At 50.5% G+C, this 243,793-nt stretch overlaps 15 protein-coding genes across 36 annotated transcripts; 8 read left to right on the top strand and 7 right to left on the bottom strand.

The window, feature by feature from the left end:
• Nucleotides 1-362: 362 nt before the first annotated feature.
• On the bottom strand, nucleotides 363-8,031 carry UBALD1 (UBA like domain containing 1). Its single transcript, XM_065850879.2, has 3 exons — nucleotides 7,787-8,031; nucleotides 2,482-2,541; nucleotides 363-1,475 (listed from the first exon to the last, which is right to left on the bottom strand). Exons 1-3 carry the CDS (start codon nucleotides 7,892-7,894, stop codon nucleotides 1,155-1,157), a joined length of 489 nt encoding a protein of 162 aa, XP_065706951.1. The 5' UTR covers nucleotides 7,895-8,031; the 3' UTR covers nucleotides 363-1,154.
• Nucleotides 8,032-13,299: 5,268 nt separating this feature from the next.
• MGRN1 (mahogunin ring finger 1) lies at nucleotides 13,300-65,437 on the top strand. Of its 5 annotated transcripts, none has more exons than XM_071815122.1 (18): nucleotides 13,300-13,473; nucleotides 20,217-20,335; nucleotides 22,859-22,947; nucleotides 27,354-27,500; nucleotides 38,912-39,029; nucleotides 42,870-42,936; nucleotides 45,937-45,989; nucleotides 48,573-48,620; nucleotides 52,954-53,022; nucleotides 55,436-55,595; nucleotides 57,376-57,485; nucleotides 58,407-58,472; nucleotides 60,927-61,150; nucleotides 62,081-62,204; nucleotides 62,737-62,782; nucleotides 63,389-63,496; nucleotides 64,166-64,177; nucleotides 64,743-65,437. In XM_071815122.1, exons 1-17 carry the CDS (start codon nucleotides 13,386-13,388, stop codon nucleotides 64,171-64,173), a joined length of 1,644 nt encoding a protein of 547 aa, XP_071671223.1. In that variant the 5' UTR covers nucleotides 13,300-13,385; the 3' UTR covers nucleotides 64,174-64,177; nucleotides 64,743-65,437. The 5 variants fall into 5 exon arrangements, with proteins under 5 accessions (XP_071671223.1, XP_065706717.1, XP_065706718.1 ...); XM_065850645.2 differs by having other exon boundaries at nucleotides 64,133-64,177; XM_065850646.2 differs by lacking the exon at nucleotides 58,407-58,472 and having other exon boundaries at nucleotides 13,301-13,473; nucleotides 64,133-64,177.
• A 351-nt stretch (nucleotides 65,438-65,788) lies between these two features.
• Nucleotides 65,789-68,675, top strand: NUDT16L1 (nudix hydrolase 16 like 1). Of its 3 annotated transcripts, XM_065850939.2 has the most exons (4): nucleotides 65,790-66,045; nucleotides 66,478-66,553; nucleotides 66,632-66,738; nucleotides 67,691-68,675. In XM_065850939.2, exons 1-4 carry the CDS (start codon nucleotides 65,818-65,820, stop codon nucleotides 68,105-68,107), a joined length of 828 nt encoding a protein of 275 aa, XP_065707011.1. In that variant the 5' UTR covers nucleotides 65,790-65,817; the 3' UTR covers nucleotides 68,108-68,675. The 3 variants fall into 3 exon arrangements, with proteins under 3 accessions (XP_065707012.1, XP_065707011.1, XP_065707010.1); XM_065850938.2 differs by having other exon boundaries at nucleotides 65,791-66,045; nucleotides 66,478-66,738; XM_065850940.2 differs by lacking the exons at nucleotides 66,478-66,553; nucleotides 66,632-66,738 and having other exon boundaries at nucleotides 65,789-66,045.
• Nucleotides 68,676-69,200: 525 nt separating this feature from the next.
• Nucleotides 69,201-89,110, bottom strand: NAA60 (N-alpha-acetyltransferase 60, NatF catalytic subunit). Of its 5 annotated transcripts, none has more exons than XM_071815123.1 (7): nucleotides 88,299-89,110; nucleotides 77,859-77,974; nucleotides 76,350-76,479; nucleotides 75,335-75,431; nucleotides 72,731-72,965; nucleotides 71,700-71,887; nucleotides 69,201-71,285 (listed from the first exon to the last, which is right to left on the bottom strand). In XM_071815123.1, exons 2-6 carry the CDS (start codon nucleotides 77,966-77,968, stop codon nucleotides 71,731-71,733), a joined length of 729 nt encoding a protein of 242 aa, XP_071671224.1. In that variant the 5' UTR covers nucleotides 77,969-77,974; nucleotides 88,299-89,110; the 3' UTR covers nucleotides 69,201-71,285; nucleotides 71,700-71,730. The 5 variants fall into 5 exon arrangements, with proteins under 5 accessions (XP_071671224.1, XP_071671228.1, XP_071671225.1 ...); XM_071815127.1 differs by having other exon boundaries at nucleotides 69,201-71,196; XM_071815124.1 differs by having other exon boundaries at nucleotides 69,201-71,142.
• A 131-nt stretch (nucleotides 89,111-89,241) lies between these two features.
• On the bottom strand, nucleotides 89,242-97,566 carry INTS15 (integrator complex subunit 15). Its single transcript, XM_065850700.2, has 6 exons — nucleotides 97,350-97,566; nucleotides 96,201-96,422; nucleotides 94,780-94,945; nucleotides 92,430-92,957; nucleotides 90,630-90,669; nucleotides 89,242-90,006 (listed from the first exon to the last, which is right to left on the bottom strand). The coding sequence occupies exons 1-6, from the start codon at nucleotides 97,539-97,541 to the stop codon at nucleotides 89,799-89,801; spliced, it is 1,356 nt and encodes a 451-aa protein (XP_065706772.1). The 5' UTR covers nucleotides 97,542-97,566; the 3' UTR covers nucleotides 89,242-89,798.
• Nucleotides 97,567-100,034: 2,468 nt separating this feature from the next.
• On the top strand, nucleotides 100,035-103,291 carry LOC136108716 (deoxyribonuclease-1-like). The gene is made up of 8 exons (XM_065850801.2): nucleotides 100,035-100,181; nucleotides 100,811-100,899; nucleotides 101,066-101,149; nucleotides 101,295-101,410; nucleotides 102,195-102,307; nucleotides 102,606-102,763; nucleotides 102,842-102,938; nucleotides 103,211-103,291. Exons 1-8 carry the CDS (start codon nucleotides 100,035-100,037, stop codon nucleotides 103,262-103,264), a joined length of 858 nt encoding a protein of 285 aa, XP_065706873.1. The 3' UTR covers nucleotides 103,265-103,291.
• Nucleotides 103,292-105,051: 1,760 nt separating this feature from the next.
• On the top strand, nucleotides 105,052-108,431 carry LOC136108717 (deoxyribonuclease-1-like 2). The gene is made up of 8 exons (XM_065850802.2): nucleotides 105,052-105,198; nucleotides 105,545-105,633; nucleotides 106,610-106,693; nucleotides 106,783-106,883; nucleotides 106,958-107,070; nucleotides 107,314-107,468; nucleotides 107,585-107,681; nucleotides 108,381-108,431. Exons 1-8 carry the CDS (start codon nucleotides 105,052-105,054, stop codon nucleotides 108,429-108,431), a joined length of 837 nt encoding a protein of 278 aa, XP_065706874.2.
• A 235-nt stretch (nucleotides 108,432-108,666) lies between these two features.
• On the bottom strand, nucleotides 108,667-115,201 carry ECI1 (enoyl-CoA delta isomerase 1). Its single transcript, XM_065851013.2, has 7 exons — nucleotides 115,093-115,201; nucleotides 114,450-114,578; nucleotides 113,751-113,878; nucleotides 113,010-113,156; nucleotides 111,579-111,700; nucleotides 110,693-110,871; nucleotides 108,667-109,185 (listed from the first exon to the last, which is right to left on the bottom strand). The coding sequence occupies exons 1-7, from the start codon at nucleotides 115,133-115,135 to the stop codon at nucleotides 109,016-109,018; spliced, it is 918 nt and encodes a 305-aa protein (XP_065707085.1). The 5' UTR covers nucleotides 115,136-115,201; the 3' UTR covers nucleotides 108,667-109,015.
• A 716-nt stretch (nucleotides 115,202-115,917) lies between these two features.
• PTX4 (pentraxin 4) lies at nucleotides 115,918-117,999 on the top strand. The gene is made up of 2 exons (XM_065851053.2): nucleotides 115,918-116,146; nucleotides 116,288-117,999. Exons 1-2 carry the CDS (start codon nucleotides 116,018-116,020, stop codon nucleotides 117,530-117,532), a joined length of 1,374 nt encoding a protein of 457 aa, XP_065707125.2. The 5' UTR covers nucleotides 115,918-116,017; the 3' UTR covers nucleotides 117,533-117,999.
• A 506-nt stretch (nucleotides 118,000-118,505) lies between these two features.
• On the top strand, nucleotides 118,506-139,604 carry CLCN7 (chloride voltage-gated channel 7). The gene is made up of 25 exons (XM_065851012.2): nucleotides 118,506-118,706; nucleotides 125,846-125,917; nucleotides 127,095-127,166; nucleotides 127,394-127,459; nucleotides 128,078-128,210; nucleotides 128,785-128,894; nucleotides 129,680-129,760; nucleotides 130,184-130,246; nucleotides 130,785-130,868; nucleotides 131,039-131,132; nucleotides 131,556-131,620; nucleotides 132,067-132,183; nucleotides 132,507-132,561; nucleotides 133,176-133,236; nucleotides 133,996-134,134; nucleotides 134,410-134,503; nucleotides 135,791-135,960; nucleotides 136,277-136,328; nucleotides 136,648-136,775; nucleotides 136,954-137,039; nucleotides 137,303-137,435; nucleotides 137,543-137,602; nucleotides 137,929-138,105; nucleotides 138,206-138,286; nucleotides 138,399-139,604. Exons 1-25 carry the CDS (start codon nucleotides 118,572-118,574, stop codon nucleotides 138,483-138,485), a joined length of 2,415 nt encoding a protein of 804 aa, XP_065707084.2. The 5' UTR covers nucleotides 118,506-118,571; the 3' UTR covers nucleotides 138,486-139,604.
• Nucleotides 139,605-140,290: 686 nt separating this feature from the next.
• On the bottom strand, nucleotides 140,291-142,549 carry PERCC1 (proline and glutamate rich with coiled coil 1). Its single transcript, XM_065850898.2, has 2 exons — nucleotides 142,368-142,549; nucleotides 140,291-141,166 (listed from the first exon to the last, which is right to left on the bottom strand). Exons 1-2 carry the CDS (start codon nucleotides 142,391-142,393, stop codon nucleotides 140,425-140,427), a joined length of 768 nt encoding a protein of 255 aa, XP_065706970.2. The 5' UTR covers nucleotides 142,394-142,549; the 3' UTR covers nucleotides 140,291-140,424.
• Nucleotides 142,550-144,491: 1,942 nt separating this feature from the next.
• On the top strand, nucleotides 144,492-163,984 carry LUC7L (LUC7 like). Of its 5 annotated transcripts, none has more exons than XM_065851184.2 (11): nucleotides 144,492-144,650; nucleotides 146,552-146,646; nucleotides 151,477-151,575; nucleotides 152,279-152,389; nucleotides 152,819-152,962; nucleotides 153,398-153,574; nucleotides 154,424-154,512; nucleotides 158,884-158,913; nucleotides 159,858-160,022; nucleotides 161,047-161,108; nucleotides 162,485-162,686. In XM_065851184.2, the coding sequence occupies exons 1-10, from the start codon at nucleotides 144,590-144,592 to the stop codon at nucleotides 161,072-161,074; spliced, it is 999 nt and encodes a 332-aa protein (XP_065707256.1). In that variant the 5' UTR covers nucleotides 144,492-144,589; the 3' UTR covers nucleotides 161,075-161,108; nucleotides 162,485-162,686. The 5 variants fall into 5 exon arrangements, with proteins under 5 accessions (XP_065707256.1, XP_065707255.1, XP_065707257.1 ...); XM_065851185.2 differs by lacking the exon at nucleotides 161,047-161,108 and adding an exon at nucleotides 145,380-145,450 and having other exon boundaries at nucleotides 144,493-144,650; nucleotides 162,485-163,984; XM_065851183.2 differs by lacking the exon at nucleotides 161,047-161,108 and having other exon boundaries at nucleotides 162,485-163,984.
• Nucleotides 163,985-164,098: 114 nt separating this feature from the next.
• Nucleotides 164,099-183,028, top strand: FAM234A (family with sequence similarity 234 member A). Of its 2 annotated transcripts, none has more exons than XM_065850780.2 (12): nucleotides 164,099-164,174; nucleotides 169,483-169,785; nucleotides 170,880-170,996; nucleotides 171,171-171,359; nucleotides 175,180-175,310; nucleotides 177,565-177,694; nucleotides 178,146-178,284; nucleotides 178,574-178,714; nucleotides 179,041-179,119; nucleotides 179,532-179,684; nucleotides 180,486-180,588; nucleotides 180,745-183,028. In XM_065850780.2, the coding sequence occupies exons 2-12, from the start codon at nucleotides 169,521-169,523 to the stop codon at nucleotides 180,954-180,956; spliced, it is 1,659 nt and encodes a 552-aa protein (XP_065706852.2). In that variant the 5' UTR covers nucleotides 164,099-164,174; nucleotides 169,483-169,520; the 3' UTR covers nucleotides 180,957-183,028. The 2 variants fall into 2 exon arrangements, with proteins under 2 accessions (XP_065706852.2, XP_071671343.1); XM_071815242.1 differs by lacking the exon at nucleotides 164,099-164,174 and adding an exon at nucleotides 166,923-167,121.
• A 1,212-nt stretch (nucleotides 183,029-184,240) lies between these two features.
• RGS11 (regulator of G protein signaling 11) lies at nucleotides 184,241-189,676 on the bottom strand. Of its 7 annotated transcripts, none has more exons than XM_065850638.2 (17): nucleotides 189,194-189,294; nucleotides 188,496-188,592; nucleotides 188,102-188,152; nucleotides 187,909-188,015; nucleotides 187,747-187,798; nucleotides 187,606-187,664; nucleotides 187,339-187,415; nucleotides 187,149-187,230; nucleotides 186,962-187,030; nucleotides 186,267-186,296; nucleotides 186,132-186,193; nucleotides 185,791-185,904; nucleotides 185,548-185,663; nucleotides 185,139-185,226; nucleotides 184,885-185,023; nucleotides 184,732-184,814; nucleotides 184,241-184,660 (listed from the first exon to the last, which is right to left on the bottom strand). In XM_065850638.2, the coding sequence occupies exons 1-17, from the start codon at nucleotides 189,254-189,256 to the stop codon at nucleotides 184,534-184,536; spliced, it is 1,416 nt and encodes a 471-aa protein (XP_065706710.2). In that variant the 5' UTR covers nucleotides 189,257-189,294; the 3' UTR covers nucleotides 184,241-184,533. The 7 variants fall into 7 exon arrangements, 6 of the variants coding, with proteins under 6 accessions (XP_065706710.2, XP_065706712.2, XP_071671265.1 ...); XM_065850640.2 differs by having other exon boundaries at nucleotides 186,267-186,290; XM_071815164.1 differs by lacking the exon at nucleotides 189,194-189,294 and adding an exon at nucleotides 189,354-189,676 and having other exon boundaries at nucleotides 185,791-185,969; nucleotides 186,132-186,296.
• Nucleotides 189,677-208,756: 19,080 nt separating this feature from the next.
• Nucleotides 208,757-225,755, bottom strand: HAPSTR1 (HUWE1 associated protein modifying stress responses). The gene is made up of 4 exons (XM_065850267.2): nucleotides 225,305-225,755; nucleotides 224,366-224,446; nucleotides 219,999-220,274; nucleotides 208,757-212,194 (listed from the first exon to the last, which is right to left on the bottom strand). The coding sequence occupies exons 1-4, from the start codon at nucleotides 225,522-225,524 to the stop codon at nucleotides 211,950-211,952; spliced, it is 822 nt and encodes a 273-aa protein (XP_065706339.1). The 5' UTR covers nucleotides 225,525-225,755; the 3' UTR covers nucleotides 208,757-211,949.
• Between the last annotated feature and the right edge of the window lie 18,038 nt (nucleotides 225,756-243,793).

The following is a 243,793-nucleotide window of genomic DNA, read 5'->3' as shown; positions in this document are numbered from 1 at the left end:
GATACCCAAGACCTGTAGGTGTCACACAGGGAGCCCGAGGGCTCTCTGGAGCCCTGCCATCAGCCTGCCCCTGCTCCTGATGGGGTCTCACACCCACAGCTGACATGGTGGGGCAGCAGGCGGAGCAGAGCTGGCTGCTGCTGGGGCTGAGCCCTGGCATGAACCCGGCCAAAGGCAGTTGGTAATCACCACACGGCGGAGATGGGGTGTTTGGAACAGCACACACAGAGCAAAGGCAGCCAGCCCCAGCTTGGAGGCAGAGCACACTCAGAGCCACTCACAGAAGGGATCCTGCAACACCCCAAGCCCAGGCCACCCTTCCCAGCATCCCGCTGCTGCCGCAAACGAAGCAAAGACACCGGTTCAAAGCAGAAGAGCATGTATTGCAAGCGGCTGCGGCGCACCCGGAGAGACTTCCAGCCGCCGGGAGAAAAGAACAGAGGGGTTAAAAACGATCCCAGTCTCTAGGGTTACACTGTGTCATGCAAACAGCCCCGGGGCAAACCCCATCCCAGGAGGGAAAAGGGAGGGTGTGCTGGCCCAGCCGGGCCCCCCATGGCTCACCCCTGCTCTCCACCACTGAGGCGGGCGAGGGGCTGGGCACCTCCTCAGGAGCTGGTGTTCCCATAGCCCTGCTCACCAGCGAGCACGGTGCATACAGGGTGGCGGAGGCCGCGGCCAAACAGAAACAGCCCTTGCTCTCTCCCCACCTCACAAAAAACAAGTTGTGTGGGGTGTCTGCCTCCACCCAGTGAGTGGGGCCAAGGGACGGGGGAAAACAATTGGGTACAGCCCGCTCTGCCTGGTGGGGTGGCCCAGGGGACCATGAAGAAGGGACCTCCTCTGTAAATGTCACTTGCATGCAAACTCCGGTGTCCCAAGAGAGGAGGGGTTGCTCCCAGCGGGGTCCCAGGCCGGCACCAGTCCCACGTCCCATGCAGCCTCCTGCTGTCTCTGGGGAGCTCTGTTCAGCTCGAGGACAAGTAAAAACTACTTCAAACCAAACCCATGCAAGGCAGCTATTTGCTTGTGTGTCTCGGCAGCTGCCAGACGCCCTGGCAGCAGAGTTCCTCTCCTCTTCGGGGAGGGGGAAAAGAAAAAATATATATATTCATATGCAGGGGTCCCCGCCGCGTGCGCTCTTCACCACGGCCTCATCTCTCTGCCTCCATGGTCACGTTGGCCTTCTGTTCTGCCGTGGCCTGCTGGGAGACGGCGGCTGGCCAGCCTGCGGGTTGCGCTGGCGGGGCTGGAGTCCACATGCTCTGCTGCTGGCCAGGGGGTGAAGCCGCAGGCCAGGTGGGGTTGAAGGCCCCATGCTGGGGCAGCGGCGGGGCCGGGGGTGGCGGGGAAGTCGCCATGGAGGCCACGGGGCTGCTGCTGTTGAAGCTCTCGGAGGCCTTGAGGCGGGAGAACATGGTGAGGGCATCGGGGAAGTTAGGCGGTGTGGCCGGTGTGTTGGCAGGAGTGCACATCTGTGGGAAGGAGACACGGGGTCAGGTGTGGGGTGGGGGAGTCCTCCAGCTTCTGCCTCCCACCAGCACCCAGCACAAGACCACTCTGCCCTCACTGCTACAGCACGAGGAGCCCCCAGATCCGCGCTGCCTGCAGGCAGCACTTAAGGCTCTGAAGATTAATGCTGTGGTGAGAGTTCTCATCAGAGGGCTAAGACGGGACCCGGCTGTGCCTGCTCTTCTGCATCCACCCTGAGCCTGCAGCTTTCCAGCTTAGCTCCTGCCCCATGGAAGACCAGGTGTACTAAGGCCCTGCCAGGCACTTGCTCTGCACCCTTACTGCATGCTCCCAATCCCCAGCTGTCTTGCAGAGATATATGAGGCCATGGCAGCCAGCAAATGCCTCAGACACATCTGCCCAGGTGGATTATGGGTTGCTGGAGCACCAGAGTTAAAGGGACTAAGTCTGGGGACAGCTGGGAGAGAGCAGAGGCAGGCAGCACCCACGTGTGCACACCCTTGAGTGTTCACACACATTCAGACAAGCAGGCTGTACTGGAGGCACACTCCATCAGAGCAGAGGTTTGCATGCTCAGTCACTCCAGCAAGCACACAAGGACTTTTGTGGGCAGCACACGTGTATCTCAGTCCATTACTTCAGGCTCCTCTCAGGTTCTCTCTGGCATTTTGGGGCTGGTCTGGTTCATTTGCTATGCCAAAAGCATCCTCCATCAGTCCATCCCTCTTTGAGGGGCAGCCCCAACCCCTTTGCGGGTTCTGAGGGCATCTCCAGACTCACTGTTCCACAGCATAGGATAGACTATGCCACCCTCAGCCACTCTCCAGCAAAACCTTCTGTGGCAGGTAGCTCTGGCAGCAGCTAGCCAGCCCAGCCTGCTTGTGCTCCTGGAGATGTGAAGCAGCATGCTGGGCACAAGCAGCATGCTGGGCACCAGCAGCAGCCTAAAGCACCCACCAGCTGGTGCTGTGCCCGAGATAAGCACTGGAGAGGTGGGAAAGCACTTACCATCTGATGGTGGTGGCTGTAGGGGATGTTTGTTTCTTGGAAAAAAGCACTGAGAGCAGTCTGAAAATAAAAAAAAGAAAGAAAAAGGAAGATGATGTTACCACCAGCACGCGAACTGAACACCCACCTCATCCCTGCACACAACAGCAGGGCTTTGCAGGACCCCGAAGATGATCCAAATCAGTCCTTGGGGGGGCTGGACTGTCCCCCCAGCCCCACACAGCTGCTCCCACATCCTCAAGAGGGACACAGGCCTGCACCAAGGCTTGAGAGGATCACACGTATCCGGGGTCACTGTGCTCACTGCTGAAAAGCGGCCATTGCTGGAGCAGACCCCAGCAGGCATTTCACAGCTCGCAGCTGCACAACCACTGTGTGCAGGGCGAGAAGGGAAACCAAACCCAAACCCAGAAGGGGAAGACCAGTGGGAACCAGTTAGATGCGTGTCCTTAGCAGGACAAGATCATAGTCACCATATTAACGCCGGGAGATCCCCAGGACTGGGGCTGCAGCAGGGAGCCCACCCTATACACCAGAGCATTTCCAGTTCTGAGCAGGCAGGTTACGGTTATGACTGATACTATTTTGGCTAACTTCCAGTTCAGACCAGTAATAATCTAGTAAAGCTCACACACCACAGGTATGTGAGAGGACAAAAGGGGGTTGTGGGGAGAGAACACTGGGGGTGCAGGCAGGCCAGGAGGGCAGACACCCAGCCCAGGTCTGGGGGAAGCAGAGGCAGGACGGGGCTGATGCAGGACTGGTGGAGGTAAAGCTGACCCTGTTCTGTGCCGGGCTTTAGTTGAGTTAGGGCTAGAAAACTTTTTGACTCAGTTGCAGATCAGACCTGATGGGAATGTTAGACAACTGGTCTGGATTCAGTTCTAGTTGGAGGAAAAGCCCCCCTCCATCAGCCCCGATTCAATCCCCTCCCCAGAAGCAGCCTGCCCTGCAGGTCTACAAGCCGGGGTGCTGTGTTTAATAACCCAGCCAGGACCTGCTGGATTTCAGTGACAGCCATACAGCTGAATGAGGGTCTGTGGCCCTGGAGACAAGCTCTGAACAGCCTGGCACACATCTATGAATCATGGAAATGTCCTGACAGAGACACGAACACTTCTAAGGCAGTGACACGCCTGTCACCACACTACCGGTCATCCTGTGTGAGGTCCGATATCAACACCCACCGGCCATATCGCTCAGACAGAAAGGATCGTGATAAGGAAGGAGGGAAACAGCAAGCAGGAAGCACAGGCAGAGGTGTGGGCACAGCCAGATCCCATAAGCTGATTAAATACGCCCTGTGCTCCTGTTTTCCAAGTGGCTTCACATCTGGGACTGTGCCATCAGCAGACAGGGGCAGAGAAGGTCCCTGTTGTCCCCATCCCCACTGATCCTTGCCAGCACTGGGATGAGAGCCGTGACCAGGGTGGAGGAAGCATGCCACTATCGCATGCCCCTCTGCCTAAAACTCTGCCTCTCTTTCCCTCCATCTGCCCCTTCCCAAGTGTGGCAGAAGCAACCCCTCTGACCACCACTCACCTCTCTCCAGCTGCAGGGAGCAGCTGCTACCTCCCAAGGGACCCAGGACCCACAGCAGCCCCAACCCAGGTGGACAAGAGGCCAGTGCACCCATCCCCTCAGAGGCACGGGGTGCCAGGGCTGCACACAAAACTAAAGTTGCTGATACCACCAGGCCTCCAGCCAGCGTCACAAGTGCCTGGGGCAACTGGTGCCACAGCAAAGCCAATTAAGGCTCCTCTACTTGAGAAGAAGCCTGAGCCACAGCTCAGCCCTGACCCTGCTCCATTGCCCGTGTCACTTTGGGTGGGAGCAGGTGACCAGGCCACTGTGTCCCCCCCAGGATGCAAAATGAAGGGCTTTGGCGGAGCCGGATCACACAGAGACCCTACCAGGGGGCCAATGGTATTTGTGGTGACAGAATCAGAGGTAGGACGGCTGCAGGGGTCAGGTGGGGAGGTGAATGCAAGGAGAGCTAGATGCTGAGCAGAACAAGCTCAGTCTGGAGGAGTGGGACACCCAGCCATGTGCAGCTGCTCAGACCGGATCCCGGGTGCTGTTTGATCCCCTGCCCGTCACTGCTCAAGCTGCACTTGCACCTCCTCCCAGGTGCATGTGTGAGCTGCAGCCGCTGCCAGCACAGGGAGTCTGGCAGCAGGGAGCCACGGTGCCAGAGCAGCCCTGGGGACGCCCTGCCCTTGAGCCACAAAGGAAAAGAAATGGTGGTCGATAAAACATAAATAAATCAGAAGAGGAAGTGGAAATCCAACCATGAACACAGCAGGCAGTGCCAGACACCTGCTCCTCCTCTTGTTCTCCACAGACAACCTCACTACTCTGAACAGAGACACGACACTTAGCACCAGGAAAAAGGAAGGAATGGGTGTTTTTTTTTTCAAAGCTGAAGTCTTCTTATCCTTCCCGAGCAGCCCCAGGGGCAATGAGCACACAACAAAGCCAAATAATAGGCTTCCACCTAGGAAAGAGCTTGACCTACCACTCAGCCTGAGACCCTGCAAACTCTCAAGTGTCTCCCTGGCAGCCTGCTGGGTTCCAGCCATGGTGGAGGTACCTGCTGCCCTCCCTGGCTTCTTCCAAATAGTCTGCACCTTTGGCCCTGGAGGCTGAGTGCCAGCCCTTGCCCAGAGACGCTCCAAATCGCCTTCTTTGGCCTCTAAACCTCCTTCTCTGATCAGTCATGGCACTGCTCCAGCTGCTGGAGGGCTGGGCTGGCATGGCCATCCCTGCTGGCACCACCATCCCTGCTGGCACTCACCACAGCTGTCCCTGGACACACGGCAGAGCTCACAGCATTGTGAGAGCTGTAAACCACGTCGGGTGTGCTGCGAGAAAGCCTGCCCTGGGTCCCTGCAAAACAGCAGTGGAGTCATGGCAAGTGGGATATCACCCACACACTGCCCTGCTCCCCAGGGATGGAAAGGATGCAAAATAAACAGCTCCCTTGTCAAGCCCTTGAGTATGATACAGGCTTTGGTCAGCTTGTGCCACACTGAAGGCAGCTTTATCCCTAATGGTCTCCTGACCTCCTGCCTTGCTCACTGTCCTGGATTGAGTCACTTACCCCCAAACTCTGGGTCCACCAGAGTCGGCAGGACACCATGCACAAACACTCCCTGCAGCCCCCACTGCATTCTCTCCCACCAGCCACAACGGCCCCAGAGCAGCCCCAGCCCAGGAAAGCGGTCCCGAAACATCAGCATCCCACCAGTCTGAAGCTGTGTTCCACAGCAGCCTCTCTCGTCCCTCCTACCAGTGACCCAACAACCCAGGCTCCTGATCCCTGTGTGGCTGTGACAAGCAGTGAGTGGGGCATATGCCCACGTTGGAAAAGCCCTGGCCAGGGCAGATAGGTGCCAGGAGGGTCAGGACAGAGGCACAGGACTGGCAGAACCTTGCTCCTGCTGTCTTGTCTCTGGGTCTCCTAGCTTGCCTCAACTGTTGGGAACACCTCTCCTCACAGTGGTCTTACAGGCAGGAGCAACGTCCTCAAGGTTGCTCTGACTCACACCACAGCCCTGGAGTAGCACTTCGAATCCAAAGATACTACAAGTGAAGGCAGCATAAATCAGCACTGAACGTGCCTGAACTCCAGCAATTTATACTCACTGCAGATGCAGGCCAGCCAGCAAATGGGTACTGCACTAGAAGAACAAAAGCCTCAGAATATCACAGGTAAGAGGTGAGAGCATGCTGGAGTCAGGAGACGACACCTCCCCAGTGCAGCTCCCCAAAGAAGACATGCCCAGCGGCCATTTTGCAAAGGGAATTATCTGACCGCTGCACCAAAAGCAAGTGGGAACATGGTAACTGCTCATCGCAGCGTGTTTGTTTACAGCTGAGCTTCCTCTGAGTCATGTGAGTGCCAAGCCGGCAGGAGACAGCCGTTTGTACTTGTGCAACTCACCAAACGGTGGCAAAGTTCTGCAAAACACCTTTTGAAAGAAAAGTTAAACTTTTGTCATCCGTTCCCAGCTCTTTTGTGACATGCACGGAGGTGGTGGAAGTGAATCCTGGCTGTCCCAGAGGGCCATTGTCAAACTGTATTAGTAAACAAAACCCAGAGCGTGTTACACATGCAACACATGCACTGCTGACGGCGCTCCCGTAGGCAGAGCTTGGTATTAAATGGGCACAGGGGAGGGGAATGCTGGCTCGGATTTCCACCCGTCCCCACACATCCACCCACCCACCCACTCCCCGGCCATGCACGGCTTGGCTTTGAACGCCTCGTGGCCTCTGATTTAGCATCTGGAAATCCTGTGGCTACACAGCGATGAACTGCCTCCATGCCTGATCCATTCGACAGCCGTCACGTTACAGAACGAGCCCTGAATAACGCCGAGGAGGCCTGTCAGCGGCGCTCGCACCCATCCGGTCTGCGCTGCGTGCTGAAACAGAGGTGCTCTAGCCACAGGGATGAATACGAACTGAACCTCCTGCTCTCCACACTGACTCAGACCTCCTCCTCCATCACAAAACAGATAGTTCAATTACAAAGGTGCCATTAGTGTCAAATCCATCAGCTCCAGACTAGAGAGCTGCTGGAGCTGCAGAAGAAAAAGAAAAAAAATCCTATTTACAAAGAGCTTTGCTTCCTATAGCTGCCGCACTCCACCCTTTGCGCCCCATGCTTCAGCTCTGGGGATCTCTGGAGGACCAGAGCAGCCAGCAAGGCTGGCGGGGGCTCCCCACCCACAACCCCAGCCCCACGCGTGACGTTAACCCCTGACGATGTCACGGAGTATCCTGCCCGCGAGCAAGAGGAAAAGGCATCTGGAGCCAGAAAAGCTTTGACCTACAAAGTCTCCTCTCCCACGGCTGCCTGGGGACTTACACTCTCCAGGGCAGGGCCGTGGGAAAAGGCTGCGCTGGGGCTTTCCGGCCCACGGCCACGCGGGAGGGCAGGGAGCGGCGGAAGGAGCGCGGCCCGGGCCGGGAGGAGGGCTCGGCGCCCCGGTCCTTCCGCGGTCAGGAGCGGTCTGCAGGCCCTGACCCTGCACCCACCCGCGCTCCGTGGTTCCCGGTTTCCCCGCCCCACGCGAACAGCCCCGGGTCCTGCCCCGTCGCGCGCCCCACGCCACGCGCCGGCCGCCACCCTCCCCACGGCAACGCACGGTGGTTGGGGGGGGTTTCAGCGGCGTGTCCCGCAGGGCCGGGCCGGGCGCGCGCCACGCTGCCCAGACCCAGCCGTCTGTCCCCCACGAGGGGATCCGCCTTGAGCACTCGGCGGTGCCGGCGGCCGGCACCGGGGCGGCGGCCTCACCTCGAACTGCCAGTGGGCCGCCTGCAGCAGCTGCTTGGCCTGGTCGGCAGCGCAGCCGGCCGCCAGCACGAACTGGTTGATCATCACCTGGTGCTTGAGCTCGTCCATGGCCCCGGCCCCCCGCCGCTGCCGCCGCCGCGCCCAGCCCGCCGCGCCGCCCTCCCGCCCTCACGGCGCCGCCACCATGGCGGAGCCGGCGCGGCTCACGCCAATGTTTACTGGGCACTGACTCACGGCGCCCGGCGAGCCCCGCCGACGGCCGCCAGGGGCGGGGCAGGGATGGGCAGGGCGCGGGGCGCCGCTGGGAGATGTAGTTCCCGCCCTCCCTGCTGCCGTGTCGCCTGCGCCCCGTCCGGACTACAAATCCCGGCAGCCCCCGCTTTGTTTGCGGAGCGGGCGCCGGGCGTCGGAGCGCGTTGAGTGACGCGCCAAGCCGACCAACCGCCGCCCGCGACTTGGTAGTACCTGACCGTATATGGTCAACAACGCCGCTGCCCCCAATGAGAGGGCGGCGGGGGCGGGCCAGGGCTGGGGCGGAGCGAGTTATGGGGGCGGGCAGGGGGGGCCGCGGGTGGTGTTTACAGTCGGCCGCGTGCAGTTTCCTGTTGACGTGCGGGGAGCGGCCGCGCGCGGGGCCGGGGGTAACGGCCGTGGCGGGGCCAGCGCTGCCCTTCGGCCCCGCGGGTAATGGTTAACTGGGCGGCGGCGGGGGATGGCCCCTGCAGGCCCTGAGCTGCCCTCCCGGCCTGCAGGAGCCTGGAGGGGGGTCGTTCGGCTCGCAACTGCCTTGGGCCGAAGCTGGTACTGCCGCACAGCCCTGGGGCCTGAGGGAACGGCGGCCTCAGGCCTGGCCCAGGGCCGGGCCTGAGGGAACGGCGGCCTCAGGCCTGGCCCAGGGCTCCCGGCAGCACTAATAAAAGCCGGGGGCTTGCCCAGTTCCCCTGCAGGCCTGTTCCCCTCGGCCAGAGCATGTCCCTGCGCCCTGCTGATGTGGCTGCTGAGATGTAAGAGGAGAACTGACTGCGGGAGAAGGTTCTGGAAGGTGCTGAGGGGCTCCCAGCAGCATGAAAGGATCCTTTGAGAGCGGAACATTGCCATGGCAGATGAAAGCGTGCAGCCAGGCAGGCGCTGCTGGGCCCTGCCGCAGCACCCAGGCGGACAATGGTGTTGCTAAGTACCAGGAAACGATAAGCCAGCTCGGCCAGGCGGTGGAATGGCTGGAGAGTAATGAAGCAAGGGAAAAATGGGCGAGATGAAGCTAACCGCTGGCTCCACAGGGCTTGCAATGGCCCCCTACCTCCTCTACCTTTCCAGAGTGGTTCTGGGCTCTTTCCTGCAATTTGTGCTGCGGCTTAGCCTTGCCGCGAGCGGTTTGTTCGCTAACACCTCTGACCCTGGCTGGTGTTTTGTGGATGGCTGCAGATACTTCTGAGCTGTGAGGATTAATGGCTGAAGTTCAGGAAGGTCACGTATTTGACCTGAGAGGTTTGCAGCCTCCACTGCTGCAACATAAATTGCCAGAGTACTGTCTGAAGTCAACCAGCTGGTAACCATCTTCCACGTCTCCTTTAGAAACTGTGCAAAGTACTCCAGGCCTTGGGGAGGTCAGGGCGATTTCTTCTCTTGTACATATGTCACTGCCCAAACTGGAGTGAGAGCACAGCTGTATGGTGGTGGCAGTGGGACGCATCAAGAGGTGACCCATCTTTTTTTTTTTTTTCCACAAGGTTGAAACAAACCCAGGAGGGAAGTGAGGAGATCTGTAGGCAGCAAGGTGTAAATATAGCTGGGAAAACAAATCTCTTGAAGGATCAGAGAGAACCAGATGTTTTTAGAAACTTTGCAGTCTGGTTTTTGAAGGAGGAAAGGCTGGCCACGGCCCAGCAGGGCTCTCAGGGAAGGTTGCAAGCCCTTTGGAGCAGGGCAGTGTTTAGGAAGGCAAAGTTCATGGGCTCGCCACTCCTGGTGAGGAATCAGGGCTCCTGAACCTTGGTTGTTCTACACGTACCTGACAAAGCGAGTGACAGCGCCAGGGAGGGGGCAAAGACAAAGCAACTTGCTTCGCTGTGTAATAAACCCGTGAGCAGCTGGACTTTGGATACAGTGCTCTGGTGAGTGGAAGGTTTGCAGGCAAACATACTTCCTTGTTTACACGGGCATGCTCATAGCTGCCTCCCCGGCAGAGACGTCCAAGGAGACTCCTGAAGGGCACATTGTGGTGTCCGGAGAAATGCGTGTGAAACGTGTGCAGCTTCAAAACTCCTTTTTCATCCACATTTTGCAGGAAGAAGCAATATAGTGAATTCCAGCTGGGTCTGGGACGTAGCAACACAACTCGTGGTGAACGTGAGCATGCAGACTAGCAGTGGGGAGCCCTGAGGGCTGGTAGAGGTGGGCTCACAGCCAAGGGATCCCTCTGCTATCCTGCTGTTCCTGTCTAGGGGCCCTGGTCCAGTTTCACCCTGATCCTCTGCAGTTTGGCTGCTCTTGGTCTGCACAGTGATGGCACCTGAGGTTTCAGGCTCCCTTTTACCTCCTGGAAGTGTTTACATCCCTTTGGGAGGGATGTCAGGGAGGGGCCTTCCACCTTCCTGGCCTTACTGCCTCTCCATTCTCACCATGGTGCAGGCCCCAGGGCTGGCAGCACCACATGGGAGGGAAGCATGAGCTCAGGGAGCCCGGAGGGTGAAGGGTGAAGGTGCAAAATACAGCCCTGGTGGCACCACCAGAGTTTGTGGGACTGTTGTCACCTCTTGAAGTGACCATGGTGCTGCAGGCTGCTGCTCCTCCAGCCCATGGGATGTGGCTGTGGTGTTGGTTCCCCACGCACAGGCTGTCAGGGCAGCCCAGCTCCCTGCCCCACTGCTGCCAGCAGCTCTGTCCCCATGTCACCCACTCTCCTTCTCCCGTGCTGCTGGCAGTGGCTCTTGCAAGGGCCGGAGGAGGCGAGTGGTGCAATATCCTGCCTTTATGTGTGCCAGCGCCTGTGTCCCCCAGGCCAGGCGGGGGTGATGGAGCTGCCATCCACTTGAGGTGCTGCTGTTCAGCCCCAATGCTCGCTCCGGGCTGTGGGGTTTAGAGCAGGAGGGCTGAGCCCGTCTCTGGCATGCTGCTCCTATTGTACTTGTGTGTGACATACGTCTCACGGAGCAGGGCCTTGAGGGAGATATTCTCCAGCAAAGGCCCGTGCCCTCCCACATGACAATAACCCTCTCAGGGGCCCAACCGCTTCCTCCAAGCTCCGGGGAGCTGCATGGCCCGGGAAGGACCTTCCTGCTGCTGGAGGTTTTGCACAAACAAAAACCTCCTGCCGTGGCTGTTTCCCCGGGCGGCCCGGTGCTCGGCTGTGCCAGCGCCCCACTGGTTGCCGGGATGCTGGCTCTCCCCTTGGCTTCCATGCTTAACCCGTACAGCCCTGGGCTCTCAGCAGCACAGCGCTGTCCCTGTGCAAAGTCCCCTGCTTGCCCTGCTGCATGATGCAAACTTGGCTCTGCTTTGCCCCCATGCCTGCAACCTGTTGGCCACTGCTGGCAACCGGTTCTCAACATGGCACAGGGAAATGGAGCTGCTGAGCCTTGCTGTGCCGGGTCTGCTTCTGCACCGAGCCCCAGACTGGCTGCTGGGATGCAAGGTGAGCCCATGGGAAGTTATAGGTTCACCCTGCTTGCTTTGGGGATGGTGGTGGCACACAAGCTGTTTGCATCAGCCCACTGCTGCCAGGGCACATGCGTGTTCCCAGCACTGAGGAGCATCTCTGAGCTGCCCGTGCAGGCAGGGAGCAGCTGGGACATGCTCTGGGGCAGCAGACACTGGGCGGGTGTTGCTTTGCTGGTCAGCAGACTCCATTCCTCCCTCTCGGTGCGATTTCTGTCATGAGAAACTCCTGCATGGAGAGGCTGGTTGAGCAAGAGACACTATTGCTCTGGATGCCAGCAGGATCCTGGGGAACACAGTGGGCAGTACCCAGGTGCAGTTCTTGTCTTCCCTCTGCCAAATGCAGGGTACCTGTCTCTCATGGTTTCCCAGCTGGATGCAGCTGTTGCCAGTTCCCTGGCTTTCCCCTGTCCTTGCCAGCCCTGCTACACCACAGGACGCAGCAGAGCGAGGTCTGATCCTGCTCTGCACCCGCTCCTCTGCAGCATGTGCCTCATACAGCCCTGCCAGTGCAGAGTGGCTGTGCTTGGGGTGGCCACAAGAACTGCAAGGGTAATAACTAGCCGGAAGCACATTTCCCCTTTGGTTTGTTTGCTTATACCTGCTGGGTGTGTTTTAGTTTGTGTTTATGTCCAGCAAATTCCACCCACCGCCCACTCACTTGCTATCATAAAATCCTGCCATGCCAGCAGGCTCAGATCTTAGTGGCATCCTGTTTCCCCACACTCCAGCCCTCTTTTCCTGCCTGTCCCCTCCTCCCGAGGCAGACTTGAGATATTTTGCAGCTCCTTCATGTCTGCTGGGAATTTGGGTCCCCAGTTTCTTTGCAGAGTGGCCCTGTCTGTAGCGTGTGTACAGGAAGGTGCCTCCCTTAACAAGCCACATCTGAGTGGCTGTGCCAGAGGGGACAGGGCTCAGTGTTGGGACATTGGCGAAGGGCTCTTCTGTGCCTCTTCCTCCATTCCATCCTACTGGCTGTTGCATCATGATGTGAGACAGCATTCGATTGTTCCCTGCGCTCATGTCCAAGCCTCAAACAGCTCCGTTCACTTTCCTGTGTGGATTGTCTGTGAGAGGAGGTAACAAGAGAGGTTTCCCCTTGTGAATGTCACACAGTCCTGCAGCTGGGGAGGCTGATTGCCTTCCTCTCCTGCTGGCAGTGAGCCTCAGCCAGGAGCAGGTACCACCTTTGAGAACTGGCCCAGGTAATGAATCGCTATGCCAAGCTTCCCGAGAGGTGCACAGCTACCCCAGTTGGCCCACACAGACCAACCGTGCCAGGGGGAACGCACCACCGGCATCATGTCCTGGTCCCCACCAGCCAGCAGGAAAGGGGGCTGTTGAGGATGATTGTGCTGCCTGAAATTCTTCAACAAAACAACTGCCAGCAGGTTAATCTGGGCTGAGCAAACCAGCCTGCTGGGGCTGAGCTGTCCTGGCCAGGGACCCTCAACATAATTCCTTCTTGCTTTGTACAATTTGCAAGGTGCATCCCTGTACAGGGTGTGTCCCTGGGCATCCCCATCCACGGTGTGTGTCCGGGTATTCTCCGTGCACATCCCCTGTGCATCCCCGTGCACGCCCTCCCTGTGCAGGGTGCACATCCATCCCGTGCAGAACGCACACCCTCCCCATGCAGGATGCGGCCCCGTGCCCGCTCCCCGCCGCCTCCCGGTGCAGCTCCGGCCCGGGCCCCGCGGGCAGCGCCCCCTGCCGGCAGAGCGCACGCAGCGCCCCGGGGAGGCGGTGGGGCGTGCGTGTCCCTCGTCCCCCGCCGCGCCGCGGTTGGTCAGCGCCGCTGCGGGGCCCGCCGGGAGTTGTAGTCGCGGGGCGGGCGGACTCGCTCTCCCGGCGTGCCTCGCGCCGCCGCCGTGGGTGCGGGCCGCTCGCCGTCGCGCCGCTCCGCTCCGCGTCCCCCGGCCCGCCCGCCCTGCTCGCCGCCGCCATGGGCTCCCTGCTCAGCCGGCGCATCGCGGGCGTGGAGGACATCGACATCCAGGCCAACTCTGCCTACCGCTACCCGCCCAAGTCCGGTGAGGGCTTCGGGGCCACCCCCCTCAGCGCCGGGTCGGGGGAGGACGGCGGGCCTTCGCGGGCCCGGTGACCCCAGGCCGCCCCGAGGGCGACAGGGGGGCGGTGCCGGGGCGGCCGGGCCGCGGGGTCCCCAGGGGAAGGGGTTGCGGGAGTGCCCGTCACCGGCCGGGCCGAGGGGCGCCCGGGGCTGGTTCTGGCCCTGCCCACCCGGCTGCGGGGCCTCCCCGGTGCGGAGCGCCGAGGGATGGATCTTCTTGGGACAAACCTGTGGTGTGAGGCCGCCTTGGTGCCCTGTTTGGCTGAAGTGTAAGGATGCAGGAGGGCCTTTTGCCCTGAATCTAATACTGGAGCCGTTCGTCCGTCCCGCTGCTGGTGTCCGTGGCCGCCCAGCTCAGGCGCTGCCCTTTGGTCCTGGTGGGTGAGCAAAAGCTTCGCTTCTCTGCTCTGGAAACCCCACGGCAGCAAGCCCTCGGTCTGCGGCCACTGGGGCATCTCCTGCTGGTAAAGAGGGAGTGACAGTGGAGTTTGGTGGGGATGTGGAAGGAAAAGTGAATCTGATGGAATATGGGATGGAAAAATTCCCACATGACAGCGTTCTTTAACTCCTTAGAATGGCAGCGGTTCTTACTTGGGCACTGTTGGACTGACCTACATGGGTATTTGTTTTCCAAAGGGAGACATTCTGAAAACTTAGAGAGTTGTCAGCAGTGCCACTTTTGTGAAGTTGGGATGAGCCGGTGACTCACCTTATCTTGGACTGGCTTGTGAGATTGCCTGGTTTAACTTGTTTATTTCTTTATTCTTCTCACAAAATGAGCCATCAGGGAAATTCAGGTGCTCTTTTTCCTTAAAGTATCGATTTGCTTAGAAATTTTTCTGAGTTTCTGATTTGCTAGGGCTTTTCCAGGCAAGCTAAAGAATTTGCAGAGTGGCAGTTTGGGTTCTCTTACTCTTGGTTTGCAGATACAACATAGCGTTTTTGTTCAGACACTCAAGTTCTCTGTGTGTTTGATGACTTGCTGGCTGTGACATCCTCAGGGCTGTGTGATAGAGGCAAGTAGGTCCCCCCATTTTGTTTGGAGTAGATAGAAGACCTTCTCAAATAGAGTCTTGCCATCATTATACCTTGTTTTGTTGCAGGTTGCCCTTCAGCAAGAATGGTGATGTGGAGGACATGTAAGGGGGAAACCTTCCCAGAAAAATTCTTCAGCTGTGTTGGCTCTCTTAGAAAATGCAAACTGCTTTTTTAGGGGGGTGGCAACTAGTTTATTGGGCTACTAGGAAGGACAAATGTCACTGCTAGGAACCCAGCAGGACTCTGCGTGTCCCTTGAATGGCTTGGGGGGCTTTCCCATTGTGGGAGACTGGGTGGACATGAGCCACCTGCTAAGCTGTAGCTGTGGCAGCGTGGGCCCTGCTGGCAATTTCTGACAGCCTGGAGATTGCATCTGATTTCTGTTGACACTTAGACAGGATTTTAGATATGTACCAGGTTCATTATAACCATCATATGCAATGAACATTAAACTGCTACTTTCAAGTCATCATCCTGTTGTTTCTATACAGTTGTAATTACCTGGACTAGAATTTAATGGTGTGAGAGGTTTTAGCCAATGTGCTTGTATGTTCACATGTGCCATGGAAGGGGTCTGTTGATGTAGATGCTGCCAAAGAACATTCTGTGTGTGATACCTCCCTTGTAAAACTGAACAGCTAATGCTTTCAGGCAACTGATTAAAGAAAAATATTGGTATTTCCTTTAAAGGCTTTGAATACAATTAGATGCCTGTTAATTTTCTTGTTGTTGTTGCACTTGCTTGTTGTCTTTCTGAGAGCGTACTGGCTTTAGGCTAGACCTTTCTCTTTGCCTTCTTCATGTTTATCTAACAAGGATCATCTTGACTGCAGGAGGGAAAGGAGCTGTCCAGGCTCAGGATCATTGTAGGCAGAAGAAGAGGTCATGAACACTTCTAAGGTGGAGATTTAAGAAAGGTTACTGAACACCAGAACAGTAAGGGCTGTTAGGATGGCACTCTCTTCCCTTCTTCAGGTGGAGTGCGTTCAGAAGGACACTGTCTCTTCTGGCCCTACAGTCCTACATGTGAGTGACGTGGGGCTGAAAAGGTTGGCCGTGACTGGTCCAAAACCTGGCAGTGGGGAGAGAAGGTGACTGGGAGTGTGTGTGGTTGTATTTGATTTCAGGAAGCAAGCTGGAAGTAGTACAAAAAGTTCTTAGACTAGATGGTTGCTAACTGTGTCAAACTTGACGTGGTTGCTGTGAGGCCTGTACTGCACCTCACTGCTGGAGTGGAAGAAGCCAGTTTTGCATCAGCTGTGTTAGGTGACTGTTTGGATGTGTGCACTGGAGCATTAGCCGGGCACACAGGCAGGCTTCTGCCTGCTCAGAGGTCCCCCAAAAGTGAGGTGGTTACCTCAGGTTACCTGTCCGCAGGAGTCTTATTCATTCAGCACTGAGGGCTGTCCTTCACCTTTCGTGGTCTTTCCCTCCAAGTCTCTGGTTTAAGCAGATTTTAACTTACTGTGGGTGTCTGGGCAAACTGCAGCGGCTTGGTCAGCTCTCGTCTGCAATCAGCATCGGTTTGAAGGATGCGAGTGCACGTTCTGGAACAAGTACACCACTTCACAAGAAGACTGTGTTGTGAGAGGACATAAACGCGAAGTGCAGGTATCCTGGCTGTAATTTGGCCATTGTATCAGCCTTCCTGTGGAAAGGAACACGGTTACTTTACAAGGTCATACCAAGTGGCAGCACCTTGTTGAGTCACAGATGGTTGCAAATGGCGTGGTAAATATTCAGTTCTTGTTTATTGACTTTTGATGTGGTTATTACTGAGTCAGTCACGTGCTCCGTGGAGGATTGAGTGAGTTGTTGTGGAATCCACCTTGGTCTTTATAAGCCAGAGGCCCTAATGAGGCATTTGCAGATTGTTTAACAGCTTTGTTGCAACCAGTATGGAGTTTTGTAGTTAAAAATCTTTTGAAAATGCACTGCTTATGCCTTGGAAGGCTCTGGATATGGATCATTTGCATTTCCCCTCCTGCATCTGTGGGGCTGAGGCTGCTGAAATGCTGCAAGATAACATCTGATTCTGTTCTTTAATACCTCTTCACTAGTATGTTTTAACCTTTTTTGCTTGCTTCATGGAGACTGCACTGGCATTGCAAATGCCTAACCAGTTGGAAGGGGGTGTTGGAGAAAGGCTTGGTTTGTACAGAAGAATTAGTACTCTGAGGAAACAGGCTGAAAATGGGTAATCACAAGGAACAGTCATGGTCTTTGCTGTGCTTCTCTGCTTGAAGTGGTTAAAACAATCTGTGTTCTTGCATGCAGTCTCATGATGCCCCTATTGCTTTAGCAACCAGTGAGCAATGCACCAGTGTTTTCTGCAGCTCCTTCGTCAGCTCGTCTGTCTTTCCACTGAGTTCATCCGCAGTGTGGAGCAGGGCTTGGAGCATGTGCCCTTGAGATGGCTTTTGTCCTCTGGAGCAGGCTCTTGGAAGAGAATTGCAGACCCTGGCCATGTTTGGGAGGAAAAATGAAAGGTAGATTACTCCACTCTGAAGCTAAACTGCTTTGTGGCTTGGGAGTGATGCTTTAATCAAAGAAAGGTTTTTAAATAGGAGAAGAGTACCCTGAGTTCTACTCAGTCTGTCACCTTGTTCTCAGCTCATGAACCCTATGTACCATGACAATGCTGAGACAGGAATATGTTCCTGTATTTCACATGTAGCTCTCGTTGCTCACCTGCCATGCAAAGCACGGCAGGGGTGGTTGTGTCTGTGACTCCTGCTGTAGTTCTTCAGCCCACCGTGGTGATGCCACCACTGCCTACCGTGGGTTGGTGCTTTCCTTTCCTTTCCTGCCTTCTCCCCCGCTGTTCATGAGCACCAGACTGGAGGATTTGTGGGTGAGAACCAGTTGCTTTTTTACTTGTTTGTTGCTGGATTATATTTTGCCCAGCTCAGAGCTGTGTTCCTGTTTGCTACATGATGGGTTTTGGTGGCCCAGCAGGGATGGGCGATGAAGAAGGTGAGAGAACCTTGTCCAGCTGTGGGACTGATTCAGGCTCAGGCTGTCCCCAGAACCATGCTGTCAGTCCATCCCTCAGCATGTCGCGGTGGTGAGCGTCTGGCTAAGTAATTAAAAAGGACTCAATTTCTGTCACTTCACTGTTAATTCTAATAATGGTAGGAAGCCTAAATGGGTATCTAATTACTTTCTGTGCGATACAGCCCTTGTTTTGATGGGGCTGCAGCTGTGTTGCTGACTCTGTGCTCCAGGCTGTTGTAAGCAGTGTGTAATTTCTGAAGGCTTGCAATAGAATCTCTCTTTTTCAGCTGCTGAAAGCTGTGTTATAAACTTGTGAAGGCAGTTTGCTGCCATCCTTGTTTGTTAGTTTTGCTGTTGAGACCGTGTGCATGCAGTGGCTTGTGTAGCTATAGCAGCACTGACAGAGCCCTGGGCTGTTCTGCTTGCCAGCGGTTTTGCCTCTGAGCTCCTCAGAGTGACTTTCCTCATGCTCTTTGTGACTGGCACTGACTGCATTCCTTGTTTGCCCGTGAAGGAAGAGACTGGGAAAAAATCCTTCATGTTGCAGGAGGTGACTTAGCAAGATGAAGGGAGCCTTCAGTCTGAACGTGGAGTTGAAGCTGTGGTTTCCAGTTAGATAAGTGCTGCTGTGTTGCAGGGGGTAGCATGTATTTGTGAGAAACCCTAACAATTTGTTAGAGATCCCTAAAGTAGTGGAGCAAAGACAGTCTGGCAGGTGCCTTGAATATGCTAGTTATGCATCTTGGTGTTGTTCAGTTGTACCAGAGAGGCCTTTTCACCCCAGGGTGCTGGAGGGGCTGCCCGGCAATGCTCTCCTGGGCTGCTGGCTCCCCTGGCATGGGGTGTCAGTGGTGGCGAGCAGTCCTTGCCTGCTGGACGTCTGCATCCTCTGCCTGTGGGATGCAGACCTTTTTCCACAAAAGAGCATTGCTCTGAATTTGTGGAATTCAGGTTTAGTGAGGCATGTCGAGCCCCAGGATGTCTTGCTCCTAGGATACAAGGGAATTGTGTGACTCTGATGCCAGGTAGTCAGCTGCTGTGCCACGGAGGCATCCTGCACAATCGTAGTCTTCACAGTTAATCAGATAAAATGCTTCAAACCCACATTCCTACTTGACCCATGTAAAATGCAAAACCTATTCCTAAACCCCAGTGTTCATCATGTTTTTCTGAACCTTAGTATAAGCATAAACCATGGCAGTGTTATCTCAGGTGGAGAGGCTGTATCGAGCTAGCTGTGCTTGGATGTTCTACTCAGATTAGCTTTTTAATTTGTTGCTTCTGGGAGAGGTGGGAGTAGGTTGCCTGTTGTTTGGAACACCTACATTTTATTACACTGATTGTGTAAGACAGGTTCTGGGTAGATTCTGGACCTGTGCTGAAGTTGATTGTTGTATCTGGAAAGAAGGATGTGTTTTTATAATATAAACATCTGGATGCCTGTAAACTGAACTCAGCAATAGCTGAGCACAACCATCGTCATTAAAGCACTACCATCTGTGCAGAGTGAGAAGAGCCTTTCTTGAAGCATAAAGGCAAAACGGCTTAATGGAAAAAACAGAGCCATTCATGAAAGCCCTCCCATTTTGGAGTGAATCATGCTTGCTCCAAGCTAGAGGGACTGCAAATCCTTCCATAATGCCTCCATAACCATTCAGATGATTAGTTACTGCATCTGTAATGACTCGTTTTAAAACAAATTTTATGCTGTCTATGCATTGCACCTAGGGAAGCAAATGTGCATTTGGCTCTGTCCTTTCATCACATGCATGAAAAATCCCCATTCTGAAACTTCAAAGGAAATGGCTTAGGTGGAGCCTTTTATTTTAATTCTCTCCTGATACATATTTCTCTGAAATTGTAACTCCATGAAGTTCATATTTGAGAGTGTTTTCCTGAAGTCTTTCTAGGGGGAAGCTACATTTGTGGTGCTCTCACACAACTGAATCGAGTCAGATGACTTTGCCGTTAATCCAGTGCTCCAGAATCCCAGTGACCTTGCACACCCTTTGTCTCCTGAAGTTTGTGCTGGAGTGTGTCACGTTAAAGATGAATGAAACAGATCTGTGGTGAAGCTTTCAGAGCTGAAGCTCAGTTTAGTCAGTCCCACGGTTTATCTCTTTCAGACATCCATGTTTCTGCATTTAGAATTGTCATTGCTATTAATTAAATTCAGCATCAAGGCATATAGTCTCTAGCACTCACAGTAAAGGTTTTGTGTGGTTCTCGCCCTGGGATATGAGAGTAAAAGAGGTGAGAGAAGGCAAACCTGGCCAACAGGAGTTTGTAGTTGGAGGAAGCCTCATCCTTCTCAGAACAGGTTGCTGGTGTTTGTGGGACTGGACTTCACACTGGAAGGCGGAGAAAAGGGAAGGAATTCATCAGAATTGGGCAATATTGAAAGAGCTGACTTTTACTGCTCCCTGTCCCTTCTCTGGAAAACAAGTTAAAATGAATGATCTCCACTGTAATGATTTATAAAAGGGTTTCTCCCCTACCCTCCAGCTTCTGTTGTTGGCAGTGGCCATCAGCAATACAGGGTAAGAGTGAACTAGCAAGTATTTTCTATGTCTTGTGCTCTTTTATACTTATGAATTAAAAATTGCACAGACCAGCTGTTCTCTGGGATGCATGTTTTTTTTATTCCCTTGTGGTTTTTTTTTTCTCTAGGAAACTACTTTGCAAGTCACTTCTTTATGGGAGGCGAGAAGTTTGACACCCCTCACCCTGAGGGCTACCTTTTTGGCGAGAACATGGATCTAAACTTCCTTGGGAATAGACCTGTTCAGGCAAGTTCCTATATGCTATTTTAACCTTCTATTGCCTGCCTATTTTGGCAAAACTTGTGTAGGACTTGTAGAGGAGGACAGCACAGACCTAAGAGACCCTCGTGACTTGGGGAATGTCGTTCCAGTCTGAGGTGCAAGAGTGTTTCCCCACTCTTGTCCCAGGTTGCTGGCTGCCACAGCTATTCAGGTGATTTGCCTGTGCTTTTATTGTGAACAGGGAGTAGCACAGTTGTGAGGGACAAATAGGAATTTTATGCAAGTGTTGTATTTTGGATTTCTCTTCCATCTCAGAACTGCTTAAAAAGAACCAAAAGGTAACAGAGCAGGAGCCATTTGGAGATGTATTCAGAGTGTTGGAGAAGGAATGGAAAAGAGCTGCTTGCTGTGCCAGCTCTTTTCCTACTTATTTCTGCAGCTTCAAAACAGGAAAAATTGATGTCATGGTTCTCATGTTCAGAAAAGCTGTGACTGTTAGTTAATTCATGCTTGTAGTGTTTGGAGTTCAGTATCACCCTTGTTTTACAGATGTGGGAAACAGAGGCGAGATGACTCGATATTTGAATTGGACCAGTGACAAGCGTGTTCTGCTTTCCGAGATGTCCTCGGGCTGTGCCATTGGTCATCTCTGCACCACAGTTAGTTGAAAGGACCCTGCAGGGTAGGACAAGAGAGAATCTGGAAAGCATTTGTTCAAGCAGAAGGTGCAGATGAGCAACAGGTTTAGGAATGAGGGACTTTAAGTGGAGATTGTTCTGGACTAGCAGCGCTATGCAGGGACAGGGATGCTCACCAGGTACGCTCTGGCATGTCTGTGTGCAGGGCCTGTGCAGGACAGTGGTTGAAAGCTGACTGCTTCTCCTTTGCTCTGTGACTGGCAGCTGCACAGCACTCCAATGAAAGCAGAAGATGCAGCTGTTAACTAAATATCCCGTGTGCTGTAGTGTCTGACCTTGCAGAATTAAATTGGCTGCATGTCTCAACCTGGGCTTCCGTGCAGACATCCCGGCACTGAATTTCATCATTTCTTCAGAGAGGAGTGGGTGCGAATGCTATTAACACAGTGGGATGTTTGCCAAACAGGTTTAAGAGACGGAGGTTGTCGTGGTATATAGTTTGCCTATGTAAAGTTAATGCCCTTTGGCTGCTCTGATTAATCTTCAAGGAAAAAGACACTTGAACACAGAGCAGCAAAACTGCTTTCTGGGCATGGGCCAAGTTTTTGCTCTGGAGTAACTGAGGTCTTGACCGCTCTGCGTAGGGCAGTGCTACCAGCCGTAGTACTGAGCACTCCGTGCAAGGAAAGCAGCTGCAGCTGCCCCGTGAATTCTCTGCTGCCTGTGGCTGTGGCAAGGGTTCATCTGTGGCCTTCTCCTGTCGGTCAGGAAACAGCACATTGTCTCTCAGGCTCTGGCTATTGCCCCACCAATATGTTTTTGTGGCCTGAGGGGACGACACTGAAGGGTTGTGTCCTGGAGCTGCCCTGAAGTTCAGTTGCAGCAACGTTTGGCTGCCTGTTTAGCAGGCGACTCATTTCTAAGTAAACGTGTGTACTGGCGGTCCCTGGTACTTCTGCTCCATGTCAGTTGCTCTGCACCACTGCAGAGCAATCAGGAGATGTGTTTGAAGGACCCCCAGCTCTAATGAGTCTGTGTGGTGGCACTGGATACACTCCAAGACACCTTCCACCTGAAAGCCTGTCCTGCAGCTCTGTACCTTTCTGTTGTGCCTTTGCTCTGACTTGGAGCGCGGCCATGGCTCCAGCCTGAGCACTTGGCAAACTTGGCAGTTGTGTGAGTGGATGTTTCAGCTTCAGACTTCACCGAGGAGCTGGGAGATCCAGCAGGCAGGTCTGCAGCTGCACAGGTTGCAGACACCACAGTAAGCAGTGTCCTTTGCATTTCTCACTGGAGATTCTGTGACCAGTAAGGAGAATTACAGTCTGAAGCATTATCGTCCTTTATTTAAGGACTATCTGTGAGAGAAGGCCTCTTGGCTGTAGAATAGAATGAGGCCTCCTATCCCTGTCTCCTTCTTTTCTTTTCCAGAACATTTGCCCCATTGTTTCGGAGTAAAAAGAGTTTTCCCCCAGTAATCCATGGCTTCGGGATGCTGATTAGCAGTCAAGTCACTGTTTGCATGCTGTAACATGCATGGAGGAGATTCCTTTCTTTAGTGGAAATAAAAGCTTGTGAGAGCAAGGCTTTCCAGACTTAGAATTCAGGGTGCAGAAAAAGAGCTTGTGAAAATGCCCTTTCTTAAAGTGCGTACTCCCAATATGAGCTATTGCTGAGCCAGAGCTGGATTTTCACCCTGAAATATGCTTGATAAAGATGTAAATATAATTCTCTCTACTGTTCCTTGTGGCTGTTGTATTGAGTACCCTTAAAGGCAGATGTTTCTTGGTTTAGGTAAATTGTGTACCAGGTAACATGCTGCTACCTTTTATAGTATAATAATATATACCTTTTATAGTATACCTTTTATAGTATAATAGTATAATAATCGTTTGTCTTTTTGTTCCAGTTTCCCTATGTAACTCCAGCTCCACACGAGCCAGTGAAGACACTGAGGAGTTTGGTGAACATCCGCAAAGACTCTCTCCGACTTGTGAGGTACTGTTATTGCCTGAACCTTTCATTTTATTCAACCCATCATCCAGAGCTACACTGTATTTGGTAGGATTTTGGAGAAATAGCTGAATCCCCAATCCTTCTTGCTAGATATGGCCAGAGTCTTCTGTGTTGCCTTGTGATCAGAGCTTTCAGGTGGTTTATACGCTCCTTACCCCTAGACTTGAGCAATCTGTGTTTCTAAACAGGACCAGTGATATATCTGTCTCTATGGGACAGACTAGAGTGGTAAACAAAACCATGAAATCATGAGCATGGACAAAATATATTAGTCAGGTCAGTAAACCCTACAAACAGATTCCTTTCTGCATTTTTGTACAAGGAGAAGCCATAAAGTAGCTGATTCTGGTGCAAGTCACAGGCCAAGAGGACTGATTGGTCTGGAGTGAAACTTCCTCAGCTTTCTCCTGCTGCCAAGATAAAGTTTGGCCCTAGTGTTACATGTTTGTTTAGATGGCTTGTGTCCTGTGCATAGGGGAAGGAGGTCTGGATAGTTGTGGGGCTTTGTTACCTTTCACTGCTCAACACAGATCTGAACCAGTGCTAGCTGGATTAAATGCCGGTGCTTCGACCTGCAGCCGCCCTCTCTGAAACACATGGCTGAAATACAGGGGCCCAGCGTACAGTGGTTTGTTTTGGTCTGAGCGACTGGGCAGATGTCCAGGCATCTGGACAGGCAGAGCATTTCCCGAAGATCCTTGAGCTGCTCTGAATTCTGCATTTCAGGCGCAGGGCTGGAGTACTGGCAGGGGGCCAGCTCCAGCTCTCAGCCAAGGTGGTTCTGAGAGCGTGCTGTAACGTGAGTAATTTGAGTCATAACTGCACAAAACCCTCAGTTTGTTTTTATGTGAAAACTGGCAGGGGTTTTTTTGTTCTGTTTTTTGTTTGTGTTTTTTATTGTTGGTTGTTTTTTTGTTTTTGTTTGTTTTTAATGAACAATACTTGTGATTTCAAAACTGATTGAACAGGAAAAGAGGGAAGAACTTCTGAAAAGGTAGCCATTAGTAAACTGCTCTGAATGCTGTCTGGCTTTTTCAGCTTAAGGGTGAACTACTTCTCTAGGAAAAAGTCCTCCTTTCCTCCCACACTTGCTGTTATTTTGCAGGCTTTCACATAAACAGGATAACATCTCTCAGAAGCCAAATGGGAAGTGGCTTTTTCACGGGGAGGGGCTTTGCTGTGAGTAGAGGAGTTGGTGGGGTTTAGTACGTCATCTTGCTTTGCCTTTTTGATCATAACATTGGATCAGCCACTTGTTCTCAGAGGTGGTCAGTCTCTTCTGCTCTATACATGTGATTGTGGAAGCTGCGTAATTAACTTGTGTACATGACCAAAATGCACACCTAGCAAAGTCACCAGTTTATAAATTTGTGCATGCATGTGTGGGCACCTCACATAAACTCTGTAGATCTTGATTAAATGTACATTGTAAACTTTGAGTGCAGGTGGAGACAGAAGAGCTCTTGAACCACCTGAACCACTCCTGAGCCGCCTCCTTGTCGGCCACATCCGTTGCAAAGAAAGAAGGAATACAAAATGTGTGACTTTGTCTTGCTACTCCCCTGAAGTTACATCCCACTGTTGCTGCACCTGAAGGTGGAACATGCGATCTCTCTGCCTCTCAAAGTGTGCACCAGAGGAGTCCTTGCTTGTTCCTTGGTCCAGCTACCAGCTGCCATAGCTGCTCATGCAGTCTTTCCTTGCCTGAACTCTTTCCTGTGTGGCAGACAATTTCCTTAACCTGCAGCACCAGGTGTGTTGCAACATGAAAATGTGTACACAGCCTTGCTGTGACTGTCACCATTTGGGCACGTACACCTTGCCCACTGCTTGAGTGACGCCGTTCCAGGCAAACAGGGCTCTGACTCTCCCATTTCCCAGCACATGCATCCTCCAGAAACCTTCTCTTCAGGCACTGCAGTTGGTGGTGGCCCCTCAGTGGTTTCCCAGGGCAACAGATCTATTCTAGTCTAGGTTTAACCCCTTTTCTTGGAAGGGTGGAAGCATATTCTGAGTGCTGTTAGGGACGTGCAGAGGTGAAGTTGGGAGCAGGAGGGAGATCTGCAAACCCGTGTGCTTTTTGTGACTTCACTGAGAAGACAAAATAGGCAATGGTTTTACTAATGACGTGTTGCTTTTGCGTGATCTGCCCCCACCCCCAGGTCTCTCACTTTGTTACTTGGGGCTGTTACAGGTCTCTAGGTCTGTGGTGTCGATGGGCATCTCTATTTTAATACCCACCTAGATATGCAGTGAATATAGGTCTGTGAAGTAGCTTACATCAATGCTTGCCTGGGAGGATACTGGTTCTCCCCCAACCTATTTCTTCTGGAAGAAGTGGCAAGTGTGTTGTAGCTTGGATCCCTCACTGCCAACCCTGAATCAACGGAGGGCAGCACAGCAAGACAGAATTTGCAGAAGCTTGTGCTCCTGCTTTCTTGGACACACACACATTTGTGAGTGGATTGTTGCCACCTGTGCTCTTGGGTCAGTCCAGCATGAAATGTTGATGCTACCTCCGTGTTTTCTAGGCAAATCTGCCCTGCTGCCTGGAGCGTTTGTTGTGTACGGCCTTCAAGTGCCATGATTTTATACTCTGAAAGCAACTAGCTTGTATGAAAATACCATCTTGCTCTATACTGTGTGTTTTATCCAAGATGTTGCAGATGTTTAGATGCTCAGTTCTTGGGATTTCTGTGTGGGTTGTGTGGGTTGTTTTTTTTATTTTTTATTTTTTTAATAGTAGCACGTTGGGTGTATTCTAGCTTGATTTGCTGTTCTGATCTAGGTGAACCTCTGGCAGAAGTCTTATTTGGAGCTCTCCAAGTTCTTCAGACAGGAATGCAAGTATATGCTGTAGTGATTCACTAGGGTTACATTAGTACGTGTGTTAGGTACTTGATTATGCTGCTCTTAAATTTTATTTCGCACTCTGTATTAAATTGCTGAAGCTGAATATTTCGTTCTTGTTCAGTCTGGTGTTAAGTAAAATTCATGCTGAAATCCTCTTAATTAGGCAGCAATTATTATATCTCGGTGAACTTGGTAAATAAGGATTCCCTTGATTTTTAGGTTGAATTATGGAGGTATGCCTAGCCCATTTCTAACTATATTCAATAGTACAGCGTATTCATTGAGCCTGTTTAATGATGAGAGAGGCTGGTTGATACCGTGAAGTCAAAGACAGTGCCAAGCTTTTCCTGAATAGTTTAGCTGCTTGGCTTTGACCCCGGCGTTGTGGCAGTTAAGGTAACATTGACAGACAAGTGAGGCTGGAGCTGGGTAGCAAATCGAGTGGTGGTGTACAGATCTCAAAGGCAAAATTGTAGGTGCTACCTACAGTCGTAGGGTTACAGTGTGATTTGAATTTACATATGGGAATCTGCATCTGCCCTGCCAGTGAATCATGTCCATTCTGTCACTTTGTGCTTCAAGGCGGTATCTTCTCATGGTGTGTTGTGTGGGCTGCTTCTTCCAGGTCTGTTGGTCTTTCTGTCCACTCCTGGCATGACATAACTCACGGCTCATCCATGGCCATAACTTGCTGCCCTGGAGCTTGCTTCATACCAGCTTCTTCAGCGGATTTGTTACCTGCCTGTTCCAGCAGCAGGGAGACGGAGAAGTACTGGACAGTGGTGATCACACGATGGGATCCAGCTGTACCGTAGCCCATAGCCAAGTTATGAGCCATCTTTATGTTAATAGAAATAACTTCTAAACTCATTCTTGTATTGGTTATCATGCATCTGTTACACAGTTAAATGTGTTAATTTTTGCTCGTTAAGTATGTGCAAGCTTCAGTCATTAGCAGTATTGAAGATTTAGTTGATGATCTGTACATTTGAAGGTATTGAAGTTCCTATATTCTGATGCTTTCTGATCTGAATATCACCTGTGTGATGCTGGAGATACCTTTTGTCGAGCTTCAGGAGTTCTTTGTGTTGCAAAAACCTTGTGTTTTGCCTGTCATGCACCATTTAATTTGCAGAGTTAAAAGAATTAGGCTTTAGACTTATCAGGCCCATGCAAGATTTCTTTAGTCACATACTGAGCCTAATATGAAGATTTAGAAGGAAGGAGAATATTTCTTGTCCTAAGGGTTTAACATTCAAGAGATCACTTCTTTGTCTCATTCTGTGTCCTGGCACTGTAAGGCAGGGTGAGATTCCTCAACACCATCGTTACATGATTCACGTTAATAACTTTAGTCAAATCCGGGAAGAACCTTCTTCAGAGGAAGGAATGGTGATCTCCTGGGAAGCATCAGGTGGCAGCCCATGGTGCCTTGACTGCCCAGAACATCTGGACTAGAGTACTCTTGCCCTGATTTCCAGAGGGATCTTGATGATATCTCGTATGAGTTCTAATCCTCTGGCATTGTCTTTCAGGTATAAAGATGATGTTGACAGCCCTACTGAGGAGAATGGGAAGCAGAAAGTCCTGTACAGCCTGGAGTTCACGTTTGATGCAGATGCCCGTGTTGCCATCACAATCTACTGCCAGGCTACAGAAGAGTTTGTTGGTGGCATGGCAGTGTAAGTCCTGGGCATGTGGGCACGTGAAGGGAAATAGAAGCTCTCGGGAGATGAGCCTGTCAACATCTCATTAATCACCACTGAGGGCAGTGCTGCCACAGGTGGTGGAGAGAGAGATCTCTAATTCTTCTGTTTTGTTTTATATATTCTGATAACTTTGATTATTACTTTCACTTTCTTCCCCCATATAGCTAATATCCTCTCTTGTTCCCTTTTCGGTTTGTTTTTTTTTTTTTTGGGTATGGGGAAACCATTCTGTGTGCAAGAAAGGAAAGGAACTTGCAGCTGTACGCTTTGTCAGCAGGATGTTCTATGGAAGTAAAGAAACAACCACCTTACCCTTCACATACTACCAGTTTTTTCCAGATCACCTAACTTGCTGAATTTCTGTGTTCCTGTGACAGGAGCATCTGGGCCACCAAGGTGAAGTTCAGTGTGACATTTACACAGCGAGTCTGTGTGGAATTGAGGCCCACCTACAGCCCCTTTTGGGATAAATGACCACCCTAACACAGGTTGTTGTGAGATGGCTGTTGGGAGGATTTACTGCCTGGAACCCTGTCTGTGTGGTTCCTGCCAGGTGCATGTATTAGCCCCTGGCTAGCTGCAGAAAGAATGGTCAAAACGTCATTCTTGGAGTCTTTCTCATATCCTGGTAGTGCATCCCTATGGATTTCAAAACCTTTTTATCTAAATTGGCATGTTTAAACCATTCCAATCAATGCTGTATCCCATAAGACCACAAAAATGTTTCTCTCTGTATTAAGAGCAAAGGTGACTGAAATGTGCTGTCTGTGGTGTGAACTGGAGACACATGAGCTGCTGGTACGTTATGACAGGCTTCTGATGGCTGTGGGACAAAGAGTTCTTTTTGTTCCATGGGTAGAGGAAGATTCAGGCTGCAGAAGCTCCTGGCTTCCTCTCGTAGAGGCTTTTGGCTGATCAGCGGTTCTGTGCATGTAGTGCTGACGACTTCTGCAGTGGGGATCTGGATCTGGGGGTAAACTTATGTTTTATTGAAGACATCTGCAGAGGTTTCAGCATGGAGAAATATGTATGACAAACTATAAAATGGCTTACATGTTTTATGCAAAGTATAAACATCCCACTAATGATCAATGAATAGTGTATTTTTAGAAATGAGACAAGCTCAATGCTCCCATCCAGATGTGCATTCCTCCAGACTGGAGGATATCCCAGGCCTGAAGTTTTGTATAGGCCCCTTCTATCCTTCTGTTGCCTTTGATTTGGGCAGGTAATTAGCTCTTTTTAAGTGCTTGAAAAATCGCTCTTGACAAACTCTGAAAATGCATTCTATTCAGTGCAGTTTTTCCTCAGCAGAGCTGAACGCAGCAGGATGCCTTAGAAATCCTGATAAAGTTTCCGTGTTCTGTCTCTTAGGTCCTTAGGTTTCCTGTGAATTTAGTGCTAGTGAAGGTGTTGGAATGGCAGCCTTGGAGATTGAAGTCCTCTTTTCCTAACAGGTACAACGTGAAGAGGTGGCCAGTGTCCCTTGAGCTGCCCTGCGGCATTCCTTGGTTTTTACCCAAAAAACAGTGGGCTCCTGGGGGGAGCTGAGGGCGCCTATGGCCAGGGTGGATGTATTTACATTGCCAGACTTCAGCCATGGCTTAAATCAGCAAGTCTTGTTTTAAATAGTTTATTTTAATCTTGGTTTGCACATTTGCGTATTGGTTTACCTTGGAAGATAATTTGTCACTGGTCAGTAACAATGAAACACTTGCATGTACAACTCAGTGTAAGCTTCATATCAAACTTCGTGCCATATTTTACAAAGAGCTTAAGTCTATAAAGAATATGTGTATACTTGAAAATGTATTTTTTCAGACTCCTGGTTTTGCGTTTTGTTGTGTCAAAATGGCAGAAGAGAAAGTTATTCTAAGGCGAAAATGTACTGTCATTTTTTTAACCTGTGTCTTGAACCAAGCTGTGTTGGGATGAAAGTGCAACTGAATCACCCGAGACCAGCTGTGTAGCGTTCTTGTTAGTTAAACTGCGCTGTGTTGAACTCTGTCTTGTCAAGTTGTGCCTTGAATAATAATTGTTTAATGAAAATGTTATAGTTACTGAATATAACTAGCTGTTTATGGACAGAGTGTGATTTCAGTCTTCTGTAATTAGTAGCTCTCCTGTAGAAACTGTTGGTTGATTGGAGGAGGAAAACAGTTTCTGGTTCACTTAAGAACACGTTTTACTGAAATTTAGTGCCATGCACTAAACCAGTGACTGTCCCCAGTGCTCTTGTCTGTTCTTTAAAGTTTATGCAGCAAACATGAACTACCTAATTGCTTTTTAAATTTAATTTGAACAATTCCTGGGCAGAATTTCTCAAAGTTAACATAACTGTCAACTTCAAAGAAAAATATTTTTTAAAATATGAATTTTTTAATCCACCCTGTCCATGGTTCACTGGGAAGGCAGATCTCTGTTCAGATGGAGGAGAAGCCTTTGTTCGTGCACCCTACCTGCATCTGCACGAAACCAGGATCAGTGGCCATCAGTCATCACCTGGCTAACGAAACATAGCTGACGATGCTGTGTCACCCTGCTAGGGTGGCAGCAGTCCCCAGTGCACTAAACCTTTACGTCAAAAGCCAAAGCACTCAGATTCAGCCCTTGCTTTCACTGCTGGCCTTTTATTTAATACATCATACTTTAATTTCCCTGTACTAGAGGTTTGATGAACTGTCTGCTCTGGAGTTCTTGGACAATAAATGTTATATAGGTGGGGGGGCTGCATCAAAAGCCAGGGAGCCTTCTAGAAGGCATGATCCTGATTTCGTGCAGATGTGTAGGTAATAAGGGCTGGGGGAAGTGAGATACAAATATAGATTTTATAAGCTGCTTTAATTCAACCCAGGCTATTTTTCCATGTGCAAGTGGCTCATGAAGCACGTCCTGGGGCTAGTGCAGCTGCCCGAAGTAGGCATCTCTGCTTCTCTGGATTTGCTGGCTGCTAGTAAAAACCTTTTGAAGCTCTGATTTCAGCTTTGCAAAGCAATTCTGAAAGGGCACTGCTATAATTACTTTGATTTATTCTTTTCAAATTCTAGTGGAAAAAAAAAATCGGGGCTGCATTCTTAGAGCTCTGAGTGCAGCATGTGCATTTTTAGTGCATTAATAGGAATGCAGCTTTCCCCTGCCTGGACTGGTAGTTTTTCCTTTTTCTCAGTTTCTTTTGGTGCTAACAGCTACATTCAATGAACAAGCATGTGCAAAAGCTGCACTGTGTATAAATTCAAAACTTTTTTTATTGCTGTGTTCAGTACTTGATTGGGAAGAAGATGCTATTTAAAACAAACGACTCTTTGTTTTTTTTTTTTCCACTCTCCTAAATTGATGCTAAATTTTAAAATGGGAGAAACTTTCTGGACCCTTGTCAAAAGCAGAAGGTTTCTCCTGGTCCGCAGCCTGCAGCATGGCTCCTTAGGAGCGCTAAACAAGTTATTCTTGCTTCTCTGCTGAAACAGCCACTGAGCCTGATAGTATCAGCACTCCTGCTCATGTGAAACTCCTGCTACGAACATTATTATGTCCATACAGTTTGAGGTGAGGGGAGGTGGCTCTCTCTGAGCAGAGGCATTGCTGCTTGTAGAGCCATGTCCTGGGCCTGCCCTCAGGATTAGCTGCTCTCCGTGACCAAAGGGAAGCGTTGCTGTCTGCCAGCCAGGAACCTTCCCCCCTGGAGTTGCTGGGGCTCCGTGTAAAAGCTGGTGGCTTTATCAGCATGTGCTACCTGTCCTAACCTGTCTCAAAGGAGCGTTCAGCAGAGTTTCCCAGGTAATCGTGCTGAGATACACTCAGCTATAGCGTTTCCCAGCCAAGATCTTGGGAACACGTAGCTCCCAGCTGCTGCTTGCCTCTTTTCCTGAGCTCTTGAACTCTGATTTTCACGGGGATCTGCATCGTCACTGCTGTGGGACCACAACTGACCAGTAAAGTCTGGAGAAGGCGCATGTGCGGCTGTTGGTGATTGTAGAGGTGTCTTTACCTCTGCAGCCCCATGCCTAGGGAGGGGACCCAGCACTTTCTGATGCTAGTGCAGATATCTGTAGAAGCCTCTTGGATGAAATGGGAGTTAGTTTAAATCTAGAATATGTCTTGCCTGGTTACTTTGTGGTGAGGCTGAAGACTCTTTAGACTAAAACTCATTAGTTTTCAGAGGACTGGCTGGTGCATTACCCCACGGGTAGCAGAGACCAGATCTGCCTGTGTCCAGAATCTCTTTAATGGCATGGAACTAGCGAATTAGCAGTGACCTGCCTCTGAACAGCTCAAGATCCCAAACATCCTCATCTTTATTTCTTTTTTTCTGGTTGTGTCCACTTTCTTTGGTTTTGGAAGCTGGCAAACTCTTCTGCTGTGCTTCTGTTTCCTGTGGCAGTCCCCCCAGTGAACTGTAGCACAGCGTCTTCCCTGAGGATGAGGATCTGCTCTTATTTTCGGTTAGCGGTGGGTAAGCACTTGAGGAGTTGATCTAAGATCTGGCTGGCTTGGAGTGATATTTCTCAGTTTATCCTTTTCTTTGGCTTCAGCTTCCCTGCAGCTGGGTAGAAAGCATTGAAAACACTGGTTGGGGAAACCATCATAGCAGTTTGACTGCCCAGCCACAAGGACAAGCCTTGTATTGCTCAGTGACACCGAGGCACAGCAGTACCTGTCAGCTTCAAAAATATCCTATAAACAAAGAGAAATTTGCTGTCAGAATCTGTGATGCTAATGACTAGTGAGCTGGAGAGGCGGCTCCGTGCCTACAATAGAGGCGATGGGCATGTGCAGCAAGGAGGGGTTCAGCCGTCTCAGCCAGCAGGTGAAGGGTGACCAGGATGGGCCCTGCCTAAACGACATGAGAATCTCTGCCTTAGCATATAGGAGGTGCCAACATGCAGGTGTGCGAGCTGTACATCACTACTCACTAGTGATCGCCCGTGACCGTGTGATTTCCCCAGACAAATGAGAGGATGATCCACATTGCATTTCTACTGCAGGGCTGGCAAGACTCTTCAGCAGCTCCTAGAGAGCAGTTGAGGGACTCCCAGTTCATCACCTGCCTTCTCCTGTAGTAACTGGTTTGTGTGTTTGTACCCTTAGATGTCTGTGGTTTAGGAGGCAGGTTTTTCTTTTGGAGGAAGCTGCAGAGATGTTCATACTCTCTGTGTGTGCTCTACGAATGCATCCTTTCCTTTTCTGGCAAAAGCCTTTACATGCACATTATTAGCCTGTTCCTGGGAGGGCCCCTGGGACTTTTCCAGCTGTAGATATCTTGCTGACTAGCAGGAAGGATTGTGTAGTTAAAGCATGACAGCAGCGGTTGTTTCCGCAGGGGAAGAAGTCAAACCAACCCTGTAGCTGGAAGCTCTTGAAACAGTCTGTTCTAAAGACATGAGCAATCTAGGCAGATCAGGAGCTGATGATAAATATGACATGAGAGCTTTGAGTTTTGCAGTCCATTTTTATGACAAAGATCTTTCTCTTTGGACAGAAAAGGTTCTATTCTGTATCCTAGCAATGTTGCCAAACTTTCTCATTATAAAGAGAAAACGCAATGAAAATAGGTCAGTCTAGCTCTGCAATCCTTACCCTTTTTCAGGGCTGTGCTGTTTGTGTTGTGGATCCGCAAATAAGTGTACTGGATTTGTTACTTTTTAAAAAAACCTCATTTCCTTGTTTGTTTTGCAATGCCTGCTACACTCATTGCACACATCCTACCACAGTCTCTTAAGCTGATGGTGGATGTGACACTGCAACAATTATGTATTCTGTCTGCATGTGGAACTTTGAATAGTCGGTTCACTAAATGAAATCCAACTGCAACGGGTAGCTCAGCACATAGCTGTTTTCATTAAAGCTTGTGTAGGAGAGACAGAGGCACTCAGGTATTCCTTTGGTTGTTTAATAGCCTCTATCTATTCAGGGCCTTTGAAAGGTGCTATTGCAGCTTTTGGCTGTGGACTGTGGTGATTAATATTAATTCTTTGTGCAGAGAGATTTCTCCTGTGTGAAGAAATCGGAGGCAAGTGCTGTTTTCTGCTAGGCACAGGCCTTTACCGCATTGATCTGGACAGACATCGGTCCCCAGGGGAACGCTGTATTGTGCTGAGTTCACAGGCTGGAGAGCTAAATTCTATAGGTTTCACCAAGCAGACAAACCCTCTGTCTTTTAATGAGGGCTCTGGCCTTTGTGCCTCTGTGCGTAGCTGTTGTGTAAGCTGCCGGCACTGGAACCGTGAGTGTGGCCGGCTCTGTGGCAGATTTGGCAGCTGAGGACAGACCTCGGCAGGTGCTGGAGCGGGACGTGGCTGGTGGGATTTCAGCTGCGTGATAAGGGGTTTGTCTCCTTCTTTCCTGGAGTGGAAACTCAGTCCTGGAAGGAGAAGACTGGCAGGGGCTGAAGAGCACCAGCTTAGCAGACGGTTAACCTCTGCATGGAGTGGGACCCTCTTGGGGCTGGATCTTGCCTAACTATGAAGCGAGACTCAGGACTGTGGCCTTCTTATATTTTGGTAGTGGTTTTTTTACCAATAAACATCACTTTGAGTTGAGACACTGTTCAACTTCCCTCTTGCCCAAAAGCTGACCTCTGAGATCCTGGCCCAAACTGAAAGAGGAGCGTGCAGGTGGAAGAAAGAAGGGCTAGCGTGCTTGCTCCACATCAATTCCTGGCCTCTGTGAACATCAGCAGGACATGACTGGTGCTTTCCTCATGACATCATCCTCATCCATGTAAGAGCACATGGAGCCCGCCACAGCCTGTGGCAGTAGAATAATTGATTACTGAGTACCCCCTAAAGGTCTCATGTAACTCTGCCTTGTCCTTGGTTCACTGCAGATTGCTGTGCAACGTGCATAGCTGTTACAAAAGAAAGAGGACGTTTATTTTGTCCACAGGCTCTTCACAGTGCAGGCTCTTGGCTGTTACCAGGCAAAAATGGTGCCTTCGGGCACCATTGCTATCTGCATCCTGTTTTTCTTTGAGAAATGGGGTCTGGACAGTGCTGTGCGTAACTCTGAGGCAAACTGGCCAGGATCCTCACTTGGTGTGTCTTGGTCAGGGGTCCCAGTGTGCTTGTGGTAAGAGGAACTGGTTTTTGACTGTCTGAGGCAGCCCCGGTGACAGGCAGAGCTGAGCATGAGGAGCACAGCAGTGAAGAGGTTTGCACGAGTTGGGACTGGTGCCCTGCTGAGAACATCCGCAGGCACTGATCAGGAATGAGCAAGAGGGGGAATCACCCCCACACATAGCCGTTGCATCTCCAGTGAGCACGTAGCAACAGAAGTTTAATTCTGCTTAGCCAGAGTTCCTGAAAGGCTCCCACCGGAGCTGCTTAAGGTCTACAGGTGCCTGGTAGCAAGTCTGGACTGTGTTTACATAGCAAGTCCAGACTGCGTACAGGGAGACTGGGGAATAATTTTAGTTTGTTTCCTGTTCTCTCAAAAATCACTCTGATGTAGTCACAGGGCTTCTCAGCTACCAGTTCTCCAATACACAGCTGGTTTTATGGGTGGAAGGGTTTGGCGTGGGGAAGGAAGGAGTCAGAGCGGAGTGTAAACTTTGCTTTGTGGGAGTAAAGGTGTGTCAGAGGGCTCACGGGAGGAGACAGGCTGCATGAATCCTGAGGACAGAGCTGGGGGCTGCAGCTGCAGTCAGCAGTGTGGTCCCTCACATTGCTGGTGATTCTCATGCTGTCAGGGGTACCTGAGCAAACAAACAGGTTTAAAAAAATGTGACCAGGGATTTCTGTTTGGTCCTGACCTAACAGGACAGACCCCGCTTCTCCATTGTCCTGAGCTGCCAGTGATTGCAAGGTGGTTTTGTTAGACCTCCTGTTTGGATGGAGACCTGCCCCAGTGCAGTTCGAAAAGCAGCAGCCCAAATATTCAGATTTCAGCCTTTTTGCAGGGAGAGGCAGCATGTTGCTCCTCTGCTGTCCTTTATTCTTAATTCATGCTCTCTTTTCCTGTAACAACACAACTCTACAGAGCTTTTCCTCTATTGTTTGCTGTAAGCCCTCAACAGCACAGGCAGGGAATAGAAGACTTATGATTACAGCAGATGCTAACCAAAAGGATTGGGGATGAGTAGGAGGCTGCTTAGGCGCTATCGTGCAGGATACTTGCTTTGTAACAGCTTACCACATTGTCCTCCTGTACTGGAGTGTGTACTTGTGCAGTGCATCCTGTGCGTGACCTTAGAAAGGTGATCGATCTCTGTGACAGTCTGCGGTCACCTGCACTTCCAGGGCATTCGCTGGGCTGTTGGCCTGCTGGTGCTCAGCAGCCTTGGCACTGGCTGCTGACTGGAGATTTCCAGCGCTGACTGGGTGTTCAGATCCAAGTCTGATGTGTGTTTCAGCAGTGGGGACTAGGAAGTCACACAGTCCGAGGCATAAAGCTCGCTTGGTTCACTTGAGAAAGCCTCCTTGGTATTTTTGTCATACTCTTCAGCTCAGAAAATCAATGTACCTGGTTTATTTCTTTTCTCAGGGGTGGTGAGAGCAGCAAGTCTATGTGAGTGTTGTTCTACTTTATCCTTGGAACAGTGTTACTTGCTTTCCTGTTGTAGACTGGCTTGGGCTTCTGGTGCTGTAAGTGCAGGTTCCCCAGCTTTCCTGGCACTCACATCAGCATGTTTACACCCCTGTCCCAGCACTGCTGTGGTGCATGTCATCCAGGCAGTTGCTGACCTCCACTCTCTCCTCTGCACTTCGTTTCCAGTAGGTTCCTGACTTGCTGTCACCTTAGATAAGTCACTCTTCCATCCCCAGGTTTTCCAGCCATAGAGGGGGAATTAGTGCCTCTCTGCAAAGCCGGGAAGCTTTGAGAATGCCACAAATGGAGCTAGATACAGGCTTGCTCTATTCATTGTGCTTGACAACTCAGTAAATAAAACTTCACTCAATTGCTCGCTCTGTAATTCACACATAAAAGACCTGTCATTCTGATCTCTCCCACACCATGCTTTAAATGTGAAGGATGGAGTGAGGCCTTCTAGTAAGGCAGCACAATTTCAGCGCAGTACAGAATGGTCTTTGAGGGTGAGGTATTGTCAGAAATAACATAATGCACCTGCCTTGGCAGGAAGGGTGGAGCACATGTGGTGGACCTTCCTCATGGCCTTCTAGAGTTTAACATGGATCTTGTGATACTTGATGAGCCTTCTGAATCCTTAAAGAGTGCAGGAACTACACTCTTTCCAGAGGAAGACAGCAGGAGACCCCGTTTTTTTCCTCCTTGGGTTTGAGAGGAATTAATAAATATTCATCATCTTTTGGCATCCAAGTTCTTATACGTTAGGCTGCAAAATGCATCCTAATCACTGTGCTTTAAGGCCTGAGTCCCGGAGGGCGGCCTGCTGGCGCTGTGGTCTCTTGCACTCTGGCAGCAGGTAGGCAGGCCTGTAGCTTCCCTGTAGCTCTTGAGTGTAAAGTGTCCACAGCATCTCTTGAAGCTGAGTTTTAAGGTTCAGGCACGTCCTCTCTAATCACCTCTGCTGTCCTCCAGCCCAGTCTTTGCATGTCTGGTGTGATGCTCAGTTCTGCAGTTCTTGGTTGACTCTGCACCTTGGGTTTTTCCCATGGCTTTTGCTTCCCGCCTCTGGAAGTGAGCTGCCCAGCCCTCTTGCTCCTTGCTTACAGAAACCAGGAGCCATCATCTTGGAGGTTTTGTGTTGCCATCTCTTTCTGGTGTGCTGCACTCCTCCACAAAGTGTGGTTAGACTGAGGAAGCTTAGAGCTTTCTAACCTTTTCTTACATACCTTGTGGTTTGTAAGCTATGTCTATGTTTCAGAACAGCTGAATGTCACCAGAAGTACAGAATCCTGTTTTTCAAGCAAGGATTCTCTTTTCTTTGCCCCTCTGCATGCTCTGTTAACTGCTCTGTACTGAATCAGTCACGTCAAATGCTTTGATCTTCTCTGGTGTTACCTCCTTCTCAGGGCTGGCAGTAGCACTGCCCATGTTCTTCTTTGAGAAAAGAGACCTTGAAAATCTGAGGAGCTGATTGTCAGGGGATCCTTTGTGATATCCCAGGCTGAACTAAGCTAAAACTCTGCCTAAATTTCCTGGTGCTAATGTGACACCTTTCCCTGGAGCCTGTCCCTGGGCTGTCTGGTTGATCAAGAACAGTGACAAGCAGGTTTGAACAGTCAGCGAGGCTTCAGTGTGCGGTGGCTGGAGGCCAGTGCTCTCCCAGTCTCACTGTGTGAAGCTCTGCTTAGGAAGTGATGGTTAGTATGCAGAAGAGATAACATCCCATGACTTTAACCAGCTGTTGAAGGCTTTCTGGTGGAGCTGGAGCTAGACCTGTCTTGTCACTGTGTCAGGGAGGTTGTCATTTCTGCAGCGTAAGCTTCTTGGGCAAGGGATCTCACTTTCTCTCCAGTTTGTCAACACACTCCAAACACATGGTTGGTGGCTCAATAACAAAGGCTTTGGTGCTAAAACCAGTTTCAGATGTTCCCACCCTGCTTTGCAGTTCACTGCCTCCTCTCCTGTGCCACAATTAGCATAAGAGAGGCTGTGCACATCCAGCTCAAGTCACCCTCCAGAAAGCAGTGAAAACTTCTGATCCTGTTTTGTCCCTGAAGCCCACTGTGAATCACACCATCCTTAGCAATGGTCAGCAGGAAGTGGAACGTCTCTCAAGGGGCAGACAACACTGGGTGGGATCTGGGTGCAGAAGATGTTGGATGATAGCTACAGTCTCATTCCAGAGATATTCATCCCAGCTTTGCAGGGCTGGCATTTCAGTGCTGGCTTCAAAACAGTGGAAGAATTGTCACTCTTCTCTAGGTGGTCAGCATGGAGGACTGGCTGGTGTCTCTCTGTGGTGTTGGTAGCCCTGCAACACCTCTGGGGAAGCACATGAGGAACAGAGGGGTGAACTGGAATGGCTTTTGCTTACCAGGATGGTGGCGAACCAAGCGGCATTTCTACTGCAGAGTTGTCCCGCAGGGGTATGGGAGAGCTTTCAGTGCTGTGTTGGATTGTGTGTTTTTTCTGTTAGATCATTGCTCATTCTTCCTGGGTTTCCTGCAGAAAATAAGACACTGGGCTGAAAGCCAGTGTTGCCTAGGCCCTAGATTTAGTGAGCTAGCCTTTGCCAGGCTGCTGCACCCCACTCTACTCTGACATTCAGTGTTTCCAGGCAGGTCAGTATGGATCCAAACAGACCTCGCCTGCCTGCGCTGCTTTCCATTCCCTGTGCTCACCTTCTTGCTTTCACCTTTCCCTTTTTGTATCCACACTGAATGGCTGCCAGTCCCTGCCAGCTCTGCCTCTTAGAGCTGCCACTTGTGATCCCTGAAAGGCGGACAGGCATGAATGAACAATAGCATAGCAGAGAGCAATAATTTGTTACAGCAAGTTTTCTTTTTCCCCCCTTTCTTCAGATACAGCACAAAGAATCCCTCTCTGCAGTCGGAGACAGTTCATTACAAGAGAGGGGTAAGCCAGCATTTCTCCCTGCCTTCCTTCAAGATTGATTTCTCAGACTGGAAGGATGATGAGGTAAGTCTGTTCTCAGTGTCCCCTTCCCACAGCCCTGTTGTCCCAGAAACACTAGACTCCATTCAGTGTTACGAAATTATGGCTGGAAGGCCCCCTCTTGTTTTGTGGGTATGAGACGACTGGGGCCCTGGGAGGAGCAGGTATGAACAGTGTGGGAACTTGGCAGGTAGATCAGGCAAACAGGGAAGAAACCCAACAAAGCGACTTTTGCTGTTGCTGATCAGCTGGCATCCCAACATCTGGTGTAGGCGGGAGGCTGCAGAGATTGGCACTGGAGCTCTTCTGGAGGAACCTGCCACTTCTCAGCCTGGCTCTCCCTGCAGCCAAAGGACTTGTGGGAAAAAATGTCTGTCTTGGTCTCTCAGTTTTGGTGCTTGGTGTTTGTTTGTTTTGGTTTTTTGTTTTTGTTTTGTTTGTTGGTCCTCTGTAACAGCAGTTTCCAAAGTGGGGTGCATGCAAGACAATTCATTGAGGTGAGGGAACAACTTCAGTAGTACATGTGTATATCTTAGAAATAATAAATATACATATATTGGGAGTATGTGTTCTAAATTTTTTGCTGATGGGGTGAATAGTCAAAATAGTTTGGAGGCCACTGCTCTGGAAGAGTCCTGTTCTCCTTAAGGACCACATCCACATTATTGCTTGTAGCAGTACAGTGTTCTGGGGGGACACTCTCCCTTTTGGGGCAGATTCACACTGTTGCATTAATGCTGCATAAGGCAATGCCTTTCTCCTTTTAGTTTAACCCATAACTGCAAACAGATGAAGGCTTGGTTTTAATTAAGCTCTGTGGCTTTTACTACATAGAAAGATCTGTGGAGTCCTATTAATTTTGGTATCTTTGCAAAATTCCAGCGCAGGCAATAACTCTGCTTCTTGAGCCTCCGAACTTTGGCCCAAGGGCTTCCACTGCATGTGATACAGGGCAGGGAGGCCTCATTCTTTCCCCTGCTCTGTGCCGAGTTGCCGTAACTGATTTCTCATGCGAAGGAATCAGTCTCTAGTTGCTGCTAATACATTTGTCCCTGTGGATCCCTCTCCCAGGTCAACACTGATGCAGCATTCATTACCTGACCCAAGCCTGTACGAGAGTATTGTGTGTGTGAGCCCTGGTAGATAACTCTACCTATTAAAAACCAAAACAAAACGGAAGGGAAAAGTAGTCTTTCATGTATTTTGAAAAGATTGAATAGCTATTGTCTTGAAGTTACAGTTATAACTCTAAACAGTCCCATGCCTTAACATACCATGGCGCTTACCAAGAGCCTGCGGAGTCTGGTCTCCTGATGTCTTGGCTGCTCTGCCAATATATGATTTCACAAGTTCAGCCTACAAAGCCTGGAAGAGCTGCTTTTCAATCCCGTCTGTCATCTGAGAGAGCTGGAAAGTAGAAGCTCAGATCCCTTTCTTCTTAAAGAACTGAGAAGCTTAATTTTCACTTTTGTTCCTGCCAGCAAGGTTTTGACTTGAGTACTAAAGTCATGTCTCTTTGACAGCTTAAAAAGAGAGATGCTGTGGAAAAGTAAGCTTCTAGCTCCCTTTGACTGATTCTCCTGTATCCTCTGTCTCCTCTTTTTCATTGGTGTTACTGGGAGCTCCGGTTGTGGAGACAATGCGGCACAAGCACCGTGATTCATAGGAGTTTCTTATCCAAAGAGGGAAGTGTGTTATCACTTGGCTGTGTACAATTGTGTGCTTCAGGTTACTTTCCAGCTTTGTATTTGGTGTTGCCTCAAACCCCAGATTTATTTCGTATTTGTACTTAGTGTAATACTCACATATGATGTAGTTCTTGGCTGGTCAAAAGAAGGGGAAATAATGTTATATTGGGTTGTTATGTGGAAAGCTTTATGAAAGTTTACTTTGTCTTCATAATATATTGGTTTGCTTGGAAGTTATAGAGTATGGCTTGTGTTGAGACAGTTGTTTTCAAGTCCCTAAAAATTAATGTGAAATGGACCCTTAAAGAGGCCTTTTGTTCAAGAATGCAGAGGTTTGTATCGTAAAGCAACCAAAAATCTGCAATGTGACTTTCCCTTCAAATGGACAAACAGTAACTCCTGTCGTACAGTTATAAATCAGAGCAGGAAGCAAAGCACAACCATAAGCTTCTTTCAGCAATTTTAATCAATTGTCCTCGATGAAATTTCCCTCTGTGGCATGCCATAATGTTTCAAAAATGCAAGCTGGAAAATAGTGGCTCAATGAGTCTCTTCTGTAACAAATACTGAGAAGTTAAATGAGATTTATGCGTTCGCTCTGTTACTCTGCTGTTTTAGAAAGAGAATTGGTCCTAGTAGTTTAGAGGAGGAATAAAATGTAAAACCATCCTAAAGGATGAAAATTAACATCCCTCAAGATTGAAGACTAGGTAGGTCAAATCTTTCAGCACATGTCTTTCAGCACATGCATTGTGTTTAGAATCAGTGCGCACACTGCAAGGGGCTGTGTGTGTGCACAGAGCTTGGTTACACAGCTCAGAGTCGCTTCAAGAAAGCTCTGCAGACGCTGAGCGGTCCCAAAGGTGTGCAGCGTGCAGCTATGGGCAGAGGAGCAGGGGACTTGCGATTCCGTCCTCCCCTGCGCCTGCCGTGGAGGCTGCTGAGCTGTTGCCGTCCAAAGCATGTGCCTGCAGCTCTTGCAGAGGCACAGCTGTATGTCTAATGGGCCACGACACATGTGGCAAGCAGCAGCTGACTGGGTACATCAGCTCTAAGTGTGCAGTTTTTCATTTCAGGATGAACGTTTAGGTTGTAATTCATTGGAGGAGGAAACGTTTTCGGCTACGTTAAGGCTCACGGTGAGGGTCACCTTCCCTCCAGTCTGGGTGTTTAGGGTTGTCGTTTGGGCCAATGTCACTGGCTATCTCGATAGTTTATCTTTTGAGGGACTGGCTGGAGAAAATTGTGCTGCAAATGATGTTGGGGCTGCAGAAAAGGGAGGGAAGCCCTGAAGCATGACTTGGAAAACTGAAAACAGACTACCTGGAGCACCATGGTGAAATGACATCTTTTCCTCTCTTGGCAAGAGATGAAACAAAAAGCCTCAAGTAATTAACAAAAAAACACCAGAAATCCAGTCTCTGAGCCACTTGTGTTCCTGGCATAGGACAGTGTTTGTAAGGTTACATTTTTCTTGTGTTTGTATGATGACATGGAGCTTTTGAAGTGCAGGTCAAAGAAAGAAATTGAGTCTGTTTTCCTTGCACTCAAATGAGATCTTAAATTTTCACTCTTGCCAATTTGAAGGTCAAGGACCTGAATTTGGTAACATGCCAAGAGATGGAAATTAGTCTGGTGTTTCCTTAAAGTGTTGTGTGAGCTTGAAATTTTGCAAGTTTTTCTCTACTACTCCAAGAGCTTCATCCAGAGCCGGAGTTTCTTTTGTGGTGTAGGGAGCATAACGCATGCTGCTGTGCTACAACCAGTATTGCCTACCATACACAAGCAAAATTAAGGCACTAGATATATTTTGAGAAACTTATCCTACTACAAATCACTCAGGAGACTTTTAGGATGCACAAATTAGTGAGAATTAAATACTATATAAAATTCAAGTGGAGATCCTATGTTTTGCTAGCCATGGCTGGTGTTAAGTGCCATGTCAGTGTATATATGTTGTAGTTATTCTGATTGACTCCCTTTGAAAGCTGGTGTCTGAATTTTAAATCCTCCTGCTCTGTCGTCTCCTTTTGAGACCACGGACTGGAGGTCCGTCAGAAGGGACCTTCCTTAATTCCTCTGATCTTAACTCCTCTGATGTTAACGCTATCTCGAGCGTTGTCTTCAGGCAAGCCTGCTGTGAATTATCTAAACTTATCTCATTTTTTTCCTTCAGCTGAACTTTGACTTGGACCGTGGCGTGTTCCCTGTGGTCATCCGAGCGGTGGTGGATGAAGGGGATGGTAAGCATGGGGTGTGCTCCCTGGGTCATCTTCTTGCTCTCTTTGAGGTTAGGTGACTCCTTCAGGACAGGCCTCCTCCTGCAATGATTAAAACATTTTGCTTGTAACAAAGGCTTGGGGAGCCTTTCCAGAATAAAAATATTTCAGGGGTTCATCTTAACTTCCCTGTATTAAAGGGGCCCAGCTAACCACAAGTTCTTACATTAAAAACATGCTTTTAAAAACAGCCTTCAGTTTTTACAGGAAAAATGGTCAGATGTTTAGTGTTGGGATAGGGTTTATGAGAACTCCTGGCTTTGCCACCAATGCCAGGCACAAATTGGAGTTTACATTGACTTTTGCATAAGCAGCTTGTAAGGCAAGGAGGGAGTTGGTGTTTTCCCCTCTTTGAGGGATAAGTTGTCTCCATAAAAGCTCTATGTAACTGTAGAGGGAGCCTTCCTCTAGGAGCGGTCAGAGAAAAAGAAATGGCTTTAAAATGCTCAGGCCACTGTGCAACCCAATACAGTTTCATTCAGCAGTTTAAAATTCTCCTACTTTTTCTAAAGAGTGCTTAATGGTTACAATAAAAGAATGTAATCTTTGATGAGAAATAATATTGTTGATTATTTTTAAAACACATTGCCTTTTTGGAGAGGAAAGTCCAGTAAGTATTTAGATTGTTACTCACCTTGCACAGTGTGCTTTTGCACTCTGTGTGTTTGCACTTACTCTGAGCATCAGCAATGAAAAGGGCACAAAGAAGTCAACATCTATTTTTAAATTGGGGACTGTTGTGGTCAGCAGGACCTGCATTTCCCTTCTGCATTTTGTAACATTTTGTACAAAATTTAAGAATCATTAGAAATTAAACAATCCATGGTTGATTGCATTGTTAAGCACAGTCACTTGTTCAGGTTATGTTACAGATGTGAAGGTGCCCAGAAACTCATTGCAGTATTTTACAGTCCTCCAAGCAGAGTGAAATATAACTGGATGAACCAATGTAAAGTGTGACTAACAAAACACAGCACAACATAAAGGAAATTCTTTCTAAAGTGCATCTATTTTTAGTGATTTCAGGCACCGTTAGTAAAATTGACAGATATGTGTATTTCTTGACCATAAATATAAAACCCCTTCCTCTGTTCATGCAGCTTTTGGCAAGGTATTTGTACTTTCTGATGCTGGGCATGCGTAGAATGACCAAAAATAGAACAGGAGACAGCATGGGAAGCATACATTCATGCACGTACTGTGCCCAGCCTTAGCCAATAGTGTACTGTCATCTATTTTAATAATCTGGAAGGGCAATTGCTTTTAAATCCTCTCCCGGAAAGAACATCAGCACAAAAATATGTGACACTTGAGCAAGATTTGAGGAAATTGTTGTGTATTTTGGTTCTTTTTTAATGGATGGGGCTGGAAGGAGATGGCCTTGCGTGTTTGGAGCACCTGGAAAATTACAGGTGGCCTGTAACTGCTTGTGTGAAATAAAATTGAATGGCAAATTAAAATAGCAATCAGTGAGATGTTGGTTTGGTCTGAGTCCTGCCAGGAGATGTTTGCGCGCCTTGCAGAACGTGAGCCTGCGGTGTGAGCCCTCTGCCGCTCCTGCCAGCGGGATCGCTCTCGGGGAAAGCACAGAAACCCTTTGGGGAGGGAAGGTGCTGGGCAGAATGGGTGGCACAGCTCCAGCTTCAGCCGTACATACTGCCCGGGGGCCACAGGGGTGTGCAGGGAGGCGATGTCTGTTCTCTCTTGGCTGTTCAAACTGTGGAGAGGGACCTGAGTGTCATTTACTGAGCTGGAACAGCCTGGCTCTTGGCTGGCAGTGGGAGGAGCAAGCAGACGAATTCCCAGTTTCAGCCCTCTTTTCACAGAATCACACAGAATCACACAATGCCATTTCTGCATGCCATTGTGTTCTTCATTACACCCAAATTGCCATGGCAGATCTGCAGGTGCAGACTTTCTCCGCCCGCATACTGCTGTTTCCAAACATGCGCTTTGTGCCACAGTCCAGTGACCATTCCTCTTGTTCTCTCTGCTGTTGTGGGGGCCCTCGGGAAGCTGTCAAGCTCGTTTCCCTTTTAGACAACGCAGGAGCTGCTTCCTTCAGCTCTTGACTTTCTGGCACAGAGCTGATGTTGTGCGCAGCTCCTCTGCACATGCTGAGCGCAGCCCGCGTACTTGTCGGTCCAGGCAGGGCGAGGTGCTCACATCCTTCCCTCGGTGACTCTTCACAACCTCCACCTCCCAGTTCCATATGATGAGTCTGAACATAATTAAGCAAAAGGGTCCAACCAGTTGGAGCTGAACAGAGTCTTAGTCTTGAGCCAGAGAGACTGGGATTGTATTATACCTCAGCTTCTTCTGTTCTGTATTTGCTGAGGGAGCCATGGATGCAGTACAGAAACCTCCAACAGCCCCTTCTCAGTGCTGTTGGATTAAGAGGGAGGCTTTGGGTTTGGAAGAGGGAAGACATGATGTTTGTCTTTGGGAAGAGAAACGGACAGAGATGTTTCAGTGTCCAAAACTAGTATGAGAAATTAATGTTTTATAAGTATGTCAGATTAGAGTGAAATAAAGCGATAAGTACCAGAGCTGAAAATGCTGCCAATTGCTCTTAATCCAGACGGATTTATTAATCTCCATGATAAATTCAGGTAATTAAGAACAGGGGTTTAAGGGGAGAGCAAAATCTCACAGAGCGCTTTGTTTTATTTTCCCTTTCCAACCTCTGAGGACAAAGTGGGATAGTTTGGAGCAGCCCAGGTAACGAAGGCGTGTCTGGGTAGGCCCATCACAGAGCCCAGCAGGGTTTCGTTCTTGCTCTGCAGGAGTGTGAGATGAACCAACCTGGCGACAAGATAAGAAAAGTTCTAAATTGCAAGAGGAGATGAAAATAGAACAGATGGCAATTTAGAAATTGTGAATGGACTAAAATTCAGCTTGGAGTAGTTTTATATTTGTACTGTTTTCAGGGCTTAACCAGGACTGCTCTTTGTCTTTTTGCAGTGGTGGTTGAGGTGACAGGTCATGCCCATGTTCTTCTGGCTGCATTTGAAAAGGTAAACGAGTTCTTTTTTTCCCCTCTGTCCCTATGTTTGTAGATGTAAACATTTCCATGGGTCATTAGTTTGTATTTATAAAACACTTAGCACAATGGAGTCCTGGCCCGTGACTGGGGTTCCTAAGCACTATTGTAGGACAAATAATTGCTTGCAGCAGCTCTTGTGCAGCCTGTAATTATCATTTGTACCTGAGCTGATCACTCAGCTAATTGTAGCTGGTGTTTCCTGTGTTTTGGGAGCAAGTATGTCTCAGTGCCTGGGATGCTGAGGGTGGAAGGTGTTGACCATGGCTGCTACCGTGCAGTTTTCCAGGGCCTCAGTGTCCAGATCTATTGCACCATCGTTTGGCCTTAGATTATACATAGGACCAAGCCCTTTTAAAGAATTAGGATACATCCTATCCTACATAAAGACTTTGAGCTCCCCTACTTTTGGTAGTACATTTGATATAGCCAGCTGCTGCCTACATGGTAAGGCTAAGCCAAGCTGTATGCAAAAGCCTGGATAAGAAAGTCTCTTCCCATGATAACTGGACCCCAAAAACAGTTGCAAGGTCCATAACTGCACCACATTGTGTCTGGTTGTGGTAATACTGCTGACACGTATCCTGGGCAAGAGACACTTGTAGTGACACGCTAAGATGAGCCAAGAAATGCAGGAGCAGAGCTGGGCATGTGGAGGGGAGCAACATCAGTGCTGTGCTGTTAGAAATTCCCCGCTTCCAGGCTGGCACATGGACTGACTTCTGTTTCTAAATCTGCTCGGTTCCTGCTGTATCCCTGAGCAAGTTGCCAGGTCTTACTCTGTTTGTCCTGGGTGGATAATGGGGATGGTGACAAACTGAGTCAGAGGGCATGGGAAGTACACTCAGTTCTGAGGGAGCCCTGTAGCCGAAAAATGCTCTGAAGTGTTCTAGGTTGCTTTTTTGTTGGACTCTGTATGTGAAGAAGATGAGTTTTCCTCTGCTAGAAAGTTGCTCTGAGCACTGGCTCTGGAGGTGGTTCTGCTCCTGACAGAGATCTGTCAGAAATGAAATGAGCAGCTGCAGCACCCCTGGGACTAGGACAGGGATGTTATTCTTCTAGCTTCCTGCGCCAGCTGATCTGGAAAAACAAAACACGCTGGAATCCCTCAGTCGTTGTTCAGCAGTGCCTGGGAGAGGACAGTGTGGGCAGTGTGTCCTTGGGGAAAGCTGTAGTGTTTGAAGCCCATGTGTTGTCTTGGTAGGAAAATGCTGTAAGTGCAGACCCCCTAGCCTTGCCAAATGGTTGTTCAGCCATTTCTGGGGAGAGAAGAATAGATGAGACCACCAGCTGCCTGCATGTTACAGCCTGATTTTGAAGTATTCTCTGCATGTTTGCCTTCTTCATCTGCGAGACTCACTTCTGCTTCTGCTTCCCTGGCTATTGCCTTCGTAACTTTTTGGTTGTAGCCAGACTCAGATTAGACTTTAGATCTGAAGATGCGAGTATGATTTCTGTGTACAAAGGAGTGTGTCTAGTTGCTGTTTTCCAAGTATCCAAACATAGTGCTGTTGCAGTAAGCCCAGCCTCTGTGGTCAGGGAGTAGAGCTCATGCTGGGGTCTGAATTTGTCCCAGCTTCCCATTCTAGCATCTCATGGCAAGAACTTGATAATAGCACCTTATGGAAAGTGGGAGAATGCACACGTTTTGGGAATATATTGGCATGAGGGCAGAAGTGACACTTTGGAAATTCCTGCTGGAGTTTCCCCTAGATCTCCTTTCTTGCTCTCTAGACTCTGGCAGAGGAGGTGGTTTGATTCAGTTTAGTTGGCCATTGTGGATGATGGAGAAAATAGAAATAACACACCATTCCTATCACTAGTTCTGAATAGTTCCAGTCCTGCCTGCTGCCACTGAGCAGATGAGAGGCTCGAGGTGGTCTCCACAGCTCTGGAGGTGGCAATGTGGAACACATGTAACTTGTTTCTGACTCTGTCCAGTGGACAAGCCTTGTTCTCAGCCTCACGCCAGCCCCTGCTCTCTTGGGTCTCTGCCCTCAGGAGTGGCTCTGAACTGGGTGTTATTTAGGGTGTTAACAAATGTCCTCTGCCAAGTCTTGCTGGACTTGCTGAAGAAGTGTTTGTACCCAGCTGGACTGCTTGCAGCCTGAAAGCATCCAGTGTGCCAGTGGATTCCTGTGTATGCTCTGACCCAATTCAGCCAGGTTTAACTTGAGCCAAGTTCAACTAGCTCTGCACTGGAGCAGACAAGGAGCACTCCGATACTTTGTTCCACCAACTCCGCTGGGAATTATTGCCCTTCAGGCTGTTCTGCTTATCGCAGAATCACAGAATGGTTCATGTTGGAAGGGACCTCTGGAGATCATCTAGTCCAACCCACCTGCTAAAGCAGGTACGCCTAGAGTAGATCACACAGGAATGTGTCCTGGTGGGTTTTGAATGTCTCCAAAGAAAGAGACTCCACAACCTCTCTGGGAGAGGTTATACAAATACCACCCTCCCCTTAGCTAGCAGACACCAGCTCTGACCATGAGTGTGTTTTACTCTTAATTTGTACACTTCAGCTATCTAATGCATTTCCTTTTTTTCCTGCTAGCATGTTGATGGCAGTTTTTCCGTGAAGCCGTTAAAACAGAAGCAGATCGTAAGTACCTGTTTCCTGTCTACTGCTTGATTAAAGACTGGTGTCCCACAGGTGCCCGACTCTACCCAGTGAGAAGCTTTGTTCACTGAGAGCCCAAGATCTCACCTCGTTAGCTCAGATATCACAAGCAAAACCAGTCAGCTGCTGGCAGCCCTTAGTGTTGGGTTGGTTGTTGCACAGCCAGGTGTGTGTTGGGGTAGCAGATCTGGCAGCATGGGACCAGCAGAGCCATCGTGCAGGTCTCTGTGCTCCTCAGGGAGGCAGGCACTCTATATAGATCCAGTCTGCCCTATATGTTCCTGCCTTGCTGGCATTTGTTGCTTGGATACAAAACTGGCGAAGTGCAGTACTGATGCTTCATTTCTGTATAGGTGTGAGTAAATCAGGTTTGCTTAAGTGCTGTACATGTTAAATAGCATGCAGTGTATCTGTGTATTGACACTGCCTGATCTTCTTAGGTTCTGTGTTTGTGGTGTGGAAGAATATCTTTGCAAGCTCCCACTGTCCTACCTGGGGACTGAAAGCTGTTGGTTTTCCACACGTGTATGTGTTAAGATCCCATCATGTCTTCTCACTGCACAAGCTTCTTTGCTATACCCGTGGTATATTTGGAGCAATCCTGGGGACTGAGACCTTTTGGCTCATCTTGTGTGTCTCCCTACGAGTATCCTGGGACTTGAGTAGTCACAGACATGGTGTTGCTGTGAAGCTGTTGTTTATGTACCAGACTGCATGGGTTACGAGGTTAAGGGAAGGAGGGAGACTGGCAAACAGGCAAATGTTAGGGATCTGTAGTCCTTTCATAGCCTATCCCGGTGTGATGTGCAGAGGCTGTGGACTGCCTTATCAAGATAAAAATAGCATCCAGTCTTGCATAGAGAGAAATACATAATCAACTGCAAACTCCTAAGATTGCCAAGAGTTTCATCTCCCAAAAGGAAATCTGGTAGTGATCCTGCTGCAAGGATCAGCTTGACATGTCTTGGAGAAAGAGATGAGATTTTGGTGGTTGATCCCTTTCACCTCTAGATGTGTGCTGTGTTTCTGCCATAAATGTGTTTGACTTCAGCTGCTTGTGATTGATGGATAGGGTTTTCTGATCTGAATTTAAAGCCTTTTAGTATCAAGAAGGTCATTAAGTGCCTTGATTAGACACTTTTTGCTCTAAGATGTTTCTTCCAGCCCCCAGATCAGAAAAGAGACACTGAACAATGTCAGTTAATCATATATCAACATTGCATTTGGTAATTCACAGTCTATCTCACCAGTGCTGTGCAGAGACCCACAGCCTGTCCTTCAGACTTGCTCCTGCCCCATGGCAGCAATATTAGCCCTCACTGCCAGAGCTTTGTCCCGGTGCTAGTGGAGAGTTCACTGGTGCTCCAGCCCGACGTCTGTCCTGAGCCCCCTGTGTCCCAGGCTGACCTGCACTCCCCTCCCTCCCTTGGTGCTTAACTTGACTGTGTTGCAGCATGATCTCTTGGCTGGCTGATTGATCTGGGTGCCACAAGTATTTTTAATAAGAGACAGACATAACCTGCTGCGGAAAGGAGTCTATAGAGTGTGCAAAGGCAGGTTTGTAGTGGGAGGATCCAGGAGAGCCATGGCTCTCGAGGGAGATCTTGTGGGCAGCGCTGGAGGAAGCCGCCTGAGCACTGAGGGTGCAGAGTGGTGTCATGTGTGTGGTGCCTCTGCCTCACATATTCTTCTGATCAGAAAAGAACATTCGTTAATTGATTTAAAGCTGCTCATTTATCTTGCTTGCAAGTTTGGGGGGGATTTTTACTTTTTAATTCCTTACAACAGTGCTTAGTTCTCTGGGTCGGTGTTAGGTTACTGTGCACACTAACACAGTGTGTACCGTTCTCCATTTAGCACTCTGGGTTCCCCAAATGGAGGGTTGTCTTGCTGGAAGTTCCCACCCTGCCACAGGATGGTTAACTGTCTCCTGCAGCAAAACAGGATGTGCTTGTCTGTCTTTACTGGCAGAGCATGGAACCTACCCACTCAGTGTTCGGTTGTGGCTACTGTTTCTTTTATTGGCAGTTTGTAAAATGTAATGCTTACATGTTCTCTCTCATGGCTTTTAAAATAGAAGGAAGCTCTTGCTAGAAGAACATACAGTACCACTGAAAGTGAGGTAGCATCTGTACCTATAAGAGCATAGAGCAGAGGTATAGGCTATCTGTCTGAAGTAAACCATCTGTATAGCGTTGTACGTTCTTCCCCATCACTGCTTTTCTTTTGCCTTCCCCTCCTTGCCATTGCCAGGATTCCCAGGTACCTTTTGTGTGCATCAATCTCTAAAGCTCTTTGGGAGTAGGAGGCAGCAGCTAATGAGCTGAACTGCTTGATTCTCTCAGCTGAGGTCAGTTCTAATATACCAACCTGTTTGAAGAAATACAACACTGATGAATGCGAACAGATGGGTCAGCAGAAAAACATGACCTGGGCTTGGCTCCTGTGTGCATCACCTGGGGCTGTACATAGCAACAGAAGCCTTTGGAAGGATGACAAGGTACAGGGTTGGAGAAGCGTGAAGGTGAAGGATGGCATTGTGTACAGTCACCTACTCCATCTTATTTACTCCTACTGTTTTAAAACCTAGAGATCTTACTAGAAAGAGCCATGTTGCGCTGTCCACCTTTTTCCTGCTGGGACAGGAGCTTCTCGAGGCTTTTAGAGTCTGGCAGCAAAACTGCACAGACTCTGGTTTTTCCCTTCCTGACCTCTTCTATGCTTTGAGCTGACCACTTCTGCACTCACTGTTGCCCATCGTGATCATCTGAGGAGTCAGGATGCTGTAACAAGGCTCTGTTTGAAATGTCGAGTTACAAAGGAACAAATCCCACATAATTGTTCCCAAACTTCCTGGGTGAGCTACGAGCCACTGCAGAGGATTTTGCTCAGCAGTCCAACATCTGACCTCACTGCCTGGAAATGCAGGCCCAGAACAGATTGTCTGTAAGCTGCATGCTGCGTTAAACAGGGTGACTCTGGAATTAGTTTGTTAAAGCTGCTGCATCCCAGCTCAGAGTATTTCTGAACTGGCAAACGGGCTGGATATGGCGAGCTCCTGCCCCCATCTTGACATGTGATGTCTTCTGCAGCACTGAAATCCCATGGCATAGTCATTACACTTCTGAGCACCTGGCTTGACAAAAGGAAAAGAGAGAGGCCAAGTACACGTGGAAATGCCAAAAGCCCTGGAACTGACAAGCTGCTGGAGCACTGGATTCCTGGTGGCTTGATTTCAATGCATGGTGTCAACTGGGTGGTTACTGGAGATGGCAGGAAAGCATTTCCCTGTTAGATGTGTCAGTTTGATACCTTGGAACCCCTTCATGAATTTACCTGCTGCGGAGCTTTGTGCAGAGGAACTCACCCTGCTCTGGGGAAGCTGCTGCGTAGCAGCAGATCTTGGGGGGCTGATATGTTGGTGCATCCTTGTAGAGATGGTTCCTCGCAGCTGTAAGAGCCTTGTGCTGCACTTGCTGGCTAAGCTAGGAAGAGAGGACAGCACCCCACTGTGCAGAGGGGGACTTGAACTGTCAGTCTTTCTTGCCTCACTTCTTTAATTCAGCTGCTCGGGGGAGTTTACAGGCAGCTACCAGCATTTACATAAAGGCACAGCTCCGAGGAGCACGTCCCAGGGTTGGGGCTGTGAGCAACTTCCACTGTGCCTGCAGCACTTTCTGCCACCACACACCCAATTTAGAGGTGCCACCAAGGGCCTGGAGGTGGTAATAAATGACACTGCACTAATGTAGAGTTGCCGCTTGAGTAGTTCTCATGCTAAGGGAGATGGTTTCTCTGTCTTTGGTAACCTGATGTTGTGCTCCAAGGCAGTGAACAGTGAAATGATGTGCAGCTGTTGATGTGCCAGTAGTGAGCTGTTGGCACCTCACATCTCCTGAGGTTACAAAGACAGGTAGAAGTTCATTTTGGTTGAAGATAGGCAGCGCTTCACAGAAGGAAAGGACTCTGGAGGGCTGATTGCCTCTGGCTTCTTTGAGCTACGGGTACATGTTCCCTCCTGATCTCTGAGGCAACCAGAGTACTTGGTTTTTAGATTATTTTGATAGTGACGAAAGTGGCCAGTTGGGCTCCCTGCTCAGACCAGATGGGATGGGCACCACTTCTTGAGTAAGGAGAGACTCATTCTCCCAGCCATCCTTTGCAGTATTTGTTTCTGTTAACTTTTTAATGTGTCTCTGGGGGAGCTGGCTGCCATGGGTGTTACGTGGACATTTTGACACAGGAAGGAGGGAAGGTGGTCATGAAGCAGCAATGACAGAGCAGCTGGCACTCCAACTGTTGTCTTCTTCCCTAGGTTGACCGGGTGAGCTATCTGCTTCAGGAGATCTACGGCATCGAGAACAAAAACAACCAAGAGACCAAGGTAAAAGCACTCAGAAAGCTCCTGCTCCCTGAGCTGTGGGTTTCCAGCCCCCACCCTCTGCTTTTGAGCTTAACAATGTGACTTGGCAGAGCAACATGGAAGTGCTTCCCAGAATGACTGTCTCTTCTCCCAGGCAGTTAGCAATAGGACAAGGGGACATGGGCTTAAACTCTGCCAGGGGAAGTTTAGGCTGGATATTAGGAAGAAGTTCTTTATGGAGAGAGTGATCAGGCATTGGAATGGCCTGCCCAGGAAGGTGGTGGACTCGCCGTCCCTGGAGGTTTTTAAACTGAGATTGGACATGGCTCTTAGTGCCATGATCTAGTAAATGGGCTGAAGTTGGACCAAGGGTTGGACTTGATGATCTCTGAGGTCTTTTCCAACCTAGCCAATTCTGTGATTCTGTGATTCTGTGATTTGTGTCATTCCTGCAGGTGCTGAAGAAGACCAGGGATGGCAGGTCCTCACTGTCGTAAGACCCAAACAGTCAGTGGAGTTGTGCTGAGATAATTCTAGACAGCGTTACATTCTTGAGGATGTTTGGTGGGGCTGGGATTGCTGGGAGCAAAGGACATCAGTGCCCTGTGGGTGTTTCAGAGCACTGATTTTTAGGATCACTGCCTCTCTGCAGTCAGGGCAGTCATGCCTGGTGTCTGTGCTTTGCTCCTATGGCTCCTTCATCTTCTTCTCTTTGGTGGGGCACTGCAGGCTTCTGTAGCACTGCAGAGAGCTGAGCTCCCTAGGGCTTGCCAGTGTCTCGAGAGCAGCCTGCATTCCCCAGTGTGCAGGAGAGCAGCATCCATAAGGGATATATATGTGAATGCCATAACTAGAAACATTGCCTGTCTTCAGGCAGGAACTTCTGCTGAATCCCAGCTTGCTGCACAGCCCCGTGCAGATTACGTGACTGCTTTATGCTGGCTTCAGCCTTGTGTAGAGCTGCCCTTTGCTGCCACCTGGGCTGCAGACAGTACCAAGTGCTGGCCTCTGATGTGTGTAACACTTGCAACAGAGGAGCAGCCACAGAGCAAGACAAGCAAGATTTCCTCTCCAAGCAGTGCAGCGTCCTGCCCAAAGCATCCCATGATCTCTATCTGTCTGTGTAGGCAGCACCGGAAGAGGCAGGAGGGAGAAGCCTTTTCAAAGATTTTTCTTGCACAGGATCTATTTAAGAGGATTGAAGGCTTCTGTTTGGGTCCTCTAGGGTCTTGTGACGATTCTCTTGATCCAGCAATCCCACATTTTTGGCCAATCAGACAAGTAACGTGAGGCTGTTTTTGTTCTTCCTAGTATACTTAGCAAATGTATGAATGGGAAAACAAAAGGCCTGGTCTCCCTTCCAAAACAGATGAGGAATGCATGTGACGGGACAGACAGGCTTGCAGTCTTTTGCTGGTGTAGTCAGCAGGCTGGATGTGGGTGCGGCAGCAGCAAATGCTGTGTGTTGCTGCTCACACCAAGGTTGCCTGTGGTCTGGCATGTGTTGGCCCTGGCGATCAAAAGGGCCTTGTGAAGTGGGACCAGGTGAAGGTGGAGGGTGGCTCCTGCTGGATCATCAGTTTGGTGGGCTCTGGCATAACTTCTCCAGCATCAGTGCGGAGACCATGGGGTTCACAGATGTCACTTAAGAGAGCTCTTATGATTGGACAGTAGGTTTCTCCTCCCAGCCATGGCTTCCTGGGTGGCTGTAATTCAATTTTGGGGGCTCTGAGTGACTGAAAGGCTAGTGTGTTGCACGTTCATGTTGAGTGGGGTTCATACTGACCTTCTTACCAGGGCAGCTGTGAACAGATGAGCATCCCAGGCGGGTTCTCCTGCAGCTGCATCAAAACTTGTGCCAGCACAGGAGACTGGTGAAAATGCTGTGGCAGGAGAACCACTCACTCCATCACAGGTTCACAGGACTTGTGGCAGCTGGGCTAGACGTGGCTGGAGTGCCTCCTCCTGACCAGCCGCCTACTGCAGTCAGCAAGCAGGTCCTTTGGGGGCTGCTCTCTGTGTGGACACGGGGCAGAAAGGGTGGACTGCCAGGAGCCCACTTCCCTGCTGGCCCCGGGAGCCACAGGCTGGATGGCAGGAGCTTGTTCTTGTCCCCTGCAGCCAAGGGGATCTGAAATGCAGAGAGGCTCCCCTCTGCACACAGCCTGGCTCTGGGGAGGGACAGCAGTGCTGTGAATTCACGGTACGGTGTCCTGTCTCTGGCCTTTCGTGAGTTCAGAGCAGAGTCCCAGAATGAAGGAGTGTCCATTAGCAGGGCTGTGTGGGCTGAAGCTTTCTCTCCTTGAAAAAACCCTGCTGAGAGCTGCAGAGTCTCACAGGCTGTTGGATGTGAAATTTCCCCAGGCTCCAGAGTCCCACGGCAGTCAGCATGGCCTTTTCCATTCATGTGCCAATGTCCTACCTCTCATTGCAGCCTTCAGATGACGAGAACAGCGACAACAGCAACGAGTGTGTGGTTTGCCTGTCCGACCTCCGCGACACCCTGATCCTGCCCTGCAGACACCTCTGTCTGTGCAATTCCTGTGCTGACACCCTGCGCTACCAGGCCAACAACTGTCCCATCTGCAGGCTGCGTGAGTATGTGCCCAGGACACAAGGGCATCTTTCTCCCTCCTAGGCTGCTGTTACATCAGTACAGGCTGTAAGAAGGAACGTGGATTTTACAGACCCCACCCCAAGACTCAGCATCAAATGTGCTGCTACTCTCACTGGCATCTGGAGATCCTGGCACCTAAAATAACTGTCCTTGAGCAGGGAAGGAGGAGAGCATGTGGAAGAATGGCCCTTTATCCAGTGTCTCCCTGACCGCTTCCCTCTCCTTGAGATGGAATCTGAAGGTGCAGGTGCTCTGAGCTGTGCCATTTAGGCAGTTCTTGTGTTTTGGTGAAGAAGGTGGAAAATGCCCCAAAGGAGGGAACAGAGAACCTTTATCCTGAGACTCTCTGGCCGAGACAGCAGCCAGCCCCACTGGAGGGCTGTCCAAGTACTCTGCATGATTTGCTTTTCTTCTAACAACCTTACTTTGACTTCACTAGGGAGGCAGAGGTGAGGTAACGGTCAATTTGGAGTCCTTTCCTTTGCCAGGAGAGTTAGGAGGATCTGCTTAACCTCTGCATTGCTCAGCTTCCAAAAGATGGAAAAAATGAGATACCTGTTCCGACGCTCAGGCAGCACTTGCTGAATTCCATGTATTTTCTCAAAAGCACGGAGGCACAGGAGTCTCTTGAGAAAATGCCTGTGTTTTTGCTGGAATAGACATACGTTTTACCCCGTACTTGGTCTCTGAGGTATTTGATTGTTTCTAATTGATACCTCTCAGGAAAAGAAAAAAGAGCCTGAGACAGATGTTTGGCCTGAGGATTTAAGTCTAAACAGTTCAAACTTGGCAAAGATGCAGTAATCAAAAGCAAGATCACATCAGAGGAAGTGCCAGACAGCTTTGCCTATAAGTAGCACAACTTAAAACACAGGAACGGCATTATCTCATCTGCATGCTGCTGCAGAGTAGTTTGGATTTGTTTGGAAAGTGCACCCATGTAAGACTTCCTGGAATCTGCTTCTGGGGACTGCAGAAGTAGCAAGGATAGATTTGCACCTCTGTCCTCTGGTTCTAGGCTGATCTTGTGAGTAGCTGGGTGCAAAAAGAACTAGGGAAACGCCTGGGCTTTTCCTGGTGTATGAGCAAGTTCTTACAGCTGCATCAGAACAGATGTCTGGCTCATTCATATGCGCTCTCGGCACAGAGGAACTAACAGTATTAAAGATCTGCAGACAGAAATTGGGACTGTGGGCAGGGAGTGGAGATCAAAGCTGTTGTGGTGGTAGGACAAAGGGTTTGCTGTGCTGGGGACAGGAGTTCAGCCGCTAACCCTGGGCTGGGTTCCGCCTAGCACCGCAGTGCTGGCTGGTGGGAAAGCAGCCAATGGCAGGCGTCATGCTTCCAGCACCAGCTGGACACCAGGGCTGAGACTTGTGTGGTCTGAATGAACCCAAAGTGGTTTTACATTAGGTCCCTCACCATTCTGTAACTTCCAGTGTGCTGTACAAGGCCTAGCTCATTTTTTTATTAGTATGTCATACAGTATCAGACCTGAAACACCTCTGCCTGAAACACACGCAGCACCTGTTCTCTGCAAGGGCTGTGTGTATGCAGAGTTTTTTGCCAGCAAATCTCTCCCCAGTATAGACAGATCAACCAGAAGCCAGACCATAGCACTTGGCCTTGGTGTGCTACATGGTCCTGCTCACCCGTGCTGATGGTGTGTCTGTGGTGAGCTGAGCTGCTCTGGCACACGTCTGGCACGGCCTGATCCTGCTGGGCCGTGCGGTCACCTGCCTGCTGTTCTCTCCTAGCCTTCCGCGCCCTGCTGCAGATCCGGGCTGTGAGGAAGAAGCCGGGAGCTCTGTCACCGGTGTCGTTCAGCCCTGTCTTGGCACAGAGCGTTGACCATGACGAGCACTCTGTAAGTACCTCGCAGCCCCGTGTACAAAGCCTGGGTGCTGGTCTCAGCCTGAGCAGGCAGCTTATGCTTGCATGAGGTGCTCAGCCTCGTGGCTGGTGTTCATGGGACCTCAGGAGGTGTGCGCAGGCCTTGGAGCAAGGTCTTGCTGAGCCGTGCTGCCTCTCTTGTCAACCCTGCTAGACAGCCAGGATCTCTCCTCTTGTGGACTGGTTTTAGCCAAGGGCCCTCCTGTCTTTTGGAAGAAACAAATCCACAGAAACCTTAGTGTGAGAAGGTTTCTCAGGGCCTGTCCCAGCATAAAAGTGGTAAAATTTGAGTGTGACAGGGTGGAAGCTGGGAAAGTGGGAGAAGGTTACGGTTTGACTTGCACACACATTTGTATGTTAGCACGCTCTGATGAAATGCTGCTGGCATTGGGGTTCCCAGCACGGTGGCAGAAAGGCCTCTTTGTGACAGCCTCCCTGAGTGACAAGGTCTCAGTGGGCAGCTCAGGGAGCGTGGGATGGAAAGTGTGGTGCTGATGGCACCAGGGCCCAGTCGCACATCCCTGGTGTGGTGAGGGCAGCGGCTCTTTGCCTGAGCAGTGCTGCTGCACAGCTGGCTCTGGCGAGACACATGAGATCCAAGTGAGGAGAGGGGGATCTGCATCTAGATCACCTTACTGGCTTTCATGGGAACAGAAAGAGATTGTCACAGAAAAAGTCTGGTTGTGTCCATCTGTCCTCTGCAGCACTGTAGCTCTGCTGCCTTCAGCTGCGGCTAAGAAACAGGGCAGGGTAGAAACCCTGAGGGTTGTGAAGCTGAGTGTGTGTAGAGGAAGCAGGTGCTGTCACTTGCAGTGAGGTAAGGAGATGCAGTGTGTCTTTTCATGTCACTAACCTCAAGAAACAACTTCTTTAAAACATGGTTTTCTCTTGACAGTGTCCCTTTAAAGCCCTTAAGGTGAGCACTGTCTCCCTGCCCAGCAGGAAACCTAGAAAGGAAACAGTAAGTGGACTTGGTTGTGTTTGGCTCCTACGGCAATTCTTTGCCAGCACTGTCACCAGCACGTGGACGTGTTACACGCACGAGGGCTTGCTAACACACTGGGTTTGGCTTGTGCCCCTGTACAGGCTGCGACACTCTCCGTCCTGCCTCCATAGTAGGGTTGAAACGCTGATACCCTGCACGGATGATCACTGACCTCCCTGGTTTGCCTGTGGAGGAATGAGCAAGGTGGAAGCAGCTTGCCACAGGGGTCTGATGCTGACTTGCAGGGACTTCCACAGGTTCTGAGCCTGACTGCTTTATAGTTCCTGGCCAAGATGTTTTTGTAGCTTTGTAGGACTGTGAGCAGGCTGCTGTCTCTTTGACTCACCCAAAAGCTTCCTCACACTTGTCTCACCCCCTTGGCAGTTTGATGTCGGCACATCTTGTGGTTTGCACCCCGGTGCTGGGATGTAGAGGCAGACAAACAGGCACAGCTGGAGCAGGTTTTGCATTCAGGAACACTGGCTGCAGTGGGCTGGTTTGCTTTTAGAGATATAGGAAGGATGGAGCTTGTTTTGTTGGGGGCTCTCTGAGTTGGTGTGAGAACATGTAGCTGTAATGCCATGGTGGGAACAGCATAAATAGTGATTGTGAGGGACCAGGAGCCAGGAAGGGGGAAGGCGAGGGAGGCTGCCAGGCCAAGAAGCGTCTCTGTGCCTTCTTTGTGTACTCCCATCAAATGCCGCTACAGCTGTCATCGGTATCGAGGAGGCTGCAGTTTTCTTTTCCTCAAACAGCAGCCTGGATGCCCTATGAGGAGTGTGACTTGCTGTGCTTGCCTGGTCTGAAGAAAACATGGGGCTGGGTTCAAGTGATTAAGGCTGTTGCAAGCTTGGTGTGACCCTGGCACTCTGCAGGCCGCCTGCAGCGGGCTCTCAGGTGGTGTCGCGGTGAGTGCCCCAGGAGGGGAGCAGTGTCTCAGGGTTGTTTGGAAGCTCAGTGACTTGCAGAAACGGAGTTGCAGCTGTTGGCAGAGGAATCCTCCTCCAGCCTGGGCTGTGCCACAGAGCCTGAACTTTCCTCACAGTGAGCAGCCTGTGAGCCCTCAAGCCTTGGTCTACACAGCCAGGAGAAAATGTCCCAAACACAGCCTAGGGGTTTTTGCCTCCCTGACTTTTCTGTCACAACGGACCATCTCTGAGCTGCTGTCTGGCAATGACATGTTTTGGTGGAGGTGGCTTTAGACCCCACCGCCTGCAGGTGGCACCAACTGCAAACCCATCCCTTGTTCAGCTGACTGGTGATCTTTCAATCTCCAGCTGTGGTTTTCAGCGCAAGCTCAGAATCATCACAAGACCAGCACTTTAGGGGCTGTGGGTTGATGCTTGACTCCAGGTGCCACTGGTTCTTTCTTGCCCATCATATCTAGCTCCTTCTGTGACCACAAGTGAGTCAGTTCAGCAATCAGTTTACCCCAAATTAGCAGCTGGTGTTGGAACAGATTGCTGAGCAGGCTCATCCACAGCTGTGTGTTTTTGGGATGAAGCACAGAGAAGCTTCAGGAGTTGCTGGCCAGGCGCAGCAGCAGCAGCAGCACACCATCTTAGGTGCAACAGAGAACCACCTCCCTGAAATGCAGGGCTGAAACAGCTTAACTCAGTGTAAGCCTGTGCTGCTGCAGCCTTGCCTGTTTGTTTGCAGTGGGCTGGGTTGAGCTGCCTGTGGCCTACTGGGTTGCAGCATAAACTCCGTTTATCTCAGAGTCTGCAGGACCTTGATGATTTGGAGTTAAACCAGTGTTGGTTTGATGGCTTCACAAGGGTCCTTTTGCCTGGCAAGTTTAGTGAGTTACCAAGGGGATGGGAACTGGTGCAGTTTTGTCCTCCTCCCTCCTGGGCCAGTGGTTCTGTGATCCCTTTCCTTCCTGTAGCAGAGGTGACTGTGCAGAGTGCCAGCGTTTGCAGCTGAGGGGACCGAGTCCGTGGGAGAAGTGGAAGTGCTGGAGGCTCCGACGATCAGCCCTCATACCTTTGACTCTCTCCTGGTGACACTGGTGGTGCTGTGAAAGAGCTGCGGGAAGCACAAGTGGGGTGCTTATTGAGTTGGAAGGGTTTCTGACCTCTGGAAGAACTTTTACGAGAAAAAGTCCAAACTTATGGCAGGTTTTTTAGGAACCTGCTTTCTCACCCTCCTTGTCCAGCTCTTGGATACGTGGCAAGGGGTGTGCCCAGCCATGGTCCGACATGTTGAGATGCCCAGTCTCTAACTCATTGCTCTGGAAACTTGCCCAGAGCATCATCAGCATTACAGCCCAAAGGGGAACAAGTGGCTGCTGCAGGGGAGAGAGGTGGAGGGTCTCTGGAGAGGTGGCTGTGGAGAGTGCAGTGTGGAGGGTGCGGGGCCTCCCCTTTCTATAGGGGCTTCCAACCTGCTGAGGGTTTCTTAACGTACCCCTTGCTTTCTCACCCACAGAGCTCTGACAACATCCCTCCAGGCTATGAGCCCATTTCCTTGCTGGAAGCACTGAACGGCCTTCGCTCTGTTTCCCCCACCATCCCGTCAGCTCCTCTGTATGATGAAATCAGCTACTCTGGCGTGGTGGATGGGATGCTGCCTGCTGGCCGACCGCTTGCAGGGATGGACAGAGCTGTGGAGAGCAGCCACCAGAAGAGCAAGCGGAGCAAGTCTCCAGATAGGTCAGCATGGGGATGGAGGGGTCCACGCCTCTTGCAAGCCAGGAGAGGGCTCAGGCTCTGGCTCTGGCTGGTCCCATAACTGGTACCACAGCTAATGCAGAATTTTAGGAGGCCACCAGGTACTAATGCCAGTGAGAGACTTGGGACACCACCTCTGTGTTCAGCCCCAGGTGACAAGCTTATGTCTGTTAAGAGGTAGCTTTGTCACCAAAAGGAAGAGGATTTTTAACAAGGAGATTTCATCCAGAGTTTGGATGGAAATGTCTCAGTTCCAGTGCAGTTAGTGTCTCCATTTGCATTTGACATCCAAACCTCGTTGGATTTCAGCTTTCCATGGAGTTCCCTGGGAACGAAAGAGTGGGGAGAGAAGTGACCTGAATTTCAGAGCACAAAATGCTGAGTGAGATCCTTTCATAGTTATCTGAAGCCTCTTCTATTGGCATCATGATGAAGGGTGTAGATGTGGATGCTGTGGAGTGGGCAGCCCACTGCAGGTGACCTTCACCCGTCCCTTGTGGGGCCACACTGGTGGGGTCAGACTGGGTTTCTTCCTGGCACTCCTCGCTGTCCTCCATTCCGAATTTCCTCTGGGAAGGGAGCCCCTGAATGTGTGGAGGGCAGTGTGGGACCAGGGCCTCTTGCTTTCCATGTGAAGGCAGATTTGTCCGAGTTGTGTTCCTGTGGTGGAGCTCTGCACCGCTGGGCTCTGCCACAGAACTGCTGCTGCGCTTCTCTATGGGGCTGATACTAGAGGGCCCTGGTGAATTTAGCTGAACAGTTGGAGCTTCTACTCATGCAAGTTGGCTCATGCTGCTGGTGGAGGGACAGAGTAGGAGTGGTGACAACTTGAGCTGCTGCCACCAAACCCACCAGAGCCCATGGTGCTGGCAGCACTGTGACTCCTTACAAATGGAGTTTCTCTTGCCACAGCACACTACGGTCTCCCTCATCCCCAATCCACGAGGAGGATGAAGAGAAGCTCTCCGAGGACTCCGACTTGCAGCCAGCACTGAGCGGTGGTGAGCTGGTCCTCAGAGAGACCAGCTCTCCAGAAGTAAGTCTGTGGTCTGCTGGGGAGCTGCTCTGAGTCAGAGCTCTTCTGGGGGGGTGGCTTCTGGGACATGGGAAGTGCCTCGGGAAGGGCCATTGCTCCCTCAGTGACAGGGTAAAGATGAGCTGCTTGGCACGAGAAGCCTGGAGCCAGGTCTCAGCTGCCTTCATTTACCCACAGGGCTTCATGGGGAAGGACGCAGCCGCTCCCTGTGCCCCAAACACATCTTTGGGAGCTGTGGGGTTGGAAAGCCTGTTGGCCTGCAGCCCTGTCAGAGCTGACCTTCCCCCAGCTTCCTGGGGGAGCCCAGCAGTGTTTGGGGCAGGGGTAGAAGCTGGGCCTTGCTGGGTTTCCAGCCTGTGAAACCCCTCCATCCCGGCCTGTGGTGCCGCAGTGCTGATGGGTGGCCCTGTGCTCCCTGTGGGAAACGAGTCTCTGGTCCTGAGCGTGGCACTCTGGAGAGAGACAGGGCAGGAGACAAGTGCAGCAAGGGCCTCCAGCCTGCAGAACTAACCTGTGCTGCTCCTCCTTACAGAGTGTGGCAGGGGAAGAGATTGAGGAGGACTCGTCCCTGCAGCAGGGTAAGTGTGCACTTGGCTGTGGGGCAACCAGACCTTGTCTCGGTGGGAAGGGGGTAGCTGGGGGACAGATGTGCGTGTCCAGAAACATCCAGCCCCTGAAATCCATCTTTGAGCTGCTGTGTTTTTCCAAAGGTGCCAGGGTCTCTCCTTGGAAGTGGGGCAGTAAAATCCACAGGTTTATTTGCCAAGCATCTCTACTTGCTGTAAGCTCTGCACAAGTAGAGCTGTCCATGCCATGCACGGTCTCCTCACACGGCTGAGGGGGCGGATGGCTGTATGCACCAGTGTGGTCCTGGTGAGACCACGGCTGCAGTACCGGGTGTGCAGGATGTACCCTGTGTCTCTGGGGCGGGTGTCTGGTGCTCAGGCAGCATCCAGAGGGCGGGAGGGGAGTGCTGGGTGTGTTTTGAGGTGTGAGGCTGCATGTGAACAGAGCTGGCCCTTTGACAGTGACCCAGGCCAGTCTGACCAGCTCCCCTGAGACCTCTGTGGGGATGGGGGGGCCGGGGAGCTTCCTCACATGGAAGATCTCAACCTGTCCTCCTGGCCTCTGCCCCTGCGGAGCTGCTCTGGGCACTGAGGGGCTGCATTCTTGGCTGGTTCCAGGTAGCCGCCTGCCCTCTGTTGAAGACATCCTGCAGGATGGCAGCTGCGGCGAGCACAGGAGCCTGACACAGTCGGAGAGTGACCCCCCGGTAGACGTCTACCTGCCAGGTAATGGCCATGCCGTTGGGGTCAGAGACACAGGGCCAACCTGCCTGCTCGTGGCTCAGGTTCGAGGCACCGAGGGGCCTGGGGGGGTTGTGGACTGTGAGCCTGACCACGGGCAGCCCCCCAAGGCAGGGTGACGAGGTGCAGCCTTGGGATGGGACAGGAACACACCTGCCTGGAGCATGGGCTCCCATTCTGCTTGTGGGCAGAGTGAGCTGCAGGCAAGGGGGCTAATGCAGAGGTAACTTGTCCCCACTTCTCCTTCCTCTTCCCTCACCCTTTTGTCTCTGTTCTTCCCCTCCTTTCTCCTCTCTGGGCTGTGGCCACTCAGTGGCAGCATTTATGTAACAGAGACCTCCTGTGTCTGTCCCCACACTGCACTCCTGCCTTTGGCCAAGGGAGGGAAACAGGCTGGGTCAGCTTCTGGGAGACTAGGCTAGCACAGGGGGCAGTGGGCACCCCTCTGCCGTGGGGCGGTGTCACGGTCGGGAGGGTTACGGGGTGCTGTGCTTTGCTGGCCTCACCCCCAACTGTTGTTGTTGCAGCCTGTTTTCTTCTGTAGAGCGGCAGTTTGCTCTGAGTGCCTCTCTAATGTCTCCTTCCCTCTCTGTCTGCCTTCCTCCCTCCTGTCTTGGGCAGCACTGGGTCCCGATTCCTGCTCTATTGGTATAGAGGAGTAAGCTGGTACGTCTTCTTGTTCTTCTTGCACATCGCTGCGTTGTGGGGCAGCAGGACCCCTCCTGGAAAGGGGACAACCAAGCAAGGACAGGGATAGAACTGATCTTGACCATGGGGGCAGGGCAGGAGGGGGCAGCAAACCAACCACCCTGTGCTGCTAGCCCTGTCCTGGCTGTTCCTGTTTCTGGCACCAGCATCCCTGCACCCCCAGGGTCTGTGCTGTCCCCGAGTGCCAGGACCCCAGGAAGGGCAGCAAAAACCCCAACCCACCCCCGGCTCCTGGGTGAGGGCTCTGCTGTCTGGTGGGCACTGTGAACAGCCAGGGCCATGCTGGCTTTTCCCAGGCTGGTGACAGATAGTGTGTCCCCTTTGTGTCCCGTGTGCCACCCCTGGTGCTTGCTGAATCAACATCTTAGCAGGGGCAGAGAGGATGGAGCCTGTGGGCTCTAGCCCTATCTCCTGTGCTCAGAGCAGGGTAGGAGGGGGTGGTGGGGTGATGGGCTCCTGCCTGCACTATTAGTCTGACCTAGAACCGGGATTATTTGGGCTGAACCCCCTTCTCTTCACTCAGGCTCATCCGACTTCACCAAGATGCTCCCCAGCCGTGGCACCGGCAGCCCCACGCAGCCTCTTCTCTTCGAGCAGGCGCGTCTTCACCTGGAAGATGAGCAGAGCCTCTCGTGAGCGGGGCCGAACCTCCCTATCACCGGACCCCAGACCCCCAGCACAGCCTCTCTCTCCCCCTGCGGCGGGGCTGGCCCGTGCTCATCGCCCCGGGGATACGGCGTGGCGTATCGCACTGGCACGGTTTTGGCACAGCCCGGCTTTTTTAAAAGACGTGCATGTTTCCTGCTAGCGGTGGGTAGGGCTGGCGTCGTGTTTTTATGTGGGAGGGGGGCTTGGGGGTTAAAATCAGCAGATGAAGGACAGACACTACCGATGTATATTTTGTACACACCCAGCACAGCCCTTTGCTGTCACTGCCCCTGTACATAGCTGTGACCCCCCTGCCTGCCCTGGCAGCTCCTCGGGGTGCTGGGGTGAGCTTTGCCGGGGTGCAGGGTTCTGCGCGGGAGGAGGGGAGCGTGGGCGTGAGCTCCGTCCCACCCCGTTCGGGATGCCCATTTGGGGTGGGAGAGGGCTGACCCCCGCACTCTCCCCACGCGGAGCCCGGCGCTGCCCACGCCGTGTGCCTTGTTCTGCTTCTGCGGCGGGTCCCAGGACGACCCCCCCTCGATGTTTGTAGTAATAAACCCGTGGAGCAGCCACGCGAGTTTGCGCTTTGTTGGGGGGGGCGGAATCCGGTTCCGCGGCGGGGCTGGGGATATGGGCGGAGCTAGGAAGCTGAGGGCCGGTGCCGCCATCGTCCGCCTCCCTCCCGGCGTGCTTTTCGGCGCCAGCTTTGATCTCATTGGTGGCGGGGGCCGCCAACCATAGTGCGGCGGTTGCCTATATGACGTACGACGCGGGCAGCAGCGCCGGCTCCCATTGGCTCCTCTCGGCCACTGGCCGCCCCGGCCGAGCGCCCATTGGCCCCGCGGCGCGCGGCGAGCCGCCACTGGCTCTTGCCGCGGCTGGTCCCGCCCCTTCGTCGCCGTCGGAGCCGCGCGTGCGCAGAGCGGGCTCCCGGGGCGGGCGGCGAGGCGATGGCGGCCATGGGGGCGATGGCGGCCATGGGCGCGCTGCCGGCGGGCGCGGGGACGCTGCCGCCGCTGCCGACACTGGGGGTGCCGGGCGTGCCCGAGCTGAAGCCGCTGACGCGGTACGAGGCGATGCGGCTGGGCCCGGGCTGGAGCCACTCGTGCCACGCCATGCTGTACGCGCCCAACCCGGGCATGCTGTTCGGCCGCATCCCGCTGCGCTACGCCGTGCTGGTGAGGGGGCGGGCGGGCGGGGGCCTCCGGGACCGGGACCGGGGGGCGGGGCCTCGGGTTGTGCTGGGTCGGGCCGCGGGCACGGGGGCGGCGGGCTGAGGGCGGGCGGGTCTGTCGGGTCTGTGCAGGGCGGTAGCGGCAGGCTGGGCCGGGCCGGCCGCGGGACCGACCCGGGGGGAAGCCCCCGGGACCCCCGGCTGTGTGGCCGTGCCGTGGCGGGTCCGCCTCGGCTCCCTGGCCACGGGCCGCGGCGAGTCCCGGAGACGGTGTCGGTGAACGGTCCTGGATGCGCTGGAGCTGGAAGGAGCGGCCGGGGGGGCTCCCCGCGCTGCTCCGCCTCCGCAGAGGCCCCGTCGGGCTGGCGCGCCCGCTCCTCCCCTCGCCCCCCGGGGCTCCGCCGTGCCCCATTAACACCATGCGCCTCTATTGCAGATGCAGATGCGATTTGACGGACTGCTGGGCTTTCCCGGGGGGTTCGTGGATCGCCGTTACTGGTCCCTGGAGGACGGTCTGAATCGGGTGCTGGGCTTGGGTTTGGGCTGTGTGCGCCTGACAGAAGCTGACTATCTGTGCTCGCACCTGACAGAGGGGCCACATCGCGTGGTGGCACACTTCTACGCCAGGCAGCTGACCCTGGAGGAGCTGCATACCATCGAGATCAGCGCGGTGCATTCCCGAGACCACGGGCTGGAGGTGGGACATCCAGGGAGGGGGCGTGTAGAGCTCTGAGCGTTAGCCCAGGGAAGATGCAGCTTCCCTCCTAGGTCTGCTGGGCTGCTGTCTCTCGCAGCCCAGCGGGGGAATGCACCGCATGTAGAGCTGCTGTCGGCGAGTGCCGTGCACCGCCATGTAGCGCCGGCGTTAGGTTTGGCTGTTGGCTGAGGTCGTGCCTCAGGCTGCAGAGCGTAGCGAGCTCGAGCTCTGGCCTCTCCCAGTGACCACCCACGTAGGGAAGAGCCCCAGGTACCCACTCAGCCTCAGGACACGGGTGAGGTCCAGGTCTGTCTCACATCTGGTGGGTGTCTCCCCCTGCTCTGGGTTGGGTCACTTGGACCGGAGTCGCAACCCTTGGTATGGTGATGTGTTGCTCTAACCTCAGTTGTCCCTGGCTTGCACGGAGGCCGTGCGGGTGCAGCCTTCTTCCCGGGGAGCTGGGCCTGGCTGATGCCCCAGGGTAGAGTGTGAGAGCCAGGGCGTCCGCCGGTGCCTGCACGGCGCTCGGTGGGATTTGGCAGCTGCGTGAATGGAAGAAGTTGGCCTTAGGTTGTGGTGTGGTTGAGGGGGACACATGGGTGAGCAGTGGTGTCCCCAGGCGGGGTGTGGAGGGGGAAGTGGGGCTCCCCGTAGTGACCTGGGGCAGCGGGATCCCCCTGAAGGGGCAGGAGGGGGAACAGAGCCAGGGCTGGGCTGGGCAGGGAAAGCAGAGCCTGGTGGGGCTGGGGAGGGCGGGTAGGGGCTTCAGCTGGGCTGGGGGCAGGAGGTGAGGGCAGGGGTCGGTGTGGGAGGGACGGGCAGGATCTGGCAGCCGGGGCATGGCGGGCCTGGGCTGTCGGGGAGCTGGGGCGAGGGTGTGAGGGAGAGAGGGCTGTGGGGGGTTTGGTGCTGCCGCCGGCTCTGCTGAGCTGCGCTCCGTGCTGTGTTGCAGGTGATGGGCATGGTCCGTGTCCCCCTCTACACCCAGAAGGACCGCATGGGTGGTTTGCCCAACTTCCTGGCCAACTCCTTTGTTGGAACCGCCAAATTCCAGCTGCTCTTTGCCCTGAAGATCTTGAACATGGTGCCGGAGGAGAAGCTGGCCGAGGCGGTGGCTGCCACACAGAAGCCGAAGAAGCCGGCCATCGACCAGGCAGGAGGGAACCTCCATGCCGCTAAGCACGCAAACGAGCTGATGGCATCCGCTAAAACAGGCAACGAATTTGCAGACAGAGCAGAGGACCAGGCAGCTGTGCAGGCAGCAGAGCAGGCGGTGGCTGGGCTGGAGACCGGGGCTGTGCTGGAGCAGCCGGTGGGGCTGGGGGCAGAGGCTGTGCTGGAGCAGCCAGTGGCTGTGCCCATGGAGTGACACCACCGTGTTTGCACTCGATTAAAAGTGGGTGAGACTAGAGACTTTCTTCTAACTTTCCAACCCGTCGCTGGCTGCAGTTGCTGCCCACGTGATTCCACTGCCCAGCTGGGAGGGTTTGGGTTTGTCTGAAGTAAGGGACAGCTTATGTATTTTTATGGCCATTAAACTAGCGAGCTTCCCAGATCAACTTGTGCAGACCCCGGCAGAGAGTTCATGTGCTTTTGTGAGGGCGCTGAAGCCTTAGAATTATGCTTTGATTTCAGGGACGTGCTGCTGCTGTCAGGTCCCCATTTCATTTTTAAGGAACAAAAAAGTCTTATTTTTTAAATGCCCCGTGTTGACTTGGACGCGGCTGTGTTTGCAGCAGACACAGCTGAGGGACAAGGCACCTCTGCCAGCGCTGGGGGAAGGGCTGCCCTCCACCAGCATGGCCAGGCTCCCACTCGGGTTTTGGCGCAATGGGGTGGTGTGCTGTGAATTCCCTCTGGGGCCTGGGGAACGCTTGTGTGGGGTTCTACCTGGAGATCTGTGGGAGCAGGAAAGTGGAATAAATGGCTTTGCTGAACGCCTCGCAGTCAGGATCATTCTTGACCACCAGCACAAAGCCCGTAGTGACCTGGAGCTTTGGGGTGCAGGGGCTGTCGGTCCCCCTGCCTCAGGGCTCTGCTCCTTGCTGGCCCCTGCCGGGGCCCAGGCTGCTGCAGGTGCAGGGGGCTGGTGGGGCAAGGGCTGGCTCAGGGTGCCATCCCACTGCAAAACGGCAGTCAGCTTGTGCTGCTGGGTTACACCAAAATGGCTCCTGCACCCAGGGAGGAGCCGGCTGCGCTGCTGCAGGTGCCTGAGCAGCTCCCAGGCACTGGCTGTTTGTGGGGGGGAGTGTTTGTCTGTCCATAAAACAGGTGCTGCAGGGGCAGCCAGTGGGGAGCCCGGCTGCACTGAGCCCACGCAAAGCCCTGGTCTCTGTGGGGGAGGCATTTAGCTGCTCCCTGCTCCAGACTCTGCCCTGTCCCCCCCCCCGCTCCCAGCTGGTCCCACCAGCATGAGCTGAGGTGAAGGTGCTGGAGCAGGATCCTGCATAGTGACAAACGACTCAGAAAAGAGGTTTGGTTTAATTGAAGATGTTTAGAGAGAGGCTGACAGGGGCAGCACAATGCTCTTCAATAAATAACGGGCTGTGAGGCGGGCACGTGGCTGACAAATCAGAGGACAGGGTGGCAGGAGGATACAGACCAGCCACAGCTTCCCTTGGGATGAGCTCAAGTGCTGCAGCTGTGGAGTTGGGTTGTGCAGGGGCAGGATAGAAGGGTCATGGGGAAAACATCAGTCCCAGGCACTCGGGAGAGATTCAGTCTGGTCCAGAGTAAGCAAGTGCCAAGGAAAACCAGGGGCAGGAGTTGTTAAACTCAGATAAACCAATAGATGTGTTTAAGTTAAAAAAAAAAAAAGAAAAAAACCCAACCAAAAAAACCAACCACACAAAACCAAGAAGTGGTGACATGAGTAAGTCTGGAAAAGGGGGTGGCTGCCTGTCTCCTGCGACATTCTGGAGGCTTGAAGGTCTTGGTGTTGAATTTGAATTGTTTGAGCCAGACCTGTTCAAGCCCCCAGAGAGGTCCGAGTGCCTCCCAGCAGAAGAGCCTGCTGCTGCCCCAGAACACGGGATGTGCCAGCCCCTGCGGCTGGAGCACCTTTTGTTAACAAACTAACTCCTACCTCAGGGGCTTATGGACACTGACATGACTTCATAGAGTCAGCTGGGCTGCAAGATCTTACCCTGTTCTCCTTCTCTTCCAAGTCTAAGCCTGCCCTGTATTGTCTCATCCCTTGCCCTACCCACGCTGGTGCAGCCTGCACGTACAGGCCATTCGCCAGCTGCAGCACAGCCCTCCTTTGCTCAAGTCCCAGTTCCAAAATGAGAGAGGAATGAGGAACATGGTGCTGAGCAGGGAAAGACCCTCAGCCAGGGAAGGGGGATTCACCAAGGACACCAACAGGACACAGGGACACGAGCACCTCCAACGCATGCCCAGGCTGGGTGAGCTGCACATATTCCCACCTTAATGGCAAAGTTGGCAAACCCACCCTCCCCACGAGGCGCAGGAACGGCCTGGCCTGGCTGTGGCACACAGGCACACTGACGTTACCTGTGTGAGCGGAGCTGCAGCCTCAGGCTGGCAGAGCACCAGGGTCCCGCAGCCAGACCAGGAGCGACCTGTGCAGAGAGCTTATCCCTAAGGATCCTGCAAGATCCAGCCCCAGAGCCACAGGACGGTGCCTGCAGGGGAGACAGGCTCTGGACCAGACTCCACAGCAGCATCTCTATACCCCCATCTCCCTTCACCTGCTACGCTCCAACTTGGACAAAGGCAGAAAGATCTATACAGTATAATATATATATTTCACTATGAAATAGCAATTTCATTCCCTGCCTTCTACTCCATGCATCCTGAATTAGATACTTCTTTTTAAGTCACTCCAGAGGGCTGTCGGGGCTGGGTGGTTTCCCATGCAGCAGTTCCCCTCTCTGAAGTTACCCACAGGCAACAGCTGACATGGCAGGACCCAGACCTGATCCCCGCTTCCCCTCGCCCAGCTCCCCTCTTCCCCGGCAACAAGGGCCTGACTGTATATTCTGCCAGCAGCAGACTGCCAGGGCACTTACAGCTCATTTACATGATCGGTCAGCGCAGATTCATTAACCTCATTCACGCTACTTTCAGTAGCCGTGGTGTGGAAGCAGCGACTGAACTCCTCTGCATCACGTGTGCCAACAGGAGCAAACCAGAGGTAAGGGAAGTAGAGGGGACAGTGCAACATGCACACAGGCCAGTGACGTAAAGGGTCCTCAGCTACTGCACAGCCAGGTGCCTTGCACGCCAGCCAGGCCTGCCCAGGCAGCACTCGCAGGCTCCCAGCCACAGGAGTAAGTTGGGGCCACAGCCCGTCAAGTGTGAAGTTTGCCAAATCTCGGTCAACCTGTGAGACAAGAAGTCCAGTCCAGGGGCTGGGTCAGGGCCCCAGAGCCGTCATCACTGGAGTCAGCGCAGAGCCGGATGGTGCAGGAGACAGAAGGAAGACAAAGAGAGCTTTAGGGAAACCAGGTGTTAGGGGTCTCTTCAAGCATACTGAGGAGCCACTGTCCTGAAGAGCTTGTTGTCAGAGACCTGCAATGGAACTGCCAGCAAATGGGCTGTCAATTCCTGTGCTGGGACGCTGAGCTGGGGAAGAGTGAGGACTCATTCACTCTGGGTCTTGTGAGCTGGTCTAACAGAGCTGGGAAAAGTAGAGACAGCAGGAATAGGTTCCATCTGCTGTCAAGCTCTGGGCTCAAGTAAACAAGATCAGAGTTCAAATTCCCTTCAAATGGAACCAACGGGAGTTTGGCCACCAGCCGGAGACCAGAGCACAGCAGTGCCCCAGGGATACAGCAGCTCGCCCAGCAGCGGAGTTGCGGCTTCAGCAATCTCGCTCCGGCATGCTCTCAGCTGCGCCAGGATAGTGGCTGTGGGGCATCGCCACCACGTCACATCACCACTGTGTCACTGCTGGCCTGGGGCAGAGAAAGGAGCTTCCCCCGCCAGGTACCTACCTTTGCTTTATTTATACATCTTCCGATGCAGTCACATTGTCCGGCTATACTCAATGCCACTCTTGGCAGAAATGCCAGACCAGGGCAGGAGGCTGCAGAGAAGGCTCTGGGCTTGTCGGTATATCCTCTGGGGAATGGAACACGGGCTCAGGCTGGCTAGTGTTGATCCAATGTGCTGTAGGTAATCAGTGGTAATCAGTTAAGGACAGTGACATTTACACTGTAACTTAAGAAATAACTTAAAATACTCTGTGGACTGGCATTCCCCAAAGTGATCATATGAGACAGCAAAACTTGCTCTGCTCAGTTAGACAGACACATCTGCTCCTTGTATTAATTGCCTACTCCTTTCTCTCAAAAGGTCTGCTTTGCAATACAAATAAAGGAAATTTGGGAACGCTGGTTCCAACTTGTGTGGGAAATAACCCCCTGAGCAGCTGCTAAGGTCCCTTTGCACTCCACAGCAAGTTCCTGTGGGGATGGCAATCTACCCACCTGCCTGGAGAGGTCAGGACTGACTCTTACACCCAGGAAAGATCAGGTTTCTTCTCCGTGATCCAACAACCTGAAATGAACTCCCACAGTCAGTTTGGGAGCAGTTTGCAGGGATCTGGGCCAGGCCAGGGTCACAGGGGATCCTTGGCCACAGGAAACAGGACCAACGGCTTTTCTGCCATGCCGCTGGAAAAGCCTGCACCACACAAGCCAGAGCATGCCCAGCACTCTGGCTTAACACCAGCATTTGCTATCACTGGCATCAAACTGGCTCTGACTTAGAATTCAATGTACCATCCTACACTGGCTCCCTGAACTGTTCCCAGGAGTCGGGGGAGCCCAGGCACAAGCAGGTCACTGTCAAATCCCTCTGACGTCATCTTCCTTCTGGCTTCAGACTGAACTCACATCTGAGCAGGCATCAGTCCCAGATCTAGCCAGGTCACACTTTGCTGGATTGCCATTTTTAGCCTAAAACATAATGTGGTCTCTGCTTACTGCGTTCTACTACCAATCAGGCTGAAGATAAAGGATATAAGATTGTCCAGGGTGGATGTCCGCCGTTGATGTACAGGACGTACGTAAAACCATCTTTGAGGACCCCTCTAATGGAATAATAATAGGGAAGATAGTGGTGCTGTTTAAAGTCTCTGTTTTCATAGAAGTTTATTGCTGTGTTGTTAGTGGTGAGGACATGCAGGTAGATGGCTTTGCAGTGATCTTGGGCAGTCGTTGATATATGGTCTTTTAAACTCTCAAGCAAGAGCGAACCTGTTGGAGGAAGGAAGAGCAGAATCACACAGCGCAGCTGCCGTCTCATGGACAGCACAAGGGTTCTTAAGTCCCAGCTGAGATCTTCACCCAGCATCTAAGCAGTGATTGCTGCACGTGCCTGAAGAACCCAGATCACACACAGTTCTCACAGACCCTCCTGAGGAATTCAACAGGACCACACTACATGGTTTTAGTATGAATCTCATCTCACCTATGACCATGGCTTTACACAACAGACTTTATGAAGACACAAACTTCTGATTCAGTAACCACAAAGATGAGCCAGACATGGGAATCTGCCAATAATGCCCATCCCCAGCCAGACAGCTCTCGGCTTAGGGAAGGTCGGTGAGGCATTTTCAATGATATCAGTTCCATCACATTTATGTATTTTAAAGCCATTTAAAACAGCAGAGTGTCAAAACAGGACTTCACAAGCAGGTTACTGCATTGTGTCTGCTCAACTTGAATTAGCATCTAAGAAATGTTAGGATTTTAAGATCCCTTTTGAGGAGGACAGCCATGGCATAGTGTCATTCAACCTGGATTTTCTGCAGCTACAAATCATCAGGAGAAAACAGAGAAAGGCACAGAGCAGCCCCAAGAAAAGAGATCTGGTTCACCCAGACGACCTCAACACAGCACGACGGATCCGGCAGAACCTGCAGTAGAACTTCGTCCATCAGATGCGGTAATGACAAGTTAAAGAAACAGCTGAGCTAATATAAACACACAGATGAGATTCACGCTGCTGTTTCACAATCCCTTTCAGAGCCCAGACTTTCAGAAAGACCCGCAGGATTTCAGAGCAGAAGTCAACAGCACTGACTTCATGGTCACTTGAGGCTTAGTGGGAATTTATATCAGCCAAGCACAAAAAGACACTGAGAGAGAAGTTTGGTTTTGTTATGAGATATTCCACTCTTTTGTCTCACAGAAATCCAACTGCTCTCTGGTTTAAGAATACCAGAGAACTAGAAACCAAAGCCTTTTAATGTCTGTCAGAGAAAAATCAGAGCTTTAGTGCTTAAAAGTATGCCTGAGGTGAAAAGCCGCCTGCATGAAAGACTTCTGCCTTAAAGACATGTAGAAAAACTCCCAGGAGAAAGGTCTCAGAAAAAGCAGCAGCAGGCAGCAGCTTCTTTAGGTTGTCTTGCTATAGGTACAAGTCCAAAGGTTTTCAGAGGGCACAGTAACATGCTGTCTAGGTGAAATGGATATAGGGAACACCAATTCTGGAAGGAGAAAATTCAAGCAAGATGCAGCTCCAAAAAAAAAAAAAATCAGGATTTGCAAACTGAAAGGAGATTCAAAACCACCAGAGTTTTATTAAACAGAAGACCCCTTTATCACCTTCTCTGAACATTATTCTGTGCAAGAATTTTCTTCTTTGTACAGAAAATTTACCTTCAGTAGCATTTCAATGCAAGTTTTAAATAAAGTGCTCCCACTGCGGACTCTTCTGGCCATTTCGTTATGTATCCTACCAGTTTGTACCTTTCTAAACATGACCAAGACAGAAGTGAGGACCTGAAGAAGTTATACCCGTATCCTCTGAAGAAACTCCAGATGTGTAGTTATATCCGTATCCTCTGAAGAGACTCCAGATGTGCAACCCTGAGTCATGCTGCCAAACCTGGCCCATTTCCTTTTGCAGATCAAAGATATAGATTGTGCTTGAAATTGCACCAGAATGGCACTTATTTGATGACAAAACACATCCTGCTCTAAATGGAGATAAGCCCTTCTCACTGCAGGATTTTGAAACAGCTGCAGACATGCTGCATGTTGCAGTAGGCGTTCAGAGCTGACTTTTACACACATTTCACAGATTCCATCAGGTCCGAGCTGCACTCTTTTTCCAATTCCCTTCATCTTTTTCTAAATGTTTGTTCCACCTGTTGAAGTTGAAATGTTAAAAACAGCTACATTTTCTGCCTCAGGGACCATGCTTCTGATACCCATGAAAGAAAATCAGAAGCCAGGGAGTATACACTCCCTTTTCATCCCAGACTGGCTTCACACCCTGCTCCAGGGTGAAGTCCTGGCACTTTCAGTCAGTCTCCACAGCAGGAGTGCAAGTTTTTGGTGTGCTCACCTGTCCCCTGGGAACAAGACAGACAAAGCCCCATACTCTCCAGAAACACACATTGTGTCATGCCTACACCAGTAAAAACACGGCAATGCACCTGCATTAACAGCAAGAAGGGGATGTGAGTGCATCACCTTCCAAACTGCTGGTACAAATCACCGATAAGCTTATCTCACGAGGGTATTGTGGTGAAATGGTGCAGCTCCTTCAGTCATGCCCACTAGCCACCCATCGTGAGCAACAGCAACAGAGTTGTCACTTAGCAGCATCTTACCTATTCCATGTTTTCTGAACTCTTTCACCACTCCAAGGCTTAGGATGTAAGCAACTTGAGTGTCCACAGGAAAACTGGAAGCTAGGATGTCTCCATCCTGAGTAGAGACAGGACAGGTTCTTTAGTAGGGTGCTGAGTAAGTCCCTGGCTTCTCATTAGAGTTCCTGAAGATGCAGTTTCTGACTTTAACTAGCTTTGAGGTGAAGCCAGATAGCTAGAGTGAAGACAGCCATGCCACTCAATGCTCTTGGTTCTTATGAATTTTAAGATTATTCCTTAGTACTAACACTGATGGCCTTTTAGAAATTATGTACTCTCTGCATTGCTCTCGCTTTTTTTAATCTGTGTGCCTGGCCTGTTCTCCCTCCACTAGCCCAGGGGTCTTTTCCCACACTGTCTTCAGCGATCATCTCTTCTTCACCTCTCTGCTGTACCATGTTGTCTCTCCTGGCCCACACGCTCTGCTATCCCTGAAGCCCAAACTTTCTGCAGATCATCTCTGCTCCATGTTTGAGACAGTGACCGTGTAACTGAGGGAGTTTCTGCAGGAAGTCACAGGAGAGACTCACCCACCACAGCTATGGAAGTTCAACCCTTACGTAAAAAAGGAAGAGCTTTGTTCTCCCACAGTTATGTGTCCCCCAGTCACCAGCGATGACCAAGCACGCTCAAAACAGCCAGGCAGTTAAATGGCCTGACACACAGTCACTTCTGAGTTACACCTGCATGATCAGAACTCTCAGCACAGCACATGAGGCAGTAAGTTTCCTGTCTGGCCACAGCTGCCCAGCCCCAGCAGGAAGAGACTCTGCGGTACCAGCCTGCTCAGACATACCCCACCACCCATGCTCCACCAGCTGGAAATGGGCATGTTCCCAGTTTCTTAAATTAATTCAGGATCACTCTTATAAGTGTCTGGATTGAGGGGAAAAATAATACCCAAAACAGGCTCCATCCCAGTTACCCATGGCAAGAGGTGGACTATCTCATGCTGAAGCACAGTTTAGCAGCATACCTCCTTATGCACCTTCGTCCTGCTCTTGATCTCTGCCACTATCATGCCCACGATGGAGCCTCTGTATGTGGCTGCGAGGGAAAAGAACTTCTTGTTGGAAGTGATATCTCGGTACCATGAGTCAGGGTACCTGGGAAGGAAGAAAAAACAGGAATGTTTTGGGGGACAGAGCCCACGTGAGCAGGCAGTGGCACAGCAAAGGTGCCAAGATGTTGCTCAACCGGAAACAGGCAGTAACATCTTTAAATGCCAGACACTGGAACTGCAGGCCAAAGTATTCCACCCAAGACTGAGGGAGGGAAGCTGTACTGCTGAAAGGGCCATCTTCTGCAAAGACATACAGCTAAGGAGCTCAGCCACGTGTCAAAAAACCCTCTTTCTATGCTACTAATACAGCTTATTCCAGGAAATCTGGGTTAGGAAGTTATACACATTTCCTGTCTTAACTGTTGTGTGGTACCAATGAACATCGAACAGCTGCTGTGCCCCATTTGGTAGCACAGTTTCTTTCACCTGCATCCCAGCAGCAATGCAGGCTGCTCATGTAATGGCCTGCTGCCTTGCTACGACAACCATGTTTTCATTTTGCATTCGTTGCCCAGAGCTCTCACTTCCATCTTTAGCGAGTTATTTTTAAATGCAAGATCCATCTGCCCTCATCTAAGAGCGTAAGGATCTCATTAATTTGATACACATGTGAGAAAATACTGCATATTGGCACAAAAACTCACATAACCAGCCTCCAGCTCTCCTCCTCCTTCTGCAACTACTAAAGAGAAACTAGTGTACACTAATTTATTACAAAGTAAGAGTTCAGCATGCTTTGTGTTTAAAAGAAATCTACAAATTCAAAATATTATGAGTGCTTCTGTTGGTTTGTCACATTTTATACAACCTTACTTATAATCCCCTAAGATCCTCTATAAACCTCAACAAAGCTAAACAACAACAAAATCCTTGAAGTCTTACAGCTACAGTTTCCCTGGATGCTTTAAGCCAGAAAGCTGTCATTGTCCCCCAGAAAAGCCCCTTATTCCCGTGCTTGTGCAGGCATAAGCATTTACCAAATGGGGGTCTGGGGAACTGACCAGCGACAGACTGAGATCAGCTTTAAGCCAGATATTTGCCAGAGTTCTGGGAGCAACAGTGATCCAACATACACAGGCAAGTACTGCTCGGTCTGCCCCAGGACATTCAGCAGGACGGTCCCTCAGGGAGAGTCGCTCTGTGTCAGTTTGGTTCAGCTCCGAGGGTGCTTTCTCAGCATGTGCTCCAGACACAACTTTCTTTCACAAGCATAGGGATGCTATCCTTTTTCCTGGAAGTATGCTCCTTTCCCCATTTCATACACTGTCTTTCCTAAGAAGCTGATCCACCCTCTTAATTACAAAGTCCATTTTTCTGCAAAAATCTGCATACAGGAACTTTCTGACGACTTTAGAAGCCTGCAAGACAGGCAGCAAAGGGCCATTAACAGGAACACCATCACATCCCAAACCAGTAACATACTCTATTGGGAACCAGTCGCCACAGAGCTGTTTCACCGTGTCTATGTCATCGTGGCAGAGAAGACGCAAGTTTACGTCCGTAAGCGCAGACGGGGGCACCTCCTCTGTCATTCACGCCTGCAAGAAAAGAAAGCACATCAGGAACAAAGAAGTACAGATTGTGACTCTTGGCTTCAGTCAAGCATCTGCACAAAGGCAGTATTCTGTACTGATAAAGTTTTTTTGTTCTAGAAGACCAAGTTTTCAAGTGAGATGAAGCAAAACATGGCAACACTAACCCAAGAAGGAACTCAAAGCCCTGTATCCCACAAGATAAGCACAGCTCAGTTCTCAGCCTAACCTATGCTGCTCCCTGCAAGCACAGTCTGGCCATGCTGCCTGTGAAGGAGCACGTGGCACCAGCCACTTTCAAAAAGAGCTCAGGATGCTGCATAAAATAAACCAGCAATGTGCCAAGTGTATCTCCTGATGCATGGAGCTCTTCAAATGCCTATGCAGGACCAATGTTTTGTTCAAACAAAACTGAACCAACAGCTTACAAAGGAAGCACTGCTACAAGAACATGTATAAAGTCCTCTTACACAACCCCATCATCTCCAGTTAGGATATATGCAGAGGATTCAAATTCTTTAAAATGTTAATTTTGTTTTAACTTACGTTGGTGAAATGAGATCTAGTTTCATTTCCTCTCATTCCTATGTGCTATGACTCCACAAGGGCTGGCTTTCCAGCCCAGCAGAGAGCATTCAAATACAGAAACTCCAAGATGATCCTTTTCTTTCACCATAGCACTGCCACAATCCTGCTAACCACGTACAGGACACTTGCTCAGATGTACCAGAGAGAAAGAAGCAAGCAACAACTGAAGTGGTTGTAAAAGCTTCTGCAGCGTACAGGCATGACCAAAAAACAGATCTTGAGAGGAGGCCTTAGGCTGGACAAAGCCCCACATGAGGCACGGAGCACACAAAGCAAACACAGCAGTCATGGGACTCGGTTCCCTTTCACGGGCCATCTGCAGCTCTTCATCCACAGCTTTGTCTCTCTCACTTCAGCCCTCCTAGTCCCGGGTCAAAGAATCAGACCAGGATGCAAAGAAAAAAAAAAAAATAATACCAACATTTTTAATTTACAAAGTTGTTTGGTTTTGGCAGCTCCGATCTGCCCCGCTGCTGGCTGAGGCAGCTGATGCCCAGTGGTGCAGCCCCAGCCCTGCCGTCCCACACCTCCTGCCCTCACCAGACCCTTCAGACTGAGCCATCTCAGAGTGGTGACAAGGTCACAAATCAAGGGCAAAATTGTTTGTAGGCCAGAACTGTTTGGCAAAAATTGGGTAGCATAAGATAGGCTTCAGGGGGATTCAATGGGAGGGAAGAGTGAGCACACACATGCTGCCAGAGCTGCTTTGGCCATGGCGAAGCTCCAAGCCACGATACATTGTTGTGTTCACGGGCCTTAAGCAGCACTCAGGTTTCCAACAGCAGTGCTTTCTCATACACATTATTTTTCTTGAGAATGTAAGGCAACATCCCATCTCAGTCAATACTCTCAGCATTAATAAAGCAGAGGTAAATGAAACAAACATGACAGGGGCATATTTTTGCTGATTAACAGAAGAGGCAGGGGCCTAGGAGCAGACTGAACCAGCAGCTGCTGCCAGAGAGGCAGAGCCAGCACAGGACACATTCTTGGGAGGATTAGTTCATGTTTATTTAACACTATATTCTCAAAGAGCTAGGCAAGCATTCTGCATTATCCCATAGCTGAGGCCAGTCTCAAACCAGTAATCCATGGCTGTTTTGCTGAACAGGATAATTCCCCTCCCCTCAAATTCAGACAGCTGTCTCCCAGCACTGGTTGTGTTTGTAGAGACTCACTCCATCCGCTCTGCATTATGTTGACCCAGTCTGATGCTCTTGCACATTTAAGGGAGAGTCAGGACACCACCTTGGCACTGTGCCCTGCCACAGGGTTTCAGGAGAGCAGATCTCTGCATCTTCCTCCCTGCACAGGTGGTGCTGCCACTGGAGGAGCTGTTACGACCAACAGAGACAAAATCCCAGGGCAAGTTTGGAGGACAAAAGATATGTTTGGAAGCATAAAGAAATAAAAAAAAACCCAAACAGCACCAGTGTTAAATACAGCCACTTGACTCGATGGAACTTAAAAGGGCCTTTAGGGGTTTAGAGGTAGCACAGCTCTACTCACGGCTGCAACACTGTAAACACCAGCTTCTGACCTTTGAGACCAAGTGGTGGTTGCTGTGAAGCACAAGGCAGGCTCCAGCCATGGACAGGTAGCTGAAGCCATGTTTGAAAACCCAAAGTGAAGCTACCTACATTCCCTCCGCACAAAGAGCTGAGTATGGGTACTGACATACTGCTACCACCACTGCTTCCAGGTCCTGCCATGCAAGCATAGGTGCTGGTTTGAGTTCAGGTTACCTACCAGGTGCAGGGACAGGTTCTTTACTTGAACTAGATGCTTCACAGCTAAGAAACATCAGCTTGGGCATTTCTCAAGAGTAGGATATTTTCCTTCCCTCTTAAAGCCCTCGTATGGGACAAAAAAAAAAAAAAAAAAAAGAGGAAAATCTACAGAATACCATATTTCTAGAGAAACGGAGGTACTCACACAGAATCAGCAGCCTTAATCCAACAGGGTGTTCAAATGCAAGATAAAGTTTGATGCTTACTAGAATTTGGCAAGCAGCTGCTCAAAAGCTTTTGAAAATCCCTCGAGCACTTCCATACCTACAAAAGCCAGGCCAAGTGGTTCAACAAGATTTCCCTTGTTTAGCACTATTAGACATGTTTTAATGATGTTCCTACCTTGTGCTTCCAACAAAAAGGAATTGGATTTAAGCAATAAGCAATCATAAGATGTTGGTTTTATAAGTTTTTATTTGGACTTCAGCTTCCATCCAGATAAGCTCACAAAAATCCCAAATAAAACACGTATCAATCTAGCAACAAATGCAATTTAATTTCCTGGCAGAATAAAAGCAAGATAATCTCAGACTAAAGCTAATGAATACTAACTAGAGTCATATACATATATAACTTCCAGTAAGGGGCATTTGGTCTTCAAATTTAGTGTTCACACAACTACCAATGTGAAGGAATCTTCTTTACCTGCAGAAATAAAGCTAGATGGAAGTCAATAAAAATATTTACTTTCCAATTTAAATCCTAATTGAAATAAATTCATACTGATCAGAAAAAAATCAAACCTGCAGGAAAGAATAAAGAAAAACAAGCACAGCAGGCTTGGATTTTTTTAAAGCCATCCTATGATTCAGGAAATACTGTCCCAAAAGACACATGGCCAGCCACCCTAGTGTCGTGGGCATTTGCGTCATTAAATGGTTCAGACCTTTATTTACTTGAGCTGAAGATTTTCACCTTCTGTAATCCAACACACTTTCTTCAAGCCCACTGTTGATAGATTACTAAGAAGGATTATCTGCTGTCATTCCACAGAAGGAAAAGATTAAGCGCCTCCAGACAACTACCAAGTACATACCATGCAGGGGCCAGGGCTGAGGAACCGCAGCGATGCTGAACAAGCCTGCTCTGCGAAGGCGACATGCAAGTTGGCCCTTCCTCCAGCTGTCAGCTCACAGCTCACTGCCTACAGCTGCGTGTCCCTACCCAGCACTCCAGTGACGGACATATGCACAGTAGCTGTATTTTACTTTACATGAGCAGACCATCTGCTCAGCACAAACCCAGACAAGCAGATACTCCCTGGAAGATCTGCATGCACGCACAGGGGGCCAGAGCAGGACTTCTCTACACCCGGTACCCTCATCAGCGGTGCTGCTCCAGTGTCGCCACCAAATCCTTCTTTGTGATCTCTGTGTGGACAGTCCTCAAATCCCGGCAAGACAAGATTTCCAGGGGAAATAAAAATTTAATGCAACTTGGCATCCTCTCTCGCTTGTAAATAAATAGGATCAAACAAAGCCAGAATTTTAAGAGCTACTCAAAATGCAGGACAGGCGCATGTTAGCTGTGCCTGAGCAACACAGAACTCAAAACAGAGACAAACTCTGCTGTTGTTTGGGGAGTATCACTTCCAGAGCACCAGTGGGAGTTTTCACAGCTATAAGTCTCTCTACCTTGCACCATCTGGCACTGGGGATTGATTTACATTAAACCATTCAATCTGAACCAGTCAAAGGTCTAATTCCAACAAAGCAGTAAAGATTTCCCGTCTGCATTTCATTTTAAGCTTGCTGCATTTTTAGGTTACTGGTCTCACAGGGAATGTTCCACACAGACACCCCTGTTACCAAGCACCTTTTATTTAATACAATACAATTGAGACTAGATTTGAAAATGTCATGAATTCTTTACTAGGAATCTGAAAGAGGTGCTTCTACAACTTACAGCAACATTATCAATGAAATAGGAGCCAAATTTTTAAAGATATTTAAATATTTGGCTTGATACTACTTCAAATCTGGTCAATGAATTAAAGAAAATAGGCTGAAAGGACCGTTTGGGGTTTAACCCAATTTAGATCAGGCCCACAGTCCCACATAATGTCAGTGAGAAGCAAATATCTTCATCCTGCCTGGGCTCAGACTAGTTTCTTTGCACTGAAAGGCACAACTGGAAAGCTGGGTTGTAAAACATGGTCTCTGCACCACACACACCTCTGCTATGCGAGCAATGCCAGCACACCTCTCTGTGCCATTTGGTACACTCTATTTAGCCCATTTAATGTTCCTGTTCCTTCTAGGAATCCCACGCAGCTTCATTTAAGACAAGCAACATGCAAACTCCCAAAGATGTGGTTCTCCTAATTCCTGGTATGTTACGCGAACTGACACAGCTTGGAGTTCAGTCACGAGCAGAACGGTGATTGTTTCACCTCCATTCTTGTACCATTCATCACATCCCATCAGAGTGCTGCCCAAACATCCTTTAGCAGATGCAGGTGTTGGGAGCAAGCAAGACACTTAAAGGGAAATCTAGGACAAAACAACTGATCCTGTGCCTTGGTTTGAGAATAACGTAATAATATGGCTAGAAATAGGCTCTGATGCTAAATTATAGCATTTCACAGTAGTCCATAACACTTTTTGATCCAGGTGTGACGTTTTTCTGTCATTTCTGGTCACTCAGGGACATGCACAAGCTCAAGACTTTGAGGTCCTTGTTATTTAAACTCCTTCAGTAACGGCTTCCTTCTGTGCACAGAACTGCCCTCCTCAACCGGCTCCCCCTGCACCATCTCCTGCAGATACGCTGTCAGTCCAGCCTGGCCATGCGGATCCTGTTTGCCTCCAAAGCAAACCCTGAGAACTACCGAGCTTCTCTTGGGGACATTACTACAGAGAAAGGAGTTTGTCAGTGCCTGGACTTCCCAGTAAATCCATCCAGGGCAGCATGCCCAATCAGCACACCCCATAGTGGAGGAAAGCAAAAAAACAGTGAGCCTGGGGAAGAATGTTTGTAAAGAAACCTGAACGTAGGTCAACATCAGGGAGACTGGAGTGTAACCTTGGGTTGAGAAAATACAGCTGCAGCAGTGAATTGTCAGGTTCCCTGAGACAATGAACAAAGAATAATGTCTTCCTGAGCTACCCAGACGAGCATGGGGGGAGCATATACATGGCTGAGCCCCAAGTATAAAAACTAGACAACTAACAAAGTGAACTCTGAAGAAAGCAAAGCGCTCAAGCTTGCTTCAGTCTGCATATTCCTTCTCAGTGACTGCAGGTGCCCAGCATATAGCAACCAGGAATGGGCATCACATTTATATTTGGATTCAGTTGTACACTGCAACTGCTGCATTATGCTTGTCTTGCAATTTCAGTATGCTGCTGTATCACCCTGCTAAATCAAAATCCCATGCAACATCAAATACACCAAACCAGTAAACTTTATATTAAACCCTCCTTGTGTGGAATACCCAAAAGAGTCTGGCCAGAGCTCAATGGACTTGGAGAGCCAGGAAGGCAGCACTGTCACACACAGCCTGGGCATTCAGCCCTCCTCCCAAAGGCTCGTTCCACGCTCCTCAGTCAGTTTTTCCTCAGCTCTGAAATCCTGAAAACATCATTCTAAGAAATGCATTTGTGCCTTGTCTCCAGCTCTGCACTTCATCTTCTGTTATGCCCAGATGCAGTTGTGCACATCACAGGACTATAAGCCTGAAAGCCAAAAACACAGAATCACAGTAATTGACACTCTGCCCTCCTGCCATGAAGGATAAGGAATTGAAACAGACCCCAATAAAACATAGTTCTACCTGCACAGCAAGGAGCCATTATTTATTCGAAATGAAAGCACTTACTGTTAGTGAAATCCTTTTATACTTGTATCCCTGATCCTCTGCACACTTCAAGTTTGACTTGTCAGCCTTCCAGCAGCAGAAACGTTAACCGTTTTGCACGCGAGTCCCTTTCTGAGCTGTTCTTTTACCCTACAGCTCTAGATCCACTACTGAAGCTATGGATTTCACGGGAGCTAGTACGCAAATAAAGTGTCTCTAAAGCATACTGCAAAAGGCACTGCTTCCTGCTGCCCCAGATACAGCAATTCCTCCAGGGAACGGCAAACAAAAGTCTCTAAGAGGGTTTTGCTTTTAAATCTTTTCTTGTTAAGATGCGGAAGAGAAAATCTGCTTTGTGACAGTAGTGCTGCGGGGAGCTAAAACCGAAGGGTCACAATAGCAGCACATTTACAACACGAAGCTCACTAGAGGAGAGGTCTAATACCTTCCAAATGCCAAACGCGGCAAGTTTCCAATAGGCAGCTGTTCCTGCAGAAAACAAAAAACAACCCCGAACAACTCATCATACATGCAGGCCCGCTGCCATTTCCAAATCAGAATAAACAGCTACATAGAAAATGTATGTACTGACTAAAAAAACCCAACAAAACAGCCAGAAATTAGGCCTAGAGTAGTACAAAGATGGGTAGCGGGGAATTCAAGCCTGCCTCCATTTCCTAGACACTGTCCTCATTACTGAGCAGCAACACACAGCTGTCAATAAAACCCAGTCCCTCTGCCTACATCATTATATGAGACACTAACAAGTAACTTTTTAGAGGCTATTGCAAACAAGATGCTTTAAAAAAATAAAACAACAACAACAACAAAACCCCAACCGAACAAAAAGCCACCAAACAAACATGAAAAGAACATTCCTTCCCTAGCTGGCAGACAAGTGCCCCAAACTCGCACCTCTCCAAGATACAGAATTTAAAATTTGAGCCAACGTGGCTCCTTTTCTTTCCCAATGGTGTTTTCCAGCATGAGACACACAGGTTCGACCCAAAACCACCACTGCTACTGCTTTAAGCTAGTAACATTTAAAATGGATTCTGGCATAGCTGTCTGCTCTTAACATCCATAAGCTGAAAAGGAGAAATGAGAAACTTAATTAAAACCCAACACTGGGAAACTGAGCAGCTCCCATTCCTACCTTTCTATGAGGAGGCAAGTGTGGGTGGGGACATATAGTGTGAGACATGAAGCTCTAAGTCTTTTTGCAACACCCTGCATTGAAGCCATCAGACACGCTGTGACTGATCAAAAACCCAGGAAGACAGGAGTGATCCTGCTCTAATGACATTTGTAGATAGCGTTTAACTTTGAAGTTTGTAGAAGAGATGCTTAGATAAGACTGAACTTTCTCTACTGTTATACTGAACAGCTTAGCTCAATTGTTTCTTTAAAATCATCTTAACATCAGAGGAACGAAGCACCAACAGCCTCCTGGCACCACATCACTGAAGGGAATTCCTGTCCATGACCCATGGGAAGGTGGAGCCCCCAGGACTTCTGAATCAACAGGGAATAACAGGGAAGTCTCCAGGCTGGAACCTGTGATTCCTCAGGGATTTACAACAGCACTGTCATCAAGAGTCAGCCTTTGCAACCACAGTTTCACCTGCTCTTGCTCACTCCATAAATGATGCTGGGAGTGGCCAGGGTGGGGGGCAGAGAGGTGGAAAATAGCCAGGAAAAGAGAGGACGGCTTCTTGGGTGGCAGGACCAGTTCACACCAGACGATGGATTAAGATACCAGCACCGACTCACTGACTGACTCAGCAGACTGTACTGGCCCAACACCTACATTCATGTAACAACCCCCCAGACCCCCAAAAAACACTCCACAAAGAAAAAAACAACCACACATTCAAATAAAGATCATCCTTACTGGGAAAGAAATAACAGCAGTCATGGAAGAAGTACCGGACTTCATTAACAAAAATAAATACACCCACTATGTTAAAGGTTCTTCGAGCTCTCAACTACAAAAGACCATTTTTCTGAATTCCACCGGCGTTCCCACAGTGTTTCATGACATGTGAGGCCAGCCCAGATCCCACTCCGGTTTAGGAAAAGAAAGGAATATTAAGAATGCCACAGATGTTAAGAGGGAATTCACAGGACAGCCACTTACCAATTGCTCAGACATGTTAAGTCAACATGCTTTAAATACACCAAGCAACCAACTGCAAGAAACAACAGAAGCAGCTACTTTAAAGAACAAAATGATGCATTAGAATCACACTTACTACCGTATGTTTCTTTATTTGCTACCAGGCATATAAATACTAATTAAAGCAGCAGTTTACATGACATAACAAAACTACTTTTTTAAGCTGCAAGACTAAAACCGTCTACCCGAAAAACCGGGTGCCAGGCAGTGCCCACTACTGCTGATGGGGTGAGGCTGCTCTATGTCATCTTGTAAATGAAGATTTCACACTAATTGCAACAGGTTGGGAGACAGCCACCAGCCTTTTTTAAAAGAACCTAACTTATGAGAAATCTACTAGTTTATTCATACAGGCAATTATTTATTTTCAAAAAGATACCATGCACTAGCACTCCCAAAAAGATACCAGAAATGTCCCTCGTAAAGGTTTTTGAGGAAACTAAGCTAGGCTGAATCCATAGTAAAAGGAGATTCTGGCTATAATCCATTCAACAGATTCATGAAAAACAGACGGAAGAAGAGATTAATAGATACATAACAAATATTGATGATCCTTTGGGGTAGGGCAGAGATTCCAGGACAGTAAAATCTAAAGCTGTTTACAGCTGCAGAAAGCTCTCGCAATGCCAAAAGACTAATACAATGGCAGGTGAAGTCCGTAAGTCAGTAGATAAAAAAGGAACATAGGTTGAAAAAAGGCGAAGATTTCTAGTTTGTGTTAAACACTGCAAGGAGAAAAAATGCACACTCTCACAGCAAGTTCCCTGAGAACACTGATTTGCTGCTCAGCAGCAGTCAAAATAAAATACTGGGAATTATCAGAACAAACAGAGAGGGAGAAACACACATCTAGACAGCCTTTGGCCTGAGCTACTGTGCTGCTCCCTATGTCACAGATGTTTAACATTTGTATATATCTGTCAATAAAAGGCCAGACACAGCCACATCCACACAGTTCTCAAGAGCAGAGGGATTAGCTGCAACAAACAGCCATGGCTCAGAGGAGCTCACCATGGCCATTCAGTGTGGACTGGCTGATATCAGGTGGCACTGCAGCATACAACGAGAAGATAAACTACAACACATACAGAGCAGGCTAACAAAGTTCAAACTCAACGTCATAAATTTAATTAAACATTTAAACACCTTATCACAGGAGATTATAATGATTTGATGCCTATAATCAAGAGCAAAGGTCTGAGGTTCGTGGTTGGACACAGAAACCCTGGTGGCGAGGGCACCAGCTCTAGTCACTCAGACAAGACACAGACAGAAGCAGAGCTTTCAGTGTGTGGCTTCAGCACTCTCCAAAACAGAGATGCTATTTTCACCACAGAGATAGCGTCAGTATAACCCACTGCTGTGCAGGCAAAGGAATCGGGCACGGCAGGTGGAACACCTCTGGCAAAGCCAAGTGCCACCATGCCCGGCACACAGCACCGTGCCACGAAACCTTTGGGACAACAGTTAAAGCTCAGTTTCATTCGCTGCAATTCAAACCTCAGGAAACACACTACAAAAACATTCAGCTGTTGTCTCACTCAGATACAAAGTCATGCATTTGCTTTCTCTCCTTCAAAGCTCTACAGGCTGGTTCAAACAGACATAACTCTTATTTAGGGCAAAACACAGAAAAAATTATGGTGCCGTGGTGTGTGCTAGGGTCGAGCCAGCCAGAGCAGTTTGCAGCCGCTACCTGGACTGTCAGGAAACAGAGAAACAGGGAGAGCCAGGGCAGCTCCTGTGCAAGGGACAGAGCTGCACCCAGACACGCATAAGATATTCCCGTCCATCCCAGGAGAAATTCTGCTACAGAGGAAATACAGACACACCAGGCCCCGGCGCGGCCTAGGAGCGGGGGGCCGGGGTTGCCATGGCGACCCGGGCCTAGGCCCGACCCGGACGCAGGTCCCCATGGCAACCCCCAGCCCCCCCGCTCCGCGGCGGAGGCCCCCACCGCGCTTCCCCGCTCACCTGGGACGGGCGGCGGGCGCGCCGCGGGTGGGCGGGGCGGCTCGGCTCGGCTCGGCTCAGCACATACCGGGCGGCGGAGGCGGGCGAGCGGCCGGCGGGACCGGCGGGCACTTCCTTTCCACGGACACCGCGCAGCAAGGCCTGTCCCCATTGGCTGTCTGCCGGCACGTGACCCGCGCAGGCGCAGAAGGGAAATCCCGCTCCCTTGGGGCCACGTGGGCAACGCTGGGCAGACCCCAGGCAGGAGGCGCACCCCGGAATCGAAGATGCTAATTAAGGGGGATATTTTAATTAGCGGTGCTTCCTTGAGCACAGACGCTTAGGAAACAGGACGCAGGTTGGGCACACACCTTTCCCGCAGTTTTCCCCAGTCCTACACCGCAAGGGGCACCAGGGTGGCCTGTCATACAGCCAGGGCTCAATGCAGTGATGACTCTAATCCTGAAATTCTAAGTTTTTAGGGGTTTTTGCTATAATTAGAAGTTGAAGCTCTATGAAATGAAGTGAGATAGGATATTTTAGTTGGAAGGGACCTAAACCAGTCACCTAGTCCAAGTGCCTGACCATTTCAGGGCTGACCAAAAGTCAAAGCAGATGATTATTATTTACCTTTCCTTTCCAGAGAATGGCAGTTTCCTTTCCAGCTGTTTCATTCAAATCAGACTTTCACAGCTTCCCTCTAAACTGTCCCATTTTTGTAGCCCATGTGCAATCAGGTAACTACAGCCACCACATCTCCAGAGTCTGATGAGGACAACAGCAGCAGAGGTCTTTGTAATAAAGTCACTATTTTGTATAAAGGACCCTTTCTCTTGCTTTTTCACCCAGCAGACCAGGCTGAGAGAATCACAGCACAACAATAAAGAGCTCAACTAAAGTGGCTAGACAGGCACAGGCCTAAGAGATTAGACCTTATTGCTTTTTGAGAGATAAAGCAGCCAAGTTATTTTATGCTTCTTAAATTGTTTCCTTTAATAGGAAGTGTTGCTTTACTCTACCTTGTGCTTCTGAAACAAACATTTGTGTTCCAAAAATATACAGTGTACACATACTCTGTTGCTATAGATACAAACATTTACAAAGAAAGGAGCAGGCTGGAGTGGACTAGCTGGAAAAATCTCACGCTTCTGCCTTTGACCCTCCTAGAGCAAGATGAGCTGGGCAACCAGATCTGGGCTACTGAAAAATACATGATTGAGAAAATACACACGTGCTGATTACATGAAACAACGTGGGTCAAAAAAATTTCCACACGCTGCAGAGGTTTGGAGTTTCTGTTGCCTTTTCCCACCCTCTCCTTTCATCCCTATGATCTGCCTCCATATCCACATCCGGCATCCCCATCGATTGTGTTCTCCCTGCTGCCAACAGCTGATCCCTCACACGGGCATCACTCAGTTTTACACCAACGAGGAAAATGTGGTTCCCGAGACATTTGGTTTCATCTGCAAGGCTTCCTCAAACTACGGGAAACCGGGTACACTGTACAGTCTTGGCATTTTAGCGGATAGGCCGGTATGGGAATGTCATTCCTGGGATGAACGTTTGTACGGGGTGAGCCGGGAGCGCCGGGTGAGCCGGGAGTGCAGGGTGCGTGGCGTGTGCGGGGTAGCCCAGAGGAGGAGTATGGATGTGAGGATAAAATCCCGGTGGCAGAGCGCCATGGGTTGGTTGCTGTACTGGACCAGAGATCACCAGCTGCAGCAAGCTGTGGAGAGAAATTCAGAGGCATAAGGATTATTCAGAAGGCTTTTGTTGTGGCTGTCCCTGGCCTGCAAGGGCCCAGCTCTAAGGACAATTTACAACCAACACACAGCACTGCTGAGAGGCAAGAGGACAGTGACTCTACTATGCTTTTACAGCTTCCACCACCCTCTTCTTCCTTTCTTCTTAAAAAAAAAAAATAAATAAAACCACCAAAAAAACCCACAACCAACCAACCCAGCCCACACTTGCAAAGAAGCAAGAAGCAAAGTGCAGTTAAGCTTAGGGTCAGGTAAAACAAGCTGGGACATGGGGAAGGGACAACTGTGGGGCACGTTCCATGCTGTAAGGACATTTTCCCTTTCTGTGCATCTGTTCTAACAGAGGCAGGGCAAGATCATCTGTGTGGTGGGAGTCACTAAAGTCTCCTCCAGTCAAGAGTCCAGCACGGGAGGGAAGCAGCAGCCAGCACTATCACCTTCATCCTTGTGCTAAACCATGTCTGAATAAAGGCCAATTTCCAGAAAGTATACACAAATTTTTAGAAGATCTTTTGTCTCAACAGCCCTCAAATGCGTGTCTTGGGATATGCACCAAAATAAACACAGCTGTGGAAAGGTCTCTTACTTGTTATGCGGCAGCCTGGAGCACACAGTTCTCAAGTCATCTGAAAGAGGACAGAAGATATAACAATAAGGGCAAAGCAGAAATTAAAGCAATTTTCCTCTGCACTCTCCTTTCTAGGAAGGTCAGATTACTGAAAAAGCTCCAGTCATCAACAGATCCAGAATCCCACTCTCAGACCAAACCCTTCCATAGAAGAGAAAATGTTTCTCCATCTCACCAGTTACTACCCCAGCATTCCACATAGGCACTTTATTGTATGTTCAACACTTAACCTACGCTGCCATATGGAAAACACAGCTTCATTTCAAGGCAGACAGAGTCTTAGTATAGAATTTGCAATACCACCATAGTACCAAGAAGTAGCTAAAACATAGGTAATACAAGGTTTGACTCCACCCACTGAACATGGCATTTATTATGAGAAAGGCACCAGGTCAAAGCAATGCAAAGCTTACCTAATACCTGTTTTGTATTAGTTTGGGGTTTTTTTAAACAATTCTGGCATAAAGAAAAGGTTTCTTGTTTGTTGTGGTTTGTTGAGTTGTTGTTTGATTGCTTTGTTTTTCTGAGGTCTATCAACTAGAAATTGCACCTTTTTACCATCTCCAAACCTCTGCTAAAGCAGAATAGATAAAACAAAGGTATTTAACAACATATTCTGCTCCTGGAGTTCTTTCAGGAACAGCCTGAGAACAAACTTCTGCCTTTGTTGATAAACACATCCCCAAAACACTGAAATAACTGGTATTTTAGCAGCTACTTACACTGAACTACCTTTCACTTCTACACAAGTGCTCAGGTGAGCAGCTAAGAAAAAACACACCCAAAACAAGCCATCAGCTAAAAAATTTCCACTTTTCTGCCTGTTCTTATTACACCCAGAGCTACTTTACCAAAGATGAGCCAGAAGAACACTGAGATTTGACCAGCAGCACCGGTTCAGCCAGGGCAAAGCCCCAGTCACCTCCTTAGGCAGAGGCCACTCTCTGCAGCCAGGGTCTGCACTAACTGCTCTGGCTGTTAGGAAGATCTAAACCTTCTGGTCACACTAAAAATCACGCATTTTCAAGAGAGCATATCAAGAAAACAGTATGTTTGGGTGACCCTGTGCTGTACTGAGGCATTTCCCATTTTCACCTCTGCAAGTTTTTAGAGAAAAAATGGTTTCGGCAACAGGAAAGACTGATGAGAGCCACGTTAGCAGGCTTCTTTACTAAGTTTAACTGAAATCACACACACCGTAATGGGGTCTCATTACAGGAGAGCTGAAGGGCCAGAAGTTCCAGATGAATAGTTCTTGTTTGCTTTTCAAATTCCTTGTCTAGCACACCCACCCCATGGTTCATCTGCTTCACAGTCTTTCCTCCAGCAGGCAAACTCACAGAAGTCAAATTGAAGCACAATTAAACAGTGCTTTTTAAATAGCTACAAACAATTGTAAGGGGCTCAAATTTGTCCCCGTGCTGGGTGCCCAGATATAACCCCCTTGTGCACACTGGAAGGTAGAAGATCAGTTCTTGAGCTCTGCAAAGCAACACACCAGTCACCTGCATCAACGATCTTGCCTCTCCTACTCTCCATGGAGTTATTTTTCCCAAATTATTAATATTTCATGCACTATTGCTTCCTACTAGCAGCCAACTACTACTTCTGATGTGAACACATTGATTGTGGGGGACTACGGTGGGTCTGTGGATTCCCTGACGCTCTCCTCATCCCCAAACTCCCTCGTACGACATCAACACAGGGGAGGAAAATAATTCTGTGCTAAGGTCTCTGCCAGCCCCACCGACAACATACCTCGAGTGCACAGGAGTGCTCCTGATGCCATGGCCACTTGCAAAGCCTGAGCCAGTCTGTCTAGAGCCAGTTCAATCTCTTTGGATGCATTGAGAGGATTGAGTTCATCAGACAGTCTGTTAATTTCCTCAACGAGCGGAACGATGTGGTCAAAGGGTACAAGCCCCAGGCGCCCATAAAGGTTCTTCTCCGTTAAATGCCCCTGAAGCATCATAAGAACCTGCAGGACACTTAGATGCAGTTTTGAGTACAGCTGATGGCAATCTCTGTCTTCTCCTGAAGCTGAGTCCTTGGCAATTTTGCTGGGGGGATGTCCATTTGAGAGGGAGGCTTTCTTCTTCCTTTTATAAGCCAAGGGGGCCTTCACGCACCAACGGATCAGTCCAGTCAGCGGGGTGAGCTCTAAAAACCCTATTGGCAGGTTGGCTGCAATAGGAGTGTTTAGAAACGTGATGAGGATCAAGCGGGGGTCTTCAAAGATCCAGGAAACAATCAACTCGAGCAGATCCGAAGGAGGGATGAGGTCATCTGAAGATAGGAAAGGTATTACTGAGTAGGCCAAGCCTTGCACTGGAGCACAGGACAGCAGTCTTTAATTAATCTCTCACACACACCCCTCCCACGCTGTCACAAATACAATTTCACAACGTCCCCAACTTCACTGTTTTTTTAAAGACACCAAAGTTAGGTGCTCATGTGTCCCACGGAAGACACAACCATGTTCCTGACAACTTCACCTTCTCCACCACCAAAAGCCAACATTTATCCCCTTTCCCAGCAAAGCTGCTTTTGTCATTTTCCTTCTCTCCCACCCATCCCCTGCTCACTTTCTCCTCTAAACTGTCTCAATTTATCCCTTGCCACAGGAAGTACAATGGGGAAGGAAATAAGAAAGACTTGTTGGCACTTCTTTCTCCTTAACCCAGTCATTCTACTAATTTCCTTTACGACTTACCTAAACAAGTATGTCTTTGTGGAAAAACTTAACAACACAATCACCTGACAGGTAAAGGATTATAAGATTATGTAAAGCTTCAAGTGAGAAGTGAAATGTGGTCATGAACTGAAGCTTCAGTAAAGACAAGAGAAATATTGACTTCACATCATCCCATCACAGGGTCAGGTCACTGGATTGAGCCACATACTTTTGTTGCGAGTTGTGTACGGCATCAACAAAGGGCTCAGCACAGAACTATCTAGTCAGGTCTTCTGTAGTGACTTATATGAAAACACACCTGGACTACAGAATTACTACTATGCACTGAGTACAGAATTGGTATTTTCCAGTTTTTAGCTTTTTCCAAGACCTCTCAGTATCACAGATAGTGGTGTTTGTGTGATCAACTCCTGTCCTCAGGACATGGTGGAAACTGCCCAGTTACAGATCACTCTTTGAAAAGCAAACTTCCCTTTCTTGTGTCACCAATAACACTTCAAACTAAGGGATTAAAAAAGTTACTTCCTATAATTCATGTTATTTCCTTTCCAACATACCTTTTAATTAGCTGGATGGATTTCCAAGTGGTTGCACTAAACAGGCATTAAATATGGAGGAAGACTATGCTATAAGCTCTACCAAACACTTTAAAAGAAAAAAAAAAAAAAAAAGAAGCCTGCACCTCTCTCTCTCACTAATACCACACTGCTTATCTGGAGAAGACTGCGCAAAATATTTCTTTTATTGATAACAAATAGGATTTGCTTTTTTGGATGATGTTGTTATTTAGTGCAGGGTTGTTTCCTAGTCTACCATGAGCTCTCCATCTGTCTCGCTGAGGAAAGATAAATCGATCTTAAGACACCTACACGTTTCTAGTGTCTGAGCAACAACCACCCGAGACAGGTTGTACCACCAGCTGGTCACATGTGCAGTTAAAGAATGCACCAGGGGTATGCTGTTGATAGTGTTTCTTGTCACCACTCAACAGAAATGTTGCTCAGCTTGGAAACATTCCAAATTTGTGATTCCCCCCTTTTTGGAAGGAGTCAGACTGACAGACAGCCCCAAGTCTATCTGCTGGGTAGGTGACACATAATAAGGAGGCCAAACTCCCCAGCCCAGGCAGATCAGCTTTCACACCTAGAACTGCTCAATCAATAAGGTCCCCGTGTCCTCTGCCCTCTGTGGAGGACGCTCCCCTTTGTGTCAGGTGTTACCTGCCTGCTTCTCCAGCAAAGACTCTCCCTTCAGCCATTGCCTGGTTATTTTTATTCTCACCACAGTGACACATGATGCAACAGCCACACGAGCATCTTTAGAATTTCAGCAGTTAATTCGCTTGCAACAGTTAATCTGTGTTGTGTTATTCAGCGTCTCTTACTTGGAAAGACACAGCTTGGAAACACTCACCTGAAGAGAGGTCATAGAGCGCTGTGACGGAGGTAATGAACTGGCAGCAGAAGCGAGGGCTGGCACTGAAGATCTGCTTCAGGGTTTGGATGGAGCCTGGCACCAAGTTGCAGTAGTCATCGACCAGGGCCCGGGCCAGCCTCACACAGTACACAGCCGGGGTTCGCTGCAGGGGTGCGGGACAGCACACAAGGAAAAGCAGATTAAACCAAATCACAGAAAGTTCTACAGAGTTGGCGTAAAGTTTATGTCACCCAAACACTCTGCCTGCCCACTTTGCCCAGCCGTTTCGCTGTTTCAACATTTGTGTTTCCACTTTCCCAAAATCAAAGAGTGCTTTCTCTCTCTCTGCACGTCAAAGATACTCTTAGACAGAACTAAAATTACTATTTCACAATATTAAAATAGATGTGATATTTTGTGTTTACAATATCTGTAGTTTGAAGTTAAAACCTTTTACATCAATATTTTGACTTAGAGATTTTTTTTACTACTTCAGTGATGTAGTCCTGTAGTTCAACTAGTTCAGTACTAAAACAACTAGCTCAGTAACCTCTCGGTTACACTTAACATTTTTAATATGGAAAAATTCTGTGCAATCCTCATGTCACTTCAAAGCTTTGACCTGCAAAATAATATACCACCTTCTGCTATCCAGGTGACATCCCCTCCTCCTTTGTCAAGGCTCACAGCTGGGAAAAGAGGGACTCCACAGAACCTGTACTGATCCGCCTCCTGTCACCCTTCCCTCCCAGCACAGCCATTCTGTGCTGCTCCTTGTGTAAAGCAGGTGACTTCTGCACATCTCACAAAGGCACTGGGAACAAAGATGCACTTCCCAAGGCCTATGTTGGGAAATCTCAATGGGAAAAGAGGAGATATAGGAGATCCTGATATACTGTGTTCACAGATTTAAACACCAGATACAGGTATTTTGTGCCCAAATGTCAAGAGAGAGGTCTGCCTCTTGTGCCATGAGGGACAGTTTACTTTCCAAACTCCAGAGGTGGCTTCTTTGGGCAATGTGACCACAAACTGCCCTAGTTTTGCTCCCTGTGTCAGTCAAACACTCCACTGATCCCTTTTGACATGCTGAGGTTGGGTGGAGGAAAAAAAAAATTCAATAAAACTTTCACCCATGGTAAAAAAACCACCATGTTTTCTTCCGCCAGTGCAGCACGCAAATTGATCGGCAAAAGCTCTACCTTTATTCCTGAAGCAAAGGAATAGACACGAGCACAGACGTGGCATGAATGCAGCTGCAGCAGCCAGCTGTTGTAGCATCTTAAACTCCCACGGAGCAGCAGCTGACTGCAACCAGCTGCCACCAACCGTAAGGCGACACCCTGCCTCATGCATGCCCATCACAACACACTCCCAAACTCCTTCCCCAGACTGCCCTGCCTGCCCAAAAGCTGTACCTGCAGCCAGAAGGCAGCACATTCCAGAACAGGAACCCTGCACACAGCCACTGCCATGGAAACCAGCTTTCCTAGTAAAGCCATCCTGTTGTCATCCGCTTTATTTCCTTGAGGGCTGAAGAGAGATGAGAAAATGATCTGCCGGACCGAATCCTTGGTTTGCTCTTGGAAATAATTGCACATGATATCAAGGAGCTGAAGTTCCTGAAGTGAATTCAATCTCTGAAAGAAAACAAATGCAAAGCTGCAAAATATACTGGGGCTCTTGAAGAACAAAAAGCTGCTTTGATGAAAGACAGGGACAGTAAAAGCTGAGAGCTTCCCTCAGGCATTAGAAACTCAATATTTATGTATAGCACACATATTAAACCTTCCTGAACCACCACTGCGCCTACCTTTTTAAACAGAAAAGCTCTAGGTTGCATTTGAATACCTGGATGCCCAAGGCTGGTGCTTGCTGTACCATCAAGCGCTGCCCACAAACTGAAAGATCTATAGCAACACTGGAGTGAAAAATATATCTTCCCTCTCCAAATAACAGCACTAAGGGCACCTCCAGGCAGCCCTGGGGGAGGTGTCACAGCCAGGCCCAGCAGCCCACTGGGCCACAGGCCCACACTCCACGACATTCAGCAGCAGCCGTGGTTTCTGGTTGCTGCTCTCTGGGAGGTCCCCGTTCAGCTCCAGCCCACACACAGCCATCTGAAAACCCTGGCACTGCTCGGCTGCAGCACTGTGGGGCCACAGGCAAACCCCAGGGGCCACAGGCCCCACCACACCTCTGTCTGGGAGAACAAAGTCCTGTCCTGTCCAGTCCGTCGGGGCCTTGCCCTCTCAGACAAAAAGCACCATCACCAGTCCCCAGGGACCCTGTCTTCCCGAAACCCTGGCGTCCTGCAGCAGCCCTCACAGGGACCCCGTCCCGAGCTCTCGTGGCCTCGGCCTCCATCACCCCTCCCTAGAGCTTCGTTCAGCCTCCTACGCCTTACGTGCCCGCAGGAGCACCAGCCCTCAGGGCCTACCCTGCTCCCCGGGGCCCGCCCGGCTTCCCCGGGGCCGCGGCCTCCAGCAGCCCCCTCCGAGCCCCCGTCCGCTGTCCGAGAGCCCCCGCCAGTCGTCGCCTCCCAACCGCCCCGCGGTGGGGCCCACCTTGGGCGGAGCGCCGCGCTCCTTGGGCACCTGGAACAGGAACTCCTCCAGCAGCTCGGCGGGGCCCTTGTCGACGAGGGGCAGCGGGGCGCTTTGCAGCTGGCTGCTGAAGTAGATGTCCAGGTGGTACAGCACCTCCTTGGCGGCGCTCAGCGCGTCCCGCCGCAGCAGCGAGTGCCGAATGTCACTCATGGCTCCGACCCCACCGAGAGCGGGTCCCCCCCGTCCCTCCCCTCCCCTCTCCTCCCCGTGTCCCTCCGGCCCGGCCCCGCTCGGCGCGGCCTCCCTCAGCGGCGGAGGCGCTGCGCGGACGGGCGCTACGGCAGCCGGCGCAGGACAAAAAGGAGCCAGCCGCGCCCGCCGCCGCCAGCGGCCCCTGGCGGCCCCGCCCAGAACGGCGCTGAGCCTCGGAGTGGCCTGGCCTTGCGGGGGGTCCTTGCTGGGGGCGGGGGAGGTTGGACCCGGAGCTGATCTGGGAGGTCTTGGCCCGGGAGGGAACTGGCCCTGAGGGGATCTTGGCATGGGGAGAGCCAGGGGCTAGCCCTTGGGGGGCCTCGGCCCCAGGGGGTTCTTGCTCTGGGCGGGGTCTTGGCCTGGGAGCTCTGGCCTTTGGGGGTCTTGGCCCACGGGGGTCTGACCCTGGAGGGCCTGACCTTGGGGAGCTACAGCCCCACTAGAGGTTCACCCTGCTCCCGCTGTGGGGGGCAGCGTGCAGGCCCTGGTGTGCTCTGGGGAGCCTGTCCCCACAGTGGGGCTGGCAGGGCCCCCCTGCCCCTGGGAGCACTGTGTGCTGCTGGCACGGCCCCTTGGGAACCACAGCAGCTGCCTCGGGAGGCCGGGGAGCGCAGGGACATAAGCCAAGGCCACCGCGGCAGGGCCGGGGCGAGCAGGGGCTGTGCAGGGCTGTGGCTGGCCCGAGGTGACCTGCTGGGGGGCTGTCTGGGGACAGGCACTGCAGCAGGGTCCTGTCGTTTTTCAGGACTCCTGCCTTGGTTCCACAGCCAAAGACCAAAGCTGGTGAGGCTGTGCTGGGATGCACCGGCTGTGCTCAGCCCCCAATGCAGGGCACCCCTGAGCCCCAGCACATTTGCCTGAAAACAGCTCGTTGGAAATGTGGAGTGCTGGATGGGAACAGTTGGTGAAATAAACACGTTTTAAGAGACATTATGGCTGGTGATACGAGTGAGAGCTGTCCACACCCTGTATTAGAAAGCTGCCATTCCCCATGAGGGGTCTCTGGGATTCGCTTACACCTTGCAGACCTCTTGTCAGCATTTTTATCAATTCATACACATTCTCGGCCTTACCTGTGGCGGGAGGTGTTGCAACTGTTTGAAAGAGTTGTTTTTTCAGCTGAGTAGATCTTAATGAAAAATGCCATTTGGAGCCTGTGGCCTTGCACGCTCCTTGGCTGGACGACCGCTTGGCAAGGTGAGCACGTCCCTCCCCATAAATGCAGGTGCAGCTCCTTCCCCTTCCAGAGACCGCAGACGACACCAAAGGTATGTCTCACTCCCCTCTCCTACCATGCCCCAGGAGCTCACTCCCCTCTCCAATATAATTTTCTCCAGCTCAGCTTAATTTTGCCAAGATGCTCTGCCAAGGCCAAGCTCAGGCACAGCTCACAAGCACCATCCCTGCAGAGGTGGCTGTGTCCCCTGGGAGCAGAGGGGACTCATGAGGCTTTGGGCAGTTTGTAGCGTGACCAAATGATAGCATTATCAAATCGTGGCACTACCGAATGGCTGCATTACCAGCTGGAGGGGCTGCGGCGTTGCAGATGGTAGCGTTTTCAGCCACAGCAAGAGTGCAAGAGGGGAAAGGTGAGGATTTAACTAGAGCGGCTGCCCCAGGAGAAAAAGTCCAGGGGCAGCTAGCCCTTCCCCAGGTCAGGTGTGCTAAAAGCCGGGGGTGTTTGTGGGTCTTACTGGGGCTCCCGGCAGGACTAGGATTTCAGGACGCCTGGGCTTGGGCAGGGCTCACGTCGCAGTCGCTGGTGAAATATTACCCCGGGGAGCTGAGCGCCATGGGAAATACTTCCCAAATGCTTTTCTGCATGGGTCAGAGCCACTGCGCTGCCTCGGTGGAGGGTCCTGGGGGACTCCAGCCTGGGTGAGGATGAGGCAGGGACTGTGCTGGGGGACAGGCGGGGAGGACACACCAGGTGAGGATGTTCCAGGCAGGGTAAGAGCTGTGGAGGGGTGGGAATCCATCCCTTCCTTGCTCTGTGCCAGCACAGCTGCTATTGGGTCTTTTGGGTCTTCGATGCAGACCTGGGGATGGGTGGGAGAGGGACAAGCCAAGGGACCTTTGTGTCCTCAGCCGCTGCCACCCACCCTGGCCAGGAGAGGTGTCCGGGCTGAGTGCGGTGAATGAGGAAGTGACTTCTCTGCGTCGCTGTGAAATGGCATTTGCTCCTTTGCCAGTGAATTACCTGCTCTGGCCTCATGAGCAGCCTGCCCCTCCTCCAGAAGGGACAGGCAGGATGAGGTCCCACGTGAGGCAGGAGCTGGATGGCTGGACAGGAGTGCACCATACTCGTGTCCCGTTGGTTCTCTGGAAAACCAATGCCTCCCAGCAAAACCAGTATGGCCAGTGGGAATACCCTGGCCACTCTTGTTATCTGTGACAAATCCCCCTGCCAGCCAGGGAGGCTGAGCCCATCCCTGCCCCTATGCACGCAGGATGAAATCCTCAAAGCTGGTACTGTTGCTGCTGGTTGCAGCTCTCCTGCTGCATGTAGCCACCATGCTGAAGATCAGCGCCTTCAACATCAAGACATTCGGGGACAGCAAGATGTCCAACCAGACTACAGCAGATATCATCGTCTCTGTGAGTGCTGGGGGGAAGGAGAAGTTGTGGCTACTCTTTGGTCTCTGGGATGCAGCCAGCTTGGGGCAGTTGGACACGAGCTTTCTGCAGGAATCTGTCCATCTGTGTGTCCATCCATGCACCCACCCACCCATCAATCCACCTATCCACATCCCCCCATCCATCCACCTGTGTCTCTATCCATCTACCCACCCATCCATCTGTGCATCCATTCACCAATGCCTCTAATCATACATGCCTCCAGCCAGCCAGCCAGCCAGCCAAGCCCCATCCATTCACCCATCTGCTCTTTCCCTGCCATCATCTCCCACCTTGGGCCATTTCCACTCTTGCTGGTCCCCAACCAAGGAGGGTTTATGCTGTTGAGGTTCCTCACTCTGAGCAGCCTGTGACTGAGGAGCTGCTGGGATGGTGGGTGGTAGACAGATGAGTGTTAGAGGGTGCTATGTCACCCCAGGGTCCTTCTAAGCCAGAGCACACTGGCAGAGGAGCTCCCTCCCTGGCTCTGGGGTCCCTGCTGCCCTCCTGTTGCCAAACTGGAGCCTTCACAGCCTAGCCCAGACACCCACAGGTGCCCCCATGAACAGCTCTTGGACACGGGCAAGCAGCTCTGAGCTTGTCCCCCCCAGATCCTGTTGGAGTACGACATCACCTTGGTGCAGGAGGTCCGGGATGCTGACCTGACGGCTGTGAAGAAGCTCATGGACCAGCTGAACAGGTGACCCTGATGGCACAGGGCAGGAGGTGCCAGCAAAGTGGACACTGGGGCAGATCCTGGCCGGCATCTCACTGTGCCAGGGCATCCCCGTCTCAGCTAGAGAGAGCCCAGTGGGTGCTGGGGGCACCGGGACCCTCCTCTCACCCTCTCCACATCTGGCTCCCAGCATGTCCCAGCACCCATACAGCTTCTTGGACAGCATCCCACTGGGTCGGAACAGCTACAAGGAGCAGTATGTCTTCATCTACAGGTAAATGGATGCCACCGGGGTCCAGCATCCCTTGTGTCACCCACTGTGCCCCCGCAGTGGCTCCCGAAGGGTGGTGGGTACCCCCACCTGGAGGCCCTGGCTGTGGCAGGGACAGTGTGGGGGCTGCCCTGTGCTCCTCCCCCAGGTCGGACATGGTCTCCGTGCTGGGAAGCTACTACTACGATGATGGCTGTGAGTCCTGCAGGACCGACACCTTCAGCAGGGAGCCCTTCATCGTTAAGTTCTCCTCACCCACCACACGTGAGCAGAGCTGGCACATGGCAGCATCTCAGCTGGTGTAGGGGGCTGCTTTGACCTGGCATGGGTTGCCCTCCATGCGGGGCTGAGCCTGGAGCTGTGCCTACCAGGTTGGGGTTCACACCCTGGAGCCCAGCTCAGGGGCTCCACTGTGTCCTTCACTGCTGAGGGGTCTTCTCCCACCTGTGGGTGCCCAGAAGTCCTGGGTCACAGCCCAGCACAGCCAGCACTGCCTGTTGTTTCCCTCCATGTGCCATCTCACACCATTGCCTGTCACCTCCCAGCATGCACTGTCTCCAGTTGTGTGCCATCTCACATCTCCAGCTGTTTCCTATCGTGTCCCACATCCCATCACCTGCTACCTTCCGTCTTGGACCATGTCCCACCATCTGCTTCTTATAGTTGCATGCCATCTCCTGTCATGTGCCATCTCCCACCTTGTGCCATCTCCTACTCTGTGCCATCACCTCCACCTCCCCCACAGCTCCCCAGGGCACATACACTCTTCCGTCTCTCTCCCACCCGTCTCTTTCCGAAAACCATGGTGGCTTGAAAGAAAATGGTGGGAAGCAAGCACCAAACCCTGAACCATGTGCAGAGAGATGCAGCTCCCTGTTGGAAATCCCAGCCTGGAGAACGGGCAGACCACAAAAGCCAACACGCGCTTTCCCTCGGCAGCTTTTCCTGGGCAGTAGCTGAGGCTTGCCCTGGGTTGGTCCTCTGGGGTCCCCACTCACTTCCTGGGTGCTGCACCCAAGCTGGGGGCTGATGGACACCTGTTTGGCAGAGGTGGAGGAGTTTGTGATGGTGCCCCTGCACGCCGAGCCCAGCAATGCAGCAGCCGAGATCGATGCGCTCTACGACGTCTACATCGACATTGTCGACAAGTGGGCAACTAATGTAAGGGGCAGCGGGAAGCTCGGCTCCTCCCTGGGGCAGCCAGGCGGGCGGGGGTACGGCCACCACACGTCCCAGTGGCTGTCCTGGGACGGATGTGTCCCATGGGAGATGTCTCATACCCATTGGAGCGGGTGCCACCCTGACAGTGTCCCAGCATGGAGCTGCTGTGTGGCTCTGCTGCCATTCTGGGGGCTGTTCTTCCTGTGCTGGGGAGACCCAGGGGTGTCTGGTAAGATTTTAGGGAGCCATTTGTGCCCCATGAGGTCTGTGGGCAGGGGCACAGCACACTCCCTCACAGAACATCCTCTTCCTGGGTGACTTCAACGCCGGCTGCTCCTATGTGACCAGTGCCCAGTGGCCATCCATCCGCCTGCGCTCCCTCTGTGCTTGTGAGTGGCTCATCCCTGACAGCGCTGACACCACCGTCGCTGACACCACCAGCTGTGCCTATGACCGGTGGGTGCTTCAGCGGTGGGGTGGGGGCTGGCATGAGGGGGACCAGTGGGCTCTGACACCCCCACAATGCCCTGGCAGCATCGTCGCCTGTGGCACTGCCCTGCGCCAAGACATCGAGCCTGGCTCCGCTACCGTCAACAACTTCCAGAAGACTTTCCACCTCCAGATCAAGGATGTGAGTGAGGGGTCAGGGGACACAAGCCCATCAGCACTGGGATCCCACCCACCACACCTCCCAGGAGTGTGGGTGGGCTCCCTGTCCCCCAGGGTGCACCCGAGGGTGACCCAATGTCAATCCCTGCACTGATGCAACGCTCCAGCTGGAGCGTTTTGAGGTCCAGTCTAAATTTTGGGGTTGGAGCAGTGCATTTGGGTCCCAGCCAGCCACAACAGCGTTGGTGGGTCCAGACGAGCTCAGCTGCCTCTCTGCTTTCCTTCCACACCCAGGCATTGGCTGTCAGCGACCATTTCCCAGTGGAGGTGACCCTGAAAGCCCGCTGAGCCCGTCCCTGAGCTGGTAGCTACCAGGACACCCTAGCAGGCACCTGCGTCCCTCGTGGGAGCCCACAGCCCACCAGCACCAGCCAAATAGCCTGCCGTCTCTGCAAGGAGCTGCTCTTCAGAATCTTGTGGGAGTGGGATGCTCTCTGCTTCCATTAAAAAACGAGCCTTTTCCAGCCCTGCAGCTCTGGAGGGAGTGTCCCTTCAGTCCCTCCATCAACTACCTGGGCCTGAGCCCCCTATTCCCCTGCCAGGAACAGCCCCACCAGGGCTGGAGCCAGGGAGGTCCCCAGGGCCAGGGACCCCCTCCTGCCATCAAGAGCCCTGGGTCCACAGGACAGTGTCACTCCCCTCTGAGTTGCCTGTGTCAAAAGCAGGGACATCAGGAAGAGCCTGGGAGGCTCTGAGCAGAATTCAGTCCCCTCACTGGTTCACAAGATGCTCTTCCACTGACTTGGGGACCACATCCTGCTGGAGCCTGCCTGGCTGTGGGGTGGCTGACAGGTTGCTGATGGTGAGGGTGGGGGGAAGCAGAGGACATGAGTCTGTTCCCAGGAGTTTCTGTGCCTCCTGGCGGGGTTTCGGTGCTGCCACAGCACCAAGGAACACCAGACTCATCCCGTGACGGGGTGCAAAACCTGGAGGCGCATGCGAGAGCCTGGCAAGCCCTGGCATGAGCCACCCCACCCACCCCAGCTCCCTCAGCCAGGGTGAAGCCATATGCTGCGGTGACGCCATGTGCCGTCGCGGAGGACACTAGCTCCACTGGGGCTGCTTTGGGTTACCAGTGGGGCTGATCTGGGTCACCAATGGGGCTGCTCTAGGTGACATCTAGGGCTGCTTGGGTCACGAGTGGGGCTGTTTTGGGTGACGACTGGCATTGCTGTGGGGGTTTGCAGCTGCCCCCCTTGCTGAGGCTGGTGGTGCTCAGCCTGCCTGACCCCAACACCCCACCATTTCCTTCTCCCCCATCTAATTACAGCACCTGAATCAACCCTGTTAAGGCTATTGCCCTTTGCCACCCCCCTGGCTGCTGTGCCCTGTGCTGTGACCAGGGCCACCCCAGCTGCAGCCCCCCAAGTCTTGGGTCCCCACCCAGCCCCAGGATGTCCCAGTGCCGCACCCCCATCCAACCTTCGCTGCATCGGCAATGGGGTGGCTGTGCTGGCCCCACCCTGTCGCCCTGTGGAGTTGTGGTTTCCCAATGCAGGAAGGGAGCCCAGAGCTGTGCCAAACCCCCACGGGGGTGTCCGACTCATCCTGCTTTGCCGGCACCTCCACCGGGAATAAAGCCGCTCGTCCTGCTGCTGGGAAGGCAGAAGTGCTGCGCGGTTGGCAAGGTAAGGACAGGTCTGGGCTCTGCACCTTCAGCTGCGAACCAGGAGGGACTGGGATGAGCTGGGATGAGCTGAGACAAGGAGTTACTCCCTTACCCCAGCAGTGGCGGGTTTAAGGACATGGAGCCTGGGGTGCCAGTAGTGGTGGCTGGGGCTGGCAGGTGATGAAGACCTCCCAGCGAGGAGCAGTGTTGGGCGATCCTGGGAGCTGCTGGGTGGATTCACCGCGGCGTGATGGGGTTGAGCTTCCCTTGGGACTGGTGAGCTGGCAGACAGCCCGTGCCAACTCCACAGGCTGCTCTGGGCAGTGCCTACTGTGGCACACTGCTGCATACCGGGGCTTAGGAAGGAACTACATGGGGTTTTTTGCTCTATCCCCAAATTCAAAGCAGTTTTCTAAGTTTGGGTCCCATCGCTGCATCCCTGTGACTCAACATCGCTCCCGGCAGGATGGGGACCATGGTGCTGGCATTGTTGCTGCTGACTGTGGCTCTCCCATGCCTGGCCACTGCCACACTGCGTGTCGGTGCCTTCAACATCCAGGCATTCGGTGACACCAAGATGTCCAACGAGGGAGTGGCAGGCATCATTATCAGTGTGAGTGCATCTGGTGCCACATGGGGACGGGTTGTGTGCTGGGGCAGACCCAAAATGTGGCTCCTGTGCCAGGAACATATGGCCATGGATGGGATGGCATCCCAGTGCTGGGGATGCCGTGGGTGGGTGAAGGCTTGGTGGGTACCAAGGTGGACATCAGGCTTACCCTGCAGTCCCTGTGAGCCCTCCATGGGGACACCGACCCCAGCACCCAGGGACATGTAGGTCCCTGTGGTGCTGCACCCAGCCCATATCAGGGTGCCCAGCTGGGAGACAGATGGGTGACGGCAGCCCTGAGCCAGCCCCAGGCTCGGTCTCACCATCACTGTCCTTCTTGTCCCCGCAGATCCTGCGCCGCTATGACATGGTGCTGGTGCAGGAGGTGCGTGATGCCGACCTCAGCGCCGTCACCCAGCTCATGGAGGAGCTCAGCAGGTATGAGCAGAGTCAGGGCTGAGCTGCTGGAGCAGTAAAAGGCCAATAAAAGTCGTCCATTGGCAGAGGGTTTGTTTTTGGAAAGCGGAATGGGAAAAAAGTGCTGGGGCTGAAGCTTTGAGCAGGCACTGACAAAGCCATCAGGAATAATCCAGGGAGTGGAAAGGGGATATGGGCAGCACAAAACCTGTCTGAAAGCTGCAACCCCACCAGAGCACATAGGATAAAAAGGAACCACAGCCCTGGCACCTCCATCTCCAAAATCCAACAGGACAAGGCAGAAGCGAGATGGGGGATGAAGAAGGCAGCCTCCAGCACTCCAAGACCCTGTGAGTGACCAGGGGACCCCAGGATACACCCAGCAGCAGATGATGCTCTGAGCAGCTCAGGCACCCCAGGAGAAAAAGGGGCTGCTGTGGTGGGCTAGAACTGGTCACCGTGGGGTGGCAGCCCCTCTGCCGGCTGGATGCTGACCTTGCTTTGTGTGAGGACACAGGTCAGGGCCAGGTGAAGGTTACCACTGCTTTATTGAAAGGCGGTGAGTGCTCCTTGAGCAGGGACGCCCCTTTGGTGTCCCCTCCAGCTCCACCTCAAAGCAGCCACGGCAGGGAGGGTGACGCCAGGCTCCGCGAAGCCCCAGGCTGCTCATTAACCTAATTTAGCTTTGATGCAAATGAAGGTGGGGAGCGTCCCTACAGAGAAAGGGGTGGCAGGAGCCACCCTGTGTCCTGCTTGTGGCCGACCGTGCTCAAGGAGCCATCCCCAGGTGGCAGGTACAGCAGGGTGGCTCGGAGCCACTGCACCCCATGTCACAACATGGCCAGGGCATGGTGGTCTATGGGAACAGCAGAGCAGGACCAGCTGGTGCCAACCCCATGGCCATCCAGCCCATGGCCATGCTGAGGCCACGCTAGGGTGGTACCAGCCATGTCACTGGCGCCAGCCATGTCACCATCCTGCCTTTGCATCTCCACAGTGTGTCCACGTCCCCATATGACTATGAGATCAGCGGCCCACTGGGACGGGAGAACTACAAGGAGAGGTACCTCTTCATCTACAGGTAATGGGGCACTACAAGTCCACCGACACCATGGAGGGGACACAGGGGCCATGCTGAGCCCCAGGGTCACCATCCCTTTGATCACACAGGACAGATGTCGTGTCTGTGGTGGACACCTACCAATATGAAGACCCCCAGGATGCCTTCAGCCGGGAGCCGTTCATCCTAAGGGTCTCAGTGCCCAGCACCAGTAAGCAGGGGGACAAGTGGCCTCGGGCAGTGGCATGGGGTGGCTGTGGGGCTGACGTCCCTCTCCCCTGGCAGAGGTGGAGGAGTTTGTGCTGGTGCCGCTGCATTCAGCCCCACATGATGCTGTCACCGAGATCGATGCACTCTACGATGTCTACTTGGCCATTGTCAGCAAGTGGGGGACTGATGTGAGTGCTGCTCATTCTGGGGATGGTATCAGGGGTGGGCGTTGAGCTCTGGGGACTGTTTGACCCATGCCAGGTCCCCGCTTTGAGGCGACCACAGCTAGTGCAAGGGTGCTGGGATGGGGACCCTGCTCCTGCCCCGTCCCCTGCCACAAGGGATGCCCTGGCCCCATGGGAGGGCTGGTGTCAGGGGCAGCCCCTTCCCCAGCCACCACAAGCACAAGCCCCCCCATCTTCCCACCACAGAACATCATGTTCCTGGGGGACTTCAATGCCGACTGCTCCTACGTCCAGTCCAGTGACTGGTCAAAAATCCGCCTGCGCACCAGCGATGTCTTCAAGTGGCTGCTCCCCGACGGCACTGACACTACTGTGGGGAGGTCAGACTGTGCCTACGACAGGTGAGTGCCACCACAGTCCCCTCCCTGGCACCCCGCGGTCCCCTGCCCGTCCTGCGCCATCAGCAGCCAAGCACAGAGGCAGGAGCAGTACCCACCCCCCCTTGTCTCCCTGGCAGGATCGTGGTATGCGGTGCCAAGCTGAAGAGAAGCATCATGCCAAATTCAGCTGCCGTCTACAATTTCCAGCGTGCTCTCCAGCTGGAGCAGGAGGAGGTGAGCTTGGATCACAAACCTGGGGCTCAGACAGGCGCCTAAGCTGTGCTGCTCCAGGCAATGCCAGCTGCGGGGCTGCCAGCATCTGTTCGAGTTTAGGCAGTGGCCATGGAGTTGATGCATTTAAAAAGCCCAAATGCAGAGCCGAAGCAGCTCCAGCAGCACTCCGAGCAGGCTCTGACCACAGCACATGTGCCCCAGGCCAGCTGGGATACCAGCACAACCCTGTGTGAGGCTCGTTCCCCTCCTGGGACACAGCAGCCTGCAGCTGGCCAATGGGGAGCTCGGGGTGATGAGGGACCCACAGGTGGAAACAGGAGGGGGGATTTGGGGTCATTGCCTGTCCCAGTGGGGAAGAGATAAGACGCATGGGGATATTTGTGGCCTTTCATTGGCAGACGTGGGCAGGACTCCAGGTCATTGGGGCAATCATAGCCTATCTTCAGCCACCCATAGCTGGCACAGAACTCCCAAGTGAGATGCAGGGAGGCCACACCTGGGCATCTCTCCATGGGAGGTGACAAAACTGGAGCCTGGTGTGTTGAGTGTCTCAGGGTTGGGGACACCATGTCTCTCCCCGCAGGCAGAAGGGTCTGGCAGGGCAATCACAGCCGCCCTGCCAGCGCCGTCAGCATGGCAAGGGGCTTGGGGCTCACCAAACCCCTGCATTACACCTCCCCACCTCTTGCCCTCCCCCAGGCCCTGGCAGTCAGCGACCACTACCCGGTTGAGGTGAAGCTGACAGCTTGAGCTCCTCCTGAAGCCACAGACCACGATCCAGCTCCAGCTCCTAACACCAAGCCCCGTGAAGCGCTCCAGGCAGCCCCATCCACCAGCCCAGCGTCCGGTCTGCTCCGAGAAGGGTCACAGCTGGGCACCAGCCATGCCCAGGCCCCCTCAGCCCACCAGGAACTGGAGCCCAGGGACAGGCCACCAGCCAGGAAGCAGTGACTGAAGCCACACTGAGGAATGACGCATCCACATGTTACATCATCAAGAATTTATTGAGAAATCTCATTTCACAATTAGCTGTTGGACAGGAGGGAGGATATCCAAGGACCAGAGGGCTGGGGCCACAGCAGCATCAAGATGCTCTCCCTGTCCACTCCGTGGGCAGCCGAGCAGTCAGCTCTCCCCGCTCCCAGGAAGGCAGCAGTGGTGTCAGGCACTCTGTGGGGACTAAGGGGAAGGGGCGCTTGGGGTGGCCACAGGAGAAGGCAGCACGTCACCAATTGCTGACAGTGCAGACGGCTTCACTGTGAAAGCCTACAGCTGCTGCAGCGTTTTGGGGGGTCACTTGAGCTCCTTGGACCAGGGCCCAGATGGCTGGCTCCTCAGCCACTCTTCTTCTTCCTCAGCATCTCCATGTACATGCGAAGTGACTTCTGGATGGACTCTTTTGAGGTGAAGCTGATGAAGTGCTGAATGTCTTCCTCCCGGTGAGATATCAGGCGGTCCAGCACAGTCTTCCTCATCATGGACTTGGTGATCTGACGGGCATGGTCTATGGAAAGGGGAGTGAGGATGGGGAACATGCGTGGTCCTCACTCCTGACCAGCTCTCAGCCACTGCCACCATATGCAGGTGCTACCGAAAAGGAGGTGCCACGCACCAAAGGGCTTTTTAGACCAGCAGGGAAAGGTGTCAGAAAACCCCACCAGCTGGAAGCCGAACTGGATAAATTCATGTGCAATAAATTGTGATCTGTATTGCTCAGTGCAGAAACAACTCATCTACTGGGACAGATGACAACAAGTCGTGCAGCAGTACATCTATTGCAGAGATGTTGCATCCATACTCTCAGTGTGCTGCAGCTGTGATGGTGAAATGGTGACCAGCCTCTCCATTCACTGGGAAACCTGAATTGCTCCAGCACCTGGGTGTGACAGACACCTTCACCCAGACAGACACCCCCAGCTCTGACTTAGGGCTCTGGGGAAGGATCTGTGTAGTAAGAGCAGAGCAGAGATGTGCTCCCTGCTCTTGGGGGCTGAGGGGTCACTCTAATGCCAGAACAGCAGGACAGAGAGTTGTTTAGGGACCCTCTGCCAAGGCTGGGACACAAAGTGACAGTCCTGGGACCCCTCCATTTTTGCCCAGTAGATTCAGGCTTCTACAGAAAGAGCAGTTGAAGGGTGACACGTGGCATGGGATGGAATACCTCAGATCCAGCCCTGGCCCACAGAGAGCCCTCTCCCAGCCCAGGAACCAGTCACGGAGCAGCCCAAACACACATTATGTCTGTACTTGCTGTCTGTCCTCACATCCCCATCACCAGCCCCAGCTCAGCAGAGTGCTGGCAGTTGATCCAGATCGCAACGACAAACTGGCAGCCACCCCAGCACTCTCACCCAGCCTGTTCCCCCAACTCCACAGCAGCTTTTGTGGGGTAACACCTCCACTGACAGACACAAAGGTTCATATTGTATCTGGAGCTCGGGCATCTCCGGATTGACTCAGCAGGGCTGGCAGAGCACAACCAGCACAGTGTCCTCCTGTGCAGGGGCACTGGCAAGCCCATCTGCTAGCCCAGGGCTGGCTGGACCACTGTGCTGAACTTTCATAGAATCATAGAACAATGTGGTTTGGAAGAGACCTTCAAAGTTCATCTAGTCCAACCCCCTGCCATGAGCAGGGACATCCCAGACCAGGTTGCTCAGAGCCCCATCCAGCCTGGCCTGGGATGTCTCCAGGGGTGGAGCATCCACCACCTCTTTGGGCAACCTGGACCAGTGTTTCACCACCCTCATTGTAAAAAATTTCTTCCTCATGTCTAGCCTGAATCTCCTTTCCTTTAGTTTAAAAGCATCACCCCTTGTCCTATTATAACAGGCCCTGCTAAAAAGTCTGTCTCCATCTATATTATAGGCCCCTTTTAAGGACTTTCCTACCTCCCAGCCATCCACACCTTTCTCTTTAAACTGTTATGTGCTTGCAGGTACCAGCCCCAGTACCTGTCCTTCCCACTCAGATCAGATCCCCTCTTCCTCTGCTGGAGGTGCCACCCTTACCGGGCAGGGCCAGCCATTGCGCCATGACAGCCGCAGCCTTTTCTTGGAGCTTCTCCTCTGGCACCAGCTCATCCACAAGGCCAAGCTTGAGGGCCTCGGGTGCGGGGTGGAGGGCACCCAGCTGGAGGGAGCGTTCAGCAATTCGCTGTCCCACAACATTCACAAATGTGTCCTTAAACCTGGAGGAAACAGAAGGAAAAGCCATGGTCAGGGAAAGAAACACCCAGCAGCAGCCACACCCAGACATGGAAGCTAAGAGCACGCTGGGTCCTGCTCCCCGGGCACGGGTCTCTGAGCAGCAGCTACGGGCTCAGCCGTGCTGAGCAGAGTCAGGCAGGCAGAGCCATTTTTGGTACCATCCCAACAGAGTTCCCCCCCCTCTCCATGACACTGCTCCATTTACCCCCAGAGTGCAGGTCTCAGCTGTGCCCACTTGCTGTGACATGAAAGCTCTGTTCCAACAGCACATTTACACATTTTTAGAGCAACCAAGGATCCATGCCTTAGTATATCAGTGCTCCTATGCTTCCAGAGATCCACACAACTATGGGATTTTGCAGGTGCATGGTGTGTATCCAGGGAAAAGTGCATTCCCAGACTGAGCCTGACCAGGGAGATCTCCCAGAACTGGTTTTGGAGTTGGGTGCAGAGTTAGAGCTGAGGTCCTCACTGGCGAGGGATGTGAGAACATTCTGCAGCCCAAAAGCTTTTCAGTTACATGCAGGACAGGACAAAGAAATTAGGTGCTGTTTCTGGCAGCTGCAACTACCTGATCACTGACATATAAAACTACATCTCAGCAGACAGCTAAACTGATTAGAAACTGGAAGATTAATTATTTTTAGAGACCTACACATGACACTAGAAGTGGGAGGCACTGGCCTACCAGAAGGGAGCCACAATGCCCAGCTGGGCTTCGTTCAGGCCGATGTTGAATTTGGGGTTGTCCACCATGATCCTGTAGTCACAGGACAAGGCAATGAGACAGCCTCCCGCTGGGCTGGACCCCTGGCAAAGAGAAGGAAGGAGTGAGTTGAGGTCACGGTTCCAAACGGCCCTGCACCCCCAGCCTCGATGTCTCCTCCAGAGCAGGGAAGACAGAGGGTGACAGAGCAGATGTCGCCCAAGTCTCTGATGACCTGATAACAAACAGCCCTAAAGAAGATTTCTGATAGGCTTACCAGGGTTTATCTCTTCACTTTTTAATGCTCTTTATTTCTCGCCTTTTCCAGTCTGGAAATCTAGTTATTTGATCCATGTTACTTGGGTTGCAGCAGAGATTTACTGTGGCATTTTCTTGTAACCCTACATGAGTTTTTAACCCTACTTGAGCTTTGTAAACCTAAATGCCACAGAAACTGTTCTGTCCAGGGGCTTTGTAAGACCTTCTGCCTACAAAACTTCCATTTGTGACCACTTTTGCCACAACTGCTTGCTTGCTTAGGCCTGCACAGGGTGCCTGCAAGAAGCCGCTTAGAGACCCAGGTGTCTTCAAAGATGATGTACAGACAGACACAGAGCTGTGAGCTGCCAACGTGGCACTGCACTGAGAATGAAAACTAGACACTGAACAGGTAACTGAGATTCAGATGACACTTCCCTGCTGGCCAAGAACCACAGCTGGAGGGGCAAAACCAGGTGAAAAAAGGGCTTATGACAAACCGCAGTGCCCAGGATTCAAAGCGTCACTGCCCCCAGGGCTGAAGACAAGTACCTGCGGCATGGCATAGCCGCCTCCTGTCCCCTGCAGCAAAGCAGAGCAAAGGCCAGGGCAGTAACCTGGGCAACTCCTGCAAGTCTCACCAGCGAGGAAGCAGCCAGCAGGGCACATGGCAGACAGCCTCTGGACTCCTTCTATGCCAACCACTCAGCTTCTCCAGGACTCCTCTGCCATCGACATCCCCCTGGGCTCTACCCCTGGCCTCAGGCCTCCTCCTGGTCCTCCCACCTGGAGGACAGATGCACAGCCAATCTCTTGGGTATGGCTTTTGCTGTACAAAGGGCACCTCAGCCCTGACCGGCAGGACACAAGTGCTGAGCAAGCTCTCCACCACAGCGGAAACACTGCCATACCTCAGCAGTGCCTGCAGCTTCCATGGAGCCTGCAACACCTCACGCTTCCACACCTGCCTACACCCCAACGTCCTGAACCAAGAGGCATGTGCTTTGCCCAAACACCCCAACAAATCCAGCCCTGCACTTGTTTCAGCACTGAAAAGCCTGATTTTTCGGCTGCCCCTGCCCACGCAGCGCAAACAAGCTGCAGCAAGTGACAGACCACACGGGGTGACCAGCAAAATGGATCTAAAGGACATACGTTGACTGCAGCAATTGTCACCATGTTGCAGCCGTAGAGCCGGAGCCACATCTCCTGCACAGCTCTCCAGAACTCAGCGTAGTGCTCTGTGCTCTTGCCACACATCTCAGTGATGTCCAGGCCAGATGAGAAAATTTTGGGGATGGCCTAGAATCAGGAAAATACAAATGTCACTGAGAATCACTGTTCAGGGATGACCCTTTAGCCCTCTAATGCACTCAGCCTGGCAGCCTGAGGAAGGGGAAAGTGATAATTAAATATGACATAAATCAGGGTCCTTGGGGGTTCTGAAACAATCTCCACAGTGCTCCCACAGCCTGGATCATCCCACCACCATGTCCTGCAGAGCTGGGACTCCTTGTTTGCGGCACAAAACCTGCTCTGTCCCACTCCAAGACACCACCTCATACCAACATTACATCTGAAAATGAACACTGGCATCTCCTGCCAGGCAGTTCAAGAGATCTCAAGGGATGTGTCACATTTGCAGATAAGCACCTTTGATTTTAATGACAAATGACAATACTCGGTTGTTATTCTTCTGCTAGAAACAGACACAGAAGAAACAGCACAGTCCTTCCAAAAGCTCCCTCCCCTCCTTCTGGAGCTCATCAAAGCTGCTTCCCAGCCCTTCCATGCCAGTGATCAGTGGGGCAAGAGACCAAATATGAGCAAGGGAATGGCATCCATGCCTGCCACATTGCCCCACAGCTCACACCCCGAGCTCAGGACAACACGTACGGATGTGAAGATCACGCCCCGGCAGGCCCGGTTGTTCTCCAGCTTCTCCAAGCTTATGCAGAACTCGGTGAGGAAGTCCAGGCTGAGGCTGTTGACCGGGGGGCTCTTGAACTTCATCGTGGCGACGCCTGTGCCATGGTAAACACAGAGACATCAGAATCCCCCAACCACAGCAGCACCCACTGACCTTCCCAAGGGAGTTTCACCCAACTCCCTGCTCACCCTCATTGTCTCTTTCCATTCCTGGCTCTTCAAAAAGCCCCCACAGCGATGGGGCCAAGAGCAGGACCCTGCCTTTCCCCAGACCTGCCCGCAACCGGGCTCAGTCAGCCAGAGGTGAACTGGAGCATGAACGAGTATGTGTGTCCCAAAGATCAGCCACCCTCAGGGTCACGCTGCCCAGCAGTTCCTTTCTCTCTGGGCTCACTGGAGAAGGTCAAACCTCCAGCTTCTATCACAGCAAATATTCTGCGCCCAGTAGATCACACACCTTTCTGAGCCTGGTGGTACTGCTGCCCTGGCCAGCACATGGGAAGCACTCTGAGCCCTTGTTCCCTCCCAAACACCACCACCCTACCCCAGAAGGTCCTCACAGAGTGCTTAGCCTGGGTGCTGCAGCTGTGCCCAGGCTGGGGACAGCACAACTCCTGGCAGACCCGTGGGTTGGGGGTGACACCGCTGCAGTGCCCCTCACCGTACCTGAGCTCTCGTCCAGCTCCACTAGGATCTTGTTGTTGCTGAAGGCCCGTGCCGGGGCGAGTGGGAGGCCGGGGGGCTGCCGGGCTGCCCTGCCCCACGCTGGGGGCCGGCGGCTGAGGGGCAGCACACCTGGGGGGACACAGGCAGGTAGGGCTGGGCAGGGCACAGGTCTGGGTGTGCACCCCAAAACTGCTCGGGCACACAAAGTGGGGAAACAAGGACACCCTGATCCATAATTAGGGGATATGAGGAACATCCCCACCCATGGCAGGGGGACACTTGACCCAATGAGAGCATGGGGACACCCTGATCCACAACTGGGGACACAGGGACCCCACGGTAGGGGGACATGGGGACACCCTGACCCACTGAAGCAGGGCATGGAGACACCTCCACCCACGGCAGGGGGACACCTCGACCCACGACGGAGGACATGGAGGACCCTGACCCACTGGGGAAGGGTATGGGGACACGGGGGACATCCCAGCACACGGCAGGGAGACAAGGGGGACACCCCAACCCACTGAGGGAGAGCGTGTGGACACCCCAACCCACGGCGGGGGGACACAGGGAGGGGTCATGGGGACACGCTGAGCCCTAGAGGAGAGACACAGGGCCACCCGAGTTCCGGGGCCGGACGCACCTGACCGGACGATCCACCGACCGAGGGTCGATCCCGCCGCCATCTTCTGCCGCCGGCTCAAGGGTACGGGGCGGGGCCTCGGCCGTGTCACCGCCTGCGCGACAGGACACGCCCCCGGCAGCACGGGGCCCGGCTGGAAGCCCCGCCCACTCCCGCCACGGTCCCGGAGCGCCGCCCACGATCGGCTCTGCGGCGCGCACGTGCTGCCGCCCCCTGGTGGCCGGTGCGCCCCAGGCTGGATGCATCGACTGCACCGCGCTGCTTGCACTGCCTGCACAGTCTGCACTGCCTGCACAGTCTGCACTGCCTGCACAGTCTGCGCTGCCTGCACAGTGTGCACTGCCTACACTGCCTGCACAGTGTGCACTGCCTGCACAGTGTGCACTGCCTACACTGCCTGCACAGTGTGCACTGCCTGCACAGTGTGTGCTGCCTGCACAGTGTGCACTGCCTGCACAGTCTACGCTGCCTGCACAGTCTACGCTGCCTGCACCACCCTGCACAGTCTGCACTGCCCTGTCCAGCCCCGCCCTGCCTACTCTGCCCTGCACTGCCCTGCCTGCCCACCCTCACCTGTACCCAGTGCATTAGTCTGAGACTCCACACCCTGCTGCTCTCCAGGAGCTGGCTCACACACCATGTGCTCACAGGTACCCCTCAACACCTCCCCCTGCCCCATGTCTCAGCACCCCCAGCCTGGCCCCTGATCTGGGCAGCGGGAGCCCCCAGGAGCTCCTGGGCTTGGGCCAACCGCCCCCGCAGAGTGCCTGGCCCAGGGCCGCAGGGCTGTGAGCCCTGGTGCTGGCGGCTGCTGGGACACGCCAGCAATGGCTGCAGATCTCATCATGGTGGAGGCCACCCCGGGGGGGCACTGCGGGGGCCAGGGCTGGCCCTGCCGTGCAGGCAGAAAGCACCCGGCAGCAGCATGGCGGGGACAGTGCTGCCCCTCTGTCTGCTTCTGGCTGCTGCCATGCAGGGTGGCCTGATCCAGGTGCCGAGACCCGCAGCCCGGCCCAGCCCCTTGCTCCTGCGGCTGCAGCGGCTGGAGGAGCAGGTGGGTGCCCAGGGTGGGGAGGGGGCACAGGCCTGTGCCAGGGGGGCACTCGGTGCTTTGGGCCAGGCTGGTGGTCAGTGGCACCACAGGGGCCAGGCATGAGGATGGGGTTTCACCCCACCTCACCCCACTCCCTTGCAGCTTCACCGGCTCCAGGAGGTGATATTGAGCCATCTCCAGAGCATCGCTGGCAACTACAACATCTCCTACAACATCGATGGACGCTTCCAGGCGCTGGCAGAGCAAGCGGAGGCAGCTGCCGCTGCCCAGGCTGCCCTGGGTGCTGAGCTGGCCCGTCTGACCTCTGCTGGCCGGCGACTGCACCGCAGGCTGAAGCGGCTGGAGAGGACAGTGGGTGTCCTGAACCTGTCCCACCACCCACTCACCCACCCACCCGGTGCACCGGGGGACACTGGCTCCAAGCCACACGGCCTGCGAGATGCTGCCCACAGCTGGGAGCAGGAGCCACAGGGCCGGGTGGCCTCCAGCACCGCAAGCCCCCAGCAGCTGAAGGCAAGGTGGTGGCAGCAACGCCGGCAGAAGAAACCTCACCAGCTGTCAGCTGATGCTGGGCCTGGTGGAGCACCTGAGGAGGACACAGAACCCCCTGGCAATGCAGCACTGGAACCCCAAGCCATAGCACCAGTACTCCTCACCATGACCATGGTTACCCAGGAGCAGCCACCAGTCCCCCAGCAGCCAGCAGAGGGTAGGTACAGCCCCCCTGCCCCCGCGCCCACCTCCCCAACCTGCCACATCGGCACTGTCCTGCTCTTCCCCAACACCTCTGCTGAGAATGTGGCCAAACTGGGGCCAGGGCTGCGCGGGGGTCTACAGGCACTGTCACTCTGTGCCTGGCTGGCCACCTCAGCCCCCCACCTCGGTGCCCTCCTCTCCTATGTCATCGAGGACGGCAGCAGCAAGCTGGCCATGCGTGGCCATAGTGGGGACCTCCCTGGCTCTGCACGCTTCATCATCGGAGACGGGTTTTTTCGGGAGCTCCCAGTGATGCCACTCCTGGATGGCAAGTGGCACCACCTCTGCCTCACCTGGTCCTCCAGCCAGGGCCAGTACCGCTTGTATGTGGACAGGCGGCTGCTGGCCGCTGGCTCTGGCTTCCAGCAGGGCTATGAAATTCCTGCTGGTGGCTTGCTGGTGCTGGGCTGGGAGAAGGATCACCCTGGCAAGGGCTCCAGCACCGCAGAAGCCTTTGTGGGTCACCTGGCTGGCCTGGCCCTCTGGAGCCGCGCTCTCCTGCCTGGAGAGGTGGCCAGCATGGCCACTGGCCAGGGGCTGCCCCGCAGGCCCCTCCTCACACTGGCCGATGCCTCTCTGCAGGGTGAGGTGCGGAGGGTGGCAGGTCCCTTCCTCCGGCACTGCCTGTGACAAGCCCAGCAGCAGGAATGGTGCCGGCTCCCAGCACTCAGGGCTGGCTTGCACAGCCTGGCTGGCACAAGCTGCATCCTCCCAGGGCAATGGGACACCAGGAGGAGGGGGAATCTCAGGACTGGGACCATCAGAGGTTCGGAAAAGGGACTTTCGCAGCCAGCGTGCAGCAGGAGTGAGACCCAGTCCAGAGGCCTGTCCCAAAGCTGAGAGATTGTCAGCTCCAGTCCCCAGAGGATGTTCAGGCCCGTTATTCCTATTAAAATGTCCTGAGCAGAGAGGAAACTCCTTTATTTCTGGTCTTGCTCTTCACTGTAGTGCTCGGTGACACAGCCGGACAGGAGCTGCTCACACAGGCAGCAGGAGCCCCGGGCTGGGTCACGCGCGGGTGACTGCTGCCTGTCCCCTGCCACTGCCGGCATCTGCCACTGAATCAGACGCAGGGTGAAGCTGTGGCATGGAAAAGCCCGTGACTGTGACCGGGAGTGAGCCACCGGTGCCGGAGCAGGTGCCCTCTGTGCCGCGTGCCTGGACCCCGCTGGAGAGGGATAGAGCTGAGCACTGGGCCAAGCTGTGATGCCCCGGGGGGCTCGGGTGCAGCTCACAAAATGCTCCCAAACAGCCGCCCTGCGAAGTTCTCTGCCCACAGGGCAGGAGCGGCGCCGGCCCTGGCTGCTCCCTGAGCCCCGTGTCCCCGAGGCCGGCGGGGCCTCACTGCCTGGCCACGGCTGGGCTGACAGCAGGAGGGTGTGCCTGGGCCCGGTGCAGGGCGAGCTGTCTTGCCTGGCCTGCTATCTTCACGCCGGACCCCGGGTCAGGTCCGTCGCTGGAGGCGCCTGCGGGGCAGGGTGGGCACGGGCTCCGGCCCTTTCCCCGGGGATCGGGCTCGGGGGCCGCGGGCGGGACTACGACTCCCATGGTGCTGCGGGGCGGAGCGGCCCCTGCCGGCCGCCGTAGCGCTCACGTGAGGGCGGCGAGCCGGTGGTCACATGACCGGCCGGTGAGGCAGGGCCGGCGGAGCAGTGCGCCGCCGTCCCGCATGGCTAACGTCTCTAAGAAGGTGTCCTGGTCCGGCCGCGACGGCGACGAGGACGACGACGAGGACGAGTGTGTGGGCGAGACTACCCCGCTGCTCAACGGCACCGGCCCCGGGGCGGCGGGCGGCGCCCGGCAGGTGGGTACCGGCACCGGGGCGGGGGAGCCGGCACCAGGAGGAGGGTAGCGGCGCCCTGGGGGCCTGCTCTGTCCCGGGCATCCATGCGCCGAGAGGCCGCTGCAGGGGGCTGGGGCCGCGGGTTGGGGTCGTGCCCGTGTACTCTGTCCTCGGGAACAACCGCGTTCGTTGCCCAGGGGCTGCCGCGCTGTGCCGTGGCTCTCCTCCCTGAGCAGCTCCGGCGGGAGGTCGGGGTCTCTATAGGCTCCCCCCGGCCGGGGAAAGCAGAACTTGGCAGGGCCCGGCATGGGGAGAAGCTGGAAGGGAGTCACGACGGGGACACGGGGCCCTTGGGTCACTCGTGGGGGAAAAACTGAGCGTGGGGGCTGACTCAGTGCCCGGTGCCAGCTGCGCAGCGGGCAGTCCCGTCACCGGCAGCTCCCAGCACGAGGTGCCAGTGCGCAGCTGGGGCCCTGCCTGCTCCTCAGCCCTGGGGCCACACCTGCTGGGGCTGCCCTCTTCATTTTTACCACAAATGTGCTTCTGTGAGAGAGCCTGTGCCCTGACATGCTGCTGCTGCCCAAACCAACACGTTGGGCTCAAACACGAGAGCATCTGATGCTGATGTGGTGGTGGAGGTCATGCTATATGTATGGAACTGCACTGGCAAAAAGCAAGTCCAGAGTGGGATGTGTTACAAACACAGGAGAATTCCTTCTTGAAAATTGATTTTGGATAACTGACTGAAGTGAAACCTCTCCAGTGTACCTGGAGGCTGTCACTAGGGCAATCTGCCTAGCGATCTCTCCCACACGTGTGGTGTGATGAGCTGGAGCACTACATGGCTCTGGCTGAGGCACTGGCGCTTGTTACAGAGTGAGGCTGCGGCTGGGCAAGCTATGCCAGGCAAGGGCCGTGGGATGTTAGGCTGGGTCCCTGGGGCACTTCTGTGCTGGTGCTGGGTGTCAAGAGTGGCTGCTTCTGGATGACATGCTCAAGTGAAGTTTGCTGGGAGACTCAGCCTAGAGGAGCAGGGGTGGTGCCAGCCTTTGACAGCTGTTAGCAGGGGCATCTCGCCGAGCATGATCCTGTACCGCCCTGCTCCTGGGCAAGTCAGAACAGCAGGCCGTTAGAGGGAAATACAGGGTTCATTAGCCTGAAAGTGCCTAGCATGGCTCTGCGGGAGCAGGGCATCGTGGTTGGAAGGAGTTGCCTGTGTTATTGCAGCTGTTCTGATGTGAAAATAAAAATAGTCTTCCTAGCCAGTATGATAGTACATGGTGTATTTACAGTATGGGTTGTCTTTAAAGACCAGGTGGTGAATTCTGCAGGTCTGAGGAGTGTTACAAATAGGGATTAACCAGATTTCCTGGCTGTGGATCAGGTATGAAAGGGGTTTTGCTGGTGGCTCAGAAGAAATACAGGAGCCCTCTACAGCAGGGGCAGTTGGTGGTGGAGACCTAGCCCTACCCATCTGACTTATTGTCACTGTGGCCCTTTGCAGTGGGGACAGCTCAGGTCCCAGCGAGTGATGAGACGCTACATGGTGTTTTCCTCAGCAAGGGAGGAGAGCAAGTACCTTGTTGGAGCTCCACACCCACAACTGCCTGGACCACATGTGCCTCTGGCAGCGTCACCAACCTGGCAGTGGCAGCTGAGATGTTATTGTAGCACTGGGGTTGCCTTTCAGTGTAGGGCTGCTGCTTCCCTCCCTTGGATGGTCCTTTGACTGAGATAGTGTATAGTGCATAGATTGAAAAATCAAGGCAGGATAGATTTGGCAGAGAAACAAAAAGAGACTGGAGCTGCTTAGCTGGCAGGAGACTTAAGCTGGTGTCATGGTAATAAAATAAAAGTGTCCCTAGTGGAGCTTCTTCCCTTTGTCACATGTTTGTTTAATGGAAATGAAAGTGATCTTAAAGTGACAAAAGGAAACACGGGTCTACAGTTCTCCAGCCAGCTACTGTGAGAGACAGAGGTTAAGCATTTGTGTGTGGGAGGTAAGTTGGGACTGCAAAAACATGCCTGTGACTGTAGAAAGGATGCTGCAGGGCTGTGTCCAGGGTCTCCTCCGTTTTTAGGGCCAGCAGAGTGATGCTCCAGAGCTGACTGAGCCTTCACCCCCTTACCAAGACTTTCTAGCCTCACACCTGCTGTGGCCCTTCTCCCGTATTCCCAAGTCATGCAGGTCAGTTCCCAGGCTAAAAAGTGGCTGGACAATTTTACTAAGAGCAGCCAATTTCTGTCATTAGGCATTTTTCAAAAAATAACACTTCTCTTTTGCTACCCATTGAGATGTGTTCTGTGTGCTAAAATGTGTTGGCTTTGGGATTGGTATAATGTTTGTGCTTCAAGGAGTGTGTGGGACCAGGGGTGTGGGCAAGGATTCACCAAAATGTGAACCAGGCCTCTGCTGCCGAGCGGTTTGCCTTTCTTAACCCCTGTGTGTGTATTCTGCATCTCTAGATGTTGGTCTTGTTTTCTGTAATTTCAAGTAACAAGGTGTAAAATGCAGCCTTTATGGCCAGGTGATGATGCTGGAGGGCTGCTGTGCTTGCTGTGATCAGAAAATCTTGGTGGTGGGAGTGGGGAGAAGAGAAGCCTGCTGTGTGAGCCCTGATTCCTGGCAGATGGGCTGCAGGTTGTGTCCCCCCTGGGTACCAGCAAAGAGTCTGCATGTCCCTGCGGGCCTGCTGCTGGGAGCCTCCTCAAAACACCACTGCATTCAGGTGGTGGCAGGAGGGTCCCCAAGCAGGGGGGTTTTAGCCAGTCTGGTCCCTCCTGCCAGCTGCCCATGCTGTCAGGGGCTGCGGTGGCACTTTAGCCTTGTGCTGCTCCTGCGCTGAGGGGACATGTGGGACAAGGTGCCAGGAGAAAGGCAGGTGGGCCAGGACAGCAGCAGCATATCCCAGCCTGGTGCAGGTGAGGGGACAGGAGGACCTGTGTCCTGCAGCAGCTGCATGCAGTGTGGGGCTGGAAGCAAAATTGCAGCCGAGCCGTGACACTGCAGGGTCAGTCCAGACTTTCTCCCCCAGTGCAGGCCTGGGGGTGAGGAGCCTCTTTCTCTCCTGATGTGGTGGATTTTGGGGATGATGGTTGGGTGATTTGGAGCCCATCGCAGCTGTGCTTGTGTGTCAGAGGAGGGTGATTTCAGGAGCCTCACAGCTTGTCTCACCGTTCACTACTGTGGTGTCCCGTGCCAGTTAGCCCTGTGGTGATGCAGCCTGGAGCCGTTCTTCCCGCCTGAGCAGGTACCAAGGGCTCCTCAGCAGAACACGCTGGGGCCAAGGGGACCCTAGGGGCTGTAAATCCTCTTCCTTCCTCCCGCTGCTTCTGCAATGCTGCTGTGGGCTCCTGCTGTGGTCTGCACCGTGCTTTATCTCATTGATAACAGAAAGCCACGTGCTTCCAGTTCGTTAGTGAGCACCAGGACAGTGATAACGGATGGTGTATGGGGGAGTCTTTGCTGAAGAAGGTGGTTGCTGGGGGTGGGCGATGTCCTGTAGGGAATGGCCTTGCTGGCTTGTCTCTGTGGAAACTGGCTGTGGAGCAGAGTAAGACGTTCCCTATTTATGGTTCTTATGGGAGGCACTGCCAGGTCACTGTGCATACAGCTTGAGTTGGTTCTGCAGCTTTTTAGCCGTGACTGAAGTCATTCTGGAATTGTTCTTTGCTCTGCTTGGAGGTAAGCCACTGCTGTGGCTCCTTGTCACCTTTACAAACTGGGGTGCTGGCAGCTGGTGCTGGGATCTGCATCCAGGTGCTGCTGCCCAGCCTTGGCAATGGTCCTGTTGGGGCCTGAGTAGAAGGTGAGGCTTGAGACCTTTTGCCAGATTTTGTGTCATGTTGAGACTGATCCTAAGTTTGCTCTCACCTGTCTGGGAGCGGCGCTGGAGTGAATGGCAACATGTTGTAGGGGAAGGGGCAGGTCTCTAGCCCAGCCCCAGCCAAGAGCAGATCTGTTAGACCAGGTCACTCAGGGCTACATCAACTGGAAATTTGGGTATCTCCAAGGCTGAACATCCTGTACCCCCTCTGGCCCCAGGTTCAGGACATCACCACCCTCAGGCTGAACGTTTGTCTCTGATATCTAAGCAGAAGTTCCCTTTCTGCAATTTTTCCAATATGTGTTGTCCTGACAATGCAAAGCTTCAAGGAAAGTGGTTCCATCTTCCCTGTAACCTCTTGTTAGGTGACCAGAGATGGCAAGAGGGCCTCCCTGAGAAGCTCCAGCTTTTTCTTGTACGTCTTACCACATGCTCCAGCCCCTGACTGTCTTTCTGGATGTGGTCCTGTGTCTCAGTGCCTTTCTTGCCCAGGGAGCACAAATGGACTGCCACATCCCGGGTGCCAGGAGAAGTGTGGGATCCCTTCCCTGGACCTCCTGGCTGTGGTCTCACACCACCCAGGAGGTGGTCAGCCACCTGTGCTGCAGGTTTGTGCCACCAACTCCTCCTCAAATTGACCACCAGTTCGCTGCAAGACTTTTTCAGCAAAGCTGCTTTCTGCCTCCTGCGGCTCATCCGTCCCCAGTGTGGGGCTTTGTATTTTCTGCTGTTCAACTTTGGGGGCTTCCCTGGAGCCTGGTGAGGTCCCTCTGAGGAGCAGCCCTGCCCACCAGTGTACCAGCTACTCTGCTGACAAAGCTGATAAGTGGTTTTGGTCCAGATCAAGGCTCTGGACATCTCTTTGCAGAGTTCAAAATGGGTAAGGAATTAGCTTTACCCCCTGGACAGGGTGAGCGTTGTATGCCATTGCTGTTGGTGAGCTGCTGTCAGAGGCAGGCTTAGTGGGCCCCAGAGCCTCTCCTGGGACAGGAGAGCTGTCAACCCATCTCCCTTCTCTGGGCAGTGCGTGTTGTTATTTGGAGATAATCATACCACGGTCACACCAACATCATATGTACCCGGATCAGCAGCTGGATTGGCCTGAGTTTGAAAAACATCCAAAGGAGGAGGGTAGCGCTGTTCATGTGCTTGGTGAATCCTTGAGCTGTGCACAAACAACCTTCTGTCTTGGCTCCTGCTTGGCTGGATCTCGCTGTCCCTCTTATAAAAGTCTGGTGCTGATGGAAGTAGCTTTTTCCTGCCCTCCCAGCATGTGATCCCCTTGCTGAGCAAATTGAGAGCCAGAGCAACTCCGCCTGTCTGCGCACCAGGGGGGTGGCAGGATTTGGAGGAGGAAAGCACGTTAAAAACACACTACTTGTCTAACAGAGTTCAGGTTCAACTGCAGATCCTTTCCCTTCACTTGTGCTCAGGTCCTGCTGCTGCCTAATCCCTTGGGAGCAGAGCTGCCATGCCCCATGTAGGGAAGGGGTGTAGGGTGGGTATGTCACTGTTTTGTTGGCATTTGATCTTTCTGTGGACCCCCATGACTAGCAGAAGGAGGATTTCCCTGAAGGGCTGGTCCTGTCTTGGGGATGAGGTCTTGGTGTCTGAGAACTGAGCCCAGGCAGGAGAAGGGGACATGGCACTGGTGACTGTTTTCACCTCATTGCTTTGGTCTTGCCCTGGACGTGTGGTATTTAATGGGAACTTTGAATTTTGTGTCTCCTGAAGCTGGGTGCAGAGAGTGCCCTTTCAAGGTCTCAGCTTTGTCCCTCCCAGGGTTTCAGGGCAAGAACCGTGTCCTTCCCCTGTCCTCAGGAAAAGGGTCTACCTGGATCCTTTCCATGGGGACTGTGTAGCCATCATGGACCAGAACCAAAGCCCAGGCTGATCTCACCAAACCAGTGTCTGAAAACAGCTGCATGGAGAACGTTGTGCTCAGCCCCTCCTGTGGGCCAAGACTCTGGGCATAAAAGGCACTGAAGCGGGTTTTCAAAGCTGGGGCAAAACCCACCTGCAGGTCAGGGGATGAATGAGAACATGGAACAGATGGAGAAATGGGAAAATAGGTCAGGCTGCAAACACAAAGGGATATTCTTCATCTGCAGTGACGTGCACGGCTCCTGGCCAATCTGGCCTGCACGTTCCAGATAGGATCGGTGGGATTAAAGTCACAGAGGCTCGATCTGGGATCTGCTGGCAGAGAGGGACCGACATGCCAGGGCCCTGCTGTTACTCCCCTCCCTCTTTGATTCTCTGGTCCTTCAGCCTGGCAGCTGCAGAGGCGTGAGTGTCAAGAAATGGTATTTGGGCTGTGCTTAGAGACAGTGCTGCTCACGCCCCTGCACATCCCTGTGTTTCACAGTGGCACAGGGGTGGCAGCAGCTCGCCAGCTTCTGCCAGGTCCTCTCACAGTGCAGCCCAGCTGGTGTCTGGCTCTGCTGCAGCCCAACCCCTTCCCCGCATCAGCTGGGAGATGAGAGGTGCCCCAAATAGCCCAGAAACTCCCGTATTATGCAATCACACTGCCAGTAACAAGACCGAGTGGTCACCAGCAAAAGGAGAACCTGCTCTCCTAGAGGGAGATGCAAATGCTCCTTCCCAGCATTGCACTGGGGCCAGGTCAGTGTCCCCTTGGTGTCCCTGAGGCTGCATGGGAGCAGCGTGCCCCATGTCCTCTGTGTGCACTGGCTGGCAGTGGCCCAGCCCTCACTCTGGTCCCGGCTGCTTGGAGTGAGACGAACACAGCGATGTGCTCATCACCCTGGCTGGGACCTGCTGCTGTGGAGCTGGTGGCAGAGCCAAACTTGCCCTTGGCCAACTCTCATCACTGGCCAGGCACATAAGCCAAGGGGTGGCCCCGGCAGGTCTGGGTGTGACTGTGGAGGTGGCACGTTCTGGTCGTGGTCTGTCTCTCCCCAGATCCAGGAAGGGGTGGAACGTGCTGCTCCACACGGTTTTCTGGCTGCACAACTGCTGTGCTGGAGTACCCGCTTGTTGGCTGGAGGCTCTTGGTGATTCTCGCTGGCTCCCGGGGCTGCCAGGCCGAATGAGCCACTGCTGGCACCATCCCTGGCTAAGCCGGCTCTGCCAGCCAACGGGCTGGAGCAGCTGCCCAAACCCTGCAGGCAGCTGCTGTCTCCTGGCTTGCTGGGTGCTGGATCTCACCTCCTCGTGTGTCCTCCCAGAGCAGCAATCTGCACTGCTGTGCTTCGGGGGCTCTGGTGTGGGCAGGCAGAGCTCAACGAGGGGGATAGAGCACCTGCACAGCTGCTCCTTCCTTCTGCTGGTGCATTCGGGAATTGACCCTGTGTTCCCTTCTCTCCTCAGCTCACTCCTTCCTCCTTCCTGCGCATCGGGCAGCTGAGCAATGTGGACCTCAATGAGGATGTCAGTGAGCTGGTGAGTGGCGCAGAAAAAGGGACCCACTGTTACCGAGACCCTTTTCCTTCTTCCACTAACAGCACTAACAGCTGCTTCTGTTCCCCCCTCACATCCTCTTTGTCCCACGAGGGCTTCAGTGCTTCCTCCTGGGCTGGGTGATCTTCATGGCATGGGAAGCTGCCTGTCGCACTGCCTCCCCTTTGCTGTAGCACTGGCCCAAGGACATAGCAGTACCCTGCACCCCTCTGGCAGCAGCACCAGTCCACAGCACAAGCCAGTGGGGTGGGAAGGGATGTCTTCCTTGTTGCCATGAGAGCTCCTTAAAAAGCTGCGTCTCTTGCCTGCTGCCCAGCTTGGTGTGAAGGCAGAACAGGGGACGTGCAGTGTGACAGCAGCTCAGGGGGAGACGTCTGCACCCTGGAGACAGGGCTGGCACAGAGGGGACATTTTGCAAAAACTCTCAGGTTTCAAGTTATTTTCACACACACACACCCCTACACCTGAAAACTTTTCTTTCCCAGATGATTCTGCCTCAGCTCCAGAGCTGTAGGAAGAGCAAATTAACAGACTAATTTTGCTAAATATTTCTTGTGGAATTCTTAAATGGGAAGAAACATGTCTCAGTCCAGCACCTCAGAGGATGGGCTGGGCCTGCTTTGGCTGTAGCTGTAATGCGGGGCTGGGGAAGGGTGCAGGGGCCCCTCAGGCATCCTCAGTTAATGCCCTAATTTGGAGCTGGGAACAGATTGCATGGTCAAAGGCATTTGGGAAACAGAATTTGGTTTCTGCCCAAAAATGTAGGCCTGCTTGAAATAGCTTCTTGCTTTCGGCCAAAGGAATTTCCTGCCAAGGTGAAAGGTTGCCCTGTGCTGGAGCACGGCGCTGGATCGACATGGCAGTGTGGTACCTGACTGGGCAAACAGTCTGTCTGTCGGTGGGGAATTGTCCTGCCCAGGGGTGGAGAGGTGGTGGGTGAGGGTGTGCTTCTGACAGCCTGTTCCAGCTGCCATAAATCCCACACATCCACCAGTTGGTGGAAAGTCATCCCAGACCCTGGCCTGCCAAGCAGCTTGCACTCTGCAGTTCTCCTTGCCTCTCCTGAAAATAAAAGCTTGTGTTAAACCAGCAGTGACATGGGGTAGGGGAGGGTTTGGCTTGGATCTGGCCATCCTAACATGTGCATTGCGTCCCACAGGAGACAGAGCTCCCTCGGCAGCACCCTAATGAGATCCCCCACAATGAGAAGCTCCTGTCGCTCAAGTACGAGGTAAGTGCCTGTCTCTCCACGTCTCAGCAATGCTCTTTGGGATGCAGCGGGTGAGGTACATGGGGTGAAGGCTTGGGGGGTTTCAGTGGAGAGGGAGAAGGATTGAGGGAGGAAGATGATCCAGGAGTGTGGAGGGGCAGAGGTAGGGGTCTGAGCACAGCCCTCCCTGCTGCGGGCGTCTCTTCCCATACACTAGACAGTAACAGCATCTTCTTTTCCCGAACTAGAGCCTGGACTATGACAACAGTGAAAATCAACTGTTCCTGGAGGAGGAAAGGAGGATAAACCATGCAGTGAGTGTCACTGTGACCTGGCTGCCCGCCCTCCATGCAGCTGGGATGGCCCAGTGAAGCTGTTCCCTCTGCCTGGCTGCTGGGGGGCTTCTCCATGCTGGGGGAGGTCATGCTCAAAGCAGCGCCTGAGCTGGCTGGGTTCATGGGTACCGACCAGCATGTGACAAACTGTAAAACCTCAGGAGCAAGGACCCAACATAGGATGGTTTGAACAGGAGCAGGTCTGGGTGTGTGTGGTGGCATTGCCAGGCAGCATGGGGCAGGTTCCTGAGCAGAGGGACTTCTGGAACCATGTGAAGCATCTGCCCTGGGGGCTAGTGCTGCAGCAAGAAGCCCAACAGGAGAGACCTGATAGAAGCAGGCAAGCTGGAAAAGCATGTCTGCTGGTAGGGATCCCACAGAGGGGCAAGGGCACTGGCTTAAAATATGTAAATTGTGGCCAGGCTTTGCAAACCTGAGTCAGCCATCATCAGTTTTCCCTGGGCAGCACTCCTTGGAGCTGCCCAGCCTTGGGCCTGTGCTGGAGGAGGTGGCCAGGTGGGCTGGAGTGCCCCCTGGTGCTGGTGGGGGCTGGGCTGGGCGGCAGCGGGGTCTGACTGACAGCTGTCTGTCCCTCAGGCTTTCCGGACGGTGGAGATCAAGCGCTGGGTCATCTGTGCCATGATTGGCATCCTCACTGGCCTCGTCGCCTGCTTCATCGACATCGTGGTGGAGAACCTGGCTGGGCTGAAATACCGGGTGGTGAAGGGCAGTATCCTCCCACGGAGCCCTGGCATCTGGCCAGCTGGGGTCTGCAGGATCTCAGCTCCTGGTAGCCTCGAAAGGGGTGCTAGGGGTGAAGGCAGTGCTTCCTCACTTGGGTTTGGTGGTGCAGACCCTGACACCTGAGGTGCTGCTGAGTGCCTGGCTGCTTGGCGGGGCTGCGTGATGACTGGGTGCTCTGATGTGGTGGAGAAGACTCCTCACAGCAGCCCTGGCTGCCGTAAGGCCAGACATGAGGAATAAATTTTTTACAATGAGGGTGGTAAAACACAGGCCCAGGTTGCCCAGAGAGGTGGTGGATGCCCCATCCCTGGAGACATCCCAGGCCAGGCTGGACGGGGCTCTGAGCAACCTGAGCTGATGAAGATGTCCCTGCTCATGGCAGGATGGGACTGGATGAGCTTTGAAGGTTGCTTCCAACCCAAACTATTCTGAGTCTATGATTCTAAGTGCACAGGATCTGCTGTGCTGCTGCAGCCCAAAAAACATTTTAGTGATGTGTTATCGCGATGGGAGGGAGGGTACCCAACCGATCCTGGCCTTTCCTTGAGCTACTTCCCCAGACATTGACAAGTTCACGGAGAAAGGGGGCCTGTCTTTCTCCTTGTTACTCTGGGCCACCCTGAATGCCAGTGTGGTGATGGTTGGCTCTGTCATCGTTGCTTTTATAGAGGTAAGAGTTTGGAACTGCTCTGGGTTGGGGTATCCATGTGCCTCCCAATGGGGCTCTTCACATGGGGAAGCAGGATCATGTCTCCAGAAAACATGCGAATTTGTGTGGTAGCAAATATATTTCTGCCCAATTTGTTCTCGGTAGCCCCAGTTCTTCAGCATTTGCTGCAGCTGTACTGTCGAGTTTCTCCGGGATTGTCAGACTGGTAGGATGTACTGCCCGTTGCTGGCAGCCTGGAGCTAGAGGCACGCTCCAGCCTGGGGCCAGGGTTGTGCTTTGGCTTTGGGCATGAGTGCAACTCTTGCAGCCTCAGCCCCAGCTCGGCCTCTCCACGTTGGGTGTACATGAGCACTGGCAGAGAGCAGGCTGACCAGGTGCCTTGGGGACACAGAGACTGGGGCCAGTTATGGCTGGGAGGGGATGATGGCTCCCTACAGGCCACTCTGAGTCAGCAATGGCTTCTTGGTGGTTTTGCCCTTGTTCTTCCTGGCCACCAAGTGTGAGCCTTCTGCAGCACTGGGCCTCTCACCATGGCAGGGTGGTGGGAACACCCCAGTGCCCCCAAGAACCCAGCCAGTTCCTTCTCTCTGGCACATTTGCCCTTAGGGGCAGGAGGTGCCTCTGTCATGCCCACCTCCAGAGCCTTGGCAATGGGCTTTGGCCTTGTCTCTGAGCCTCTCTGAGGATGTGCATGGTGCATCCTGTGCTGAGAGACAGGTGTGAGGTGGCCAGTGTGTCCCCATCCTGTATGTGGCAACCACTGATGCTCTCCCTGCTCCTCGCAGCCCGTCGCAGCTGGCAGCGGCATTCCCCAGATCAAATGCTATCTCAACGGTGTGAAGATCCCGCACGTTGTCCGCCTCAAGGTAGGAACGGGAGGGGGTAGGATGTGGGAGGTGGTGGCATTCCTGCCTTCTGCCCGTGGTGGGGCCCCTCTGCCAGGCTGGCATGGGTATGTTGTGTCCCCCTGGGGTGCTCCCTGCCTGCGCTGCAGCAGAGGAGGAGCTGGTACGAGCTCCGTAGCTGTTCCCCACAGTGTCAGCTGGTTAAACCTGCCCTGGGATTGGCAGCTGGTGCTGGGAAGAGCAGCTTTGAGTATATATATATTTTTTTTTTCACCGGCCAAAAAAAATTGTCCAGCGCCATTGCCACAATGTGAGGGGATGAGAATCACAAGATCCCTGGGGTCGCTGGCTCCTGCCCCTGGGTCTGTGTCCCCCGCAGCTGCCGTGATCGTGTTCCTCATGCCACCCATGTGATATGCTGTGCCTGTTGTCTCTGTTTTGCAGACCCTGGTGATCAAGGTCTGTGGAGTCATCCTCTCAGTGGTCGGTGGCCTGGCCGTGGGGAAGGTGATGTGCACAAAGCTCTCTGCTGGCGTGTTGTTACTCTGCTGCTGGCACATGTGCCACAGCCCATCACTGTCCCTGCGCTGGGGGCTCTGCAATGACGTCCCAGTTTGTTCCCCGGGCTGCTGGCCGAGGTGACTGTGGCATGGCCAGGCCTGAGGACCCCCCGGGGTACATGGTGCCACTGAGACAGCCTGTGTGGGGCTCAGCTGAGGGCAGGAGAGCAGCAGCCTACATCCACTGGTGCAAACATCAGATGAGGGAGACCTGGGTGCCCCATTGGGACCTTTCTAGCTTGCTGGGATGGAAAACAGGCAAGGGAAGTCCCTGTCCCCTTGGCTGGAGGGAACAGGAGGCAGCTGTAGGAGCTGCTTGCTAGAATGAGGGTTCAAGGGGTAAAATGACAAGGTCTGTATTTCTCAGAGGGAAATCGTCCTAGCTAGCTCCTGCAGGGCTGTGACTTGGTGAGCAGAGTTCAACTGTCTCCGATTGTCCCTGGGATTCTCCCTTCTCTGCTCTGACTCTGCTCTCCTGCCTGTAGGAAGGACCAATGATTCACTCTGGAGCGGTGATTGCTGCTGGGATCTCCCAGGGAAGATCCACATCTTTAAAGAGAGACTTTAAGGTTGGTGTTGAGGGCTGAGGGACTGTGCTGCAGGTGTCCCTCCTGTGCCCACACCAGACTATTCCTCGGAGTCATACTGGTGGCTTGGACTCATATATGGCAGACTCTGTGTCTCCCCTAAACTCTTTCTTGTGGCCAGCCCTAAACCTACTTTCACTTTGGTGTTTCAGATCTTCGAGTACTTCCGCAGAGACACAGAAAAGAGGGATTTTGTCTCAGCTGGAGCTGCTGCTGGCGTCTCAGCTGCGTTTGGTGCCCCCGTGGGTGCGTGCCATGGCTCTTTGATGCTGAGTGGTGCCTGTGCACAGGTCTCAGTGGGAGGTTGCTCCCGCTTGCATGGAGGCAGCTGCTGGGATCTGCCTGGAGCATTGCAGGAGCCTCCTGCAAAGTGCTCAGCTCTGCTCTGAGTTGTCCTGCCCTGCCACATGTCTCAGGAAGAGAGGAAGGGGGTTTATTTGTTGGATCCCAAATGTTGCCTCCCTGGGATGGAGCGAGGGCAGTGAAGGGCCTTCACTGCAATCAGTATGTCTCTGATGGCTGGATGGGCTTGGCTAGTCCTTTCACTGGAGTCTGTGGGGTCTGGGCCAGCATGGGGCACAGATGAATTTGGGTGCCTTGACTGGTAATGTTACTGAAGGGTCCACAGCATGCCTGCCTTGTGAAGGTGTCTGTGTCTTGCACTTGCAGGGGGTGTCCTCTTCAGCTTGGAGGAAGGGGCTTCCTTCTGGAACCAATTCCTGACCTGGAGAATTGTAAGTGCTGGAAAGCAGGAGCAGTGAACTGAGGGCTGTTGGCTCCAGCGTGAGCCTTTTCCCAGTGCCTCGCAGCCCCAGGCCCCTGGCCATCCCTGCACCAGCCAGGCAGCCATGGGTAATGCATCCCAGGGAGCAGCATCCCTGTTCCACTTCTGTACCCTGGCCCTCAGGGGCTGAACTGGGACCTGGCTGAGCTCCATCTTCCTGCCCTTTCCAAGGACGCTGCCTTGGGCTGTGCCCCAGGTGATGGAGAGTGAGCCCCTGGCCAGTGCAAACTGCCCAGTGCTGCCACAGAGAATGTGTCCACTTGTCCCCACCACGCTGCGGGTACCAATTTCTATGCAAGGGCGCTGGGGACTGGTTTAGGGTTCTGTAGGGGGAACGTGGTGAGGAAGTAGGGCTGGAGGTGTCTGGCAGTGACTCTGGGCTGTGTCTGTTTCCAGTTCTTTGCCTCCATGATTTCTACATTCACTCTGAACTCTGTCCTGAGCGTTTACCACGGCAATGCTTGGGATCTCTCCAGTCCTGGGCTCATCAACTTTGGCAGGTTTGATAACGAGGTACGGGCTGTGACACAGTTATTCCATGTGTAGGGCTCTGCTGGAGCGGGCTAGGATTAGCCCACAGCAGCTTAGGGCCACCATTCTGTCTTAAAACACCACTGGGGGCTGAGGCAGGCTCTGCCTGAGCAGGCTGTGGGCTCTGGCCAGATTCCAGCCCCACCACCCCCAGTAGAAGGCTTTTCTGCAGCTGTTGGTGGGTCAGGGGGCTCTGGGGTGTCCAAGGGAGACTTTGGGGCACTTCCCAGAGCTGCTCACAGTGACTGGCTGTGGGGCTGCAGATGGGCCAGAAGATCTGAAATCGGTTTCTTTCTTGTTTGCAGAAAATGGGATACACAATCCAGGAAATTCCTATCTTCATCTTTATGGGAGTGGTTGGTAAGAGAGTGCTGCTCTTTCCATTTGATTAGTCTGAATAATTTCCTCTGTTCTCTGTCTGGGTCTAAAAAGCTTTGGGATCCAGTTTCCTGAGGAGAGTGGGAAACCCATTAAACACTGGAATAGAGGCTGTTTGTGGGGCTTATATGGGGATGAGAGCTGGATCCTGGCCCGACCCTCACCCTTGTAGCAAATTTGAGACTCTTAATCTGTGTACTGCAAAGTCACTGAGCGAGGTCAGTGCATTGCAGCCATGGGTAGCCCCTGGCTTTTAAACAAGCTGCCCTCATCCCCATGGGAAGGAGAAGCAGAGCACATTGGGTACTCCCCAGAGTGCTCACCCAGCTCTGAGCCTATCCCACCAGCCTGTCCCTTCCCTGCCTAGTGCCAGCCCTGTGACACTGGCCCCTGGCCACCTTGCTGCTGGTGCCAGGCTGCTCTTGGTGTCAGGTCCTGACTTGCTCTACAGGGACAGTGTCTGTGTGTCCCGGGGCTGCTGGTCGTGCTGGGTGGGTTGTTTGTGTCTCCCTGAGCTTCACAGGTTCCTCATGTCCTGGGCAGCCACAGGAGAGCCTGGGACCTGTGTGCTGAGTTTTCCTCTTTGGCATTCACAGGCGGGATCCTCGGAGCCCTGTTCAATGCTCTCAATTACTGGTTAACGATGTTCCGAATCAGGTAAGAGCTCACAGGTAACTAAGGTGATTGACACAGCTTGGCTGGCACCTCCTGCACTCCATCGAAGCAGTGTTCCCAACCAGAGCAAGGTTGTGATCTCACACGTAATGTGAGCAACAGCAGCCCCTGGAAACTGGGAGGTGAAGGAGCCACGTGCCTCTTGCTGCCTGTGGTCAAGGTTCTGACCTGCAGCATCCACTGTTGCTCTGACCCTACCAAGTGTTTTCTTTCACTGATTTGAGGGCCCAAAGAAGTGCAGACCTGGCTGTTATGTGCTGGCTGATAAAGCCATCGCAGCCCAGTCTGGCACAACCAGTGCTTGTCACCAGCTTTTCAAACCCCAGGACTGGCCTTCGGCCGGGGGGGTGTTAACCTGTGGCCGTGGAGCAGTGAGGGGCTCACAGCAGCTTCCAGGGCGTTGCCTCTCTTGGGACTTCACGTGCCACAGCTTCCTAGGCTTGGCTCTGCCCTGTCCCCCTCCACATCACGTCAGTCTTTCTATGAGGCTGTGCCCTGCTCTGGGCAGGGGAGCTGGGTGGATCTGCTGGAGCTGGGGGGGCAAAGCTGCTCTTGCCACTGGCTTCACACCCCAGCTCCCCAGGACAGCTGGGGAAAGGGCACAGGACGGCCTGACAGGCTCTGGGGAGGGGACAGAGGCAGCCAGCCTGTCTGTGTGCCTGCTGTGATGTGCCAAGCCAGGCTATGGGTGATCCTGCCTGCACCCCTGGGTGCCACCTTACAGCTCTGCTCCCCACACAGGTACATCCACCGACCTTGCCTTCAGGTGGTCGAGGCCATGCTGGTGGCAGCAGTGACAGCGACTGTGGGGTTTGTCATGATTTACTGCTCAAGAGACTGCCAGCCTATCCAGGGGAGCACAGTGGCATATCCCTTGCAGGTAGGAGATGCTGGAGAATGCCCCCCCAGGGTGGGGACACAACCTGAGCCTGGGCAGAGGCTCTGTGGGGAGACAAGTCCCTGCTGTGTTTTGTGTCACTGGACCTCGCTGGCCTGCCCTGCAGCCCAGGCAGAGATGGAGACCCAAGCATGGGGTTGGTGCGCTCACTGCCCAGAGCTGCCTCTTTGCTGGCACATGTCCCCCCACGCCTGGAGCTTCCCTTCCGCAGGGCAGCTCAGATCTGCTGCCTCTAACTCTCTGTTTTTCCCCCTCAGCTTTTCTGCGCTGATGGAGAATACAACTCCATGGCCACTGCCTTCTTCAACACACCTGAGAAAAGCGTTGTCAACCTCTTTCATGACCCTCCAGGTCTGTGCACCTGGCAAGTGGGTCCTTGAACGTAAGCAGAGCGGGGCTTGGCTTGCACAAGGTGGCCAGCCTGTTCCCTGGCTTCTCATGGGATGAGGCAGGGGATGATCTGCATGGCCTCATGAGAGCACAAGGGGCTCCAGCAAAGCACTGTGCCCACTCCTTTCCTGCCGTGGTGAAAGGAGGAGGGATGGGCATGGCACCCATGAGCTTTGCCAAAGGGCTGTGGTCTCGGGAGCCTGTGGATGAGGATCTGGCTTTGTTTGTGAGCTGTTGCGTGGGAGCATGTCTGACCCTCGCTGGGTGTCTGTAGTCCATCCTGGAAATGTCCCTGGCTGTTTTCTTAATTAGCAGGGCCTCTTGCTCCAGAATGACTTCACCTTCTGGGCAGGTTGTGGAGGTGGATCTTGAGGTTTGGATTTTCTTGAGAAATGCAGTTTGGCTCCTTGATTCAAGCTCCCATTTCCCTTGGACCTAGTGTAACAACAGCGTGCCCTGCTGGTCTGAGCCTTGTGCCCAGCTGCATGTGGGCAGGGAGCAGACAGCTCTGAATTTCTAAACTGTCAGCCCAGAGAGTGCAGCTTGGCCACCTGAAGACAAGTGGTGACTGTCCACTGCCTCAGGGCTGCTACCTGCGGTGCTGGGTCCTCCCTGGCTTGAGGCTTCAGTCCATTGACCTCTCTGTGAAGGGGAGGTTGCAAAATACTCATTTCAACTAGACTGAGCTGCTCAGCAGTCCTAAAAATAGCAGTAGGCTGAGAACTGAGGACAGCAGGTTCTGGCCATGGTGGCACGGCCCATGCCATGGGGCAGCTTGGGACTGGCCAGAGCAGCCATGGGAGCTGAAGGACAGGAGGGGGTTTGCAGGACCTGCTCTGCTGAGTGGATCCCAATGCTGGCAGTTGGACCCTTGCCAGCTCACCAGCATCTCTGTCCTCCCAGCCTCCCCCTCCAGCACTGGTGGTCCCTCAGGGCTTTGAAGTTTGTCACACAGCCTCATGAGAGGCTGGAACCATGGGCCTGGGAGGGGATGGGTCATCGCAGGTTGCAAGGTGGAGGAAAGGCGCATGCTGGACTCAGTGGGGTAGGAGGGCTTGGGGTGGCCCTGGCTGGTTGGCAGAAACAACCTAAAGAGCAGGTTTGAAAGATGCCCCTGATAAGAGGGGCTTTCCATTCTGGGAGTGTGTCATGGGGCTGCTGCTGTCCACTCTCCCATGGCCACAGCCCATCGTGGTGTCCTCTGGGCTGTAGGACCAGCACTGACACTCTGTGCTTTCTGCACCTCAGGTTCCTACAACCCCATGACGCTGGGCATGTTCACACTGATGTATTTCTTCCTGGCCTGCTGGACCTATGGCCTCACAGTGTCTGCAGGGGTCTTCATCCCCTCCCTGCTGATCGGTGCTGCCTGGGGGAGGCTCTTTGGCATCTCCCTGTCCTACCTGACCAAGAGCTCAGTGAGTCCTTGGTGCGAAGGGGTGGTGGGTGGTGGGAGCTGCAGCACCCAGCTCTCCGCCCTTCTCGCTGGGCAGGCAGCACATGCAGGTGGCATGCATGGAGCTGACAGAGCTTGGCATAGTGGTCTCGAGTGGGTTGGCTCCTCACTCAGTATTTTCCTGAGTTGGGTCTGGGCTTTCCCATGTCCTGGCAGAGTCCAACCAGCCGCTGGGCTGTGCCTGCAGCCTCAGGCACTCCTGCTTTGGAGGGTGGTTTGTGTCTCAGGATGCCATGGGGCCAGCAGCTGACTCAGCTCCTTGTCTCTCCTGTGCTCAGATCTGGGCTGACCCGGGGAAGTACGCCCTGATGGGAGCTGCTGCACAGCTGGGTGAGTTCCCCATGGTGTGGGCTTGGCCACCTCCTGCTCATGTCAGGGTGAAGGTGGTGTGGGAAAAAGCAATCCCTGTTTCCCTGGCACAGCTTTTGCCCCAGCTAAAGCCCAGCCTGCTGTTGGGTCCCTGACAATGCTGCCAAGCACAGGTGGCGCTGTGCACTGGCAAGGACTGGGTTTGTCCAGGGCACCCCTACCTGTGCAGGCAGTCCTGGGCTGCCCTGCAGAGACACAGGGGCTCAGGTGCTTTGCTGTCCCCTTGCGCCATGTTTCCCTGCCCTCCTAAACCTCAAAACCCTTTGGGTGTCTTTTGCAGGTGGGATAGTGCGGATGACACTGAGTCTCACGGTCATCATGATGGAGGCAACAGGCAATGTCACCTATGGCTTCCCCATCATGCTGGTGCTGATGACAGCTAAGATTGTGGGAGACTACTTTGTGGAGGTGAGGGCTGTTGTGCTCACTGGGAATCTGGGACCTGGTGAGAGGCTGTGGGTTGGGGGTGCTGGAGAGCTGTGGGGGGGCCAGGACAAGCATGTACTCCCTCGCAGAGGTGAGCTGCTGCCTTGCTGTACCCCTCGACATCTCACCAGACTCCTCCTGATTGCTCATCTTGTTGCAGGGGCTGTATGACATGCACATCCAGCTGCAGAGCGTGCCCTTCCTGCACTGGGAGGCACCAGTGACATCCCACTCCCTCACAGCCAGGTGGGTGGGCTGAGAGATGCTCATCACTCCTGGGGCAGCAGTTTTTGGGCCATGCTGTTGGCCTGAGCTGGAGACGGAGGGGGTGATACACTTCCCTCCCCAGTGCTGCCAGCCCAGCCCCTTCCCCAGCAGGGACTATGGCCCATGGTGCATTCCCTCCCTGTGTCCCCAGAAGGTTCTGGGGACAGAGGAGGTATGCATGGGGGGCAGGTAATTCAGGGTGTGGTGCCGTGGGGCTGTTTCTCACTGAGTCTTCCCTTCAGGGAGGTGATGAGCACTCCTGTCACCTGCTTGCGGAGGATTGAGCGGGTGGGCACGGTTGTGGACATCCTCAGCGACACGTCCTCCAACCACAACGGCTTCCCGGTGGTGGAAAGCAACCCTGACACCACACAGGTGGGCTGGGCACCTCTTGCAAGGGGATGTAGTTGGGGGGCTTGCCATGGTGTGGGACCCTCTCCCTTGCCCCCCAGCCACATGTCACATCTGGTGCTCTGTTGCAGGTGGCAGGACTGCGGGGTTTGATCCTACGTTCCCAGCTTATTGTCCTACTGAAGCACAAGGTGAGTGTTGCTGGGTGGAGGCCGTTCAGACTGTGTCTGTGCCCCTGTCCCACTGCTGCCTCAGGCCCTTTGCTGCCTGCCTTGCTCAGGAGGAGCTGGCAGAGGGTCCCTGTTATTTCCCTCAGCTCACCTGAGGAGGAGGAGGCTCTGGGCTGTGCTGGGGTTACCCCATCATCCTACAGCCCCTGAGCTCACAAGCCCTGAGTAAATGAGAAACAGGCTGTTCTTCTGCCCCAGGCTCCTGCTCTTTTTCCTCCCTGCCCGTGTGTTGCCCTGGTGCCTGTTGGTGCTGTGGGATGGTCCATGACAATCTCATTCCTCCCAAGGTCTTTGTGGAAAGGGCCAACCTGAGCCTGGTGCAGCGGCGGCTGAAGCTGAAGGATTTCCGGGATGCCTACCCCCGCTTCCCCCCCATACAGTCCATCCACGTCTCCCAGGATGAGCGCGAGTGCATGATCGACCTCAGCGAGTTCATGAACCCCTCGCCCTACACAGTGCCTCAGGTAACAGCCAGGGACCCCTCTGCACCCCAGCAGGTCATGGGTGGGCGGTGGGTGCTGGCTGGGGATGCCACAGCCCACACAACCCCTCTCTGTCTTGCAGGAGGCATCTCTGCCACGTGTGTTCAAGCTCTTCCGAGCCCTGGGACTGCGGCACTTGGTGGTTGTGGACAATCGCAATGAGGTGAGTCCCTGCCTGCCATGTGCAGGCAGCTGGGGCTCCCTGGCAGGACACTGCCCTTGTCCCTGGGCTCCACATGCTAGTGAGGAGCTGTGCCCTGTCCTTTTCCTTGCAGGTGGTGGGCATGGTCACCCGCAAGGACCTTGCCAGGTACCGGCTGGGAAAGGAAGGCCTGGAGGAGCTCTCGCTGGCGCAAACGTGATGCAGGGCAGCACTGCCCAGTGCAGACATGTCCTGGCCCCTTGGAGCCAGGGACCTTCTTTTGTGGGAGGTGAGGAGAAGACTGGGCCAGGCTGTGCAGGCATCGTGGTGCTCTGGCTCTCCTGCCTGTCGCTGCCTTCATGTGTCTGCTGTCCCACCATATCTACTGCCTCCTCCTCTCCTTGCCCCTTCCTCTCCTTCCCCAAGGGATCAAACCCCACCCTTGGCTCCATTAGCCCCTGGCACATGCTCTCCCTGAGGGCTTGGTGGAGGCTGGAGCATGCTGAGGGGAGCCGAAGTGCCCTCCTGAGCTGGGGACAGCTCTCTGCCACTGCACTTGCCCTCCATCAGCTCCTCCACCCAACCTGGCATGTCTGGGATGCAGCTCTGCTCCGGCCCCTGCTGCAGGGCCTGTGGGAGGAGGGGAAGAGACATGGTGGGGCTCCCTCCTGCTCCCAGGGCCCTGTCCCCACTGCTGGCTGGGTCAGGCTGAGCCTTGGGGCAGGCTTCTGTGTCTCTGCCCTGCTCAGCTGTACAATAAAAGGGCTCCTGTGGTTTGGCAGCTGCCGCCCCTTGCTCTTTTTTTTGGCTTCCCTGGTCACTCTGATTACAGCCTGCATGTGGGGAGACACCCCTGGGGTTTGGGGCAGGGATGGGGAGGACAGAGCTGCTCTGGGCAGGGTTGGTCCTGCAGCCGATGGCTGTAGCCTGTCCCTCTGCCACTCCCACCCTCCTCCCAGCATTGCTGCTGCCTCTCCTCTCCTGCCATGTTGGGGTCCAGAGTCACCACAGGTGCATTTCTGTACTTGCTGGAGCTTGGCCTGGCCCTTTCCAGCAGCCTGGGCCCTGCCAGGCACCCCAGAACCCACCACTGGCCCTGGATCTGGCTGCAGAAGGGGAGCAGACCCTGCATTCCCTGGGGTGCTGGGGAGGGTTTCAGCCCTGGCACCTCAGCTCCCCCATCTCCCCCCATCCTTGCCCCTCACCTTGGTGTTGCCCCTGCCCTGGAGCTGTGGGTGCAGGGCTGCCCCATCCTTGCTTGGGCAGGGGATACCTGGTACCTGGGGGGGACTTTTGACTGTGGGATACTGTGCTCAAATAAAGGCTGTTTGTACTTTTATTATGGTGCTGCCTATATTTTGCTTCCCTCAGTGCTGCTGCCCAGTGCTGGTGTTGCCAGGGCTGAGCTGAGCCCCAGCCCCACTGCAGTAGCTGGTGGGGGCTGCAAGGGGGAGGCCGCCCCCCCCCACCTCTTCCTCAGCCCCCTGGCAGGGCTGGAATGCTCAAGGCAAGGGGTGGCTCCTCCTTTATGGCTGCTTTTCCCTTTCAAGGCCAACAAAGAGCCACCACAAAGCAGAGAATGCCTCTGCTGGACCCTGGTAACAGTGCTGTGGCCATGGACTCCCATGTGAGGTTGAGCCATGGGGCAGGGCCAGCTGCTCCCCCCCATGCTGTGGGTCAGTCATGTTCCCCCATGTGGGTCTGGTTCCCTGGCACTGCCATGGGGCACGCAAGCTGTGGGGTGCAGCGAGTCCCTGTGGCGGGTCCCACTGGGTGCTGGCAGCCGGGCGATTTATGAGGTCCCGTGTTGCCCTTTGCTCCGGCACAGCCGAGATAAGGGGATGGGATCCACCGACCTGGGCCGCAGGGTAAACATGGGCTGCTGGCTCCTGCGGCACTGGCTGCCTGCCTCTCCTGCTGCCAGGGCAGCTGGCGGCATCCGAGGGCCAGGTTGAGCAGGGACCCTTTGTCATGGCGGTAGGGACATGGTGGCGGTGTGTGGCAAAGGACACCGCACACGCTGGCGCCTGGCGGGAGTCATTTATTCACTCATCCTATTGCTGGCTCCAGGTGCCCCAGTGCTGGCACTGGGGCCTCCGGGTTTATCATTAACTGGGTGGCACGTGGCGGGGCCAGGGGCCCCTGGGGCCATGGTGGGGTCACAGCCCAGTGAAGGGCTCAGCCTCCAGCCCTGGGCGACCTGGTTCAGATGGTGGCTCCTGCCCTGTGCCTGGCAGCTCCTGCCCCGGCTCCACCGTCCAGTTGGCCAGGAGGTCGCTGAAGTCGGGGGTGCTGGTGTGGAGGAGGCTGGTGGGGCCAGGGCCTGGCTCCCTCCAGAAGGAGGGCGGCAGCTTCCTCCGGTGCATGGGGGTGATGTGGCCATATTTCCTCTCCAGCCGCTGCGTCTTGCCGCTGGCTGCCTGAGGTGGCAAGCACCGGTGCACGCCGTACTCAAAGAGCTCAGCCAATGGCCCCAGCCTGTGCATGGCCCCAGGGCCACCCTGCAGTGTCGTGGCATCGGGATGAGCCTTGGCACACTGGGGTGAGCCGCAGTCCTCGGGCACGCCGCGGCTGCCGGTGGCCTCCTCCTGGCCCCGCCGCCCAAAGTACCGCTGGATGTCGCAGCTGATGAGCTCTGAAAACTTGAGGAGCTGCAGGGTGGTCTCAGCAGCGCTGGGGATGGCCAGCTCTGGCCCCACATTCTCTTCTGCTGTCTCCTCCTCGTCATCCTCCTCTTCCTCCTCTTCCTCCTCCTCAGAGAGGTCAGGGAAGTCAGGCTCGGGGCGTGTGGGCAGCAGCAGATTGTGCCGGAAGGGCGAGGGCAGCTGCAGCTTGGCCAGGGGCTGGATGATGCCTGCAGCCATGTTGGCACACAGGGGCACCCTGGGGCCTGGACTCACCCTGCGGGCAGGGACAGCAGGGTGAGGGTGGCATGCACCCCAGCACCCTCCCCGACCGGCTGCCCTGCAGTGACACTTGACCCTGAGGTGGCAGGGGGACTGTGTTTTGCCATGCTGTGGCCATGGTGGGACTGGAAAGCAGCAGGGATGTCCCCCACAAGCCATGGGACATGGGGCAGTGGGAATGACTCCACCAAGCCATTGGATATGGAGCAGTGGAAACGTGCCCTTGAGTCATGGGACATGGAGCAATGGTGATGTTATCCCCTCCCAAGCCATGGGGCAGTGGGAACATCCTCACTGAACCTTAGGATATCAGGCAACAGGGACATCACCATCAAGCCATGGGACGTATTGCAACAGGAATGTCCCCACCAAGACACGGGATGTGAGATAATGGGAATGTCCCACCAAGTCATGGCATCTGGGGCAGCAGGGATGTTGCCACTGATCCATGGGACATGGGACAGCAGGAAAGTCCCCAGCAAACCACGGGAAATAAGGCAGTGGGGACATCCCTCTGAGCCATGGGGCAGTGGGGATGTCCCCTGTAGCTGTGGGGCAGCGGGTTGTTCCCCTTTGCCCTGGGGCTGTGCATGGAGACGAATGGGGCTGAGCCCCCTGCTGCCCCGGGCTGATCTGTCCCTGCCAAACTGCGCTCAGCCCTGGGATGCTGAGCCCCGAGCCCTGCCCACACGGCAGCCCCGCATGTTTCCTTGAGATGGGGCAGCCCCCTGGTGGGCTCTGGTCATGGCTGGGTTGTGCTGAGCTGGATGAGGTCCCTCTGTAGTTAGTGCCGCCTATGCCCCAGCGTCCCCAGTCTTGCCTCGCTGCAGGGCATCCCCAGCCCCATGCCTGGGACCGCCATTGCCCCGGTGCCAGCCCCAAGGTGGTCTTGGGGCAGGGGATTAATCCGGGGGGACAAATCTTGCTCCTGCCACACCAAGCACAGTGCTGGGCCCTGCACTCAGCCTGAGATAGCATCATTGCCATCTCTGGGGTCACCATGTGTGCCTCTTTGTGCTGTCCCCACAGCAGCATGGACCCCTGGTCCTGGCTCTGTGCTGCTCCAGGGTGGGTGGGTGGGGGCTCAGCCTCCGGGGCTGCCCCAGGAATGGACCCAGCCTGCCCTGCTGTTCCCCGCAGCCAGAGAAACGCCCCGGTGCAGGAGGCATCGCTCAGGGCCACAGCTCGGCACTCACCTTGGCGCTGCCGCCCGGCCATGCATAGGCTCCCGCGCCGCTCCCCCTCGCCGTCCCTCCACCTGGGCCTGAAGTATTTATAGCGGAGCAGCGAGCTGACGGCTGGCAAATATTTGGTCACTGTATTGTAATAGTAGACTCGGTAAACAGAGCTGGGGTTTGCTTTAGCACCCAGCAACGGGAGAGCAGCGCAGGGAGGGACGCGGGGACGGAAGGCAGGGCTCACCTTAATGGTTCACTAGCCAGGGGATTTTCAAGTGTTGTTCCTGTAAATTCACCTATTAAATCGGCAGCCCCAGCTGCCAAACTGCCCGCACACTTGTGCCGAGGGCTCTTATCTCCCTGCTGATTGGAGGTGAAATCAAGCTTTGTCAAATAGGCGTAAAATTAAATTTCATGCTATTTTGACTCCTGGAGTAGGGATCTTCTGAAGAACATACTGTGTATCGAACGATGCCTCTGCAAACAGGCGCTGCCGCTATGGCTGCAGCAGGCGAAACCTCTCCGGGAGGTCCCCCCAGGTGCTGTGCAGCCCCCATGGGAGTCCAGACCCCCATCTCCAGCCTCATGCCTCCCCAAGGCGGGTATGGGGCTGCCTGACCAGCCCCCAAATGAGGTTTGGAAACTTTTGGGGTGGCAGGACATGGCCCCAATGGTACAGCCAGCAGTAGAGTCACCTTGGGGTGCTGTGCTCCCTGGCAGCTGGTGGGGCTGGGTGCCTGGGGCCAGTGGCTATTGCCAGGTGGCACCTGGGAACACAGAGGTGGGGACATGCTGTGTGGGGAGCAGCTAGGCCAGCCTGGCAGGGACAGCACCTGGGACCGGATGCTGGGGCGCCTCATGTCTCCTCTATGTCCTGTGACTGTGTTGGCTCATGTAGCATGTGAGGGACTGAGGACAGTGACAATGACAAGCAGCTCACACCCGAGGCAGCTGTGGCCCAGAGGTGCTATTTCTGCCAGTGGGGCCATCTGGGGCAGCGCAGGGCATGGCCTGGGGACACAGGTGGCTGGGGGCTGTGGGGTGGCTCACGACACACAATGGCCAAGGGACACAGGACAGCCTGCCTGTGACAGCTGGAGGAATGCTTTAAAGTTTTGTACTGTGCTGAAAATTCTTTCTCCTCCCAGGTTTATAAAACATTGATTTGTATTTTTTTATTTTACTGTTTAAAAAAAAAACAAAATCAACAAGTAAACTAGGACTAGCATTCATTATTCTAGCCCTAGTGTTGCTCTGCATATAAGCCTCAAAGTTTCCTCTCCTTATTTTGAATTTATTTTATATTTTGCAATGTTTTACTCAACATTTAGTAGTTCTTCCAGCCTTACCCGATACAGCACCCAGAGCTTTCCAGTGTCTGTATTGGGGGAGCTCAGGTGGTGGGACACTGGCCAGCAGCACTGGGGACAGCCAGGGCCCCGCTCCAGAGCTGTCCTGCTCCTGGGGTGACTGCAGCTCTTGCTCTGCACCCTCGGAGCCTTTCCTGCCCCCGGGCTCGGCACCCTGGGCTGGGCTGTGCCCGTACTGAGGTGGGGGTCCCAGCCCCGGTGCGGTGCAGCAGCAGCGGGCGCAGCTCTGGGCACCGGCCCCGCTCTCTCCCTTTCCCCTTCCTGCACGCTCACCCAGCACTGCCGGGGCGGGAGCAGCAGCTGTCCCGCCAGGGCACTACTGGGCAAACACGGTGGGTCGGAGCTGATAAGCCACGAGCACCCTTCAGCACCCTTCAGTCTGTTCCTATGTCACCTGCCGTGGCTCGCCCGCCCGCCCGGCACGGCTCGGCATGGCCCAGCACGGCCTGGCACCGCTCGGCAGCCGCTGCGGCCCGGCTGCTGGGCCCTCGCTGGGTCAGTGCCAAGGCAGGTGCTGATGCACCCAAAGGGCCGCACCGCGGTGGGGGTCGGTCCCGATGTGGCGACCCAGCGAAGGTCTGGGCAGCGGGTGACCCGCCCAGGGGCTCCCCAGTCGCCGCTAACGAGCCGCCCCGCTTGGCAGCTGGAGGAGTCGGCCCCCGGCGGGGCCCCTTCGGCACCACGGCAGAGCTCTGGCGGCCCCGCCCTCTCTGGCGGACTACCCGTCCCGGCATGCCGCGCGGTGGCGGGAGGGGCTGCTTCCGCCCAGCGCCTGCCGCGCGTCGCCACCGCCGCTGAGGCCGGAGCTGCCGCCGCCCCAGGCCGGAGCCGTCCGCCCGCCACTCCCCGCGGCCCGGCCCCGCGCCCGACATGTCGGCCCAGGCTCAAATGCGGGCCCTGCTGGACCAGCTCATGGGCACGGCCCGGGACGGTGAGTAGGGGCGGGCGGGGCCTGCAGGAAACGCCGCGGCCTGGTGGCCACCTCAGCCGCGCGGGGCCTGGCCCGGCCCGGCCGCCGCCTCCGCTCCGGACCTGTGGCGCGATCGGCCTGCGCCCGCGCCGGGGGACGCGGCGAGCCCGAGCTGGAGCCCGAGCCCGCCTCTCCGCGGCCTGGCCCCGGCCCCGGGGAGCAGCGCGCCTGGGCGGGCCGGCAGAGCGGGCCCAGGACGCGCCTCGGTGCGGCCTAGCGAGCAGCGCACAGGGAGCCCGGTGGGGTAGGGCTGCCCGGTGGAGGAGCCGCCTCGCCCTGGCCCTAGAAAGCGCCCGGCGTGCGGCCCAGCCCTGGAGGAGCCCGCCGCTCCGGGCCTGGCTGCCGCAGAGAGGTTTTAGGGAAAGCTCCGTGCCCAGGCCCCGCCGTGTATTCTGAGGCGTGTAGGTAGGTGTGCCTGCAGGAGCCGGCCGGTGTAGTTGTCCAAGAAAAGAAATGTGATACCCTGTGCAAAATATGTTCCCTCTGCCGTTTGTATCTCCCTTCTGCGACTTGCTGAGTACTTAAATTCCCTTTGGCACATTAGCAGGGCTGTTCAGGTACTTTGCACTTTGTTTCGTAAGTGAATAAGTGCTTTTCTTTCTTTGTGTGTTGAGTTGCTATTGAATTGCTTCCCATATTTTTATTTCATACAAACTGAACAATTGTGGCCCCTCTATTTTATTTATAAAGGTTCAGTGTATCTTTGCCTGCCTACATCAATCTGCAAGGGAGTTGCAGAAAAGCCTCATGTTCATCGAGCCGTGAGTCACAACCAATTTTTAAAGCTGTTATAACAAAAAAAAAAAGTGTTTGCGTTTTTTCACAAGTAACTTTAAAAGTGTAGCTTAGAAGGAAAATAAAAGCAACCAACATTTTCAGTAGACACAACATTATTCCTGGATGCTTGTGAATCCTAAACTATATTCATACTTTAGTATTACACATACCTGTGTCATATACACAGATGAGCTTTAAAGTTGTCACATACCATTACCACTTTGCCTTTACTTTTATGTATCGTTCCCCTGACTTCCTTACTGCAGGTGTGGGCAAGAAAACTTTTCCTTTAAAACTTTTCAACAGTGGTCATAAAATTCTGCAGCTGAGGTCTTGAAGAATGCAGATGGGTATAGTATATGTTGGAGCTCGCAGTGTGTATTGACTAACTTTGTTTCCTTTTTGATTTTTTGATTTTTTTGCTTCTCTGATATTGTCTTGTTTAAGTGGCTCCTGAGTGTAAAATGTCTTCTGAGGGTGGGATGTGGGTGGGAAGCACGCTTTGTGTTCCAGGCCAAGACCTACAAGATTTGTCTTTGCATGGCCTTGGAAAGCACACTGCATATTTGGTTTTCAAACCAAATGGACTGATGTCTTAATTATCAGATGAGCACATAGCAATTTACTATGAAAAATGTCCAGCACAGCCCTGTTTTGTGATCCAATAGCATGGGTGTCAGTATCTCCTGCCCCTTCCTCACAGTGAAAAAAAAAAAAAGCAAAAAAAAAAAGCTGGGGGTGGATAAAACAGTTTTGGCTGTGAGCCAGGCTGTCTGTCTCATTTTTTTCTCTTCTGGCTGTGCTGTCTCTTTATATGGATGACAGGCCTTGGACGTTACTTGGCTCACCAACACTGTGTTTAGCATGGTGTACTGGATGAATAAATGCTAAAATAGTGTGTGTTTGCCAATTATAAGTGTTCCAGAATATCCTGTTACCCTCTAAGCTTTTTTTCAAGTAATTTTGGGGAACAGGAACACCAAGTATTTTAATCTGTATATTGAGACGAAATGATCACACTGACATCTTTGTTATCTTATTGCTGTTCTAATGTCTCCTTATTTAAAACGACAAATGAATTTCAGGAGATGAAACCAGACAAAGGGTGAAGTTTACAGACGATCGTGTTTGCAAGAGCCACCTTCTGGATTGCTGTCCTCATGATATCCTGGCTGGAACAGTAAGTATATTCCCTATAATAAGGAATTCTGGTGACGGTGACGTTGGTACAACTCTTCAGGGCCCCTCTGTGCATCGTACGTAACTTGTAGGAGAGATCAGACTTTCTGTGCCCAAGGAGCAGTCATAATTCTAGCTCCAGTTTCTGTGACGTGTGTATGGAACTGCTGAAGTCAGGATTCTCAGAATGCACATGAAATGTTTTTTTCCTCACAATCCCACACAAATTTGCAGGATTATTTCTCTTGTAGAAGTTTCAGATGGTTAGGGCTTGAAACTTTTACTGTGGAGGTCGCAAGGTCATAGCTAGCCTGGTTGCTCTAGTTCACTGTTGCATCTTAAGGCTGACAAATTTTTTCTCACTGTCTGCAATAATCCTTAATCCTTGTAGCTTTTCAGGCTCCCCTCTCCAACCACGTGATGTTTTCCTGATGGAATGGCAGCTCTTTCATCACTACTGGTGGTTGTGCTAATGGCAAGTTACAGCTCTGGCTGTCTTTGTCTTTAGAGCTGGTTGCTCAGAGCAGTGTGTCACTCTGCCTGACTGGTTTGAAACAGTTGAGTCGGCTCCTTCGCTGGCACCCCTGGGGACAGAGCTGGCCAATTGTCAAAGGTTTGGCTCTCATGCTCTCTGTAAAAGGTGATGTGGGCTTTTAACAATGAAATCTAGTGAAGTAAATATTCCATTTTGGCTCACAGATGAAAGATGCAGTCCAACTTTCAAAAGAAGATGGTGCACCTCTTTTGTAATTGTTGCTGTATTACCTACTTGCAGGATGGAGATGAATATGGATGTTTGAAATCCATCTTTACCCTCACTGTTTGACACCAAATACCATGGCGATACACATTGTCCATCCGCTAACCAGTGTTTAAACATACTGTCATTATTTATAGCCCTTCCTGCTGTTATTTCGAGAGCTGGGTTCAACACAGTGGGTTGCCAGCGAAGGGGAGGGCTGGCACTCCTTCCTCCATCACTGCAATAGAGAGACTGTGGCAGCACTAGTAGAAAGAGCTTTAACAAAAGCTGCCTCAGGTCAAACTTTAGCTTCTCTGTGCCTGCTGCTGCAGAATAAGATTGGAGGTTGAATACCAGTCTCTGTATTTATTTTTTATTAATTTGAAGCTCAGATGTATTTTCCAGTAATTGCTCCGTGAGCCTCAATATCACTCCTATTTCATAATTTAAAGCTGCTTAAATCACCTTCTGCCCACCTCCATCCTTTGTGCAGGTCACTATGGTTAGGGTATGCTTTTTGACATGAGATTCTGCGACAGTTTTTTATGTTTTGAAGATGCAGGCTGCCTTCTGCGATGAGTTCAAGGCGTTGAATTAAGTAATGCTCGTGCCTGTTGGAGCTAGTGCCAAAGCATGGGGGAAGTCAGATGTTCACATGTGTTGCGAGTCTCCTGGGCCATAGAAGTACATTGAGAAATCTTCTCTTCCTTCTGTTGTTACTTGTCTGCAGTGGGTTCTCTTACCTCTCACTGTGGAATTTGTGCTTAAAAATCTCACACAGGAACAGGAAGGAAGACAGCTTCTGTGCAACTGATTTTGTGGATCACTCAGATGATGTTGTAGTGGCCTTTAAGAAGTTGTGGAGCTCTGATGCTGCTGTCATCAGGTTCTTAGAGGCAAGAAAAAGTGTTGGTGCCACAGATCTGTGTTGAAAGAACATGTGATGTCTGAAACAGGAACAGCATTTCAGCTGTCAGCGCTGCCAGCACAGAATGAAACTTAACTGGAATGTTCGGGAACTCCTCGTGATCTCTGGCAGGTTCACTGTGATCTTAGGGTGCTCCATTAAGGGAAGAGCTGTGTGGGTGAACCAGGCTCAGCTGGATGGGGCACTGTCCACCTCTGGCTGTGTAGCATTGCAGAAATCAGGACCTTGGGTCTTTTTGGAAACTTGAAACAGATGCTCCAAACCTTCTGGTGCTGGTTGTGTTGCATCCTCCCGCTGAAGGCATTGTTACTGCTGCATCATTCACGTGTGCAGATGTTACTTACTGGGAGGCTGATTAGAGATGACCGGGAAGCTGGATCCCTTGGGTAGGTGTGCTCAGGGAAACATGATGGAGTTTCATTCACTGACCCTGAAGTGCAGAGTAAGAGGAGTCCAGGCTGTAAGGTAAAGCTTTGGAATATTCCTGAGAGCTGCAGAAGGCATGCTGATGTTTGCTTTGTTTAGGTGGGCTGGTGTTCCTCGTCATAAGAGCCTTTGGCCCCAGAAACTTGTCTAAACTTATCACTAAATAAGCTACAATGGTTCTCTTTTTGGGCTCCATGGGAAAGGAGGAAAATTCTGGGAGAACACAAGTTAGTTTAACATGCATGTGTGCTGTTATCAGGGGACTTGTCACTAGATCGTTAGTGGCCTTCACTGAGCTAGCTTTGCAGCTAATGGTAAACATTTCTGTCACTGGGAGTACTGCAGCACATTCAGAGATGGCATCAGCTGGTAATCCTGAATTTTAGCTCCACTAATAAGAGGACAGATGAGTCTGAAAGCTGCCCAGGTAGAATACAGCTTGGAAATTATATTCAGGGAATTAATTGTGTCCCCCCCTGGGAGTTATGAGGGAGCTGAAATCTGTAGGTTGTTAAATGGTTTTGTGGGAGTCTGTGCTTTTCTTTTTTGCTTAGGTGGAACTCTGCATCTCTGATTACTAATAAAGAGCTTCCTCTTGGAAACATGTTCTGGTGAGTTAGCAGCTCAGTGGAGATCATAAGAGATACCTCAAAATGTGGATTGCTCAGCAAATGCAAGCAGGACTAATTATCAGTGGCATCTAAATATATTAAATCTTTGTGTCTATGGGGGGCTAAATTTTTGCTCAGACTCTATTGGTTACCTGTCTCAAATACCTGTATTATAAACCAGCCACGGGTGCTGACTCGAGCAAGTTGCGATCACTGCTGAAAAGGGTGAGTATTGGATGGGAGGCCTGCCTGAGATGAGAGGATTCTTTGAGAGAGAAGGGTTAGAGGTCCTTCCTCAAGTGAGCAATACCTGTGGAAGTCTCCATGCACCTAGATCATCTTCAGGGACATGGAGGAAGACTTGAGGTTTGTATGTTGATGAGACCTGAATGTTCCCCCTGGAGGAAGAGGTTGAGGGATTTCTTGCCTTTTAACAAGCAGGGAGAGAGTAATATGGAGCACACGGTTGGCTTTTCTGAAGTTGTGGGTTGAAGCCCCTTCTCTGAAGTGGATATATGGGCTCAGCTTGCAAGAGGAGTTCAGATAAGGATAGTTATGATCTGTGACAATCATGCCTGATACTGCTGTTTTCTCCCTGTATTGGAAAGGGATTTCAGTAGAATACCACAAGAATAAAAGATTTAAGTCACAGCATGGAAATTTATTTTTGTGGTAAAATAACAGTAGCTCATAGCATTCTTTGAAGATGCTTGCCTGAAGATGAACATGATTAAACTCTGAAAGTACTGAATGCTTTTTTTTTTTATAGGCATTAAATTCTTGCAATTAGGAGCTCAGCAGGACTATTCCTGGGCACAGTGTCTGTTCTTGTAGCCTGCTGGCTGTGGCCTCCTGTTGCTGGTAAATCTGAGCTAAATGAGGAAGACTAAATAGTAGCAAGTTGTCTGGAGTTGTTTTCTTTATTTGAAAAAGCTAATAACACAGGTAACTGCTGCAAACCTGAGCATTACCTGGTGGAGCTTGCTTTACTTGCTTTGCTTCATTCTGAACACTTCCATTGCTGCTGTCTGCATTGCTTCACATGGGTGTCCCCGGCACCCTCAGCTCTAGCTTGTGATGTTCCGCAGGGATTCTGTGTTGATCCCGATTTAGATTTTTCTGCAGTTCAGTGAGTTGACACCTGTTGTGTCGTGTTCAGGTTTGGGCTCCTTGGGACTGGTGGTGAATGGGAGAGGAGAGGATGGCTGGCTGGAGTGTTCCTGCATATAGTGACATGTACCCTGCCATTCGTACTGTGGTTCACACTTTAGGCCTTTTATTACTTTGACTTTCAAAATGTCATATTCTTTTTCTGCTTTAAGAGGAATGATCTCTGTTGCATATTGATAATGTCAGATTGGAATTTCCATGTTTTAAGAGTATAATTAACTTTGGTCCATGTGGCTCCTAACTACTAGATTGGGGAAAAATAAAATTTAGGTAGCATTTACTGCAACAGAAGTGAAGGGCAGCAAGCAAGTCAGGGCTTTCTGGGGCAGGAGTTGCTCTCAAGAATTCTCTGATTAGATGAGCTTATGCATAGAAATTAGCTTTGCTGGGCAGGTTTTAAAATCTCAGGCTGCAGCTGAATGCAGGAAGGGACTAGCTGCAGAATTACAAGTCTGCTGTTGCTGAGCATGGGTTTGTGCTTTTCTACTGGCCATACCCCTTATTCCTTTAAGTTCACTTGTTCCCAATAGGGAACATTGTCTGTGTTCTGTGATTTGGTATCTTTCAATGCATTACTAGGGCTTGTCCTGTCACAGATGTGCTTTTCCAGGTGAGCTTTGAGCAGGTACTGTTGTACAATTGCTGCTGCAGCATGCTGCACCTTCCCAGCTCCCTCCCAGCAATTTCTAAGGCTGTGCTGTGACCTCAAGCAGGAGTAGGACTGAACTTAAAATGTTTGGGGTGTTTTAATGTTGTCCCAGGAACACTTAGAAGATGGATTCTAGCAAGCCTATGGTTTTTCTGGCTAGTTCTGTTACTGAAAGATTAAGAGGAAGCTCTTCTTCCTAAAGAGGCTGTATTTTGGTATGATACAGGTGGCAAGAGTTGAAGTGTCTGTTTCTTATTGCCATAATGGAGGGTTCTTACACTGATTGGCCTTTTTCTTTTCAACAGCGAATGGACCTGGGAGAATGTACGAAGATCCATGACTTGGCACTGCGTGCAGATTATGAGATTGCAAGTAAAGAGAGAGACCTGTTTTTTGAGCTGGATGTGAGTATGGAGAAACCTGTTACTGTTGTAGAAATGGCTTCTTGATGTTATTTGGCTGAATGATAGAACTCTGTGGGCATTTCAGCCAGCCATGTTATGTGATGTGTGACTTGACAAGAATGTGCAGCCCCTTCCTGAATGCTGACTTAATTGCTGACTTGAAATTGTAATTGTTGTGGTCCTTGCAGCCGTATTAGTGCAGCTAGCCAGGAGGCTCCTCTGGCATTCCTCACATCCCACACCTGCTGCTCTGTACCAGGTCATTGTAATCTGGTGGCCTGTCCCAGAGGGAGATTTGATATTAAAAACCTTCTCCTCTGGCTTCACTTTTGCCAGATTTAGCTTTCTATGATCAAACAGATCAAGTGGAAGATTAATTCTGTCTTCCCTTTTCATGTTATTCCAGTGCTTTTGTCTTTGCACCTGTTGCTCATGTGTTGGAAGTTCCAGTGCAAAGCAGTCTTCGTGTGAGCATCCTGTTATGTGTCAGAGTAAAGGAACTGTGTCAGGTTCCAGGCAAGTGACAGATTTAAGGGCAGGGATCAAATTTTACTTTTTCTGCAAAATGTCATATATTTTTTTATTGAGACACCCATTCTTGAGGTTGGTTGTGCATCGTACAGGGATTGCACCAGCTTGGCTGTCAAAGCTAGCTCTGGCATGGAGAGCATCTTTATTCACAATTCTTTTTCTGAACATGCAGGCGATGGATCACCTGGAATCCTTCATCGCAGAGTGTGATAGGAGAACAGAACTGGCCAAGAAACGTCTGGCTGAGACACAGGAAGAGATCAGTGCTGAAGTGTCTGCAAAGGTATTGTTGTCTCGTTAAATGTGCTGAAATTGTGCGAGAGCACTGGTGCTGTGTTGTCTCTGACACCATTGATACTGGGAAGTTAGGCTCCACCAAGTTTCCTCGTTGGGAGCTTCCTTCATTGAGACAATACAAACCATTTCTGAAGCTGTTTTTGTGACTCTGTCCTATAAGCCAGAAATGTGCCACTGTTTGCAGCAGAACTGGTGATGTCTTCTTCATATCCAGTTTCTCTCTTTGTCTGTGACTGCATTGCCTGTACTTGACCCACCAAGCCCTTTGTGTTGGGTGGGACTCCTTTGACTTTTGGAGATTTGTGGTCATCTTCCAACACCTGCTTTTGTTAAGCAATATTTTTTTAGAGAAGAGAGTTGTCCTCCAAGCTTTAGTAAGTTTTTTGTCTAATTAAAAACTAACTATTCTCTTTAGGCAGAGAAAGTACATGAGCTGAATGAAGATATTGGAAAACTCCTAGCTAAAGCTGAACAGCTGGGAGCTGAAGGAAATGTTGATGAGTCTCAAAAGATCCTGATGGAAGTGGAGAAAGTCCGTGCAAAAAAGAAAGAGGCAGAGGTATGGTGTTGGTTCTCCCATGAGTTGTCGTAGGGGGCTGGGCTGGGCTGAGTATGTGACAAACAGCTGGGAAGTTCCTGCCTCTTTTCCAATGTTTCCAGCACCTTCTTTTTCAGTTTCAGCAATGCACCAGCAAGCAGTTGGCAATGTAGCATGATAGATGAAGAAAAGCTTTTTAGAAACTTTTTATCTAGTGAAGGGAGCTGATTGGGGCGGGGGATTTGTCCTTTGAAATATTTGATCACTAGTTACTTGCAGAGATAGACTCTTGGGTTAGTTGTGCTTGCAAAGCATTTTGTATGGCACCTCCTTTATATTGAGGGTGGTTTTTTGATCCTTAAAAGCAGCAGAGCAATTCTTTGCAGGGATTTCCCTGGAGGGTTGTGCCTATGTAGGGGTTCCCTGACATTTCCGTGTTTTTTTGCCTCTGTATAGGAAGAATACCGAAATTCAATGCCTGCATCCAGTTTCCAGCAGCAGAAGCTGCGTGTGTGTGAAGTTTGTTCAGCATATCTGGGTCTCCATGACAATGACCGGCGTCTTGCTGACCACTTTGGAGGCAAATTACACTTGGGCTTCATTCAGATTCGTGAGAAACTGGATCAGCTGAGGGTAATCCTCTCTATTTTAAACCTGCTCCTTGTAGTTGCGAAGACATTCAGCACCTTTTATTAAATTAATACAGAATTCTTTGCACAGTGCTTGTAAAAGTCCAGATATTTCTGATTGCAGAATCCCTGAAACTTCAATTTGACGTTTTTGGAGCCTCACATGGCGTTTGGTTCTGTAATTTCAGGGTTACTAAATATGTACCCTCAGAATTAGTCAAACCAGACCACCGCTGTAATTTCTTCCTTAGAGTACTGGTACAGTCACCTGTATTTTTCTCATCGATATGGCTGCAATTTGTCACTCTTTTTTTTTTTTTTTTTTTTAAAGTTTGAGACCTCTTAAGAAAGTGCTTGAAGTTTCACATAGTGCTGTCAGAGAAAAAGGTCTTCAGTAGCTGAAGTGATTAGAAGTTTTCTGGAATGGTTTGTAATGGAATTGCAGTACTGGCCTTGCTCACAAACAGAGATGTCTAGCCTGGTACAGTAAGAATTGTGATCCCAGTGCCTTATTCTCCAGGCAGTATACTGATGTCTGTGCCTTGATAGATCATCTGTGCGAGGTTAGAGCACTGTTTCGTTTTGTTGTGTGTGCTCATGGTGAGACAGATCCTTTCCCCGAAGCTTACGGGCTTGTCTCTTGAGAGCACAAGCACTCAAAGCAGAGAGTGCCATTTCTTGTGCTGATGCGTGTTAGTGAAGTTGTGAGGAAAATTAGAACCTTGGCAGAGACCTTCGCTAGCACATGAAATGCAATTAAATAAATGGTTCTTTGTCTTACTACCTGAATACCCTTGCAGATCTCTCTGACCTGTTACTGTGTGACTGAAATGCAGTGTGAACTTTTTTCTAGAAAACAGTGGCAGAAAAGCAAGAGAAGAGAAACCAGGATCGTTTGAGACGCAGAGAGGAGAGAGAACGAGAAGAAAGAATGGGCAGACGGTAAGTGGAAGCTGATAACTGGTTTGTGAAGTTGGTTTCAAAATAGTCTGATTTCTGTATCTGAGCATTGCAGGAAAGCAGCATCTGCTGTGGGAGCAGCTGTTGGACGTGCTCTGGGTGCTGTGTGCTCACCTTGGCATTCAATTAAAAATGTAAACAAATGCACAAACCCCCAACCTGCGAGTGATTGTATGTGCATTGTTTTAACCTCCGTTGTGTGTCTGAAAGATGTGAGCTCCTGGTAATCTTCAGGCTTATACTGGTCCTGTCCCCATCTTTGGGAATCTGGATAAAATGCCCTTAACTTTTAGGCTAGAAGATGGCAGCAGAATGGAGCTGCTATCTGTGAGCCAGATGGTGGGCTGCTTGTCTTGCTCCAAACTTTTCTACAATAACAGGTGCTTTTGCCACAGCTTAGGAAGTGTTTTCCAAGGGGATCCCAGGGATCCCAAGGTGTGGCTGCTTCTGGTGGTTGTGGCTGTATGTGTCACCTTCTGCTCACATGTGTATAACCCTTGAGCGAATGGGAGTGACTGCAACACTGGTATTCTCAGGACAAGCTCTTGTGCATCTCACCAGCTGAACTGGAAAAACTATTTCTTCTTTAGTGGAACAGGCATCTTGCGTGTAAACAGCTCAGTTAAACAGCCTGGTATGGATAGGGTGGTTATTTGCGATGGTCAGACAGAGGAAGTGGCTGAGTAGGAATGCTGTTGTTGTCACCGCATCTCCCCAGTTAGCTCTCATATTTCTCCTCTTGTACTTCTTGCATCAAAAAACCTCAACCTTGCTGCCTGTGGAAGGCTCCTTTTGACCCTTGGTGTAAACTGCAGAATGTGTTTTCAGCCATCCATGTCGGAGGCATGAGAGATGCATAACTGCAGTATGCTCTGAGGTATGCACTGCTGGAAATGCTGGCAAATAAATACCAGAATCAAAGCAGCTCTGTCTTCTGTGGTCTGCGGCTTAGTGATTTTGGTGCATTGTGAAGATGTAAGCCCCAAATCATTAGGCATTCTCCAGTTTGGGTGTTCTATGTGGGTTCTTTCTCCCTGTGGATTGTCTGGTGTCATATGAAGTGCCAGTTCATGCTGCAGCTTTCTCCTGAACTGCAGCATGTCATGCAGAGCCTCAGAACTTTTTGGCATCCATGCATGATTGTCATTAATCCAGTTATCTTTGAGACTTGCAGAATCTGGAACTGGCTCATGTGTGCAGGAGTTAATCAGGAGAGGCTGATGTATGTTGTTGCTATGGACAGAAAGATGGAAATGAAACAAGAAGTGTCTTCCTCCCACAAAGCAGCTGCATGGGATCTTTCTGACCCGTGGTAGTACCACATCTAACCTGGACTCTGTATTGGTCTCCATGGTGCCTCTTCTTCCTGGAGGTCGTTTCTGTGTGAAAATTGATCAATGGACTTGCCTTCAGAAAGAGTCCTGGATCCCTTAGTTGGTCTACATCTCCCCAAAGCACTGGCTTTCTTCCTCCTGAGGCATGTCTGTGGTTTTATTTTTGTGGTTTAAAAACAAACCAACCAACCAACCCTCAATTCCCCCCCAAACAACAACAAAATAAAAACAAAACAGGCACAACCCCTCCCAAACAAACAAAATGCCCAACAGTAACAATAACAAAACCAACCAAACAAAAACCAGACCACCACACAACAAACCTCAGTTCCTGAGCATTAAGGCACCTCCATATATGGATGCATCCGGTGAGGAAGTTTGAAGGTCACTTTTTAATGTTTAATGCTTTAAATATGAAGGGTTTAAGAACTGTGTTGAGATGGTCTGAGTTCTCGCTGGTTCTGTAGGTAGCACTACTTAAGAGTGTGGCCAGCCTTCACCTTTGCTCTTTGCGGAGGCATCTGTGTGCTCCTCTCTTCAGATACCAAAGAAAAACTTGTTACGAAGGAGCCAGGAGTGTCATACAGAGGAGGTCAAATTATTTGCCTCCCCAAAGTGAGACTTTGACCCAAAGAAGGAAAATAGTTTCCCCAGTGGACACTCAAGTGTCGGAACACAGACTAGAGCGCAGATGTCTCAGCCCCTTCTCTGCTGGGAGCTGTGCAACACCATGCTTCCAGAGGCATTTTTCCATCAAAAACTAATCAGTGACTTCTACTGCCTTTCAGACTGCCTCTCTTAACCAGGATGTGATACTTTAAGGAACCACAGAAAACATGTTTCCTTCATAACTCTTCTTACCCTGTCTTCATATGCAGCATCTCCATGGTCTTATTCAGTAAGAGAACAAGTCCTGCTTGACTTGGAGAAGTCTTTGGTGACTTACATGTGCTGTGAGATACTATGGAAGCCTGGAGATTCGCATGTGAAACTCTACCTGTCAACAGCCTTTGCTAATTTGTCAATTAATCTGTGATTTCCACATAGTAATGAGTAAACCGGGTTGTCACCCTTAGTGGTAAATAAGCACAAGTCCTTTGGTGTTGCTGGTGACCATGAGCTACACAGTAATTTCTTAAGACTGGAATTCTGTGAAGAGGTGGCATGCTTAGAGGTGCAGACCTTGGCATTTGCTTCCAGAGTACACCGGTAAACAAGTCTAGGTGGAGTTGCCAAATGGATTTCCTTTGTAATAAGTTGGACAAAACACAGGTTGTGAAACTCAGCACATAGCTTCTGTGATGTAGGACACAAAAGGGGGAAAAATAATAAACATGCTCATCCACCCACTTTTTGGGACAGCAGTCTTCTACTATCTCCTGCTGTATACTGGTTCAGGCTGGTAATGAAAATGATGCTGTGTTGGATGCTTCCTGAATTCTGAAGTCTAGCGCTAGGCAGTCATTATCAGGGGTTTATTGTGCAAACTCCTACTCAGATCATAGGCCTGGAAGAGCAGCTAGGCTTTTCAGGGGATGTGGAATGGCGTTGTGAGGATGTGTGCACTGGTGATTCAGAATAAAGTGATAAGGAGGAAAAGAACATTAAGAACTTGGAGTAGTTAAAACCACCAAAAAAAAATTGAGCTGCCTGCCAGGCATCTACAGGACGTCCTGCTGCTCTGTCAGGTTCTGTTACATGGAAAAGGAGGTGTGGTGTTATTGCCTTGCTCTCCTGGTTTATCAGCTTTTCCTCTTGTGTGTTGCCTCAGCGTGTGGTTCACTTGGCTGACTCCAAGTTCAGCTCCACCTTGTTTACAGTCCTTCTCCCTGAATTCTGTTCTAAATTTATTATTTTTTTTTATTGTCTTTCTGCCATTATTGAACAATCCCCTTTCATTGTGAAGCAATGTCAGTGCATATTGATTCTCTTAACCTTATCTTATCCAAGTATGGTTGTAAATTATGTTGTTAAAATAGACATTTCTCTATTGCTTTTTAAAATTTTGCCTGTGTGTAGCTTTCAGGCACATCTCCCATTACGGTGCCAGAACTGCTCTGTGGCTGTGTAACTGGGACACCCCTGCAAGTCTGTGTGCTGTGGAGAGACGGGGGCTGTTATGTGTGTGAGTCTCTGAAGTCACTAAACAGGGAGACTGTCTCCTTCTCAAAGCACAGAGACTTTGTGTGAGGTTTTGGTGTAGGTTGTCTCTGAAATGTGGCTGTAGAGAAAAAGGGAGACGTATCTTTCACATTAAGCGGTATTTAAGGTGATGCTGAGTAATGGTGCTTTAGAAGTTGAAAGGATTGTGACATTGTTATTTACAGACTGTCAGAAGCCGACGCTTACAGTGTTCAGGTTAGAGTGCTGTACATGAGCTCTGAGGCCATGGAAATGTGAGAAAGGATAGTGAGACTGGAATGATCTCAAGTTGTCTTCTGAGTCTGGGATGAAGGATTTTCTGTATGTCGATTACTTTTGAGTAATAGTTCTTCCCTTGTGTCTGTGTCCCCTCTTTTTTTTTCCTAGCTCATCTTTCCAAAAGAAGAAGAAAAATCATTGATGCAAATTTCCATCTAATATTTGTTAAATAAATATGAGTGAGAAAATCCTGTATTTTCTCTTTAATAAAAGCTTTTAAATGTGCAGCTACCCCAAAGGAAACAAAATCAGAAAACTGTTAAGTGTCTGTCTGACTGGATAGTAGCATGAAATCTGTACAGCGAACTTGGAAAGGTTTGTGTTGGTGTTTTGTTAACAGAGACTGAACTGGTTTGTAGACCTTTTTTGTTCTGACAAGAAGCTCTGCAAAGTTATTCAGATTTTGATATTCCCCTGTCCCTCAATTTGAAAATAATTGCATGTTTTAATGGTCTTACGGCAAGCTTTTTTTAACTGACATATTACTTGGGGTATTATTGTGTTCCTGTGAAGAGCTGCCAGGGTGAATGAGTTGCTTTATTAAAAAACCACTGACAATATCATACCTCCTCTTGCTTAACTCTCTTCTTCTTTCTAGGTCTGGATCAAGAAATAGAGATCGTCGAAGGTGAGTGCACAGTTCTCACACAGTTCCCCCAAATATCTATTTGTATTTCTGTCAGCTACTGAGGTTTTTTGTGGATCTCACAAGTGGAGTTCTCTTTGTTTTGCTGCCTGAAAGAAACTGGAACTGCTGCTTGGGCACCTCTTTAGTGCTGCATAACGTCATGTCACCCCTTGGGCTAGAAAGCAGATACTGGCCAGCCCATTCAGGACAGAGGGTGCTGTGTGCTCCAGAGTACGAATCTAAAAATGCAGCTGATGCTTTTTTAAATAAATGTCTAATATGCTTTAATAGTTTTGATGTCTGAAATAGATCCATTACGTATATAATACCTCAGATGTAACAGTACAGTCAAGATGAAAGGCCCCACACGTCTGTGAAGAGCTTGCCTTAGTGGTTTGACAGCCTTCTCTCAGTGATCCCCTGCCTGCAGATCTTCTTTTCTGCTGCTTTCCATATATATTGCCATACTTTGTTTTGTTTTTAGAGCAGATTGAAACAAATCTGCTTGAAACAGATCTGCTTCTGAAGTGCAGTACTTTCACAAGGCAGACTCTCTTTTGGCGGACTGCCACACAGGTTATGGTAATTTCTCGTGCCACTTTGCCTTTTTTCTACTTATGCAGGCCTCACTGTGAGCGAGGCATGGTTGGTAAGCTCTGCTCTAGGCATCAGCACATGCTTACATTAATGGTGGGAGCTTTTTATATAAGCTTCCCAGCAAATCAAATTTACCTATTGGCATTTTGTTGATAGCATGAGGCCTGGGAGGTGGATGCCCATCCTGTGGGTGATCTGCCCTCTGTGTTGTCAGGGATGCGGCTGGGGAGTGAGTGCTGATGCTCTGTGTGTTTGTTACTGAGGAATGTCTGAGAGACCGGGTCGGGTGTGCAGGTCTGATGTACTGGCCCGTCTCCTGAGTCTGAGGCAATTTGTGTCGTTCTCAGATCACGATCTCGGGACAGGAGGCGAAGACGCTCGAGATCAGCTTCCCGTGAACGGCGGAAGTCTCGTTCCCGGTCCCGAGACCGACACAGACGCCACCGGAGCCGTTCCCGCAGCCACAGCAGAGGTCACCGGCGGGGGTCCAGAGACAGGAGTTCAAAACACAAGTATGTATTCCTCACATGACTGCTTCTGGAAAGGGGAGTCCTTGGCATCACAGAGAGCCTCTCCAGTCCCTTAGAGTGAGCAGGAGCATAGCCAGTTACCCTAGTCAGCAGCTGCAGTGTCCAGTACCAGCCCCTGGGCCAAAGCAGGGTTTCCCAGCGGGTGTTTGTAGCTGGCCTCATGGGAGAGCAGTAGGGCAGTAACTGTACAGCGAGATCCCAGCTTGAGAAGAGAGTCTAGGAGAACAAGTCACCTGCGTTACCCTGCTGAACCTTGAGAAGGTGCTGGTTTTCTTGTGTAAGCAGCAGCACAAACACCTGAGTGTGCTGAGCCTCCCCAGGCCTGTGAAAGCCAAGTAGCTGAGGGGCAGTTATGGCAATCCGTTTCTATGGTTATCTTCTGCTTCCCAGCTTTGTTCTCTCAGTGCTGGCTTGTGGAAGGAAGTGAGTGCTTTGAGATCTGGGGAAAGCCTTCGGTTAGGGTAAGAAGATAACTGGTCGAGAGAGACAGTTCTTTAGGAATCCGCACTACAGGGAGGGGAAAAGGCATTCGGGAGGAGTGTGCTGTTCTCGGGTCGCCGAGGAGCGTAGTCTGAAGAAGGGCTGCTGAAGTCTGAAACTCAGCAAAACACCTGCTGTGCTTTGGGGAAGGATGAAACATATGTAGGAGTATTAGCAAAATTGAAAGGGACCATTCTAATTCCAGGAGCAAGTTTGTCAGCAGGTGCTTGCTAAAGTTAGATCTAGCTCTTAGTTAACAGGGGAATGCTTTAGCACTGTCTTACCTGATCAGGCACCAACCATTCAGGTACACTTCTAGAAACAAACCCACCGTTGTTTCTTGTGTCACTTTGGCTAAAAGGGTAAGAACAGATTTTAAAGATACCTGATGAAGGGTGGTGGGAAATAATGGTCTGAAAAAATAAGTCTGTTAATGATTGAGGGGGGGCTGTGAAAACTGTTGATTCTCCAATGGCTGCAATACTAAAGTCCTTTTTTAAATCTGTCTTGAACATGAAAAATAAAGAAAAGAAGTTTGGACAATTAGGAAGTGAGGAAGACCCTGTAATAACTATTACTAAAGAGCAGGTAAGGGATTACTTTGAAAACCTTGAACATGTTCAAATCAGCCCATCGAGATTGTAGGGGAATTGGCTAGCTGACATGCTCAACAAAATCACTGAGAACTGGGGAGAGACCAGGATCAGTATAATAAAATAAAACCAAGAGAACAAACAGAAAAACCCTGTTCCCTGGAAGACTGTAACTTCTATTTTTGTCTCAAGAATTAATGAAACCTGCATTCAGGTTCTGCTGATCTGAGGTCTCACTAGTATGAAGACACAGAGAGGCTGTTGCAGGATCTGCAGATCTCAGGACAGGAGGTTTGTGGGCAGCAGGCATTGTTGTGGGAACAGGAGAAGAGTTAATCTCATCAAACAGACTGATGTCTTCTGGTTAAATGACACAGTTTAATGGAAATGAAATGGCTCATGATACAGCGGGCTGTGTGAGGTTTGAATTTACCAGTTGGGCAGTATTTCCAAACCTTACAATCAGCCTGAATAAGGACTGGAATCTCTCAGGTACTTGTCAGGTCCTCTTCCTTGTTACTGTAAAGAAAAACCTGGATGCTGAGCCCTAGAACAAGATGTGCAGGCTCTGTGTGATCTGGGAACACCCCAGCCTGGTTCTGAGGGGTCCAGGCTGCTAGTGCTCAGTCAGGATCAGCACCTTTTGAAAGCTGCTGGTCAAGGAGCTGGTGTGAATCATACAGAAAAACAGCATTTTCAGATCAGACTTAATATGAAGCCCTCTGCTTAATTCTGTGTGGGCTGATACAGCAAGGCACTGCTAAAAATCTGGAGCTGTCATTTGGGCGGGCTGTGAAAAAAATTGCCCATCTTGTGGGCTGTGAAGATAAATCTGTATTATCTTGACTTTGAACCCAGGATGCTGCCAAGGATGATGCTTGTCAGGATGCAAAGTAAAAAAAAAAAAAAAAAGCGTTGAGCAGGCATTTGGGTCCAAAGAATACAGTTGGTATTTGAAGCAGTCGAGCAGAAAGCCACTAGCATAGAGCATAGCAAAAAAATGCTCTAGAAGACATAAAGAGGAGCTGAGTGATAGAAGAGGAAGAAGCTATAGGGACTTTAGTGTGGCTCAAGGAAGACCTGGGAGAGCCCTTGTGGCAGCACCTTGAAAGGATCACGCTGAGGAGTGTCACAAAGGCTGTGCCGTGCCTGCAACTCTGTGTGGCAAAGCTGGTGTTCTCTCCATAGAGCTCGGAGAGGGAGCAGCATTCCTGTCTGGGGGGCCATCACTCCCGCCACCGCAGTACTCAGGCACATTTCTGTAAGAAACTTATGCCACAGTCTTTTTAGGGAAAGATGTTGTAATTTTATGCATATTTGAAAATTCTTTTAGTTGTGAAGCTTATAGCAATGGTTTACTTTGTACTTCAGATCTTCTAGAGATCGATCTTCAAGAGAAAAGTCACGAGACAGAGAGAGGAAAGAGAAGAGCTCTTCTGAGAGGCGGCACGAGAGCACAAATGGCAAATCTCGTTCCAAGAGATCAGAAGAGAGAGAAGCTGGCGAGATCTGAACTCAAACAATCTGTGTTGCACTGTAAATAGTCTGATAAACATTCTACACAAAGCCTAAATTTCCCATTTATATTTACTGAATACAACTCATCTTTTGTAGTTTGGAATTTTTATTGTTTGGCAGATAGCTGTGAGTTTGTAGAGACACAGAGTTACGTACTGTTTAACAGCATTTTGTTTTTAGTAGGAATAAATAAATCTGGACGGATCGTTTTCCATTCAGGCCAGTGGTTGGCACATGGTGTTTGTTCTGACCCAGCGACCGCAGTCGCAGACCTGAGCTGCCGTGATGTTTGTAACGCTTCAGCCCTTTCCAAAAGGTCTACTTGACCCTTTGTGAGCACACCAGTAGCACTGGTTCTCACTTAATTAATTTTTCCTTCTGTTTATATATGTTAAAAGAAATTCAGAAGTGGGGTATTTTTTCTTTTAGTGCTTAGCCACCTCATTTTTATGTCTTTGAGAGTTGCCTCACTATTCCAGCCAAGTCAAGACAGTAAAAATTTGGCCCTGATCTGCCTGTTTCAGAAGTTTGTTCATCTTTGTGAGGATGACCAGATCAGCTGGAGCGCATTTCTAAGGTGGGCTTAAGTCTGGTTTTAGATCTTGTACAGATCAGATACTGAGTGTAAACAGAACAGGGAAAATCTGATTTTTCTCTAGAGGAGTACAGCCACAGCCACGGACTGTGTGCTTGAGTCAGAGCTTCCTCTGTGGAGTTTTCTGACTTAGAAAACCAGCCTCGGTGGGTGGTTCTAACAGGCCAGTCAGGCAGAAGAGGTGACTGGAGAGGGGTGAGACCCTGTGCCCACCCCGCTGCTCCTGGGCCCGCAGCACAGCTATGGGTCCAATTTGCATATTGTAAGTAGCTCATGTGTAAAGAGGTTTGTTCCACACCAGGGGAGGAAGGGCCGCCGGGCAGCGACAGCGCAGCCGTGCCCCTGGGACGGGGTGTTGTGAGAACGGTGTCAGTAAAGCCCTCGCTGCCCCCCAGTTGTCGGCCTGGCCGCTGCTCGTTATCTCGGTGTGGTTAACAACGCTCCCAGGCGAGGAGCACCGTTTGTCAGTGCTGCGGGGGCGGCTCCTGCAGGTGTTTTTCCCCTCCGAGGCTCCATACGCTGCTTCCCGGTCCCGGTTTCCCTGCGGGCGCCCCCCGGTGTCAGTCCCCAGTGCATGCGGCCCCTTCCCTGTCCGTTTCCACAGCGAGTTCCGCGGTTTCACGTGTTGTTTTTGTAACCTCCGTGTCGGGTGAGGGGGGAGAGGGCCCGGGGGCGGCGGGCGCGCTCTCGGGATGCCTGTACGTGACTGTGCTGTTCTCTCGCGGTCTGATCGCATTAAAGATCTGTGTTTGTGGCTCCCCGTGCTGCCCGGCCTCGTTCTTGCGGGTTCCCCGCCCGCACCGCCGCCACCAGGACACACCGCCCGCCGCGGCCACTGCGCAGGCGCGCCTTCGGGTCGGGCGGAAGCGGTCACTGCGTCGAGGCGTCACTTCCGCCAGGGGGCGGTGGGAGACGGAGGCGGAAGTGACGGCGGTGGCGGCGCGCAGGGTGAGTGCGGAGCGGATAGGGGCGGCGGGTGCCGGTGGTGCCGACGGGAGCGAAGCGGCCGCTGGGGGCGGCCGGGCCGGGCTGGGCTGGGCCGGACCGGGCGGGGGGCGCGACGGGCAGCCCCGGGCTCCCCCGGTGGGCTGTGGGGCTGCCTATCGGGGGAGGGAACCGACTCCCGAAGCGTCCCCGGGCGCTGCTGACGGCTCCGACAGGGCGGGCTTGGGATGGAGATGCCGGGAACCAGCCGGTGGGAGCCAACGCGGTAGCTCGGGGCTGGACCGGGGCGGTGAGCCGGCGGATGGGCAGCGGCCGCGCCAAGGCTGGGCCCGCGGCCCTCGGCACTGCCCTCCAGCCGGGCCGGGCAGCAGCGATGCTCTGCACTCCGCGCTGCACCGGCCCCAGCGCTGTCCCTGTGACTGACGGGTTCACCGTCCGCCTCCGGTAGCTCGTGAAGCTGCCCGAAAACAAGAAGCCTGGGAGGGAATTTAATCCCTTTTGCAAAAGCCTGGGCCTTTGCTGAGGTAGCTTGTTGCTCAAATCCTCCGTTTGATCTGAGCTTATTTATCCCGTGTGGTTGGCAGCCTGCGTGGGAGTCCTGGGGAGACGCTTACGCAGCACTTGGAAGTGCAGCTCTGTATTTCAATCAAATCGAAATACACGAAACCCCTCACCTCTGCGGAGCTCAGCACGCAGCCTTCAGCACTCTTCCTGGAGACGGTTCAAATTTGCATTTCTCTTTTCCTCAGTAGGCCAAATCTGCAGGAGTGAATTGGAGCATTTCTTGCAGAAAGAAAAAAAATACTTTAATATGCTAAATTCCGATCTCATTTCCACTCGTTTTTTCCTTATTTTGGAAAGCAAAAATATCTTAGAAGAGGCACAGCCTGCCTGGTGGGGGGGATGGCTCCGTGTGGCTGCAGCCAGCCCTCCCACATGCTGGGGCAGAACTGGGCCCTGTTCGAGCATCTGCCTGTGGAGGCTGGAAGCTGAGAGACTGCAAGACTGGGTGTTGGGTGTGCGGGTGGAATGGTCTCTGTATGAGCTTTCCTCTGTGTACGTGTGTAAGAGAGGAAAAGCAAAATTCAGTTTCTGGGGGAGAAAGGAAGTTTCTCTTGGAGACAGCTGACAAGAACAGCAGCTGCTGGAGGAAAGTGGCTGTTTTGTGCTGTCATAAACCTCACTGGGCTGTGCAGGAATGACCCAGGGGCCAGTGGGGAGCTTGTGACCTGTGGAACAAGTGCTCCGCCTAAAAAAATGTACTTTTTTTTTCTTTTTAATAAACCTATGTGAAATAACACAGTCTCTTCTAAAGGGTTTTCATGCACTGAGATCTCCCCATATCCCCGTTGTGTTAAATGTCCGGCAGTGCGGAGAAGTCGCTGCGCTTTTGGTGCAAGCAGGGGAGCCCCATGGGAGTGTCTCTGATGTGAGGGATTCAAACAACTCGCTAACTCCTTCACCCAGGCTTGACGCAGCAGCTCTGCAGCCCTCGGTGAGCACGAGTGGCTCGGATCCAGCAAAACCGTAAGGTCTGGGCTGACAAATGGCATCTGTTTCTGCTGCTTGGCTGATATTACTGACCTGACCTATAATCAGTTCATGTAGCTTTGCACCTTTAATGCTGCCCTTCATCTTAGAGAGCTTTGCTTTTCCCATCCTTCTCTTGCTCTTCGCTAAACAGATCAAGTTTCTCTAAACAGATCGAGTTTCTCTACTTGAACCCCGACTGTAGTGAAAACTGCCTACAAACGACACGTGTATCACATTGCAGGGTGATATTTGGTTGTGCTTTGGAGGAGTTTCCAGTTCACTTGCTGTGAACTCTCTGTGGCACGAGTTGTGTCTGCGCTGGAGGGTTAAGTGTCGGTTAAGAAGAATCTGGTGTTTTGAACAGACCTGTGTTAATGGGCAAAATAACAAGAGGGAGGGGAGGGGAAAGGACGGCTGTAGCAGCAGAATGTGGGTATTTCTCTGAGCCAGGTACCTGCATTGTCTTTGGCGTGATCTGTTACAACCTGTATCGGTACAAAGGCCGTAAGACTGCGGGCAGGAGCAGAGGTCCCTGGTGTTGGGGGGGATGGGGCAGTTCTCCCTGCCAGCCTGTGGCTGTGACTTTAGGTCAAAAAAGAGTTATGAGCTGCAGATGATTCAGCAAAACTGTAAGCTTGTGCGCACAGTGCAGTCTGAATGTATTTGAAAGGAAAATGTCCTCATTTGGGGGAAATCTTGCGTGTTATTTCCTTGTGGCTGATGTAAGTGGGACGGCAGAAAAGGGAAAAAATGACCCAATAATGCCTTGAGGTTGCAAAAGGTGAATGCCCAGCGGCTTCTCTGCAGTGCTGCGCTGTACATGGATCAAAACTGAACAGTCTGCTCGTGGAAGGCAGCCATGAATGTTACATCTTGTTCAGAGCAAAATTTGGAACCTGTTTTGTCGTTATTGGTTTCAGCTTGGGGCTTGAACAGTTTCTGGCTGACAGAAAGTAAAGCTGTAAGGTGCTTGAAACAAAGAATTACAGAACCAAACCAGCCAGATGCTGTGTTTGGGTTCCTAAAATGGCTGGTTGGCATCTGATTTCAGCATTCTGTGAAAGAAATAAACATGTTGAACATCAAATCTAAGTTATGATATGTTGCTAGAAATTTTCCAGGAAGAGCTGGTGCCTGGTGTGATTACAAATGCTGTGGTTTGGTATTTTACAGGTGGAAAATGAGTTAAACCTTCCGTCGGACTGATACATGGTTTCTGTCCCCAGTTCTCACACACCTAACAGTGTGCGGTTCTCTGTGCTGGGCAGGCAGTTGCAGCTGCCCGATAGTGATGGTGTGTTGGATTTAGCTGTGGCCTGGTGCTAGCCGCTTGCTGCATGAGTTTCACTGGTTTGATTCAGATCAGATCTGTAAATCTTCTCTGCAGCTTTGGGAGGAGAGTCAGTGCCTGGTGAAGGTGAGTTATGCCGAGGAGCTGCGTGTTTGTCCTGAGCGCAGCGTTGTCGCTGTTGGACAGGAGAGCAGGTTTGTTCCTACTGACTCCCACCAGGGACTGCTCTTGGCACCATTTGCTGGGGTGAGCAGCTGTTCCAGCGTGGGGAGCAGTGCAAGTGCACCCCAGCAAGTGAAATTGTGCAAGATGCAGATTCTGGCTGTACTGCCACGCTCCTTGGGCTGTGCAGGTTCAGTTTGGGTCTGTTGTGTGCAATTGCTAGTTATTTCCTTTTCTATTAAGTCTTTTTTCTCCTGGTGAGGCTCCACATCCCCAAGCAGGGAGCCGGTGCTGGCTGTGAGATGTCATGCACGCAGTGTGTGCCAGTCCTGCAGCAGCACAGGGTCCTGTTTCCGTGCAAAGTGCCTGAATGTGTTAAACTTTCCAGCAAATTATTTTGTGTCCTCGACCAGCAGGAGACAAAACGCCGGCTGCTAGACGACAGTAAAATAATCTGAAATGCACACTATCATTTTCTGCTTGTCTTCATTTAAAGCGATGACCAGACTTCTTTGTTGTTCAGAGCTCGGACCATTTCACGCGCTGCCAGCGTGTACTTTGGAAACTGCGGGTGATGGGGTTTTCTGCATTGTGTGAGTCTCTGCCACCAACCTTTGTGGTGGTTGTTCTGGCACCGCCTCTGCGCTGGCAGGGGTGCAAAGGGCATTATTCAAACCCTGAAAGAAAAGATAAAGAATTGCTTTAAAAGCATGGAGGGCTTTTTGGAATCGGTGGCTCCTAGGGTCATTGCTGCAAAAGAGAGGCAATTGCTGGGGCTGTTGGGATAATTACCACTTTTTAAATTGTTCTTATCCCAAACTAGATGACAGTGGTGTGATGTATGGTGAGTCATACAAATAGACCTTCTGTAGAGCATTAAGATGGTGTCCCTTTTGGACTGAGTGGGGAGAAGTCTGGTTTAGATTCATCTCAGGGTGTCTCATAGGTGCTGGAGCACTTGGCTGTACCTTGGGGATTTCCCAGCTCTGTCCTGGGGCTGGAGGGGCTGGTGGGGCTGTGCTGGAGCCTTGTTGCAGCCTGTGCTGTGTACGCTGCTTACTGCAGCCTTCCAGACGATCCACCTCTCCCCATCACTGGAGATGGGCACATAGAGATACAGGAGGGAGCTGCCTCATGGCCAGGGAGGTTGCGTAACCCACTCCTGTGCTGTCCCCATCGCTGAAATGTGAGGTGTCACCAGCCCTGTTGTTGGAGTTGAAAGCCCCAGCCCTCTGTGTTGTGTGTCAGTGCTGAGTTTAAGCTATTTTCTGCTGGGGAAGTAAATCACTCCAGCGGATGATCCAGGCATGGTCATGGAAAATTGGCTCGGTTGTCATGTATATTTGCTCTGATATAACTTTTCATGACGCTGTCATGCAGCTTTTTCCAAGGCCACTGGAATGTGTTGTTCTTTATTTCTTCTGCTATCTTTTTTTAAAGAAGCACTATCAGAGAAACTGTATATAACATTGATTTTTATTGTTGTTGTCAGTAATGAGTTACAGACTTCTGTAACAGGCTAGGGCTTTTTCTATTTTTTTCCCTTTTTATAATAAATTGGCACAAAACCTCTCTGTTATTGTAGCTGTAGCTCAAGATTATGATTTATAGCAGGAAAAACTGAAATAGCAGTTATTAGCTATTCTTCCATTCTGATGAAATCAAGTTTGCTTGAATTTAATGTCAACTTGTGTCTGCTTTTTCCTCTGGGGAGGAAAAGAATCACTCTCTTGCCTTCCATAGGGCTGGGTTGATAAACTGATCAAGTGATTTCTCATCTGAGAAGGTATTGAAGAGGTTGGGTTTGTTCCTGTCCAGGACACACTGGTGTTTATTTCTCTCTCACTTTCCCATGGAAGCTCAACTGCTTGTTACAGTAAGGACCAGCCTTACGTTGGGATATAAAGGTCACAAGTGTTTCCTTTCAGCTCTCCACCCAGGAGTCAGACTGACATACACGGGCAGTGGCAAGAAGACTTTGCAGCAAAAGGAGCTATTGGCATATTTCTTATGGGTGAGACCTACAGAGCAATCGGTCTGTTCTGCAGAGAGGCTGTAGCCGTGTTTGTCCAGCTCTTGCAGAGCCGATTTCTTCCTCTGAAGAAGCAGCAGTGCTGTTCCTGCACCCCACGGTCTCTCCCCCTTGGTCCATATGGGAGACCTCAGTACCACTGGTGTGTTGCACCCAACTGCATGACAAAACGCTGATTTGCTCACCTCCCGTTAAGTGTTTCCATTGTGAATATCAGGTAGTAACAAAATATTTTGATGGCTGTTTTGGATATATTCCAAAATCTATTTTAACCGCTCTTTCCATTGTTCCAGGGGGAGAAGGGTGTCTGAACACCGATGAAGGAGCTGCGATGGATAACAAAGACTCGGAAGCTGAGATCCACCCTCTGAAGACTGAGGACGTAAAAGCTCAAGAGAACCATGAGAACTCTGTGGAGAGAAGGATTATCAGCAAACAGCCATCACAGCTGTCTCAGCTGTCCCGGTGGCGCACCGCCGCCTTCTTCATCTCATTATTTCTGTGTCTGATAATTGTGTTTGCTTTTTCCTTTATCATTCCTTGCCCAGAGAGGCCAGTTTCAGAAAGAACATGGTTCCGAAACTATGACAATGCAGGTGAGCTTGATGTAGCAGAATAAATATTTACCAGCAGTCCTTTTCCTTTACGTGCTGTGAATTTGAATTGTGGAGCTCTACCTGAGCGTGATCTGGAGCCTGCAGGGATGCTGCCCTGGGGAGCCAGAGCTCTGGGTACCTGACCTGGATAAGCAGTGGCCCGTCATAATTGCAGTGGCCTTCCTAGAGGTGTTTACAGGATCTGCTGGAGAAATTAAATGCTGTTCTGAAGTGCTAACAAGGTAGCAGGCTGGCCTCATTTGGAAAAAAAAAAAATTGAGGAAGGTTATCTGGGAATAAATCTCTGTTAAAGTTTGGTCTGTGAAGTGGTCCCTTGAAGTTTGAGATGAGGTTTGGAGACAATTAGGTGTTCTTGCTCTGTCAGTATGACTTTCTAATTTTCTCTGTGGCTAACAGGAAAGGGAGAAGAGGAATTGCATCTTTTTTTTTTCTTTTTTTTCTTTTTTTTTTTTTTTAGATAAATTGCACAAATTTATGTTGCTTTAGTTGGCTCCTTGGCCTGAGTACTGCTCCCTGGTGGCTCCACATTCGCTTCTGTGAAAGCTTTTCTGTATTATGTGTGGTGAGTGTGTGCTGCTCATGCTGTAAAGACAGCGATAGCGCTCACCCACGAGGACTGAGCTTTGTGTGTTAGTGCAGAAATCGCAAGTTCTGCTCCCCTGAGCTGAAGAAAGCTGCTTTTAGCTGAGAGTGAGAAAGATGGAATATCTGGGGCTGGGTTTTGAGGGGTTTGTTTGTTTGTTTGTTAATATATTTCGGGAATGGCATCCCCTCACCAGGACCAGAGTTGTTCTTTGTTTAGCGTAGTTCTAATTTTGGTTGTTTGGCTATAAAAAAAAGAGGCAAATCCTCTAGGGGTTAGCAAACTTTAAAAATCCTTTGGCACTAACTTCCAGTCCTTGGTAGTCATGTGGATGGCTTTTTTTCAATACAAAAGCCGATTTGTCTTGATGTTGCACTGTCAGGGATGGAGGCAGTGAGTGGGTCTCTAGGAATTTGTGTTTTGCTCCAGCCAGCTGTGCTGGGGGTTGAGACAATCCCCACCAGCACCTGCAATGGCGTTTCTTTTACAGCGGCCTACCAGTTTCTTGCTATAGAAGATGTGGACGAAGACAAAGTGCAAGATGTCATCTTTGCTTTCAAAGCCAGCAACAGCAGCAGCAGCTTCAACAGATCCTGTTTGGATGAAGGTAGGTGGTTCAGAAACAGAAAACCTTGTAGTAAAAGGGCTGTTATTTTTCTTTTAGTTGTAGTTAGAGGCTACCATGAGACTGGGAGAGAAAACCCAGTTAGCGCAGTGGGGAGCTGGATGAACAGCAAAGGTGGGTGTAGGCAGCGCTCCCTCTGACATCTCTTCCCCTCAGGTCTGCCTTCTCCCTGTGCCTTCATCGCCGCCGTGTCTGGCACGAACGGCCGAGCGCTCTGGGAACATCCTGCTGCCGAGGAGGTCGAGTGGCTGCAGTGCGGCATCCAGCAGCTCGGGGGGAGTGAGGCCCCGGGTTGCCTGGTCGTGGGGAAGCCGGTGTCTCTTACAGCAGTCGACCTGCGGACAGGTGAGTGGCGAGCAGAACGCTGCTGCCATAACTGATGGGAGACATGCCACTTGCTTTCCTCACCTGGTGGCCTTCAGACCTCGCAGCCTGTGGCTGTCAGCATGACATGACTTGCTGGTACATGAACAATGGCCACAAGGTGTTCATTATCTCAAAACCCTTGCCAGAGCAATGCCCTGGGCTGTTGAGAAGCGACTGTTCTCTCAGCCGCTGTGTTCCAAAGGCTGGACTCTGTTGTGGTGGTTTGTGCCAGCCACTGTAATGTAAGACCAACTTTTCAACAGCTTTTGAAACAGGAGAAGCAGTCACTAGCTGTGAATGTTACCTTATGCTCTCAGGGGTTGGACACGAACCCGCAGTGTTTCTCAGGTGTTTGTGTGTGAATACTAAGAGTACCTGCAGTGGCAAGAGGAGTGGGAGTTTTAGGCATTTATGATTTTAAAGTCGTCAAGGAGAGCACTTATCCTAAGTACTCACCAGTCAGTTTCAGCAGTCCAGGGTTTTGCCCGGCTCCTCTGGAAAGTGTTCTTCATTTCTGGAGAAATTCATCATCTTCTTGCCTAACATGGGGTGAGGGTAGAGAGTGCCAGTACTTCTCTAGGGACAGGGCACTGACCTTCTATTGCACCGTGAACCTTCCTTGCTGAGGAAGCCTGAAATACCTCCATTTTGGAGGTCTCCATTTCCAAGGATATAAACAATCCATATTCCTCCTTGGGAACATGCTTCAGGTGCCATCCTCTGTATCTGGTATTGAACCCCTCACACCCTGTTTTCTGAAAACTGGGAGAGAGAAATAGCAAGAGGTATAGCTCCAAGGAATCTGAAGAAAATCTAGTGTAGCTTTTGATTTCCACTGCAGATGGAAGTGTAGACACACACAGAGCTGGAAAGCTTCTGTACCAACTGAGATATCTTAGCACTGTTTCCCTCATCAGTAGGCTTTAACATGGGTTATTTATAGACTATTAATGAAGCAGTTGCTTTCAGGGCAAAGTGTAGAATGGCGGCTGCTGAGCCAAAGGCATAAAAAAATAGCATAAACATGGAGAGAAGGAACCAGGCGAAGCCACAGGTCACAGCAGCCATACAGTAAAGAAAACATTCCATAGATAAAGGAAAAGCAAAATATGAAAAATTGCTTCAGATAGACAAGTGAATAACTCAGAAGTTGGCATACTTGATACCTTTTTGTTAATACAATAGGTTAAAAGGGTATTCTTAGCACATTGGACTTTTACTGGAGAATAGGAAGACAGCTCAGAATAAAATGTATTTAAATAGGCTAAATGTATTTAAAGAAGCAAAATCTGACTTACATCACATTGTGCTAAAAAAAGTAGTCAGAAAAATCTTTAGCTGTTAATGATTCATCGTGGCGGAGGATTGGTGAGATTCCAGGGCTCTTGGGCTGCTGAACCTCTGTCCATAGGAAGATTGAAGGAGGGGTAGGCAGATTATCATCTGAAAGTGTCTGATGTGATTTTGATCTTTAAATGCTGATAAAGTTAGTGCTTTTCTCTCAGTTCGAATTGGGTTAAGTCTTGCTTTCTTCATTGCCAGAATAAGTGACCTGAGCAAACAAGAAGGAAAGTGCAGGATTGCGTCTTCTGTTTGTGTGGGACATCCAGCATTCCTGCATGCTTATCTTACAAGCAAACTGGGACACAAGAGCTTAAGATTAGCTGTTCCAGGTCAAAGCAAACGTCTGTGTAGCTTTGTATTCCCTCTCTACCAGGGCCAGAAGCAGTCTTGGGCAGGAGGACAGGAGTGTTTTGTTACACCTTTTCAGCTTATCCAGCAGTGCTGATCTCCTAAGAGATGTGGCAGAAAGGGGACCACAATGACCAGATGTATGAAACTGTTTCTGTGTAAGAAATCACTAAATAAACCAGAACTGCAACCTGGAGAATGTGTAACAGGGAGGAAAGCCTATAAAATTATCAGTGATAAGTAGAGGAACAGGGAATTATGATTTCCTGTTGCAGTTCTTCATTGCTCTGCGGTTCATCTATCAAGTGATAGGTTCAGAAGAACCAAAAGTGGATCCATTGGGATGCAAGGAGCTTACAAGTGTTTAGTAAACAAGTGGGCATGGGCATGGGCATGGGAGAGGGGTCTGACGCTGTGGTAGGAAGACTTGCCTGGAGCTCTGGTGGACAGTGCAGCCTTTGGCTGTGTCTGCCCCTCATCAGCCTGAAGCCAACCATCCTGCTCTGTGCCCTCTGGGGCTGCTTGAAGTGAGAGCTAAACTCTCTTGTCTGAGTCCTACTTTTATAATTCTTTCTGGACCAAAAAAAACCCCAACCCTTTCACCCAGGTTAGATTTGCTGTCGAGGCACTTGTCTAATTTCCATCTTGGCTTCTGTTGCCGTGCTTCTTTGTGGCCTCAGGCTCTGAGGCGGCACTGTAACACTCCAGATGTCGGACAGGATAGTCCCATCTCCTGTTGATGGAGCAGGATGGGACTGCATTCGCAGTTCATGCTCTTTGGGGGCTCCGTTAGAGCATGAAATCTTCTCAAGTCCTTTGTGTTGAATCCATCTCACTGTTATGTGTTTCTATCAAGTCGGACTGCTCTTTTACGAGTAAAATACTCCCTCCAAAATTATATCCACTGTCTAACCAGCAAAGAATAGAACCTTAGGTATTGAAATGTGAATTTCATGAGCCTGGTCTTCCTGTTGTAGCTCTGGACTGTGCTGAAGCCAGGATATAGTTATTTAAAACTTAAGTTCTCTCCTTCCTTTGCCTGCTTCTTTTCTTCAGGGTAGGGGGGGTGGGAATTCTTTGCCTTCCCACGATTTCCTAGGGCACTCTTCTTCTTCATGTCTGTTGTCATAGTAACAAATCCAAGTATTTTTTCAGTGTTTCAGTGAGAGCTTTGGAGGAATCCTACTGGAAATACAGCCTGCCTTAAATTATTGTACACAGTGTCAGGTAGTCATTCCTTGGCTTTCAGCACAACTGCCTTCCTGACAAAGAGCAGATGATTACTTCGCATTCCTGAGATGATAACTGCTGTGTGTGATACTGTTTAAAGGGAAGGGTAAGCATTTCCCCTCTGAGAACCTAGTTAGTCACGTAAGTCTTCCTTAAAAAGAGGTCTCAGTGGCCTCCCCCTCGAAATTCCACTGCAAATTCCACTGGGCTGTGACTGGAAAGTGGCCAGCAGCCCTGGGCAGAGCCACTCAGCTGGCCTGGAGCTGTTGAAGAGAAACACCCCCCTCACACACGCTGTCTTTTAAAAACCAAAGCTTTTCCACCTGTTTACAGACAAGTTAGAACGTGCTGTGTATGTTCTTCAAACAAGGGAGAGCTGGATGTGAGCTGAGTTGTGGCTGGTTGCCTCAGCGTGGAACATCTGCAGGGGGCAAGCTGCAGCAGAAAAGGTTCTGTTGGGAGTAGCTGTAATGCTGTGGTCAGAATTCAGCTGCTTTATGGTCTTTAAATGTCTGTGCAGATGGAAGTACACAGCAACAAGGCTTTAGGTCACAGAAAAGGATTTTCCATGTGATGAGCATGCTGGGAAGCTTGTTAACATAAGGCAGAAGAAAAGCCATTCTCTGTGCCCGGGGTGTTGGGCTGCATTTGTGCAGGCAGCTAGAATTACTTTCCACTATAGGTTGAAACTGGATGCTGGGACTCATTTGAAATGTAGAAATGCAATGAAATCCCCATGATGAGCATAAATGTGACTGGTTTGCGGTGCTAATGGGCTGTAAATGGCTGGCTGGTGCAAAGTACTTCAAAGAGCAGGAGTCTTAAAAGCCTTTCAACCTAAAGTGTGTTTTAGTGTTTCCCAATAACTGTCTTGTAGGGGGGATTCAGTGGAGACAGCCCAGTGACTTCGGAGCGAATTACACTGTGCTGAGTCCCGTGTCAGTGATCCCAGATGTGGATAGTGATGGAGTTCAGGACCTGATAATCTTTATTGCTACAGGAGATAAGGTATGTCACTCTGGAGCTGTGATAAACGCAGTGGCCAGACCACAGGGCATAGCAGGAATGTTATTTATTTCCATCTTGTCTTCTAAGAGGAAGTGTCCAGGGGCCTCTGGTACCTGTGGGTTTGGAGCAGGTTCTTTCCCACCCTGCAGAGATGTACTCCCAAATCAATGCAAGTGTTTTATGATCAAAAAAAAAGAAAAGAGCTGGCCAGGAATCCCTCCCCCTTTTCAGTCTGCGCTCCTCGCTGTGTGTGGGGTGAGCCCGGGCAAGATGAGCGTGCAGTTTTCTGGGATGCTGCTCAGGGAAGTGGCAGTGAGCAAACCCTGACAGGTTTGGCTCTTAGATGAACGCAGGGCTGACAGCCAGCGCGTGTGTACCACCACTGCCCTTTCTGATACCTGCGTGTCGCTGCCTGTGCTCTGCACAGCTCTCTTCCTGGTCACTGCACTGGCTAATTCGGACTTGGGTTCATTTAGTGAAATACCTGCTAGCTGTGTTATCTCCATCCCAATATTGCTTTTGCCATTTCTTAGAGGGGGAAAGTCATGTAACTAAAAGTGTTTTTCTACTCAAACATCTGCATCCATGATTGAGCGGTACAGCATCATCTGCACACGCGGTCTGTCTGTTTTAAGCGTATACAAGTTCTGGTTCCCTTCAAGCCTGCTGGGAGGAGTGGGAGCCCCATGTCCTTGTACCAGAGTCCCCCATAAACAAATAGAGTTTTGCTGTCCGAGGCGTTGTTGTTACCAGAGTCATCAGGAATTCTATCCTCTCTGCCTACGTTTCTCTTGTGTTTTCTTTCCTCCCTGCTTTTGCTATCCCAGTTATCTCAAGACTTTTTTTTAATCTTAGCAGGCCAAGAAATGTTTGAATGTAGTCTCTGTTCTGCAAGACTGCCTTTTGATTTGTTTTCCATTTCACCTCTCTAGCTATCTTGGTATGAAATCCCTTCCTCCCTCCGGACTTGGCAAGCACTCTGTCAACTGAAGTAAAAATATGTTCTTTTTTAAGAAATCACACAAAATGTAGAGAGCTTGAGTGGAGCTCTGCAGCTTAGAAAAACACAGTCTTATTGGAAGGGAGAATCAGAGCTTAAATAAATTAGCTTTGTAGCTAACAAGAGCTAAAGTTGAATGTTAAATATACTGCTGTATCCTGAAATGTCAGAGCTTTGAGCTGTCAGTGGGGAAGGGTCGGTGGGGGGGGGCTTCATGTGGCAGCTCTTTCTGGGAGTCTTATTGACCTCTGCCTGCTGCAATCTCCAGCACAAACACGCCTGGGAAAACGTGCCGTTTGTCAGGCTAATCTCCTGTAGCGGCGCAAAGAGGCATTGAGCAGTGCAGCCAGTGAGGGGATGTGAGTTCTTACTTGCTGTGTGACACCTTGAGCTGTGCCTGTCCTGGGGCAGCTGCTGAACCAGTGCTTGCAAGTATAGGTGAAGCTGATCTACAAGAGCTGGTATGTGTCTCCTCCCAGTGCAGGAGGCTGGGAACAGCTGGTGGATGCATTGCTTTCCCTCTCCAGCTGTGTTCTTCGTTCTCCCCAGCAAACTCTATCCCTTATTCACCTGTCAGGCTCTCCAGATTCAGTTTGGGAGCAGCAGGTTTCCTTCTCTTTCCCAGGCCCTCCCTCGCAAGGAAGAGGGAAGGGTTCCTGCCTGACTCAGCATCTCTGATGGATGCTGTTTCTCTCAGTCTGGTGTTTCTCTTTTCCCTAGTGTGCATTGCTCTCCCTAGACCATGACTGTTGCCCAGATGTTTGAATCTGATCCTGATTTTAGCCTTCATTCTCCTGGGGGAAGTGTTTTTAGTGGATTCTGTTACTCTGAGCAAAGAATATAAAGAAACCCGTCAGCTCTTTTATCCCCTCGGACTTCTGTCAACCATAGGAGGAGTAGATTAGGGCACTTAAAATATTTATCAGAGCTCCTGCTTGAAGACAAGTTTCCCCTGTGACCATATACTGCTTTGTTTCTGTCTCTGGGTCCTCTCCAGTAAAACCTCAGGGCAAGTGGCTGTGTTGGAAGTGGTTTTCAAACTTTCAAAGGTATTCACAGCAGAGGGATCATCTAACTCATGCCAGCACCTCCAAAAGCAGGGAGAGACTGTTCACCTGAATTATGTTGTTCCCATTCAGCTGCTGTTCCCTACCAACTGCTCACAATTTTTGGGAAACATTTGAGTTGTTACAGTAACAATGTGATACTGCTTTAATGTTATTTTTATTTTTTTTTAATTCCTTCCCTGCATAGATTAAGAGCTTCATCCATTCAGGAAAAAGTGGCAAACAGATTGGCTCTGCTGGAAGCCTGGACGTGGCTGGGAAAGCTCGCTACATCAGGCTGAACCTGGACCCCTCCTCCTACTTCCTTTTCTATACAGGTACAGTTCTGTTTGTGAATTCACTCTGAAAGAGTGATGATAACTGTGAAATCAGGATTGCTGCACAGTTGTCTGAAATAATCTTTTGCATTCTTAAAAGCTTTCTAGTGCTTTCATCTAGCAAAAGAGCTATTCAAGGCCCAGAGAAGGGGGGGCTTCAGCTTAAACTAAGGTGTGTCACATACTGTAGTAATTTTATTTGAAAAATGTTGAGAATGTAAGGTTTAAGTAGTCATTTATAGCAAATGATTATTGTGGAACACTTGGATTATGAACAGATGAGATGTTAAAAGCATTCAAAAGCAGGCTTGAGTCTCAAAATACCACTACAACTCTATGACGCAATACCTAAAAATATATTTTATCTATCAGATTTGGAAAATTGTAGAGTTCAGAGCAAGGGCAGAATAACTTATGTCCCTCATTCTTGCTTTGTTTTCTTTTTCCACAGAAAACTCTCTCTCTGCCTATTCCCTAAAAGATCTCTACACTGCAGCAACTGGGATGGAAATTAACCTTCCCGGCCTTGAGCAAGATCCTCAGTGGGAGAAGAACATTGACCGCAGCACACACCGCTTACCCCTCCTCAGGTGCGACATTGTGTCTTGGTGGCTGGTGGAGCCAAGGGTGCTTGTGTTCCTGACAGAATGGCCTCCTGGGGCTTTGTCCTTTCCTGGCTATATGGGTTTTGGACTAGGAGCACATCCAAAGCTTGGGGAGAGGGCTGGCGTTGATGGCCTGATCAGGGTTTCACAGGGAAGGAGGAAAAGCAGGCCAGGGTTTCCCACTTGCGTTTACTGTGCAGGGAAGCAAACTGACACCCCACAATAAAACCATCTGTGGTGTAGAAATCGTAATGATTTCTCTGTCCTTGTTCAGCTTCAGAGACATTCGTTACCTGTCAAAAATTCCTGGACGATCACGGGAGAACATCTTGGTTGTAAACTCGGAGATGGCAACGCTGATCAATGCACAAAATCTTCAGACTTTGTGGACCCTCAACGTGTCCCGTGTTGTGAGGTAGTGTTACCACTGTGGGTTGGAAGTGGCATTTCCAGGTTCTCAGCAACACTGGTGTCCTGGCAGATGCTGGGTTTTTTTGTTTCATTTGAAGCACACACAGGACCCTACTCCGTGGTCATATCTGGATCGTGCTTACTTCATTGTGCCTCCTCTGTGGAGCCCAAGGCTTTGATTCTCCATTCTGAGCCTGCTGTGATGTGGCTGTCCCAGGACTGGGCTCAGAGTTGGGAGCTGTGAGAGGAGAGAAGCTGCTCTGAAAGAACAGGGTATGCCCAAGCCATCAGGGTGTGCTATGATCTGTGTTGTCTCTTTCTCTCCCTTAGTGAGCCGCTGCTCAGTTACTACAAACCCGATGTTCTTGCTATTGTCCTGGAGAGTGAAATCGGACCCAACAGGAAGAAGGTTTGGAATCTCTTCCTTTTAACTTCCTTTCTCTCTGTGTGTCTCAGCTCAAGCTGGCATTGAGTTGAGGACAGTTGGTAGGATGTGTTCCCTCTGGCTGATTTTAGGAAGCTTTAGGCTGGGAAAGGATCTCTTTCAACAGGTTCTTGAAGCAGCTCAGGCACTTTAATTCTCTTCTCAGCAAGAGACTTCAATGACAGAGCTTTGAACTCCTTGAAATAGCTGAAAAACTTGTGACTTTAATGCGACCTGCCCCAGTTCTCACAGCTCTGTGATGCTCAACTACTCATCTTCCCATGTGTCCAATACTTGTTCCCGTAGCCAGTGTGGGGTAGAGACAGCTGACTCGGCTTCTCTCTCATGGCTTGTCAGAGCTCTTTGGTGTGAGTTCCTTTTCTCTCTTCTCTGCCAGGTTATGATTGTTGAGAGTGGATCTGGAGCAGTCCAGTGGGACCTGAAGCTGAACTCTAGAGCTGAGAGCCCTGGGCCAGCCACACTTTATACTGCTGATCACCGCTCCACCTTCCTCATCTGGGGTGACTACCAGGTGCCAGGAAATGAAACAGTGAGTAGTGCTGCAGGATGGTTGCTGTTCTCCAGACTTTAGGCCAGAACTGGGTGGAGCTACCCCCTTCTCCCAGTGTTCACATTCACTGTCTGTGCTACTACTGCTGCAGCCTCCTGCACTGACTGTCCATAGCAGGGTCGCTGCTAGCAGCTGGTAGTGGCACCAGCAGTTTTTGTCACCCTTGGCCTGTCTATGTAGAGAAAAGGGACTTAGTTGATCTGTGAGCAGAGTCACTGGCTTTCCCAGAGCCCTGCCGTGGTGTGGTGCTGCAGGAGAGATTGCTGGCCTGGTACCTCTGAAGTTGCTGCTGTTTGACCAGGTGCCTCCTGCAGCATTAGTGCACACAGACACCTCCCGTGAACACGTGGATATCTCTGTGCCGAGGCGGCTCTGGCAGCCTCGATGTGCAGCTCAGCTGTGGAACCAAGCCAGCTGGGGCAGTGGCTGGCAGCGTGAGTGACAGGTTGTGACTTGGAGGGAGCCTGAGTACCAGCCGAGATTTCTGTGCTCCCCTCGCTAACTCTGCCAGCCCTAGGATGAAGATCTGTCTCCTGCCTGTAGCAGACAGGCCTGCTGTTCACAGGGAGCTTGGGGTGGGGAGGAGAACACCAGCACTGGGAGGCAAGCAAAATCCCAGCACTAATACTAGTAGCATCAGGCAGGATGAGCTGGGCAGATATGGATGAGTACCTGGCTGGATGTGTTCTGTCGAGCATGAGTAGTAACTGAGCCTGGTGCTGGTGTTGTCTCTGGGATAACATGTGAGTCCATGTCCTGATAGTGTCCTGTTGGTTGCAGAGATCCAGAGCTCCTCTCCAGAAGTTGTATCTTTTCCACCCTTCCTACACTAACGTCCTGTTGGAGCTCCGCAATAGCACAGACCAAATAATTGCATTCAATGGTAAGCCCTCTCTTTCCAGCCCACCAGCGAGGAGGTGCAGGAGGACACTGGACTTCTGGTACCTGCTGGATTTGGTGGGTGTGTGGTGTTGGGTCTGGTAGCCAGTCTGAACACAGAGACCTTAGGCTGCGCTGTTCCCTCTGCTCTGTGTTCCAGCCGCGCTGTTCGAGCGGAGCCGTCACGCCTGCTACGTGCTGCTGAGGGGGCCCCAGCCCAGCGAGGAGCTGGGATTGGTGTCTCTGATGAAGCGTAAGCTGAAGGAGGATGTCTCCGAGAGCAGGGTGATCTGGCTGAACCAGGTGGCTGTGGACAGTGAGCAGTATGTCCGGGACCGCCTCTACAGGATGCGATTCCACAGCCGAGCATGAGCTTGCCGAGGTAGCGGGAGAGGCTGCCCCGGCCCAGGCATCTCCAGGCTGCCTCTCCTCTGCCACTGTGCTCTTGGCAAACCCAGATCATGGATTCAAACGGGAAGCTGCCTTTCTCGATCCACAGACCAAAGTGTTGCTGGTGGGGAAGCACTCCCAGTGTCTGGGGATGCCTGGGCTGTGGGGGCAGCTGCTGGGGAGTCTGTCCACAGAGCTGGTGGGACTTCAGTGCTTGGCCACCACTGAAGTGTCATCAGCTCAGGGAGGAGGGCTTTCCCCTTGATCCTCTTTTGTCTGCAGAATGGTGCTGACTCAGCTTGTGTCTGGAGGAAAACACACACTTGCTGGGGATGCTGGCACTGGTTATTTCTTGGGTGCTTGCCTGAGAAGTGGAGCTTTGACGTGTGGTGTTAGATTTCCTTTGAGTCAGCTCTCCTGGCTGTGGGAGAGTTGCTTGTCTGTGCATTGATTTGCAATCACCCTCTTCTGGATCTAGGCCTCTGCTTCGGTAGGCATGGGGTGTGCATAGAGATGGACCCTCGCCACAGCTGATGGTGTGGCTGAGCGTCACTTGGGCCAGCAGAGCACAGGTTCAAGTGTCATTCTACTTTAAAAATGGCCTTTTTTTCCTAAGAACAGCCCCTTGTACCCCACTCTGCAGTCACAAGCCCACCTGTGTCTGTCTCTCCTGCTTCGTTTGCAGCCAGGCTGTGCAGCCTCGGTGACACAGAAATGGAGCTGGTCTCCCTCCTGCTTTGAGCATCAATGTTCCTCCCTGGCTCCAATCTGATTACAGGTGATATGAAAACCACCCTGAGCCCAGGCAGGCTGGTCCCTGCTGGTATGGTCATCACCTCTCCTGCTGGTTTTGAGGTGCCAGAGGATCTAGGATATTTTTTCAGAGTAGAATTGCACTTTAACCTTGCCACTCCGGGAAGCACTGTACCTGAGTGGCAATGCCAGCTGCCCTGCAAATACTCATTCAGCTCTTGAGTTTTGCAGTGCTGGAGGCGGCTTGGCCAGTGCCTCCCTCCATTGGCTAGTCTTAGCTCGGGATATGTGCAGAAATACTGTAGGATGAGAAACTTATGCAGGGTTGTGTAGGGTTGGACACTGGTTCTTCTCTTGTGACAACAGCTCAGTGCCCTGCCTGGGCTCTTACCTCCTGCTCCCGGCTGGCCCGGTTCTTGCCTCAAGGGTGCCCTGGCTCCCCCTGCCCTGTGACCCAGAGCTGGGGCGGTCACTGTGCAGGACAAGAGCTGCTGGCCTGGGCAGAGCTGCGCTGCTGACAGAGCGCAGTCCTGGGGCCTCTGGGCAGAGCAGGAGGCAGGGATGCTCCCAGGAGCGCACCCCACGACCCCCAAAGCAGCCTGGACTCAAAACAGTGGGTTCTCCCCCTGTTCCCCTCTTTCCAAGCTGTTTTCTGGGACTGCAGGGAGGCTCCCTGGTGTGTCTCCCAGCTTGGGTTGCCTCTTGCTCAGCACGATGAAGACCTGAAGCCAGGCAGCCCCGCAAGCCAAGCTGTGCCAGCGTTGCAGGGGTCCCGGGCAGGTTGTATCCCACTGAAATGCCCTGGCAGGAGGCAAGGTGCCCGGGCCATGTTCTCGGCGCAGTCCCAGCATCTCGGCTCTCTCCCTCCTCCAATCACTACCCAGTCCTGACCTTTCCCGTAGGCACACTGAGCGTTCCTTCAGGATTTTTGGCTTTGGGGTCTTATCTGGCTTTAAGTTGTGCATTAATGTTTCCAGACACTTTGAAAATGCAGATTTCCCTGTGGCAGCTCAATGAAATGCATCAGTGCCAAACCAGCACCTTCTTAACAAAACAAGTCCTTTTTCCAGCTTATTTTCCTGTGTAATTGTTCTTTTGCAGTATTTAATAATTGACTTTGTGCCTTGACTCAGTAACTCAGATGGGTGATGATGGCATATATCACTGTGTTATGTATTAGTGTGTTTTTTAACACTAAGACAGTTTGGTTTGATTCTTTTAACTTACTGCAAATTGTGCCCTGTAGGACTTGGTCTAAACCGGAATGGTTTCAATAAATCCTCTTTTGCATTGTTTGTAAATGGTGCCCTGCGTTTGTTTTTGCAGCTGAGGTTATGCAAGACTTTGGGATTTTTTGGCAGCCCTTGGCATGGCTTCCCAAAGGCAGAAACCCCCTTTTTTGGGAGGGATCCAGGTGTCGTGGTGATGCTTTGATGGCTGAGCTGGATGTGGCTCTACCCTGAGGCGCTGCCTGCTGTCCTGTCCCATGATGGACCAGGAGAAGAGCATGTGGAGGAGGGTGGAGTGAGATAACCAAGCCAGGCCAGCCCGCCCCTGCCCCCCGCCAGGGCTCCGTGACCTGGTTTTACACCCCAGATTCCTACTGCAGCCCATCAGCATGAAAATCTCACTCTGGGGCTTGGATTTGGATCAGGCTGGAGGGAGCTGCGTGGCAGGCGCTGTCTCCTGGAGCGTGGGACCATCTGTCACTGCCTGGTGGCTGCCAGCACCGAGGTCCAAAGCTCCATCCTGTGACCGAGGCTCCTGCAGCGTCCCCTGCCCCAAGGCCGCCCTGTCTGACCCAGCACCGAGCTGAGAAATCCCCCACACTCTGTGTTGAGGGTCCCCAGTTTTGCGACAGGGATGGATGCTGTGGTTCTGACCATCCCACGTGTCCCTGATGTTTGTTGGCCAGGGTGCAGTATGGCACCACTTGGTCCTTCATGGGCTGGGGACATCCCCAACCTGCTGTGCTGCATGGGTCCCTGGGTGCACGGGGGGTGGGCATGCTGGCAGGCAGCAGCCACCTCTCCTTTATATAAGCACCAGTGTTAATCCCCTGCAGCTGGGGCTCAGCTCTGGGGAACAGAATAATCCTGCTGCCAGATCCTCAGCCTCTGCTCAGATTAACAGGCTCTGGGCACGGAGGGGGCTCAGCGCCAGCCCTGCTCCCTGCATTCCCTTGCCAGTCCAGCTTCGCTGCCCTGTGTCACCTCTGGCCCCACTCAAACAGCCTTTTTGTCCTCCCTGGAGGCTCTATGTGGGTGCTGCAGCTGGGTATGCCAATGGGGTCTAGTTTTGCCCCTTGGAACAAGCAGAACTGTGTGTGGTGGCCGTGTCATGGGCACACGTGCCTGGAGGAGCTGGTCCCCCTGCCTGGGTGCTGCAGGCAAGGGCAGGGCTGGCTGTCAGCCCAGGAGACACAAGTCCAGCTGGGAGGGGTGGCCACCACCATGTGCGCCCTCCACCCCTGTCCGTGGTGACCCTCCCCGAAAACCACGGGAGCCACAGTGTTTCCCCATGGGGGCTTTATTGTCCCCATGGCTTGTGCCTGGGGAGGCAGGAGGAGGAGGTGACCGTGCACCAGGCTGGCTGGGTGCTGGCTCCCTGAGGAGGGTGCAGGGACGTGAGCAGGGTCTGCAGCAGGGCCAGCCTGGCCCAGGGGGCTCCGGGGGGGGTGTATGGCTTCTCTCCTTCAGTGCTACTGCCGGCGGGGTCCTGCAGCGGACCAGGGTGTGCTGTGGGGGGGGGGCTGCAGCCAAGTTGGGGTGCTGTGCCAGGGAGCTCCCATGTCGGTGCGGGGCCCTCAGCTCTCCTCCTCGGGGACGGGAGCAGCTGTGGGGCCCCTGCTCTTCTCCTCGGTGTCGCCCGCGGGCAGGAGCAGGGCCGGGCTGGGGCTGGAGTGCCGTTGCTTGCGCATGAAGGGGAAGACCCTGCGGGCGGAGAGGGGTCAGTGCCAGCAGGGACCAGTCCAGCGTCCTGGGGGTCTGGCCCCTGCACTCACCGCTTCTTGGTCTCTGGAGGGATGACGGCCTCGGCCAGGAGGTTCCTGTAGAGCTCTGACTTGAGGAACCGTGGGTAGGAGTCCTGGGCGAGCAGAGGTGTCAGGCTCCTGCCCAGCCCTTGCCCAGCCCTGCCTAGCCCTGCCCTCACCCACCTTCTTCATCAGCATGTAGATGTGCATCTGGGCGTCATCCATCACGTAGCGGTGGGGCGTCTTGATGCCCTCCAGCGTCCGCTCCATGGTCTTGCTGTCGATGTTCACCCAGCGTGTGGCCCCGGGAGCCAGGAACTGCCTGGGGAGTCACAGCCAGCGGGGAGCACCCGGCCCCATGGTGGGATGTCACACCGTGATGACCTGGTGACCCCAAAGCCTGGCCACCCCCAAATCCTCACCCTGCTGGCACTCACTGGTAGATGGAGTCCACGATCTCGGGGATGCGGGACTGTTCCCCGTAGCGCAGCTCCTCACAAGCCTCCCAGAAGCTCAGGTTCTCAGCTGGGGAGGGGCACACAGCGCTGGGCAACCCCCATGGGCAAGGCCTAAAAGCCATCATGGCTGGGCACATGGCCCAGCAACCCTCCCATCCCGGGATGGAGCCAGCGGGTGTGAGGTGGGGCAGTGGGTCCAGGGGTGCTGGGACAGGTTAGTCAGGGGTGCTGGGATGTCGTGGTGGGTTGGGGGATGCCAGGACAGGGTGATATGTGGGTTTGGTGCCAGGATGGGGCAGTGGATCAGGTAGTACTGGGACAGGTTGGTGGGTCTGGGGGTGCTGGGTGGTAGCAATGGGTCAGGGGGCGCAGAGCTGGGGCTGCTCACCACTGAACTCCTTCTTGAGGAATTCGAGGAGCTGCGCCCGGCCCAGGGGGTCGGTGATGAGTTCGCTGAAGTTGAAGCCCCAGCGCTCCACACGCAGCTTTGTGGGGGTCGGCACCCTGCAGGTGACACTGGTGTTGGGGCTGTCGCTGGGCACCCCAGCGCTGCCTGCACGAGCCTACACACCATCCTGCAGGTTGGGGTACTGGGGGGCCAGGGCCTGGCAGTCCCCGTGTAGACACTTACGTGGGGGCGTTCATTGCCCAGTACATGGTGTCGTCCGTGATCCAGGGGTTACTGGGAAGGCAGCCGGACATGATGGGGTCATGGGGCACATACTGCTCGTTGAACTTGATGTACCTGCCAGGATCAGCGGCTGGAGGCAGGCAGGGCCACCATCCCGCGGCTGCCACCAGCCTCAGCCACTGCAGGGACACAGTGGGGACATGCTTGGGCACTGTGGTGGCCACAGAGCCTCGGCTCTGCTGCCTGCCAAGGGTGATGGCAGCGCAGGTGCGGTGATGCTGGTGCCCCCATCACCCTGACAGGGACCCTGCCCGTGGCCAGGGCAGCCGCTGGCCACTCACCCCTCGAGGCAGATGGAGGACTTCACCCTGGTCCTGGCCATGGCTTTCCTGCAGTACTCGATCTGGGGCCGGCCGTGAGGGAGACATCAGGGGTGCCCGGCAGCCTGTGCCCACCCTGCCCCTCACCCCACTCACCTCCCGCTTGTAGTAATCCATGTTCTTGGTCTGCAAGAGGGGCCAGGTGAGAGCACGACAGGGCCAGGCCACCATGCCCTGCCATCGTCACCCTGGACAAGGACCCTGGCATCCAGTCCCCCTCCCCGTGCCAGCACTCCATAGTCCATCCCTATGGCCTTCAGCCTCATCCCCACACCCCTCCTGGCTCAGCCAGCACAGCCTGTTGGGTGAACCCCGGCATCCCTCCCTCCCCTCCAGCCTGGCACTGGCTCTGGGTCAGTGACACTTACGTGGGCAGAGGACACAGCACACGGTGCAGAGAAGAGAAAGCAGGGAGTTAGTGAGGATGGACTGGGAGGGTTGGGGCTGTGCTAGTGGGGTTAGGACATAGGGAAGGGCACAGCAGTGGCTGTGGGCACCCCAGGGTGCCAGGAGTCCCAGCAGCACATGCACCCTGCAGGGATTTCACGTGCTGGTATGGAGGGGTGGGGAAACTCATGGACCTCACAGCTCAGCCGGGGTGGGAGGATGAGCTTGGACCACAAGGGTGTTAGCAGAGCTGGAGCTGCTCCTCCTCCCCCCAGCAAATGTGGCCACAGCCTGGGGGGAGACAGCCAGGCACCCCCTGGGGCAGTTTGGCACCCTGGCACAGGCAGGAGGCTGTGCCTTGTGCCCACCAGCAGCCCCGGGGGTGCCTGGCCCTCCGCACTCACCAGCTGGACACGGGTGGTTTGGCAGTTCCTGCGCTCGGGGCCCTGCTCCAGCACATTGGGGGCTCCCGGCTGCAACAAGAGCATCATGCTGGGGGCTGGCAGGACCCCTGCACCCCCAGCCCTGCTCCCCAGGCTGGTGCTGCACCCGTCAGCCCAGCATGCCTTGCCCCACCAAACCCATCCTCACCGGGGGCCGGTTGACGAGCCAGTATGCCTGCTCCTGGCAGTCAATGACGATGCGGTCGCCCTTCCGCCGCTGCTTGGCCGCCCTGCCCATGCAAAGGCAGCGGGGAGGCACTGGCACCCTGTCCGCCCACGCCAGCACCATCCCAGTGGTTCCCTGGGGTGCAGCAATGCCGGGCCATGCCCACACTCACCGGAGCTGCTCCCGTGCCTGCATCACCACAAAGTCCCACGTGTGGTTGATTCGCTTGTGCAGGAGGTTGTAGTTGTCCTGGGGAGCAGCAGCAGTGGTGTTACCCCATGAGCACAGCATGACACCCATCCCCTTGCCTGGCTCCAGGTCTGATCACCACTCCCACACAGGCAAAGCCGGTGCCACCTCACACAAAGGTGAACTCCCACTACCGGGTGGGCTGAGACCCCCCCCAATTCATCACAGGTGTGAGGAAGGCACTGCTCACCTTCTCGTGCTCGATCAGGTCACCCTGCTTGCGAATGTTCTTCTTGGCCAGGTAAATGGCTGCAAGAGGAGCGGTGGCACCTCAGGGAGGCCAGGAAGGGACTGCAGCCTGTGACAGTGCCAGCGGCACGGTGGCACCTACCATAGTCCAGCTCTGTGGCCGGCCACTTGGTGCTGGTCCAGAAATAGGGGGTCTGGATGGGGGGAAGGAGAAGTTGAGGTGCAGCACTGTGGGGTGCCATGGTGCCAAGCCAGGGGTGGCCCCAAGACTGCGGCAGTGCCTGTGTTATCAGCAGAGCTGTACCTGGAAACGGTAGGGTGACTCGTCTGCTCTCAGCACCAGGTTGCGAGGGTCTCTGAGGGGGTAGATGTAGCCGTGCTTCACGATGAGGTTGCCGAGGTGCAGTGACTCTGGGTGGGCAAGAGTGGGGGCTGTATGGGGGCTTGGCAGCCCCGGTGTCCCCTGTGGTGTCGGCTGCCTGTGCCAGGGCACTCACCCTCCTCGGAGATGCCATACTTCTGGATGAGCCACTCCACGATGTCATTCCCTGGGGACCAAGGCAGCATTAGTGGGGAGCAACGGGTTCCCCCAGACAGGGCACAGGGAGGTTCTCAGGCTGAGGGACCACAGCACAGTGGGTACTTTGGGGGTCACGCAGGGTGATGGGGACCCTGCCAGGGACGTGCTGAGCCACTCGGCCCAGCAAGCGCCCGCCTCGCTCAGCCAATGCATAATTGATCCCAGCTGCAGCGCTGAGTGCCTGTGGGTGCGGGGAGGCGAGCAGCATGGGGTGCCATGGGGCTGGGTGCAGCACTGGGGCCACCCAGGGAGCACCTGCACACCTCCCCTACCCTGCATGCCTCGTGGGGTGCCCTGCCACGGGGACCCACCTGTCATGGCGTGGGGGATGACTGTGATGAGCAGGCGCTGGTTTCTCATCTTGATGCCCATGTCGGGGTCCTGCATGCTGACAATCATCCGCTCCATCTGCCAGGCAAGTGCCCCCCGTGCTCAGCCCCTCGGCCGGGGCACTGGCCCTGGCACATCTTGGTCCCCCCACCCTGACCCAGATCACCCCGTGCCTTGCCCGGTGACAGCCTGGCACTCTGCAGTCAGGTATCCCCAGGCTGGGGAGCCCCGGTCTTGGGGAGTGAGCTCTGCCGGGGCTGTGGCAGGGCCCTGGGCCAGCGGCAGGGGCTGAGCACGCAGCTCCGGGGTGCTGCCCGTGGATGTCCCCGCGTGGGGCGGTGCCTGGTGGTGGTGGTGAGGATGGGGTGATGCCCACTATCCCACGGTACACAGGTGGAGCTAGTACCCCCTGGCGATCCTGACACCCGCTGCCCGGTCCCCGATGCCCACAGTGCCCCGTGCAGTGCCGGCGCCCGGTCCCCACGGTCCCAGCGCCTGGTCCCTGCGGCACCTTGTCCCCACGGTGCCAGTGCCCGGTCTCCGCGGTCCCAGCACACGGTCCCCTCAGTACCCCGTCCCCACGGTGCCAGTGCCCGGTCCCCGCGGTGCCACCGCCTGTGTCGCCTGCGGTGTCCGGCGCGGTGCCCGTTCCCGCGGGGCCGGGCCGGTGCTGGCTCACCTTGCGCAGACAGGGCATCTGGAGGCGCGGGGGATGCCGGCCGCGGGGGCCGCCGATGGTCATGGCGGGTGCGCGCCCCGAGCCGCGCCGCTCTGCCCGGCCCCGCCCTCGACCGCGCCCCGCCCCGCCCCGCCTCCCCCCGCGACTGCCGCCGACTTACCCGGGAGCCCCGACGGGCACTCCGGTACGCGGTGCCCCCGAGCCCCGGCTCCGGCACCCCTGACTGGCCGTCGCCCTGCCCATGGGCACCACAGACTGGCCCGCTGGTAGCCGGTCCGCCACAGCCCGCGCCGGCTGGGGCCACGGGGCCGCTGGCCGGGTCGGGGAGCACGGGGCTGGCCCAGTCCCCCGGGGGGTTGAGTCGGTGGGCTGCCGGGTGCAGGCGGGGGGTAACCGCAGTGGCTGTTGGAACGGCGTGATGCCGGGTCAATCCCGGGACACCCCCAGGTCAAGCAAAGACCCCCCTGGAGTGTTGCTGGGGTCAACCCCGGGACACCCATGGGAACCCACTGGTATGAGCCTGGTGTCATGCCCAGATGCCCCGGCATGATCCCAGCACAGGTCCCAGCACGGGTCCCAGCTGTGTCCTGAGTCAATCCCAGGACACAGCCGGGACCTGCTGGTATGACTCCTGTGCATGAGGACCCTCCAGCAGAGCAATGTAGGGAATTAAGACCCTCAGTCAAAACCAGCCCTAACAAAAACACATGTTGGTCAAAGAAATGAACACTTCTTGGCTTACCTTTCATTTCCACTTTACTTTGAGGGGTATTTGGTAGTGCCGTCGCTACTGGGAAGCTCAGTTTGTGTTAGCACAAAGCACTGTGCCACAGCCCCAGTGGCAATACAGCAGATCAGCCACACATTGACATGGATTGACATATTTTCCTAACTCCTTTGAGGTTTTTTTCCTTACCAGACCAGAATTAGCAAGAGTTTCTAGTTCTTGCCATTTACCCAACACATGCCAAATGTTGTGCTTAAGGACCTTACCTTCTCCATTTACTACTTACCATATGAAAGTGAGAAGTTGTTACTCTTTCCTATTTAAAAAGGGGAATACATGTTTTGTTCCCTATATTCCATCTCTGGCAATGTCACACAGCCTCACATACCCCCTGGGAGCTGTGGGATCCCAGGGCTGCAGAGGGTTTCAGAAGTTACCAAGCTTTTCTTTCTTCCTCTACCACCAGTTCACGGATGGACGCAAGAGACACACACCTCACCAGCATTTAAAATTGTATCTAGTGGAGCTTAAGTAAATCCTCCCCAGGCATTATTTCTCACTGAGAGACTTAGGTTTAACTGCTGTCTGTAGGATTTGTTGGTCCCGGTCCTCCTGGTGGAGAGAGATGAAATAGCTCAGTGCCCAGGCAAGGAAGGAGAGGAGGAATTGGGGATGGGATGCGCCTGGTGCATGAGCCACCCCTACCTTACCCCAAGGGACATCTCTCCAGATCGACAGCCAAAGCACAGCCATGAGCCAAAGAGGAGTGCTCTCCTCCCACCCTAGTAGTGGCATGTGAGCAGCACAGAAAGGCAGCGCTTCCCTGCCCCAAATCTGCTCCATAACAAAGAGGGTGAGAAAAATCAGGTCTAAGAGCTGTTTGTCTTCCTCCTCCACCAGCTTTGACCAGCTTTGAGCTCCCTGGTGTGCCGCACAGAGCTAGCAGCAGGTAAACTGAGGCACGAGCAGAGAGCTGCTTGCAATGGAAGGCTGAGGAGCCAGAAGATGGAGGTTAAGGGTGTGTTGGCTCCTCAAAGGAGCAAACCAAGAGGAGGACAAAGTCAATGCTTCGGTGTCGTGGAGGAGCCCAGCACAGAGACAAGATTTCCATCTGCCCTGATGGTTTCTCTCCATGTGTTACTTGTGTGCCTCCAACATCTGAACTGAAATCAAGAGCCGGGACATGCGCTGCTCACCCTTCCCTGCAGCCGTGTTTGACACTGTGCAGCACATGCATCACAGAAACGAGGAAAAAGATGGGAGTGAAGAAAAGGTCAATGCAATACAAAGGGATTAATAGAGTTTTCTGTGCTGTTTCCCTTAGAAAACATCGAGAGCTCGGCCATTTGTCTCAACATACCACTGCAACTCTTGGTAGATTTTTAATAGAAAAAATACTACAGGGATATTTTAGTCTATCTGTTTCCATTTCTGTTTTTATTCCTTCTCCACACTGTCTTGGCAAAAAGCAGCTAGAGAAGTCTCAGCTATTGCTAACCACTGAATTAAAACAATATAATTTTAGGTAGATCCAACACATTATTTGTAGCCGAACAAGCAGTTTATAACTAAGCCTTTCATGTCAGCAGATCACAGGCGGCAGGGGGTGGTGATGAAAAATAGGTTGCATACCTAAGCACATATATATCCCACCTAAATATCAAACGTTAATTTGAAGTGTTAAATGCCCATGGCCCACAACTACATCGTTCAAGCCACAAAGGCGGAAGCATCTGAGGGGGACCGAAGAATGACCCAGATGTGCCACTCACACTCTGCGTCCTGCAGAGTGAGCCCAGCGCACTGGCGTCCCAGCTCTTGGAACAAATGCCAAACCTCAGGTGAGGCGAGTCCAAAGCCTCATCCCAACATCCGTTATCACCACCAACAGCTCCACGAGAGTCAATAACTGAGCCTCTTTGTCATTTCTGTATTATTTAAAAGTTCAGCTGTCGATTCTAGCAGTCTGTCACACCACAGTATGTTGCTTTTATCTAAAACGGACGGTGTGAGGGGAACGACAACAGCAGACACATTTTCTTCTCTATTTGAGTTTTAACTCCATGGAAAAAGTCTTTCGCCCCTAGACCTTTACATCCTCCTTTTATGCCCAAAGCACAGGCTGAGACACCAACTGTGAAACAGCTCCCTGGAGCTCAAATTCAGCAGCAGCACCAAAGCACACAGCAGCTTTCGTAATTCACTATCTACTAATACGACATTAGACATCAATCAATAGGTCAGAAGATTTCACTGCTCGCTGATTTTGTGGAACTGATTAACTGGATGATAAAGAAGATGCATATTTCATGGCATCTGCTAGGACATTAATTTTTTGTAGGAGGAAAGAAATTGTTTACTTCAATTTCACAGAGGAATGATTCTCATCATGTATGTGTACACGTATATATGTAGATGTAGGGTTAAATGGACTCCATTTCCAAATAGCTGCAGCATGGGGTGCCGAGTGGCTTTGAATCTGGTGCCGCTGGGCACAGTGAGCTCTGCAGCCAAGCCCCTGTCTCTGCAGCACCCACAAACCCTGTGGCAGGGCGAGCACCTCGAGCTGCACCCATCGAGCAAGCCTGGTGCTGCCCACTGTTTGGCTATAGTGTTTGGTCTCAACACTTCTGCTCCAGGATGGCTGCAATGCATTTCAGTCTGCTGAGTAAAGGCAGAGATTTAAGCTAGACTAGAATTGAAGGCTGGAGAAAAACAGAGCGGACCTTCCTCCTTCTGCATCCCTTCTGCACTGATGGGAAAGCAGCACTGCTCTTCTCTGAATGCAGATTTAGGAGCCAAGTGATAAAAGGTAATGAATAAACAGAGTAAGGCACCTCAGTGGCCACCAAGGAACCTGCATGAACCGTGTTGCTGCTAATCCCACGCGCTGGGTAGGGAGCCTGGTAGAGGAGTAGACACAGCCATGGCCACGTGTGACATGGAAGGGTGGCAGCACAGTGCAGTGTCACACACAGTGCAGCTCCAGCGTGGCCGATCAGCAGCTGCAGGGCTGGTTGTACCATCTCACACCAGCCTGGGTGGGTGATGCGATGTGATGTGGACGTGCACCAGCAGTATCTGCATCACTCCTGCTCATGTTCCCAACCTTGGGGACTAATCTCTGCACTGGCATGTCTACTCTCTGGGCTCTGCCAGGCCCCTTAATTCATTTGCCTAAACAAGAGCAGAGCTTTCTTTTGGGATTTAGCTCCAGCCTCACACAAGCCCTCAGGGGCAAGCAGCACCTGACACAGATGGCAGATGTCACCGTGAATTTGATGCCACCAGTGCAAGGGGGGAGATCCCTGGCAGAGCAAAGATTCACCCATGGAGGTGGTGGCTGGGGGAGGGCAGTGGGCTCTGAACCCCTGCGTTACTCTGAAAGGAGGGAACATGGCAGATCAGCCCAGCAAAGTGACAGACATTGCTGCACAACCCAGTGCTCATTTCTTTGAAAACCCATGTCAATACAGTGTGAACCCTGACAGACAACAAGACCCTTACAAAGCACAGTTCTAGGAAATCCATTAAACCTTTACCCCGTTCATTGCTGTTGCCGCTTTTCTTTGTCAGTGCCACGTGTGCCGTTTGGGCTCTGCTGCCAGCTTCGCTCCCCACCCAGGACAGCATCACTCTTCCCCCCAGCACCCCAAATACCAGCACACCCCAGCTCCCTGGGGGAGCAGGACGGAGTCGCAGGGACTCAGCTTATCCTCCTGAGCAAGCACAGGGACTTCAGGGCAGCACAGATGCCCAATTCGAGTCTAAATACCCAGGGGCCTTACCCTGTGCCTGGGTATCCAACCAGATTCACCCAGCAGAGGGCAGCACCGCACGGAAAGTCATATTACGGCACGCAGGCTCTGCTCTGAGCGGAGTGCCCGTGCTGGAACACCGCATCCTCCACCTCTTTGCACAGCAAGTGATAATCTGCGAAATACATAACCATCCATTTTCCCCAGCTTTCACCTGCCTATTCTCTGAGGCTGAAGGTCCCCTCACGATACCTTCAGATCAGGTAAGTTAGTCTCATACTATGTAGCATCTGTTTCAAAACATCAGAATGACATAGGTGGAAAAAAATAATAAAAATAAAAAAAGCAATTATTTTAATGACTCACTGTGGGTGCAAAAAGACTCTCAGTTGTTTGAAGCCCATGATTCAAACATATGGCTTTTACAGGCAGCTGGCCAGCACAACACGCGCTGCTGCAATGCTCTCCGCAGTACCTGCAGGTTCTTCTCTATTCCAAAGAATAGGAAATTAATGTTTGCAAAAGGCTTTAGAGTGTTCCCAGGCAGGAAGCATTACAGGAGGCAGTAGAATCAGTATTATTTATATAGATCTCATTATTACAAACTAGAACTCCACACCACTGCTGTAATAAAGCATTACCCAGGAGACCACTGAAAAACCTGAGCAAAATCCTGCAATACACTGGGATGAAATCAGAACACAGAAGGTGGCAGCTTTTTGGATCATTTGCAGTTATCCCTTTAAATGGAGCTGTCTCGACATGTGCTGTGCATTGCAGGGGACCAGCACGTCAGCAGAGCGCTCCACGACAGCTGCAGGACTCTTTAAATTACACCTTTTCCTTCTCACCTGCATTTCTTCATTTAATCCTTCGTGGTTTGTTTTTCTACTGATGTGAATATGTAGGGGAACCTGGCAGGAAGAAATGCCAGCAGACAGCCCAGGCAGGTGCTGCCTGATTTGAAGGCAACACGGAACAGTCTTCATGTGGAAGGTCCTTAGAGACTCACAGGGTGGCAGAAGACCTGACTACACACGGGAAAAGAAAACCCCAGCAGGGATGGACTGAGCCAAATGCCTCCCCACAGCCTGGGGCACTGCCCTGCAAAGCCCGAGGAGTGACAGCACGCCCTCTCTTTTTAAGCGACCGGCTACAGAAATAGCAGCAGCATGTGCTGCCGAAACAAAGCCGAATGCTCCCTGTGTTTGGACCGTGCCCAAAGGGCGAGATGTTTCTACGTGTGTTTTATCCCAGTGGCTACGGTGCCATCAACAGACGGGGTTTCCTTGCTCCCTGTGCGCGGTACGTACCTTCCAGCGCTGCTGACCTGGCCTGTGTCTTTGCTTCTGCCCAGGCACGGCTACAGGCTTGGCGGGGGGGTAACAGCCAGCCAAGGATGTGAACAATGTTTTTGCATCTACGGCCATGGTGGTTTTTTATTTTTAGGCACAGGCTGCTTGAATGCAACTCCCCAGGAGCTGGTGAGCTGCTTGCTTGGCTCTCACCGAAGCTCGTTCCACCACTGCAACCAAGAGCTGGACACCCCAGGGGAGGGGTAAGCCAATATTATTTGTGCTCTCACTGCGGGAGCCACAGAAAAGCTCGTTAGTATTGATACAGCAACAAAAATCAGGCCACTTCAGTCCCTCCTATTTGTGGAAGCAATAATTCTCCACAGGCGCTTAAATGAATACAGAACAGACTGCTTGTGAAATCACCTTACTTAAGATTTGATTCTGTTTCAGAGTAACTCAGGGCAATTATCAATATTTGGTGGTTTGCGGCAGAACTTTCAGATGCTATCTCAGTTGTCCCCATTGGAGTCCCTAAGGAGCAGCTGAGCTGTTCCATATCAAAGGAGCCAGGGAGAGGCCAAGTGGGGACGCAGTGTGAACCTAAAACTGCCTGTTGTGGCAGAGCCGACCCTGCCGGGCAGGGGTCAGTCTGCACTGCTGCCTGCGCCGCTGCCTGCGCCGCTGCCTGCACCGCTGCTTACAGTGCTGTCTGCACTGCTGAACAGACACCCTGGGGAGGGAGGAGCTGGGAGAGGCAAAAACCAACGAACTCACTCACTGCCAAAGCTAAACCCATCCAGAAGCACTCACAGAGGCATTCACAAGATAGAGCAAAATCCATCCAAGGACTGTAGATAAAACTCAGCATAAGCCAACACTCATAAATAAATAAGGTATCTGGGAACTAAAGGTCAGCTAACCTGCATGTCATCGTTCTCAACCACAGAAAATAAAGCGCCAAATAAACCAGGTATTTTGGTTGCATCAGTACCCAAATTACTTTAAAACTAGTTGACTGATAGGTACTACATGATAAACAGATAAAGAATCAAATAGTTTCTGTTCTTGATCCAACCCTATTCAGTACATTACTAATTTATCTGGAAAATATACAAAACCATGACTGACACAGTTAGCGTGTGGCAGTATTCTGTGCCAGGAACAGCATTAATGATGGGAACAGATCTGGAAATCTGGGTAATCTCAGTTTATTTGAGCAAAGTGCTCTGGATAGCTGCAAGTGGCACATTGCCTATCTAAGAACCAAGTACATAGGTCACACTAACAACATGGACAACAGTATTTTGGCATCAACAATTAAGAAAAAAAAATGGGGAGGTTTGTACAGAACCAGCTGCACATGGACTCCTCATGTGATGCTGTTACTAAGAGGTGAGAAGCAATCCAGAGCCACGTAAACAGGGGATTAACAAGCAATGCAGGGAAACAGGGTTATTTCTGCATCCAGCATCCAAAACACCATTGCTAAATGCTGCAAGCAGCTCTGGTGACCATATTCCAAGGATTGTCTTGAAAACATATGAAGGATTCAAACAAGACTCTGAAGTTATATTGGCTCTGGAAAAGTTGCCTGATTCTAAGAGGCTTTCCTAGCTCAGGCTGTGCAGTTTTCCCAAGAGCTGGTAGGGATAATTCAGCTACAGTCTGCGATTACCTCTGAGAGGAAGAAATTCTGATAGCATGCGGATCCGGCTGAACCAGGCATGTTGCAGAATCAGTAAATGAAGTAAATATTTTAAAGCAGGGGGCAAGCAGTCACTGGATACAGAGCACTTGTGATGCAATTGACTCTGCTCAACAAGAAGGGTGGGTGACAGGCAGAGCAAATCCCAGGGCTCAGCCTGACATGAGGAACCCAAAGCAGAAGGTGCAGGTGATGTTTGGATGCACAAAGAGGCACCTGAGCAAGGTGGGCTCTGGGGGTCCTGCATTAGAAACCCTTCCCAGCTGTGCTCAAATGCTCTCCCCACCTGTTCCATCTCTGACCCATGAGTGACAATGTCCCTTAACAGTGTGGAAAACCAGGTTAATGGCAGTGGGAAAACTTCCAAGGGAATAAAAGAGAAGGATGTTCATGGAGGGTTCTTGGGGAGCTGACTGCTCACACCGCCTGCCCGAGGCATTTGAACACAAGAGGATGACTGGAGTCTTTTGGGGTTTATTCCTCTAAGGAGACACATGAACAACGTGGTGACATTTTTGGGCTGTGTTGCTTTACCTTCCTGCTGAGACCATCACAGCACACAACAGATTTTACAAAATGACAGATCATACAGATAACTGAAAACCATGATGCAAAGTGACTGGAAAAGGGTCCAAAGAAATGACAGACTGCAGCTACCAAAATACGCAGCACATATTTATCAAGTGAACACTAAGAAACCGGCAGCTGGCCTGGAAGAAAATATTATTTTTTTCTAAGGTCCCAGAGCTCATAAACCCTAAAAAAAAAAATCCATCTATGTAATTTCTTTATACCCCTTCTCCTCCCCTTCCTTTCCTGCCCATTCATGTAACCAGAGTTTGACAAAATTACAACTACAGATCCTGGCTGCGATTGCTGGAACTTCACTCTCCGTGTTGATTTGAAAAAGGCTTTTTCAGGGTGTGAGTGCCATCTAGATGAAGGAAGGAGGATTTGCCACTCACAATTTCAGAGTTAATTTCACCATCACCAGCAATAACCAGCAACAGATAACAAGCACAGAGCCTCTGTGATTACTGATGAGCAACCTGGCATGATGTGTTATTCCTTACATTTCTCATATGCTATTCCAAGTAAACTTAACAGGGCCAGCCAAAATGTCATACTAAAATACTACCTACTGTGTTGGTAGCAATATATTAATGTAGTCTTCCTCGCTTAAAAAGTTTTAGTAACCTGTATAGTAGCTTAAATTAATCCTGCCTTGTGTTTTGCCGGTTAGAAACAATGAATACAGCTGCTCTTATCAGCTGTTAGGTTTCCAGCCACCATTTTTCTACGAACCTATTTGCTGGCAGCTCCCTCTGGGAGCAACTCAAATCCATGAAAGAAAACTGATTTGTCTTATTTTGGATGTTCACATGAAAAACATCAGTATACCAGGGTTTTTTCCAGTAACAAATTTTAGGTTTTGTCAGTTCTTCACATTGACAGCTGTTCACACAGCACTAATTAGGGCCAGATCTGAAACTTGCTGAAAGCCACTTGGGAAACAGGGAGATTTATCCAAGAATAAGTTTTGGAGCTCTTAGGAAACAAGGGGGATGTTGCATCAGAATAAACTTCAGATTAGATGATACTAAAGGTGTTTCTATACCATAAACTGGGTTGGTTGGAATCTAAAATTAGTCACATGCAATAACTCATGGCAGTAACTCTAAACTCCCAGTAGCCTTACAACACCACTTTTTGGAAAAGCCCATCAGACTTCCACAGTCACCATCTGTGGATGTCAGACAGATGTGCAAGCAGGAACCGATGTACCATATTTCTGAGAAAAATCAATCCCAAAGTGAAATATGAAGGGAAAGTCGCACATGCAGACGCCTCCCTGTATTGAAGTGCATCTTCATCAGATCAGTCAGAGAAAGCACCAAAACCAGCAGGTTTGGAGTCTTCTGGCCTGGAACAGCAGCAGCTGAACTGGGAGCTGGTTCCTGTGCTTGTGTCAGTGTGAGTATCCCCTCCAGGTACCAGTCAGGGTGTAACCCAGGTGAGGATGGAGCCACCCATTCGAGAGGTGACGAGGACCACGAGAACAGACACTGAGGATGGGCATGTCCCCTGCAGTTGAGGTCCCTGCAGCAGCTCCACATGAGCCAGTACAAAGCAAATTCCAAGCACAGGGTCTGTTGCAAATCGACCCAACAACTCTCCTCCTTTAAACTCTGTGTGGGTGCTAAGGGAGGCTGCTGAAGGTTTCCTTCTCTGTAGGACATAAATGTCTTTTAATCAATTAATTTAAAGCCATTTATGGGATAAAAGGTCTCCTCTGAAATTTCTAGTCACAGCTGATGCCTGTGCCTAACAAGCTGCTTTTCTCTATGAAATCACCGACACAGTGTTTTCCTTCCACCTGCCCTGCAAGGAATGTGATTTCCAGCCACTTTCAATGTCCATGTGCTCAGGGCAACTATGTGCAGTAATTAGCCCAGCCCAGGAGGGGGACTGGCTGGGTACAGCATCAACATTGCAGGGACATCATCCCTCATGTTCCCTCTTCAGAACCTCCCCAGCCAAACACTCCCTTTTTCTCTTGTTAACGGCCAAAAAGCATCACTTTAAGGTATAAGTCTATAAATTGTATAAAGATACAACATATAATATTTACTTGTGATACCTAAAAACCCGTTTATACCAGAATGACCAGCCTCGCAGTCTCTGAAATTTCTAAAGTACCTAAAAGTAGGAAGTGTTTAATTGCATTCTGAGTAACTAATGGATTTCAGTCCCTCTGTAATATTTAAACTCAGTAGTTATCTCCAATAGCTACATCCACATTAATGAGAAAAAGAAAAGGTCAAGTTCAAAGCACACTGAAATCAATATGGCTCTAAATGTGCTCGTTTGAGACGAATCTGAAAAACCCACACATGAAAAAGTGCCAGCCAGACATTTTTCTAGGAACCGAATCACCTATCCACCAGCACCACAGGGCTCCAGAAAGTGTTTCGGAGAGGGGTAAGATGTCCAACAAGGAACCTTAAAAAATGGAAGAAGCCCTTAGGGCAGCAACAATACGTAAGTTCTGCCACATACTTCCAAAGGCAAGGAAAGGCAGGGACTAGGAAAACAAAATTCAGGGAACTACCAGCTGAAGGGCTGCTTGGTGTGCAGATTTTTCTACTTTCTTTCAGAGGGAAGAATGTTTTCTTTCAACTTCATGTAAACAGCACAAAAGAAAACCTCGGTGTAGCAAGTCAGATCAGTAAATACTTGTATTTACTATATATTTATTTATCGTAAGTAAAGACTGAAATCCAAAGTCTTGGTGTGAAATCGTGGAGCTCTACATCTGAACCACTGAATCATAGACCTTCCCCAGGGGAGCAAACACTGCAAAACGCTGTGGAAAGCATTTTGAGAACGTGGCCGGTTCTGCTCGCCGCGAAGCCTTCACAGACTCGCACCCTAGATGGCAGCACCAGCCAAAGAATGGGCCTGGAAACAGTGTGCCCGAAATCTGCTTTCCACCTCCAGTGAGTCCTGTTTGAAGGCCTCTGCCTAAAAGAGTAAAAAAAATAATACAAATTTCTGGAAGCCTGAACAAAAAGTGTATGAGCAGCAAAGCGTTTCTGGATGTTTGAGAAATGAGGTACCGGGGAGCAGCACACGTCTCGGGGACACCAGAGCCCTAAGTCAGAGCCAGCTCTGCACCTTTCTGCTACCAACTCGCTTTTCTGGCACAGTAACGGTGACAAACCTGCCATAGATGTGCTGCCTTCACATAACTGGGAGGGCTGAACCACTGGGTGAAAACAGCAGCCTCATCATGGGGGAATCTTGGTCCATTTCCCTAAGTCATTCCCATACCTTAAAATAGTTTTTCTTGTTTCAGTCCTGGTACACCTCTTGTCTAGCTCCTCTGATTTTTGCTCAACACCCAGGCAACAGGAAAGCTGCAGCCAAGGAACACAGAGCAGGCACAGGGTGCACATGGGGACATGGTTGTGGGGGGACAGTGCTGGCCAGAAGTTGCAGACACATTCACAGAATTATTTCAGTTGAAAGAGACCCTCAGGATCATCAAGTCCAACCATAACCTAACTCTGGCACTAAATCATGTCCCTAAGAACCTCATCTAGACGCCTTTTAAGCCCATCCAGGGATGGTGACTCCACCACTTCCCTGGGCATCCTGTTGCTCTGCACTCTCTCCAGCACCTCAATGTCTTCCTATGATAAGGGGCCCAAAACTGAACACAGGATTCAAGCTGTGGACTCACCACTGCTGAGTACAGTGGCACAATCACTTCTCTAGTCCTGCTGGCCGCACTGTTCCTGACGCAAGCCAGGATGCTGGTGGCCTTTTCAGCTACCTGGGCACACTGCTGGCTCATATTACACTGGCTGTCAGTCAACACCCCCAGGTCCTTTTCCCCCAGCCTGTAGCACTGCCTGGGGTTGTCGTGAGTGCAGGACCTGGCACTTGGCCTTGTTAAACCTCATCTAATTGGCCTCAGCGCAACAATACAGCTGGTCCAGATCCCTCTGTATGGCCATCCTACCATCCAACAGATCAAACATTCCCACCCAATTTGGTGTCATTTGCAAACTTCCTGAGGGTGCACTCAATCCCCTCATCCAGATGATTGATAAAGAGACTCCCGTTACACCCAGTTGACAGCATTGTAAGCACACCTTGTCAGGACTTGTTCAGGACCCACATGGCAGCAGGCGATGCTGGGCACCGTGTCCACACGGCACACAGGACAGGCACCGTGCGGGCATTCACTTCACTGAGTGAGGTTCATCAGAACAAACAGCCCAGGGAGGTCAACTCACACCAGAGCCCTGGGTGAGCCCCAGCACAGGACCAAGAGACAGAGATAAAAGGGTTTCTATGCTATTTACTTGCCAAGGTTGGACTCCTGCCAGTGGCATCAGCCAACACTGTGGGCAAGGTGAGGATCCTAATAGCAAACACAGGGCTGCATAGGCAGATCCTGCCCACCCGAAGACAAGCGGAGGTAAGGCTGGCAGGGACACTTCGGTGTCCCCATGGACAGCACAGAGAAAGCTGATGTAGCAATGAAACCCCTCACTGTGACATCTTCTCCATGCCTCCCATATGAGGAGGCTTTTCCAACACAGGACAAGGATCTCCCATAAAACCAAGAAGGTAATGACCTTGTACATGGAGATGGCCTTTCCTCCAAGCTATACTCATCGCAATCATTTTCTCTAGCAGGGAGGAAGATGATGCCTGCTAACTACTATCAGACATCTTCTCTGCCTGCCTGTGCTTGCACGACGCTCTGCTTTCCAGCCTCCCTGCAAATGCTGTGTTACCCTATGGGATCACAGTCGGGGCTGCGGTGAACTCCTGGGAGTAAAGAAAAGCAAGCACTCCATTCCACCCCTCGTTTTAAAGGTGCATTTATTTTTAAGAACAACAAATATTGACTTTCATTTCCCGTCTTGCATTTCTTGATCACATCCTGTATGGAAACAAAGTTCAGAGAAAATAGGAGAAAGCAAATAATGTCATTTAATTTGCAATGTATTATTGGTTTAATTATGTGAAATGCTAAGCCTGGATTTTACTGCATGGATTAAGTGTCACTCTGGCAAATAATGGAAACAAGCATCTACAAATGTAAAAGTAAGAATGAGATACAAGCTGCAGAAGCAGGAAAGCACACGGCATCGCTCCATCCGCTGCCTCGTGCGTCGCCCCGCGGGAACCAAGACACCATCCTGAGCCTCCCCCAGCCACGGGCTGTCCCAGGTCACCTGGACAGCACCCGGGCCACCCTGTCACCTGCTCCATCGCTGTCTGAGATGAGTCAACTTTGGGCTAGGTATGCAAGAGTTACACTTGTATAATGGAGTTACAATTATGGAGATTTCACCAACTCTACTGATATATATGGAAGTTTAAATGTAGGAAACATACAGGATTAACAAAAAGTGACGGTTTTGGCACCAAGGGCCTGCAAAGCTGCCTTCAGCCACTGAGAAAGGAGGAAAGCAAGTTGTCAACATATAATTTGATCTTCGCAGAGGACAAATGACAGCACATAGCTCTTTTAAGGACACAAATACAGCCAGTAAATCCAAGAGATGTTTTCTGTTCCATACTTCGGTTCATCTGATGATCTTAGCGTTCACCAGCTAAAAACCACATCGATTCCTCAGCAGTTGCACTAGCAGGCAAAGGCAGTGTCAGATTGCCTCCCCAGCCCTGCCATTGCACAGCACAGCCACTGGCACAACCCGCTGGATCCCACACCCTGAGAGAAAATCCAGACTGAAACACAAGCAGCAAAACTCCTTCTAGAGCTCCGGAGAGCTGGGATTCCTTCCCTGTGCCTTGGGCCACCCATGTCACTTCATCTTTTCTCTGCCAGTTAATGTGGGGGCTCATGCTGCTTTTTAAAAGCATTTAGGCAGCAGCTGGATCACAGTCACACTGTGGGTGCACACTGGGGTGAGCCTCCCAAAACATCAGGGGCTGCTCCACCACATGGGATTTACAGGGCACATCACCTCCGTTGGATTTTCTCCTCTTCTTCTCCGTTTGCACACTGAACAGAGTGCTGCTGGTCACCCAGCCCTCAGGAGGGCCACCCCACTTCTTTCCAGCTGGGAGGCTGTGCCATGGGAAGGAGCTCCTCTCATTCACGCTCCCGAGCAGTGGAAACGGGCACAGCTCCATGAAGCAGCTGAAGATCTGGCTCCACTTGACAGCAGTTTTATCTGAGATCATGATGAGCTTGACTAGAGGGCGCCAGCTGGATTGTTCAGGGGACCATATTTATAGATAACACTTGAAAGGACAAGTTCAAGGTGATGGCCCTTGGTGGTCTTTTTCATACTCCTTCGAGATCCTTTTTCACACCTACCCAAGCATTTACCAGGCAGGCTGGAGAGACGGGATAATGCAAAGGTTTCTTCTCCAGCCAGTGGCTTTGCCCCGCACCACTGACCATGAACGGCCAGCACCTGATCCACAACGTGGCTACACATTCCTCAGGCCAAAACTTCATTTTTGTGGTCAGGGCAGTACATTTTTTTTCCTCATAACAATGAGATACTCAGTGCAGAAACTCAGCACCTTTTAGAGCTGTCATCTTCCTGACTCCCAGCACAGCTTGTGCGACTCGTTACACAACTCTGGACGTTTTGTTTTACGAAGAACATTTGAAAATCACTGGCAAAAGTCACCCAAATGATTATTTTTGCTTGTTGAGTGACTTTTTTAAAGGGGTAAAGGGACTGGGCATGGCATTAAATAATCCTAAGGGCTCTTTGTATTGCTTTAAAGCTTTGAGAAACTCAGAAATACTTCAAAGCATCAGCATCACCCCATGAAACCCCCTGTGATAGAAACAAATGCTCCACTGAGCCTAAACTATGTACCAAACTGTGGCTTAAGAGATTCTTCTCCATAACAGTGCAGCATGCTTCTATTCAGGCATGTAAGCCACATATTTCATGTAGCTTTAAGTAATACATCACATGGCCAGTTGTAAAAATGACTTTTTGAAGTCACCCAAGCCATCAGTCAGCCCCTACAGCCACTGCTGAACCAGGGACAGCAGGAATACAAAGCTACCGTGGTCTAAGCTTAGAGTTATTGTAGTTGAGGACTATGACAGCTGATGGGCAAGTTCACTTCACCTTCCCATGCCCCTGTACCAGCTCTCTCCCATCACTTACTACTTACATTCTTTAAGACCACACTTGCACGAGCCTGTGGCCAACAGGTTCCTCCCAAGCTGGAATATTTGCTATACATTCAATATTAGTTTTTACACTTTCAAAGAGTTTCTGTTGTGAGTTTGAAGTATCCTTAAAAGGAGGGATGCTTAGCCAGGACCTGCTGCTTTAATTTCAGTGAAATATGCAGAACACTGACTATTTCAGGAAATAAAAAATGAAAGTAATGCAATTTCAGACATTTCAGTTCACAGTAAACAAACTCAGGCACTGGAACAACTTCAAAAATCTGCATTTCTGGAGATCTTAGACTGGAGCAGAATAAGTAATCCAGGTTCTATTTTTCAGGCAATATCCCAGGTTTGTGACAAACATTTTCAAGGTACCATGATGCTTTTCTGAATCTAGCACACATGGTGTCCAGTAAGCAAAGTTTTAGACCTTTATAACTGATACAATTTTACCATTTGTCTCCAATAAATCATATGAGAAACAGACACAATGACAATTTAACTGATTATACATCTAATTTGCATTGACACTTTCACTTTTCTACACTGTTTCCCCTATGTCAGATCACATCAAAATGCACATCAACAGAAGCTCACACATACAATGGGTTTCACTCCAAGTTTCACAGCATCAGTTACCTGTCTGCCACATTAATGAGGAGGGGCTCTGGCCTGAATACAGAACTACATAGCTACTCCTAATTAGAATGTGAAATTAGAAAACAGCATTTTTATGACTTATCAAAACCGCGCTCTGGCAGACACTTTCCTGTCCTTCGGAGGTGATGTTTCCATCAGCTGAGTGGATGATGTCATGCAAACATCCAGCACAGCACCAGCTCCACAATTCAGCCCAAACCAACTCTGTTATTTCGAAGCCCTTGGAACATGCAGTAAAGGCAAGAAATTCACATAGTTAAACTGGGGACCAGTTTCTACTTGGTAGGGCTGCACATCCTCAGGAGGTTATGAGGTAGCAATTTTGACAGAACAACCTCTAAGTTTCCAGAGGTTTATGTATCTCATAGTAAAGGAAAATTCATCCATTCCCAAGTCATTTTCAGTGGTCAGTTCTTATGTGAGCAGCAAGTGTTACTTGGCAGCAAGGACACCAGTGTGTTTTACTCTCCTCACAGATAAAACTGCATCAAGGACAGTAAATAGTGAATCCCAGACTAATTCAGGGGCAAAGAAAACACAGGAGATTACTTGGTCCAACCCCTGCTCAAAGGAGGTGCAAGAGCAGGATGCTCTGGGTTGTATCCACTTGAGTCCTGAGTATCTCTAGGGTGGAGACCTGGGATTATGTGTATTTAAGAGACACCACACATATCATGGGCAAACACTTACCAGAAATACCTTGATGTTCAGACACACCGTGCTGGCACAGGGAGATGCTCTTTCCATAAAAGAGGTCAGAACAGGCCACAGAAACAAACAGGAGGAAGAAAACCAGATGCAGACACAGCTTGTGGGTGTGTGCTTTAGGGAAGATCAAATCTGAAAAACTCTGAAGGAACTCAGGCCTCCTTATGGTGAAACTACTACTCAAGATCCCAGTTATCAGGATTTAAATCTGCTGAACCCACTTCCCTGGAAAATTCCCATGTGGGAGAGATGTATTGTCCACATTCTGGGAAATGCATCTAGGTTTAAGGAAATGTGAATCTTGGCAAGCCCACATCAAAGCCCTGATACAGAGCAAGCCAAGGCAGACGAACCAGGCCATTGCCTTCAGGGGCTCCCAATGGTTTGCCTGGCAGCTCATCACTTACAAACAGGCAAAGATGACAAGCTAAGCCAGCTGAAGAATTACACCACTCCATAATCAGTTTTTAATAAATAATCCAAAACTCCAAATGAGTTGCACTACTGCACTGTCACACAAACCCCCACAGCTACCACCTTCAGAGCATCTTCAGCAGTTTCCTACTCTGAAAACTACAATCACTTAAGTCAAAGACTTCGAAATTCATTTTAGCAGGGAGAAATGCATTTGTAGCAATTCACTTTAATGACAACAGTATCTCCAGGGAGAGAAAAGAAGCCTGCCTACCATGGGAGATCACAGATGCTCTTCCACAGGATGTCATTTAAACACAGCCACAAGAGAGGAGACTTAACTGTGTGAGCTTTTCCAGCAGAAGGGCTTAGAGATGCAAGAAATATAATACAAACTATGGTTCCCTCAGTAGGCTGAGGAGCTGGATCACTGGCAGGATGGCCAGTGCCAGTCCCTAGAGGATGGCCCACCTTGGCTGAGAAGCACAATCCACACACTTCTTTTTGTTGGTGCTTTTAGAGAAAATAGAAAAACAGGTTTTAGGAAACCTTTGTTGAGGACAGCAATAGTCATCTTCAGCTGCGCTTCACAAAATAGATACAGGGCAGTACCACTGTTGCCAACTTGTGGCAAAACTCTCTCCCAGAGCTTTAAAATCTTAAATAAGTTAAAAAAAAAGCACAGTAGTTTTTGAAAATAGCTATAAGACTGGCCTAAAGCATTTGAAAGATCCAAAGATTTGTGGTTTGAAAGAGGTCTAAAGATCACTGATTTGCAGAGAGGCAATGCTACAGACAACTGGAGTTACTAATTGTGTGAGATCAAGTAATTACTGAGTTAAACAGGAAAACAAACTTGCTATTTTCTCCCCATTTTACTCTTGGTCTTGCATAGTGCATTATAGATAAGCAATATTGAAGGAATGCACTTTGAAATGAGAAAGTTAGGTTCAAAGTTATCAATATAAAACAAAAAATATGTATTAATAAAGCAGCAAATGATAACCTTAGAACTTTTCAGCATTGACCAAATTCTGTGAGTGAAGGTACCCACAGCTGTGCAGGCAGCAGGTGGGAGTGATCCTATCCAAATTCCAAGAGAAACTTAGAGAACTTTTTGTATAACTACTTGAAATGCCAACATTTTGGATCCTCTGCTTTGATGCCTTGTGAAAAGGACATTAAGCATACAAAATACCATAAGAACTCCTGTGGCTTGAGTTTCAGAGCTGGAGAAGCATCGTGAGTTTCTTCCTGACAAAGACGCAATATCGTGTTACACCATGACCATACAAACCAGGACTCCAGGGTTTCCTCTCACGCACAGCTTGCTGCTTTCTTATGTGGAATTCAGAACCAACTGTACACTCGAAGTTGATATAAAAATGGTGAAATACCACAAAGCAGACTCCAACAAGGTCATATTCTCATGTGCTCCCCACATCCCACCTTAGCTGATAACAACACAATCCTCTGTACAGCCGCTGTACACCAGGCACAGGAGCAGCAGCATCACTGCTCCCAACAGTCAGAGGAAATGCTGCAAGCTCATCACCCACTGAGAAACATTCTCCCAAGTCTCTCTTGCAACACAGAGCCAGGTGATGCTTCCAAAGCACACACAAGTGGATTTGGTTTATTCACTACTACCCTTGTGAGCCTGAGTCATCTTTGGTTTTTGAGTTGGTCTAAAAGGGGCCCAGGGTGAGGACAGCAGACAGCACCAGTGTCAACTTCAGCCATTTCCTAAGCTCAGAGGACATTTACCAGCCTCCAACCACCCCCAGGAGCCAGATGCTCTGACCAGGAATGCTTGAGATAGGCACAGCCAGTGACAAGTGCCAGTGTCCCCTTGTCACCTGCAATAACTCCAATATCTGGAATGGGCCTCAGTGGAACAACTCTGGTGCGCATTCCTTTATTTCTTCCAAAAATATTACCAGCTCTGGACCAACATTCAAATGACTTCTCAAAACCCGCTATCTTTTAAGAACACTTTCCAAATCTCCATAGAACATTTCACTGGCTAGGAGTGAAGAAATGTTAACATTAATTTTAAAGACATTTTAAACTCAAAAGCTCCTGTGAATTAAAGCTTTCCTTCATAATGAAATTCAAAGACCCACTGATACATCAAATAAGTAAAAAAAAATAGTTTGCAGGTTTGGGGACACACACCTAAAGCAGGAAAAGCTGCTAATTAAAGCAACTAACTTCACTCAAGTCTGAAGAGTCTTTTGCAAGAGACTGGAAAGCTCTACCATTGCAGTCAATGCCACTCAACATTCTGAGGAGGTTTTAAAGCAGTACGGTTTAATATGCTTTTCCTAAGTATTAGTGATGTTAAGCTCCGCAGAGTATCTTGTACAAATGTAGCAGTACATCCCAATCTTTGTCTACTACGGACTAATGAAGATGTTAAAGTCTCTTCAGCATAGCTAGACTGAAGAGCTACCATCCAATCCCACTCCTGAGGAAAAATCCTGCTCTGCAGAACCAAATCAGCCTGTCAGCTCACACTACCCATACCCTGCTCTGGCTTTACTCATGGACTGTATTATTCAGAAACTTAAAGAACTACAAAGCAGCCTGATTAGTTGTATTTATTTTTTTTTATTAGGTTTATTATGACTTAGAGTTTCTATTACTCCAGCTGGGTAAACCACATTTGAGAGTAAGTTTAACTGCAGGACTTCAGTTTCAGCCAAAATCATTTTTGCATTACTTTATTGTAATATAGATTTAAATTTAACATTTAAAACTTACTTCATTAATAAGCAAGCCAAGCTCAGTAGCTTCAGTGCAGGATGTACTTTATGTAACTTGCCGCACATTCATGTTAGATTTGATGTACACGGAGAAGAGACCGGTCAACTATACGATTCATAGGAAAAAGCAAAAGTAAGCACCATTTTTACCAAACTAAACAGTTCAACTCAGTGTTTCTTACAGAAAATCAACTCACTTCCGGCTCCAGGACCTATGGTTTGGATAACAGCTGAAAGCTATTTCCAGAATGTCAATTTTCTACACTGGCACAAGAAATATAGTCTTTAAAGCAACAGATACTGGACTTTATTTTTATATATATATTTTTTTAAGAGACAACCTGTTCTCCTTGTGTTTACCAGGTGAATACATGCACTTTTGATCATTCTGGCAGAGGTTAACACAGAGCAAACAGCAGTCGGGGCTAAATGAAAAACAATCAAGAAGTCGCCAAATATTCAAGGTACAAGCAAAGAAAAAAAACCCTCACAAACATTAATGCAACCAGTTTAATATCTAAGCCTGCTTTTTTCAAAGCAAAACGGCACAACTTAAAAAGCCAGACAAGTTGTTTCAGATGGTACTAGGCTGAATTAATGCTTTGAAGCATTAACAGGATTTCACTGCAAGGAAGGGGAGTAGTACTTCAAACAGGCTCTGTATATTTGGGCTAGACCAGAAGCACTGCTACAGTTTAGTCCATATATGCAGAACTGATACCAATATGATCTCGGCTTTACCACATGTAAGAGTAAAGTGTGTTAGAAGTTGCAGAGCATAAGCATCTGAGTTTTCCAAACCAGTTAGTGAAAAAACAGAAGAGCTGAAGAACGGTTCTCATACGTGTCCTTTCTGTTCAAGACACTACATTTTTCCTTTGGAACAGAAAAATCCCTCTGCCCACAGCCTACCATCTTCAAAATCTGTGTTGAAAAAGCAGTCTCCAAATGAAAACTAGCTTCATGAAGTATTAATATTTTACATAAAATAAATCTTATGAATCGTAGTTAATAGCATTAACTGAAATTAATGTATACTGAGTCTTCAGGTGATGTGCAAGTTCAGCTACATAACACAGGTGGGGGTTTCAAACAGTTCTTACCATCTTGCTTTGGACAGTTTGTACACTCGTCCCATAACTACAGAGCCTCTAGCTACAGTACGTGCAACTGTTGACATCTTCAAGAGCTCTTCAATGCAAAGAAATTTGATGGAAGCACCACAAAGCACAGAAAACATGCTCTCGGTAAAGAGCCTTGAATTTCGAGAATTTAACACATCATTGCTGTCTTGCCTTGACTACAGAACACCAATGAGAGGACACCAGGGTAAAAAAGGAGCAAAACTACAGTGAAGTCTGCTTCAAACAGGGAAGATAATACAAAAAAAAATCTGACTCTACAAGCATGTAAGCAAAAGTCTTGAAGAGCTGTGTATTAACATGGAGCTCAGGATGCCTTAACTCAGCTAGAACATCACAATTTTTTCAGCATTGTGAATCTAGCATAGCTGCATTTCATCCAAGAATCAGCCTACGCTTCCAGTTAAAGCATGCATACCACCTCACTAAATACCCCTTCCCAACTTGCAGGTTTGGAGCTCTTCATTTTCTTATTCCTCCTGGATTACCCTTTCCCAGGCAGAGATTTAGAGGCCCTGAAAAGCCAGGGCTCTCCACCAAAAACTTGCTGCACCTACATGTAAAATAGTTAGGATGCTCTTTGAGACCAACAGATATCCTTCCCCATTCAGAAACAGATTTTCAGATCAGTCTTGATCTCTAGTACAGTTTTAGATTATGCTTAAGTTACGGCAGCCAGAGTTCAATCCTATGAATGTAAGCTCAACCCAAGACGAAAGCCATTTATCCTTTAAGTCATCCTTACGGCATGTTTATCCAGAGCTTTATAATCAACTTCCAGTTTTAAATTATCTTCTTAGCACTTCACAGAACCTGCATGTCACTCCTTCCTGAAGGAGACGGCATCACACAGAATCTTGTTTAAGTTAGTCCAAGTTCCCACATGTGACCAGAAGACTTACTTGTTAGAACACACCCCTTTTGGAACTATTCCCCCTCACTCCCTCTCCTCCCACCCCTCCCCAGCAATGGGCAATTACTTCACAAGAAATGCAAAATGGGATATGGGTGTACACAAACCTACCCTTCACTAATACTGAACAGAAAAGCCTATTTTCCAATTACAGGACATCTTTCCCTAAATTTAGGTCAGCACTGGTGCAGTCTGCACTGTGTATGATTACCACAAGGATAATACCAATAAGTACATATATTTTCTCAAACTGATTTAAAAGCCTATGAAGTTAATCGGGGAAAAGTTTAATATTGCTAACTTCAGAGCACTAAAACACACAAAGTGAATCCAATAAAGACCCTTGTATTGATTCAATATTAAGTATTAATTGCATGACCATCATAGCACCTCTTTACATTATCACACAATCACCAGAATTGTCAACTGCTTTTAAAACTAAGAAGGGTACAGTCCAATATTTATAACTTGCACACTGTTACTATATAGAAACTAGGTGCATGGTACAGTGCTGCAAAAATGGAAGCCTGCAGTTTTGACAAAGATGCCAAGTCATGTTGTAGACAATTTCTGTCAAACTGGCAATACTGTTCAAGCAAATACTCAACACAGCAGGAAATAAAGGACAAAAAAAAGCATTCTATAACCAAATAAACATCTGAAATTTCCTTTCCCTTTAAGAATACAAGTAAGGTCACTTTTAGCCTTGGAACGGATACATGTTCGCCTATGATGATCTTGCTAACTACTACACAATATCTGATGTCCTCTGCTAAGAATATAGTTTAAGAAAGCCGCAGTTACAAGAGGCATCTAATGTAATATCTAAAATTTCCTTTATGGCAATTATTGAATTCGTCTGTTTTAAACAGTGAATATGGAAAGATGGCCTCATGTTTCCTTTTCAATAGTACTCTGAGGATCAAGTGGCTTTCAAGCAGCATGGTGGGTTTGAAATTTTTGCAGTTTAGATCATTCTGTTGCGTTTATGAGTTGGTGAGTCTGTAATGACATCGCCACACTGGGCTGAGGTACGCTTTCTAGTTCCACCATTGTCCAAGTGGAGTGCCATTTCTTCTGATATGAAAGTGTTCAAATCAACATCATGGAGTCCATTTCTCCTTCGACTAGCATTGGAGCCACTGCTCACGTGAGTGGGCGAGCCCGGGGTACTTGAGCGAACACTTATACTAGCCATTGCACCACTAAGACCTGGGGGAAAAAAAGAAAAAGTATTTAGGTCAAACAGTAAAGAAAGTTAATTTTCCGTGTGTGGCAGAAGGGATTAAGCTTATCTGACTCCTAGTGACATGTTAAAGGCACTTTGTCCTGTTACTTTTACCACCAGTCCAGATCACATGTTCCCAGCTTTTAGACCATAAGAATCTGGCAATGACTCAAACTGCTTTTTATTACATTAAAACTGAGCTTACACATCAGGTTGTAACAACACTCTATGGCAAATGCTAGGTCCATAAGCATGACATGCTATTCAAAAATACATGGACATACTCAAGAATAGACTATTCCAACATAAAGGCTTCATATTAGAGCAACAGTTACTCAGAAAAATCCCCTACCAAGGACTTTCCAGGCTGACCCGATTTGGTCTTTTTTTCAAATGCCATCGCCCCACGCCCCTTCACTCCCTTGTCACTGTAGCTCTAAAGAACACTGCAGTATGACAGCAGATCTCAGGTGTATACCAGCACTAGTTTTTAAATAAAGCTTTATTTAATGGCTGCCACTATCAACCAACACATTGGAACTACCAAAATCCAGAAGAGCAGGCAAAAAATGAAAGCCAACACAGACCACATGAAAATCCCCCAGAATTTGCTGTTGACAGATCTGATCCAGAACAGTCACAAGCACCATGCAATTACTTTGGTTTGTGTTCAGGTTATTAATAAAATCTTTAAAACAGATTATTTATTGTAGAAAAAAGGGGCACAAACAAGAAAACCATGAGCTTCATACTAATTCAAACTTTGCCTTCAGTAATGTTACTACTACAACTTCATGAAAGCACACTATCCCAAAACAAGTTTAGTAAGGGCTAGTACATGAAAGCATAACAATTCTTCTCAATTTGGAATTCCAGCTATGTTTGTAGATAAAAAGGAGCTCAGAGATAAGACAAATATCTTTGCTATCATGACTGCTTCAAATCCATTATGAGAGAAATTTCAAAAACATCTGTTGGCCCTAGAAATAAACTTCCAAAGCAAGATCATGCAGGAAGAGGAAGAACAGCAGAATAAGAGCTAGATCTGTATGCTTGTCTAGCAATAAGAACACACAAATGTGATGCTCTCCAGGAAGACTTCTGTCTCTGTAACCTTCAAAATCGTGAACTCTCTCAGAGGTCTTCTCCAGTTTCAAATACACTACATCTTTGTCCATACATCATACATCTTGTGTGTGTGCAAAGCCATTTAATACATATCTTCATATATGGTCAAGTAGGCAGCCAGAAGTCACATGCTGACAAGTCAAGCCTACCAAAACCCTGTCTATTAGCTGCTGGTGGGCCAAATAGGCAGCTTCACAGGCTCTGTGAAGAGGAGACTGCAAGAGCCACCAGAGCTTTTGGCAGAAACCTCAACTAGAAGGCAAGTTCTAAAGCCATCTGTAGCCATGGCAGGTTGATATCAAAGTCAGGACAGAACAGGCCAACCAATTTCACTCTGTTGTACATTACTGTGGAACAAACGCACAAAGCTTCGATCTTGTAACAGCACGGGATTTGCTTTTATACAGAGTGGGCACTATGCAACAACAAGTAGAAGCAGCCACTAATCATGACACTTCTTAGAGCTTTTACTTACAGCTCTAAGTAGTGTTTCAACACAATCCAGAAACAGGGTCTGAAGTCTGGTAGGGACCCTGCAGGTTTTAATAATATCTAAGTCATCATTCATTCACAATAACAGTATTTAAAGCAGCAGAAGCTGTTTTAGTGAAAAGGTAATTCAGAAACAAGGTTTGTTCCAGTACTCCCACGATTAAGGTCAAGCTGAAATTCAAAACCATTATGAAAGAGGTTCCTATACATCTACCAAAGAAAGTAAAGCAGCTAATTGGTAACATAGATGTACAAGGAAAAAGCCAGTTCATATACCATAGCTTGGATAAACAACCAACATGCAAAATTTGGGCAGGTAACAAATCACTTCACAATTCAAATACAACATAAGTTTAATTTCAACTAGCATGACATACAGTAGAAAAAACATTAATTCATCCTGTACATTTAAACTGAAAAAGATGTGACAGTGCACTGGTAACATTGTTTCAAATCCAAATTGATTGCAGAGATTCCCCCACATCACTACTCCAAGCAAAATTGCTCTGAACACACAAGTTCAGTGTTGTTACTTCTCCTAAGAGTCAACAATTTACACCACTTAGCAGTCATTTACTTTTATATTATACAACCCATAATCAAATGGCCAACATACTAATTCTGTTTTATCATTACATCTCTGTTTAGTGCCCAAGTACAAAGAGTTATTCTAAAACCCCAAAAACAACCTGTGATGTGAAAATACATTTTTTTGGCATCATTCAAGAACTGTGTTTTTAAATATAGCCTTTTCAAGCAGCACGCATTTTTGAAAATGTTATATACAAAAATCAGAATTGAAAGATGCATCTGTAATATGCTGCAGCATATTCTAAAACAGACTGCCAAGGTTTGCAAGCAATGCCTCAAGCAGGCACTGACTTCCCAGTATTTAGGTAATACTGAATCACTGTGTATTTAAAATACAGAAACAACCTTCAGGATATAATTAAGGAGTTAATATCTTCAACATAACCTAATGTCAAGGCAGGAGAGTAGTTTGAATTATTTTGTACAAAGATGGCAATACAACAATATTGCATCACAACATTAACTTCTAGTTGCAGTTTAATCTTGCATCTCAGAGGTATTTAATACTGAACTAGTAAGTAACAGTCATTACTGAGTATGTCAGACCGAGTGACAATTTGGTATCAGTTACTGGCAGCTAAGCATATTCCATAGCACTCCAATCCAAGAAAGCAGAACTGACAAAATTAAACATTTGGATCACAGTTTAGATTGAGTAATCAAGCTAATATGGAAGAAAATTCTATGTTCCAGAAAGAAAATTTGAGGAGTGCACTGAAACATCAAGTTGCCATTTCATGGAAGCAACATCTTTGAACACAATCAGCAATGCAATTGAAAAGGTCTACTCTTTGACCAAGAAAGAATCTTTCAGGAGTTGTGATCCACAGTTCATTTTTTCTTGGAAAGTCATCGTAACACAAAGAAGAAATCTCAGAAAACCCATTTATTGTGAATTATTCCAAGCTGAAGTTATCAGTGGACTCCAAAACCTCTTCCCAAAGCATTTAACCATTTAAAGCAGTAATGCAAGCAGTAACAGGTACCAGAAGTAGTAAGATGACATGACTGTAGCAACACCACTTTGCAACCTCAGATTTCTATATTGTAATTAACATGACCTGATCACAGGCACATGAGTTTGTCCATACAACTACTAAGGTGTCTTCACTTCTTTCACAATCTCGTTAATACCTCTGAAGTCTCCCAGTGCTTTCTACAGGAGACATTTCCCTTTCTACTAAGGCTTTTACAAAAGGACACATGACTTTCTCCCTTTTTAAACTTGTAAGGATTGAAGAGGACGTCTGAAATATTTTGCAGTACTTACTACACTCTCACTCCTGCCATATCTTTCTAGTCATCTGGCATTTCATAGCCAGTAATTTCACAAAGAACTCTGCTTTTATCTGAAAGTATATTCTCAAGCACTTATTATAGTACTGTTAGAAAAAGTTGCAGTATAACTAGTATTGGTCACAGTTTTTTCTAGTTTGTAACTGAGTACTCTCAAACTATCAAATGATTAGAATGCTTGGCTAAAAGTATGTTATGGAGTATGAATTACTTAAGGTAAATAAAACTGTCAACTCAAAAGCAGCAAGTTATCAACACTGGCCTAACAAACTGTAAATGCCATTTTACCTGCACTATGAGTCCATAATGAGTTATTCATGCCTCTACCACAGAATATACTGGATAAACTGCTGTCCAGTATAGTAGTAGTATTAACTATTGTTTTCTGGAAGTTTTAATCAGGAAGTATCAAAAAGAACATTCATGCTTCGATAAGCGTGACTAACGCAGGAATTAGTTAATAACCCCAAATAAATAAAATGGCATGCAGATAGATCCTTGTCATTCCTCTGTGCCATACTCACCCTTCCACAGTACTGCCCAAAGAGCAAGTTTCAGCAGCGCATACCAATGCACAGCTCTGTGATAGCTATATATACACACAACCTTTAGATTTAACTCTTTCAAACTAATCTCAACTCAGCCCTCCAATCCCCTCTTCTACCAACTGCTGCTTCTGCATTCTGCTACCAACCACTGATGTTTTATACTTCAGTTTAACATCTGAGATGGGAATAGAGAGGTCTAATAGAAATTCAGGCTCTTCAAAGAGACTAAGCCACACACTTCAAAATGCTAGAGCAAGGGTTCTCCCTCCACAGGGACTGAATTAATCACACTAATGATATACATTGACAATAAAGATAAGGAGCAAAACAACTAACCCTCCCTCACTGTGCTGTCACTCTCTCACAGCATTTTCAGTTAAGAACACTCAAATCTAACACATTTCAGCACTGTCCTCCTAAGCTGCTACTTCCTCAAATCACAGCATTTTGTCGTTATACTGGGAGCATGGTATGTAGAGCACAGAGCACATCCTGAATTAAAAGCCCAAAGCATTATTTCAAACATGGGCTGTGCACAGCCACCAGCTGCAAGCCTCACGATGCTGGCTACAGCCAGGCAGACAGTGAGCTGGCATATGTCAGCTTTTGGGAATCTTATGACTATTAGCTCAGTTTGATGCAATTCTGTTATTTGAAACTCCTCTCTTACAGTACTGGATATAGCAGGATGCACCCAGAAAGTAGGTGAAGACACATCCATACCAGTGCTAACTACAGCAACATTTTAGGGACTGCTGGACTTTAAAGACCCAAATTTATATTTGAAATGGTGAACAATAAAGGTATTTCTTCTATGATTGCATCTAAAAAAAACTAAGCATGAGATGCACATTTCTTGAAGTTTCATAAAAAATCCACTTAAACTTCAGAATAAAAATAGCATGTACTACCTTGAGCTACATACTCTTGCTTTTCTTGAAGGTTTTAATTTCTTTTTAAGTACTCACAGCTTAAGTTTCCAGCCATGTTTAATTTCAAATGTTACCCATCAGCATCATAATGGAAAACTGATATTACGGGCAAAGATTTTTTTATTTAGCAGAGTTTTACTCTCTCAAGAGGTTACTTGGTTCCAAAAACTTGTGAACAAGTACTGTGAAGTTACACTAAGGATTTTAGTAACAGCTGTACAGCATTGAAGCCACAGTAAAAAGGTACATCACATACACCTTAAACATTATTGTGTCAGTATACTTTCATCATGATCATTTTGCTTTTAGCTACTGTAACAAGTCTTGAAAGCAGAACAGAAAGAAAAAAAAGAGAAGTGTCCTAATAGCACAAAAACTATTGATAATCAATATCACAAGATTAATTTTGAAGTTCAAAATCCCTAGCTTTTGTCAAGAAAGCAGTCAACTACCTTGTGGACCTATAACATGGGTCAGATATAACAAAGTCTAAGATAAAATCGGATTTTTCAGCCTCACCTCTAACAGATCTTTTTTCAGATGCAGTATACAGTTTTGAGACTGAATTGACACCCAAAGATATTTCTAATGTTTTAGCCCAGGGCATTCACCTAGAATTGTGTTTGATGTTCCAGGAAATATTTCATTATTAGCTACTTTGTTACCATCACTTCTGTAAAAGTTTTCAGATGTGATTATGAAGCATTCAGAGGTCACATGATCTAAACAGAGGTGCTGTCCCCATCAAAGAGCATGGCCAGCAAGTTATGGCATCATGGTCTTTAGACCTATTAGTACCTATTTCTGAGAAATCAAACCAACTCTGCTTCCACAGAGCTTTATTTGGTGTCATAGATTCATGCCTATCCCTGCTTCACTAAGAGTTCTTGCTTAGAGCAGCACAGTTTCAGCATTACACCCCAAATGTAATTCAGCCCATCCACATCACCAATGAATACTCCACTTCCATAGCATCACTCTCAGACATCCCAATCAAAAATTTCCCTTAAAGCCTTAGCCCTGAGCACTTACTGACACTGCTAACAATCAAGTTTTTTCACATTTCCTCACAATACCTAGAAGTAGCAAACAACATTTAAACAGTCTGCCAAAAATGATATGTTTATCCATACAGAGGACAATTTACACACACCTGAAGATCCTACACAGCTTTCAAACATCAAAACTCAGTTCTGAGAAGCCCTACAATAAATACAAAAATAGTTTGGAAGATGGTTTAATCACAACTTCTCTTAAGAAACAGGGGAGAGAAGCTGCAGGAATGTAGACGTCGTAGGCAATAACCTAAGAACAGTTGAGGCCAAATATAAGCCTAGTCACTAAAGGATTAGCACAAAAGCATTTGTGTCAAAGACCAGATTGAAACTGATATCAGGAGAACCTAATCCAGAAGGTGACTGACATGTAATCCTGTCAGCCAGCTGATGAAGAACGTATTTGTAGCCCTTGCAGTGCCAGCACAGAGCACAGAATTTCCTACAGTCCACGTGACCCTATACTAGGTTATGAACTATGAAAGAAAACCTTATATCTCATGGTTCAGATTCCCATGTTATAGAGAAGTGACTTCCATAAACCAGCTCTATACAAAACAGATGCTGAGGAACAATACAAGGACATGAAAAGAGTCACATTACCAATAAAAATGCCTCTGAGTTTACTCTCTTTGAGAGCTCACTGTGCAGAAGTGAGTCTAGCTAGCTCACTCTCACCTGAGAGTAAACCAACTGTACACCAGATTCAACTACGGTTTCAGAAAAGATTGCTTAAGAAGGTGTTTATCACATCATATCAGGTGATAGCCAGCTTCTGCACTTGTTCTCCTCATGATCACCTGAGGAACCTGAAGTCTATGGGACCTGATGAGATGCATCCCAGAGCCCTGATGGAACTGGCTGATGTAGTTGCCAAGCCACTCTCCATGATATTTGAGAAGTCATGGCAGTCAGGTGAAGTCCCTGGTGACTGGAAAAAGGGAAATATCACACCCATTTTTAAAAAGGGTAGAAATGAGGACCCTCTGAACTACTGACTTGTCAGCCTGGGAAGACCATGGAACAGATCCTTCTAGAAGGTCTGCTAAGACACATGGACAAAAGGGAAGCAATTCAAGACAGCCAGTACAGCTTCACCAAGGGCAAGTCCTGTCTGATGGATCTAGTGGCCTTCTACAAGGGAGTAGCTACATCAGTGGACAGAAGGCTACAGATGTTGCCTGTGTGGACTTCGGTAAAGCCTTTGACACCGTTCCCCACAACTGCCTTCTCTCTAAACTGGAGAGGTACGGATTTAGTGGGTGGATGAGGAACTAGTTGGATGGTCATACCCAGACATAATATCCTCTCCCCAACCCTGCAAAAATTTGCTAGTTACTTGCTACTAGGCAAATCTTAATATTTAACTAGTTGCTGGCATAGTATTATCATTTTCCAAGAATTCTGTTTACTTTAGCATTGATATGAATGCCAAGTCTCTTCATACTTCAACACCATCACCAAGAGTTGACATTTAACTGTTGAGTTTACAGCTGTAGAATATTACAAATCCAAGCCTCATTTTTATACAATACCTCTTCCTCATGTAAAATATTTTGGCTATGCAACTTTTGAGTAGCTAACACGCTTTATGCATGCAAAAATTCCCTTAGAGAATGAAAGATACCATCAGCTGGAACACCAGGTACATGACATATTAGGACACCAACAACAGCCAAGAGCCAGTCATGCTTTAAGAACCCCCACCCAATTATAACCAAGTAGTATTGAAAAAATTACTGTTACCATGCAGAGCTATGGCTTCACGGAAGGGTTGCAAATCAGTCTCTACAGATGAGCTAGTTTCTGTTGAAGTAGCTCGGTTAGGGGATACTACAGTCAGTCTTGGGGGAGCTCTAGAATTTCTTGGAGGAGGAACTTTTCCACATAGGAAGCTGATCAAGTCTTCTCTACGAATAGTTCTTCTGCGTTTTTTAACCCAAGCTAACACATCCTTATTCCGCCGCTGATAGCCAATTTGAATTCCTACATCAAAGCTTCGCTGATGGGCATCCACACTTTCTGCAAGAAGACAGGAAAAAAGTTCTTAGTATGACAGATAGAGCAATGTAGAGTATGGCACATCACTGATACAGCTGTCTGTCAACCATGGGAAAGAAGGTGATTTTCTACAGGTTACTGTGACACCATACCAAGTTAGCTCTAACAAATTAACCAGCACTGGAATTAAGTCCTAGTAAACCTAAAGAAAGTATCAAGCAAAAAATTCCTCCCCCTTTACAAGTCAAAAGCAACTCAACCACCACCTAAATAGCATTTGCTATACTTCAAGTCAACATCACAGCACTGTTTATAAAATCATACTGGATTAACATTAAAAACACTTTGAGCTTGTCAGTCTGAGAAAGGTACTTAATCAACAGACAATGCTCTTTAAGAGACACACTCTTAAAGTGCATCAGTACAGCCAGGAAACCCCGCATAAAACAAGAAATAACTGCTTTTCTTACTTCTGATAGGTAAGGAATTTTCAGAACACTCAGATTTCTTTTGAGTCCTTCAAGCTTCATCTCAATTTAAACTGCACAGGCCATTCATAGGAGGCCATAGTTTTCAAACTAGTTAGAACACAAGTGTTCTCAATGCCTTTTAATGAGGCAACACACCATTTACAAAGGAAGTCTACAAGAATTTCATTCCCCATGTATGATCCCATTGCAAATGGGATATACAAAAGCTTTAAACACATTATTTGCAATTAATCCCACTACTAAATGCAATTTCATTCTCCATTGATGTAACTGGTCACCTGTGTGCATCAGTTATAACTTTGCCTCTAAGAACCACACAAATGCCTTGTATTGCATTGCTTTCCAACTTCAGTAAGTACATTTCTGGCTACTAGCTTAAGTATGAGGAAGTTTCTGACAACAGGTGGGACAAACCCTCTTCTCTACACAATTAACCTCATCTTGTTTGTCATACATTTGTTATCAGAGCTTTGCCAACAGGTATTTCAGTTTTATTACAATTACTATTATGTTGCTCTTGTTCCATTAAGAGATACCAATGTATCCACTCCAATTTCATTTACTCAATTTCCATAGTGGTGTGGGGCTTTTGTTCTTTTTACTTTTTAATCTAGCAAAGCTGGTAACAGCTTTTTGTATTCTTGCTTTACTAATGAAGTCCAATGTAACATTGTTTTTGGCAAAGGGCTATTAAGTGATATGTTTAAGAACAGCTCTCCAAGATACCAGTTTACAGGTAAACTGTGACATACACATTAGTTTGCTCACACTCAAAAATTAAAAAAAAAAAAAAAAATCACTATTAAGACACATTCTAGGGCATCACTGCATGGTCCACAAGACAGCATTAAAATCTACACTATCAAAGAGCAGTACTTCAAATATAACACAATCTACCAAAAAAAGGAAAACATCTCCAACTGATCATAGTTATTAAATCTTGGAGCTTTTAGTATATAAGCTATACAGGTATACACAGAGCATACTTAACATGTTAGTTACTTTTATGCACTCTAAGGGTATTTTGCCTATGCTGCTTTATAATTAAAAGGCTAGAAGACTTATAAATGCTAATTCCTGCAAAAGCAATGGCAACATGACAGACTATTCCTCCAGCCATTTTATCCTCCAAAGCAGCTCACAGTAACAGCTGCACAAACACTTCAGAGCCAACCTGGAAACGGACAGTATTGCTTTAATCACTTTCTGAAATACCTTAAGTCCTTCCCAGACATGAGGAGCCCAGCTTGGTGGCAATAACCTGCTTTCCTCGTAACACAAGAATGCTTTTCAGAGGACTAAGCAGGAACTGGTTATGAGGTCAAACACACTGACTGCTGAGGTAGCATGGACAAATTTCAAGAATCATTATTCCAGGAAAGTTTAGATTTTTATAGTAAAAGCTACAAGTACTTTGTTTACAAAGCTAAGCTGGCAAAATAAGTGCTCAAATCATATACATTCTGAAATTACTAGCATTAGCAAGCATTCAGCTTTTTAAAAAATAAAAATAAGGTAAACAATAGGCTCAGAAGCCTTATTCTAATATTGCCTAAGAATTTCTACAGCAGCCTTAAATTCTAAATCCTACATTACAAGCTATGCCTTCACTTCCTTAGTGCCATCTGGACAATACTCACATGTCTTTTCAGTATTGTCTCTATCAGCAACACCAATCAGAAATACACCATTTAAGACCTTCACAGTGTGGTGCAAAGAAAAAATGCTGACATTCAAGGCATCATGGCATTCCCTGTATGCACTATTCCTCGTATACCTCATTGAAAAGAATTTTGATGCCTCAAAAATCCAAATACATATGACATCAGAAATCAGCTGACAAGGCAAGATGCAGTTTGTGGTGGTCAGTTTACCACACCAAATACTTCTCCAGTGTTTTGACAGAGTCCCCCAAAGCACAAACATTACTGAGTACGTGACAAACAGCAGCAGATTTTTAAAGAGCCATGTTCATCATTGACAAGGGGAAATTCACATTAAGAGCCTCCAACTTGCCTGCTATGCCAGTGTCTAGCTGGTTCTACCTGTGTTCTCAAACTTTGACCCACTTGGAAGATAATTTAAAATAGACAGATGGCAGTTTTGAGTAACTGAGGTACTTCAGCAGCTAAAGATCCATCTGAAGGAAGGATTTGTTTCAGCAAAGTATTACATCACACCTGACTAAAGACAGCTTCCTGAATTCTAGTTTCCCTGATCATCACACACATGCTCTTCTATTAATCAAACCGCTGCATAAAAATATGGTTTGTCTATAGCACAAGTAATCAATTCCACCAAAAATAAACAGTTTAAGTCTCTCTAGTAAAGATGTCATAAGTGAGAGCAATGCCATTTGTAACAATAGACTATAATTATTCCAAACAGTTTATTAACACTACATGTTTCCAGTCTAGCACCATGCTCAAGTGACCAATGTCCCAGACCAAGGTCTGGTGACCCACTCCCTCAGGTCAGCACCTACCCTATTAGGTGACATGCTGCCCCTTTGTATGACCTGTGACACATACACAACATTCAAATGCACTTTCCACAAGAGCGAAGTCTCTGGTGGGGAGCGTTTTGAACCTACATTTCACCCTTGCTCTGTCCTCATCTGTGAGAAACCAAACCAGCCATCACAAACAGAAGTTCAATCGCTTAAAATTAATCCAAAATGGGAAAACTGGAGACAAATGAAAGAACACGCAGGTAAACCTATAGATAATGCTGCACAAAGAAAAAAACCCAAACAACAAACACACCTCACAACTAAAAAAAAAAAAGTATTAAACTACAAGTCAGAAAACCAATTTGGAACTTTCAAGTATTTTTCCTTCCTAGGAATGTAAGACAGTAACAATGGGAATCACACTGTGTCAACTTAAGCCTGCACTGATCTAGATATAATTTTTGTCCAATCTTTTAAACAAACTTCTGCAGACAAGAATCCTTGTGATAACCCAAAGAATAGCAGAGTTCAGAAATAGATCCTGACTGACACACAGTAAAACAGCACTCTTACCGAAGTTTCACCTAACACTGTTTTCTTCCAGCCCCCTTGGACACAGTCATAATGGCATTCTAGTGCTTAAAATAAACCAGCAGGCTTACTTAAGAAGCCTTGCTGTCACAAGATGCTAAAACTTTCTGTCACATAACATCTACACGGAGTTTTACAAACACTAAACACACATTATGCTTCACCACAAATGTACATGTATTTACTGAGATACCAATGCTTAATACACCATCAAATACATAAAATGCAGGAAATTTAAGCACTGTTTAACAGGCTACTGCACTCTTCCCTTGAATTCACAAGATCAAACCACACATTAAAGACATCCTTTTTCAATGGTCTTGAAGTAAAACATGTTTTAAGTTATTAGTCACCGACATGAGGCAACAGAAAAGATTCAGCTATCGTCAGCTAAATTGGCCCAGGGAAAACTTGCAAGATTCAGGAAGCAGTCTCGGGTTAGATTTTATCAGGGTGAATAAGAGACATTAGCAGGCCCTGCTCATGAGTAAGCTGGGCAGGAGGCAGAGGGGAGCCCAGCTCGGCAGGGAGGGCTGGGGGCAGCTGGGGGGGGGGGGGGGGGGGGGGCAGCCCCTTACCTTTGTAGAGGTTGGTGACCGCAGTGGCCGCGTTCTGGAAGGGAACCCAGAGGGAGAGCCCCGGCTGCTGGCACACCCGGTCTGCAGGGAGGGAAGGACACATGCTGTTTATTTTGGAGTCACCAACTCCGAACGGCCATGTTAGGTTTCGCCATTTTGTTCCACCTTCCGAAGGCAACCCGGGACCAGGGCCGAGAAGGGCGGGCCGGCAGCGGGCCGGGCCCGGACGACGGCGGCGGCGCCCCTAGCCCGCCGGGGGAGCGCCCGGCACGGCCCCCGCCCGCAGCCCCCGCCGCACAATGGGGCCGGCTCCGTACTTCGCCATTTTGTCGGAGCCTCTTCCCCGGGCTGGGCGGCAGGAGCCGCCGGCAGGGCCGGGCTTCCCGGTCTGCCCCCACCCTCCCCGCCCCCGGAGCTCCCTGACCATTCACAGGCCTCGTCCCGGCCGACTGGGGTCTCACCGAGGCCGCTCTCCCCTGTAGCGCCGTGCCTGCCTGGGGGCGGCAGGGCCCCACCGACCGATCGCCCGGGCCGACCCCTCCGGGGCACCAGGCCCGGCCCGGGCCGACGCAAGAGCCGGCCCAGAGGCCCAGGCCGCGCAGGGCGATGTCCGAGCTGCAGCTCCCGTCACGCCATTTTGTTTTCCCGTCTGCCTCTATGGACGGGCGCGGAGCCCCCGGGCCGGAAGCCGCTCCTCCCCCTGCCCAGGCCGCTCTCACCGCCACATCCCCTTTGTGACGCCGCCGTCCCGTTCCCACCCCACCCCCGGCGGCTCCGCGGCCGCTCCGCGCCTCAGCGCCCCCCCACCCCGACCCCGCCGCCAACACCTCCGGGACCGGCCCCGAGCCCGCCGTGCTCGGGCTCCACCGCCCGCCAAGCCCCATCCTGCCCGGCTCAGCAGTGACCCCCTCCCCGCCCCAGACCCCCCGCAGCGCTCACCCTTGTAGAGCTGCGCCACGGCGGTAGCCGAGTTCTGGAAGAGGTGCCAGAGCTTCTGCTGCTTGTGCTCGGGCTGCGCCGCCGCCTCGTCCTGTAGCTCCGGGGCCAGGGCCTCCTCCTGCTCGGCCTCGGCCAGGCACTGCCGCTCCCACTTGCTGAACCAGTGCTCGGGCCCGTGTTCCTGGATCTCTGCCTCACCTTCCTCCTTCTTGTCCTCCATCCTCCGATCGGCTCCGCGTCTCTCCCTGCCGCCGCGCAGGCCCGGCCCCGCCGGACAGCCGCGCTCGCCTCCCGCAGCTGGGCCGGCCCTACCTCACCCCCATACTCACGGGCCCTGCCCGCCCGTCCGCCGGCTCCAAACACACTGAGCGCCGGCACCGCCCCGAGCACAGTAAAAGCCCGTCGGAGACGCCTATGACCTGCTGCTGCGCAGCGCCCGCCTCCACCGCCCGACTGGCCGTCACCTCGCCGGCACCGCCGGTTTGAACGGCAGCTCCGGTTCTCACTGGACTGCCCGCACGTCCGTCAAGTGTGACGTAGCGGGGGGCCGGGCCCCGGCACAAGATTGGTTACGCTGTCACACACCCGTGTGCAGATGGCGTCGGCCGCGGCGCGCAGGCGCAGTGGCCTCTCCAGCCGTGGCCTGGGTCCTCCCCTTGGCGTGATGCGCCGGGCCCCGAGGCGGCTCCGCCTGCCGGCGCCCCTCGCCCCCTGCCGGGCCCGGGTCGCGGGCAGCGCTGGGTTGCGCAGCGGATCGTGGGTCTGGCGCCCCGGTACGGCCGCAGCGGGGCTGCGCGGGCAGGGCGGTTCTGCCATATTGGCGCCGGGGCCTTTCCCGAGCGGGGTGAGGCGTTGTCCCGCCGCGGGCTCACCCCCGGCCGCTGCCGGCGGGGCCGAAGCCTGTGAGGTGGCAGCCAGCCGCCAGCTACCCACCTGAGGGGAGATCCTTGCCCGGGAGGTTGTTTCTTCCGCCCGGCCTGCGGGCAGGGCCGGCGCCAGGCCCGGGAGAACGTGGCTGTCCCGGTGCTGGGCCCTGCGGCACCGCCAGGCCCGGCTCCCGCGCTCGGGGCGAGCTGTCACCGGCGATTTGCATTGAGTAGGCAAACCCTTGCCATCCTTTTTCTACCATGTTTACACTGTTATTATTTACCATTTCTTGTGGAATATTTGCACTGTTCCAAGCAAAATTCCAACAGATGGAAATCACAGCTTATTTGCGGGTGTTCTAAGAACTCATTTACCTCACAATCTCTTCAAAATGCTGCTGTGGAAAACATCTTCCTCACTACTCCCATCATAGTGCTACTTTTGATCAAAGCAAATGTCCCCCTGTGCCAGCTCATGAGCCAAACCACGAGTCGGTGTAGAAACAGCAATCAGCAGGCACGCACCTCGTGTTCCCCACTCCATGCTTTGTAAATAATGCTCATCTCTGGTGGTTCGTTGCTCTGGTGCAAAGGCTGGGAACATCTGCAGCTGGTTCTGTGCCTGCTGTCCCAAGTCTGATGCCACTGCTACATGTGCACTGCTGGATTTCAAATCAGCTATTTCACATTATCAAACTGGTATTACATATAAACTGATAGTCTGGTGTCCCCATCCCACTCAAACCCACTGGATGTGAGAAACACAAGCTTTATGGACTGTTTCCTCCTCTGGCAGTCTATTTTATTCGTAAATATCCATACTTGTTCAAATTTTGAACTTGGATCTTCACACACCTTCCCAAAATGTAGAGGGATTCAATCCTATATCATATGTAGTGGGGAAAGAGATGGTATGAGGAAATAATTAGACCTGTTGGGGTTTTTTATCTCTAAGGACAACTGAAAACTAGAGCTGCAGGCTACCGTGTTTCTTAGACCACTGACACTTAACTACCAGGGACGTCCTGCTCGTGGGTTGTGCTACGGTACTCTGTGTGAAGAGAAAAGATGAGTATCCACACCTCTGGGTACATGTGCTTAAACTGAAGTTGTGGCATTGACTTTTTAATGTGTACTTTGTGACACTACTGCTCACACACAGAAGCATGGATATTCCGTTCCTTTATGAGGAAAGCTCTCTGCAGCTCTTGTTTAAGATTGTGAACTTCAGCAGGCTTAGGAGTAGTCCTAGAAATAAGCCATTGGAATTTTATGAATGCACAAAACGTAGAAAAGAAATGGAAGGAATAAATTTTTAAAAAATGTATGTTGATGCTCAATGAAAATAGGTTTTGTAAGTCATATATTGATCAGTAGGCCAGTAAGTGCATGTAGTGGTGCAACATAGATTTTTCTCCTGTGCAACAGTTTCAAAGAAAACAAAGAACAGGAGAGGAAACTATCTTCTCTGTTGAATAGGGTTTCTTATAAACTACCTACAACTTGGAAATGTTCATTCCATATACTCCTCAATTGTTTAAATATTGAAAGGTATCAAATGGGAATGTGTGATGGGATTGTGTTTAAGTACTTCTCCCATAAACAAGGTACTTAAATCCATCTCCTGTAACAAAAGGTGAGCAGAAACGATCCTGTCAGCTTCAGTGGGCTTTTCGGATTCTCTCTGTAAGAGCTGAGATCAGAAGTTACTGTGTGGAGTTTCATGCAGGAGGGGACATGGCTATCCCGGATTTTGTGCACCACACATCTGTTTTTCTGAATATTTAAAGAGTTGCATAACGTTGGCAACTGTGAAATGAGCAGTTGGTTACTGCAATACAATGTAGTGTTAGTCGTGATTTATCAAGCATGCAGTCCTGAAATTTGGCTATGACTGATGCCCATTCAGTATAAATCAAGCCGGGAGTTGCAATGCATCTCTAGGTAATCCTGGGTAAAAGCGCAGTGCCCACATTTCCTGGTTTAATTTAGAGAAACCCTGCTGCGCGCAGTTCTCTGAAAAATCTACAGCTGATAGAAAATGCTGAGATTTTAAGAGGACACTTTTCCTTTTTATAAACATTGCACCAAGTGGGGTGGGTAGTGTTTGAGTTGCTGTATCAATTGTTCTTACGTTTTTTCTGAAGTGGCTATTGGCAGTTTCTTGGATAATATTGTGGAGAGGCTTAGCATAGCTGAGGACAGAGATACTGAATTTTAAATTTAGAAAACTTACATCATTTTTTGATAGAATGGATTGAAGAACTTTAACTCGGCCTACAGATGTCTTTATACCACCTGAAGATAAAAAGGATGTTGGGGACCTAGGAAAGGAGTCAAATGTTTTCTGGCACTGGAAGAATAATGCAGCAAAGGGGTCCTGCTGGTAGAGAAGTAGCATTAAATGAAGAATGAAGACTTTCCTTGGGTAAATTGTGATGGAGGCAGCAAAGGAGAGAAGAAAAAGGAACAAAGGCACCATGCGCAGAAAACCCTTAACACACCCAAACGCTCTTCTCCCTGATGCCTCCTAGGAAGCTCAGCACCTGTGTCCTCTGAGCAGTTCTGATTCGCTAAAGAACTTTTGCTCTCTGTAAATAAAGAACAAGTTTCACACTAATCCATTTTGACCTGCCATCAGTGGCCTGGAACAAATGCAGCTGTGCTGGGTTTGGTGGCTGACAAGCGATTTGTTGGCTGGAGTCAAATGCAAAAAGCCTGGGAGATCAATGGTGTGCACACGGTGAGTGTGGCATCTGAGTCATCTTGGTGCTTTGCCTCTTAATTTGCCCCAAGGGAACGCTGCAGTGATGAGAGCCATGTGGCATCCCAAGAGAAGTCTCGGGGGAGATAATTACTGGAGCATGATGAGTGTATGCTAATTGTCAAAGGCTCTGAAGACTTGTTTTATTCCCTTATGCAGACTCTTACTAGGAGTTGAATTTAACAATAAATAAAGGAAAACATTTTTTAAATATTAAATTGGGGGAAGAGGAGAGTTTACTGATAATACAACCTATTCGAGTGAACACTAACATTTTAAATACTTGAAGGTGTAGATGGTTGAATATAGATATGAGAATGTTTTCTCAGTGCTGTGGCCAAATGTATGGATACTTATACAAATGAATTTTCATGATAGTTTAAGATATTAGAGGAACTGAAGGAAGCTGGTATTCTCTTCATCAAAGAGAAAGAAGGCAAAAAGAAAAAAAAACCAAAACAGGTCTGAGTGACAATATTTTAATTTCTTTTCACCATTCTGTTCTTGGGGATCAGACTCTAGGTATGCTGTCCTCCACAAAAGCAGGTCAGCAGTGAAGGAAATTACTCAACTGGAAATTGTGATGTTTCTCAGCCGAAAGTTTTCAGCCCAGGTATTAGGGATGAGCAAGCAAGCAGCAGGTGTCTGTGAGAAGTCTGGTTTACAGAGAATAGCGGTGGCCTGACTGTTGCATATCAGATAATCAAGACAGTTTAACTTGTTACTGATGCGATCAGTTGGGCTTTTATGTGTGTTGGCTTGTTACAGTGATTCCCCACTGAAAAACTTGAAGATAGATCACCCTTACTGGAAACAACTGAATGAGGCTGAAACAGAAACTGATTGACAGAGGTCATTAGCATCAATATACGAGTGTTCGTTACAGTCTCAAGAGCCCCATATTTTTCTGTTTTGGAGTCATACGGTAAGCAGAAGATAAAGAAAATAGGATAAAAGGATTTCTTTGCCAATTTGTGTTCCTGGGTAAAGGTGTGTTCCAAGACACAGAACTAGATAAGCACTGCCAAAAGACTATCTGAGTGGTGTTTTGAATTTTAAAATGTTGATAACCTGAAATAAAAAAGGAATACTGCAGCAGTGTCTGCGTCCTGCTTGCAATTTCCCGGGAGCACTTCAGTAGCAGCACTTCGAACACCACGGTCAAAATGTTGTCACATAAAAGCAGTTTGAAACTTACGTGATTAAAGCTTGGTCAATTTATTTTTTTCATAAAATAGAGACTGAGAGAATTTTTGCCCGATGCTTAGTGCGGGAAGGAGAATGGTTTGGCTCTATGGGAACAAGATTCTCCAAACCTCATGTCAGGGCTCTGATATCCAAATCATTAAACAATCCAGACAAGGAGTAAAACTCTCCTGTTCCAAGAAAGACCACATGACTACACCAAGATACAGATCATTTACACAGGAATTCAAATGCTACCAAAAAGAGCAGCAGATGCCGTTTTCAGTTTGACTCGTAGTGCCTTACTACATATTTGGTTCCACTGAAATAAATGGTGTTTCTTGCATAAAAGGATAAAGCCCATAGTGAATATGCAGTTGTCCTGCTCGATACTTCAGAGCAGGCTTATCTTTCTTCATGCCTAAAAAACTGCTCTGAAAGGAGAGCTCTGCTTGTCTGCAATACTTCTCTAACCAGCCTTTTTGTTTTTTTTTTTCCTCCAGATTCTAATATCTAGTGCATCATCAAAAATAAAAACAGTTTCCGCATAGCACATTAATTAAGATTCACGAACAAGGTCCTGTTGCTGTGGGGTGTATACAAATGAAAGAGATGATCTTTGCTGTGAAGGACTAGCAATAAAAACACAAAGGAAGAAAAAAAGCCTGCATCACATTTTTGTGATACACAATGAATGAGCAGATGACTGTTCCTTCTAATAACACACCCTTATTAGTCCGTGCATCTCCAACAGCTGGTATTTCTGTTGTCAGTAGTAAGACAGACAAATCTCAAAGCTGCATTCAGTTTGGGAGCTTGTGCTACGGTTAGTATAGCTGTGGGCCCAATATGGAAATTTTTACCCAAATTTCAATCCCAAAGTCATCTCTGAGGCTGGAGAAGAAACAATATCTGATAATCTCTGACTACTGCAGGTCAAAGTCTAAAGCATCTTAATCACTTACTGCACATACATGACTGGCCTATAAAACAAAAAGGTTACAGAGTAAATGAAAGATTGGGGGAAAAACAAGCAAACAACTACAACAACAAACCGCATTGTGAAGTCATCTAAGTGGAGTCTCCTTTGCTTGCAGAGTAGCTTACTTGCCCCAGTGCCTTCATAAGACAGGATGACAAGACTTTCAAAAAATCCTCAATACAGTATAAATGAAAGTAGAAGGTCTCCATGCGATCTTGTGGGGTGATGCTGGGATATTTGGCACTATGCAAATTGCTGCAGCTGGCAGGCGCTTCACCACTTACTGTCTTTTATTATTTGCAGGAGCAGCAGGATGCCAAAGGTCTGCAGTAGGTTGCCTGTGTGCTCCCAAGGGCAGTTCCGAGGCATTTCAGCATTTAGCTCCCCTCTTTTTTTAGAGCATCACAGACTATAAAAGAAAAGGTAGCTTGCTCTATCACTCTTTGCAAAAAGTGGTTTGGAATCACAGATTGCAAGAGTGTTTCTTAAGTTAACTCTGTGCTTAGAGGTGGGGTTTTGTTTCTGGGCAAAATATCCCCTTCCAATAGGTTTATTTTTCAGCTGTCAGCTTACCTGCCTACAGCTGCTGTCACATAAGCCACCTCTTTAATCAAGAAACAGGGTCATAGGTAAAGCATTAGTTTGCTACATAACCTTGTTGGGTACAGTCATGAGAACACTCAATTTATACTGTTGGAGTTAGATTTGAAGAGCAGGGATCCCATAATCCTTTTATACCTGATAGTGTTGCAAATGAGAATCAATTTCCCCCTTTCATCTAGTAGCACACATCAGTCCTACAGCTGAGCTTATCTCAGCCCCACTGACAGTACTCACAACTGGACTAGATGCACATGAACTGGAAGGTCTGATTCAGTTGTGCCTGCAGAGCTCTGTAGGAATCGTTTTTAGCAGGATTAGATGGCTGAATAAGCCCTGAAAAGCAAGCTCCCTGATCAAACCTTTGAGGCTCAACAGAAGCCCTGCAGAAGCTACTGAATATTTTGCTTGCTCAAGGACAATCAAATTTGAACTTTTTCTTTAAAAGAACAAGTGGGCAAATTGTGCACAGCTGTGCATAGAGGTAAGCTGTAATACGAACAGAAGGTAGACATCAGATCTCAGATTCCAGCTTCAATAGCAGTGGCCTTTCTGTTCTTGACCAGATTATTTATTTCAAAAACTACATCTCTCCCCACGCTCTTCTCATCAGTTGAGTAGGAAAAAAACCCCAACCACCTACTCTCATGTTATAAGGACTGACTGTTCAAGTTTAAAGCATTTCAAGTGCTAAATATAATATTTGCAGTTCTGCAACTCAGCTATTGGAGGGTTCAATAGCTGTTTGAATACCAGTAATCTCTTGGGACCATGGCCAGGGAAGACTTCATGTAGTTTGTGTGGGAGCAGGATGCACTGCACTCCTCAAAATGCATCCTCTAGCTTCTCTGCTGAATTCTCCACCCATATAAAGGAGATAATATACTTCTACTCCGTAAGAAGTATGGAATTAATACCTGCCCTTCAGGGATCTTGTAGTGTCAGTTCTTTAAAATCTTCATAACAATTTGTCCTGAGCAAACAGGACATGATAGTAAACTGGGGACAGTAATAGAGTCATTTGGTCTCAGTGGATAATGTCGGCAGTTTCTTTTCTGGCATGCCTGGTTTTCTAGTTCATAGCATCATGGAATCACAGAATGTCCTGGGTTGGAAGGGACCCACAAGGATCATGGAGTCCAACTCCTGTCCCTGCATATGACAAACTCACAGTTCACACCATGTGTCTGAGGGAGTTGTGCAGTCTCTTCTTGAACACTGTCAGGTTGGGGCCGTGACACCACCCTGGGGAGCCTGTTCCCGTGCTCCAGCACCCTCTGGGTGAAGAACCTTTACCTAATGTCCAACCTCAACCTCCCCTGGCACATCTTCCTGCCAATCCCTTGTGTGCTGTCATTGGTCACCAGAGAGAAGAGATCTGTGCCTACCCCTCTTCCCCTTGTGAGGAAGCTGTAGACTGTGATGAGGTCTCCTCTTAGTCTCCTTTTCTTCTGGCTGAACAAACCAAGTGACCAAGTGGATATCAGGAAAAATTTCTTCCTGGAAAGGGTTGTCAGGCATTGGAACAGGCTGCCCAGGGCAGTGGTGGAGTCAGCAACTCTGGAGGGGTTTGAAAGTCATCTAGATGAGGTTCTTAGGGACACGGTTTGGTGTCAGAGTTAGGTTAATGATTGGACTCAATGATCTTGAGGGTCTTTTCCAACCAAAATGATTCTATAATTCTATGATTCTGTGTCCTGTTGACTCCATAAGTGCTTAATGAAATACCTTATTTCACCAGGAAGATTGTTGAGAGCAGATTTTTTATCGTGACGTGTTAATAAAATATTTAGAATTATATATAGTGATACTACTGAAGAATATGAGGTTTAACAGGCAAGTTCTGGATGAGTAGATGCAATCTGATATTATCACCTCTGGCTGCCTGGCTGGCCTATGCCCGAAGCCGCAGTGATGGCAGCACTGGTGCTAGTGCTCCATGTCAGCCCCAACATCAGCTCCACACTGCGGTCCAGTGACTTGGCCTAAATCACTTTTGTCAGGGTTCAGGCTGTGAACTGGGCCCCGTTCTTCATGATGGGGGCTTGCCATACAGCAGAGGTGGGTCATGTAAAGAACATGACCAGAACTCCATCTCAGGTGATTTAATCTCTCCAATACATGCCATGAAGAGTGAGTGCCGGGCCCCAAAAGGCTCTTGTGTATTGAAGAAATTGGAAAGACTCTCTCCCAGGTGTGACCCAATTTTTCAGTAACTCTCTGCAGCATCAGAGAGACGTTGTTGGTGTTCCCGTTTCTGCTGATCAATGTGTACAGGAGGCGTTAAGTAGCACTGGAGCCACACTCGGGCTGCGAGTGCTGCTGTAAGGACCCGAATTTATCATTTTCCTTTGAGAAGGGCAGGGAAAGATTGATGTTGTGGGGAGTGGAAACATAGTCCTATGGGGCAGTTTTCTGGGTTGCTATGGTGAGAATATGGCCTGCTGTGCTGTGTTGTAACAGCCTTGGAAATACAATGACCAGAGTCTATTCCAGTGCAGATTTATGGGGATACTGTAGCACTTACTCTAGAGCGTATTTTCCTCCCCCCATCGCTATAGTCATCTGTTGTCAACAAATGTTTGTAACTCTTCCTGTGTTTTACTCCTGGGAATAGAACAGAAACAGCCTTAAATCCAATAAACATGGAAATGAGCTAAGCTGCTTTCTTTAAAAAAACTTTTTTTTCTTTTTCTGTAGTTTTTTTGCCTTTTACTCCAGATCTGAAGTTGTTTCTGGCTTTACTGCTCAAGGCATCTCTGCCCACTCTCCCCAGTCCAGCTCACCAGCTCATCATCATCTGATGGGAGGTGAGGGCAGCGCCAACCAAAACAAGTTTTAAGCAAAAGTTCCTTCCCAGCCACATTTTCCCTCCACTTCTTTTATGGCAGTACTCACAATTGTGTACCACATGCCAAACTAGATCAGATTGAAGACTTTTTAGAATTTTTTTGAAGTCTTATTGTGTTTGAAAAAATACTCATTTTCAGGGAAATCCATTCCCTGAGCTGTCTCATTGGCCTTACGTGATGTCGAGATGGTGAGACAGAGCTGACTTGAATCAATATAAAGTCATCAGGCAACAGGAGCTGAATAATGTGTTTTAAGTCATTCTTCTCTTTCTGTAGGTGAAATATTAACTGTCTAATTCCTTCCCTATATTGTCTTTTTGGGAGGAAACAAGAGGGAGGAAGAAAAGGGAATAAGGGATGGTGGAGGAGAAGATATGTCTCAGTATACAGATATTGAAATATTTGAAACAAAATACAGTTACTCTGTTCTAAATAGTAATGTATTTCTCTAAATTGCCTAGAAGCCTCACACTGAGTTAGAGCTGGGAAGAGATGTACTGCTGATTTTCATTTTGAGGGCTTAATACTGAATGTACAGTTTTTATAGCTGTTTTACCTGAATTCATGACAGTTAGATCATCCCTTGGCTTTATATTAGTGTATATTTTTAATATTCACAGATCTGTAGTTCAACAAGTGTAATCAAATAATTACAGATACCATTAGCTGATTTATAGCACCAATCTGGGTGTATTTCAGTGGCTAATACTTTAATAAAATTAGCACAACTTCTGGAGTCCTCCGCACAGAAATTAAAACAAAATGCAAGTGCTACTCTAAACTTCCAGCTGTGATTAACAGGTTCCGAACATCCAAACATTTAGAACTTATTTTCCTAAATTTCTACCCCCAGTGGCATTCGCAGGAGGACACTGAACTGAAAAACAGAACAGAAACTCCACGCTGACAGGGGAGCTGGAGCAGCCACATCCCTGCTGTGGCTGCGCTCCTGGCGCAGGGAACACGATGAGCCGTTCCGTCCGACAGATCTGGGGACAGGTGGACAAGCGGCAGGTGAAGGGCGAAGGTCTCTCTGTCTGTAAGATGTTCCTCTCTGCCCCTAAAGCTTGTCCATGAAAGACACTGCTCATCAGAAAGCTCAGGAAGACAGAGTGTCAAAAACATTGGGAAAGAACAACAAAGGGAAAGAAGGAAATGGATGCGAGTGCCTCCTAGTGTTCCCCTCTGGTGTTCTGGACATGGACAGAAGGCTCTCGTCTAGATATGATGATGGTTGCACCTCACACCTTTGTTCTTTAAAACTCAGTGTATTTGCTTTACATGGTGTAAGTAATCTAGTTTGCAGTAAATTATTCCTTAATATGTACCTACTGACAGAAGGGATTTGTGCTGCACTGCATTTGGGCCAGCTTTAAACTGATATTTCTCAAATAGATTTGGGAATTGTGGTATAAACTGATGCAAGCCCTGCAGCTTCTGAGTGGTGGAATCTCTTTGGGTGTTCCCTCCAGAAACTTCTGAGACAGCTGAGATGTCTCTTACCCAGTTCCTCCCTTCTCTGAGTGTTCATACTCACCACCCATACATACCATAAAAAGGCAAAGTGTTGAATTTCTGTGGCATCCACGGGGACAGAAGCTGGGACAGTGAACCTGGCGCTGGAGCAGATCAGGAGCATCCACTCCGTCCATCTCTGTCCACAGCCATCAGTGCCCTGAGAGTAAGCAGGGGAGAAAAAATGCACCAAGGCATTCAAAGGAGACTGAAACAGCAAAGAATCTCATTGGGAACACAAGAGAAGCAAAACAAAAGGGTTAAAGGAACTTATGGATTCCTTGCGAGGGTTGCAGTGGTGTGGATGCTTCTGCCTTAGGAATTCGCTGACTTCCCACCACAAAGCCCCCACACTTAGGGCAGAGGAGGTGACATCCATCAGGAGCAGGGGGGTGAGGACACTTGTGGAGCTGTGGCCATGGGCTTCCTGAGCCCAGGGTCTCATCCTCTTTCCATAATGACTGGCTGTTAGTTAATATAGCTGCTCTTTCCCCTTATAAATAAAAATATAAATGTGGAATCATTTTCAGCAAATTAGACTGTGAGCAGCTTTTTGCCTTCTGTGGAGTGAGCGACACTTTGCTGATCCAGAAGTACCGTAGTACCCAGTGTAAGTACGGGGGCTCTGCCCTTCAGGATACTCCCCAGTAGAAAATTGTGCAGCTGAAATTCTCTGCTCTGTAATAAGCAGAAAATGAGGCAGATTTTCATAATAGTGTTTCAGGTAAGCAGAGAAAAATAAACTGGAATTCTAGATCAAGGCTCTTGTTGAAGCACTACCCTATTTCTGGGTTTAAGTCCCTTCTTTCTTGGCCCCATCCTTTGACATGGTTCCTCACTTTCTATGTTGTGTTTTGCTGTGTGCTATTAAGGGAACATTATGTTCCACTTGAGAGGTGGTAAAGTGAAAATCATAAATACTCAGGGAAAAGCTCTTTGAGATTCTTCAGGACTCTAAGGGCTAGGAATTTGCAAGCTCTACTAACATGATCTCTTTTTCTGGCATATATTTGTATCAAAATGTGGTATTTTCAAACTCTGATTTGACACAAGCATTCCTTCTAACAGGATTAGGAAGATGGCATCAGTCTGTATTTAAAATCCAAACAGAGGAAGTTGCATGTAGGAATTGGCATTAGGTAATGAGAGGGAAGATGCCCGGGATTCCTATTGATCCTCAAAGCGTGACCCTGAGCGAGTCCCGGAATCTTCCTGTGCCCCAGCCTGCGGTGCTGAGACATGATTAGCACATATACTTTATCAGCAAGGATGTTGTGCAAGCTATTTAATGAATGCTTGCAAAATGATTTGCGGCATTCGAATGAAAGAGGCTGTGTAATTGCAAAGCACCGCTCTATTGTATAATTGCACATGTTGCAGGAAGCGTATGGGAAACCACTTGCTTGTTCCTTGCTGAATAGCCCATGAACAAATGATCATTCTAGTGCTGGAAGGAAAATCCTGTTCCACTGAAGCGTTAGTGTGGATTTCTGCATTTCTGGGCGGCTTACGCTTCCTTGTGGAAAACTTGGTAGTAGAAGTTCTCAACTGTGTGCTAAGCTGATTTCACAGTGGTGTCTTCTGACTTTAAGTTATTATTTAAGCAGAGAAAAATCTGTCAAGGTCAGTAACTTCCATCTGAACAGCTGGGAGAAAATATCCCTCTTCACGTGTGTTTCCATCAGGATCGAGCCCTTGCCCTGGAGGTGTCCGGTCCCAGAGGAGCGCAGTCCTGGCGTGCGGGTTGTTAGTCCTGTGCGCTCCTCACGCGTCCAGCTGGAAGGGCAGGTCCACGGGGGTCTCTAAGGTGTCAGTACTGAGCCCTTCCGAATCAACGTGTACAAGGAATCTGGTGGCTGGATCTCACTCAAGAGCCAGCATCCCGTATTGCTCGTCTCTCCCTCTGCCACCCCTGACCACAGGGCTGGTGCCTTTTCTGATTTCCTGACCCCCACAGGACATCACGCACAGCTCCAGCCAGGGCTCTTCCTTCTGCCTGAGGGAATAAACCAACTTTTTTGTGATGTTTGCACTAGCATTGATGAGCTGCAGCTGTGCAGAGAGGGACTGGTGCGGCTGTCACTTTTACCATGTTTTTCTCCTAAGCAGGTGCCTTTATGCAGAGTGCTTCTGTTTTAAAATGTTCCTGCATGCCTCAGGTGGCTTCAACATGTAACTAAAAGCACAAAAGTATTTACTGTTAAAGAAAGTCTGTAGCAAGTTGGCCAAGGATCAGCCCATGTTGAGGAGATTAATTCTTACCAATTTGGCTTTTTCCCCCTTTAACACCCCAGTTTCATTAAAACATCCTGCTCGTCTTTCGAATGGTGCTCCTTACACGTGGAGAAGCGGCATTGCCAGGTGTGCACAGGCTCTGCAGGACAAGGGCTCCTGTGCAGTTCTGCACTTGCATTTGTGACTGAGAAGCCGCGGACCAAGGTGTGACAGCCCCAGGGACAGGAGTGTCCCCAGTCGCATGGGCTCTCGTGTCACCGTGTTGTGCTGCCTGAGACAAAGGCAGAGCTGCTAAAGGCCAGAAAGCTGGTTAGCTGGGAAAAATCACATGCGTAGGCGGGTGAAACTCTTAATATCTTCCAAGAGGTAAGAAACCTGGGAAGGCATTTCGAATTTCTTCTTTCTGAATGCAGATCTAATTTTTTTAGGCCAACTGAACAAAACGTCTGTCTAGAGAGTTCCAGAAAGAGGAACAAAAGTAAACTATAAATATTCAGCTCTTGATTTCAGGTTTTAATAAATGATGAGCTCTGGGAGAAGCATTTTTTCTTCCAAATATCAAATGACTTGATTAATTTTACAAGTTGGTTATATAGTGCTTGCCACCTTCCATCTGGTTACAATACAGAAGTTTCTGCCAGTGCTTGAAGGTGACACATCCCAAAGGAAATCAGGTCCAAGGGTCTAATGAGGAACAACCACTCCTCCGTGAAAGCCGAAGTCTGTGTCTCTGCATCTGTATCTGTGCCTATATCTATAAATAAAATCTTCTGCACAAGAAGGTCTGATGCGAGACACGATGCTCAAAGATGACTTGACCTATATAAAAACGAGGGAGCTCTCTGGTGGCAGCCGCTGGGGCAGGGTGATGGGCAGAGGTTCCCTGGGATGCTGTTTGCAGCTCAGGACGCAGCCGCTCAGCTCTCTGCCCACCAGTCTTGCACGGACAGAAACCTGCCATTGGAGTTCCAGAAACACATCTGGCACATCTGGCACATCTGGGACACCTGGCTGCTAATGGGAAGCCAGAGTTCTTGAAGATGTGTCTCGTGGCCCACCCGGTATCGCTGGTTTTGAAAATCTCGAGATACAGACACTTTCTGCTCTGAGGGAGGTTATTGTGAAGCCAAGCAGACTTAGGCCCATGTAAATTTTTAACTTTATATGTTACTGATGTTTTCCAAGAAACACACATGGCTACATGGAGCTGTTTATTTGCACCACCAGCACATGCCTGACCTGATTAGTGACAGAATAGTTGATGTGCGGCTGGCTCAGACCCCGCTCCTGAGCACACTGGTAAAATAAACAATAAAGAATTATTCCACTGGCTTTAAAATTGCTGGTTGTTTTTCAGTCTTCAGAGGCAGTTTTCTGGATGGATAAAAACATGCGAGAGCTAAGATACCTCTGAGTCCTGGAGCACTCAAGTACTTAGTGGGAACTGAAGGAAGGAAACAATGTGAATTCATAGAATCATGGAATAGTTTGGGTTGGAAGGGACCTTCAAAGCTTACCCAGTGCCACCCCTGCCATGAGCAGGGACATCTTCACCAGCTCAGGTTGCTCAGAGCCCCGTCCAGCCCCGCCTGGGATGTCTCCAGGGATGGAGCATCCACCACCTCTCTGGGCAACCTCGGCCAGGCTCTCACCACCCTCAGTGTCAAAATTTCTTCCTCATGTCTGGCCTGAATCTCTCCTCCTCTAGTTTAAAAACATCATCCCTTGTCCTGTTGTAACAGGCTCTGCTAAAAGGTCTGTTCCCATCTTTCTTATCAGCCTCTTAAGCACAGAAAGGCCACAATCAGGTCTCCCCGGAGCTTCTCTTCTCCAGCTGAACACCCCAACTCTCAGCCTGTCCTCCCAGCAGAGCTGTTCCAGCCTTTGATCATTTCTGTGGCTCCTGCGGCCCCTCTCCAGCAGGTCCATGTGTGTCCTGTGCTGAGGACCCCGGAGCTGGACCAGCACTGCAGGGGGTCTCACCAGAGCAGAGCAGAGGGGCAGAATTGTGCAATTCCTTTTAAATTCCCTTTAGATGTTTGTGCAGGAGTTGTGTCGTTCGCAGTGTGCCAGCTCACGGAGTTGGCTCTGGAGTGCTCTGTGCCGTGCTAAGTCCATTCTAAACTCTGCCTTTCCTGGTATGGTCATTAAAAGTGCTATTTCCCAGGCTAGGTGTGAAATATGTTATGTGCTTGGGCAAAATGCCAAGATACCAGTACATAGTTATTATTTTTATGTGTTCTGAAACTGAAAGAGCTGTGCTCAGTGATTTACACCCGAAACAAAACACCCTTCAGCAAAGTGACCATTCAAATAACTGCCGAAGTGCCTGAATTAAAACAGATGTGCACTATCAGGGTGGCAAAATGTCCCTCTGGCTCACTAGCCAAGATCTGCAGGAGTAGGGCAGCTGGGGCTGCTTGGACTGAATAAACCTTGGGTGCTGGTTTGCTTTGGGCTGCTGGGCTGCGAGTCCTGAAAGCTGCTCTGCTAACACCGGAGATGTCTCTGCCATCTAACAGTGTATGTAATCACTGGCTACCTCACGTTCTCTGGAGAAAGCTTTGCTTTTGGCATAAATAATTAGAATCAAATTGTCTATTTGTAGAATGTAAGAAGTCATATGTTTTGTGAACTAACTATACCTTAATTCCCCCTTCAGACTTCCAAACTCAATAAAAGGATGAGCCCATTGTCTTCTAGTGGAGGATCTCAAAGCATATTTCTAGGAGTAACACATTGATGTCAAGATGTTAACTGTGGCATGGACAGTTTGCACGAGCTTTCCCTGCTCACGCAGTCTGTGCAGTCCTGGAGAGTCACACAGTGCTCAGTCTCTACTGCACCAGCACCATGCTGGGTAACACTTCTGAAGCACTGGTGTTACACCATGAAGCAATGGTTTCACACAATAACTGTGGTTTAATGATGGAGAACTGAGTCCAGCCTTAAACCAAACTGTCTCCCAAGTCATTTCCTGGGAAGAGCAGATCCTTTGGGGGAAAAAATACACATAGGAAAATAAGTAGATACTACTCCTGCAGCATGTCACAACAGAGAATAATTTTGGTTGGAAAAGACCTTTAAGATCATCTAGTCCAACCGTTAATGAGAAACGTGAGAGGCGTTTCATGGAGGAGATGAAATACTGGCAGGGTGATGCACAGAGCCATAGCTGCTGCCACATTCACAGCTTGCAGCCCTACCACCTACAGCAAGCCTCTTCTCTTACTTGGAGAATATAATTTCAATTCACTGTTTTCCAGAATGTTCACAATCCTAGGCTGGGAATATTTAACAGCACCAGGCACAAAGCTCTATAACCAAGTTATTTTTCCATTTAGCTCCAAAAGCACGCGGCGGGCACATGTGTGAGCAATCAGGCTGTGTGCCCACCATTCTTCACCAGGCTGCTGCTGCACTGCCTGCGGGAGGAGGGAACGGCAGCGGGACCTGTCCTGCACTGCTCACAAACAACCGGGCAGCTCCAGAGAGCCACACGAGCAGGAGGCTTGACCAAGCCACTACAGGAGACGGACTTTATCTTGTACCTGTGTCAGTGGATCCTCCTCTCCGTAGCAAAGGCGCTGCTTGCACACACAGGCACGGATGTGCTGCTTGCTGGAGCTGTGACACAGGAGTTTGCTCAGCACATCCCAAAGCAATGCGATCCCAAAGCAATGCGATCCCTACCTGTGCTTTGAGGAAGTTTGTTTAGTAGCTACGGAAAACTGATCCCCAAATACAGTGAGACAGCATGAGTGGGTTCTGCACTGCTGGGTCCCGATTTCAAGAAGCTGGCTTAATCTCTGCTCTGATGTTCTTTACTGACAGGGGGAAACTTGCTCCCAAGGATGCTGTCTTCTTTGTATTATGTGTTATGTACAAAACATCTTCTAATTCACATGCTTCATAACACATATATTTTCTTATTTTCCCCCACAATTATCTTTATAAAATATTTTAAATGTTGCATTTTTAAAAAGTGCTGTATGTTTTTAAGATTTTTAACTGAAAGACTTAAAATTTGCTATTAAAAAACACCTTAGTTGATAAACATGATTTTCATAGCCTGTGCATCTGTAAGGGTTTTGTTAAACCCCCTGAACACAGGATCAAATAGAAAACCTATGTTGCAATAGTTTACAGGGCTTTCCATTTTTGGTTGATTCAAAATCTTAACAGAAACTTCACAAAGACGTTGGGAGACCTGTGGCCACAGCCATGGGTAAGAAGGTGGTTCCTAGAGCACAGAATTGGCTTAAACCCCAGTATGACAAACCTAAAGATGGGCTATTTGCTGCCACTCGTGGTGGCAGCTGGATTCTTTTAGCTGCATCTGGAGTTTAAGAAGCCTTTGGATGAGCCCCGGGGGTCTGCAGGAGACCTAGAACATACCATACTGCCAGGAAACAATGTGGAGCATCTAATCTTCAAAAGAAAGTTTAGATCTGCATGTTGTCCTTGTGGTTACTGGCGGAGCTAAACTCTGGGAAGAGATACATTTAGACTTTATGCCAGCTATGTATTTATTGTAACACAGCCAGTATTCAACTCACAGGATCCAATGGTGCAAGAGTTTTTTAAGCACATGCACATGGTTGCACTTTCTGCAAAACTGCCTTGAGTGCCTTTGCATCCTGCCATTGTATCCATGCTGTATTGCCAAGCCCAAGGAAGCTGTGTCTCCTCGGGGCACCTGGGGGCAGGCAGCTGCAGCGGCCGCGGTCAGGACTGCCAGGACAGAGCTGGAAGGGCAGCACAGCTGGGACACAGCTGGAAGGGAACCGCTGGCCCTTTACCTGTCCCCTGTTCCCACCTGCCTGCCTGGAACAGCCAAGCCAGGAGCTTTTGGAGGGTATTTTATTAACCTGTTAGGAATTTAGGTGTCTGTGTTCCTTGACTCATCTCTGTTTATGTCACTTGCAATTTTATGGGCAAATTCCCAGTCAGGATTCCCTACATCTCTATTAAGGACATGCAATCCCTCAAAATACCTGGTGATCCTTATCCACACAACGTACCCAGCCCTTGCATGTTGATTTTGAAAACTTCCCTTGTGCTTTCCTTGCTGCCACAGAAATAGTTTCTAATCGTTCCTAACTCAGCTCCGGCTCTCCCAGGCCCGGGAGAAACTTCCCCGGGGCTCAGGCAGCCCCAGCGGCGGGGACCGGGGGGAAGCACCGCGGGGCCTCGGGGCTCCTGCCTGGGTGGGAGGAAACCTGCTGTCGCCCCCTCCTGTCCGATCCTTTCCTCTCCTGCTCGATCCTGCTCGCTCCTACCCGATCCTTCCCGCTGTTGCCCGCTTCTGCTCGCTGCTGCCCTCCGCTGTCCCTTACTGTCCCCTGCACCCCGATACTGCCCACTCCTGCCCTCCGCTGTCCCCTGCACACTCCTGCCCGATCCTGCTCGCTGCTGCCCGCTGCTGCCCGTTGCTGCCCGATCCTGCCCGCTGCTGCCCGCTCCTGCCCTCTCCTGCCCGATCTTGCA

This window comes from Patagioenas fasciata, chromosome 15 (genome assembly GCF_037038585.1).
Source record: "Patagioenas fasciata isolate bPatFas1 chromosome 15, bPatFas1.hap1, whole genome shotgun sequence".
NCBI classification, from domain to species: domain Eukaryota; kingdom Metazoa; phylum Chordata; class Aves; order Columbiformes; family Columbidae; genus Patagioenas; species Patagioenas fasciata.
This window is presented reverse-complemented; position numbering and strand designations above follow the sequence as displayed.

Excerpts from the sequence above, each read along its gene's own strand:
- NUDT16L1 (XM_065850938.2), top strand. The coding sequence starts at position 65,818 with ATGGCGGCCATGGGGGCGATGGCGGCCATGGGCGCGCTGCCGGCGGGC. Across the intron at positions 66,046-66,477 it reads CGCTGCGCTACGCCGTGCTG|ATGCAGATGCGATTTGACGG; the intron begins GTGAGGGGGCGG and ends CCTCTATTGCAG. Across the intron at positions 66,739-67,690 it reads CCCGAGACCACGGGCTGGAG|GTGATGGGCATGGTCCGTGT; the intron begins GTGGGACATCCA and ends GCTGTGTTGCAG.
- LOC136108716 (XM_065850801.2), top strand. The coding sequence starts at position 100,035 with ATGAAATCCTCAAAGCTGGTACTGTTGCTGCTGGTTGCAGCTCTCCTG. Across the intron at positions 101,150-101,294 it reads CAGTATGTCTTCATCTACAG|GTCGGACATGGTCTCCGTGC; the intron begins GTAAATGGATGC and ends CTCCTCCCCCAG. Across the intron at positions 102,308-102,605 it reads TCGACAAGTGGGCAACTAAT|AACATCCTCTTCCTGGGTGA; the intron begins GTAAGGGGCAGC and ends ACTCCCTCACAG.
- LOC136108717 (XM_065850802.2), top strand. The coding sequence starts at position 105,052 with ATGGGGACCATGGTGCTGGCATTGTTGCTGCTGACTGTGGCTCTCCCA. Across the intron at positions 105,634-106,609 it reads CTCATGGAGGAGCTCAGCAG|TGTGTCCACGTCCCCATATG; the intron begins GTATGAGCAGAG and ends GCATCTCCACAG. Across the intron at positions 107,682-108,380 it reads TCCAGCTGGAGCAGGAGGAG|GCCCTGGCAGTCAGCGACCA; the intron begins GTGAGCTTGGAT and ends GCCCTCCCCCAG.
- CLCN7 (XM_065851012.2), top strand. The coding sequence starts at position 118,572 with ATGGCTAACGTCTCTAAGAAGGTGTCCTGGTCCGGCCGCGACGGCGAC. Across the intron at positions 130,869-131,038 it reads CTTTAAAGAGAGACTTTAAG|ATCTTCGAGTACTTCCGCAG; the intron begins GTTGGTGTTGAG and ends TTGGTGTTTCAG. Across the intron at positions 134,135-134,409 it reads CAGTGGCATATCCCTTGCAG|CTTTTCTGCGCTGATGGAGA; the intron begins GTAGGAGATGCT and ends TTTCCCCCTCAG.
- PTX4 (XM_065851053.2), top strand. The coding sequence starts at position 116,018 with ATGGCGGGGACAGTGCTGCCCCTCTGTCTGCTTCTGGCTGCTGCCATG. Across the intron at positions 116,147-116,287 it reads TGCAGCGGCTGGAGGAGCAG|CTTCACCGGCTCCAGGAGGT; the intron begins GTGGGTGCCCAG and ends ACTCCCTTGCAG.
- INTS15 (XM_065850700.2), bottom strand. The coding sequence starts at position 97,541 with ATGAGTGACATTCGGCACTCGCTGCTGCGGCGGGACGCGCTGAGCGCC. Across the intron at positions 92,958-94,779 it reads GCTCTATGACCTCTCTTCAG|ATGACCTCATCCCTCCTTCG; the intron begins GTGAGTGTTTCC and ends TCCTATCTTCAG. Across the intron at positions 90,670-92,429 it reads AGCACTCCTGTGCACTCGAG|ATGACTTGAGAACTGTGTGC; the intron begins GTATGTTGTCGG and ends GTCCTCTTTCAG.
- HAPSTR1 (XM_065850267.2), bottom strand. The coding sequence starts at position 225,524 with ATGGAGGACAAGAAGGAGGAAGGTGAGGCAGAGATCCAGGAACACGGG. Across the intron at positions 224,447-225,304 it reads CGTGGCGCAGCTCTACAAGG|ACCGGGTGTGCCAGCAGCCG; the intron begins GTGAGCGCTGCG and ends CCCTCCCTGCAG. Across the intron at positions 220,275-224,365 it reads GGTCACCAACCTCTACAAAG|AAAGTGTGGATGCCCATCAG; the intron begins GTAAGGGGCTGC and ends GTCTTCTTGCAG.
- RGS11 (XM_071815162.1), bottom strand. The coding sequence starts at position 189,256 with ATGACCATCGGCGGCCCCCGCGGCCGGCATCCCCCGCGCCTCCAGATG. Across the intron at positions 187,231-187,338 it reads CAGGCACGGGAGCAGCTCCG|GGCGGCCAAGCAGCGGCGGA; the intron begins GTGAGTGTGGGC and ends TTGCATGGGCAG. Across the intron at positions 185,970-186,131 it reads TCCTCCATCTGCCTCGAGGG|TGGCTGAGGCTGGTGGCAGC; the intron begins GTGAGTGGCCAG and ends GTGTCCCTGCAG.
- PERCC1 (XM_065850898.2), bottom strand. The coding sequence starts at position 142,393 with ATGCATGGCCGGGCGGCAGCGCCAAG. Across the intron at positions 141,167-142,367 it reads GGCCGGGCGGCAGCGCCAAG|GGTGAGTCCAGGCCCCAGGG; the intron begins GTGAGTGCCGAG and ends CCCTGCCCGCAG.
- FAM234A (XM_065850780.2), top strand. The coding sequence starts at position 169,521 with ATGGATAACAAAGACTCGGAAGCTGAGATCCACCCTCTGAAGACTGAG. Across the intron at positions 175,311-177,564 it reads TTATTGCTACAGGAGATAAG|ATTAAGAGCTTCATCCATTC; the intron begins GTATGTCACTCT and ends TTCCCTGCATAG. Across the intron at positions 179,120-179,531 it reads TCGGACCCAACAGGAAGAAG|GTTATGATTGTTGAGAGTGG; the intron begins GTTTGGAATCTC and ends CTTCTCTGCCAG.
- UBALD1 (XM_065850879.2), bottom strand. The coding sequence starts at position 7,894 with ATGGACGAGCTCAAGCACCAGGTGATGATCAACCAGTTCGTGCTGGCG. Across the intron at positions 2,542-7,786 it reads CGGCCCACTGGCAGTTCGAG|ACTGCTCTCAGTGCTTTTTT; the intron begins GTGAGGCCGCCG and ends TTTTATTTTCAG. Across the intron at positions 1,476-2,481 it reads ACAGCCACCACCATCAGATG|ATGTGCACTCCTGCCAACAC; the intron begins GTAAGTGCTTTC and ends TCCTTCCCACAG.
- LUC7L (XM_065851183.2), top strand. The coding sequence starts at position 144,590 with ATGTCGGCCCAGGCTCAAATGCGGGCCCTGCTGGACCAGCTCATGGGC. Across the intron at positions 144,651-146,551 it reads CATGGGCACGGCCCGGGACG|GAGATGAAACCAGACAAAGG; the intron begins GTGAGTAGGGGC and ends AATGAATTTCAG. Across the intron at positions 158,914-159,857 it reads AGAAATAGAGATCGTCGAAG|ATCACGATCTCGGGACAGGA; the intron begins GTGAGTGCACAG and ends TGTCGTTCTCAG.
- MGRN1 (XM_065850643.2), top strand. The coding sequence starts at position 13,386 with ATGGGCTCCCTGCTCAGCCGGCGCATCGCGGGCGTGGAGGACATCGAC. Across the intron at positions 57,486-58,406 it reads TTGACCATGACGAGCACTCT|TGTCCCTTTAAAGCCCTTAA; the intron begins GTAAGTACCTCG and ends TTCTCTTGACAG. Across the intron at positions 61,151-62,080 it reads CGGAGCAAGTCTCCAGATAG|CACACTACGGTCTCCCTCAT; the intron begins GTCAGCATGGGG and ends CTCTTGCCACAG.
- ECI1 (XM_065851013.2), bottom strand. The coding sequence starts at position 115,135 with ATGGCGGCGGGATCGACCCTCGGTCGGTGGATCGTCCGGTCAG. Across the intron at positions 113,879-114,449 it reads GGAGCTGGACGAGAGCTCAG|GCGTCGCCACGATGAAGTTC; the intron begins GTACGGTGAGGG and ends ACCATGGCACAG. Across the intron at positions 109,186-110,692 it reads GCAATGGCTGGCCCTGCCCG|ACCATGCCCGTCAGATCACC; the intron begins GTAAGGGTGGCA and ends CCCTTTCCATAG.
- NAA60 (XM_071815123.1), bottom strand. The coding sequence starts at position 77,968 with ATGACAGAGGAGGTGCCCCCGTCTGCGCTTACGGACGTAAACTTGCGT. Across the intron at positions 75,432-76,349 it reads GGACGAAGGTGCATAAGGAG|GATGGAGACATCCTAGCTTC; the intron begins GTATGCTGCTAA and ends GTCTCTACTCAG. Across the intron at positions 71,888-72,730 it reads CATCCACCCTGGACAATCTT|TGATTACCTACAGCACATTG; the intron begins ATATCCTTTATC and ends ACTGATTACCAC.